The sequence below is a fragment of the Lepisma saccharinum genome, chromosome 1 (assembly GCF_977018435.1).
Source record: "Lepisma saccharinum chromosome 1, izLepSacc3.1, whole genome shotgun sequence".
NCBI classification, from domain to species: domain Eukaryota; kingdom Metazoa; phylum Arthropoda; class Insecta; order Zygentoma; family Lepismatidae; genus Lepisma; species Lepisma saccharinum.
Window position 1 is genome coordinate 164,218,193 of NC_139229.1, and position 211,512 is coordinate 164,429,704.

Genomic DNA, 211,512 nt, shown 5'->3' on the forward strand with positions numbered 1-211,512 from the left:
CTCGAAAATTTATTTATTGTGTCTTAAAAACCTATTACATTTAAATTACTAAGATTTATTGTTTTAACAATTTCAATTCAACCCGTGTTGTACGTACATTGCTGTTATTCATCGGAGGGCATTGTCTGCTAAAACTATGCCGAGTGGTTTCAAAACTGTTTGGGGTTAAAATCGTAAACTTTACAAAAGCTCGTCTGTTAAATTCAAGCCTTTTTCTATGCTGCACGATGAAATGGGCAGTGAACATAAGCAGCTTCTGCTTCTGAGACTTGACGCGCGTCCATACTTGTGGGTCCCATGAAGTGTAATATCTTTCAAGATGGGTGCCGGACTGAAAAAGGTTGAGAACCACTGGTCTAGGGTGTCGAACTGGAACTAAACTTCTTTTTTTCTAATTTATGTACTTTGTTCACTTATAGTTCACATTTGGATAGCAATATGGTTGTCAAGACTTAAAATCAATATGTGTATGTATCTGAGGTCTGGAGTTTCCATGTCTACAATAGTAGTTGACGCGCCGTAGGGGGAACTCAAAACAAGCGAAGAATTATACTTACCGTGGATTCAGTACAACCTCGTTAGCCTGCAATGCAGTTTCGTCGGTGTGATGAAACAGAGGGTGATATTTGAGGAAAGGTTATTCTCACACCTGAAGATGGCAATGTGAAATATGACACTTCTCTCTTTGAAGTTCTGATTGAAAAAATAGTAGCTCCGTTAAATGTACATATTAAGCAGCACAAACTTGAGTTGGAACGATTAAATTTTGTGGTCCAATCCGAAAACAAAAAATCCCAGAGACGAGTATATACTAGTCTCTGGGTTTATATTGAATCCGCTGTCCAAATATATAACGAAGGTATACATGGTCATCTGAAGAAGTAGGCAAAGCTTGGCTCAGTTTCAGCGGTCAACACATTCAGCGAATTTTGTGCTGGCGAAGCGAAATGAGGCCATCGAACAGTCTTATCTGTAAACCAAATCTGGAAAAAGTTTCGTTCGTGTTGGTCTTAAGAGAGCATCGTGGTGGCATTCAGTAACTTGGCAGCTCAAGACACGAACCTTCGAACCATCACGAACATCTTCCTTCCATGGGAATTGTTTCCTCCAAGAGTATTCTTCTGGGCAAATTGATTGAAATGATTTCCATGATTTCAAAGTCGGCACGGCAGTGAATGCTAGGCAGCATAACGGTATTTAGAGAAAAGAGAGAGGATTTTGCATCTCCCGTACTTTACAACGGGATTCTCGTCCTTTTTTAGACTAATCGCAATGATGAGAGTGAATTATGAATAGATCAAACTGATGAAGGGACGCACCCCAAAGCAAGACATATGCCCAGGCCGGGCTTTGAAACCAGAACTTCGTGTGGTAATAGGCCAGCATTCCTCCTGATAAGCTGAAAGTACTCAATAACTTTCAATCTGGATGTAGGCAATATTTCATTCATTTATAATTATTTCTTTAGATGTTTATTGTTATGTGACGAGTTGTTTCTAAAATTTTAGTTGAGATGAATAGAGTGTAGCTCTAGCAGTTCTGATATACAGCGTGTAACAAAAGTCCGGCAACACTTTAAAAAAAATATTGTAGCCAAACGAGTAGCATTACAAAGTGACAAAGTACATCATTTCAAAAAGTAAAGTTGTAAGTTTTTTTCTCATTGCAGGTGTTACGTGTAGTTCCATATATCGTCGCTAGGTGGTGTCATAATCAAGATGGCGCTCTCTGGAGCTGAGAAGGCTTTCTGCATGCTAGAACTTGACAAAACAAAGAGTGCAACGGATGTCAAACGAAAATTTAGGATGAAGTACGGGAAAGCAGCACCAACCAGGAAGGCAATCTATAATTGGCATGTAAAGTTTGTTGAAACTGGGTGTTTGTGTGTCAAGAAGAGAAGTGGTCGGCCAGGTGTGAGTGAAAATGTCATTGAGCGAATGAGAGAAGCTTTCACAAGGAGTCCGAGAAAATCTATACGAAGAGCTTCACGTGAGTTGGAAATGTCAACAATGACTGTGTGGCGTGTTTTGTGTAAAAAATTAAACATGAAACCGTACAGACTACAGTTCGTGCAAAAGTTATATCCTATAGACAAAGACCAGCTCCAGAAACCACCATCTTGATTATGACACCACCTAGCGACGTTATATGGAACTACACGTAACACCTGCACTGAGAAAAAAACTTACAACTTTACTCTTTGAAATGATGTACTTTGTTACTTTGTAATGCTACTCGTTTGGCTACAATAAATTTATTAAAGTGTTCCCGGACTTTTGTTACATGCTGTATATTCTTAATTTAGAAGAAATAATACTGATGTGAAATGAAATTTATTCAATATAAATTTCTAAATACAGTCATGTTAACGAGAATATAAATTTTGCCCCTAACTTGTTAGAAGGTGGCAATTTTGCAAAATTTATACATGAATAAGTTGTGTTGGTGGATGTAAATTGTTAACTGCATAAAATCTCTATTCATTAACTTTGTCACATCATTACACATTCTCATCTCCATAGTTGTACTTGGAAGAGAAAGACATATAAGTTGTTCTTTTTATCCTCTCCAAAATTAGAACGGTGATTTTGAGTATAATCTTTTCGACTTTCAGAGGAAGCAACTTTCTTCCGTTTTTTCTTTTCTTTTTTTTTTTTTTTGCTTAAGAGCTAAATTTCCGTCACCAACTTTTTCCAGCAGCTCAAGCATATATTCCAAAGGTGGTCTAATGGCCCGTTAATTGTGCGCCTTGTTTTGTAGGTTGCCGGGATTAAATAAGTGTAACAATTGCTACATTTCTAGTACAGGTAAACAAGTCTTACCAGTAGGAAAATCATGACAGCGCGTCACAAAGCCTTGGAACTGGATCTGTGTCCCTTTGTTTTGTGAAAGTGTCGAACTGTTTGAAAGCAAAACGCAGAGGCACTGACACTGACTGAGTCCTACATAAATAAAAAAAGAGTGGACGGTAAAAGAAACAGTAATTTCTGTACGTTTCTTCTGAAATTTTGCTTTTATTTGCTGCTGGTTGGAAGTTTTGGTGCGAGCATTTAAAAAGGCGCTGGTGCCGAAAGGGGAATTGGAAGCAGGGCATGAGACCCTCCGGGTTTGGTATGCTGTGGAACCAGTCCATCTTCATGTTGGTTTCTTTCTCTTGGGAAGTGGAGGTGCCTCCAGGGACTACGAATGCCTCTCTTCGCCAGCAAAAACATGAACAGGGGCCGCCAGAAGGCAAGGAAATGGACGTGAAATCGAGGACGCTTATTCCAACAAACCATTTAGCTTCTGCACTGAGCGTCTCGCATGCAACTTCTTCATGCTGATTTTTGCATACATTGACTCCTACCAAGAATCGACGAATTGCCAAACCCAATGTTGGACTATGCTTAAAATTTTAGCTCTGGCATGATTGGAAGTTGCTTCTTACTCGTGATTGAGCCACGTGATCGTCATCCCAGTAATTTTAAACTCTCTCGCCATGGGTGTTGTCAGAAATGTTTGTAGGAGGGTCAGGTCGTTCACGGAACTTGTTATTATGATTATTATTGTACAATAATAACTATTTAAACTGACGAAAGTAAATTTATCTTATTCCAAATTTATTACGATTACTGTTACATTATAATAATTATATGCTTGGGGAGACTTTTCAACTAGATCCACCAGATGTGCCGATCCAACACTAGAGTTTTTCATTATTTTTGTATATTTCATACAGTTAGTGAAGCGAAATGTATGTATATTTATTTTACACACCTTGTTCAAGAAGAAAGCTTTAAAATTTACGGGGAATTTTATTCATAAAGTTCATGTTGTGTGAACTCTGATATAAATCTCAATTTTTTGGAATTTTGAAAACCATGGAACCATTTATTCTTTGGATTAAATGGTAGAATATGAAAACAACTTGGTTCCTGTATTTTACACTAAATTTTTCGATCGAACGCATATTTTACTTTGGTTATTCTGTTCAAAATAGTAACTGAACTTTACTTCTGTTATTAACTATAAAATATAAGCGTTCTGCTAACTTGCAATAAACGATGCAAATTCACATGGATGGTCAACGGACTGGTTTGACTCCCCCCACCCTCACATACCACCACCGCCGAAGACGATCATGGCTGTTGCTATTTGCTGAAACGCCATATCAAGGGCGTTCAACATATCCATCCCACGTGTCGCCACCAGAAAGCACACACTATGAAATACACTGAGCGCACTCGCAACTATTTTAAATGTTTAACATTTAAGGGGAGCCGCCCCTCTTGCAAAATGAATATCACCTAAAATTATTCTTTCACTTGTTTAATTATATTTCGGTGCAGGAAAGCGATAACTCGAAACTGAAGCAGTAATTTGAGGGGAAAATTGCCTTGCTTAAACACCACTCCTGCCGACGTCTATGGCGTCTACAGAAAATTTTCCAAGGATGGATCCTTACGTGGGACATAATTGACGTCGTGTTTATGCAAAAGCGGCTGGCAGGATATGGAATGTAAGGTTGGATTTGAGGTGTGGAGTAATGTGGTGGATGAGATGTTTGTTACATAAGAATATTATTATTATTATTATTATTATTATTATTATTATTATTATTATTATTATCATTCTATGTTTGTAAGGTTGCTTTTATACTTGCATTATTGATTTTGCATCTTTCGTCACTGTACGGACCAAATTACTTGCAACTGCACAAGCCGACGGCGCCTGCTATCAGAAATACGTATGGACGACTTCACCATCAATGTACCTCAACAAAAGACGGTCTATTTGCACTTTCCCCCCGTTTTTCCTATTCAATACTCGTTGCATGCTGTAAAATATGCTATATAATCCTGTGATCTCGTGCACTATTTTGTCTCCCGTAAAGAAAGAGGAATTAATGAAAGCAAACCTTGATTTTTGTCGTTGGCTATTAAAACCCAAAAAGGTTTAAAAGCAGTGGTCTCAGTCTTGTTGTTGCCTACCTTTATTGGTTCCGTAGGCGGGTTGATATTTCTTTGAGCTTTAATGCAGAAGTCCTGATGCAACACGCTTACGTCATTTGCAGAATAGCAACGGCGAGATGTTGCTCCTTGAATGGACAACATGAATACCAAGCAATTATTTTTCAGAACATTGCAATGTGCTTCATTGTCTGTGTAGGTATTTTTCACAATTGGACTAAACAAAGGAAAGGAGAAAATTAACCACAAAGCAGTGTGGAGAAGATAAAATGTCCTGGCATCAGTGGCGGCGGTTGGGTTTCAAAACGGGGGAGGGGTCAAAGACAGTTTTACTTTCCCTTGGTAGATAAGGTTTAGCATAGTGTGGGGGCAAAAGTAGCAAAAAGTTGGGGGAACAAATGCCCCCACAACCCCACCCCCAATCGCCGCCACTACCTGACATTACATAAATAATTACATTGTAATCTGCAATCAATAAATATCCAGAACTAAAAACACGAAAAAAAACGCACTTAAACGTAAATTTCTCGCTTTTTCATTTGTCCATTACATGTGTATATGTTTAAATGTCACCCCCCCACAAATTATGGCATACTTGAGTTGCTGTTTTAAGTTCACTTTATGCACAGTAAGGCTAATCGGGACTGGACCTACAGTTTAAAGTGGGATCCGAACCACTTGTGCCTCTTTTTTTTTTCTCTCACTTTTACGCTTTTCAATTCTTACATTTTTCCTTTGTTTCTTATCAACTGGACGAACACAAATACCCATGCCTTACCCGGGACTCGAACCCAGAACCCCTGGCGTTGCAGCGCGCTCTGCTAACCACTTCGCCACGGAGGTCGACATGCCTCCACCGGGTATCGAACCCGGGACCCATAGATTACAAAGCGACGACTCTACTACTGCGCCATCGGGGAGGCCCAATTTATGGCATACAATTTGTCCTCTAGTTTAAGATTTCATTACTTCTAATTCCTCTTGTTATAACTATTCTTTAGATTCAGAAAAGAAGACAATCGATGTTATCGAATCGAGTGTTCCCTGATTTTCTTTTCTTCGTGTTTCCGAATATTAGTAATATATCTTTTGCTACGGTCATTCTTACACTGTTGTATTTTTTTTTGTTTTTTTTTTTTGTTTATTTTTTTAACTTGAATAACACTGGGCACAATTCGTTCACACACATACGCACTTCTATTGCAACTTGATTTTGTAGACAAGTCTCGGTTTTGTCTCGAAATTAGGGACGAAACTGAAATAATGATGTGAACGAGAACAGACCCTTCGAAACTTGTCGCGACGAGACCGAGACATAGTTTGGAGACTCTCGGTCTCGTTCGAGACTTTGGAATTATGTATAATTGGCTAAACCAAACTTACATGTGCGACTTATTCAGACATGCCAAGTGGATAGCTGATTATGTACACATAAGTTATATCTTTTGTCTATAGTACCGTTAAGTTCAGAATCAATTCGTGGCAGTTATGAGATTGTGTTACGTAGTTCAAGATAATATTCCTTTTTTCGGGGATTCGTAGAGTTGAAACGAAACGTTAAATAGAAAAACGTCATTAAGAAACGATATTTGCCTTAATGACATATATACGATGTGCGGCGGCACCATGTATACGTTGTTTATTCTATATATTTCGAGACTAGAGACGAAACCGACAACTCGAGGTGAAATTGATACAAATCCTTCTCCACAAATCCACATGCACTATTATTGTACCTGTAAGAAAAATGCTCAATAGTAAGTAATTGCCACTTATAGTCATTCCCGATCGTGCTGCTGCCTTGTAATAAAAGATGCCGCGTTCGATTCCCGGTGGTGGCACATTGCACAGTGGTTTGGATCCCGATTTAAACTGTAGGTCTCGCACTTGTTTTGACCTGATATATAATTAGGGTGACCATAATATTTTGACCCAAAAACGGGACAACCCAAGGAGTTCAGTTCACCTCCTGAAAATCGGTTAGTCCTAATTATAAAATTGTTATAATTAACGTACCAATATTATTATTATTATTATTATTTGAAATATGATCTCCCGTTGTCTAAATGGTATGAATTATTATAATCTCGGTATGTTTCTGGTCTCTTCTGATCAACCTTTGATGTTAGTATTACGCTGAAGTTGAGGAACGCCAGAAGTATTTATCAGAAGAACCAATCTTCTTGCGAGCAGCTTTATTCTTCATCAACCGGTTGTAAATCTCCCCGAAAACCTTACCCAAATAATCAGACACACAACGCGAGATTTGTCTTTTGAGTTTGTGTCAAGACGCAGTAACTTTAAAATTCTTGTTGCAATTCCGAATTGAAACTACATGTATGCTTCTTCACCATGCTTATTCACTGCTCTACAAATAACGGAACAGACACAAAACAATACAATATCTTTTTTTAGCATGAAATGTATTTCAAATTTAGACTGGGTTTTCAAGACAACGCCTAGACTTTTATAAAACGGAACAGATGGTGGCTTTTTAATAATATCGACGGGACATGCCTCTGTAACGGAACTGTCCCGGTCAAGACGTGTTCGTTAGAGTGATTCGAATCTGATTAACCTTCCCTGTATTTTTTGCCTCAAGTGAACTTTGCTTAGAATGATTAGACATTGGTGAAATAGGTGAAACACGATGTCCAGTCATGCTAGGAATTAGAACTGAGAATCATAGCACCAAACGGATGTCGACTACATCACGCCCTGTCCTCATGCACACATTTTGCGCACGCGATGAACGGGTACCTTGTAATCACCACATGAAAGTTGTTCGACGTCTTATTTCACCCTCGGATGGAACTGACCATGGGATATGTTTGCTCTCGTTTTGGGCATCATGCAGCAAGTCGAAGGAAATGAAAGGTTGTACTCAGATTTCTGCAGATCTACTTTCACTAAGGGCACGGTCCAAAGTGAAATGTCCACGTACTTTCAGCAGTCCGCTTAGTACATTGCAAGAGAGAGAGATAAATTCGTTCGTTGGGAACCTGCATATAGTCGGGCAAAATTTCACTCGAACCGTCAAGTAGGGTATAAAGTTTATTTTTTATTATTGCTTTTATTTGATATCAGAAACAGAATGATGCCACCCTGGCATCCTTCAGCGTAATTAAAGTATCATCATAAAAATTACAAGATAGCTTCATAAGGCCAGGAAAATCATAAATGTTTCACAAAATGTTGAAGTAATTTAAAATATTTATGTGCCATGGTGAAACAGTGTTACACAGACACAAAAAAGAGCGCGCCCGAAGGTATGGCTACACGCATTATAAATCTCGGAACTGAAAGTAGTAATCGGAAGTGCAGCACGATCCAACCGCCTGCAACGGCAAGAACACTGGCGTCATAGTCATCCCCGAAGGCTCAGTGAAAAAAAGAGACACCCGAAAGTTTCATAAGTGGGGTTTAAAAACACATGATGTGGTTAATTCCTGTAGTATTGGAAACAAATACCAGTGAATGATAACTAGTCCGGTTATGCGAGTACATTGGCAGCACAAGAAGGTAATGTTTCTAGTAGTCATTCAACGTGACATGTCCACTTTTATGCACAGATAATTTAATCGGGACTGGACCTATAGTTTAAAATTGGATTGAACTACTATGTCCCCCGGGTATCGAATCCGGGATCGCTTGATTACAAGGCGACATTACCACTACGCATGGAGTCTGCAGGATTTTTTTCCGGGAAGGGCAAGCATGTTATTTTTTTTAGCAGGGGGAGGGTCAGACGAAACACAGTTCCCCTAATGGTGCTGCCCCCTAAAAAAAAAACACTTATTCAGATTGAAGCTATCATGTTCCTCCAACAACCTTCCAATAATTAACATAAATTACTGTGAATGAAATTAAATATAGAAGTTTATGGTAACATCAATTTCCCGAGGGGGCGTCCCCTTACCCCCCTTCCGTACGCCCATGCCACTACACCATGTGGCTGGAGGTGGAAACGTAGTGCGCACTTTGGCCTCCAAAATACTTCACAAATGTTGAGTTATGTTAAGATCAGGCAACTAAGGAGCCCAGATGAGATGTTCCACTTCATCTCCGTGCTTATTGAACCATGCTTGATGCACCGAGAAGTGTGAATGGTGTCACTGACGTCTTGAAGAAAACAGGTCGTTCGCCAGGGAATACTGTCCGAATCACGGGATGCAGATGTTCGCCCAAAATGCTGCAATATTCCTCTGCTGTGATGACCCCAACACCATCACTGAAGGAACTCGTCAACATGAACAGCTTCTGCAGCTGTTCTTCACACTCAAACACGCCTGGTGGTCTATGCCGCAGCTCTGCGAACCGGTGTGCAATCACGGGGAAAAACGGTTATTTTGACAAAATCCTGTTTTTTCTGTTGGCTGCTTCGGGGAGGAGGGATTGTAATGTTGCCGCTTCTTGCTCAAGCGGTAAGCTGTTTGACCGAAAGTTCCTTCGTAGGTAAAAGCAAGAGACGGTCACTGCCATAAAGACGGTGACCGCGCCGGATATAAGGGCGGCGGGACTGAGATTCGTCAGACCAGATGACCTGTCCCCACGTGACTGACGTCAGCATCTGGAGACGAGATAGCCGCCATGTTTGATTTTTATATTGGGAAGCAATGTTGGACCTTGATGGTGAATCTTGAATTCTAATTCAATTTTGAGAACTCTTGATTTTAAGTAAAGTGTAAATGAACAGTCACGGATACTTCTGGCTTATAGTGATTGCATTGAAAGACAATGGGTTTGCTACAACCCAGAAGTGTCCGTGACTGTACAAGGGATATGGTTTATAAATGTTGTGTGCCTGATCGTAGTGGAAATTATAGTGTGAAAAGTAAAACAAACGTCTTCAGATATTTTCAAGACGTTGCTGAAAACGAGAGATTGATTAGGGCAGTTCCACGTGATTTTATCCATACCATAAACTCCAGGGTAAGTAACAAAGGTTTTATACTTATAAATAAATAGTTTAGTTCATGATGTAAAGATTTAGAAATAGGCAAGAAATAGGCATGTACAAAGGCTGTCGCAGAGAAGGTGAGACTAATTCTTGTATACGAAAACAGCGACCTCCATTGGCTAGCAAATGTACTAGGGTGAAAATTTGGTTCATTAGCTGCCGATTGAGACCAAAATGAGCGCAATAGGTCAAAAAGTCGTGACTGTGTAGCAGTTAAAAGACAAGCATGTACATGGACCCCCTCCAAGAATCATTAAAATGAAACAAAAAAAAAATTACAAACCACAAAATGTTTATTCAGAATCAGCCATATCGAGTAGACGTACATCTTTTTCAAAATAGGTACCATTGACAGCTAAGCAAGCGTCCATACGCTCCTGCCACTTTGTGAATGTCTTTGAAAATTCGTCGTCAGGTAGCGAACTGAAGAAAACTTGCGCTGCGGTGATCACTTCTTTGTTCGTCATGAAATGACGACCACGTAAAGCGGCCATTAAAAGTGGAAATAGCCAAAAGTCTCAGGGTGCAAGGTCCGGGATGTATGCTGGATGCGGGAAAATTTCAATTTTTCTCTTTGTCGCGTAATCCTGAAAAGCCCGCGCGGTATGCGGGCGTGCGTTATCGTGGTGCAATCTGAAGGAGTTCTTCAAATGCGGCCTCTTTTTTGCTACGTGCTGGCGCAGAGTCTCAATGACTCCTTGGTAATACTGTGGCTCTACTCAGTCTGTCTTGATCGGCATATGCCTGTTGAAACATTGCATATGTTTGCGCAGCACTTTTCCCTAAACGCCAACAAAATTGTATGCCATGTCGCTGTTCATCTTGAATACTCATCGCGAAAAGCAATGTTATACACAAAAACCTGGAGGGGTAAACGAAACACGTTCCACGTAAATCAACACAGCTGCTCACTAACGTGGTTTCACAACATGTGACAACTTGCTACGGAAACAGAATGAGTCATCCTACATGACGCGACTAGTGCCGAAACCATAGGCAGTTGCCAAGCCAGGAAAAAATCTGTCTCCCTTCTCTGCGACAGCCTTTGTAACTACTCTTAGATTTGGTCAAGTTTTACTTGTTTCTTGAAAACAATTTTTGATCACCAGTATCGAATTTGTAAATCTAACCAAGCCCAGTTCATCTTTTAGAAATGCCAAATAATTTAGCTTGAATTACCAAATTTGGTTAACGTAACCATACATCGTTGTTTATGGTTGCAAAATGAATTGTTTCAAAATTATGTTAATATAAAATATTGTCACATCTACCAAAGTAGTTTAATTCTTCGATAACATATTAAAATGCCGTATAGTGTTCGTTATCAACAGTTCCATATAATTTACACAAATTTTCAGTTTCCGAAAACTTAAAGAAAACTATACAACTGGGCAAAATTGATACATGTGCACATTTATATTCTTATTTTTACCACACTTTTCTGCCTCTTCAGGCTAATCAGAGGATAATGGAAGGCAAGTTGATATTTATTTATGGATTGAAGTGCAAGATACGCTGTGTAACAACAATTCATTCGATGGAATATTCGGTTGTAATATTATACAAGGACATATTATTAATGTTTCAAACAAACGTTTTCACACAAAAGCACATGCGTTTTCATCGAGTTATATAAATAGGCAAAGATAGTAATTTTCTTTAACTTTCTTTTTCTTGAGTGTATTTTACCAGCTTCTTTACTTACACATGTAGAAATTTCTTACACATGTAGAAATTAATTTTGCTCTACAAAATATTGTGTGGCAAATTTTTTTGGCATTTCTAAACAATTTGATTTAGAAATTTTCAATTGGAAAAAAACATCGCCAAATTGCTCCCTAACCTTTTTGGTTAGTTCAAGCAAATATATTTTTCCTGTGTAACAGTTGTAACCTGATTCCTTAAAACAATTTCTGCAGGATTTTCATTCTCTTATAACTTAAGTTCTGCTTGTATAAAGCAGTACCTAATAGTCCACTTCATTCTAATGCCCTCACTTTATCTTTATGTACTCATGTAAGATGACATTGTTTCCTTATGTTATTTTCAGGTGTGCCAGGCACATTTCAAGACTGAGGAAACTGAATGGGAGACTGTGCATGTGGATCACTGTACAGCAAAATCTTCAGAGTTGCTTTGGCAAGGCCTCGGATCCGTCCAGGTACGATTCCATCTATTTTCCCTGGCTGTCCATCATACGTCTTCTGGAATGTAAAATGAACAAATCCATCTTTCTGCACAGTGGAATATTTTGCAAATGAAAGTTGCATTATTTCCGTATCCCTCAACCTCTCTGAAAACCCCTCTGCGGTTAAGTATGTTATCGTAAATGACTCGCTCACTTTGTCAATGTTTTATCGTGGAGCTGAAATTAATGCGAAAAGATTTTCACTTAAGATTTCAACTGTACATGTTATTGAAGATGAAATATATTTCCTGAAAATGTTCGACAGTGTAGAATCAGCATGTAATATCAATGATGTTACGGAATAATGGAAGCCATTGAAGTCCTTCTGGATAATGTAAAAGAGACTGTGTACGAAAGCAGTCTCTCAGTGCTTCGTTTTATAAAATCCCAAATGCGGTTGTTAAATGTACACAAAGAACGGTTGAGACATGATTCTGAGATTGTTGTTTTCTCATCGTTGTTGAATTTCATGTCTCCATGTTCACATAAGTTCACCCATGATTCAGGACATTTTATTTTTACCCCGTCCAAATACTTCGAAGAAATTGTGTTCAGATATCCGTGCAAGTCCAATAGCAGAGCAAAGTGAAGGTAATTTTCTGATGCATATGCAAGAAAAAGTGGTTCACCTTAAATACCATGTGTTGTACAGCATATTGATATTGGATGAAATCCATGTTAAATCCTACATCGATTACAAGGGAGGCACAGTTGTTGGTACTGCATTTGATAGTTCTGAAGCTGCAAGAAGTGCTCATGTATTTGTGATTAACAGTGTGCTCTCTAAGTAGAAGGAAGTTGTGCATATATTACCCGTGAAAACTTTAAACTGCTCACTCAATGCATTGTGTAATTAAGAATGTTCTTGGGGCTTGAAAAGTTAGGCATTACGATTATTTGTGTCGTTTCAGATAACAACATGACAAATAGGAAAGCCATGTCCATGTTTAATGTTGAACATAGACAGAACTTTGTTTATATTCATCCATCTGGTAAGAGGAGGACTTATTTTATCTTGTGGACAAGTGTATTAAAAACAATTTGATCAATCAGAAAAATGAAAATGTGAGTGTACTAGGCTATACCTGGATTTTGAAAACCTGTCTGACATTCGGGTTGGATCATTCACAACTTTAAGAACGCTCTTCAATATGGAAAGTGATAATATCCTAAAATATGCTCATAATTTGTCATTCAAATTTCTGTGGCCAACTTTCCTAGAAAGGCAAAATGTGAAGCTTATTGTTGAAGTGTTCAACCACGTGATTATTAAAGGTTTAAAGCAAGAAGGGCCAAAACAATTTGTCGAACTATGAAGTCACTGCATAGTTCATTAAGATTGTTTTAAACTGGTCAATGTCAAATCTCCATGGATAGGTGCGAGGTTAAGAAACATTTTATAGTATCCTCTGATGAGAGACTTACACCTACATAAATTCCTTCACTGGTTCACTTATACCTACATAAATTCCTTCACTGGTTCACTGGTGGGAAAGTTTGAAACTTTCTCGTCAGGAAAACACACCTCAGAAACTTGAAAATGACCACTTATGGCCTAATTGAAATAGCCAGATATTGTACAGAAGAGTTAGGAATGCAATACATTTTGCCAGGAAAATTTCAATCAGACACAATTGAAGCGGAATTTGTCGAATGCCGAAAGTTGTCTGGTGCCCAGTACAACGTTTTCTCGTCAGATTTATGAAACTGAATAAAAACTGTGTTTTGCCAGCAGAAAGAACTCTATACTCAAGCCACTAAAATATAGTGAAAACTTTGTACCTCAAATTGATGAGCATGGTACATCTGAACTTACTCGTATCTTGGCAATTCCAGACTTGACTATATTTCAGTGTCTGAAAATTTGTGCTGTTAAGCTTTCCAGATTGTTGTGAAGGTTAAGATTCCGTGGATGGCAGGTCTCTTGTAAGTGGCCTTGTGGCGCTTTGGTTAGCGTAGGAGGTCAGTATTCCAGAAGACCAAGGATCGATCCCAGGAAAGAATGGAAGAACTTTTCAAGGGCATGGTAGAATTATTTTATTTTCCCTTCCATGCTCACCGTTGGAAGCAAGAAAATTTACATCGTGGTGCAGTGGTTGCGCACTTGCTCCATGTACGAGAGGTCCAAAGATCGATCCCCGTCTCAAACGCAATAATTTTTTTCCAACTCATTCTAATCTTCTTATATCAATTTCTAGATTGCTGCTGAACTTGTTTCTTTATTATTATCTTTCATTGGCTTCTCCGGGGTCTTGACAATCACAGTAGTCTGATGATTCAATAGGTCAAATCTTTAGGATGATGACACGTTACTGAAAAACATCTTGCCTCTTGGTGGATTCGATCCTTGGACCTCTGCAAGATGGAGCACGTGCGCTTAACCACTGCGACACGCTGGTTTTCGCTTTGAAGTTGTTTTCTATTGTTCCCTGAGGAAGATAGTATTCAGTATGTAGCAATAATAGAGTTCGGTGGCTTCATTTAGGATACATGGAAGGACAATTCAATGTTGCTGTAATTCTTGTATTACTGCGCGTGAATACAATAACGTAGGTTTCGTGTGCATTGATATTTATTAACATCCACCTTCTCTCTGAACTCGTGCCATATTGTTCTGGAAAATATTAAATAGACAGAGCACATGTCCCTCAGTCACGAAATTATATATTTCGTATATTTTTTGGTTTTCAGTGGAAGATGTTTCTAATTGTCCATGAAGTGAAGCATAGGATAATTTGATTTTGCTTTCACAGAACTGGTTGTGAAGCCCAGGCACGTCACCATGTTGTTTAAGTAGATTGCATCCTGCACGTGTAGTATCACATTGTGCACTAAGATGCTATTCTTCTTTATGAGTAGACACCGATCGCTATTTCCATATTAATGAGAAGGAAACAAATCCAGGGCAGAAGGAATAGCAATTCTCTGTTCTGTTCTTTCGAGAGACTACAACGTGGGGACATTCGGAGCCGAAAGCGCCTACTGAGGCCATCAAGTAGAAATGTCCGATTCCTAGCCAAAGGCCACAGCCGTCAAACATTACGACCAGTCTTCGTCGCTAGAACTGTCTACGATTTGACTAACTGAAAATATTGCACGTAAAAGAACATTCCTCCCTCAAAGCTCAAACCCAAAGGGTGGATCAGGTCCTTGCACAAGAATCAGTTCGCTCCTAACCAACACTCAGCGACGGGCAAATGACTCGAGCAGGAATCAAGGTTTGAAGTCAATGCCAGAGTGGTGTAGTGGTTTGGGTGAATAATAGGTATTCCGACGGTCCAAGCATCATGATCGTCAAGCGTCCACTACAATATATAATTTTTCCAACAACTTGGAGATTCTGTTATCACGCTTTCCAGACTGTTGTGAAGGTTAAGATTCCGTGGATGGCAGGTCTCTTGTAAGTGGCCTTGTGGCGCGGTGGTTAGCGTAGGTGGTCAGTATGCCAGAGGACCAAGGATCGATCCGAGGAGTGAGTGAATGAAATTTTCAAGGGCATGGTAGAATTATTTTATTTTCCTTTCCATGCTGACCGTTGGAAGCGAGAGAATTTACATCGTGGTGCAGTGGTTGCGCACTTGCTCCATGTACGAGAGGTCCAAAGATCGATCCCCGTCGCAAACGCAAAATTTTTTTCCAACTCATTCTAATATTCTTATTTCAGTTTCTACATTGCTACTGAACTTGTTTCTTTATTTTTATCTTTCATTGGCTTCTCCGGGGTCTTGACGATCACAGTAGTCTGATGATTGCATAGGTCAAATCTCTAGGATGATGGCAGGTTACTGAAAAAGATCTTGGCTATTGGAGGATTCGATCCTAGGACCTCTGCAATATGGAGCACGTGCGTTAATCACTGCGACACGCTGCTTTTTAACTTTGAAGTTGGTTTTCCTTGTTCCCTGAAGAAGATAGTATTCAGCATGTAGCAATAATAGAGATCGGCGGCTTCATTTAGGATACATGGAAGGACAATTCAATGTGGCCGTAATTCTTGTATTACTGCGCGTGAAAATAATAACGTAGGTCTCGTGTGCGTTGATATTTATTAACATCCACTTTCTCTCTGAACTCGTGCCATTTTGTTCTGGAAAATGTTAAAGAGACAGATTACATGTCCCTCAGTCACAAAAATATATATTTCGTATATTTTTGGTATTCAGTGGGACATGTTTCTAATTCTCCATGAAGTGAAGCATAGGATAATTTGATTTTGCTTTCACAAGAACCGGTTGTGAAGCCCAGACTCGTCACCATGTTGTTTAAGTAGATTGCATCCTGCACGTGTAGTATCACATTGTGCACTAAGATGCTATTCTTCTTTATGAGTAGACACCGATCGCTATTCCCATATTAATGAGAAGGAAACAAATCCAGGGCAGAAGGAATAGCAATTCTCTGTTCTGTTCTTTCGAGAGACTACAACGTGGAGACATTCGGAGCCGAAAGCGCCTACTGAGGCCATCAAGTAGAAATGTCCGATTCCTAGCCAAAGGCCACAGCCGTCAAACATTACGACCAGTCTTCGTCGCTAGAACTGTCTACGATTTGACTAACTGAAAATATTGCACGTAAAAGAACATTCCTCCCTCAAAGCTCAAACCCAAAGGTGGACCAGGTCTTTGCACAAGAATCAGTTCGCTCCTAACCAACACTCAGAGCGACGGGCAAATGACTCGAGCAGGAAGCAAGGTTTGAAGTCAATGCCAGAGTGGTGTAGTGGTTTGGGTGTATAATAGGTATTCCGACGGTCCAAGCATCATGATCGTCAAGCGTCCACTACAATAGATAATTTTTCCAACAACTTGGAGCATTCTGTTATCACGCTTTCCAGACTGTTGTGAAGGTTAAGATTCCGTGGATGGCAAGTGTCTTGTAAGTGGCGTTGTGGCGAGGTGGTTAGCGTAGGTGGTCAGTATTCCAGAGGACCGACGATCGATCCCAGGAGTGAGTGAATGAGATTTTCAAGGGCATGGTAGAATTATTTTATTTTCCTTTCCATGCTGACCGTTGGAAGCGAGAGAATTTACATCGTGGTACAGTGGTTGCGCACTTGCTCCATGTACGAGAGGTCCAAAGATCGATCCCCGTTCCAAACGCAAAATTTTTTTCCAACTCATTCTAATCCTCTTATTTCAGTTTCTACATTGCTACTGAACTTGTTTCTTTGTTTTTATCTTCCATTGGCTTCTCCGGGGTCTTGACGATCACAGTAGTCTGATGATTGAATACGTCAAATTTCTAGGATGCTGGCAGGTTACTGAAAAAATCTTGCTTGTTGGTGGATTCGATCCTTGGACCTCTGCAATATGGAGCACGTGCGCTAACCACTGCGACACGCTGCTTTTTAACTTTGAAGTTGGTTTTCCTTGTTCCCTGAGGAAGATAGTATTCAGCATGTAGCAATAATAGAGTTTGGCGGCTTCATTTAGGATACATGGAAGCACAATTCGATGTGGCTGTAATTCTTGTATTACTGCGCGTGAAAATATTAACGTAGGTTTCGTGTGCGTTGATATGTATTAACATCCACTTTTTTTCTGAACTCGTGCCACTTTGTGCTGGAAAATGTTAGACAGAGCACACGTCCCTCAGTCACAAAAATATATATTTCGTATATTTTTTGGTATTCAGTGGAAGATGTTAATAATTCTCCATGAAGTGAAGCATAGGATAATTTCATTTCGGTTTCTCAGAACCGGTTGTGAAGCCCAGGGTTGTCACCATGTTGTTTAAGTAGATTGCATCCTGCACGTGTAGTATCACATTGTGCACTAAGATGCTATTCTTCTTCATGAGTAGACACCGATCGCTATTCCCATATTAATGTGCAGGAAACAAATCCAGGGCAGAAGGAATAGCAATTCTCTGTTCTGTTCTTTTGAGAGACTACAACGTGGAGACATTCGGAGCCGAAAGCGCCTACTGAGGCCATCAAGTAGAAATGTCCGATTCCTAGACAAAGGCCACAGCCGTCAAACATTACGACCAGTCTTCGTCGCTAGAACTGTCTACGATTTGACTAACTGAAAATATTGCACGTAAAAGAACATTCCTCCCTCAAAGTTCAAACCCAAAGGGTGGATCAGGTCTTTGCACAAGAATCAGTTCGCTCCTAACCAACACTCACAGCGACGGGCAAATGACTCGAGCAGGAAGCAAGGTTTGAAGTCAATGCCAGAGTGGTGTAGTGGTTTGGGTGAATAATAGGTATTCCGACGGTCCAAGCATCATGATCGTCAAGCGTCCACTACAATATATAATTTTTCCAACAACTTGGAGATTCTGTTATCACGCTTTCCAGACTGTTGTGAAGGTTAAGATTCCGTGGATGGCAGGTCTCTTGTAAGTGGCCTTGTGGCGCGGTGGTTAGCGTAGGTGGTCAGTATTCCAGAGGACCGAGGAGTGAGTGAATGAAATTTTCAAGGGCATGGTAGAATTATTTTATTTTCCTTTCCATGCTGACCGTTGGAAGCTAGAGAATTTACATCGTGGTGCAGTGGTTGCGCACTTGCTCCATGTACGAGAGGTCCAAAGATCGATCCCCGTCGCAAACGCAAATTTTTTTTCCAACTCATTCTAATCTTCTTATTTCAGTTTCTACATTGCTACTGAACTTGTTTCTTTATTTTTATCTTTCATTGGCTTCTCCGGGGTCTTGACGATCACAGTAGTATGATGATTGAATAGGTCAAATCTCTAGGATGCTGGCAGGTTACTGAAAAATTCTTGCTTGTTGGTGGATTCGATCCTTGGACCTCTGCAATATGGAGCACGTGCGCTAACCACTGCGACACGCTGCTTTTTAACTTTGAAGTTGGTTTTCCTTGTTCCCTGAGGAAGATAGTATTCAGCATGTAGCAATAATAGAGTTTGGCGGCTTCATTTAGGATACATGGAAGCACAATTCGATGTGGCTGTAATTCTTGTATTACTGCGCGTGAAAATATTAACGTAGGTTTCGTGTGCGTTGATATGTATTAACATCCACTTTTTTTCTGAACTCGTGCCACTTTGTGCTGGAAAATGTTAGACAGAGCACACGTCCCTCAGTCACAAAAATATATATTTCGTATATTTTTTGGTATTCAGTGGAAGATGTTAATAATTCTCCATGAAGTGAAGCATAGGATAATTTCATTTCGGTTTCTCAGAACCGGTTGTGAAGCCCAGGGTTGTCACCATGTTGTTTAAGTAGATTGCATCCTGCACGTGTAGTATCACATTGTGCACTAAGATGCTATTCTTCTTCATGAGTAGACACCGATCGCTATTCCCATATTAATGTGCAGGAAACAAATCCAGGGCAGAAGGAATAGATATTCTCTGTTCTGTTCTTTTGAGAGACTACAACGTGGAGACATTCGGAGCCGAAAGCGCCTACTGAGGCCATCAAGTAGAAATGTCCGATTCCTAGACAAAGGCCACAGCCGTCAAACATTACGACCAGTCTTCGTCGCTAGAACTGTCTACGATTTGACTAACTGAAAATATTGCACGTAAAAGAACATTCCTCCCTCAAAGTTCAAACCCAAAGGGTGGATCAGGTCTTTGCACAAGAATCAGTTCGCTCCTAACCAACACTCACAGCGACGGGCAAATGACTCGAGCAGGAAGCAAGGTTTGAAGTCAATGCCAGAGTGGTGTAGTGGTTTGGGTGAATAATAGGTACTCCGACGGTCCAAGCATCATGATCGTCAAGCGTCCACTACAATATATAATTTTTCCAACAACTTGGAGATTCTGTTATCACGCTTTCCAGACTGTTGTGAAGGTTAAGATTCCGTGGATGGCAGGTCTCTTGTAAGTGGCCTTGTGGCGCGGTGGTTAGCGTAGGTGGTCAGTATTCCAGAGGACCAACGATCGATCCGAGGAGTGAGTGAATGAAATTTTCAACGGCATTGTAGAATCATTTTATTTTCCTTTTCATGCTGACCGTTGGAAGCGAGAGAATTTACATCGTGGTGCAGTGGTTGCGCACTTGCTCCATGTACGAGAGGTCCAAAGATCGATCCCCGTCGCAAACGCAAAATTTTTTTCCAACTCATTCTAATCTTCTTATTTCAGTTTCTACATTGCTACTGAACTTGTTTCTTTATTTTTATCTTTCATTGGCTTCTCCGGGGTCTTGACGATCACAGGAGTATGATGATTGAATAGGTCAAATCTCTAGGATGCTGCCAGGTTACTGAAAAATATCTTGGTTGTTGGTGGATTCGATCCTTGGACCTCTGCAATATGGAGCACGTGCGCTAACCACTGCGACACGCTGCTTTTTAACTTTGAAGTTGTTTTTTCTTGTTCCCTGAGGAAGATAGTATTCAGCATGTAGCAATAATAGAGTTTGGCGGCTTCATTTAGGATACATGGAAGGACAATTCGATGTGGCTGTAATTCTTGTATTACTGCGCGTCAAAATAATAACGTAGGTCTCGTGTGCGTTGATATTTATTAACATCCACTTTCTCTCTGAACTCGAGCCATTTTGTTCTGGAAAATGTTAAAGAGACAGAGCACATGTCCCTCAGTCACAAAAATATATATTTCGTATATTTTTTGGTATTCAGTGGGACATGTTTCTAATTCTCCATGAAGTGAAGCATAGGATAATTTGATTTTGCTTTCACAGAACTGGTTGTGAAGCCCAGGCACGTCACCATGTTGTTTAAGTAGATTGCATCCTGCACGTGTAGTATCACATTGTGCACTAAGATGCTATTCTTCTTTATGAGTAGACACCGATCGCTATTCCCATATTAATGAGAAGGAAACAAATCCAGGGCAGAAGGAATAGCAATTCTCTGTTCTGTTCTTTCGAGAGACTACAACGTGGAGACATTCGGAGCCGAAAGCGCCTACTGAGGCCATCAAGTAGAAATGTCCGATTCCTAGCCAAAGGCCACAGCCGTCAAACATTACGACCAGTCTTCGTCGCTAGAACTGTCTACGATTTGACTAACTGAAAATATTGCACGTAAAAGAACATTCCTCCCTCAAAGTTCAAACCCAAAGGGTGGATCAGGTCTTTGCACAAGAATCAGTTCGCTCCTAACCAACACTCACAACTACGGGCAAATGACTCGAGCAGGAAGCAAGGTTTGAAGTCAATGCCAGAGTGGTGTAGTGGTTTGGGTGAATAATAGGTATTCCGATGGTCCAAGCATCATGATCGTCAAGCGTCCACTACAATAGATAATTTTTCCAACAACTTGGAGCATTCTGTTATCACGCTTTCCAGACTGTTGTGAAGGTTAAGATTCCGTGGATGGCAAGTGTCTTGTAAGTGGCGTTGTGGCGCGGTGGTTAGCGTAGGTGGTCAGTATTCCAGAGGACCGACGATCGATCCCAGGAGTGAGTGAATGAGATTTTCAAGGGCATGGTAGAATTATTTTATTTTCCTTTCCATGCTGACCGTTGGAAGCGAGAGAATTTACATCGTGGTGCAGTGGTTGCGCACTTGCTCCATGTACGAGAGGTCCAAAGATCGATCCCCGTTCCAAACGCAAAATCTTTTTCCAACTCATTCTAATCTTCTTATTTCAGTTTCTACATTGCTACTGAACTTGTTTCTTTGTTTTTATCTTCCATTGGCTTCTCCGGGGTCTTGACGATCACAGTAGTCTGATGATTGAATACGTCAAATTTCTAGGATGCTGGCAGGTTACTGAAAAAATCTTGCTTGTTGGTGGATTCCATCCTTGGACCTCTGCAATATGGAGCACGTGCGCTAACCACTGCGACACGCTGCTTTTTAACTTTGAAGTTGGTTTTCCTTGTTCCCTGAGGAAGATAGTATTCAGCATGTAGCAATAATAGAGTTTGGCGGCTTCATTTAGGATACATGGAAGCACAATTCGATGTGGCTGTAATTCTTGTATTACTGCGCGTGAAAATATTAACGTAGGTTTCGTGTGCGTTGATATGTATTAACATCCACTTTTTTTCTGAACTCGTGCCATATTGTTCTGGAAAATATTAAATAGACAGAGCACATGTCCCTCAGTCACGAAATTATATATTTCGTATATTTTTTGGTATTCAGTGGAAGATGTTAATAATTCTCCATGAAGTGAAGCATAGGATAATTTCATTTCGGTTTCTCAGAACCGGTTGTGAAGCCCAGGGTTGTCACCATGTTGTTTAAGTAGATTGCATCCTGCACGTGTAGTATCACATTGTGCACTAAGATGCTATTCTTCTTCATGAGTAGACACCGATCGCTATTCCCATATTAATGTGCAGGAAACAAATCCAGGGCAGAAGGAATAGCAATTCTCTGTTCTGTTCTTTTGAGAGACTACAACGTGGAGACATTCGGAGCCGAAAGCGCCTACTGAGGCCATCAAGTAGAAATGTCCGATTCCTAGACAAAGGCCACAGCCGTCAAACATTACGACCAGTCTTCGTCGCTAGAACTGTCTACGATTTGACTAACTGAAAATATTGCACGTAAAAGAACATTCCTCCCTCAAAGTTCAAACCCAAAGGGTGGATCAGGTCTTTGCACAAGAATCAGTTCGCTCCTAACCAACACTCACAACTACGGGCAAATGACTCGAGCAGGAAGCAAGGTTTGAAGTCAATGCCAGAGTGGTGTAGTGGTTTGGGTGAATAATAGGTATTCCGATGGTCCAAGCATCATGATCGTCAAGCGTCCACTACAATAGATAATTTTTCCAACAACTTGGAGATTCTGTTATCACGCTTTCCAGACTGTTGTGAAGGTTAAGATTCCGTGGATGGCAGGTCTCTTGTAAGTGGCCTTGTGGCGCGGTGGTTAGCGTAGGTGGTCAGTATTCCAGAGGACCGAGGAGTGAGTGAATGAAATTTTCAAGGGCATGGTAGAATTATTTTATTTTCCTTTCCATGCTGACCGTTGGAAGCTAGAGAATTTACATCGTGGTGCAGTGGTTGCGCACTTGCTCCATGTACGAGAGGTCCAAAGATCGATCCCCGTCGCAAACGCAAATTTTTTTTCCAACTCATTCTAATCTTCTTATTTCAGTTTCTACATTGCTACTGAACTTGTTTCTTTATTTTTATCTTTCATTGGCTTCTCCGGGGTCTTGACGATCACAGTAGTATGATGATTGAATAGGTCAAATCTCTAGGATGCTGGCAGGTTACTGAAAAATTCTTGCTTGTTGGTGGATTCGATCCTTGGACCTCTGCAATATGGAGCACGTGCGCTAACCACTGCGACACGCTGCTTTTTAACTTTGAAGTTGGTTTTCCTTGTTCCCTGAGGAAGATAGTATTCAGCATGTAGCAATAATAGAGTTTGGCGGCTTCATTTAGGATACATGGAAGCACAATTCGATGTGGCTGTAATTCTTGTATTACTGCGCGTGAAAATATTAACGTAGGTTTCGTGTGCGTTGATATGTATTAACATCCACTTTTTTTCTGAACTCGTGCCACTTTGTGCTGGAAAATGTTAGACAGAGCACACGTCCCTCAGTCACAAAAATATATATTTCGTATATTTTTTGGTATTCAGTGGAAGATGTTAATAATTCTCCATGAAGTGAAGCATAGGATAATTTCATTTCGGTTTCTCAGAACCGGTTGTGAAGCCCAGGGTTGTCACCATGTTGTTTAAGTAGATTGCATCCTGCACGTGTAGTATCACATTGTGCACTAAGATGCTATTCTTCTTCATGAGTAGACACCGATCGCTATTCCCATATTAATGTGCAGGAAACAAATCCAGGGCAGAAGGAATAGATATTCTCTGTTCTGTTCTTTTGAGAGACTACAACGTGGAGACATTCGGAGCCGAAAGCGCCTACTGAGGCCATCAAGTAGAAATGTCCGATTCCTAGACAAAGGCCACAGCCGTCAAACATTACGACCAGTCTTCGTCGCTAGAACTGTCTACGATTTGACTAACTGAAAATATTGCACGTAAAAGAACATTCCTCCCTCAAAGTTCAAACCCAAAGGGTGGATCAGGTCTTTGCACAAGAATCAGTTCGCTCCTAACCAACACTCACAGCGACGGGCAAATGACTCGAGCAGGAAGCAAGGTTTGAAGTCAATGCCAGAGTGGTGTAGTGGTTTGGGTGAATAATAGGTACTCCGACGGTCCAAGCATCATGATCGTCAAGCGTCCACTACAATATATAATTTTTCCAACAACTTGGAGATTCTGTTATCACGCTTTCCAGACTGTTGTGAAGGTTAAGATTCCGTGGATGGCAGGTCTCTTGTAAGTGGCCTTGTGGCGCGGTGGTTAGCGTAGGTGGTCAGTATTCCAGAGGACCAACGATCGATCCGAGGAGTGAGTGAATGAAATTTTCAACGGCATTGTAGAATCATTTTATTTTCCTTTTCATGCTGACCGTTGGAAGCGAGAGAATTTACATCGTGGTGCAGTGGTTGCGCACTTGCTCCATGTACGAGAGGTCCAAAGATCGATCCCCGTCGCAAACGCAAAATTTTTTTCCAACTCATTCTAATCTTCTTATTTCAGTTTCTACATTGCTACTGAACTTGTTTCTTTATTTTTATCTTTCATTGGCTTCTCCGGGGTCTTGACGATCACAGGAGTATGATGATTGAATAGGTCAAATCTCTAGGATGCTGCCAGGTTACTGAAAAATATCTTGGTTGTTGGTGGATTCGATCCTTGGACCTCTGCAATATGGAGCACGTGCGCTAACCACTGCGACACGCTGCTTTTTAACTTTGAAGTTGTTTTTTCTTGTTCCCTGAGGAAGATAGTATTCAGCATGTAGCAATAATAGAGTTTGGCGGCTTCATTTAGGATACATGGAAGGACAATTCGATGTGGCTGTAATTCTTGTATTACTGCGCGTCAAAATAATAACGTAGGTCTCGTGTGCGTTGATATTTATTAACATCCACTTTCTCTCTGAACTCGAGCCATTTTGTTCTGGAAAATGTTAAAGAGACAGAGCACATGTCCCTCAGTCACAAAAATATATATTTCGTATATTTTTTGGTATTCAGTGGGACATGTTTCTAATTCTCCATGAAGTGAAGCATAGGATAATTTGATTTTGCTTTCACAGAACTGGTTGTGAAGCCCAGGCACGTCACCATGTTGTTTAAGTAGATTGCATCCTGCACGTGTAGTATCACATTGTGCACTAAGATGCTATTCTTCTTTATGAGTAGACACCGATCGCTATTCCCATATTAATGAGAAGGAAACAAATCCAGGGCAGAAGGAATAGCAATTCTCTGTTCTGTTCTTTCGAGAGACTACAACGTGGAGACATTCGGAGCCGAAAGCGCCTACTGAGGCCATCAAGTAGAAATGTCCGATTCCTAGCCAAAGGCCACAGCCGTCAAACATTACGACCAGTCTTCGTCGCTAGAACTGTCTACGATTTGACTAACTGAAAATATTGCACGTAAAAGAACATTCCTCCCTCAAAGTTCAAACCCAAAGGGTGGATCAGGTCTTTGCACAAGAATCAGTTCGCTCCTAACCAACACTCACAACTACGGGCAAATGACTCGAGCAGGAAGCAAGGTTTGAAGTCAATGCCAGAGTGGTGTAGTGGTTTGGGTGAATAATAGGTATTCCGATGGTCCAAGCATCATGATCGTCAAGCGTCCACTACAATAGATAATTTTTCCAACAACTTGGAGCATTCTGTTATCACGCTTTCCAGACTGTTGTGAAGGTTAAGATTCCGTGGATGGCAAGTGTCTTGTAAGTGGCGTTGTGGCGCGGTGGTTAGCGTAGGTGGTCAGTATTCCAGAGGACCGACGATCGATCCCAGGAGTGAGTGAATGAGATTTTCAAGGGCATGGTAGAATTATTTTATTTTCCTTTCCATGCTGACCGTTGGAAGCGAGAGAATTTACATCGTGGTGCAGTGGTTGCGCACTTGCTCCATGTACGAGAGGTCCAAAGATCGATCCCCGTTCCAAACGCAAAATCTTTTTCCAACTCATTCTAATCTTCTTATTTCAGTTTCTACATTGCTACTGAACTTGTTTCTTTGTTTTTATCTTCCATTGGCTTCTCCGGGGTCTTGACGATCACAGTAGTCTGATGATTGAATACGTCAAATTTCTAGGATGCTGGCAGGTTACTGAAAAAATCTTGCTTGTTGGTGGATTCCATCCTTGGACCTCTGCAATATGGAGCACGTGCGCTAACCACTGCGACACGCTGCTTTTTAACTTTGAAGTTGGTTTTCCTTGTTCCCTGAGGAAGATAGTATTCAGCATGTAGCAATAATAGAGTTTGGCGGCTTCATTTAGGATACATGGAAGCACAATTCGATGTGGCTGTAATTCTTGTATTACTGCGCGTGAAAATATTAACGTAGGTTTCGTGTGCGTTGATATGTATTAACATCCACTTTTTTTCTGAACTCGTGCCATATTGTTCTGGAAAATATTAAATAGACAGAGCACATGTCCCTCAGTCACGAAATTATATATTTCGTATATTTTTTGGTATTCAGTGGAAGATGTTAATAATTCTCCATGAAGTGAAGCATAGGATAATTTCATTTCGGTTTCTCAGAACCGGTTGTGAAGCCCAGGGTTGTCACCATGTTGTTTAAGTAGATTGCATCCTGCACGTGTAGTATCACATTGTGCACTAAGATGCTATTCTTCTTCATGAGTAGACACCGATCGCTATTCCCATATTAATGTGCAGGAAACAAATCCAGGGCAGAAGGAATAGCAATTCTCTGTTCTGTTCTTTTGAGAGACTACAACGTGGAGACATTCGGAGCCGAAAGCGCCTACTGAGGCCATCAAGTAGAAATGTCCGATTCCTAGACAAAGGCCACAGCCGTCAAACATTACGACCAGTCTTCGTCGCTAGAACTGTCTACGATTTGACTAACTGAAAATATTGCACGTAAAAGAACATTCCTCCCTCAAAGTTCAAACCCAAAGGGTGGATCAGGTCTTTGCACAAGAATCAGTTCGCTCCTAACCAACACTCACAGCGACGGGCAAATGACTCGAGCAGGAAGCAAGGTTTGAAGTCAATGCCAGAGTGGTGTAGTGGTTTGGGTGAATAATAGGTATTCCGACGGTCCAAGCATCATGATCGTCAAGCGTCCACTACAATAGATAATTTTTCCAACAACTTGGAGCATTCTGTTATCACGCTTTCCAGACTGTTGTGAAGGTTAAGATTCCGTGGATGGCAAGTGTCTTGTAAGTGGCGTTGTGGCGCGGTGGTTAGCGTAGGTGGTCAGTATTCCAGAGGACCGACGATCGATCCCAGGAGTGAGTGAATGAAATTTTCAAGGGCATGGTAGAATTATTTTATTTTCCTTTCCATGCTGACCGTTGGAAGCGAGAGAATTTACATCGTGGTACAGTGGTTGCGCACTTGCTCCATGTACGAGAGGTCCAAAGATCGATCCCCGTTCCAAACACAAAATTGTTTTCCAACTCAATCTAATCTTCTTATTTCAGTTTCTACATTGCTACTGAACTTGTTTCTTTGTTTTTATCTTCCATTGGCTTCTCCGGGGTCTTGACGATCACAGTAGTCTGATGATTGAATACGTCAAATTTCTAGGATGCTGGCAGGTTACTGAAAAAATCTTGCTTGTTGGTGGATTCGATCCTTGGACCTCTGCAATATGGAGCACGTGCGCTAACCACTGCGACACGCTGCTTTTTAACTTTGAAGGTGGTTTTCCTTGTTCCCTGAGGAAGATAGTATTCAGCATGTAGCAATAATAGAGTTTGGCGGCTTCATTTAGGATACATGGAAGCACAATTCGATGTGGCTGTAATTCTTGTATTACTGCGCGTGAAAATATTAACGTAGGTTTCGTGTGCGTTGATATGTATTAACATCCACTTTTTTTCTGAACTCGTGCCACTTTGTGCTGGAAAATGTTAGACAGAGCACACGTCCCTCAGTCACAAAAATATATATTTCGTATATTTTTTGGTATTCAGTGGAAGATGTTAATAATTCTCCATGAAGTGAAGCATAGGATAATTTCATTTCGGTTTCTCAGAACCGGTTGTGAAGCCCAGGGTTGTCACCATGTTGTTTAAGTAGATTGCATCCTGCACGTGTAGTATCACATTGTGCACTAAGATGCTATTCTTCTTCATGAGTAGACACCGATCGCTATTCCCATATTAATGTGCAGGAAACAAATCCAGGGCAGAAGGAATAGATATTCTCTGTTCTGTTCTTTTGAGAGACTACAACGTGGAGACATTCGGAGCCGAAAGCGCCTACTGAGGCCATCAAGTAGAAATGTCCGATTCCTAGACAAAGGCCACAGCCGTCAAACATTACGACCAGTCTTCGTCGCTAGAACTGTCTACGATTTGACTAACTGAAAATATTGCACGTAAAAGAACATTCCTCCCTCAAAGTTCAAACCCAAAGGGTGGATCAGGTCTTTGCACAAGAATCAGTTCGCTCCTAACCAACACTCACAGCGACGGGCAAATGACTCGAGCAGGAAGCAAGGTTTGAAGTCAATGCCAGAGTGGTGTAGTGGTTTGGGTGAATAATAGGTATTCCGACGGTCCAAGCATCATGATCGTCAAGCGTCCACTACAATAGATAATTTTTCCAACAACTTGGAGCATTCTGTTATCACGCTTTCCAGACTGTTGTGAAGGTTAAGATTCCGTGGATGGCAAGTGTCTTGTAAGTGGCGTTGTGGCGAGGTGGTTAGCGTAGGTGGTCAGTATTCCAGAGGACCGACGATCGATCCGAGGAGTGAGTGAATGAGATTTTCAAGGGCATGGTAGAATTATTTTATTTTCCTTTCCATGCTGACCGTTGGAAGCGAGAGAATTTACATCGTGGTGCAGTGGTTGCGCACTTGCTCCATGTACGAGAGGTCCAAAGATCGATCCCCGTTCCAAACGCAAAATTTTTTTCCAACTCATTCTAATCTTCTTATTTCAGTTTCTACATTGCTACTGAACTTGTTTCTTTGTTTTTATCTTCCATTGGCTTCTCCGGGGTCTTGACGATCACAGTAGTCTGATGATTGAATACGTCAAATTTCTAGGATGCTGGCAGGTTACTGAAAAAAATCTTGCTTGTTGGTGGATTCGATCCTTGGACCTCTGCAATATGGAGCACGTGCGCTAACCACTGCGACACGCTGCTTTTCAACTTTGAAGTTGGTTTTCCTTGTTCCCTGCGGAAGATAGTATTCAGCATGTAGCAATAATAGAGTTTGGCGGCTTCATTTAGGATACATGGAAGCACAATTCGATGTGGCTGTAATTCTTGTATTACTGCGCGTGAAAATATTAACGTAGGTTTCGTGTGCGTTGATATGTATTAACATCCACTTTTTTTCTGAACTCGTGCCATATTGTTCTGGAAAATATTAAATAGACAGAGCACATGTCCCTCAGTCACGAAATTATATATTTCGTATATTTTTTGGTATTCAGTGGAAGATGTTAATAATTCTCCATGAAGTGAAGCATAGGATAATTTCATTTCGGTTTCTCAGAACCGGTTGTGAAGCCCAGGGTTGTCACCATGTTGTTTAAGTAGATTGCATCCTGCACGTGTAGTATCACATTGTGCACTAAGATGCTATTCTTCTTCATGAGTAGACACCGATCGCTATTCCCATATTAATGTGCAGGAAACAAATCCAGGGCAGAAGGAATAGATATTCTCTGTTCTGTTCTTTTGAGAGACTACAACGTGGAGACATTCGGAGCCGAAAGCGCCTACTGAGGCCATCAAGTAGAAATGTCCGATTCCTAGACAAAGGCCACAGCCGTCAAACATTACGACCAGTCTTCGTCGCTAGAACTGTCTACGATTTGACTAACTGAAAATATTGCACGTAAAAGAACATTCCTCCCTCAAAGTTCAAACCCAAAGGGTGGATCAGGTCTTTGCACAAGAATCAGTTCGCTCCTAACCAACACTCACAGCGACGGGCAAATGACTCGAGCAGGAAGCAAGGTTTGAAGTCAATGCCAGAGTGGTGTAGTGGTTTGGGTGAATAATAGGTACTCCGACGGTCCAAGCATCATGATCGTCAAGCGTCCACTACAATATATAATTTTTCCAACAACTTGGAGCATTCTGTTATCACGCTTTCCAGACTGTTGTGAAGGTTAAGATTCCGTGGATGGCAGGTCTCTTGTAAGTGGCGTTGTGGCGCGGTGGTTAGCGTAGGTGGTCAGTATTCCAGAGGACCAACGATCGATCCGAGGAGTGAGTGAATGAAATTTTCAACGGCATTGCAGAATTATTTTATTTTCCTTTTCATGCTGACTGTTGGAAGCGAGAAAATTTACATCGTGGTGCAGTGGTTGCGCACTTGCTCCATGTACGAGAGGTCCAAAGATCGATCCCCGTCGCAAACGCAAAATTTTTTTCCAACTCATTCTAATCTTCTTATTTCAGTTTCTACATTGCTACTGAACTTGTTTCTTTATTTTTATCTTTCATTGGCTTCTCCGGGGTCTTGACGATCACAGTAGTATGATGATTGAATAGGTCAAATCTCTAGGATGCTGCCAGGTTACTGAAAAATATCTTGGTTGTTGGTGGATTCGATCCTTGGACCTCTGCAATATGGAGCACGTGCGCTAACCACTTTTTTTTTTTATTTTTTTTTTTTATTCCACAAACAATTACAGAGTTACATCAGTTTTTTGTTTACAATCCACAATATTGCATAAATACCTCTATTTTTTTCTTACATATTTACCTAACTTTCCATGTTTTACATTCCTATAAGTAATACATTTCTTAAATAGTTTGCATATAAATATGTACAGGCATCGGCCTCAATTTGTAAATAAACTGATTGAAAGTATTCGCACAATGTTTGTTTACACATGATGTCTTTTGGTGTACAGGCATAATAGATGTAGTGCGCTAATAGCCACTGTATTGCTTGCAATTTTCTTAACGGGAAAAGCATAAAATCTGGGAAGAGGAGATGTTCCACTGTAAAATATGCTGGAAATTTCCTACATATACTGCCGAGACAGCGGCAGAGGAATTTCCAATTGTCTGTTATTTTAGTACAAGTTGTTAATCTATGTCTGAGGGTATCTATTTGATCACAATTTATGCAATTAAGTTCTGCCTCTAGATTCATCCGATATGCTCTTTCTTTAGTTAATATTGTATCATGAATCACCAAGTACCATATCGAGCGCACGGGGGCTGGAATATGTTTTGCTGTTAAGTTGCGCCATACATTCGACCAGTTAATATTAGGTTGCTGGTTCACTATTCTGGGTTTGACCTTGAGCCTGTCGCACTGTTGACGATACAATAATTGCACTGTAATTGCTTCAGTCTGTATTTGTGGACTAGTTATCAAAAGATACACAAATTCTAATGCCATTGATCGGAAGTAACTTGTATCACTGTCAAATTTTGGCAGTAACACAGGTGCTGTAAGTTCGATGTCTCTTAAGTAGGCATGGAGTATATATCCGGTCAAGTTCGGCGTATCTTTTAGCGCTAGTTGAATATTTCTATGATTAAGGAGAGCCTGTGCTTGTATTTCAATATTCATTAGATTTAGTCCACCTGTTCTTAATGGTAAACACAAAGTGGTATATGCCACTCTAAGTACATGGGATTGCCATATAAACTGTGTGACCAGCCGTCGTATTTCTGCTGCACTTGCTGGTGGGAGTGGTAATACTTGAGCAACATACCATACTTTTGAAAGAAGAAACACGTTGCTATAAGTCACTCTAGAGATTATGGATATATTCCTTCGCTTATCGCAAAACACTGCATGTCTTAGTTTTGATATCACCACACTATATGTTCTATTTTTCATTTCTTGTATCGTTGAACAAAACACTACCCCCAAGATTGTCACTTCATTCGCAATATCATAAGGTGAATCTTGATAGCAGTTTCTTGGGTTTTTTCCTAGCTGCAAGATTTTGGATTTTTTATCGTTTACTTTTAACCCTGTTAATTCTTGCGTTGTTTTTAAGATAGCCTGCAACTTCTGCAAGTCGTTGTCATCATTTATCAGAACAGTTACGTCATCTGCATACGCGAATATTCTAAACGATTTTCTGTAGACTTCCACTCCCCGCACCTGTTCTTGCATCCACCGTACAATGGGTGCAATTGCTAAGCCAAATGCAAAGAGTGATAATGGACACCCTTGTCTTAATGATCGTTTCAGTGGGAAGGACGTTGACAGTGTCCCGTTAACATTAAGGCGTACTCTTGCATTTGTGTAAAGTAACTGAATAGCTGATACAATTTTTTCTCCTAATCCTACTTTTCTTAACAACGTAAAAAAATAATCGTGCTTGATTGTGTCGAACGCATTTGCAAAGTCCAAAGCCAGGATTGCTGCTTTTGATCCAACTTTCTGTTGTTGAAGTGCCACAACGTCTCTTAATGTATTTAACAGTTCAAAAATTGCACCATGCGCTCGAAAGATGAATTGTTGTGGTCCTATTAATTTCTCCGCCAAGTGTTGCAGTCGTTTTGTGATTAGTCGTGTGTATATTTTATAGTCCACACACAAGAGTGTTATCGGGCGAAAATTCTTTGCCGAGATGAGTCGTCCTGGTTTCGGCACGAGTACCATCACTCCTAACAGGCTCGTTTGTCCCATGCGCTGTTGTCGGAAAACTTCATTTACCCATCGCGTCAGCATGGTCTGTACCACTGGCCACAACGTTTGGAATAATTCAATAGGTAAGCCATCGATGCCTCCAGCGCGATTGCGTTTGCCGGCCATTACAGCTAGTTCCACTTCCTCTCTTGTAAAAGGCTGTTGAAGAAACTCCCTTTCTTCGTCTGTTACACTTGGTATATAGTTTTCGATAACGGAAAAATCTTGTTCCTTATCAGCACTTGTGTCACTGAATTTATTGGAAAAGTAATCTACTAAATGTCTTTGAATGTCTTTCGTATTTGTAAGTTTTACTCCTTCTTCATCGTCGATCTCTGTTATCAACTTCCGCTGTTCTCTGCGTCTTTCTCCTAGGACCTGCGCCAGCGAAGGTTGTTCTTTGGGATCGAACATTACTAATTTGCTTCGATAATTATATCCCTGCATTTTTTGGTTGTACATTCTCAGAACGACCGCTTGTATTTTCTTATATTCACTCAGAACCGTTTGATCTGTTCTGAGTTTGTTTGCTAATTCTCTCAGAACTGCATGGTAAAAGTTATACTTCTTATAAAAATCCGCCATTTTTTCTTTACTGTATTGCATGCAAAAGTATTTAATTGAGGGTTTTAGATAGGAGTCCCACCATTGTATGAAGTCCGTCTGTCTATGACTCATGGCTTCCCATTTTCCCCATTGTTCCTCAAATTCCTTACAAAAGGTTTCATCTTGAAGTAGTTGGAGGTTTAATCGCCAATAACCTCTTCCTTTCCGAACGTGTGGGATATTTAAAGCTATATCTAAATGAACACCTAAATGATCACTGAAACAGTTTGGAAGTACCTCTATTTTTGTTGAATGCGAGAACAGTTCTTTTGTTACATAAAACCTATCTAGTCTACTAGCCGTATTTGTTCTAATGTATGTATATCCTTTTTCGCTAGGATGTTTTCTTTGCCACACATCTATTAGGTCAAACCCGGACACTAACGTTTTTAAACTTGGTGAAGTATTAAACCCAGGGGTTTGATCCTCTCGCCTTAACGTACAGTTAAAGTCTCCCGTGCACAATATATGTTGTCTATTTCCGCCTAGGGCTGTAGCTACTTGAGTATTGAAAAATTCCTCTCTCTCTTTTCGTACGTCACTGCCAGACGGTGCATAAATATTGCATATCCACACGTCACCCACATTTACACAAATTAGTCTACCTGATGGATGGTATAGTACATTTGATACTGTAATACTATTTCTAACTATAATTGCCGTTCCCGTTGAATTATGATTACTATTATTATATACTACATAATCAAAACCAATATCAAGATTTTCTATACCTAGTTCTTGAATACAAACGATATCTAAATTATAAGAACGTATATAGTCTATGAGAGCTTTTCGTTTAAGTTCAGATGAAAGTTTGTTGATATTTATTGTAGCCACGTGGTAAATTATTTCCTGTTCCATATGCTTGCTTTGAATGAATGTTTTATAACACTCGCTTGAGTTGTCAGAACTTAAGTTATTGGTTACAGATATTAAAAATAAACACCATAGAACAGACACTACTACCATTACTACTATCTATATACTTTGTCAAAGTTAGTTATTATTCTCCGTACTATCACCGGTACCTGTGTCCACTGTCGTATTTACTGCCGGTTTCCTTGCCTTATTTCGTTTAGGGTGAGGTCGCTTCGACGCGGTCGGCGATCTCGACGTACTGCGTTTCTTCTGGCGATGCTCAAAGGTGTCTTGGCGACGGCGCTGAAGTTGCCATTCCGCTTCCTTGGCCTGTGAGGACTTCAAAGTTCCGACATCTATGGACGTAGGCATCTCATTGTTCGCACCTTCCATCTTCAATGCAGAATCCATCATCTCGGGGGTGGATATCCCTTGATTTGGCTCCGGCGTGCCGTCGGACGAATCGACCGACGTGTCGCCATGCTGCTCAAGATCCATGTTCACTGGTTCCAATACTGGGGTGTCTTCTGCATTCTGGTTCTGGTCTGTCGACTCCTCCGTTATCACCTCCATTGCACTTGCGTCGACGGACTCACTCAGGGGTTCAGCTGGTAGCTGTTCTGTCTGTTTTGGGGGGGAGTTCGAGGTCGAAGCGCGATCCAAGTTATTAGCGTCGGTCTCAGTGTACTGCGCAGATAGGTTCGTAAAGGTTGCCGACATCACTGGTTCGGTGGCATCGATCTGATTGGGCCCAAATCTGGCGACATTAGCATACAGGGTGGGATTCTTCACAGGCCCAACAGGACGTCGTTGGGGGCACTTCCCAGCCACGTGTCCCCCCAAATCGCAGATAGCACAGGTGCGTTCCTGACCAAGATACGTCACCCAGAACCGTTGTCCACATATTGTAACATACGAGGGAATCGGGTGACGTAATGACATTTTCAAGATTTTTCGTCCCGTTCGAACTTTATAAATATGTTCTCCCGTGTACACTTCGTCCAGAATTTTGTCGATAATTTTGCCATATTGGCTCAAAACTGAACGTACGTCGTCATCTTTGAGTTCCTCGGGTACTACGTGTATCCGGACCGTCACATAGTCCATATCTGCCCACGTCATGTCAACACTATATTCATCGGTATCGTCGCGATATTGAACACAGCCATTTGAGTTCTGTATCAACCGTTCACCAAGCACGCGCGAAGTTAATTTCAGGAACACACACTTATGATACAAATCAATTTCTATACTCACTACTTGTTCTGGCGTTAGCTGCAACGTGTCGTTAATCCAACGATGTAAGTCTAAGGTCGAAGGTCTAGTTGCAACATTTCGAAAGTTTAATTTCAAAGTATTAATTCGTCGAATCACCATTCTACGAACTGGTTCTATTCAACAGGACACAAAAGTTGCCACGCGAATGGAGAGTAACCGCTTATGCAGGAGCAGTGCGCACGACGTCTGCTCACTCACGCGTTCCATGCGAGACTGACCACTGCGACACGCTGCTTTTTTACTTTGAAGTTGTTTTTTCTTGTTCCCTGAGGAAGATAGTATTCAGCATGTAGCAATAATAGAGTTTGGCGGCTTCATTTAGGATACATGGAAGGACAATTCGATGTGGCTGTAATTCTTGTATTACTGCGCGTCAAAATAATAACGTAGGTCTCGTGTGCGTTGATATTTATTAACATCCACTTTCTCTCTGAACTCGAGCCATTTTGTTCTGGAAAATGTTAAAGAGACAGAGCACATGTCCCTCAGTCACAAAAATATATATTTCGTATATTTTTTGGTATTCAGTGGGACATGTTTCTAATTCTCCATGAAGTGAAGCATAGGATAATTTGATTTTGCTTTCACAGAACTGGTTGTGAAGCCCAGGCACGTCACCATGTTGTTTAAGTAGATTGCATCCTGCACGTGTAGTATCACATTGTGCACTAAGATGCTATTCTTCTTTATGAGTAGACACCGATCGCTATTCCCATATTAATGTGCAGGAAACAAATCCAGGGCAGAAGGAATAGCAATTCTCTGTTCTGTTCTTTCGAGAGACTACAACGTGGAGACATTCGGAGCCGAAAGCGCCTACTGAGGCCATCAAGTAGAAATGTCCGATTCCTAGACAAAGGCCACAGCCGTCAAACATTACGACCAGTCTTCGTCGCTAGAACTGTCTACGATTTGACTAACTGAAAATATTGCACGTAAAAGAACATTCCTCCCTCAAAGTTCAAACCCAAAGGGTGGATCAGGTCTTTGCACAAGAATCAGTTCGCTCCTAACCAACACTCACAACTACGGGCAAATGACTCGAGCAGGAAGCAAGGTTTGAAGTCAATGCCATAGTGGTGTAGTGGTTTGGGTGAATGATAGGTATTCCGACGGTCCAAGCATCATGATCGTCAAGCGTCCACTACAATAGATAATTTTTCCAACAACTTGGAGCATTCTGTTATCACGCTTTCCAGACTGTTGTGAAGGTTAAGATTCCGTGGATGGCAAGTGTCTTGTAAGTGGCGTTGTGGCGAGGTGGTTTGCGTAGATGGTCAGTATTCCAGAGGACCGACGATCGATCCGAGGAGTGAGTGAATGAGATTTTCAAGGGCATGGTAGAATTATTTTATTTTCCTTTCCATGCTGACCGTTGGAAGCGAGAGAATTTACATCGTGGTGCAGTGGTTGCGCACTTGCTCCATGTACGAGAGGTCCAAAGATCGATCCCCGTTCCAAACGCAAAATTTTTTTCCAACTCATTCTAATCTTCTTATTTCAGTTTCTACATTGCTACTGAACTTGTTTCTTTGTTTTTATCTTCCATTGGCTTCTCCGGGGTCTTGACGATCACAGTAGTCTGATGATTGAATACGTCAAATTTCTAGGATGCTGGCAGGTTACTGAAAAAATCTTGCTTGTTGGTGGATTCGATCCTTGGACCTCTGCAATATGGAACACGTGCGCTAACCACTGCGACACGCTGCTTTTTAACTTTGAAGTTGGTTTTCCTTGTTCCCTGAGGAAGATAGTATTCAGCATGTAGCAATAATAGAGTTTGGCGGCTTCATTTAGGATACATGGAAGCACAATTCGATGTGGCTGTAATTCTTGTATTACTGCGCGTGAAAATATTAACGTAGGTTTCGTGTGCGTTGATATGTATTAACATCCACTTTTTTTCTGAACTCGTGCCACTTTGTGCTGGAAAATGTTAGACAGAGCACACGTCCCTCAGTCACAAAAATATATATTTCGTATATTTTTTGGTATTCAGTGGAAGATGTTAATAATTCTCCATGAAGTGAAGCATAGGATAATTTCATTTCGGTTTCTCAGAACCGGTTGTGAAGCCCAGGGTTGTCACCATGTTGTTTAAGTAGATTGCATCCTGCACGTGTAGTATCACATTGTGCACTAAGATGCTATTCTTCTTCATGAGTAGACACCGATCGCTATTCCCATATTAATGTGCAGGAAACAAATCCAGGGCAGAAGGAATAGCAATTCTCTGTTCTGTTCTTTTGAGAGACTACAACGTGGAGACATTCGGAGCCGAAAGCGCCTACTGAGGCCATCAAGTAGAAATGTCCGATTCCTAGACAAAGGCCACAGCCGTCAAACATTACGACCAGTCTTCGTCGCTAGAACTGTCTACGATTTGACTAACTGAAAATATTGCACGTAAAAGAACATTCCTCCCTCAAAGTTCAAACCCAAAGGGTGGATCAGGTCTTTGCACAAGAATCAGTTCGCTCCTAACCAACACTCACAGCGACGGGCAAATGACTCGAGCAGGAAGCAAGGTTTGAAGTCAATGCCAGAGTGGTGTAGTGGTTTGGGTGAATAATAGGTATTCCGACGGTCCAAGCATCATGATCGTCAAGCGTCCACTACAATAGATAATTTTTCCAACAACTTGGAGCATTCTGTTATCACGCTTTGCAGACTGTTGTGAAGGTTAAGATTCCGTGGATGGCAAGTGTCTTGTAAGTGGCGTTGTGGCGAGGTGGTTAGCGTAGGTGGTCAGTATTCCAGAGGACCGACGATCGATCCGAGGAGTGAGTGAATGAGATTTTCAAGGGCATGGTAGAATTATTTTATTTTCCTTTCCATGCTGACCGTTGGAAGCGAGAGAATTTACATCGTGGTACAGTGGTTGCGCACTTGCTCCATGTACGAGAGGTCCAAAGATCGATCCCCGTTCCAAACGCAAAATTTTTTTCCAACTCATTCTAATCTTCTTATTTCAGTTTCTACATTGCTACTGAACTTGTTTCTTTGTTTTTATCTTCCATTGGCTTCTCCGGGGTCTTGACGATCACAGTAGTCTGATGATTGAATACGTCAAATTTCTAGGATGCTGGCAGGTTACTGAAAAAATCTTGCTTGTTGGTGGATTCGATCCTTGGACCTCTGCAATATGGAGCACGTGCGCTAACCACTGCGACACGCTGCTTTTCAACTTTGAAGTTGGTTTTCCTTGTTCCCTGAGGAAGATAGTATTCAGCATGTAGCAATAATAGAGTTTGGCGGCTTCATTTAGGATACATGGAAGCACAATTCGATGTGGCTGTAATTCTTGTATTACTGCGCGTGAAAATATTAACGTAGGTTTCGTGTGCGTTGATATGTATTAACATCCACTTTTTTTCTGAAATCGTGCCATATTGTTCTGGAAAATATTAAATAGACAGAGCACATGTCCCTCAGTCACGAAATTATATATTTCGTATATTTTTTGGTATTCAGTGGAAGATGTTAATAATTCTCCATGAAGTGAAGCATAGGATAATTTCATTTCGGTTTCTCAGAACCGGTTGTGAAGCCCAGGGTTGTCACCATGTTGTTTAAGTAGATTGCATCCTGCACGTGTAGTATCACGTTGTGCACTAAGATGCTATTCTTCTTCATGAGTAGACACCGATCGCTATTCCCATATTAATGTGCAGGAAACAAATCCAGGGCAGAAGGAATAGATATTCTCTGTTCTGTTCTTTTGAGAGACTACAACGTGGAGACATTCGGAGCCGAAAGCGCCTACTGAGGCCATCAAGTAGAAATGTCCGATTCCTAGACAAAGGCCACAGCCGTCAAACATTACGACCAGTCTTCGTCGCTAGAACTGTCTACGATTTGACTAACTGAAAATATTGCACGTAAAAGAACATTCCTCCCTCAAAGTTCAAACCCAAAGGGTGGATCAGGTCTTTGCACAAGAATCAGTTCGCTCCTAACCAACACTCACAGCGACGGGCAAATGACTCGAGCAGGAAGCAAGGTTTGAAGTCAATGCCAGAGTGGTGTAGTGGTTTGGGTGAATAATAGGTACTCCGACGGTCCAAGCATCATGATCGTCAAGCGTCCACTACAATATATAATTTTTCCAACAACTTGGAGCATTCTGTTATCACGCTTTCCAGACTGTTGTGAAGGTTAAGATTCCGTGGATGGCAGGTCTCTTGTAAGTGGCGTTGTGGCGCGGTGGTTAGCGTAGGTGGTCAGTATTCCAGAGGACCAACGATCGATCCGAGGAGTGAGTGAATGAAATTTTCAACGGCATTGCAGAATTATTTTATTTTCCTTTTCATGCTGACTGTTGGAAGCGAGAAAATTTACATCGTGGTGCAGTGGTTGCGCACTTGCTCCATGTACGAGAGGTCCAAAGATCGATCCCCGTCGCAAACGCAAAATTTTTTTCCAACTCATTCTAATCTTCTTATTTCAGTTTCTACATTGCTACTGAACTTGTTTCTTTATTTTTATCTTTCATTGGCTTCTCCGGGGTCTTGACGATCACAGTAGTATGATGATTGAATAGGTCAAATCTCTAGGATGCTGCCAGGTTACTGAAAAATATCTTGGTTGTTGGTGGATTCGATCCTTGGACCTCTGCAATATGGAGCACGTGCGCTAACCACTTTTTTTTTTTATTTTTTTTTTTTATTCCACAAACAATTACAGAGTTACATCAGTTTTTTGTTTACAATCCACAATATTGCATAAATACCTCTATTTTTTTCTTACATATTTACCTAACTTTCCATGTTTTACATTCCTATAAGTAATACATTTCTTAAATAGTTTGCATATAAATATGTACAGGCATCGGCCTCAATTTGTAAATAAACTGATTGAAAGTATTCGCACAATGTTTGTTTACACATGATGTCTTTTGGTGTACAGGCATAATAGATGTAGTGCGCTAATAGCCACTGTATTGCTTGCAATTTTCTTAACGGGAAAAGCATAAAATCTGGGAAGAGGAGATGTTCCACTGTAAAATATGCTGGAAATTTCCTACATATACTGCCGAGACAGCGGCAGAGGAATTTCCAATTGTCTGTTATTTTAGTACAAGTTGTTAATCTATGTCTGAGGGTATCTATTTGATCACAATTTATGCAATTAAGTTCTGCCTCTAGATTCATCCGATATGCTCTTTCTTTAGTTAATATTGTATCATGAATCACCAAGTACCATATCGAGCGCACGGGGGCTGGAATATGTTTTGCTGTTAAGTTGCGCCATACATTCGACCAGTTAATATTAGGTTGCTGGTTCACTATTCTGGGTTTGACCTTGAGCCTGTCGCACTGTTGACGATACAATAATTGCACTGTAATTGCTTCAGTCTGTATTTGTGGACTAGTTATCAAAAGATACACAAATTCTAATGCCATTGATCGGAAGTAACTTGTATCACTGTCAAATTTTGGCAGTAACACAGGTGCTGTAAGTTCGATGTCTCTTAAGTAGGCATGGAGTATATATCCGGTCAAGTTCGGCGTATCTTTTAGCGCTAGTTGAATATTTCTATGATTAAGGAGAGCCTGTGCTTGTATTTCAATATTCATTAGATTTAGTCCACCTGTTCTTAATGGTAAACACAAAGTGGTATATGCCACTCTAAGTACATGGGATTGCCATATAAACTGTGTGACCAGCCGTCGTATTTCTGCTGCACTTGCTGGTGGGAGTGGTAATACTTGAGCAACATACCATACTTTTGAAAGAAGAAACACGTTGCTATAAGTCACTCTAGAGATTATGGATATATTCCTTCGCTTATCGCAAAACACTGCATGTCTTAGTTTTGATATCACCACACTATATGTTCTATTTTTCATTTCTTGTATCGTTGAACAAAACACTACCCCCAAGATTGTCACTTCATTCGCAATATCATAAGGTGAATCTTGATAGCAGTTTCTTGGGTTTTTTCCTAGCTGCAAGATTTTGGATTTTTTATCGTTTACTTTTAACCCTGTTAATTCTTGCGTTGTTTTGAAGATAGCCTGCAACTTCTGCAAGTCGTTGTCATCATTTATCAGAACAGTTACGTCATCTGCATACGCGAATATTCTAAACGATTTTCTGTAGACTTCCACTCCCCGCACCTGTTCTTGCATCCACCGTACAATGGGTGCAATTGCTAAGCCAAATGCAAAGAGTGATAATGGACACCCTTGTCTTAATGATCGTTTCAGTGGGAAGGACGTTGACAGTGTCCCGTTAACATTAAGGCGTACTCTTGCATTTGTGTAAAGTAACTGAATAGCTGATACAATTTTTTCTCCTAATCCTACTTTTCTTAACAACGTAAAAAAATAATCGTGCTTGATTGTGTCGAACGCATTTGCAAAGTCCAAAGCCAGGATTGCTGCTTTTGATCCAACTTTCTGTTGTTGAAGTGCCACAACGTCTCTTAATGTATTTAACAGTTCAAAAATTGCACCATGCGCTCGAAAGATGAATTGTTGTGGTCCTATTAATTTCTCCGCCAAGTGTTGCAGTCGTTTTGTGATTAGTCGTGTGTATATTTTATAGTCCACACACAAGAGTGTTATCGGGCGAAAATTCTTTGCCGAGATGAGTCGTCCTGGTTTCGGCACGAGTACCATCACTCCTAACAGGCTCGTTTGTCCCATGCGCTGTTGTCGGAAAACTTCATTTACCCATCGCGTCAGCATGGTCTGTACCACTGGCCACAACGTTTGGAATAATTCAATAGGTAAGCCATCGATGCCTCCAGCGCGATTGCGTTTGCCGGCCATTACAGCTAGTTCCACTTCCTCTCTTGTAAAAGGCTGTTGAAGAAACTCCCTTTCTTCGTCTGTTACACTTGGTATATAGTTTTCGATAACGGAAAAATCTTGTTCCTTATCAGCACTTGTGTCACTGAATTTATTGGAAAAGTAATCTACTAAATGTCTTTGAATGTCTTTCGTATTTGTAAGTTTTACTCCTTCTTCATCGTCGATCTCTGTTATCAACTTCCGCTGTTCTCTGCGTCTTTCTCCTAGGACCTGCGCCAGCGAAGGTTGTTCTTTGGGATCGAACATTACTAATTTGCTTCGATAATTATATCCCTGCATTTTTTGGTTGTACATTCTCAGAACGACCGCTTGTATTTTCTTATATTCACTCAGAACCGTTTGATCTGTTCTGAGTTTGTTTGCTAATTCTCTCAGAACTGCATGGTAAAAGTTATACTTCTTATAAAAATCCGCCATTTTTTCTTTACTGTATTGCATGCAAAAGTATTTAATTGAGGGTTTTAGATAGGAGTCCCACCATTGTATGAAGTCCGTCTGTCTATGACTCATGGCTTCCCATTTTCCCCATTGTTCCTCAAATTCCTTACAAAAGGTTTCATCTTGAAGTAGTTGGAGGTTTAATCGCCAATAACCTCTTCCTTTCCGAACGTGTGGGATATTTAAAGCTATATCTAAATGAACACCTAAATGATCACTGAAACAGTTTGGAAGTACCTCTATTTTTGTTGAATGCGAGAACAGTTCTTTTGTTACATAAAACCTATCTAGTCTACTAGCCGTATTTGTTCTAATGTATTTATATCCTTTTTCGCTAGGATGTTTTCTTTGCCACACATCTATTAGGTCAAACCCGGACACTAACGTTTTTAAACTTGGTGAAGTATTAAACCCAGGGGTTTGATCCTCTCGCCTTAACGTACAGTTAAAGTCTCCCGTGCACAATATATGTTGTCTATTTCCGCCTAGGGCTGTAGCTACTTGAGTATTGAAAAATTCCTCTCTCTCTTTTCGTACGTCACTGCCAGACGGTGCATAAATATTGCATATCCACACGTCACCCACATTTACACAAATTAGTCTACCTGATGGATGGTATAGTACATTTGATACTGTAATACTATTTCTAACTATAATTGCTGTTCCCGTTGAATTATGATTACTATTATTATATACTACATAATCAAAACCAATATCAAGATTTTCTATACCTAGTTCTTGAATACAAACGATATCTAAATTATAAGAACGTATATAGTCTATGAGAGCTTTTCGTTTAAGTTCAGATGAAAGTTTGTTGATATTTATTGTAGCCACGTGGTAAATTATTTCCTGTTCCATATGCTTGCTTTGAATGAATGTTTTATAACACTCGCTTGAGTTGTCAGAACTTAAGTTATTGGTTACAGATATTAAAAATAAACACCATAGAACAGACACTACTACCATTACTACTATCTATATACTTTGTCAAAGTTAGTTATTATTCTCCGTACTATCACCGGTACCTGTGTCCACTGTCGTATTTACTGCCGGTTTCCTTGCCTTATTTCGTTTAGGGTGAGGTCGCTTCGACGCGGTCGGCGATCTCGACGTACTGCGTTTCTTCTGGCGATGCTCAAAGGTGTCTTGGCGACGGCGCTGAAGTTGCCATTCCGCTTCCTTGGCCTGTGAGGACTTCAAAGTTCCGACATCTATGGACGTAGGCATCTCATTGTTCGCACCTTCCATCTTCAATGCAGAATCCATCATCTCGGGGGTGGATATCCCTTGATTTGGCTCCGGCGTGCCGTCGGACGAATCGACCGACGTGTCGCCATGCTGCTCAAGATCCATGTTCACTGGTTCCAATACTGGGGTGTCTTCTGCATTCTGGTTCTGGTCTGTCGACTCCTCCGTTATCACCTCCATTGCACTTGCGTCGACGGACTCACTCAGGGGTTCAGCTGGTAGCTGTTCTGTCTGTTTTGGGGGGGAGTTCGAGGTCGAAGCGCGATCCAAGTTATTAGCGTCGGTCTCAGTGTACTGCGCAGATAGGTTCGTAAAGGTTGCCGACATCACTGGTTCGGTGGCATCGATCTGATTGGGCCCAAATCTGGCGACATTAGCATACAGGGTGGGATTCTTCACAGGCCCAACAGGACGTCGTTGGGGGCACTTCCCAGCCACGTGTCCCCCCAAATCGCAGATAGCACAGGTGCGTTCCTGACCAAGATACGTCACCCAGAACCGTTGTCCACATATTGTAACATACGAGGGAATCGGGTGACGTAATGACATTTTCAAGATTTTTCGTCCCGTTCGAACTTTATAAATATGTTCTCCCGTGTACACTTCGTCCAGAATTTTGTCGATAATTTTGCCATATTGGCTCAAAACTGAACGTACGTCGTCATCTTTGAGTTCCTCGGGTACTACGTGTATCCGGACCGTCACATAGTCCATATCTGCCCACGTCATGTCAACACTATATTCATCGGTATCGTCGCGATATTGAACACAGCCATTTGAGTTCTGTATCAACCGTTCACCAAGCACGCGCGAAGTTAATTTCAGGAACACACACTTATGATACAAATCAATTTCTATACTCACTACTTGTTCTGGCGTTAGCTGCAACGTGTCGTTAATCCAACGATGTAAGTCTAAGGTCGAAGGTCTAGTTGCAACATTTCGAAAGTTTAATTTCAAAGTATTAATTCGTCGAATCACCATTCTACGAACTGGTTCTATTCAACAGGACACAAAAGTTGCCACGCGAATGGAGAGTAACCGCTTATGCAGGAGCAGTGCGCACGACGTCTGCTCACTCACGCGTTCCATGCGAGACTGACCACTGCGACACGCTGCTTTTTTACTTTGAAGTTGTTTTTTCTTGTTCCCTGAGGAAGATAGTATTCAGCATGTAGCAATAATAGAGTTTGGCGGCTTCATTTAGGATACATGGAAGGACAATTCGATGTGGCTGTAATTCTTGTATTACTGCGCGTCAAAATAATAACGTAGGTCTCGTGTGCGTTGATATTTATTAACATCCACTTTCTCTCTGAACTCGAGCCATTTTGTTCTGGAAAATGTTAAAGAGACAGAGCACATGTCCCTCAGTCACAAAAATATATATTTCGTATATTTTTTGGTATTCAGTGGGACATGTTTCTAATTCTCCATGAAGTGAAGCATAGGATAATTTGATTTTGCTTTCACAGAACTGGTTGTGAAGCCCAGGCACGTCACCATGTTGTTTAAGTAGATTGCATCCTGCACGTGTAGTATCACATTGTGCACTAAGATGCTATTCTTCTTTATGAGTAGACACCGATCGCTATTCCCATATTAATGTGCAGGAAACAAATCCAGGGCAGAAGGAATAGCAATTCTCTGTTCTGTTCTTTCGAGAGACTACAACGTGGAGACATTCGGAGCCGAAAGCGCCTACTGAGGCCATCAAGTAGAAATGTCCGATTCCTAGACAAAGGCCACAGCCGTCAAACATTACGACCAGTCTTCGTCGCTAGAACTGTCTACGATTTGACTAACTGAAAATATTGCACGTAAAAGAACATTCCTCCCTCAAAGTTCAAACCCAAAGGGTGGATCAGGTCTTTGCACAAGAATCAGTTCGCTCCTAACCAACACTCACAACTACGGGCAAATGACTCGAGCAGGAAGCAAGGTTTGAAGTCAATGCCATAGTGGTGTAGTGGTTTGGGTGAATGATAGGTATTCCGACGGTCCAAGCATCATGATCGTCAAGCGTCCACTACAATAGATAATTTTTCCAACAACTTGGAGCATTCTGTTATCACGCTTTCCAGACTGTTGTGAAGGTTAAGATTCCGTGGATGGCAAGTGTCTTGTAAGTGGCGTTGTGGCGAGGTGGTTTGCGTAGATGGTCAGTATTCCAGAGGACCGACGATCGATCCGAGGAGTGAGTGAATGAGATTTTCAAGGGCATGGTAGAATTATTTTATTTTCCTTTCCATGCTGACCGTTGGAAGCGAGAGAATTTACATCGTGGTGCAGTGGTTGCGCACTTGCTCCATGTACGAGAGGTCCAAAGATCGATCCCCGTTCCAAACGCAAAATTTTTTTCCAACTCATTCTAATCTTCTTATTTCAGTTTCTACATTGCTACTGAACTTGTTTCTTTGTTTTTATCTTCCATTGGCTTCTCCGGGGTCTTGACGATCACAGTAGTCTGATGATTGAATACGTCAAATTTCTAGGATGCTGGCAGGTTACTGAAAAAATCTTGCTTGTTGGTGGATTCGATCCTTGGACCTCTGCAATATGGAACACGTGCGCTAACCACTGCGACACGCTGCTTTTTAACTTTGAAGTTGGTTTTCCTTGTTCCCTGAGGAAGATAGTATTCAGCATGTAGCAATAATAGAGTTTGGCGGCTTCATTTAGGATACATGGAAGCACAATTCGATGTGGCTGTAATTCTTGTATTACTGCGCGTGAAAATATTAACGTAGGTTTCGTGTGCGTTGATATGTATTAACATCCACTTTTTTTCTGAACTCGTGCCACTTTGTGCTGGAAAATGTTAGACAGAGCACACGTCCCTCAGTCACAAAAATATATATTTCGTATATTTTTTGGTATTCAGTGGAAGATGTTAATAATTCTCCATGAAGTGAAGCATAGGATAATTTCATTTCGGTTTCTCAGAACCGGTTGTGAAGCCCAGGGTTGTCACCATGTTGTTTAAGTAGATTGCATCCTGCACGTGTAGTATCACATTGTGCACTAAGATGCTATTCTTCTTCATGAGTAGACACCGATCGCTATTCCCATATTAATGTGCAGGAAACAAATCCAGGGCAGAAGGAATAGATATTCTCTGTTCTGTTCTTTTGAGAGACTACAACGTGGAGACATTCGGAGCCGAAAGCGCCTACTGAGGCCATCAAGTAGAAATGTCCGATTCCTAGACAAAGGCCACAGCCGTCAAACATTACGACCAGTCTTCGTCGCTAGAACTGTCTACGATTTGACTAACTGAAAATATTGCACGTAAAAGAACATTCCTCCCTCAAAGTTCAAACCCAAAGGGTGGATCAGGTCCTTGCACAAGAATCAGTTCGCTCCTAACCAACACTCACAGCGACGGGCAAATGACTCGAGCAGGAAGCAAGGTTTGAAGTCAATGCCAGAGTGGTGTAGTGGTTTGGGTGAATAATAGGTATTCCGACGGTCCAAGCATCATGATCGTCAAGCGTCCACTACAATAGATAATTTTTCCAACAACTTGGAGCATTCTGTTATCACGCTTTCCAGACTGTTGTGAAGGTTAAGATTCCGTGGATGGCAAGTGTCTTGTAAGTGGCGTTGTGGCGCGGTGGTTAGCGTAGGTGGTCAGTATTCCAGAGGACCGACGATCGATCCCAGGAGTGAGTGAATGAAATTTTCAAGGGCATGGTAGAATTATTTTATTTTCCTTTCCATGCTGACCGTTGGAAGCGAGAGAATTTACATCGTGGTACAGTGGTTGCGCACTTGCTCCATGTACGAGAGGTCCAAAGATCGATCCCCGTTCCAAACGCAAAATTTTTTTCCAACTCAATCTAATCTTCTTATTTCAGTTTCTACATTGCTACTGAACTTGTTTCTTTGTTTTTATCTTCCATTGGCTTCTCCGGGGTCTTGACGATCACAGTAGTCTGATGATTGAATACGTCAAATTTCTAGGATGCTGGCAGGTTACTGAAAAAATCTTGCTTGTTGGTGGATTCGATCCTTGGACCTCTGCAATATGGAGCACGTGCGCTAACCACTGCGACACGCTGCTTTTTTACTTTGAAGTTGTTTTTTCTTGTTCCCTGAGGAAGATAGTATTCAGCATGTAGCAATAATAGAGTTTGGCGGCTTCATTTAGGATACATGGAAGGTCAATTCGATGTGGCTGTAATTCTTGTATTACTGCGCGTCAAAATAATAACGTAGGTCTCGTGTGCGTTGATATTTATTAACATCCACTTTCTCTCTGAACTCGAGCCATTTTGTTCTGGAAAATGTTAAAGAGACAGAGCACATGTCCCTCAGTCACAAAAATATATATTTCGTATATTTTTTGGTATTCAGTGGGACATGTTTCTAATTCTCCATGAAGTGAAGCTTAGGATAATTTGATTTTGCTTTCACAGAACTGGTTGTGAAGCCCAGGCACGTCACCATGTTGTTTAAGTAGATTGCATCCTGCACGTGTAGTATCACATTGTGCACTAAGATGCTATTCTTCTTTATGAGTAGACACCGATCGCTATTCCCATATTAATGAGAAGGAAACAAATCCAGGGCAGAAGGAATAGCAATTCTCTGTTCTGTTCTTTCGAGAGACTACAACGTGGAGACATTCGGAGCCGAAAGCGCCTACTGAGGCCATCAAGTAGAAATGTCCGATTCCTAGACAAAGGCCACAGCCGTCAAACATTACGACCAGTCTTCGTCGCTAGAACTGTCTACGATTTGACTAACTGAAAATATTGCACGTAAAAGAACATTCCTCCCTCAAAGTTCAAACCCAAAGGGTGGATCAGGTCTTTGCACAAGAATCAGTTCGCTCCTAACCAACACTCACAACTACGGGCAAATGACTCGAGCAGGAAGCAAGGTTTGAAGTCAATGCGAGAGTGGTGTAGTGGTTTGGGTGAATAATAGGTATTCCGACGGTCCAAGCATCATGATCGTCAAGCGTCCACTACAATATATAATTTTTCCAACAACTTGGAGCATTCTGTTATCACGCTTTCCAGACTGTTGTGAAGGTTAAGATTCCGTGGATGGCAGGTCTCTTGTAAGTGGCCTTGTGGCGCGGTGGTTAGCGTAGGTGGTCAGTATGCCAGAGGACCAAGGATCGATCCGAGGAGTGAGTGAATGAAATTTTCAAGGGCATGGTAGAATTATTTTATTTTCCTTTCCATGCTGACCGTTGGAAACGAGAGAATTTACATCGTGGTGCAGTGGCTGCGCACTTTCTCCATGTACGAGAGGTCCATAGATCGATCCCCGTCGCAAACGCAAAATTTTTTTCCAACTCATTCTAATCTTCTTATTTCAGTTTCTACATTGCTACTGAACTTGTTTCTTTATTTTTATCTTTCATTGGCTTCTCCGGTGTCTTGACGATCACAGTAGTCTGATGATTGAATAGGTCAAATCTCTAGGATGATGGCAGGTTACTGAAAAAGATCTTGGCTATTGGTGGATTCGATCCTAGGACCTCTGCAAGATGGAGCACGTGCGTTAACCACTGCGACACGCTGCTTTTTAACTTTGAAGTTGGTTTTCCTTGTTCCCTGAGGAAGATAGTATTCAGCATGTAGCAATAATAGAGTTCGGCGGCTTCATTTAGGATACATGGAAGGACAATTCAATGTGGCCGTAATTCTTGTATTACTGCGCGTGAAAATAATAACGTAGGTCTCGTGTGCGTTGATATTTATTAACATCCACTTTCTCTCTGAACTCGTGCCATTTTGTTCTGGAAAATGTTAAAGAGACAGAGTACATGTCCCTCAGTCACAAAAATATATATTTCGTATATTTTTGGTATTCAGTGGGACATGTTTCTAATTCTCCATGAAGTGAAGCATAGGATAATTTGATTTTGCTTTCACAAGAACCGGTTGTGAAGCCCAGACTCGTCACCATGTTGTTTAAGTAGATTGCATCCTGCACGTGTAGTATCACATTGTGCACTAAGATGCTATTCTTCTTTATGAGTAGACACCGATCGCTATTCCCATATTAATGAGAAGGAAACAAATCCAGGGCAGAAGGAATAGCAATTCTCTGTTCTGTTCTTTCGAGAGACTACAACGTGGAGACATTCGGAGCCAAAAGCGCCTACTGAGGCCATCAAGTAGAAATGTCCGATTCCTAGCCAAAGGCCACAGCCGTCAAACATTACGACCAGTCTTCGTCGCTAGAACTGTCTACGATTTGACTAACTGAAAATATTGCATGTAAAAGAACATTCCTCCCTCAAAGCTCAAACCCAAAGGGTGGATCAGGTCTTTGCACAAGAATCAGTTCGCTCCTAACCAACACTCACAACTACGGGCAAATGACTCGAGCAGGAAGCAAGGTTTGAAGTCAATGCCAGAGTGGTGTAGTGGTTTGGGTGTATAATAGGTATTCCGACGGTCCAAGCATCATGATCGTCAAGCGTCCACTACAATAGATAATTTTTCCAACAACTTGGAGCATTCTGTTATCACGCTTTCCAGACTGTTGTGAAGGTTAAGATTCCGTGGATGGCAAGTGTCTTGTATGTGGCCTTGTGGCGCGGTGGTTAGCGTAGGTGGTCAGTATTCCAGAGGACCGACGATCGATCCCAGGAGTGAGTGAATGAGATTTTCAAGGGCATGGTAGAATTATTCTGTTTTCCTTTCCATGCTGACCGTTGGAAGCGAGAGAATTTACATCGTGGTGCAGTGGTTGCGCACTTGCTCCATGTACGAGAGGTCCAAAGATCGATCCCCGTTCCAAACGCAAAATTTTTTTCCAACTCATTCTAATCTTCTTATTTCAGTTTCTACATTGCTACTGAACTTGTTTCTTTGTTTTTATCGTCCATTGGCTTCTCCGGGGTCTTGACGATCACAGTAGTCTGATGATTGAATACGTCAAATTTCTAGGATGCTGGCAGGTTACTGAAAAAATCTTGCTTGTTGGTGGATTCGATCCTTGGACCTCTGCAATATGGAGCACGTGCGCTAACCACTGCGACACGCTGCTTTTTAACTTTGAAGTTGGTTTTCCTTGTTCACTGAGGAAGATAGTATTCAGCATGTAGCAATAATAGAGTTTGGCGGCTTCATTTAGGATACGTGGAAGCACAATTCGATGTGGCTGTAATTCTTGTATTACTGCGCGTGAAAATATTAACGTAGGTTTCGTGTGCGTTGATATGTATTAACATCCACTTTTTTTCTGAACTCGTGCCACTTTGTGCTGGAAAATGTTAGACAGAGCACACGTCCCTCAGTCACAAAAATATATATTTCGTATATTTTTTGGTATTCAGTGGAAGATGTTAATAATTCTCCATGAAGTGAAGCATAGGATAATTTCATTTCGGTTTCTCAGAACCGGTTGTGAAGCCCAGGGTTGTCACCATGTTGTTTAAGTTGATTGCATCCTGCACGTGTAGTATCACATTGTGCACTAAGATGCTATTCTTCTTCATGAGTAGACACCGATCGCTATTCCCATATTAATGTGCAGGAAACAAATCCAGGGCAGAAGGAATAGCAATTCTCTGTTCTGTTCTTTTGAGAGACTACAACGTGGAGACATTCGGAGCCGAAAGCGGCTACTGAGGCCATCAAGTAGAAATGTCCGATTCCTAGACAAAGGCCACAGCCGTCAAACATTACGACCAGTCTTCGTCGCTAGAACTGTCTACGATTTGACTAACTGAAAATATTGCACGTAAAAGAACATTCCTCCCTCAAAGTTCAAACCCAAAGGGTGGATCAGGTCTTTGCACAAGAATCAGTTCGCTCCTAACCAACACTCACAGCGACGGGCAAATGACTCGAGCAGGAAGCAAGGTTTGAAGTCAATGCCAGAGTGGTGTAGTGGTTTGGGTGAATAATAGGTACTCCGACGGTCCAAGCATCATGATCGTCAAGCGTCCACTACAATATATAATTTTTCCAACAACTTGGAGATTCTGTTATCACGCTTTCCAGACTGTTGTGAAGGTTACGATTCCGTGGATGGCAGGTCTCTTGTAAGTGGCCTTGTGGCGCGGTGGTTAGCGTAGGTGGTCAGTATTCCAGAGGACCAAGGATCGATCCGAGGAGTGAGTGAATGAAGTTTTTAAGGGCATGGTAGAATTATTTTATTTTCCTTTCCATGCTGACCGTTGGAAGCGAGAGAATTTACATCGTGGTGCAGTGGTTGCGCACTTGCTCCATGTACGAGAGGTCCAAAGATCGATCCCCGTCGCAAACACAAAATTGTTTTCCAACTCATTCTAATCTTCTTATTTCAGTTTCTACATTGCTACTGAACTTGTTTCTTTATTTTTATCTTTCATTGGCTTCTCCGGGGTCTTGACGATCACAGTAGTCTGATGATTGAATAGGTCAAATCTCTAGGATGCTGGCAGGTTACTGAAAAATATCTTGCTTGTTGGTGGATTCGATCCTTGGACCTCTGCAATATGGAGCACGTGCGCTAACCACTGCGACACGCTGCTTTTTTACTTTGAAGTTGTTTTTTCTTGTTCCCTGAGGAAGATAGTATTCAGCATGTAGCAATAATAGAGTTTGGCGGCTTCATTTAGGATACATCGAAGGACAATTCGATGTGGCTGTAATTCTTGTATTACTGCGCGTCAAAATAATAACGTAGGTCTCGTGTGCGTTGATATTTATTAACATCCACTTTCTCTTTGAACTCGAGCCATTTTGTTCTGGAAAATGTTAAAGAGACAGAGCACATGTCCCTCAGTCACAAAAATATATATTTCGTATATTTTTTGGTATTCAGTGGGACATGTTTCTAATTCTCCATGAAGTGAAGCATAGGATAATTTGATTTTGCTTTCACAGAACTGGTTGTGAAGCCCAGGCACGTCACCATGTTGTTTAAGTAGATTGCATCCTGCACGTGTAGTATCACATTGTGCACTAAGATGCTATTCTTCTTTATGAGTAGACACCGATCGCTATTCCCATATTAATGAGAAGGAAACAAATCCAGGGCAGAAGGAATAGCAATTCTCTGTTCTGTTCTTTCGAGAGACTACAACGTGGAGACATTCGGAGCCGAAAGCGCCTACTGAGGCCATCAAGTAGAAATGTCCGATTCCTAGACAAAGACCACAGCCGTCAAACATTACGACCAGTGTTCGTCGCTAGAACTGTCTACGATTTGACTAACTGAAAATATTGCACGTAAAAGAACATTCCTCCCTCAAAGCTCAAACCCAAAGGGTGGATCAGGTCTTTGCACAAGAATCAGTTCGCTCCTAACCAACACTCACAGCGACGGGCAAATGACTCGAGCAGGAAGCAAGGTTTGAAGTCAATGCCAGAGTGGTGTAGTGGTTTGGGTGAATAATAGGTATTCCGACGGTCCAAGCATCATGATCGTCAAGCGTCCACTACAATATATAATTTTTCCAACAAATTGGAGATTCTGTTATCACGCTTTCCAGACTGTTGTGAAGGTTAAGATTCCGTGGATGGCAGGTCTCTTGTAAGTGGCCTTGTGGCGCGGTGGTTAGCGTAGGTGGTCAGTATGCCAGAGGACCAAGGATCGATCCGAGGAGTGAGTGAATGAAATTTTCAAGGGCATGGTAGAATTATTTTATTTTCCTTTCCATGCGGACCGTTGGAAGCGAGAGAATTTACATCGTGGTGCAGTGGTTGCGCACTTGCTCCATGTACGAGAGGTCCAAAGATCGATCCCCGTCGCAAACGCAAAATTTTTTTCCAACTTATTCTAATCTTCTTATTTCAGTTTCTACATTGCTACTGAACTTGTTTCTTTATTTTTATCTTTCATTGGCTTCTCCGGGGTCTTGACGATCACAGTAGTCTGATGATTGAATAGGTCAAATCTCTAGGATGCTGGCAGGTTACTGAAAAATATCTTGCTTGTTGGTGGATTCGATCCTTGGACCTCTGCAATATGGAGCACGTGCGCTAACCACTGCGACACGCTGCTTTTTTACTTTGAAGTTGTTTTTTCTTGTTCCCTGAGGAAGATAGTATTCAGCATGTAGCAATAATAGAGTTTGGCGGCTTCATTTAGGATACATGGAAGGACAATTCGATGTGGCTGTAATTCTTGTATTACTGCGCGTCAAAATAATAACGTAGGTCTCGTGTGCGTTGATATTTATTAACATCCACTTTCTCTCTGAACTCGAGCCATTTTGTTCTGGAAAATGTTAAAGAGACAGAGCACATGTCCCTCAGTCACAAAAATATATATTTCGTATATTTTTTGGTATTCAGTGGGACATGTTTCTAATTCTCCATGAAGTGAAGCATAGGATAATTTGATTTTGCTTTCACAGAACTGGTTGTGAAGCCCAGGCACGTCACCATGTTGTTTAAGTAGATTGCATCCTGCACGTGTAGTATCACATTGTGCACTAAGATGCTATTCTTCTTTATGAGTAGACACCGATCGATATTCCCATATTAATGAGAAGGAAACAAATCCAGGGCAGAAGGAATAGCAATTCTCTGTTCTGTTCTTTCGAGAGACTACAACGTGGAGACATTCGGAGCCGAAAGCGCCTACTGAGGCCATCAAGTAGAAATGTCCGATTCCTAGACAAAGGCCACAGCCGTCAAACATTACGACCAGTCTTCGTCGCTAGAACTGTCTACGATTTGACTAACTGAAAATATTGCACGTAAAAGAACATTCTTCCCACAAAGTTCAAACCCAAAGGGTGGATCAGGTCTTTGCACAAGAATCAGTTCGCTCCTAACCAACACTCACAACTACGGGCAAATGACTCGAGCAGGAAGCAAGGTTTGAAGTCAATGCCAGAGTGGTGTAGTGGTTTGGGTGAATAATAGGTATTCCGACGGTCCAAGCATCATGATCGTCAAGCGTCCACTACAATATATAATTTTTCCAACAACTTGGAGCATTCTGTTATCACGCTTTCCAGACTGTTGTGAAGGTTAAGATTCCGTGGATGGCAGGTCTCTTGTAAGTGGCCTTGTGGCGCGGTGGTTAGCGTAGGTGGTCAGTATGCCAGAGGACCAAGGATCGATCCGAGGAGTGAGTGAATGAAATTTTCAAGGGCATGGTAGAATTATTTTATTTTCCTTTCCATGCTGACCGTTGGAAGCGAGAGAATTTACATCGTGGTGCAGTGGTTGCGCACTTGCTCCATGTACGAGAGGTCCAAAGATCGATCCCCGTCGCAAACGCAAAATTTTTTTCCAACTCATTCTAATCTTCTTATTTCAGTTTCTACATTGCTACTGAACTTGTTTCTTTATTTTTATCTTTCATTGGCTTCTCCGGGGTCTTGACGATCACAGGAGTATGATGATTGAATAGGTCAAATCTCTAAGATGATGGCAGGTTACTGAAAAAGATTTTGGCTATTGGTGGATTCGATCCTAGGACCTCTGCAATATGGAGCACGCGCGTTAACCACTGCGACACGCTGCTTTTTAACTTTGAAGTTGGTTTTCCTTGTTCACTGAGGAAGATAGTATTCAGCATGTAGAAATAATAGAGTTCGGCGGCTTCATTTAGGATACATGGAAGGACAATTCAATGTGGCCGTAATTCTTGTATTACTGCGCGTGAAAATAATAACGTAGGTCTCGTGTGCGTTGATATTTATTAACATCCACTTTCTCTCTGAACTCGTGCCATTTTGTTCTGGAAAATGTTAAAGAGACAGAGTACATGTCCCTCAGTCACAAAAATATATATTTCGTATATTTTTGGTATTCAGTGGGACATGTTTCTAATTCTCCATGAAGTGAAGCATAGGATAATTTGATTTTGCTTTCACAAGAACCGGTTGTGAAGCCCAGACTCGTCACCATGTTGTTTAAGTAGATTGCATCCTGCACGTGTAGTATCACATTGTGCACTAAGATGCTATTCTTCTTTATGAGTAGACACCGATCGCTATTCCCATATTAATGAGAAGGAAACAAATCCAGGGCAGAAGGAATAGCAATTCTCTGTTCTGTTCTTTCGAGAGACTACAACGTGGAGACATTCGGAGCCGAAAGCGCCTACTGAGGCCATCAAGTAGAAATGTCCGATTCCTAGCCAAAGGCCACAGCCGTCAAACATTACGACCAGTCTTCGTCGCTAGAACTGTCTACGATTTGACTAACTGAAAATATTGCACGTAAAAGAACATTCCTCCCTCAAAGTTCAAACCCAAAGGGTGGATCAGGTCTGACAAGAATCAGTTCGCTCCTAACCAACACTCACAGCAACGGGCAAATGACTCGAGCAGGAAGCAAGGTTTGAAGTCAGTGCCAGAGTGGTGTAGTGGTTTGGGTGAATAATAGGTATTCCGACGGTCCAAGCATCATGATCGTCAAGCGTCCATTACAATATATAATTTTTCCAACAACTTGGAGATTCTGTTATCACGCTTTCCAGACTGTTGTGAAGGTTAAGATTCCGTGGATGGCAGGTCTCTTGTAAGTGGCCTTGTGGCGCGGTGGTTAGCGTAGGTGGTCAGTATTCCAGAGGACCAACGATCGATCCGAGGAGTGAGTGAATGAAATTTTCAAGGGCATGGTAGAATTATTTTATTTTCCTTTCCATGCTGACCGTTGAAAGCGAGAGAATTTACATCGTGGTGCAGTGGTTGCGCACTTGCTCCATGTACGAGAGGTCCAAAGATCGATCCCCGTCGCAAACACAAAATTGTTTTCCAACTCATTCTAATCTTCTTATTTCAGTTTCTACATTGCTACTGAACTTGTTTCTTTATTTTTATCTTTCATTGGCTTCTCCGGGGTCTTGACGATCACAGTAGTCTGATGATTGAATAGGTCAAATCTCTAGGATGCTGGCAGGTTACTGAAAAATATCTTGCTTGTTGGTGGATTCGATCCTTGGACCTCTGCAAGATGGAGCACGTGCGCTAACCACTGCGACACGCTGCTTTTTTACTTTGAAGTTGTTTTTTCTTGTTCCCTGAGGAAGATAGTATTCAGCATGTAGCAATAATAGAGTTTGGCGGCTTCATTTAGGATACATGGAAGGACAATTCGATGTGGCTGTAATTCTTGTATTACTACGCGTCAAAATAATAACGTAGGTCTCGTGTGCGTTGATATTTATTAACATCCACTTTCTCTCTGAACTCGAGCCATTTTGTTCTGGAAAATGTTAAAGAGACAGAGCACATGTCCCCTCAGTCACAAAAATATATATTTCGTATATTTTTTGGTATTCAGTGGGACATGTTTCTAATTCTCCAAGAAGTGAAGCATAGGATAATTTGATTTTGCTTTCACAGAACTGGTTGTGAAGCCCAGGCACGTCACCATGTTGTTTAAGTAGATTGCATCCTGCACGTGTAGTATCACATTGTGCACTAAGATGCTATTCTTCTTTATGAGTAGACACCGATCGATATTCCCATATTAATGAGAAGGAAACAAATCCAGGGCAGAAGGAATAACAATTCTCTGTTCTGTTCTTTCGAGAGACTACAACGTGGAGACATTCGGAGCCGAAAGCGCCTACTGAGGCCATCAAGTAGAAATGTCCGATTCCTAGCCAAAGGCCACAGCCGTCAAACATTACGACCAGTCTTCGTCGCTAGAACTGTCTACGATTTGACTAACTGAAAATATTGCACGTAAAAGAACATTCCTCCCTCAAAGTTCAAACCCAAAGGGTGGATCAGGTCTTTGCACAAGAATCAGTTCGCTCCTAACCAACACTCACAACTACGGGCAAATGACTCGAGCAAGAAGCAAGGTTTGAAGTCAATGCCAGAGTGGTGTAGTGGTTTGGGTGAATAATAGGTATTCCGACGGTCCAAGCATCATGATCGTCAAGCGTCCACTACAATATATAATTTTTCCAACAACTTGGAGCATTCTGTTATCACGCTTTCCAGACTGTTGTGAAGGTTAAGATTCCGTGGATGGCAGGTCTCTTGTAAGTGGCCTTGTGGCGCGGTGGTTAGCGTAGGTGGTCAGTATGCCAGAGGACCAAGGATCGATCCGAGGAGTGAGTGAATGAAATTTTCAAGGGCATGGTAGAATTATTTTATTTTCCTTTCCATGCTGACCGTTGGAAGCGAGAGAATTTACATCGTGGTGCAGTGGTTGCGCACTTGCTCCATGTACGAGAGGTCCAAAGATCGATCCCCGTCGCAAACGCAAAATTTTTTTCCAACTCATTCTAATCTTCTTATTTCAGTTTCTACATTGCTACTGAACTTGTTTCTTTATTTTTATCTTTCATTGGCTTCTCCGGGGTCTTGACGATCACAGTAGTATGATGATTGAATAGGTCAAATCTCTAGGATGCTGGCAGGTTACTGAAAAATATCTTGCTTGTTGGTGGATTCGATCCTTGGACCTCTGCAAGATGGAGCACGTGCGCTAACCACTGCGACACGCTGCTTTTTTACTTTGAAGTTGTTTTTTCTTGTTCCCTCAGGAAGATAGTATTCAGCATGTAGCAATAATAGAGTTTGGCGGCTTTATTTAGGATACATGGAAGGACAATTCGATGTGGCTGTAATTCTTGTATTACTGCGCGTCAAAATAATAACGTAGGTCTCGTGTGCGTTGATATTTATTAACATCCACTTTCTCTCTGAACTCGAGCCATTTTGTTCTGAAAAATGTTAAAGAGACAGAGCACATGTCCCTCAGTCACAAATATATATATTTCGTATATTTTTTGGTATTCAGTGGGACATGTTTCTAATTCTCCATGAAGTGAAGCATAGGATAATTTGATTTTGCTTTCACAGAACTGGTTGTGAAGCCCAGGCACGTCACCATGTTGTTTAAGTAGATTGCATCCTGCACGTGTAGTATCACATTGTGCACTAAGATGCTATTCTTCTTCATGAGTAGACACCGATCGCTATTCCCATATTAATGTGCAGGAAACAAATCCAGGGCAGAAGGAATAGCAATTCTCTGTTCTGTTCTTTCGAGAGACTACAACGTGGAGACATTCGGAGCCGAAAGCGCCTACTGAGGCCATCAAGTAGAAATGTCCGATTTCTAGACAAAGGCCACAGCCGTCAAACATTACGACCAGTCTTCGTCGCTAGAACTGTCTTCGATTTGACTAACTGAAAATATTGCACGTAAAAGAACATTCCTCCCTCAAAGTTCAAACCCAAAGGGTGGATCAGGTCTTTGCACAGAATCAGTTCGCTCCTAACCAACACTCACAACTACGGGCAAATGACTCGAGCAGGAAGCAAGGTTTGAAGTCAATGCCAGAGTGGTGTAGTGGTTTGGGTGAATAATAGGTATTCCGACGGTCCAAGCATCATGATCGTCAAGCGTCCACTACAATATATAATTTTTCCAACAACTTGGAGCATTCTGTTATCACGCTTTCCAGACTGTTGTGAAGGTTAAGATTCCGTGGATGGCAGGTCTCTTGTAAGTGGCCTTGTGGCGCGGTGGTTAGCGTAGGTGGTCAGTATGCCAGAGGACCAAGGATCGATCCGAGGAGTGAGTGAATGAAATTTTCAAGGGCATGGTAGAATTATTTTATTTTCCTTTCCATGCTGACCGTTGGAAGCGAGAGAATTTACATCGTGGTGCAGTGGTTGCGCACTTTCTCCATGTACGAGAGGTCCAAAGATCGATCCCCGTCGCAAACGCAAAATTTTTTTCCAACTCATTCTAATCTTCTTATTTCAGTTTCTACATTGCTACTGAACTTGTTTCTTTATTTTTACCTTTCATTGGCTTCTCCGGGGTCTTGACGATCACAGTAGTCTGATGATTGAATAGGTCAAATCTCTAGGATGATGGCAGGTTACTGAAAAAGATCTTGGCTATTGGTGGATTCGATCCTAGGACCTCTGCAATATGGAGCGCGTTCGTTAATCACTGCGAAACGCTGCTTTTTAACTTTGAAGTTGGTTTTCCTTGTTCCCTGAGGAAGATAGTATTCAGCATGTAGCAATAATAGAGATCGGCGGCTTCATTTAGGATACATGGAAGGACAATTCAATGTGGCCGTAATTCTTGTATTACTGCGCGTGAAAATAATAACGTAGGTCTCGTGTGCGTTGATATTTATTAACATCCACTTTCTCTCTGAACTCGAGCCATTTTGTTCTGGAAAATGTTAAAGAGACAGAGTATATGTCCCTCAGTCACAAAAATATATATTTCGTATATTTTTGGTATTCAGTGGGACATGTTTCTAATTCTCCATGAAGTGAAGCATAGGATAATTTGATTTTGCTTTCACAAGAACCGGTTGTGAAGCCCAGACTCGTCACCATGTTGTTTAAGTAGATTGCATCCTGCACGTGTAGTATCACATTGTGCACTAAGATGCTATTCTTCTTTATGAGTAGACACCGATCGCTATTCCCATATTAATGAGAAGGAAACAAATCCAGGGCAGAAGGAATAGCAATTCTCTGTTCTGTTCTTTCGAGAGACTACAACGTGGAGACATTCGGAGCCGAAAGCGCCTACTGAGGCCATCAAGTAGAAATGTCCGATTCCTAGACAAAGGCCACAGCCGTCAAACATTACGACCAGTCTTCGTCGCTAGAACTGTCTACGATTTGACTAACTGAAAATATTGCACGTAAAAGAACATTCCTCCCTCAAAGTTCAAACCCAAAGGGTGGATCAGGTCTTTGCACAAGAATCAGTTCGCTCCTAACCAACACTCACAACTACGGGCAAATGACTCGAGCAGGAAGCAAGGTTTGAAGTCAATGCCAGAGTGGTGTAGTGGTTTGGGTGAATAATAGGTATTCCGACGGTCCAAGCATCATGATCGTCAAGCGTCCACTACAATAGATAATTTTTCCAACAACTTGGAGCATTCTGTTATCACGCTTTCCAGACTGTTGTGAAGGTTAAGATTCCGTGGTTGGCAGGTCTCTTTTAAGTAGCCTTGTGGCGCGGTGGTTAGCGTAGGTGGTCAGTATTCCAGAGGACCAAGGATCGATCCGAGGAGTGAGTGAATGAAGTTTTCAAGGGCATGGTAGAATTATTTTATTTTTCTTTCCATGCTGACCGATGGAAGCGAGAAAATTTACATCGTGGTGCAGTGGTTGCGCACTTGCTCCATGTACGAGAGGTTCAAAGATCGATCCCCGTCGCAAACGCAAATTTTTTTCCAACTCATTCTAATCTTCTTATTTCAGTTTCTACATTGCTACTGAACTTGTTTCTTTATTTTTATCTTTCATTGGCTTCTCCGGGGTCTTGACGATCACAGTAGTCTGATGATTGAATAGGTCAAATCTCTAGGATGCTGGCAGGTTACTGAAAAATATCTTGCTTGTTGGTGGATTCGATCCTTGGACCTCTGCAATATGGAGCACGTGCGCTAACCACTGCGACACGCTGCGTTTTAACTTTGAAGTTGGTTTTTCTTGTTCCCTGAGGAAGATAGTATTCAGCATGTAGCAATAATAGAGTTTGGCGGCTTCATTTAGGATACATGGAAGGACAATTCGATGTGGCTGTAATTCTTGTATTACTGCGCGTGAAAATATTAACGTAGGTTTCGTGTGCGTTGATATGTATTAACATCCACTTTTTTTCTGAACTCGTGCCATTTTGTGCTGGAAAATGTTAGACAGAGCACACGTCCCTCAGTCACAAAAATATATATTTCGTATATTTTTTGGTATTCAGTGGAAGATGTTAATAATTCTCCATGAAGTGAAGCATAGGATAATTTCATTTCGGTTTCTCAGAACCGGTTGTGAAGCCCAGGGTTGTCACCATGTTGTGTAAGTAGATTGTATCGTGCACGTGTAGTATCACATTGTGCACTAACCTGCTATTGTTCTTCATGCGTATTAGGGGGTGGGAAGTTTCTGATGTAGATGGAAGACCAATTGGGAGTCATGTCTGCTGTGTCCATGCTATTGATTGTTGTTGCCATTCTTGGTTCAGTTTAAGAGCCCGTATCAGTGTCACTCGAAAAAAGCACCGAACAGATGTAATTTATTCTTCCTAGTCTTACCAATATTGATTCCATTTCCCCCTTCAAACTCAAAACCATTGCATGGGAGACCTATTGAGACTTTGCTGGAGGGAGGGTTGCTCTGTCGAAAGAAGCAGAGGACAAGGTTCTCTGTCCACTACTCCCCCCCCCCCTGCTCATGAAGGTCAGAGTCTGACCATAACAGACTTTTTTTTCAGCCCCCAGGGTTTCTGACAAGACAACACTTTTTGCGAGTGTCTGAAAGAAGAAAAACACACATTGACGAACATCGCAATAAAACTTACATGTAATAGAGCCAAGGACTATTTAGGGGAGGTGCGGTGTCCAGGGAGTCAGAATCTTCCACGAGAGACTTACGAAGTACTAAAATTAAATAATGTAAATATGCTTGTTTTGTTTAACATCTGTCGTATAATCGAGAGAGGTGTATGTCTGTCAAACTTATTGTAAGGGAAGGATTACATTGGGGTCATACAACTTTGGATGACTGTATCAGAGAAGATTTATGCACACCACTACTTAAGTAATATGCTTAAATATTAAATTCCTTATCTCTTTCACAATTACCTTGCCAGGGCAGTTGTTTTTATACAAATTGAAGCGATCTTAACTATTCATGGGCTAGATAATGAATACGTGCTGTTATATTCCTATTCTTGTGCCATCTTTTTCCCATTCATGTAATAACAATATTAATTACTCCCTCTGTCCCATAATTATTGTCCTGTACACTTTTGTTTGTTGTCCCATAATATTTGTCCGATAAGCAAACTGTGACATTGGTGTATACAGAAGAAAATTAAACACAGGAATGAGTCATACAATGTTATTACTCAAGGATCAGTACAAATTTGCCGATCAAGTATCCAAAAGAATATAAATAAATAGTCACCATTTTGGAATACCGGACTATAATTATGGGACAGAGGGAGTAATATTTTAATATTATTAATTTAATATTTGTTATTTTAATTTGTTTTCATTATTAGAAGAAGGTACCAACATCATAGGTGTGCGCAGACCCTCTGATAAGGGGAACAAAACCCTTGAAAATTGGGAAAGAAAAACCTCATTTTATCTCACTGTTTTAGTTTTTTGCATTGATGTGATATATAGTATATGCGTGTGTAGCCTAGATTATATATACCTAGGTTTTAACATATTATTTAAATACATTACGTAATCTATTCATCCGCCCCTTAACAAACCAAGAGCAAAAATTATATAAATTGTCTCTGAAATGTGAGCGCTCGTTTTCCTCCAAACCAAACTGTTATAGCAGCACCTGTCTGAATTACTTATTTGTTCTTACTTCTCTGTGGTAATTTACAATACATTGGAGAAAAGAAACTGCGAGCACAAAAAATTTCATGGGACACCATGGCATTCTCTTTTACAATTTTTCTCAATCAGATTGTTTGGCGCCCAGGGCCAACTCCCGCTACTTCCTAGCTACGGCTCGGAAGTTGACCACACCTCGAAAAGAAAAGCAGATACCGCGAGCGAAGCGAGAAAGCAAATTTTACGAAATGTATTTTTATTTGTATAAAATTTAAAGTCGAGGGGACAATTGCCACTCTGTGCATCCTGCAAGTGATCCTGGCCGTCTGGAAGAAATAATGCAAGATGGACGTGAAAACTAATTCCGTCTTGAGTATCCTTTTGTCCTGCTACTAGTAGATTCAGCTAGTCTTGCTTTCTTTTACTTCAATGTACGAATGTATGCCCCCCTATAATTGATTTCAGTGCAAGGTTGGAAAAAGGCAAAAGGCAATGTCCCCCTGTCCCCTTGTGGTTGCAACATTTCCTTTTATAGTATAATATTGTTTAATAACATAGACAATATTCCTCTCCACTAAATTTCTAGGTGAAAGTATAATAATATAGGGGCATGGAACGTCTGGAACGGAGGGGGGTGGGGCAAGGATGACCACACATCGAAAACGAAGGTCAACCTAAAACTTGTCCCTTTGTGGAAAAATCTCCGAACGTCCATGATTAGGTTGACAATTGCCCCCCCCCCCCCCCCCATGCGCACGCCTATGACCAACATATATGGAATAGTTTATAACATCGAGTAGCAGGATATCTTTCCTGTATGGTGCTGCAAACTAGGGAAATAATTACGATGTTTTGTAGTAGTGCATAGCTATTCAGTATGTTGCGACACATGTGCAGAACAGGCGAAAGACATTCTTGTGTGTTTTCTGCAGTGGGAGGATTATCCTAGGTGATATGATATTGATGTTCTTTCTTTTCTTAACGTAATAAAAACGTGTCTTACACCCTAAGGCATCATGCTTTGTGCTCCGTGAAATTATCATGAGGATGAATTATATGATGAAAGTGATGAAGGGACACTCACAAAGTGTGTGTTAACCACTCCATCATGGAGGCCAGTGCTAATGCACATGAATATCACTTCAATAGTTAGCCATTTGGAATCATTGGGGAAGTCGTGTAGTTACTAAAATGTGTACTTTTAGCATTTTTGATACAATTAAAACTATTTACAGCCAATGCATATTACTCACATTGAACCGGAACGACGAATTTGCGAATTTACTACAGGACTTTTCAAACATCCGCAGATAATTGTACATATAAGTAGTGAAGACGTACGTGTGTGTGTGATATATGCAGTTATTTCGAAGGTTCATATTCCTTTAATATATCTAACAGGACTTTTGAACTTCAGGAATGGCGCTAAAGGGGTAGTGAGGGTTGGAGCCCGTCAAAATAGTTCTTAGCCCACAGATTTTTTTTGTACAGTAGACGCATTTCGACCGAAACAAGAGAAAAACGTTTGTTTTTTTTTCATCATAAATCTTTCATAAAAGGTCACTACAATGCTCAAGTACATTTCCTACTTCAGGAAGATGTTACCTTATTACGATGTGTTCTAAAATCGTGAAAGGGCAGGGCAACTGCTTATCTGCCAGATCAACAACGGCCACTAATCATTTGATACTAAGAAATTGTTAAATCATGAGTCGCCAAACTTGTCACGAAATTGACATGATATTCTGCTGTCTACCTGGTAGGTGGATTTATTCAGTGGCTGTGAGAGTGTTATGTGGTTCTATAGGTTATATATAGTGTTAAATGTGTACAATTATTATCCTCTGCACATGGTGTTTCGAATAGGTGTGAAAAATGAATTTTTGAAAGTTGGAGGACGTTCAACATCTCAAGAACCGTTAAGTTTATTTTCTGTTTCTAGTGATATATTGATTTAGTTTACTTTACATCGCTTTTCTGTCACTTTTGGCTAATTGCGAAGTTGGGAGATGAGTGATGATATGATGAAATTGATGAATGGACACCCATACCCAAGCTGGGATTCGAACCCAGGACCTCTGGCGTTGTAGCACGATGTGCTAACCACTCTGCCACGGGGGTTAGCTTTTCTGACTGTAGTTTCTCATTCAAGTATTTGCAATGAACATAATTGTCGGTGATGTTTTCTCAATCCTTTCATCATTACATCTATTTTTGTTATTGAAAACATCCGAGACAAAAATACGACATTAAGGAATTAAAATACTACAGAAACTACTCAACTCTTAAATGTTAAGAATTAGAAAGATTATAAGTGAACCTCCCCGCCTCGGTTAGCGGTAATAATGATGCTTTGTAATCGAAGGGTTACAAGTTCGATCCACGGTTAGGCACATTTAATTAAGTAGCTCAGATTCCACTATAGGCTGTAGGTTTTGTCCCGAGTAGCCTTTGTGCAACTAAACATTGCAATTCAGTGCAAAAATTAGCATGCTTGGGCAGTTTTATTCCTTGTAAGCCTAGGTCTACATGTTAATAAATTATTATTTATGACGTTGGAAAATAATTTATGCCGAGTGGCCAATTTTATTCCATGGAGAAGAATCAGATGTGAAAAACATATAAAACTATTGGTAGTTATTTTCACTACTAATCACATCTGCCCAAGTGCGAGAGCTGCAACTGTATCCATTGATTTATGTCAATGGTATTGATAGTCAATGCTTTTGTCTCTATTCCTTATACAGAAATAGTGTTACATTACAGTGTTATTTGTCGTATATCCAGAAAGTTGATTGATTGATTTGCTTTATTTTACTTCGCTATTTGTGCCACTTTTGGCCAATTTGCAAAGACGGGGATGAGTGATGATATGATGAAATTTATGAATGGACACTCGCAAACATCTGCGCCCAAGCCGGAATTCGAACCCGGGACCCCCTGGCTTCGTAGCGTGATGTACTAACCACTCCCCCCCGGTGGCCGGCCCCAGAAAGTTGAAAGTGAATGAAATTTTATGGTGTGTTTTGTATGGTCATTATCAATAGTAAGTCTGTCATATTATTCCACTAAATAATGTCTTTGGAAAAAACAACAACATATAATTAATGTATTTTATTTTACATAAGACCTATGCCTAAAAGTACTTTTGTATATGATGACACAGAACTATCTTATGTTGTAATTTATCTTTGGGTCTCACTGTAATGTACAGGGAGGTTATTTCAGTCATTTACCGCGAGACCATCGGCCCAATGCAACAGGTCCCAACAACTTGCGTTACAGGAAGTCCGTAACAGAAACCACTTGTTTTGTAATGTTTCCACTTTTCACAATTACAGTTACAATTACAATTGAAATAAGCACGTACCTTGTCGCAAGCATGCTGGAAAAGGTAAATATATTTTATCCCTCTACTTACAAGTCATGAAAGGAGTCAAATTCAAAGTTAAATTGAACGGACGTTCAAAATGTTTAAAAATAGCACTATTTCCATAACAGATCATCAAGTATTTTTTACCATTGACCCTCAGAAATATCTCAAACTGACAATGAACGTTCATTTATGATCGACAGCTAAAAAGTCATTCATTTGCGTGACTGGTTGATAATCCACCACCAGATAGAATTTACACAATATTTACCTAAAAAGTTTGGGTAAAGTCACCTTCCCCCTGAAAAAATCCCTTGGTAATGGACTTTCGTGTTCTCACAAAAAAAGTTATAATTTGGCACAATTTTTCTTTCGGTTGCAAACCTGTAAAGTTGTACTTCAGTCTGTGCAATCAGCCCTTCCATTTGTGAAGAATATACTGGGGAAATCCCCCATCCTTCACTGTTGTCATTGTACTACAACTCCATCTTGTATTAGGATATCGCATACGCGTAGTGAAGAACTGTTTACAAGCAATTGATTGATTCTCCCCCCAAACCTTTCCCTACCTTCTTTTTTCTTTTCCTAGCTCTCAGCATGCGGTTTTCTTGCCACTTGAGGAAGGGAAGACTGGACTGGCCGATTGTGAAAGAAAAAAGAGATGGTGGAGGAGTGAGGTTCATGAAGAGCGTGAGCGGCACAGAGGGGAAACGGCTAGCGTGACCAGCTTAGAAAAGTCTAAGTTAAAATTTACATACCTTGCTCTGTAAATCGAAAAGCTACGTACATTCTAAAGAAAATTCTGTAAGATCAGTTTCATTTCTTTGCTGTAGAAGAACAGTTGGAAGCTTTCTTGTGCTTTAAAATGTTGATTTAAGTTATTACATACAATTGGCGAGCAAGTGAATTTTATGAAATTGAGATAAGGAAAACTACGTAATAAATAATGTATTTAAAAAAAAAGGTTTGCTATATAACTAATTTCATATTTGATCTTTAACTCAGTAAAATTTAACTGCCACACACTTGACTGTTCGAGCATAGCAGGTCGACACAAGAACCTATTTTTTAGGTATCGTCACCAGCGGTGATACGAGCTCTTAAGCCCCGTGCCACGATTGCGATTCTTTACTTCATGAATGGCTATTGCTTCCTTGCTGGTAACATAGTTATTCAACTATTTAATTATTTGGTCTAGGAATTAATTCGTGCGCCTGGACAAGAGATGCCTTAAAGAGAGTATCATCCCACAGTTCCGTGTAGCCACACATGCGTTGAAAACTCCTGTCAGCGTGCATCGTTCATAGTATAGGGCAGTTGATTGACGCGTCAACAACAGCATTTTGTAGTCAACTGAACATGGCGCAGTTCGTGCCAGATAAAGTGTTTTTGCGGGGTGTTCTGCTTCATTACTTTAACATGAAGTGGTTTGCACGGTTTAGAAGTGGTGATTTCGGCCTGGAAGACCAAGAGCGACCTGGACAGCCAAAAAAATTTGAAGACGAAGAATTGAGAGCATTGCTCGATCAGGATTCGTGTCAAACGCAGGAAGAACTTGCAGAAGCATTAGGCGTTGATCAAACAACAGTTTCCAAACGCCTCAAAGCCATGGGAATGATTCAAAAGATGTCACATTGGGTTCCACATGAATTGAAAGACAGAGACGTTGAAAGACGAAAAACCATTTGCAAATTGCTGCTTCAAAGACAGAAAAGAAAGGGGTTTCTGCATCGCATTGTTACTGGCGATGAGAAGTGGATCCATTACGAGAACCCGAAACGAAAAAAGGCCTGGGTGAAGCCAGGTGAACCAGGTCCATCACAACCGAAACGAGATATTCACTGTGCAAAGGTTATGCTGTGCATATGGTGGGATATGAAAGGTGTGGTGTACTATGAGCTGCTGCAACCGAGTGAAACTATTAATGGAGAACGTTATCGACAACAATTAATGCGTTTGAAGCAAGCTCTGGCCAGGAAACGACAGAATGGGAGAACAGACATGATAAACTTTTTTTTCAACATGATAACACTTGCCCACATGTCGCAAAACCGGTCAAAACCTATTTAGAAAATGTCGGATGGGAAGTTTTACCCCACCTGCCGTATTCACCAGATGTTGCTCCTTCGGACTACTACTTGTTCGATTGCATGAATAACGATTTCATTGGACAGGGGTTCACTTCTTCAGAAGATATCGAAAAATGGGTCTCTGACTGGATCGCTTCAAAGGATGAGGACTTCTTTCGCCACGGAATCCGTAACTTGCCTGACAGATGGGCGAAAGTGGTGGCTCGCGATGGACAATATTTTTCTTAAGGTATTTATGTATTTTGTGTTTGAACTACAGCTTCAATGTGTGCGTAACAACCGCACGAATTAATTCCTAGACCAAATATAACAATTAAAAGTTGTGCAAAAGTAATCTATGTCCAGAAAGTAAATGCTCGGTGGCTGTGGCCAAATCTGGAACTAACGATTGTATGAGAAATTATTTGCAACATGTGACAATGCCATTTTGCATTTACAATACATGTGATATGACACATTAGAGTGGACAGGAGAGAAGAAGTTACTACGGAAGTCTTAGTTCTGAGTTGCAGACCTTAAGTCTATGTCAGCTTGTAAAATAAACTAATGAGAAACAGCTGGTAGGTTAATCAAGTTTGCAAGATTGCGGACGACTCTTAAGACAAAAGTAAAGATCGGTAAAGGGGGAAAGTGGTAGAGAGCTGGCCCAGTTGTCTGAAGATCGAAGGTTCAGATCTCCTGTAGAACCAATTGTTTTATTTACAATTAATAGAATATTGTCAACATTTATAGGAGGTAAAATATGAAAACTATTCTTTTGATAAATCTAATTACTAGCAGATACCATTTGGGATGTGTTTTTGCATACAGCTTCTCCAATACTAACTTACTTTTTACAGGAGGCAATAGGGTGGAGAGATAGATATTGGTGAAAATCTTAACCGTCTGTGGCCCAACCTTTGGGGGATAAAATATAAGTTGACTGTTTAAAAAAAATAGAAGCTATAACAACCCATATTTCCCCTTCACAAATTCCTGGTCTCAACACTACAAATGAACCAAGGATAACGTCTTACTGCTGAGAAAACCTTCGCATTGAGTATGTGAATTGTGGTGTCACTCATGTCAGACAGAGGTTTGCCCACCATACAACTGCACATGCTCAGCTCACAGTCTTCTGTAGGCAAATTGTTGAATCATACATGACATGGATCCTGTCTTTGACAGACTTCTAGCTTTTTTTGTTTTTAATATGTAGAGTCTTCCTTCGTTTTCAATATGTAGAGTTAACAAGAAAACATAATGTTTCACAGTTTCTAAAGAAAACACCAATTTAATTGAAATAAACTGTTTGAAATACTTACTATGAAATAGTGCAATGTGGTTTCGACACATAAATGGGTAGGAGCATAAATCAATTGATCAAGAAGGGCGGTGTGGTCCAGTCACTATGATAACCTCCCACCACACAAAGGGTTTCCCGGTTCGAATCTCCCCTACAGCAGTTTTATTAAATGATAGAATGGATGGAAAGCCAACTAATTTAAGTCTGTGAAATGTTTATTGCATATTTGATGACAAATGTTTTTATTAATAAAAATTTCAAATAGATTTGAAACTACTCAATACAAAAGTACTGTAATAAAGTTGAAGCCTTGAAATGAGGTATAAATAAAATAAATGCTAAGTGTATTACTTAAAATTAATGTTTTGTATGGAATTGATGTCACTATATTATTTGCTTAGTGCATCATGGGTTTACTGATGTAGCTATGCTTGCCCCTAAATCCATATATGGGAGAGAATAGTTACCACTGAAGTCTAGTACTGAATTGCAGACCTCAAGTCTATTCCAGCTTGTAAAATAAACTAGTGTATAAATACGGATAAACTAGTACTCACTTTTATCCGCGAAGCTGTTTTTTCTTCTTTTTCGATTAATTTCAGTGGCCACTGCCACCATCCTCGTTGGAACTTGCTGCGCTGTTGCTTGGCGTGCGTCTTTTGTTCGTAGTTCTCTGGCTGCCGCTAGGTGCGCTGTTAGGTGCGCCGTGCGTCTTGGTGCGTCGTCTGCTATTTCCGGGCGATAACTGCTGCAGTAGTGGAATCCAAGTGTGGTGCGCTTGCCCGCTATCGATGTTTAGTTCGTGCGGGAAGTGCATTATGGCGTGCGTTTCCTTGATTTTGGTGTCTATGAGCGTGTGGGCAGTGTGTTTGACTCGAACCTTTTGAATTTTATGGCTATTGTATTTGATATGTCTAGCAAGACCAGTAGTGGGTTGGGCTTTTTTCGCATCTGCTAGGTGCTGTTGGATTCTTTCATTGACAGATCTGATGGACCTGCCGATGTAATGAGCCTTGCATTCACACACTGCATCATATACACCTGGGTTGTCAAGGGGGGAGAGGAAGTACCGTTTGTGCTTGTTCAGTTTATCAGTTATTTTGGAGTTGGGTTTGTGCGTTACTTTGATGCCAAATGGGAGAAGGGCTTTGGCTATGCGGTTGGAAGTGGTGGGATGGTAGGGGAAGGCAAACCATTTATATTGGTCGCTGGGGGTTGGTTGTGGCTGGGCTGTTTGTGGATGGGTTGATTGTGGTAGGTTAGGGCGTCTGACCTGTATTTCCGCCTTACTGCACCAAGTGGAGAGTTGTGATTCAGTGTAGCCATGTTTCAGGGCTATTTCTGTGATGGTGGCTATCTCCTCTCGTAGATCCTCTTCTTTGCCACAGTAGGAGAAGGCTCTTCGATAAAAGTTTAGCCATACATTGGCTTTTTGCTTAGGGGGATGGCTGGAGAGAGCATGTATGTACTGGTTGCCTGCATCCGGTTTTCTGTAGACGGTGGTTGTGAATTTGTTAAGTGCACGGCTGATGGTGATGTCCAGGAAGTTGATTTTACCAAGTTTTTCATGCTCTACGGTGAAGTTGAGCCTGGGGTGGATGCTATTTAGCTTGTTCACTAGGAGGTTGAGTTCTTCTGCCTTTTTGTATACAACTATTGTGTCGTCCGCGTACCTTCCATATCGGATGTGTTGTAGTGAAATCAGTGCTAGGTCTATGGGGATTGAACTGTACATATCTACTATATCAATGCTGGCTAATTTTGCACTGTCAGCTTGCACTATTGAAGTTACCAGATTTTTAGCATCGGCACTGTTGCGGAACACGTATGTTAGTTTGTGGTTGAATTGAGATATTTTGTTTTTTAGCCAGTTTGTTAGGTGGACTGTGGGGTAATTGAAGCCAGCTATTATAAGTCGAATGGGGATTCCAGGTTTATGAGTTTTAGGAATGCCATAGGCAATGGCAGGTGAAGGGTGGGGGTTGAGGAGGAATTTGTGGTCTTGTTCACTAAGTATGGCACTAGATTTCACTGCATAGACCTAGCACTGATTTCAGTTGAAAGATGGCTGACAACTAACAGAATCCCGGCCCTAGAGGTACAAGAGATAACCAGGCTATTGGAAGTTTGTCTAAAACACAATTACTTTCAGTTTGAAGATAAATTCTACAACCAATCCGAGGGCCTTGCGATGGGCAACCCACTATCAGCTCCTTTAGCCAACATCGTCATGCACCTGGCTGAAAAAGAGATACTCCACACTCCAGAACTACAACACATCCGATATGGAAGGTACGCGGACGACACAATAGTTGTATACAAAAAGGCAGAAGAACTCAACCTCCTAGTGAACAAGCTAAATAGCATCCACCCCAGGCTCAACTTCACCGTAGAGCATGAAAAACTTGGTAAAATCAACTTCCTGGACATCACCATCAGCCGTGCACTTAACAAATTCACAACCACCGTCTACAGAAAACCGGATGCAGGCAACCAGTACATACATGCTCTCTCCAGCCATCCCCCTAAGCAAAAAGCCAATGTATGGCTAAACTTTTATCGAAGAGCCTTCTCCTACTGTGGCAAAGAAGAGGATCTACGAGAGGAGATAGCCACCATCACAGAAATAGCCCTGAAACATGGCTACACTGAATCACAACTCTCCACTTGGTGCAGTAAGGCGGAAATACAGGTCAGACGCCCTAACCTACCACAATCAACCCATCCACCAACAGCCCAGCCACAACCAACCCCCAGCGACCAATATAAATGGTTTGCCTTCCCCTACCATCCCACCACTTCCAACCGCATAGCCAAAGCCCTTCTCCCATTTGGCATCAAAGTAGCGCACAAACCCAACTCCAAAATAACTGATAAACTGAACAAGCACAAACGGTACTTCCTCTCCCCCCTTGACAACCCAGGTGTATATGATGCAGAGTGTGAATGCAAGGCTCATTACATCGGCAGGTCCATCAGATCTGTCAATGAAAGAATCCAACAGCACCTAGCAGATGCGAAAAAAGCCCAACCCACTACTGGTCTTGCTAGACATATCAAATACAATAGCCATAAAATTCAAAAGGTTCGAGTCAAACACACTGCCCACACGCTCATAGACACCAAAATCAAGGAAACGCACGCCATAATGCACTTCCCGCACGAACTAAACATCGATAGCGGGCAAGCGCACCACACTTGGATTCCACTACTGCAGCAGTTATCGCCCGGAAATAGCAGACGACGCACCAAGACGCACGGCGCACCTAACAGCGCACCTAGCGGCAGCCAGAGAACTACGAACAAAAGACGCACGCCAAGCAACAGCGCAGCAAGTTCCAACGAGGATGGTGGCAGTGGCCACTGAAATTAATCGAAAAAGAAGAAAAAACAGCTTCGCGGATAAAAGTGAGTACTAGTTTCTCCGTATTTATATACTACCGCGTCTCTCTTTTCCCAATTATGAATAAACTAGTGTATTTTCAATATTTAATTTCAAGACTTGGTAAGTCTTTCGCACGTACCAGACACCCTCTAAAGCTGTTGCTATGCCTATCAAAAGTGAATGACATGCCATCCTACCTATTCAATTAGTCACCTGTTGTTATCCTCTTGTATAAACAAGAAGTCACCAACCCAGACCACTTCCCCTGCCCTCCCTCAACTGTGATTAGCATTCAAAGCTTTCACTCTTTAACTACCTTATTTATTCTGTAATAGTAGAAAGCAAGATCAACATTACATTATGGATTTGCAGTGCTCAGGAAGTTATTATTTATTATTTCTCTCCCAACAAATACCGGTGCTAGGCATCCCACGTGACAAAAGGTGCACGCTTGAATTCCACCAGAACGGCACTGCTTTTCTTGGTGTTGCAGAACATTACATTACAAAGTGAAAAATCGTTGGAAATGGCATTTAAAATTTTCTACGTGGTTTTGCTCATTTCCTCATTAAGTTTTCTAAAAAAAATTCAAAATGTATATATTTTCCATAACTAACGTAACATTTATAAGCGGCACATTCAGGACCCTCAAGCTAGCAGTTAGCAGCACACATTTTAAAACGGTACGCCCCTGGCGCGGTAGCCCACACCTTCATATCATATGACAACCGTACGGTGACGCAGGATAAACGTTTGGAGTTCCACAGTACTATGTCTTGCAATGAAAAGAATAGTATATATATATATATTATAATTCAAACTTGTAACAACAACTAAATTAAATTCGAAGTTTGGTCCCTTTACTTTTAGAACACCCTGTGCCTAATTTTAGTGTGCCAGGATATCCATCAATATTTTCCAGCAAACAGTATTTTTGGGTCCCCAGAAATTTTTAATGTATATCAGGTGTCCATGTCACAACAAAAATTTCCACCCTTTTTCTGCAATTTACCATGATACAGAATAGCCTCCTTACTTGCTCACTTATTTTGATAGAGACATAGAAACATGACTCAATTTTAATAATAAATTCACCAGATCCTCCCCCACAATATGTCAAAGACCAATCCCAATCATTATACACATGAGGGTCCCCCCACTGAAAAGGAATGTCTCAATTAGCATACATAATTAAATGCTATTGTTGACATGGAACAGTTTATTTGCACATTTGCACGTTAGGTCACATACACTTATAACACAGTTTGACTACCTTCCAATTTAAATTTTTACCCAACGTGTATGGACGGTTACACGATAGTTTCCAACAACCATAATATTATATTACATTATTTTTTTTTTTTAAGAAATAAAAGTAAAGAGCTGCTTTTCAAAATGAGCTAACGATCGAATCGTTTTATCAAGCGTTTTCTCTTAACAAAAAAAAGTTGCCAATATGTCTTTTACATTGACCCGTGACATACGAGTTTTAGCATGCACATTATGTTACATAAAATGGTTACAAAAGCCCATATTGCTTCGTAAAATAGACGTAAAACTAATCTTGGAACATGTTCCTAAGTTATTTTGGCATGTACTATACGTATCTCGAACGAGAATAGTTCGTTTTATGTGTGCACACAACCTTTTTCTGACATGGCGTCGACGGCCATTTTGTAATTATCGCATGGTTCGTAGCGAGTACTAGTATCGTGTCACATAAGTTACAACACACGCGAGATAGCTATCTCTTTAACGAACTTTGCGTATCCGTAGGTACCACGATTTGCGAGAATTTTCTTCTTCTCAAAGTCACTTAAGGAAATTTAGCTTCCTTACCTTGTGTCTCGGGAACGAAGAATCCGGCATGCACGAGTCCACTCTTTTCCTCTCTGGGAACCGAGAGTTCAACTCACCTCCAACGTTTTTTCTGCGTTGTACTTCTACTCCATGCTTTCATCCGCCGTTTTATCATTACAGCAGACATCGGATTCATCCAGAAACAACTGGAAACAATGACAATTTCCTTAACTGCAGTGTCATCTCTTTCTTCACTCCATTTTTTCCACCGGAAGTCCTCTCCGATCACCGCGCACCGAAATCGATAACTTCCATGTCCAATCGAACATCGTCGCAGGATCGATTAAAATTTCTTGAACACACGAACCAAGGAATTACTTGTTAAACCAAACACACGTTCCATCGTGTTTTCAGACTTAAATTATAAAGAACACTTGGACCTTCATTCCTAGATATGCTTTTTTAATAAAGGTGTAGTATCAGCAGATCAACTTTCATGCAATGGTCTGCCGAGCTGTCCATCACCGCGGACTCGCAACTGGCCGATTGTTTAAAATTTAATCACAACCAAGGCAACGTTAATAATGAAGTTGCAAAATGAGTACAACAATGATGTGTGGAAACAATAATCACTATTAACGAATTCTTATGAACGAATATACAAAATTTGTCCATCAAACAATTTACTTCGATTCTGTTCCGGAAGTAAAAACAAATCATCTAACGCAGTTATGTTCTGCATGCTGGCACCATCTCTCGTGAATTCTACAAACCACTATGTGCATTCATTCAATGGACGAACAATCTCTATAGGTTAGGTATGAACAAGAGAATTATGACACCAAACTGTCATAATTTACACACCCCATATACATATTATTTGGCCAGTAATATATTATAATTATTATTTTCTTTTTCCTTATCCTTTCTTTCATCCAAAGTACCATAAAAATCAGAACGTTCCTTCATTTTGTGATGAGCTTATTTCAATCGCATTGCACATTAGTGTCACCATTTTGAATGGAATACTCTTGCCATATTCAGAAACTCCATAATTTAAACTTTACAACAATATATAACATAATAGGGTTCCGTAAACATGAAAAATCAATGCAAGTGTCACAAAATCATGGAATGGCCCTGTACGGTTTCATGTTGGCTGTCCGAATTATTCCGTGTATAATACGCACCATAGTTTTTGGGAACCAAAATTTTGGAAAAAAGTTCGCATTATACATGATTAAATATGGTAATTTTCTTTGAACGACAGTTGATGGCCCTTACTTTCTGGAAAGTGAATGATGTGTTTGGATTTCCTTCCACGCCAAGCGATAGAACATTTATTTTTTTTAGAAATCATTTTCCGATAGTATATTATATCGAAAAGTCACGTCGGAATATCACTGTACTGAAGTCGATCGATTGCCTGATATAGAAGCAAGAGACTGGTAAGTTTTCATTCTCTCCTTAAATTTCGTTTACTAATTTTTAATCTTTTTGATTAAGGACAAAAAAGAGATGAGATTGAAGAGGCATAATCTCATTTTTCAACATTGGGGGAGAGGGGGACGATGACGATGACGATGATTGCCTTGCTCTTAGCTGCACTTAATATTTCTCACATATTTGAAACATCAGATCAATTGTCACTTATCTAAAAAAAAAAAATACTGTAAAGTTGAGATGCATCGTTGGAAGAGAGCATCGTTTGGTGGATTAATATTCATCGCCCCTCGTCAGAAATTCATATGTATAAAATGAAATAATAATAAAAATTACACACACACACATGTGCACGTGCGTGTACACACATATATATAATCATCCTTCTTTATTTTAAATTGAAATTATACAAGTATCGGTATTGGTGGGTATTGGTATCGGTTCAAAGTGGTATCGGCCCAGCCCTAATTATTATTAAAATGTCAGTAATAATAACGTGTAATAATATTTTTACATGAACAAGTAAAAATATGATATAAGAATAAGGATAAAACAAGACATTCATTACTTAGCTTATGTTTAGTTAAGATCACTAAAATGATCTATAAAAACAGCTGTCCTGCAAATTAATGTCAAAAGCATTTTCTAGTGGGTTACGTATGGAATACCAAAAAGATTGTTAAGTCCAGCTGATGAAAGAAAAGTCATTATTTTTATGTATATTATTATTAGTAGTAGTATGCATAATTTATTTCAGACACAGTTAATGTAAGTGATGTAATCACAATGTAATCCTGCCTTTCTCTCACCAGACAGAAAAATGAAAGAGAGAGAGAGAGGGGAGGGGAAGGAAGATGGGGGAAGACAGAGAGATGAGGTGGATGGGCAAAGAGGGGGACGAGAGAGAATAGTCTATCTCTGTCTAGAAGGAGGGAGTCATCTCTTTCTGTACCCCAGAAAGAGAAAAGGAGAGGGAGAGAAAGAAGATGAGAGTGGGTATAAGTTTTGCAGAGGTGAATCAATTCATATTATACAAGCGTAAACAAGTATTTTGCTTATTTAATTTTGGTAAATTTGAAGAGGGAGGAGGGGGGTCCCAACCTGCCCCCTCTAATATTTGTATATCCTTTGTCACCAGCACATACGCCTGTTCACCTTTGATTTTCAATTTTTCCTTTGAAGAATGGGTGTTAGAAATAGTTTTCTAGAATTTTTAGTGTATGGAAACATCTATTTAAGAAGTTACGATAATTAATTCAGAGTACTGAGCATGTTTTTTGTTATTGTTGACCTGTTTTAACTCGGGGGAAGTGTGGTTGAACGTGTTAGAATGTAGACACAAACTGACCACCTGACTTTTATCGCCATAAAATAAGCATATAATGTAATATTTGGGAAGAGAGAATCGAGCTACCTATACTGTGTATCAGGAATCTGTGGAGCAAGCAAATGAAAACAAGTCCTCTGAGTGCAAGGAGTGATCAATGAGTTGTGCAATAAATGCACGAGAAGAAAAGGGATTGCAAGGAGGGGATAATGGAACTGCAGCTATCAGACATTTGCAGCAGCATGCACTACTTTACTCCACCCTCTCTCTCTCTACCCTTAGGTGCAAGCATTGCTCCACAGATTCCTGGGACGTAGTATAATCTATTTTCGGCTTCTTTCAGAAGTCTCCAAATCTCCAAACATTCTTTACAGTAAAAATATGAAATTGCATAAATCAAATGGTATATTGTGTAACTGCTTGAACTGATCTTTATTCAGCATATGAACATGATGTATGTTTGCTTATTTCACTACCTTTCTATCTAGGAGATCAAAACACTCATGCAGCCATTCTGGAAACAAATGACTTCCCTGCACATCAGTAAACATTGGTCAATGTTACTGATATCTGTGTTACACACAGTTCTCTTTTCACATGTAAGTATTTTTGGAATCATGGAAGAAAGGATGCAAGCAAGAAAGTAAGGATGGATGGACTGACGCATGCAGATTTATTTTTATAGTATTGCATTTCTGAAATGGACAACAGTGCCATAGATTTTACTAAAGGTATAACTGTTGTCCTCCAGCTGAAATACGAAATATGGTTTCAATAAATCACCTATTACCCAAAGAAAAGTGTTTGCCAGTAATTTATAATTGTGTGTGTTTTCAAATATAACCTGTACATTTAGACATAATTTGCAAAAATACATAATATATACATACACACAAAAACAGTACAAAATGCAGTAATAAAAATATTTTCTTAGAAAAATCTCTTTTCAGTCTCAATATTTGATCTAAACACAAGAATTACACACGGCCAACCCCTTTACTATCACCAAATCATTATCACAGATCTTTATTTTTTATGGCATTTGATCACAGTAACTGGTCAAAATATTTCTGTTAAAAAACCCATAACAATTACCACCACAAAGAAAGAGGTTCTTAGCAAATCACAACGTATTGAAGAATGGATCTTCAGGACTCAGATGAAACCTGAGAAAGTGGCCTTTCTATTGCATCAAGAAAAACTGAACCTTTATTTTCAGGAATTTCATCACATTGATTCCTTGGTGTGATTACAACTTCTTCTAATTTGGACAGAAAAGAATTTATCAGCTGGGTCTTCATGTCAATTTCAGGTTTCTCTTCTTCAACACTGTTCATATTGTTCTCCACCTAAAAGTACAGTATATCTTTTGGTAAGTTTAGATTTTTTTTTTTTTTTTAGTTATTTTACATTGTACATATTTACCTTATTCTTCTCTTGTTATATATCTATAGTGACTATGTATGTTAGATATACACTAAATATTGTGTTGTTATTTATTTCCATTCAATATTAGAATGTTATTACATCCAACTGAAATACTGCATTCCTACACTTTTGGTTGACAAGTGTTTATATGGAATGTCAAGGTTTATGTTCTGGGTAATTAATAAATTACGTATGTGTATATCGATGGACATATGTTCCATTCCTAGAGTTGTATATACTTATTTTATTATTTACATATATACGAGGCTCGTCCAGAAAGTAAGCTTCCCTGGGGCTGTCTACAGAAAGAAACACAATTGCAATGGAAATTTTTATTGGAACAGATACAGCAAGTTTTCAGCTACTTTTCAATATACCCCCACCAGAATTGAGACCAATCTTATTTTCAGAGAAATATTTTATTTTTTTAAAAAAATATGACAATTGTCATTATCATGCAGGTCTATATCAAATTAAAACTAAAATAAAAAAAAATCAAGAACAGAGAAAGGAAGAAAAAACAGGATGAAGAGATTTCAAAGCACGCTCTGGGCTCTAAACAGGAGCATGTACAGGATTGTGTGTTTTGATTGATAGAAGAAATTATGTACTACGAGAAAACTTGTTGAAACTTAATTAATATGACAAAAATCACCATTTATAACCTATGTGAACTTGTGGCATTATTAAAAACCTTAAAAAAATGTTCCTTCATCTTTCTGTAGAAACAAATGTTCAAATCCTCATTCTTGATTGATTGAACTGCTTTCTTTTACTTCGCATTTGTGCCACTTTCTGGCTAATTTGCGAAGATGGGTATGAGTGATGATGTGATGAAATTGATGAATGGACACTCACAAACATCCATGAACAGGCCAGGATTCGAACCCGGGACCCCTGGAGTCGTAGTACGATGTGCTAACCACTCTGCCACGGGGTCGGTTCAAATCCTCATTCTTATCTGAACCACTGTATCACTGATCTTCATGACAATATATCTTTTGAGACTCCTGTAATGTTTCAAAGTCCGTGGCCCGTCATTCTTATACAGAAATATCTGAGCTTTCTTAACTTCCTGTAAAATTTTACTGAGACACTCGCATCTCTCAATGCTTGCGTCATTCATATGGGTAAAAATATTCTTCACGCTGTCAACAGATAGGACTGTAAAAACCAGGGTGCAAAGTAATGGGAAGCTGCCCTGGATGATTTTTATCCCCTACCCAATAACAATATAGCAGTTGAAAATATTTCCATTAGATTTTATTGCTCATGAAGCAAGGATCATTTTGTGCTTCAATATGTCATCAGCGTTATATTTGACAATACATTCATGTTGATGCAGGTGCGACCTACTCACGTAGTATAAATTGTTAGTACAATATAAAAAAGGATTATAAAAAATACTTAAAAGTACTTACGTTGGGGAGTATGTGATTTACGTGAAAATATATTTCGGGATATAACTAATCCCTTCATCAGGTAGATATACTATGCCAATTTAATTATGACACTGGCTGCGTGAGACAAGGCGTGGATCAAGAGGTATGGTAAAAATAGGTAAAAAGGTTAGAAAATGACTTAAGGCTGCTGAACGCATGAAAGTGCCTTATTCCTACCATTACGTTAAAATCCTGATGGGTGTATCCATAAAAACAATAAAACAATTATACTCGGAACACATTAAAAACAACTTTTTCAGGAGTGGCTCGATAGACGCTGTACACTAGACTGAGGAGGCCTCTCATGGAATGTCGGAAGTTGTGCGGTGCGGTGCATTTCCCCTCTTACTTCCTTTCCCTCCCCTTTACTTACATTGGGTTATGTCATATCTAACTCGAAATCTACTATTTCGCGAAACGCGTTAACCACAGCCGACCTGGAAGCCGATTTTTTGCCTTGTTGTGTCCCACCTTTTGAACATTTTTATCCACTTTTCATCAATGTTCCCATCTTCTCTATTTAATTTATTATCCCTCCCTTTGCAGATATAAGCTGCCTCGTATACATTTCTACTTAATGGTTTATAATCAACCCTCGTAATTTCCTAATGGTAGGAATAAGGCACTTTTACGCGTTCAGCAGCCTTAAGTCATATCTTAACCTTTTTACCTATTTTTACCATACCTCTTGATCCACGCCTTGTCTGACGCAGCCAATGTCATAATTAAATTGGCATAGTATGTCTACCTGATGAAGGGATTAGTTATCCCGAAACGTAGTTTCACGTAAATCACATACTCACCAGCGTAAATACTTTTAAGTATTTTATAAAATTCTTTTTTATATTGTACTGACAATTTTGACAATACATTTCAGTAATCAAAAAATGTATAATATGGTAATAATACGGCTGAGCCAATACACATACCAATGTTCATATTCTTACAGATTCCACCAATAACGATAACAATGCTTGAAAATTGTAATTAAAAGTTGTTCAAAATATTGATTAATATCAGTAGTATTCCACTTTAATTATATGCAGCAATTTAACAATAGTCTGGCTTTAAAATTTTCAAGAAATACATCATAATATTACAATACGTTATATAATTAAAGAACCAAGTTATTTGCACATTTCTGGTGCAAAATATATCAAAACTTCAAAATTTGCATCATTTTCAGTATAATCAGACTCCGTGAAAGTATTGTGCTCCAAATTTGCGGATTTTGTGAAAGATCCAAATGTTGGAAAGTATCAGCCAGAATTGGTAAACAAATTCCAAGAGATATTTCCCAATATTAATACATAATCATCGAACACTTGCAACACTCAGTTATTTGCAAGGTTGCTTGCCTTTAGTTAAAAAATAAACACATATTTCAAATTCAGAAACATATTTTATGTAAAAAGTACTAAATAAGCAAATATTTGAAACATTCATATCATTGACTAACAATTCAGTGAAAATATTGGAACATTTCACGGCACCCCTGTAAACCAGCCACAGTGCTACAGGGTGCTGCGGTGCACACTTTGGGAACCACTGATTTAAAGCACATAGTTACATCTATTCATCGTAGTCATTAACATGTTTACCATCCTTGATCTTATACATTGCATGAAATGAATTGTTCCAGAGTTAGTCTTTTGGATTCAAGTCGCTTGTATATGCGCAAATGGTATCAAACACTCAGGATGTGCCCTTTGTCCAGTCAATGCATTCGGGAGAATTGATCAATTACAAGTACTGTGCGATGAAAAAAGATTAACTTTAATAATTCTCTTTTAGATTAAATATTTATATACTTTTAAATGTATTTATTGTGAACAAGACTACTTGCTGATTTGCCCGAATAAGTGGCTCACGAACACACGCTGACACATTGCTTTCATTTGCTTACATTCCACCAGGTTTAGCTAGTTCTTGCCAAAGTTTGCAACTATGTAGTGCAGACCTATTCGAGTCCCCCTAGACATGCTTTGTATATGATGCACTCTGGTGCCGAATGTAAGAAGTATTGCTGCTTGCATCAGTGTTCGCACAGCGAAGTGAACATCTTCGGGGTATAGTGGCCATCAGCCCCTTAGCTGTCAGTTCTATGCAACAAGCACAGCAATTGTGTTCAATGCCCTCCATGGAACACCATGGGAGTCGGTGTTACCAACTATCTATAGTAGTTTTCACGTTCAGAAGACACAATGGGCTCTTATGGGCAATGCTTTTCTTATGGGAAATACGAGCGCGCTGTCGTGAAATTTCTGGATTTACAAATTTAGCTTAAGTAAAATCGGTACCTGCAGTTTTGCAGGAAATTTTGTAGAGAATACGATGGTGAACACAAAAAACTGGTAACTTGCTTACATAATTTTAGATAAATTAAAAATGCAAATTTTCTGTGAAAACACAATTTTTACATTATTTTCATTCCTAACGTTGAAACATGCCGTAAAATTGAAGCATTCATTATTAAAAAAATTGACACTGTTTTTTAATTGTCATAGGTGACGGTGGTACTCAGAATTTATCAATACTTTAAAGCATATTTGCATTAAAAAATATTCAAATAAAGTATGTGGAGATTTTTTATATTCGTGCAGTAGAAAATGTCGTCGCTGGCCATTTTTTGTTCTGTAATTCCAAGTAAAAATTTCCAGCGACAAAGTTGTGGAGATAATAATGAAATTATTTTTTATAATCACTCCAAGGTTCCCAGAAATATTACTTCCATGCATTTGGAGTTTCCTTTTAACCCGAACCGCGCGCGAAGTAAGGAGACGTTGTCTGGCCATCTTGAGCTGACTCACCGCAGCATTCCGGCTAATCACCACCAAGTTTTTGAGTTGTTATTTTATTTCCATTCAGTAAATATATGAACTTCATGCAGTTTGTTATAATAGAATTGAAATTACTTAAATTTAATAATTGACAATTATTTCCAATGCTGCTGTTGTGAGCAACATTAGTGCTGTCCCAAATACATGTTGTTTTTGTTTACATTACTGTCGACATTAATACTGAAATGAAGATCACCTTTCAGTTTCCAACGTACACATAAATTCATAGACACCATATTAACCTTTGAAAGGCTTTCCAACACGTGACAAAATATGGGGCTTCAAGAAAGAAATATGACATGCCTTGCTTGAGTCATTCACGTCTTATCAGTTCACGTGGGCCATAACTCATTTGTTTGTTTGGGTTGCAACTTGAATCTAACCCATGTGCCAGGTTCCCCTTACTTGAGTGAGAGATCTGCTTTGGTCTGTTTAGACTTTTTCCCTCTCTTGAAAAAGTGTTTTCAGTTGTGTGAGCTCTCAGTGATTTTTACTTTCTTAAGTGATTTCTGAAGTGTCATATTCGTGCATTACACTCGCGTGTGTAGTGATCGCAATGGATCATAGTAAAAAGGGGTAACTGTAACGTTCACAGTATAATATTAATATTAATAATTACATATAATTATCATTATATATACAAAATATGTAACACCTTCATTGTGAAGGAAGGTCATCATTTCCCGGCGACATGAGCTAGCGCTGTATTGGCAACACTGTGCGGTTTCTCCATAAGCGCCATTGTGTCTTCTGAACGTGAAAACGACTTTAGAAAAGTTATCAGACGTGAAAGAAGTAGTGTCAGAGTAAATTGTGTGTATATACTCGTACATCAAACAAAGTATTTTTTCAAATAAATATATGTGTGTGCATTTAATATATACATAATTTAATACATATACATGAGTGTTCACATGCTAATGCGAACATTATCAGGCGACGTGCCTGCTAATGGCAATGATTACCAAAGTGTGTGCCACGACACCCTGGGGTCCCATGGGTGGCTTACAGTGGCACCATGCAATGTTCCAATATTTTCACTGAAATGACACTTACTCACTAGTCTACACATTGTTTTGTTTTAGTACTTCGTACACATAAAATATGTCTGAATTTTAAATATATTTTTATTTTTTTACTTAAGCCAAGCAACCTAACCACATTAACTGAGTGTTACAAAAGTTAGATAGGCCTACATTCTGACCTGGGTGCCACAGGAAAAAAGGGCATCGTGAAACGAAACATTTGGGAACCACTGGCTTATGAGTTTGTCCTTCTCATTAAATCTTTGCCAAGAAGATGTAGTTGAACTGCTTTTAGTAGTACATAGAGATCAAACAATTGTTAATTTAAAATAAATCTTGAAACAATGATGAACAGATTCTCTATCCAATTCGTGCTATCTTTTATCCTAAAGATGAGTGACATTAGCTCTTGAAAGCTTGGAAACCTTTCCAAAACACACTTGGTGGTTGGCCAGAGAATCTGTTCATCAAACGGTAATTTAATTTAAATATTAGTTCTATGTGGTACCTCACCTCAAATGAAAAAGTTTAATTTGCACAATGGTAAAAACTACGAGGATAATCCCAAAAGTAAGGTCTCCAATTTTTTTTTAAATAAAAAGGAATGTTTATTGTGTAACGGTCCCTTGGTGCCTGAGGGTCGTTACATGGGGTATATAGCTGCAATAATTAAGGACTTTAAAATATAAGACATTCTATCATATATCTTATGGTTTATTAGACAGTTCTTACATTTGTAGATTATTACTATGTTTCTATCCTAAACTAGCTAAGTCCCTAATATCTCTGCTGGAGACTATCCAAGGTTTAGGCTAAGTCAAAATAAAGTGAAGTCCATTTACCTTACTCAGAGGTTTTTGCTGGTGCAGTCTGGCGTCGAGCAGCAATTTCCCTGGACTGGCCTCCTGTTCCTTATTTGGGGGGGGTTATAGCAAAGTGTCTTCCTGTCCGTTGGCTTACCAATGACCCTTTCAAAGTCATTTCGATCTCAGTGGCTCTTTGTACATAAGTCCATTTCCTCAATAGCTCATGATGGGTAATCACCAGATTCCCATATTTAGTCCTAGAGCAATTATCCATATTTGGAAATCATGAGATCACGGTTTTCCTTGTTTCAGAGAACCTTCAAGTTGTTTACTAATAGTTCACCCTTTTATGGGTTAGCCACTCCCCCTTATTCCAACCATGGCCTTTGGCCAATGAATTGGACTTATCCTCTTCCCATGCCGTTGATTTGCCAAGAGACAGAGACTGTATGCTTTCGTGGTGGCATTCTGATTTGCGCATAATAAGCTAGACTTCCAGTATTGTTAAGACTAGCACCAAGTCAAATACCATGAGTTCAGATTTTTATGATATATATAAACTGTATTTTATATCAATCTGGTTTGTTGTAAGGAATGGTTGAAAATCCATCCGTTACAATTGTCAATAATGTTTACATAATTTTAAAGCTTGAACATTTATCTATCTTTCTACATAATCACAATTTCGGTCGATGCATTTTTGTAAGTGGTGCGGCAGTTTTTCTATGCCCATGTCATACCAGCTTGCCGCCATGTCGTTGAGGAAGCGTCGAACCTCATCCTTCACCTCATCATCGTTGCTGAAGTGCGTTCCGGCCAAATGTTCTTTTAACTTGGGAAACATGTGGTAGTCACTGGGTGCCAAGTCTGGACTATAGGGTGGGTGGGTGATGATGTCCCATCCAAATTGTTGCAGGAGAGCGACGGTTTGACGGCCGACGTGGGGATGAGCATTGTAGTGGAGAATGCTTACACTCTTGCTCAACATTCCTCTTCTTCGGTTCTGAATCGCCCGTCTGAGTTTTTTCAGTGTCTCACAATAACTGTCAGTGTTTATTGTGATCCCAGAAGCCATGAAGTCGACCAACAATACCCCTTTCGATCCCAAAACACAGTTGCCATGACTTTACCAGCAGACTGTGTTTGATTGAATTTTCGCGGCTTGGGTGAAGAGGAATGCCGCCACTCACGTGATTGTTGTTTGGTCTCAGATGTGAAGTGGAACACCCAGATTTTGTCACCCATGACAATTGAATCCAAAAAATTGTCCTTTTCATCTGCATAACGGCGAAGAAATTTGCAGGAAGAGTCAACTCGTTGCCGTTTGCATTCTTCACTGAGCATTTGTGGGACCCATTGTGCACACACACACACATTCCGATATTGCAACTTTTCCATCAAAATCCTATGAATGGTGCTTCGGGAAACCTCAGGAACTAACGTACAGAGATCATTCAGAGTAATCTGACGATCTTCACGCATGGTTTGCTCAATCTTCGTTACTGTCTCGTCAGAAATTAATGATCTCCCGCTTCTTTCTTTGTCATGAATTTCAGTATTACCAGTCCCTACACCACTTGTGAACATTTTTGACATCCATGCATTACTCGCCATACACTTCCGTTAATTGATGATGAATTTCAATCGGTTTAATGCCTTTTGCGTTCAAAAACCGAATAACTGAGCGAACTTCGCACTTGGCGGTAGCGCCGAGCGGGAGCTCCACTACAAACGGCTGCCAAGCCAAGACTGGGAATCCCAGCGAGGTATGCGTGGGCTTGTTTGGGAGTGGGGGGGGGGAAGCAACGAACACAACAGTCTTGCCAACTGGCACATCAAAAGTTTCTTTGTATTAAAAAAAAATAATAGGAGACCTTACTTTTGGGATTACCCTCCTACCAACCTCTATCTTGACGAAATATAACATGAACCCTTTGAAAGGTTGAAACTTGTCTCATATCAAATCCTGGCTGGAAAGGGAAACTACCACGACGTAATTTTGGTAATGTTATAATGCCAGAATGTGTTATGGCTCATTAAACGTAGGTATCCGCATGTTGTGGCTGTATCTCTGAAGGCATAATATGATCTGCTTTCTCACTGCTCATCCTCTCATCGATCTTTGAGCTGAACACTACTACTCCTGAAGATATTTTTTCTTGTATCATTCCATTGAAAGTAAAAAGCAAAAATACAATAATACATAACTGAGGGTAAGCTGTCAACTTGTAATTACAGGGTCCCAGTATCGATCTACAGTGGAGGCCGATTGTACAGTGATTTGTATTCTATTTTTAAACTACAGTTCCATTCCCCCCCCCCCCCCCCCGACCCTGAACACTAATGCACACAACAGGGACACACAACATGATTTATCCAGCAATTCTATCCCAACATATAATTCTAAACTTGTGGAAGGAAAATTTACCTGTATTTTACTGGTGGTTCCTGAAATTTCCTGCATGATTTTGCTAATTGTGTCACGGTACTTCTCCTTTGCCTCCTCTAATGATTTCATGACTTTGTCAAAATTATCCTAAGTGGTATTAAAACAGAAAAAAGTGTTACAAGTGTATGTTAACATACTCTTTAAACACAAACAAAATAAACACAAATTAAAAAAGATTCACATTAACATATATTTTCAAATGCATCATAACACACTCTTGTGATTTAACATGAAATAATATCTACATGAAACAATATCTATTATATTAACAATACAAATAATTGATACTAAATTAAATTTAAAAAAAAGTACGTATCCTGAACTCTAGTTTTTGTCTGCAAATTTAGTGTTATATTGCAAGATAAATTTAAGTAGTTTGTTATTATGTATTATTATGTGTGAATTCATAAGTGACTGAAGGTATATTTTCCTTCCATAGAGGATGGGTGCAGTGCATATTAATGATTTCATTTTAACCCCTTCCCTGTATTCGGTGTAATATTACGCATTGGTCACTATAGCTTATTCTGTGTTGGGCGTAATATTACGCCCGCCAACACCTCTGACTGAAGTAACCTGTGTTGAATGGATTAATACGTTTTTTGTTGGTGAAACATATGTTTTGCTATTGAAGAAACAACGACCTTTATTTTGTCAAGATTTTCAGTGCCAACAAAGAAGTAGTAGTTCAGAGGAAAGTAAACTGTTCTTGTGTTATGCTGACGAAGTGCAAACGTGAGTTTGTTTGTGTGTCGCGTTTAGTAAGTTGCTTTATGTACATTTTTCGTGTTGCGTTATTTGAACTGTTGGTGATTTATTGTTGGTTTTGGTGTGTAAAATGGCACAGAGGAAACATGCCAAGTGCCCAGTTTGCCTAGATAGATAGATAGAGCGAGCGAGCGAGAGACTTCTTGTAACAGTTTTTAATATGCATGTTCCAATGGGATTGATACTACAGTATAGAAAAAAAAATATCTTCAAACCTTCTTTTGTAACACCAAATAATTTTCCTCATATGCATTATCAGTTGTCACTGAATTTATTGATTGATTGATTGAGTTAGTGTTTTAACCTTTAAAGTTCAGTGGCCCTTATGCAATTTTTACCTCTGTCCCAGGCCATTTAAACGGGTTTTGTAAGGTTTAGCAAAAATCATTATAGCTTCCTTCCTATGGCAGATAATTTAGTGAAACAAGAAACATTTTACTAAGAATAAAATGTACTTTGACATAGATAAGACGAAGTGTTGCTATCTGTATGTATTTGTTATTATTCGTGGCTTCAAATGTGAAAATTGAAAAAAAGAAAATACAAAATTTTGCCCCTCCCCCCCTTCCTGTTGAGACATGGGACAGGAACTAATTCTATGTCCTATTTGCAACATGTCTACATTATAATTCAATATTTGTTTTGTTCCAACTGCCTTTTGTCATCCGAAGAAAAACAAAAACGAAGTGTATCAGTTATTTTAGACAAGGGTTGGCAACACTTACAATGAAGTGCATGAGTTATTTTCGACAAGGGTTGGTAACACGTACAATGAAGTGCAAGAGTTATTTTTAGTACCGATCGTACCTCTTACTCCCCCCTTTCATTTTCCTTCCGTAGAAGGAGTGGTTGTCTGTGCAAAGTCCATTTCACCTGCTGAAAAGTTGTCGCCGCAAACACATTTGACAACAATGCCCCCTCTCCTTCCGACCAAGACCTGCTTTGACATGTTGAGAAGGAAAACAATAGACAAACGATTTCCTCATAAGTCGCTTTCTTGCAAGGCATGAGATTGTAAACAACCATTGCAAACAAGCATTTATAACGGCACCAACTCACTTCTGTGAGCTTTGCCATTCGATGCCCCTTTTACTGCGCCGACAAAGAGGAGGTGTAAATTTAGCAGCTGCTGCTGACGTCCATAGGGAGTTGAAGAGCACCAGCGTCGCTATCGATGCATATCAACGCTTGATTTCAAGTTCCATGCACTTCGAGTCATGAGCACAGAAAATGAACAGGGTAGCAAGGTGATGAAAAAATATTCTGTTCCAACGGCCAGCACATGACAGATTGGGATTGTGGCCAAAAATGCCATTGGTCAGCACATGACCGACCAGGACTTAAAAGATTAAGTTAACTTTATGCACAGTATGACTAATCAGGACTGCACCTGCAGTTTAAAGTGGGATCTGAACTACTTTGTGCTTTCACCGGGTATCGAACCCGGGACCCCTTGATTTCAAAGCGACGATGCTACTACTGCGCCATTGTGGAGGCAGTACTACTGAAGTTTGTAGGCAGTACGTGTTCAGTGATTTCTTCTTGCCCCTTTTTTCCAGAATACTTATCATATGTTGGTTATTTTGTGACCTTCGCATCATAACTCTTTGCTCTGTGTTTCTTACACGGGAGCTGTAGATACAAATCCCGAAGTTTCTTAGTACTGTACGAATTACTCCAGTTTCGCTGAAACTGGTTTATCTGAATGTACACAAAATAGTTTACTTGCATGTGAATAAGATGCTTTGTTCAACAGAATGATGACAATTTAGTTTTCTTTAAATACTATTATTTTATACAGCTCAGAGCTTGACATAAGAATGGAGTTAGTTCTTAATGAGGAGTTGATCCCCTTATTAGTTTCTTTCCGAATTAATGCATGTTCAAACGACGTTTTTCATTTTATTGCAATAGTCATTAACATTATTTTGTTTTCAGTAAGGGGCTATCTCCCGTATTATGTGACTGACTCCATTAGAAATTACACTACATATTGCCAAAGGATAATTTCCTAATATATTGTTACAGTCTGCGTGCTCGAAACGAGATGGAGAGCATTTATTCTTCATTCGTCAATTTTATCATCTGTCGCAAGTCTCTCTTGCCATTATTGATATTACATAGCAGTCAAAAATCCAAGGAGAGTATTTAGAATGAACACTCTTTAATTTCAGTTGTAATCTATAGGAAATCCGATGCCTTGGTAAGTTTGTAGTACTGTAAATACTTCTTACAACATCGCAAGTTTCATCATTCTTTTGTACGTATTTTGATCAGGTAAGACTGGGAAGTGATGCTAGTGGCAACCCTGCCACGTGCCCCTGGAAGTTATGTCAAGAGTGGTCGTTTGCTGTGTTGGGTTGCATACATACAGGATATATTTTAAGTGCTTCAAGGTAAAGTTTATTAGTAAAAGTTACTTGTTTGTGATATCTACCAGCACCCAAGCGTTGTTGAAGTTGTTTTGTGACTAATTGTTGTAGAGAGATGAAACAGAGCTTTTATCGGAGATGAAATTTAAAAGTTGTGTGTCTCCCAATAGTAAGTGTTAAAGAACAAGAAAGAAGAACATTTAATATATATATACAGGGTGAACAGAAACGATAGGGACAAACTTCAGGAGGTGATTCCTGACAGGAAAAGGAACAAAAAAGTTCATATCAACATATGTCCGGAAACGCATATTTGCCAAGGTAGATGGAACTGAAGAACATCATCATCCTCTCATAACAACACTCACAGTGTGCTTTTTTGAGTTGTAGATTGTGTGATTAGAGCTACGTCGAAGCACCATGGTCCGTTATTCATACCAGGAACAAGAAGAGATGGTTTTCGTATACGGTCAAGCAGATGGAAACGGTCGAGAGGCCTCACGGATTTATCAAGCCACCTACCTGGACAGACCACCACTGGGGCCTTTCATACCGAACATGGAGGGTGGCTGCAGCATTTGCGTACACCAGATCTGGAGGAACATGTGCTACACGATATTGAGAACAAACCCAGTATAAGCTCCAGGCAAGTGGTCCACCACCATGGTGTAAGCCAAGCAACGGTGTTGTGTACCCTGCATGAACATCGCTACTATCCCTATCACCTGCAATGTGCGCAGGGATTATCACCAACGAAATTTCCTCCAAGGGAACGGTTTTGTTGCTGTTTTTTGCAATAGGCCACAACCATATTGGGTTTTTTGTCATCAGTCCTCTTCACCGATGAAGCGACCTTTGGTAGAGATGGCATCGTCAACCTACACAATCGTCATCTGTGGGCTACAGCCAAACCTCGAGGAATGGTTGAATCGTCTCATCAGCAACGGTTCAGCATCAATGTTTTTAATGTTTTTGTAAGGATTACTGGTGACCACCTACTTGGACCATTTGTTCTTCCACAATGCCTTAACAACAGATGTATCTGGAATTTCTGCAGAACACTCTGCCTCTTTTGCTTCAGAATGTGCCTTTGGCAATACGATAGGTAATGTGGTTGATGCATGATGGAGCGCCAGCCCACTTTCGGAATATTCTTCGTCAGCACCTCAACAACATGTTCCCCAGAAGATGGATCGGACGAGGAGGCCCTGTGGCATGGTCCGCTGGATCGCCAGACTAAAACCCCCTTGATTTTTCCTTGTGGGAGCATCTGAAAAGTGTTGTGTATGCTGAGCCAATTCCTGATGTGCAGATCCTTGAAGAGCTTGTCTGTGTAGCCTGTGACGTTATTCGGGTACAGGCTGGAACATTCGAATGAGTGAGGCAATCCATGATGCGACATGTGGACGCTTGCATTGCAAACCATGGAGGCCACTTGGAACACCTGTTGCAAGATGGATGAAAGTCATGCCATGTAATGTGTACCGGTACTAATTGCTATATTGCAGGCTCACCGTCCATTTCCGGACATATGTTGATATGAACTTTTTTTGTTCCTTTACCTGTCAGGAATCACCTCCTAAAGTTTGTCCCTATAAATTCTGTTCACCCTGTCTCTCTCTCTCTCTCTCTCTCTCTCTCTCTCTCTCTCTCTCTCTCTCTCTCTCTCTCTCTCTCTGTGTGTGTGTGTGTGTGTGTGTGTGTGTGTGTGTGTGTGTGTGTGTGTGTGTGTGTGTGTGTGTGTGTGTGTGTGTGTGTGTGTGTGTGTGTGTGTGTGTGTGTGTGTGTGTGTGTGTGTGTGTGTGTGTGTGTGTGTGTGTGTGTGTGTGTGTGTGTGTGTGTGTGTGTGTGTGTGTGTGTGTGTGTGTGTGTGTGTGTGTGTGTGTGTGTGTGTGTGTGTGTGTGTGTGTGTGTGTGTGTGTGTGTGTGTGTGTGTGTGTGTGTGTGTGTGTGTGTGTGTGTGTGTGTGTGTGTGTGTGTGTGTGTGTGTGTGTGCTTTTGCAGATGCTACCTTATGGGGACACTCGTCAGTTGTGAATCCACCTTATGGGGACCACACCGACTTGTGGGGACCAAAATCCGGTCCCCACAAGGAAATCGTTACGAAAATACATTTAGAAGCCTCGGATCACTGCCCTTGAATTTTTGAGGAACGATAATGGAATTACCTAATAGGAAGTACATGGAAGAACCTGATGGATAGCATCCTTACTTGGGAAAATTTGTTTTTCACGTGTCCCCATAGGGTGGCAAATTTCAATGCAACGTGTGGGATGAGCTTACTATTTTCCACACCAGGTGGCAGAAAAATCGCGTCCGCGTTACACACCCACACGCTCTGGTTTTATCGCCCTTGTCGGTACCCGGGGGGAAGTGGAGTAAGGCGGGAGGTTTCGGGTGGTGGTGCGGTGAGAGGGGGAGCGCATACACACGATTTCTTTCCGAATTGACCTTGTGGGTACCGGAGAATCACCTCCCGGTCAAAGGCCAAGATATTCAAGGTGTATCGGCGCTCGTCAGGAGAGGTTGAGACAGTGTCTGGCTGAAGGTCACTTTTTACCCCACAGCTTTCTGGAATTCGATTTCTGAAATACTTTTAATTCTAATTATTTGGCGCCATTGCCCTTTATCTAAATCTATGTTTCGTAACCGGTGTTCCTCCACAAGGTCACGGGTGTGCTGCGAACTTTTGTCTGTAGTAACAAATTGAATGTAAATTATTTAATCCGACTACCATGCGAGAGACCCGAGTTCGATCCCCAGCGGGGGAGAACCAGTATATTTTCCACCTGGTCAAGCGGTTCTGGTGCCCACCCAGCGTCGTATAAAATGGGCACCTGGAGAAAACTTTTGGCGAAAGAAGGTGGCCATGGACGTGGTGCTGATCACTTCACCCGCACCTTCCACCGTGATCAAGAAAGTGTAGGGTCCAAACTCCACACTCACTTTACTCCTTCATGGCATGGTGCAATGCTCAGGGAAACACTTTAGTTTTTACCTTACAAATTTGTTTTCTTATCTTTGTATTTTTCGCTCTGTCATTGTCATGACTTAAATAAGACGCCCCTTGATGGCAAGGGTCAGTTTGTTATTACACATACATGATCTCTACAGGCGTTTCGGATCCATATAATCAGCTGCATGAATCGTTTCAATAATAATAATAATAATAATAATAATAATAATACCAAAAGTACCTATGAGTGCAGTGAATTGTATTATTATTATTATTATTATTATTATTATTATTATAATATAGACCAATTACTATATTAAATTCCATGGCAAAGGTTTTTGAACACATAATTGCTGACTATTTGTCTTTTTCTTTTAAACAATATGTTGATGGAAATCAGCATGGATTTTTTAGAAAAAGGTCTACTATCACAAATTTATTGGTTTTAATAGACTCTCTTAAATCTAACATTAGGAAGCAATCCCAGACTGATATTTTATTTATTGACTTGGCTAAAGCCTTTGATAGTGTCAGCCATCAGCTATTAATTTACAAACTCGACCAAATGGGATTATCACCACGATTTCTAAAATGGTTTTCCAACTTTTTAGTAAATAGAAGTTTCTCTGTTAAGATTGGTGAAACAACTTCTTCTAAAAAAGAAATACTTTGTGGAGTACCTCAAGGGTCGCCACTTGGCCCAATTCTGTTCGCTGTTTTTATCAATGATGTTACATTATGTTTTAAATCTAGCACATGTTTACTATATGCAGATGATATAAAAATTTTTAAGAGTATTTTAACAAATAATGATGTCGCTCAACTTCAGGCTGATCTCGATAGAATGACATATTGGTGCAAGATTAATGAAATGGAAATTAACTTGAAAAAGTGTAAAGTTTTAAGATGTACTAAGAAAGTTCATTATATAGTCTCCAACTATTTTATTTATGAAAATAAAATCCAAGTGTGCGACAGTCATAAAGATTTAGGAATAGTAATAGACTCCTCTCTCATTTTTGATGAGCACATTTCAGAAATTTGCAAAAGAGCAAAGAGAATGCTTGGTTATATATTTTTCTCATGGAAAGTTTTTAAAAAGGAAGATACCTTAATATTCCTGTATAAAACGATAGTTCGTCCTATTCTTGAATATGCAAATGAATTATGGTTTTTGACTGCAACCAGTCACCTTCAAAAAGTTGAATCAGTTCAAAAACTTTTTATCAGGTTATTATGCACAAAGTTTAAAAAAAATTACTATGACCAACATTACTCTGAATGGTTATCACAGTTGAATATGTTTTCCTTAGAAGAAAGAAGAAAAATGAAAAGGTTAAATTTTGTAGAGAAGATATTAAATTTCCAAGTTGACAGTGAATACTTTTTGAATAATATAGCTTATAAAATTCCTAGATATTCCCATAGGTATATCTCAATTCTCACATGCCTAAACAAAGCAAGAGGTTTAGTAGCTGATCTTGTTCAAACCTACAATTTGAATTTATGTTGATGTATAAAATTGTAGGATCCACTGTTTTATTTTATAATTATGTATTCAATTTTTTAATTTTGTATAACATAGTGGTTGTTTAATCGAACCTTCACTTCAATAAATATGATCATTATTATTATTAGAACAATACACAGTAATTGCACAATATTATATAACAATAAACAATTATTAGTATCAGAGATATAATAGATCTCATTGAAAACTGTAACTTGAAGTGTAAATATGCTAACTTGTTATGTTATGTTATTCTACATCTTATGTATTTTATTCGTGTAACTTTGTACTTTTGTATCTGACTTAGTGCTGTATTAGGTTTCATACTGTGCTCAACACTTAAAATAAACGATTATTATTATTATTATTATTATTATTAGTAGTAGTAGTAGTAGTAGTAGTATTTTTAACTGATTATATTGTAACTCATTCCTAAACTTTTAATTTATATCAACAGTGCCGTAATGTATTTTTTTTTTAGATAAATACATTTTATGATGTGCCGTGTTCAGTACTGGATAATTTATGGTATTCTGCGAGGACAAGAAGGTTGTGGAACATTGCTCAACCTTTACTTTTACAGATGATCGAGTATTTTGAGGGGTTTAGAATTATCAGAAGGAAAAAGAGGGGAACACCATACTTTCGGAGGTATTTTCTTATGCCCTGGTACCTTAAAATTAACTCAGGGCGTGAGTTCCGCGATTTTTCTTTTACGGATTCCCTTTTTGATTCATCCTTCATTTTCCATATTTCTTTGTTTACAGTAACTCACTGCGACATTGGCATGAAGAACCAAATTTGTTCGGTTTTCCTGAACAACGTTGGTTTTACAGCATTCTACGAGGAGATAAGTAAGATTAAAATAAACGTTAATAATAGTAGAAGGTAAATGTGTGTTAGTGTTCAACATTAATAATATTTATGAATACAGATACAAAGTCACATAAGTGTGTAATTGGTTTGGAAATGTTTTGTTAGGATAGGTGTGTTGTGTGTGTGTTGTGTGTCGTGCGCCTTAATGTTAGTGTGTGTGTCAGAAGGAAGTCATGAGCTAAAAAGACGTCCGTTAAAAGTGTAAAGTTAGAGAGGCCCTATCACGGGTAAATAAATGTTGTTTAGTTATTTTTCCCACTTATTACTCCTTGATTCAACCTCGATAGCGAGAAAAGATTAATATTCAGTTGAAGTGAAGAAACTTCTTTTGGTACTTAATTACTGCGTTGTGTAGGGAGTAAAACCACAGACTAAAAAACGAGGGAAGAACAACGTCAATACCTATTTTGTTCTTTGTTTCTTCACTGTAAACTTACTGTTCTCTAGGACACAGCCTATATATTATGCAAGTTCTGTCCCAAAAGTAATTAGAACAATACTAGAAAAATCGTTTTGTTGAAGGTACTGGTGTATTTAAGGGGGCTATCGAATTTCAACCTTCTCAGAACATTCTCTGCACATAAATACTATCAATTAAATTCAATACCAATTTATGTGATGTAAAAATATGAATAGAATTTATATTTTTTCACATATGCCTTTTTGAATGTAACAATGCCATGGTACGTTTAATATTGTTGCCCAGTTGCTCGATAACTTAGAGACAGTCAAAGACGACAGTTGCTACCACTAAGTTATCCAGATACCTGTACCCTGCAGGTATTCATCGTTGTTCCAGCCTACTAGGAAGGAGTACTTGATTCTTCAAACTGTTAAGGGTTTCAGCGACGCATTTATGCGCAGCAACCGTAGGCGTAACTTAGCAGGGGTGAAGGATACACTTGCTCCCATTTTTTTTAGGTTTATGGAGATTCACGAGAAAATGGTACTTTTGTTAACCTCCTGAAACCCGAGGACTAAAGTAATCAGTAATTTTATGATTTTGCAAATGTAACACCTATTTATCAAAATAGTCCTGGATGATATTTCTACGAGCTGCAAAAAAGAAAATATTCTGCTCCACCCCCCCCCCCCATGAGCTAAGCTCCAAATTTTTATGCTATATTCTGAGCATACGAAACAAACATTGAATATTTCATTCTGTAAAATAACGTAAAGTCTTATGGTTGACGTAAAACTGTGAAAGAAATCGAAGGAAAATTAAATTTAGATAAATAACATCTTAAAATTGTATCGTCTTAATGTGAACGAAAGTAAATAACGTCTGTTTCTGCCATGAATTCAATGGCTTTTCCAGAAAATTAGTAAGAATCCTAATGCTGCTTTTTCACTCTTGCAGATGTATTTTCCTAGTATTTCATATTATTTTTGACCGAATCGAGCGGAAGCTCACGTCCACTTTATCGAACTGGAGCCACAAATTCAAAGTGCGACAAGGACAACTTGAAACGCGACCCCATAAGAAATCAAATCCTGGAACCTATATTTACAAGATCAACGTCCTATGGGCGATGCCCCTACGTAAATTCCCCAGTGTATGTGGAAATAAAATAGAGTAAGTTAGTTAGCATATATTTTTAACCATGTTTGGAATTACAGTGTAATGTGGAATTGGTCCCGGGGACCCTTGATTGCAGCTTCAACCACTCGCTATCATTTGTATTACGTTTTTCATTTTTCTCGGTAAAGGATATACGTATATTTACATTTGGGTGGTCACTGATTCACATCTCACGACAGCCTAAAGAGTTCTCGTTGTCTTGTTGAGTCTATTCAGGCGACTGCCGAGATAGGGCCGCTGACGCTTTATTCCCTGTCCTTCATTTTCACTTTTTATACACCGTTATCCTCTCGTCGCTGTTCAGTTAATTGCGAGGCCTCCTCCATGACGCAGTGGCAGAGTCGTCGCCTTGTCATCAAGGGGTCTCGGGTTCGATACCCGGTGGTGGCACATAGTGGTTCGGATCAAACTTAAAACTGTAGATCCAGTCCCGATTAGCCTAACTGTGCATAAAGTGGACTTAAAACACCAAATCAATCAATCAATTCATCTAATTGTGCATACAAGCAATTAGTAAATAAACAAGCACTCAATCACAAAAAAAGATCCTCCAATTTTCCTCTTCTCATTAACTTCGTTCATAGTTTCCAAAAACCTTTCAGCAGACGAGAATGAATAAAAAAAACTTAGGTCGTTCCCCGTGACGTAAGCATATCGGAATCAGCTGCCTTGTGACTTGAGAAGGAAAGGAGAAACGTGACAGGTTAGAAGTTCAGATTGCAATGCCTCGACTCGTGATAAGCACACACATGCTTGGAACCGAATGTCTTGTGTTTCGTTGTTGATAAAAACACAGCAGCCCCATAAAGCATTTGTGGAAGTTGCTCACAGCATGTCCACTACTCCATTTCGACCTTGAGTTCCTTTGCTGGAATCATTTTGAACTGCATCGTGTGATGTAGGTATATTTGAAGTCAAACGTCCCATCTTGTGAACGTCGAATTACATACATCTTTTATTATAAAGTTGATATTACAAAGTATATGCTACGAATGATGTGATAAAAAATTAATGGAAGTTATTTTCCTCAGGACGTCTAACTGCCAAGAGGGAGAACTAAGTTCGCTTTCCGGGTGGGGCCTGATATACATTCGGAATTTTTTCCGGCCTTGTCCCCGCATAAAGCGCCTCTGGGCTCACACAGTCTCAAATCTATTGCTACCTGGGACCAACCCTGAGGGGTAACGGCGGCGGCAGCGTGCTGCTGTTCACATCACCTCCAAAAGGCCGAGATCGAGTTCGAGAATATGAGGGGTCCTATACCTATATCCCCTAAATGTGCCTTTATGGCACGGTGCTATCTGCACGGGGAACTTTACCTTTTACCTCACATTTATCACAATAAACAAGCTATGTTTAATATATATTGAAAAATATAGTTCTGACTGTGTAAAGGCTGTGTAATATCCCAGTTTATTTTTCATGATTTTCTCTAAAGTTACTAAACACGATATTTATTGCCATATTATTTTTATATTATATTTTTGGGTTATTTTACATTCCTTTTAGGACACTGATTAGCGAATGTGTAAAGTGTTTCTGTCCATCAGCCCGTATGAACGATCAGTGTCCCAAAGCTACAAATTCAAAAATCTGTTAGACCTAACAGATAGTAGGTAAACACATCTCTATCGGACCGTCCGTCTGTCTGGCCGTGAGGGACAAGAGTCGATGCGAGGTGAGACATCCACATCTCAGAAACTGTTGACGCAACATCCGCAAAAATAAACACAATTTTACGACAAAGAAAATTCTAAACAATCCCTGTATAAATTATCTCCAATCCAATCCAAAAGTCGGAAACCACTCATATTTTTTTCCAGATATTATCTATTTGTTTTTTTATTTAACAAATGATGCCACAGAACATTGTTCCATTGAGACATGCATACATTTTGTGCATTATATTTGTGCATTACATATATCTGTGCATAACATAAATTGTTTCACTAATTACTAGACCGGTCCCGGCGACCACCCAGCGTCGAATAACATGGGTACCTGGGGGAAACCCTGGGAGGTAAAGGCGGTCAGGGGCGTGATGCTGATCACATCACCCCCACTCACGACCGGATCAAGAAAGTGTGGGGTGTTACCCCCACACCCCCTATACGCCTTCATGGCGTGGTGCTATGCACAGGGGAGCACTTTACTTTTACTTTCTTCTTTACCTTTTTTAATTACTATACAGACGAACCCCTCACCCCTTTCTCCAATGAGCCAGTAGGGCTCTTTTGAATGATTGAAATGACAGGCTGTTTATATCAACGCTCGGATCATTTGCTACTACTTCATTATAAATTTTACTCATTTCCACATCGGAGACATCTTTACATAATTTGTTCTAGATTTTGGTACATGATATTGTAATGCAGATACTAACCCCATAGAATATATTTTGTTATTTGTAATTTTATATAACGTGCAATTTAGTGACCTTAGCTATTTTTTTTCCTCCCATCTGATACTAGAAGTTCCTTTTTATTTCAGCGTTTGTTATAGACATTACCTGACATGTATCAAGATTAAATGAAAGTCTATTATTTTCGCTCCATTGTAGTAATCTATTTACGTCTGCCTGCAAGTCAAGGCTGTCTTCGTCAGAGCAAATTGTTCTAATTATTTTTACATCGTCAGGAAATATAAGTCAACGTGATTTCGTAATAATTTTCGGGAGGTCATTAATAAAGAGTAAGAAAATGAGTGGGCCGAAATTGGATCCCTACGGCACCCCAGAAGGCGTAGGGTATTCCGAGATATGTATCCTCTATAATTGAAAAATTGCTTTCGGTCCATGAGGTAAGATTTTAGCATCATAATTACTTTTTCAGAAATATTAAAATACGATAGCTTCTGAAGTAAAATGTCATGATTTACCTAATCCAACGCCTTGGTCAGTTCAGCATAGAATAATACATCTACCTGTCTCCTTTAGTCTAATTCATAAGCTACAAAATGGGCAAATTCGGCAAGGTTTGGGATTGTCGACCTCCGCGATATAAAACCATGTTACATGGGAGATATAGTCGGTCGTACGTTGGCCATTATTCTCTCGTATAGTATTTGTTCAAACACTTTGCAAAAAATTGAGAGAATTTACACTGGCCTAAAGCAATCAACGTTCTTTGCATTTGCATTTTTTTGGGAAGGGATTAACTTTAGTGATTTTCCATTTTGATGGGAAGTTGTGATGTTCTAAAATGTTATTGAATATTATACTCAATGGTTTTATTAGCGGTTCAGCGCACCCCTTGACCACATTGGGAGGAATGTTGTCCATCCTCGCTGATTTTTTGGGTTTCAACATTTTAATTGCTTCCTCGATATCGTTCAATTCGATATGCGATATATCGAGTTGAGAAAGCACTCCGCACTTATCTGATTCAACTATAGAGTACTGTGAAGCATCTTTGTACACCGATAGAAAATAGGAAGTAAATGCATTTACAATATCGTGCCCATTGTGTAAGATTTCATTGTTGTATTCAAAAGTATTACTACCTGAACCCCTCTTTTTATTTCTAATATAAGCCCATACATTATTTACATCTATCCTTATGTTTTCCTCCGTCTCACAGATGTACACTCTGTACGCTGCTGATAGCCCTTTCTTTATCTCTTTCCTAAGATTCTTGTATTTCCCTTCATGATACTCTGCGTTGCAATGACCTTTTCCCACTTTTGTTAATGATATAATTTTTACTATATTTTCCTAATAATGTCACCATTGAACCACACAGGATATTTAGGTACCTTGATGAGTTTCCGTGGTACGCAGTCATTCAAAATATTATATAAAATATCATAAAAAGTACTAGTTAGTGTACTGACATCCTCAATATTGCATAGATTTACCCAGTTATAGTCTGTTAATTTTCGATATAAAGACTCGAAGTTCGCTTTTTTTGAAGATTTATTGAAAATTTATATTTTCTGCTCGAGTTGAAACATGGACCATTAATGTAGTCATATGCGATATTAGGAGATAAAGTGTTTCATCTCTGAGGCATGTTAGATACCCCGTCCGCCATATTGGATTCGCCATATTTGATTTAACCTTTTTCCAAATGGGAATAGGGGTAAGTAACACATCAAACATCTTTGACAGTTTTGGAGTTCAGGAGAACCAGATTAAGTACGTAATTTTATATTATGCAGACACTCAAAAACGAATAAAAATCCCTTAAAAAGGATTTCAAAATGTGATATTTCAGAAAATTTCACGTTCTTTTGGTATGACACATGATCCCCTTGCCATTTAAAAAAAAATAAGCGGATTTGAAGTTGGTGCGGGTATTCTTGGTGCACTCTTTAGTCCAAGACATAATGGTAATAATATGATTGGTTTAACGTTATGCGTTGTCATGAAATTGGGTGGTTCCATGTTTTTGCCTGTTTATACGTCGGTACTTTTTGACACCCCGTAACTTCGAAAGTAATACAGATATCTTAAAACCGGATTTCACCATTTAATTTTTCAGAAAATTTTACATGAATTTGATATGTCATTTGCCTATTCCAATTTGAAAAAAAAAAATAAGAAAAAAACTTTCTATCTACTTTCATCAATTCATTCTCATTGTGTTGCGATTAACCTAGAGGGGTAGAAAAATATCGTAAAATAACAAAACAGGAGAAGAAAGTATGGAATGGTCATATAGACTCCTGCATAGTGCACGTGATTGCATTCACGGTTTATAATATCTGTAGAAATTATATGGGTGTTTCTCGACTTTCGAATCACCCTGAATTTTAAAGTGGTGACGTGACCGACACGGTTCGAGCTATAAATAGAAATTTGTCAAACCAACCGGACGCGTTATTAAAAATCTTTATTGGGTCTGTCATTTGATTGTTGTAGTCATTCACGAAATAATTGGACAGATAGTCAAAAACCATAAAATACAAGCGTAGATGGTAGAACTATCAAATACTAGCATGGAGCGGTATAAAGTATCTGGATGTGAGTATCCGTCTGTTTTTGGGAGGCAATGAATCGAAAGTCAACAATGAAAATATTCTTATACCTAAATATCTTGGACTCAATTAAAGCTACGAACGTGTAATTTGATAGATATGTTAAATAGCAACAGTGAATAGATGATGATCATGCACATTGGCTGATGCCAGAATTATTTAATATATAGCAAATTGTCCGCATTTAAGTATTCAATTTAATATTTTTGATATATAAAGTAACATCTGGTTATTCACGTGGGAATTTACAGATACACTTGTTGTCAATATTCTTTAAACTGTAATCAAGGGACCCTGGTTCGATACCTGGTGGAGGCCCATAGTGATTCGGACCCCACTGTAATCTGTAGGTCAAGTCCCGATCATCCTATTAGTGCATAAAGTGAGGTTAGAACAACAACTTAACAAGATAATTTATACGTCACAAAGCATGAAACTTTTCAGATTCCTTGACTTTCCGACATCCACTCTGTACGTCCCAGCACTTCAGCCGGAGAGAACTAATGACTTGTATGGAAATTTTCACACGCATATATCTTCCACGGTTTCATGTGATTTCCGGTGGCCGTGAAGAGCAGGACTTCCTCCATGCCGTAAGGACCACACAGTATTTCCAAAGCCCTGAAAACCTGGACAATACCTACTTTATAAATTGGACATTTAACCAATGTAGTTCTCTTTTCTAAATTTTGTAGTATTTTCTGTGAGAGGGCGTGATAGTTCGCTCTTTGTATTTCTGCCATTTTTTAAAGAATAAGAATCAGAGCTCAACCATGTATCTACGAGGGTCACTATTTATATTTTGAGCCTAACAATGAAAAAACAGGAATTTGGCATTGAAAACTGCTTTATTGTTTTTCGAAGTATTCTCCTTTATGGTCAATACACTCTTGCATTCGTTCGAACCATTTGTCAAAGCAATTTTTCCAATCTTCTTGAGACACCTCCATAATATGGTTTTTGAACGCATCAACGGCGTCTTCCGCCGACGAAAATCGCTGTCCACGCAATTTATTCTTGACATTCGGGAACAAGAAGAAGTCATTGGGTGCCAAATCAGAACTGTATGGAGGATGACCCATCAATTCGATTTTTTGACTGTTCATAAAGTCGGTTGTTAGACGAGATGTGTGACAGCTGGCATTTTCTTGATGAAGAATGATCCGACGGCGTTTGTTTGTTTTCCGTATTTGACCGAAGACCTCTGTCAAACAAATTGTTGTGTACCATTCAGAGTTGACCGTTCTACGTTCCTATAAAGGCACAGTTGCCACATGACCAGTTTTCCCGAAAAAACAGGCGACCATTTCTTTCTTTCTTTTTTTCCTGAGAGAGAGAGAGAGGGGGGGGGGGGTTCGATGTGCTTCGAGCGCGAACAACTTTTGTTGGAATGGGTTCATCTTGAAACACCCATACAGTCGACTGCTGTTTACGTTCCGGCTCATATGCATATATCCATGATTCGTCACCTCTTACAATCTTATATACGTCTCTTGAAGCACCACGATTGTATTTATTGAGCATTTGTTTGCACAAATTGACGCGAGCGTCTTTTTGAGTTTTTGTCAAATTGTGTGGGATCCAACGAGAACATAACTTTCTCACAGCTAAATGATCATGTAATATTTTATATATGCTGGTGGAACTAATGCCTATGGTTGCCTCAATCTCACAGTATGTCACATGACGATCTTGCAGTATTAGGTTTTGCACAGCATCAATGTTTTCTTGAACAACAACTGATTTTGGACGACCTTCGCGAATCTCGTCGGTGAGCGAATGGCGGCCACGATTAAATTCATTATGGTTATACCAGCGTTTCACAGTGGCAAAGGATGGGGCTTCATCGCCAAATGTGGAAGTAAGTAGATCGATGCACTCTTGTCTTGATAATCCACGTCGAAAATCGTAAAAAATCATCGCACGAAAATGTTCACAAGTTAATTCCATTTTATTGTTGTCGCGCAATCTCCAAGACAACATAAACAACACAAATTAAGCTATTGACAAAACATTTGAAGTACGTTATGGTCAATAATGCCAGACGATTCCGTGCAAACGTCAAATCGCGCCTAACTTCAATCAGTATTGCCAAGGCTCAAAATATAAATAGTGACCCTCGTACGATGACGTCCAAAGTGTACCTGGGGAGGGGAAGGGGTGATTCTGAATTATTTATCATCATTTTTACCTGTATCCTCATTAAATAATAATATTTTTCAAGAAAACTGGTCATGTGCTTTTGCCAGAATTTCATACCTTTGAATACTCTGTGCCATGGTGTGCAAAGTATGCAAAGTGTGCAAATCCGGTAACTTTTCTAACGATGGAAGCGGCCCCGTCGCCCACTCAGCGTCGAATAACATGGGTACCTGGGGGAAACTCTGGGGGGTAAAGGCGGTCAGGGGCGTGATGCTGATCACATCACCCTCACTCATGACCGGATCAAGAAAGTGTGGGGCGTTACCCCCACACCCCCTATAAGCACAGGGGAACACTTTACTTTTTTTTTACTTTGCAGTATAGTAAAACTATTTTTTAGCGTGTAAAACACGTCGTGTTATTTTACAATTTGTTTGCAGCAAGTTGTGTCACTCATGTTGAGCAGTTAATACCTCTAGCGCATAATGGTTCTATTATTGCACAAGAAAACTATAAATGAGCCCAGCAACTCATCAATTCCTCCTCTGTAAACAATATCTATTCTTCAATTACAAGTGATAGAAATGCAATAGTTTTGCGCTATCTATGTTGAAAAATGATGGTACTCAGCCACGCAAGAAATGTGGGTTTTAGACGGGAATTCCTTCAGTATTTGGAATCATGTGAGACGTGGCATCCCCAAGAATATCCGTGAGGTCATAAACATATATACACCATAATACAATTTCGAAGGTGTTTTTATGCATAACCTATTTCGATCTTTATATAGCATATAAATCCGACCTGCCACATACCACATAAGCACACAAGTAGGAGTGAAGCTTCTAGTTCTGATGAAGCTTCAGTCTCCTTTTTTGACGTATTTCGTCGGAGTAAAATTAATTTATAATTTTTGACCTATTAATATCATTCGTTTGTTAAATATACAAAACAGCAATAAGGCGAAGTATTTAATGCCCAGTAGTTTTGAGTATAGAGTGTATTGGTCCTGAGCCGTCGAGGGCAATAAAGAATGCTCACAGCATCCTGAACTCACGGAGGTTGTCAATAAGGTTTTGAACAATTCATTTCAAGTTTGGAAAATGTTCTCGTAAATGTTGTTCCTCACACACAAAAAAGTTCTGGGTTGAAACTCAGGATCAGGGTTCTCATATTCACACATTCCTGACAACACATTGAGTTCTGAACTATTTTCTGTCTGACATTTTGTGGATGGAATATACCCCTCTTTCACTCAACACCTGATTTTTTTTTGGGGGGGGGGGGGCGGTTGCCCGCCCTTGCCCTCGCCAAGTTATGTCTATGGCAACTGCTCTCGGCAAAATGTTCTCAAATGGTTTGTCTGTTTGTGAGTTAGGGTAAACAATTTGACAACATATACCTGTCGATTGCTCAGAAATAATTGCAAATTGGATTGAAAGTAGTCTAAAGTCTAGTATTATGGAATGATTGATATGTCGATAAAATTGTTTGTCTGTCAATATGAGTTCAACTATTCATATACTACTTTCTGATTAGTACACATAGCATAGAGCATTCGCAGTTAGCTACACTGTAAACACCGCTCTAACTTATTTTTACATCTGTACGACGTGACATAAGCATGAATCATGAACTCATGAAATAAGTGGAGGGATTTTCGCACCTGCATGCTTTACTTAAAATTTCAACCTGAGGTCCATAACGCTATGCTTGATCATTTCTACGTACACTGCTGTTATCCTGTAATCCACAAGCCCGAATAATGAAGCAAATTTGTATGTGAAAATTTAAAACTGTGGGTTAACTTTATTCATGTATTATAATTATGGACGGAAAATACATAAAATGTGATCTCCATAGTTCGCTTTTATTCATAGTACCTTCATCAACTATTTGTTTCGTTAACGGTAATGTCGAAGTTGCCAAATTCCGTACATAACTGTGGTACAACTTGCTGCACATGGAAGAAAAATAATATTTAAAGTTGTATGTAAAATGAAATACACTAACCGTCGGAGTGGTCAGCGCCAGGGCCATGAGTATGCTTTCTGAGTATCACTTAATCAATTTCGTCAAATCATCACTCATCCTCATCTTCGCGACTATCCAAAAGTGGCAGAAATGCAAAGTAAAATAAACCAAATCAATCAATCAATCAATGAAATATACCAACTTGAAGTTTACAAAATATATTTACATGTAATTCGTACATAATCTAAAATAAATCGGTAGGGATGGAAAAGAGTATATAGATCTTGCTCAAGATAGGGACAGATGGAAGGTCTGTGTTGCTGCAGCCAAGAACCTTCGGGTTTAAGAAGGCTAGAGAGTTAGTTAGTTAGTTTAACTCGTACATAATCAATTTACAATCAATTGATGGAAATATATTTGTTAATTTGCGGTGATTAGAAGACAGTCAAAAGTTCTACCAATTTTTGAGACATTCCATGACGTTGAGACATTTCAAGTTCTTAAAACGTGCTCATTAAAATTTTCGATATTTTGATGCATTAAGGAAGATTCAGACCAAAGCAGATTTCAGAGGAATAAGCAACCAAGAAACAAGCGTCGTTTGAAACGAACGTTAAGAAGCAAGTGTGACCTTCCACACCGGGGAGACGCAATAAGCAACTCAGTTACCTGTAGATTGGGTGACTCTCGGAAAGATTCGTTTTTTCTATAGTCTAGTTGCACCGTTCATGTGCAGTGAATGCTATTTTGAAGATTGCAAAGAAGATCCAGGTGTTGTATCCCTTGCATTTTGTTGCTTTGGTACGAAACCCTCTGTTGCTTCAAGCAACTTGCTTGTCTCCTATACGTACTTGTTATTTGTATCTTTTGTATGAAATGTTCGTAACATAAATGTCATAGCAAAGAAAAACTTCAGAGCACTTGTAATGGTCGGATTGAGCATTACTGGTTTTGGAAATATGTTAATCAATTGCTGGCCAGCTGCAAGGTGTAGGGTAAAGTCATGTTTTTCATGTTTGTACTTTTATGTTTTTACTGGATGTAAGTGTATGTGCTTATTGGATTTTAGATTTCCCTGTTTCTATCACCCCAGTGGGGGAGATGTCTTTCCAAAGACCGTTACAGTGGAATTTTCCAACGCTACGGGGTCCACGTCCACGGACGTTTACCCCGACTAGAAAAAAAGCCAGTTGGGCTTTTATAGAAAACAGTGTTTCCCCATCCTTCGACGACGAGGAACGTCTCCTCGAGTTTAGTCCACTTTTGGTGGCTAGATTATTATAAGAGTGTAGCATTTGGTTTAAGCCAACACCTGTTTGCTGTCCCAAGTCCCCTTTAGAAAAGTTTTGAATATTTGGATATTTCCGTATTGAATAATTGATGCCCAAAATAAAGAGTAAAGGCGTAAGGAAACGCATTTGTAATGAACGGAATATCATTTCAGCTGAGGGTAGGCCCGAGAGATAGTTATGCTAACTCTGCTGTAAAGGAAGTGCCGATGGTGTAAGCCATAGGTGCGCAATTATGTTGATTTAGGGCCGGTTGAATAAACATCACTAACTGGAGATCAGATTTGACCTACGATCCGGGAGTGAACTAAGTTCAAGCTTCTACCATGTTGTATAAAGCTAATTGTCGATTTGTCGATCATAGATCAAATCCTGATCTTGGGTCAAAGAAATACGTTTGGCAACGTGGCAAATCCAGACATGTCGCTAGTGTGCCTGTGATGTTGCCAATTGTCCAACACTGAACAACAAACATTTTAAAGTCTGTTTCGGAAATTTTATGTATTTAATATTTGAATAAATAATATATCTGAGGTGCTGGACGTAGTAAATATTCGAACATGTTGCAAATTTAGTAAAATCACGTAAATTAGATACTAAACAGCCATTTATTACTTGTGCGAGTTCCACGTGGATGATTTGTCATTGACAACGAAAGCAAATATCAGTTCTCGGTTGCAAGGGGGAGAAAAATATGCTTGCATAAATATATATTTTTTTAAAAAAAATCATTTCTTTTTAATGCTAAAAAGAGATATAACACTTTTTTATACTCGGATTTGGAGCTATTGTTCATGTAAGGAGATGTTTATTATATTTATTTTGTGATTGCACGATAACGTGTTACAGGTGGACCATTAGTTCCTGTAAGTAGTACACGGAATTTTTCTTGCACTTAATTGAGTAACCTACGTTGTGAAATGTAAAATGTGTTTGCGTTTTCCCGAATGGAAAGAAATATTGAAACAACAATGGCGTTTGTCCTATCAGATGTAAATTATGTCCAAAACAAATAATATTCCAAATAAAATATGTGTTGTTTATATATGGGGAGGAGAGAAAGCTTTACCAACTAAAATGCGACGTGCTCGGTTCATATAGCAGTAGATATATACACGTTCCAATCTGCGGACAAAATGTAATTGCAATAACACTTTGCTGGATGCAGTAAAGCGAAATGATAATATTTTTATACTCCTTCTTCATCCCAACGCAAGTTTTACAATGATATCAACACGAAAACGTAAGCAGGTCATATTTTCTGTTTGTATCAACACTCGATTGTTCTCAAATTACTTTTCTCTGATCGTGCAATTAAACAATGTTACAATATATTTTCTCTTGCAGTAATTTAAGGCAAATTGCAAGAAAATAATACATGGTATTTCAAACAGTAAATAACAATGACACGATATATGGAAAGAAAGAAAAATGGAAGAAATAATTATCAATGTTCACCTCGTTTTGCATGCTTCTTCTTTATTAATATGAAAACAGGATTTTATGAATTGATTCTCCCGTTTTGCGCATACGTTCACTTGCAACACATTTTACAACAAATATTCGTTAGTACAGCCATGTTACAACAGCTGATCTACGGTCAATGTCTGCTGATCGGAGAAAAATCGCGGGTCAACTTTGATCGCAGGGACTTAATCTCAGTTCAGCTTTTATACAACAAAAAATCAGAGTTCAGCGTGACTGCAGATCAATTTTACTGGCTAATCGAGGATCAACTGTTTTATACAATCGGGCCTTAGAGTTCTGTTAATTTTGTGTATGCAAGACACACATGGAAACGATATATAAATATGTATATATATAACAACGTATAATAAACAATATACGTAGTCCTTCTAGAAATGTTATGATTTGCTGAATTAACTCTAAGAACTACAGTACTGTCCATTTTAAACCAGTTGTTTATTCACTTGATGTACATGCGTAACGAACCAGGGACTAAAAATATAAATTGTTATGTAAAACCCCGCTTTCGTATTTCCGGCTCAAATATAATCTGCTCGCTTGGCACCCAGAGTGAGGTGAAAAGAGAGATTTGAAGGATTAAAGCAGGAAGTAATCCAGAGGGCCGGATAGAAACCAGGGACTGGGGGGTCAACCTTTCAAAGAGGGTGGTTGCACTTTAACACACTGATCCTAGGTTCGAATCTTGGGTAATCGATGTGTGTTTTTTCCGTCTTCTGTCTCATCAATTCATCCTCCATCCTCAATGTCTTGTGATTAACCTAGAGAGGTAGAAAAATGACGTAAAATAACAAAACAGAAGAAAGTAAGGTATGGACAACAACGTTCCTCCGAATAGAGGAAACATTTTATTTTGAAAATATCAAAGAGATTCTGTCAACATTACAGTGTCGCCGAGAAAGATAGAAGAAAAAGGGGGGACCGAAATATTTTTTTTTAGGAATAGTCAAATTTTATTCCCATTAAATATCGCATACAAAATGCATACTTGAGGTAAAAGTTGATTAAATGACAATTTTTCTTGTAGGCTAAAGTATGTTCATGTACGCATGTGTCAAGCATGTGTACGACCGTGAGGTGCCGCTCCTCCACCCTTGTATTCCTCAAATCCTCAATTGTTTGTTATCATTGTAGTCAAAAAAGTTGTAAAATTGTAATCAACAGGGTCGTAACGAGTAGTTTCATTGTGAAGCAATTAATCTTCGTTTTTAAAATATGTTCTAGATTTGTGTTTGAACAAGTAGGAGCTAGGGTTGCAGCTTATCATGTTCTCCATGGGTATCGAGGCATTTAATAATGCCCTGAGTTGTCCTGAAGCACAGCTTCGGACGACATTATGCGGGTGTGTCTACGAAAACCAATCCAGTCAGCAAATCAGCCATCAGCTTGTAGATCCACTGTTCAAAATAGTAGCTTTGACACCACTCGCTTATAGCAAGCAACTGAATGTGTAGATATTTGTGCGACATGAAAGCACTGTTTTTGTCGTTGTGGGAATGTTTTGTACAATTCAAGATATCGCCAGAGGTTAGAGTAGTTGCGCCAGAGGTTAAATTAAGTTTAAAGCCTGTAATGTTGAAACAAGTTCGCCACTTCTACCCAGTAGAGGAACATAATGGTTTGGATCCCACTTTATACTGTAGGTCCAGTATCAATTAGCCATATTGTGCATAAAGTGGACTTAAAACACCAAATTAATCAATCAATCAAGTTCGTCACTTCGCCGAAAGAAAAACTAAACATATCTCAACTTACAACATTTTGTAATCGTGCAAAATAGCAAAAATCCAATTTCCTCCCGCTCCATCGAAGGCCTTGACCCAATTTTGCTCAAATTAATTATCACTCGAGTCCTCAAAGGTATACAGCGACTGTAAAAAAATCTGCCTAAAAACTCTAAATTTACAGTAATTACCATCTTAGCAGAGTTGTAAGTTTTCTATTTTGTTCCCGCTCCCCTGCCCCCCCCCCTACCTATGCACTCAAAAAAATTCTTACTAGCAAATTGTACATCTATTGTTTTTTGAGTTTCGATGATTAAGCTCTGAATATTTAGTTTCTACAGAGCGTTGCAAATGTCAAAAATGGGTAAGAAGTGAATATGTATAAATATATTTACTTCCATATAGGTATATGCATGGATGTAAGGTTCAAGTGACTGTTACAGCCAATGGCTGGAAGCCCTCTGTTATGCTAAATGAAATGTGGTATGTATCATCAGGAAAGCAGGTCAATATTTCTGCCTAACATCTCTTTTTGTTGTTTCCTCACTATCATTTCAAGCTTATTTCTTAAAAAATAAAACAATGTTCAACCTTACTTTACACATCTTTGCACACCACTAGGTTTCGTGCGAATTCTTGTCTTATCGTTACAGTTACACATTATTTCACACGCATTTGTTTATGAGAGCTGTGAATTCGTTACAGGGCAGAAGTCGCTAGCAAAGCTATGATGAAAGCACAAACTCCCTTGCTCTTCCAATGTTTGTTTTGATCTGGTGGGGCCTACATAACACTAGGCTCCATCTCATAAACAAGGGTGTTCTAGGAATAACCAAAGAGACCCGGGAATTATGAAACGTACATTGTCTTCCAAAATGAATGTAAAATCAAGTACATGTCTGTAAGTAACTCTCAAAGTATCTTGATACAAAGTTTCGTTGTAGTTTGTGTCGTTCATTACAAACAGACGTTTATTATTATTGTTATTATTATTTGAGGCTCACCCTGACTCAAAAAAAATAGTACCTTGGGGTAATCCTTGGGAGTAAGGGCGGCCGGAGTGTGGTGCTGAACACATCACCTCCAAAATGGCCGAGATCAAGAATGTGTGCTCCCACCTCCACTAAATTTGCCTCATGCACGGTGCTTTATGCGCGGGAAACTTAACATTTTACCTATTATTATTATTATTAAATATGGTAAAAAGGTAAAGTTCTCCCCTGTGCTTAGCCACCACGCCCTGAAGGCGTATAGGGGGTAACGGCCCACACTTTCTTGATCCGGTCATGAGTGGGGGTGATGTGATCAGCATCATGCCCCTGACCGCCTTTACCCCCCAGGGTTTCCCCCAGGTACCCATGTTATTTTACGCTGGGTGGGCGCCGGGACCGCATCCTACGTTAGAAAACTTCCCGGATTTGAATTGGCCGGGGATCAAACCCGGGACATTGAGCATAGTAGCCACCGCGGCCTTAAATATGTGAGGTATATATATATATGCTCTTTGTCGTATTAGTTATTTCTTCGTCATTTTACGTCGCTTTTCGTTGGTTCGATGTGGCTTACAGACTGGGTATTGTTTGTCTGTTTCAGTACGGAATAAACATAACTTGATTCGGAAAGCATTGGGTCGCCCACGTCGTCTTCGTGACCGAGTACGTGACTTCATATGTTTAGAAAACAAATTCATGTTGCTTCCACTTGACCTTGGAAGGGGCGGACTATAATTGTGTTTTGGTTCCATAAAGAATGCAGCGTGCTGTAAAAAATAATTGGAATTCAATAGGTTGCCGCAGCGCGGGATGAAAGGGAATGCTTCCACATCTAGTGTTCAGCTTCAAGCCCTGAATTTCCCTCAGTAATAAACAGATAAGGAAAGAAAAAGGGGAAATTCCTGAAGATGCCCAACCTCCACCCGCATACGTTCAGGGGTAGGTGCTTAGCGCCCTGCTGTCTTTAAAATAAACAAGGGCGTCAGATCAGCGGAATTTCGGTTTCCCCGTTTTTCTCTTCCACCTTCTTTATTGATGGTTTCAATTATATGTATGCACGAGGCACTAAAGCTAAATCTAGATAACGTCTCATGGATATAGTGGACCAAGCTTGTTTCGGCGATCTAGAAACGAACTTGGTTGTAAGATCTTACTTGCTAGTAATTGAATTAAATTAATGGCATCTGCATTGTTAGTAATAAAAACCGCGGTAGCTCAGCTAGCGTCTGATTACCATGCGAGAGACCCGGGATTATTTCCACCTGTTCAAGCGGCTCTGGCGCCCGCCCAACGTCGTATAAAGTGGGTACGTGGAGGATGCTCTGGAGATAAAGGCGGCACCCACCTTCGGCCGTGATCAAGAAAGTGTGGGACCCTAACTCCACACCCCGTATACGCCTTCATAGCTTGGTGCAAAGCACAGGGGAACACTTTACTTTTTATGTTAGTAATGAAACGAAGGTTGAGGAGCGGGAAGAATGTGTTAAGACATAGGGGAGAAAGAGTGGTATTTTAGGAAGGTTATTAATTAAATGAGTTAAGCAGTGTGCGAATTAAGCGAAGGGGGTGCCGGTGATTTCCACGCCACAATAAATTTTATCCCCTGCAAAACAAAATTATTTTTATTCCTGCCAGGTGTGTTTTTATCCGTTTAAATGAAAATGGAATTGAAAGGATATACATATGTCCTGACTATGTAATAGACACAATTGAAAAATCATTTGTCCATTAATGGTCCAGTCATAAGATTTCCCTGCCCCAAAGTATGCAGCTTTGTGGATTAAGGAAGGACACCATTCCGAAACTGACAACCTCACCGTGCCGAGACAACAGAAACTCAAATTTTCGTGGCATAGTGCTGATATTTTACACTTATTAAATTGTTCACAAGAAACTTGTAGGTATGTAAGATTGGCATTAAGTATGAACTTGGCAATATACAGTTGGTAATGTTTTCGGTGTTAGTAGTTCTATAACTATTTTCGTGTATGAGTTTGGGTTTACTTAGAATCAGGGGGGCCGCCAGGAGGTGGGGAAGGGTGCTTCATCACCCCTTCATTTTCTTCCTCAGGCCGTTCAGCATCCCTTGTTCAACTTGTTAAACCATTTCATATTCAGCGTAGAAAGGTTTTGAAGTGAGATCGGTATTACTGCATACAACAGGCAAGTCATCGATCTTAATCTGACATCAGGCACGTATCCAAGGGGGGGGGGGGCTTTGCCCCGAAAATTTTCTGTTTACACTAGATAAAATGAGGCTTTTAGTTTCTTGAATAATGTGATCATAATTTGAGAGTTTTAATTATCGAGACAAGACAGAGAATGTTCTATAACACTCTTATTGTTAATAGCACGTATCCACGGTAGGGATCGGAAATTTTTCAATTTACTTTAGAAAAAAATAGGTTTTTGTCTTCTTGAATAATGGGACGATGACTTAAAGAGAGAAATAATTATCAAGGCAAGACGAAGAATGTTCTATAACCCTGTTGTTCATAATATTGCACACAAACTTTTCTTGCGCTTTCGGTGTTGAACTTGAGCACTATGGAAAGACTTATCAGCATTTGAAAAGTGCACAACAAAGGTATCGCCACAAGTAGGACGATTCGTTGTAATTTTTAATCTCTGGAAAGAGCGAGAGGGAACGTTCTTGATAAGACAAGGAGTCGAACTACTACTGGGTATATTAACGAATCGTTTTCCTGCTGAACGTTCTAGAATATGAGAATATTCAATTTCCCGGTTGATCTGTACAATAGAATCGGTTAATGAGACTTCAGAGATAAGTGTGACAACTCATACAGTCGATTAGTGATCAGTCAGTGTCCATTGGTGGCTTTATAAGATATAGTGATTTGAAAATGAAAAGTAACGAAGTCTACTTCTAGTTCCAGTTCGGGTCCAAAGAAGGACACAATGACGACAGCGGAACTTCCAGAGTTTCAGTGTAGTGCTAGTTCAGGTCGAGAGCCGAAGAGATCGAAGGTCTCTTTCCCTAAAGTTAATATTTCAGCAATACCGGGTATTGGAGCAGTTTATTAAGAAAGAAAAAACTGCACAAATCAACTGAAAACCAAAGTTCTGAGTGATGATTTAGTTGTGCCCGGACCAAATTTCGTGTATGCGGTTTGTAACCTTATATATTAGAAAAATGCTTATGCATGTGTGAACCTACAACAGATGGTGATATTTCAGATATTGGCTCTGTTATACTTGTTAGCCAGCAAGCCTTGATGAGTTACTAAGAGTCTCATGTTCCCGACAAAAGGAGTAACGGACTAACTTTGTGACGACTGGTGTCCAACTGGAGGATGTTGCAACATCGCGCTACGACGCCAGGGGTTCCGGTTTCGAATACCGGCCTGGGCATGGATGTTTTTGAGTGTCCATTCATCAATTTCATCATATCGTCACTTATCCCCATATTCGCAAAATAGCCAAAAGTGGCACAAAAAACGAAGTAAAATAAAGCAATTCAATCAATCTTCTAAAGTTTTGAAGATCCAAGTCACAAGGATGGAAAATTAGGGCTTTCTTAAGGTTAGGTGCGAAGGCATCCTAAAGGATCATATACAAACCTGCGGGAAGAACGATCTTACTTAAGTCTCCAATACGAAATGATAAAAACTTCTGGTGAGTTCATTATAAATAATGTGTCCGAGATAAAGAGTGGTATCCCCAGAATTTTCGGAAGGGAATATTATTTTTGGTGGTCAGTCCTCATTTTTCCATATTTGTCTGTCTTTGACGTTCTTCTTTTTAAGGAATACTTTGTCAAATGGGGTTATGACCCCACCAACTCTCCCTTGGGCACGTCACTGTAGACAAATGAGTAAGCATTTGATCATATTGGGAGACGAAACATTAGATGTATTGGGCACTGTGCATTAATTGTTTCTCGATCCGGCTATATTGGAGAAAACTTCCTTTGTTTCGTGCCCATATATGACAAGACTGAGGAAGCTGTGATAGACATCTTTGAACAAAGTAAAATAAAGCAGATCAATGAATCAATCACAATTTTGAACACTTGCGAGTGCTTGAATGTGGACAATTTGGTGGGTTTCGGCTTTCATAAGAGCTGCAAACATGGGAGGACAAGACACATTAGTGGTGTTCTGGTTCGAATCAGAGAGAAATATTCGAGAACTGCCTGCGTTCAGTTCGAAGCCCACAGTTTGAATCTCGCTTAGTCAAGTGGATTGCCCATTCGGTGCATGTGTAACACCTTCGTAAAAACACTCACAGATACCACAGATGTTTTGATGCCTGGTGAGAAGAAATGGACAAACACACATACTCAGATGGTTCCGGCACACAATGTTAATGCTTGGAAACAGAGGAGTCGTGTGGTAAAAAATGTTCCGATTTCACGTTCTAATTAAAATGGCAACCTTAAACAGGCGACGATTTAAGGGATAGTTGCTCCCCATTTTTTTGCTTCCTCACTATGGCCTCTTAATGGTAAGCCTTGTCTACGAAGAGAAAGTAAACTTTCCTTGCACCCCCCTTTACCCAGGTTTTGGAAGACAATCGCCCCCACTGGCCTTAAACATGCAATTCTGAGGTTCTATCTATACCTCTTAAAAATATTTTGTTAGTGTAAGACTGTTTGCTTGTATAGATTCAATTGTTTTTATGAACCATTGTTGCTTTTCATTGTTATGCGGCAATAAAGAGGGTCCAAAATACAGGTTCCGGCTGTATTTTTACTTATTTCGGCCCGTAATATCTTGGTTAACCAACACTTTCCATATTTTTACTCGGCATGGAAGCTCACTATTAGCACTCACTGAAATAGCACATAACTTGGATATTGACGCTGTTAGTAGATATAACCCTTTAAATACTAAATTATTGCAAAATCCGCAACTTCAGAATTAGGCTTTTCTCAAAACAGCAAAAGGGAAGAGTAAAACTTGGTATGAGAATTTTTTTTTAGTTCTTTTCTTTCTATTGAAGACTCGTAGTGGCGCTGTCGGCCACCAGAAAGCAGTTTAGTAGAAGTGAGGAAAATGGCTACCACTGGACAGCAGAAAGTGTTCTGTATTCTCGTTCAGCGGCATTTCCGAACAAGATTTGTGGTTGAACCGCCTTCTGCAAGTCAATTAGAAAATGCTACAACATTGGTGGAATTGCGTGAGCGCAACACTGCAGCCATAGCCGACGTGAACCCTGACATGCTAGGAAGAGTGTGGCAGGAACTTGATTATAGACTAGACGTGTGTCGTGTAACACGTGGATCACACAGAGAACATTTATAATACTCCAGGAAAAAACATTTTGCGTTTTTCAATATGTGTGTGTAATATCAGTCATTTACGTATCATTACAATGAAATAAATAGACACTGAAATCGGGAACATTATTTTGACTTACGCTGTATGTACTCACACATGGAAATAAAAAATCATTGGGGCCTCGTCCTATTTTTGAGGGGAAAACATCAAAATGTTAAGAAATGTCAATGTAAATTATCACACTTCCTTCGCTATGATAAAGAGGAACAGACCTTTCTCCTAACCTTCTATGTTCCAAATGGAACAGTTCCTGTCTTGAAAAGTTGTGGAAGAGTTACAGTTTTTATTTCTTTGATGAGTAGCGTAGTGGTAATGCCACCTCTTTGTAATCAAATGTCTCCGGGTTTAATGCAAGGTGGAGGTACAGGTTGTTCGGATTCCACTTTAAACTCCAAGTCCACAGTCCCGAAAAGCTTTTATGTGCATAAAGTGGGTTCAAAAATAAAACTCTACCGAACTCTACATACAGTGACATACCAAGGACTTTCGTTAGCCATCATTTTGCCACCTTTTCCTGCTTTAGACATTATTTTTACTGGGCCAAAGAGGGACTATGATTCCCTCCACCAGGGGTGCCCACCCCCCTCAAGGCCCTGAACGCAGTCTCCCAAATCAAGAATTTCAAGGCAGCAAGCATAAGGATAATAGGCCAAAATTCATAACTAGATTCGATCATCATAACCCCCCAATATTATTTTGATAAATATAGTAACTGATTTTAATTTGGATGCAATAGCCTGTCAAGTGGTCGATAGTTATATCTTAAAATATATATTTTCGACACGCAGAAAGCTAGCACATTGATTTTTTTAGATAATTTGAAATGTCAGAAAATAAATTATGTGTATGCCGTGTTTTCGGACGGGGAATATATGTTAAGAAGCCCACAACGTAATGATAAGATGGAAAAATCTAAGTGGGCACACCACTTGCATACCCATGATTTTTCTTTTTGGAGGCGGCCGGAATTGTAAAGATAGATATTACATAGCTGCTTCACTGTGTTCTGGGAGAAGACGGGATATAAAATATTTCATAAATATTATTTTTTGCCTTCCTTTTTAAAGTTGTTCAAAGACAAATATCGGGGGGTTGTTTTAAGGGGAGTTTGCTTTTATCATTTTGCCCTTTCCAGAGTTTTTTACTGCTTTCATTTGAAAAAAATAATTTTATCAAAATTTCAGAGTTTCAAATTTTCTCAAAAATTCATTGGTAATTGTGGAGCTGCAGCACCATCATCTAACCCCAACCCATACCCTGCGTACAAAAGTGGGGCAAACCAAATATTCATGCTGCAGTTGTCTTAACCAAAACTTGTTTGTTCGTATGACTGATTCAATTATCATTTCATACACAGAGCTGTTGATAGTGAAAATAGAATTTGTTGCCTCCTGCAACAAATTCTCCTCTTAGGCTTAGAGTATTTCAAAGTAAAAAAAAATCTGGATTATATCTGACGTGTAAAATTCACTTTCTGCGACAAGTTTGATATGCACATCTTACATTACATATTTTTCTGTTGTATCGAGTTATTTTGAATTTCGGGCTGGGCATGAGTGTTATTTGTGAGTGTTCCTTCATCAATTTTATCATATCATCACTCATTCTCATCGTCGCGATCAGCCCAAAGTGAATGAAAAGCGATGCTAAATAACAAAAAGGAAACCAAATCGTAATGTAGCTACAGTATAATCCATCACAATCAATCTTATCAAGACCCAAACAGGGATAATTGCGAGCGAAGCTAGCGGGAAAATTTTTATATCTATTTATTTGCATACTTACAAGAATATTACATTAATTTAATTTTGCGTCAATACTTTCAAAGGATGCCGTGCTATTTACTCTTTCCCATTATTCTCCATTTGCTCATGGGCGCCAGAACCAAAAAGGGTACATCACTAAGAAATGGGGTGGAAAAGTGGTACAATATCAATTGAATGGTAAGGCACGAACTACAATATTTTTTTCGTATATAATATCACAAAATGTGAACGTTTTTGTGGTGACTTCCAGAGCTCTATGCCCCTTTCCTTCAATCCGCTGTTTTACACTGTGCGAAGCACTGCAAGCGAATCGAACAAGAAAATAATGAGAGCATTAATTAAGAAACTGGCAATAATACTAATTTAACAAGGAGTAAATATTTGCACACGGTGCCGCGACCTTTACTCCATCCAAATTGTTCTCTTATTGTTTCTTCAGCACCCACTTTGTCGTGTCTGAGCTCGTGGCGCCACCGTACCTGATGCTATGTCAAACCATCTCACTCACCTTCATTATCCTAAAGTGGCAGAAAAGTAACGTAAAATAAGGAATAGTTACGTGTGGATTTCTTATTTAGTAGTCGGTGCTCTATTTTACTTCACTACATTTTCATGCATCAGATGTTTGTTTTAGGAGAGAAGGGCGGATGACTATGACACCCACCGCCACGCCGCTTAGCGAATAATCCAGAGTAAAATCCACTTTATACCATACGATCATCAAATGGTATGGTGTCTAAATAATGATCATCATACGAATTTTATGCCAAAGCGCTAAATATTGATTGCCCCCCTCCCCGAACTTCAAAGTTCGATACCCCCTTACTATGGAAATTCTGTGCCAATCTAAAACTTAACATTGCTATCCAATGTATGCCCTCGATACAACGTTGGAAGCCAACTCCAATTTTACCTGACTGGTAACCCGAGAACACTTGTTCGAATTGTGCATACTTGTTTAAATATTTAAAAAATATGTAGGGTACATGTATTCCATTCAGACTTTTGTTATATTAAGATATTCCAGTTAACGATTTCCATGCTTATTTTGTTCAAGGACTCTTGAAGAAAATTGTCAACGGGGGAGGAAGGGGGCTGTAATTAATGGGAAACCAGAAAGCAGCAAGAGCGAAAGACAAGAATCAGAAAACTTAAACAGAAGCCTGTTAGAATAACGAAAGAATACGAAACAGAAAATATAGTTTGGAAAGTCTATTGTAAACGCAGAGTATGTACACTGAAACAGAAGAAGTTTTCAACAAACGCCGACAGTGAAGTGGCTAATGTTGTCACTTTCTAATCAAGATCCTTGATTCGATCCTCGGTGGAGGGCGCATTTGTCCGGATCCCACTTTGAACTGTAGGTCTAGTCCCGATTAGCCTATATGAGGATAAAGTGGACTTAAAACATACAATGAACATCCATCTCAGAACTGAAAATCTGCGTTTTACACGTAGGTAATATATCAATTAGTTATGATTGTTGACTACAAAAGTTAAGTGTAAGGCTCAGTCTGTAAAATATATATGTATATATATATGTAATGTAAATATATGAAACACTATCCTGAAACATATTGTGCCTAAAATTATTTTCTAAAAAATATGTTTGTATGCCGCCGGAGCGACTATCACTGTGAAATGCTGTGTGATTTGTTGTTCACGCAAAACGTTATTGTGTACCATTGAAATTTCTTGCTCATAGTAATGAGTTGGATTAAGTCTTACAAAGGAACTGTGCCAGTCTCCTGTTGAAACAAATGAAAACGTTATTTGTCGTGCTCTTTGCCAAACAACTGTTCTCACCAAGGATTTTCAAATGTTCATGTGTTGCTCAGTTGACCTCCTCGTTTTCATTCAGGGTCTTGTGCGAGTCGTATGTCGGAAATAGGAAAAATGAAGAAGGGTAAAAAATAATGAATTTGATAATCTATATTCATCACCAGATGTTATTAGAATTATTAAATGAAGACGATTTCGGTGGGCAGGTCATCAAACACGAATGGGAGAAGAAAGAAAACTTACAGAATCCTGGTTGGGAAACCTAATTGTAGGGAACTTATAGAAAGGCCAAGACGAAGATGGAATGGCAATAAATAAGAAGCTTATAAGGAAACTGGTTAACAATGGAGAAACCTGAATTAATCTTACCCATTGTAGGAACGGATAAAAACGTTTAGGTTGCTGTGACAATAAACTTTCCACTTTAGAGTTTAAGTTCGAGTTTGTGTTTTAAGTCCACTCTATGCACAGTATGGCTAGTCGGACTGGGCCTACAGTTTAAAGTGTGATCCGAAACATTATGTGCCTCAATCAGGTATCCAAACCGGGATCCCTCGATTAAAAGGGGACGCTCGCACTTTCCGTTTTAGGAATGACAGAGAGTTAGTTAATGTTCTAATTACTTTCACTTTCAAAACTTAAAGTTCAACAAATCTCGACTCCTGTGGAATAAAAGTCAGTGATATTTGTGTTAAGAAGTGTAACTCAACTGGTAATGTGAGTCCGAGGGACGCCAAGCCAACACGAGAGAGCGTAGAAATACGTCCAAAGTGCAAGCACCTAGCATAGGGTACATTCAAAGGGATTGCCATGGCAGTATGTATCACAAAATGGTCGAGAAATTAAGTTTCACTCGGGTCTGTCAGACACCTCGTTACCTTTCAACGTCTAAGATAACGGATTCGTTTTTGGAAGTAGCCGGTTTTAATTCACGCGTTAAGCTTATCGCCCACTGAGAGGTTGTTAAACGTGGCAACAGAACGCAACAGACGCGTTTCCGGCGTCTCAGCGTGCGATAACCTTTAAGATAACATGCAGACTTCTGACATGGAAATTCCGTGCGTTTCCCTGTAGTGGGCGTTACACCATTTGATTTCAATAGAAGCTGACAACAGAAATTCTGTTGCTTTCTGTTGCCGCGTCTCGATGGATGTTAACTTGAAGTTTCCACCGTCACTTGAGACAAATGCTGCGGAAATATTTCATTTCCTCTTATTTGTTTACCACATTTTCCGTCACTCTCTTACTTTGTCGCCACGGTTAACCACCTAGTACAATTTGTCAATTTAAGTTGAATGAATTGAGCAAGGAAGAAGCTAGCAAAGTGCTACAACTTGTTTGAACTGTATTACATCTTAATTTAGCATCGACATTCAATTATTCCCAGAGTTGTTAATGTAAATTGTAGTTGAGACATCTTGGAAATAGGGTCTGTAAGTTGGGTATGTTATGATTCCTTATGATAATATTTAATTCGGCTTCCCCGATGGCTCAGTGGTAGGGTTGCTTCCTTGTAATCAAGAAGTCCCTGGTTCGATACCCGGTGGAGGCATACAGTGGTGCAGATCATAGTTTTAAACTGTAGGTTTAATCCCGATTAGCCTTACTGTGCTTAAAGTGGACTTAAAACATCAAATCAACCAAATCGACCTCTACGTAAATACACACAACAGGTGTGTTTCTGCTTGACATTAACTTCATTCCTAGTTGATACTTCCTACCCTCACATAAGTTTAGCGTAAGGAAATCATTTCCCCTGACATAATCAATTCCAAACACTCCTATCAAAATGAGAGCGCTTACATCATCATAGGTGACACGTAAGCAGTTTACACGTTTCACTGAACCACCCACGCGACCCTAAATCTGTTGACCTTGAGTTTATTTGTCGACATCAAGTTACCCAGCAACGAAAGATTTAGCGCGAACGCAGCTCACATGTCGCCACATTCTTTCATGCAGTGGCGCGACCACAGGGGGGGGGGGAGGGGAGGCGTTGCCCCCAACCTTAGTCGGAAATGAGTTCTTGGGGGGCAAACATTGAATGCCAAGTGTACCTGCAATTACCGCTCACAACTTTAAATGTTATGCAAATAAAAATACTTTTCGCAAAATTTTCTTCATCGCTTCGCTTACATTACCTGCTTTCTTAGTCTTCAGTACCGTAGCTAGGGGGTGGCGGGAGTCTGCCCTGGGCGCCGAACGACTTGAAGGAAAATAAGTTGTAAAATTGATTGATTGGGTTGTGGTTTTAAGTCCATTTTACGCACAGAAATGCTAATCGGGACTGAACCTGCAGTTTAAAGTGGGATCCGAACCACTGTGCCATGTGCCTCCAGCGGGTATCAAACCCTGGACCTCCTGATCGCAAGGTAACGATGTTATCATTATACCATCGAGGAGCAGGGGCGGGGCCAGAAATTTTCAACCGGGTGGGCAGAAGCTGTATATTCATAAATTAGGGTGGGCAGTATAAATCTAAGACCTTATATGAGTTTTTCATGCTCGCCCCCCCCCCCTCCAACATATACAGGGTGTCCTAAAACAACTTCAACAACGGTTGGATGCTGATAGATATATAAAAAAAACAAGAAACTTTTCCTCATTCTCATAACCTCGAAAGTGTTTAGTTTCTGATCTATGAGCGCTGAAAATCTAACCTGTATGTACAGTCACGGACACTTCTGGGTTATAACAATCTCATTAACTCTCAATGCAATCATTACAACCCAGAAGTGTCCATGACTGGACGTATACAACCCAACTCACCAAACGATCGCTCTGACGTAACTTCCAGGGACGCGTAACAAGATTGCTACTTGAATTGAAAACAACAACTTGGGAGTCTTATCTGGCAAAATACAAAAGAATAATTATACTTGCGATGTTGTAAGCATAGGTACGTGCAGAATAATTTATTTTGGGGTCCCTTAACGGAAGTTTCAGTTACCTATCTGGACATGGCTAGCCTATAGTCGTAACTTCATGTTATTTTCACAGAAACTATTAAGTATATGAACATGAAATTTTAACATTATAGAATGAGCATTTGTTATCACTTTAGCACAGGTTTTATTATCACCGTGTCGATATTTTAATATTGAAAGTAAACAATTGAAAATTATAAATACAAGGCTATATCTCTACAGGTACTATCAGCTGAATCACTCTCACGAAGAACATCTGTAGGTTCAGTTTTACCATGTTTTCTTATGCACATTAGCCTACTTCATAAAATATATTGCTGTACCTGGTCACTCGATAGTTAATGTCATGTGTTACATATCATTTTAAACCGTAGAATTCAGATGTAAGCAAAAATCTGAAAATTGATACACTTGTCATTGAATGATTGATTCATGAAAGTCTTTGACCATGAATTGAGGGACTCGATTAGCCATTTAGAAATAAGTAAATAACAGTCTGCGTGTGAATCGCAAGACATGTTGATTAAATGGACGAACTGAGAAATGAAACAAAACAACTCAGCGTTTCACATAAGTATGAATAATGTCTTATTAGCAAAATTTAAAAAAAGCAAGAACCCGGGTATATATAAAATTCTTAGTTCATTCTGCATAATATTTACCTAAGCTAAAGAAGGACATTTTGGAAAAATATAATCGAAATGTAATAAATAAGTAAATAAATAAAATTGTATGTATTATGTTATGAAGCACAAAGTTCTAAAATTTTGTCCCTATTCTATGTTAGTTAACCACAAGAAAAATCACATAATTACGTAACTGATAGGGAAAATGTATATGTAAGAAGATTTTTTGCCTCCCTGATGGCATAGTGGTAGAGTCGTCGCCTTGTGATCAAGGGGTCTCGGGTTCAATAACCGGTGGAGGCACATAGTGGTTTGGACCCCACTGTAAACTGTAGGTCCAGTCCCGATTGCCTATCTGTGCATAAAGTGGACTTAAAACAACAACTCATGTAAGAAGATTTCTACATACGGTTGCTAACTCATCAAGTCAATAATTCTGCAGCTATTTTTTAAACCTACAGAGCTGTTTTATTAAAATCTGTTTTTGTGATTGCTTCTTATTAGTAGAATGAATATAAAATTATTATTATCTATTTTGGATACGATATCGAAATTAGAAGATGACAGGTATATAAAATCGTAATGATGAAAGGGACATAACAAATTACCTCTGTCTTAGTATTTCAATATAGACCTAACTAAACAACTTTGTGTGTTGCTGGAGGAAGCAACGCGAAGAAGAGGTTTTTATTCGTTTAACAGATCACCTTAATCATACCCAGGCCGGAAGCCCGGAGTTGAAAACATCAAGCAACTCCACTCCACCCCTTCTACACTCAGTTTCAGTTACAACTTTTTGGCCAAGGTATGGCAGACAGTTAATTATATTTCTATATTTTTGCCACATTTCAAGTATCTATTTCTTTTCATTATGTGGCACATTTTCAAAGCAATTTGATGCATCATCCCTGTGAAGGTCAGAAGCTGCAGCCCTCAGGCCCATAATCCTGTTCTAATCTTGATCATATTCTGCACAATTTTGCGCCTCCCATAAAGCCTCCTAAGCCTACCTACTGGCTGCTTAAGCATACAAGTGGGCATTAGATCACATTTTTTGTTTCAAAAGATTTGGAAATTCCTTTCGCTTTCCAATGATAAAGTTAAGAAAGTTGAAAGAAAAGCTTAAATTAATTCCATTCAACTTATTATTTACTCTGACTTTCGTAAACCTATTCACGAAATCAGTGTTTCGGCAAAGCTTTTTATTGAATGATAATATGTGAACTTGTCTGTAATATAGATAATATTCACAAGTAAAATATACATGAAGTGAACACCATAATAAACTTATTTATTGGACCATTCGCATTTTCCCAAGTGTATATATTTATTGAATTTGATTGGGTTGGCAATCGGGTGGGCACAGCAATTTTTGGGTAGGCAATTGCCCATCCGTGCCCACCCCTGTCGGGGAGGCACAAAAGTTGTGAGAGAGAATGCATTGGCGTCCCGTGAAATTGTTTGAGCCCTATTAAACCAATATTGATTTCAGCCTACAAAAAAATTGGATCCAAAAATTTTCTTGCTCGCTTTGCTCGCAATATATCATTCTTCTCTGTAATGCATTGTAAATTACCAGACAGAGAAATAAGACTTGTCTTAATTGATTTTGTTTTAAATACATGAACAATTGTTTCGAGGAAAGGGAGTGTCCAATTTAGTGTCCACGTCGCTCCATGTTGCATATATCGTCAATGAAGGGGCGAAGTGGCGTAACTTGAAAAATTGCGTTTTTGAATTATGACTACCTCCTCTGTTACCTGTCAAAATTTCATGGCTGAATTCCCACTGGTTCCGGAGATTTAAGCACCCTGCAATTGGCGTATCTTGAAATTTTCTGCATAAAAAAAAATTGCGAAGTTTCTTCAGTGGCTGCTAAGAAATGAAGGCGCGTACTGGCGTAAGCTTATTTCTAGAAACAAGGTAGCCTATACGATTTACGAAAGATTATATAAATGTATATAAGATTTATGAAACAAGGTGAATCATACGTTAGTCCATGCACAAAAAAGTTAGTTCCAGGGAGAAATCTGAAAGTAAAATGTGATGGAAAATGTGAAAAGTTTGGTAAGAATGTTTTAAAATCACAGAGCAGTTCGCATTGTTTTCTCTGATATTAAAAGTGTGTTTAGAAACATGGTTTTACACACTGATACTACTTATCTTTCCTTCTATGGTAAAAAATAATGATTTGTTTTTGATCTTCGAGATTCTTCATTTTGCGTAGTTTTGTGATTAACGTCAGAAACCTTTACATATGTGTTGACGAATTCTCGTTGAAACTGAAGGAATCTCGAAGATCAAAAACAAATCATTATTTTTTACCATACAAGGAAAGATAAGTAGTATCAGTGTGTAAAACCATGTTTCTAAACACATTTTTAATATCAGAGAAAACAATGCGAACTGCTCTAGCCAAAAGAAGATGTCATTGAGAAAGAGAAAAGAGGAGGAAAACTTCAGAGCCTACTGGAAACGGACAAAATAATAAAGAGTATGATAATAGAACTCATAAAGAGATTCCCAAGAGTCGATTGATTGATTTAGTTTATTTTACATCGCGTTTTGTATCCCCCACCATTTACACTTTTTCTCACTTTTACACTTTTCAATTGTTACAGTTTCTCAGTTTCGTATCATCTGGACAAACACAAATACCCATGCCTTACTCGGGACTCGAACCCGGAACCCCTGGCGTTGTAGCGCGCTCTGCTAGCCACTCCGCCACGGAGGTCGACCCCCACTCGACCACAGGGTCCGGCCCCAAGAGTCGAATCTCACTACTGCAGGAAAGATACAAAAAGGCAATGTCTTCATTCGGATCTGCCAAAAAGCAAAATGTATAGAATGTTTATTCAGGATCATAAAGAGAACATCACCCCTTTACCAACTTATCAGACATACAGAAATATATTCAAAAGAATGAAACTTCCTTTTCATTGACCGAAAAAGGATACGTCCGGTGTGTTAGCAACTTTCTGGAAGGAGATGAGCCGAAAAAAAGCAAACTAGCTGATTAGTATCAAAAACATACTCGCTGATTGATTGATTTGGTGTTTTAAGTTCACTTTATGCACAGTAAGGCTAATCGGGACTGGACCTACAGTTTAAAGTGGAATCCGAACCACTATGTGCCTCCACCGGGTTCGAACCCGGGACCCCTTGATTACAAGGCAATTACGATACCATTGCGCCATCGGGGAGGCCCAGTCACACATATTCGCTGAGAAGGATGCTGTAAGATAGAATAAAATGGAAGCTAAAGACACACCGGACTTTCAATGCAAGACAGTTGCTGCAGTGTTTCAGTGCAGAAAGTAATTTATCTTCCCATTTCAAATGAAATAAAGTTATTTTATAAAAGACGATTATGAACATAAAATTTTGCAGTCTATGATCTGAAGACAAGGGAATGTCATTGTTTTGTGTGGCACGAAGGAGTGACACACACAGGTGCATGCGAAAATCTTCACGTGCCTAAACAATTTTCTTCATCAATTGGATGTAAAACAGGTTGAAGAAATTTACTTGTTCGCTGAAGGTTGTACATGGCAAAATAAAGACTCAATAGTTGCAGCCATGATGCTCTACACTGTTACTATGGCTCAGCATATCAGTGTCATCAATTTAAATTTCTTTGAATCGTACCACGGACAGAATGAAGGCAGTAAAATCAACTGGAAATGTATTCATTCCAGCTCAGCTGCTACCAATTTTTAGACTTGAACGATCTGATAAACCACACACTCTGCATTCCCTTCGATGCATGAATTTCTTAGATTTCCGAGATTTCGCATCAAATGTGAGGATCCTATCTGTAAGGAAGGATGATAATGGACTGGACAGGCATACGAGAACTAATGGTGATCAAGGATCAACCACATACAATTTATTTCAAGGACAGCCATTTAAATGTGGTTTATAGAAGTATCTCGCTGCAAAGGAAAGTTATATTCACCAAAACTCCAAAGTGTCTTCACTCACATCCACCAAGGATTTCACTACAGATGTATGCAGATTTGATGTATTTATGTGAAGGAGATACACCTGTAGTGAGATAACCTGAGTTTGTGTATTTCTACAAAAATCTTCCACACTGAATATCATTAAAAATATTAAAAATATTATATTGTACGAGCCTTCAAAGTCCCATAGTTATTCTTAGTTACAAGTACAGCCAGAATTCATATTTTTTTTGTACTAAAGTGTTACTATATCTTGAATTGCATTAAAGATAAACCATTATTAAATTTCTGTATTTTATTCACTTTTTTAAACTACTATTTTCAACAGGAATGGATAAATAGACGTGAATGGATGGATCACTTTTAATAAAGGTATGAAATCAATACAACTATTATTAAGTACTTTACATTAACGGGAAAATTAATAAATGTATCTCTACATACCAAAACGTTAATTTAAAAAAATGTAAGGAGGGCGTAACTTTAATCACAATCTTTGAAAGGAAAAGGCGAAGGGGCGTCAGTGATTCAAACACATTCCAAAATTTTTCTTCCAGCAGAAATGAAAACATGTTCAAAATGTAACTTTTTCCCCAGATGTAAGAACAATCATACACTTATTGCACAAAATTTGCAATTGATATAATAAATATCAAATGAGCACGACGGTATTATGTTGAACGAAAGACTTTAAATCTCTCTCTCAAAAAATCGTAAAAATCAAGATACGTCACTTCATCCCTTCACCGACGATATGTGAAACATATATCGTGCACTAAAGTTATACATGTTAATGTAAAAAATAATTATATTTGGAATGCATTTATCCCGCATTTTCTCTCTTTGAAAAATAGTTTGTGTACTTGTTTTCCATTTATAATGTGAAATTGAACGTGTTCAAAAATAATTCAATCGTTTGTTCGAACACAAATGCTTTAGCACCAACTTCTACACCCTTCTTGCATAATTTACGAGGGTAATAATGTCTTTGTTACTACTACTACTACTACTACTACTAATAATAATAATAATAATAATGTTGGTGCCGGGTTCGAATTCCGGCTTGGGCATGGATGTTTGTGAGTGTGTGTCCATTCATCAATTTCATCAAAACATCACTCATCCCCATCTTGGCAAATTAGCCAAAAGTAGCACAATAAGCGAAGTAAAATATGGCAAAATCAATAATAATAATGTTATAATAATAATAATAATAATGTTATAATAATAACATTATTATTATTAGCATTATTACTATTATTAATATGGCCCATTTATCCAGGTACTTGCCACCCCAAACAAAAATTCGTGGTTGCGCCTCTGTTCCAATGGGTTTCTTTCTGAGATCGATCCACGTTCAAGTGTTTCAAATGTTTTTGAATTCAGATATTTAATATTCGTAATGCATCCAACGAGTTTATTTTTTCCAAAAACAATTACATTGTCAATAATGAAAAATATAACCAGCTCCGCAGTTAGATATTCTGGCGCCTTACCCACGGTTACCCTCCTCCAAGCACCGACATTTTACACACGTCCTTCGATATTTTCTTCTTATGCCACAAATGATATCCCCCAGTTAAGAAAATTCTAACAGAGCATCCACGACAAGGATAATTTGCATAGGCATTCCTTCACCTACCGCATTTTCTCAAAATTGATCCATACAACTACAAGCATCCCCATATCTCTTCCCAAACTGGGCAAGGATTTTCACTTTGAGCACTTGGGGGCAGGGTAATATTTCATATCATAAAAAATTACCTTGACATTTTATTATTATTATCATTATTGTTGTCGTTGTTTTACAAATCATAAAATTTAAATTGAATTGAAAATACCGTGGCGTTGTTGCTAAGTTCAGACTTGAGTCCTCTATTTAAATAGAAACTGGATTCGACTTGCTTCCTTTCCATAAACTTTAACATTTATTTTAGGAACAGTTCAGTGTCTTTTTGTATTTTTTCACGATGTGTATATCAGAGACTAGGGTCAACCCGATGGCGTAGTGGTAATGGCGTGGCCTTGTAATGAAGGGGTTCCGAGTTCGGTAGTCGGCGGAGGCAACCAAAACTTCGATTCCCACTTAAAACTGTCTGTCAAGTCCCGATTAGCCTATCTGTGCATAAAGTGGACTTAAGACAAAAACTCAAATATCAAAGACCACTAAGTCTGATATCTTTCAAGACACATCTTGTCCATGTTTTCACGGAACAATTTCACTATTCAAATGATATTAGGTGTTCCCAGACATCTCAGGTAGGTCAAGTGCTTCACTGTCCCCCCCACCTTTCCCAATATGAGGACGAATGCTTACATCCTACAAATTTTGGGGTAAGGAAAGAAATAAAAGCTCATTAAAAATAATATGGGTTATATTTAAAGATTCGTATTTTGCATTTCTGATTTTAACAAAAGTTTTAGCATTTTTAAGAATATTTCAGTCAGAAACGCAACCACGAATTTTTGATTGGGGGCAACCACTAGGATGAACGTATCAATAGTAATAATAACAACAACAACACGATTGTAATTAGTATTACTATTTTTATTATTAATAATAGTAGTAGTACCAAACATTATTATTCACGCAATAAGGGGGGGGGGGGTTAGAAGTCGGCGCCCAAGCAATAGTGTTGGATCAAACTATTTGAAATATTTTTTCAACACGTTCAATTTCATTAGCTAATAAAGAAAAGCAAGCACACAAACTGAATTTTTGAACGACAGAGAATGCATAACGAATATAATTCTTATGGCGAGCGAAGTGAGCAAGAAAATTTTTAGAACCAAAATTGTGAAAACTGAAAATAATATAGATTCTCTTTTATATATATATATATTTTATTTGGATCGTTCGGTTCCTATGGCTGACTCCCGCCGCCCCTCTAGCTACCTACGGCTCTGAACTTGATGAGACTGTAAGAAAATTAGGTATTGCGAGCAAGAAAAATAAGAAATGTATTTTTATTTGTATAACATTTGAAATAAAGTAGTTGCCCTTTTTCTCCCCCGCTGCAGGTGCCTTGGCCGTCTAGAAGAAAAAATGCAAGAAATACGTGAAAACTTATTCCATATTGATCATCCTTTGTCCTGTTACTCTTAGAGTCTGCCAGTCTTGCTTTTCTTCTACTTCAATGTCTGACCCCCCTTTAACTCAGAATGGATTTTCGTCCAAGGTTGGGGGCAATGTCCCTGCCCCCTGTCGTTGCGCCACTGATTTCAGTTATGTCTGTAGAACATCTTTTAAAACGCCCTATTGCTACTACTTTGAGGGTAAAAAATTCAAGAAGCGCCTTCTGTGGATGGCTCCCTAGTCCCCCTTTCCTATCCCTCGCTAGGGGCTTAAAAAAAAATAAACGTGTATTCATATCATTAACTTACGGACTGTGTTGAGACAATATATTTCTTTTGTTTTCTGCGAAGAAAAACACAACGTTTATGTGCGACAATATGAAAAAAAAATGTCACTAACAAAGTACAACAGGGACTACCCGGTTTTAAATTTTAAATACCGAGAGATCCGGAATTTCTTGCACGATGAATAATATTGATATCTCATTGTTTTTAAAGGAGGTATGAGTTCGACGGGACTAGCTCGTCCCCAAGATGTCTAAAAATCACATATTATGAGACTAAATTGCAATTTCCTCTACAGATGTCATAAAACGAGAGCTCTTCTCCCTAACATCTTACATTTAGCAAGCAATACTCGTGACGACGCTTCAGATCATTCTGTTTTCAGGTGACTGTTGCTAGTTACGGGGATCAACGTTATGAGATTATAAACTGCCCTCTGCTACAGTTTTTCCCATTTTCTGCGCAGCGCTTTTGTGAGGGATGGTCGGTTGACTAGTTAGCGACTGTACGAGACACTAAGCAAATTCAGGGCCTCCCCGGTGGCGTGGTGGTAACGTTGTCGCCTCGTAATCAAGTCCCGGGTTCGATATCCGGTGAAGGCACATGGCACAGTGGTTCGGATCCCACATTAAACTGTAGCTTAAGTCCCGATTAGCCTTTCTGTTCATAAAGTGGACTTAAAGCAACAAACCAATCAATGAAACTAAGCAAATTCATCTACCAGTGACTTTCGGTATTTTGTAATGTGCAATGATAAATAAGAGAACGATAAAACTGCCGGAGAATAGGCAAGAGTGTACGAATGATCTCAACAGCTTGGCGAAGAACGCTGGTTGCTCAAGAATGAACCGCGTGGACACATTTGTCCGACTGGGACATGCAAGGTGTTCTTACGTAAATTTTTGGGGAAAGGGTCATGATTCATGCTCAGTTTTCCTGCAAGTTGATGAAGGGTGCCGTATAATGACATTTGTATAAGAAAGACGTTGATGTTGCCTGCAAATGTTATCCTTCACCATAACATCCCCACATGGTCAATTTGACAGCAATAACTCTCCGAAAGGGTCTTGCTTCATGTTTTTACACTCCGGGCTCAGCTCTTAGTGAATATCAGATTTATTTGAGCCGCTTAAAGATAATATGAGAGAGAAGAAATTTTTGACAGGTGAAGCACTGACAAAAGATATCCTGCGGTGGCTATGACAGCAGTCTATTTTCTTGAACGCCAAATAACTCACGGAACTGACACATTGACAGCAGTTATGCCTGTATGCTCAGGGAGATTCCTTTAAAAAACTCACGTAGTTTTGTCCTTGTAGGACTTGTAGTCTTGGTCGGTCACCCTGAATGACCCCTGCAAATGCGCTGTTTGAGAAAATATCAAACTAATTCTATCTGTATTTTTACGTCGCTTTTCTGCCAATTTAGCTAATCGCGACGACAAGGATAAAATTGTGAAATAGATGGAAAGACAAAAACACCTTATGCCTTGACAAAGATATTCGAATCCAGGAATTCTGGTGCTACACTTACTTCTCCGCCACAGAAGACGACCAAACTAATTACATTTTTCAAATTATTTAGAGAATATTTTCGTTCACTGTAAATTAATGGAAAGACGAAAAAGCATCAAATGAAATCGGTCTACAAGTTAAATAAAACTAAATTAATGCTTACTAGAAGAAAGCAATGTTTCGTTTCTTTTCCTTATGCCTCATGCCTCCCCGATGGCGCAGTGGTAGCGTCGTCGCCTTGTATTCAAGGGGTGGCACATAGTGGTTCGGATCCTACTTTAAACTGCAGGTCCAGTCCCAATTAGTCTTACTGTGCATAAAGTGGACTTCAAAAACTGTTTCTTTGACTTTATGGGTGTGAGTGATCGGAGTTTATGGGTCCGGGACGGGATCGATACGGTATATAAAACTATCCCGATCTTCAGGACAGAACATTTCACGTATTTCCCGACTAGTTCAGAAAATTTGGATGGGTAATGTTCAGAATTTCCAAACACTCCTGAAATTATCGAGTTCCACGCACATTTTGTCCCCAAAGAAATTATTTTCGGTATTTTCTTGAAGATTTTCCTTCCGATAATTAAGTATATCCAGAATTCTTATTTCGCGATCATTTTAAATTCCTGAGCTATCGGAAATCCCGAAAGTAAGGAAATCATTTCCCGAAGTTTCCCGGGACAGGACTTCTGGATCCCGCAAACTGAAGTCTGCTTTCCGTTGCGACTGGTAGTATGTCAGAGGTCCCAGGTTCGAATCCTCGTCATTGTGTTTGTTCAATCACCATGTTCCTGACGTGAAATAACCAGAATACGTAAACTTTAAAATACAAATATCGTATCCGATGCAGAGGATGGCTGATTAACATCTGTGCATAAATTGGACTTGAATCTAGGGATGTACAATATCGGAATTTTGATATCGAGGTATATCGTCAAGAAAATATCGTCGCAGACGATACGATATTATTTCCGTATCGTGATATGGGTGATATATCGTCTCCCTCTCCACAATATATATCGCAAAAATATCGTAACGATATATTGTCTAGTTAATATTGCCTGGACGATAGTTTCTCAATATCGCGATATATCGTCTGGACGACATATCGCCGAACAGTACTTGAAACAATTGGAATGTCGGTTCTGCCAACCGAAGGCTTGGTGTTTTGATGACGTTACTTTGGTCTCAATATGTGTTCCTTGCACCCCTAGCACCCGTGGTTTTACCACAGAGAAAACAATGTAATAAAAACGGACTCTTTTGAACGTTCGTACCGCCGAAAGGACCCACCGAAGACAAAAATTGACACTTGCATTAAAAAAAAATCATTATGACCTGCCTGCTTTACCCACTGGATCATTCACTGTGCCTGCACTTTCTTCTTCATCTTACATGATATGTGGCGCCGTTCTTTCCCTTCAACATGTTTACAGTTAATCGGATATCATGAGTAAGCAGTTGCAGTGGAAGGAATCTTCCAAATCGAAAAAAAAAGAAAAACATATTTGTTTCCCGCCATAATTAATTCACAATTACCTCCTCCTTAGATATAACACTGACATAGTGGAATCTTCAAGCCAGAATATATGTGAAAAAATGATTCATTGGTTGATTGAGTTGGTGTTTTAAAAGTCCACTTTATGCACAGTAAAGCAAATTTGGACCGGACCTACAGTTTAAAGTGGGATCCAAACCACTATGTGCCTCCACTGGGTATCGAACCCAGAACCCCTTGAATACAAGGCGACGATGCTGCCATCGGGCAGGCCTAAGGCATAAGGAAAAGAAACGAAACATTGCGTTCTTCCAGTAAGCATTAATTTGGTTTTATCTAACTTGTAGCTTCCTTGACTGAAATATTGATTTTACCCATGCGTTATGTCGCCCCTCCTTCTTTCGAAAATTTTTAAGCCCCGCTGTACTTTTTGAGGACATCATACACTTCTTCAACATAAGATAACAACATTGTGAGGACGCTACTCACTTGTGCACCAGAAGTAATAAGCCATGTGAGGACATCATACACTTCTTCAACAGAATATAGCAACCTTGTGGGGACACTACTCACTTTGCATCAGAAGTAATAAACCTTGTGGGGACATCTTACACTTCTTCAACAGAATATGGTAACCTTGTGGGGACACTACTCACTTTGCATCAGAAGTAATAAACCTTGTGGGGACATCATACACTTCTTCAACAGAAGATAGTAACCTTGTGGGGACACCACTCACTTTGCATCAGAAGTAATAAACCTTGTGGGGACATTATACGCTTCTTCAACAGAAGATTGTAACCTTGTGGGGACACCACTCACTTTGCATCAGAAGTAATAAGCCTTGTGAGGACATCATACACTTCTTCAACAGAATATAGTAACCTTGAGGGGACACTACTCACTTTGCATCAGAAGTAATAAACCTTGTGGGGACATCATACACTTCTTCAACAGAAGATAGTAACCTTGTGGGGACACTACTCGCTTTGTATCGGAAATAATAAACCTTGTGAGGACATCAAACACTTCTTCAACAGAAGATATCATCCTTGTGAGGACACTACTCGCTTTGGATCGGCAGTAATATACCTTGTGAGCGAAAAGTTTCTTAAACGTATATCGAATTTCTATCGCGATTTGAAGCCATGACTTCCTTATTTCAAAGCATCCGAGCACGTAAAGTAAATTGATTGAATTTGTGAGATGTAAATAATGCATAAAAGAATAATATATTTTAATAAATTAGAAATGTACATAAATCAATAATAATAGTAACAGTTACTGTTAGTATTTTCATGACGTGTAAAGTTACATTTTAGCTTCCTTGAAAAATATATTGACTTTGCCCATGATACACCCTTCTCGCTTCCGCTTGGAAAATTTCTAAGCGCTTGTATACCCTTGAGCGCACTATATATTTCTTCAATGGAAGATAACAACGTTGTAGGGACACCACTCGATTTTCCATCAGAAGTTATATCCCTTGTAAAAGCAGTTTTTAAATTATTGACTAAAGCCCCTATCACACGGAACTGGATTTCTATTTGGAATGCTCTAGTTGACGCTGGACTGGCTACCCATTTGCTAGTTTTCGCCTCACACGGTACTTGTTATACCGTACTTGTCGATAGTCTTTCGTTCCCATAATGGCGGTCGCGCGAGATGTAAACAACGTATCACTTCACACTTTTAAAATACGATAACTATCCAACCGAGAGGAATATCGCATCGCATTAAATGGTTTTAGGTAGAGAAGAACGGCGCTGATAAAATACATACTTTACAACGTTTACTATACACGTATGGAAGAATATTTTAGCTTTTTCAATTGTAAATATGCCTTTCGTGTTGTATGCACTTGGAAGCCACAGACAAAAAAAAGGCTACTTTACAAACTCACAGAATATCTTCACATGGCCAAACTTTGCTCTGATTGGCTGTTCCACAGAATCTAGTCGAAGAAGTTAGTAGCAATTAGAACATGTCCTATTCCTCAAAACCAGTCAAGCAGTCAGCCAGGCGGCCATGATTACTACCCAGAAAGTCAGTTCATCGCCAACTAGGGCATTCTAACTAGAAATCCAGTTCCGTGTGATAGGGGCTTAATTTAATTTAGTAACACCGTTGAGCCTTGTTTCATGCCTTGGTCAGCATTGTAATGTTTAATTGAATTTAGATACAAATTAACATTTAACTTAAAGCAAAGCATGATTCGAAATGTATATAAATTAAACACAAATAGTTTGTGAGAACAATGAAAGATACTTTGCATAAATCACATTTTGCATCGTTTCTTTCTGGCTTTTTTGGCTAATCGTGACGATTATACAAAATTGATGAAGGGACACTGAAAGAAAATAATCGAACTCAGAACTTTATTGAATCAATTCCAAGTCCTATATCCCTCTGCAAGATTTCCACATCATATCACATGGTATTATTATTATTATCATCATCATCATCATCATCAACAACGTCATCATCATCATCATTATTATTATCATTATTATTTGTAATCCGCGTGCTATCTAGCTTTTTACTTTTTGTCTTCATGTTAAAACACAGAAGTTTGCATTTCTACCCAAAATAGCACAACATATTATTTTGCTAACTTTTTTGTCAGTCATTAAATTATATCCACCGTCAGATCTCTCCTATTTCATGTAACATCTGTTTCTCTTTTCCAGTGATTTATTCTCTTCAGGACAAGTATTTACGATTTTGTTTATGAAAAATATCATAAACGACAAAAACTGCAAAAATCGACAGAGACTAAAAGTATTTCCTCTCTTTTATTGTCAAGTACCAACAGGGTAGCATTTTCAAACTTATTTACACATCGGTCCCCACAGCGTCTGTACAGAATCAATCGTGTGTATGGAGTGTAAGTGCAAATTTTCATGAATCTAATGGACCTTGTGGGGACCCGAGGCCACCTGATTTCACAGGCCTTGTGGGTACTGGTGTCCCCACAAGGATAGGAAACGTTTTTCTTGTATAATTTGCTCACAATGTAGGTTAGTTTTAATTTTCGGGAGTTTATAGTTTTACTGTGTTATTTGTCACATAATTTCAACAAACACATCAGACTACGACTGTGATTTCCCCCGGTCCCCACAGTGTATGTGCACTAACAGAGTCCCCACAAGGTAGCATATGCGCGTATGTGTGTGTGTGTGTGTGTGTGTGTGTGTGTGTGTGTGTGTGTGTGTGTGTGTGTGTGTGTGTGTGTGTGTGTGTGTGTGTGTGTGTGTGTGTGTGTGTGTGTGTGTGTGTGTGTGTGTGTGTGTGTGTGTGTGTGTGTGTGTGTGTGTGTGTGTGTGTGTGTGTGTGTGTGTGTGTGTGTGTGTGTGTGTGTGTGTGTGTGTGTGTGTGTGTGTGTGTGTGTGTGTGTGTGTGTGTGTGTGTGTGTGTGTGTGTGTGTGTGTGTGTGTGTGTGTGTGTGTGTAAAAAATATATATTTGGCACACCTCTGTGCACAATAGACCAATATAAATGAAAAATCTAGTATGTAGCAGTGCTACATTCCTACAACAAAGACAATTTTCAATAGGATCAAAGGGTGGGCACAAGTGGTTTGGATCCCTGGGCACAAGTGGTTTGGATCCCACTTGAAACTGTAGGTCATCTCGATTAGCCTACCTGTGCATAAAGTGGACTTAAAACCAAAACTCAAACATTGTAAATAGGCTGATACTTCTTTGGGAAAAAATAATAAGAATGTGTAAGAACGGCAGTGCCACAGCTTACGGAAACAACTTCTTGAATTTCACATCTAGCATCAGTCCTAAGGACACTAAATGGACCAAATTTGGAGGGAAGCATGACAAAAGACTATTCTTTTAGTATATGTAATGCTCGGTCCCCCAATTTGAAAGAAGAGAGTAAAAAAAGTGCAGTATTTTCAGGAAATTTCGAAAATTGGGCCTTTGCCCCTAGATTGCTAATTGTCGCATGTTGTTAAGTTTTTGTCATCATTACATGTAAAAGTGAAATATATCCCAAAAAAAGCAGTCGTTGAGGAGTTATAGCCCATTTTATAAGATTTATCCAATAATACTTGGGGAGAAAAAAAAGACTGTTTCAAATTCTGCTTGCTAAAAGTAGTAACAATTCATATATTGTTTTGTAATTTAAGTATGTCATATCTTCATATGTAAACTAATGAACAAAGAAAAAAAAGACAGAACTGAAATATGCATAGTTTTCAAGAAATGGCACATTATTTGCTGCCACATGGTGCTGGGATATGACATATATACGAGGGCAAATCGAAAAGTCTTTGCCCCATTTTTTTTTCAGCCGAAATAATAAACATGCAGAAAAATAAAAATATAGGAATTGTTCCATGTACCTTGCACTATTTTTCCACATAGTCACCACAGCAGCTCAGGCATTTGTTCCATCGCACCACTAGTTTGGAGATGCCGCTGTTGTAGAATTGGGCCGGCTGATCGTGGAACCACCACCGGACAGTGGTCTTTGCTTCTTCGTTGCAAATGAACCTCTGTCCTGCCAGTAACTTTTTCAGTGGACCGATCACATGGAAATCACTGGGGGCAAGGTCTGGACTACACGGTACATGCTCCAGAATCTCCAATTTCAATGACTGAAGTCTGTCGATGATCCTGTTTGCCACATGAGGCCTGGCGTTATCGTGGAGGATAACTACATTGTCCACATTGAGAAACCCTTGGCGCTTTTTCATGATGGCAGCCCACAGATGTGAGAGTGTGCCACAATAGTTGTCAGCATTGATGGTGTCATCTTGTGACATGAAATCCAGCAGTAGTGGTCTTCGGCGATCCCAGAAGCCCGTGAGCAATGTTTTCTGTTGTGAGCGCTTATTGTCATGAAGATCTTCTCGGCCATTTTCGAACTCTCAAAACCACCACCACACACTTCTCAAAGCGAGACTCTTGTCCCCATATGTCGGCTGCATTCCCTATGGATCTCGAAGGGTGTTCGTTTGTCCCTTGCTCCATAGAAAACACATAACACTTCTCTGCTCATACGATGTGGACGTGTTGAGTCATCTTTGCAAACTGACAGCAGCGCCATGCTGTGGAACAGCCGAGAATTAATGCTAGGCAGTTCCAAGAAAAACCTATTGCATTGAATATATATATATATATATATCTCGGTTTCTCAATCACACTAATATTTCTGCTGAAAAAAATATGGGCAAAGATTCTTCGATTTGCCCTCGTATATACCAGGTATCAGCTAAAGGTTAATTATATCTTAGATCTAACAACATTAAATTGGACCAGAGGCAGAAATTACTCACCTTAGTTCCCTCATAATTTAAAATGCCAACGCAACTCACTGGAACAACTTTCATACATAATCTACCCAGATTTCGACGTCCAAAGAAAAACAGGTATGGGATCTCATAGGCAGTAGCAGCTTTCTTTATTTCACGAATGACATCATCCAAACCACCTAAAATAATAATAAAAAGCAACATTGTCATTTTAAAATGAAGTAGAAACAGGTGGTGGTAATGAGATAAGGAAGAGATTGACATGCATTGTTATGATGATGACAAATGCATTCCTGAAAAGCTCTTTGTGTCAGAATTCTTGGTCAGGGTAGCCACTCTATGAACAGAATAAAATTCAATTATAATTCCCGGTTTTCAAGGTGAAGTCTCCAAAAAGTCAACGGCACAAGCTGATAGATGGTTTTTTTGTTTCAACCTTACATACTACTGCCTCTCAACACCAACACACAAATATATTAACAATATAAAAGGTCTGTGCGATTACAATATATCCAAAATATCTACCAGGTGTATAAGCTTAAATCTGCTGTTTGCTCATAGATGGCGTTAGTGAGCATATGAAGCTACCATGGGCATGCAATACCTGGTGTTTGTATGAGTTGGACATCTGCCAACACGAATCAGTGGACATCGTCAGCATGTGCAGACAACAACAGACAGTGTTCCTGTGGTAAGCATGTCTAGTTTTGTGCCAGAAAAAGAGCATATGCGGGAAGCTCTGCTTTTCTGCTTCCATTTGAAGAAATCGGCTGCCGAATCGCATTGAATGCTTGTGGATGCCTATGGTAACAGTGCTGTATCGGAAACAACGTGCAGGGATTGGTTTCGTCGGTTCAAAGACATCAATTTTGACCTGAGCGACAAGAAGCGTGAAAATCGGCCCAGGAAGGTTGAGGACCATCAATTGCAGGCTCTTTTGGACAAGGACGATACCCAAACGCAAAAGATGCTTGCCGAGCAATTGGGTGTTACTCAAGCAGCCATTTCCATGCGTCTACGTGCCATGGGAAAGATTCAAAAGATCGGAAAATGGGTGCCGCATGAATTGACCAATCGGCTGATGGAGAGATGCCAAAACACATGCGAAATCTTGCTTGCCAGACAAAAAAGAAAGTCTTTCCTGCATCGGATTGTGACTGGCGATGAAAAGTGGATATATTTCGAGAATCCTAAATGCAAGAAATTGTGGGTTGATCCCGGCCAACCATCAACATCTTCTCGAGACCAAATCGCTTCCGCCGGAAGACGATGCTGTGTGTTTGGTGGGATCAACAGAGCATCGTCTACTTTGAGCTGTTGAAACCTGGTGAAACTGTCACTGCCCACCGCTACCACCAACAACTGATCAAATTGCACCGTGCTCTGTGTGACAAAAGGCCGGATTATCAACAAAGACATGACAAGCTGATTTTCCTCCACGACAACGTCCCATCGCACACGTCAAGACTGGTCCAGAGACACGCAACTGGGAGGTGTTACCCCATCCCGCCTATTCACCAGACCTGCCCCCTTCCGACTACCATCTGTTTTCGTTGATGGGCCACGCCCTCGCTGAGCAGCACTTCGATTCGTATGCAGACGTCTGAAAATGGCTTGATGAGTGGTTTGTCTCGAAAGAGAAGGACTTTTTTTGGCGTGCTATCCACAAATTGCCCGAGAGGTGGGCAAAATGTGTAGCTCGTGAGGGCAAGTACTTTGAATAAATTTCTTGTTGCTTTCTATGAACAAACCATGTGTTTTTCTGACTACAAAACAGCAGATTTAAGCTTATACACCTGGTAATTCAATTCAGGCCGCTCCGGTGGAGAAGTGTTGGGAAAGAATCATATATGTCTTTCAAATCTTCGTTAACTTTAAGCAACCTTATGACCCCATAAATGGAGATATGATAGGCCATATCATGAGAGAATTCAGAATACCAGAGAAGTAGTCAAATTGGTAGACTTCTTTGAAGTAAAGCAAGGGCTGAAGCAAGGAGATGGACTGGCCCAATTAATTTTCAACCTGGTGTTGGAATACGTTATCAGGCAGCTATGAATTGATACCAGAGGCACTCAACAAAACAAACTACACAAATAATTGGATATGCAGATGATATTAACATCATAGGTAGATCACTAAGAAGAGTAACGGAAGTCTTTAAGGACCTGAATGAGGAAGGCAAGAAAGTTGAACTAAAAATAAACGAGAATGTGACAAAGATATCAATCCAGTCAAGGAAAAGAAGAAACTGTGAACATGTAATAGAAAACTTTAACATCAAAATGACCAACAACTTCTCATACCTAGGTACAAACCTGAATGAAAAAATAGGAGAAATACAAGCATGCATCCAAACAGCAAATAAGGCCAACTTCTCGATATTACCTTTAATCAGATGTAGAGATGTCAATTGGAGAGCTCGAGTGATGCTATACAAAACACTCATTTGTAGTATTGTAGTATATGAATGTGAAGCATGGACTCTTATGAAACAAGCTGCTAACAAACTACTAATTTCAGCATAAAATCTCCCAAAGGATCTTTGGTCCTATTCAATCACAAGGAGTGTGGAGAATTAGATATGCCGACGAAATTTACAAACTCTCCATAAAGAAAGGGCCGATATTTTATAGGAAACAAGAAAGTACGTTTTTCAACATTGTATTATTGGTTACAAACATGTACATATCCACTTCATTTTTCAACATAGTCACCATTATTTTCCAAGGACTTTCTGTACCATGGCACAAGCTTTTTTATACCCTGTGCATAAAAATTCGCCGCCTGGGAGTTCAGCCATTCAACACTGTCGTTTTCAACACCTCAGTTTCTTCAAATCGTTGAGACGAAAACCACTTTTTTAGGTGCAGGAGGAGGTGAAGGTCCGGACTATACAGGGGGTGATTAAAATTTCCCATTTCATAAAAACATAATTCCCTGACTTTTCAGGGTTTTCCAGACCAAGAATCAAAAATTTCCAGACCAAGTCATTAGAAAATTCTTGTATTTAAATATGTGTATAAGATAGTCACAATACTTTAGCTAAAAATCACACTTACAATTCTACTTATTCACTTCACAAGTTAAAAGTAATAATGAGAAGACAAACAGAACAGAAATTGACTGCCTGATATAAGTATTTGGGGTGAGCTTTTATGAAATACTTGCTGCATATTGGCTAAGGGTTAACAAAGATTCTTTTCTTTTACAAAAAAATCAGAACAATTATAGCATAAATTTAGTAATACGTGGTCTATTAAAAAAAAAAAAGAAAAAAAAAAGACTGGGACTTTCGTCATAGCGCACAAACCATTTTTCGTAGCGAGTTCGCCTGCTGCATCATGCTATGGTCACCAATAGCCCAGATAGAGCCACCGAAATAAACCCGTGCAGTAACCTCTCGTTACATTCACTTCGCAGCGGAGATGAAATACCTATCGTAACAGCGTGTAGACACCCTGAGTATATATATATATATATATATATGTATATATATCTTCTACATATTCCAAAATAAGGAACATGCACCTTCATCTGGAGCAGGAATTCCAGAATGGTGTTCTGGCATGCAGCTGTCAACTGATGCGCTTTAAACTCTCTACTTAAATTTGGTTTGATTACTGGTTCTTATGCTTCTACCGGAATGTCACTGCTGGTGTCCTACTACTGTAACAAGTTTTTCTGTAATGGTACCAAGAAATCAAGAATGTTCAACATTTTATAGTGGCCGACACAATTTTTAGAAACATCATATCACAAAAAACACACTAGGAAAGAAATAGTGTAGCCTTTCTTACCTTTTGCCTCAACCCGTTCTAGGTCTGATGCTAAAATTATAAGCTTCAATCTCTTAAATACCAAGTACTTTCTTGCTTCTCTCAAACCAACAACATATCTCCTCCGTGCATGAGCCTTCACTGGGTTTCTCTCATACTGACGATCCTGGAACCTTACTATATCAGAGACCAAAACTCGGACTGACTCTTGCAGGTCTGGTGTCAGCAAATGTTCACAGTAGCTGAAAACAAAGATGATTCATAAAATGTTAATGTGAAAGCATGAAAGTAAACTACTTAAGACCAATAATAATAATCACTACACACAATTGTAGATAAAAGAAAAATGCTCCATGCTGCAGCAGTTAAGGTTCGGCTGGACCTTTGGCCGATACTAGGACAGCTTCATTCTTATTTTCCTCTCCTTTTGGCAAACCACTAAGATGATCCAAAATCAGAAAAATTACATATGCTTAGAATTACTTCTAGAGCACTCATGTGAATCTTTGTGTGGTTTGCTTTTGCTCGTCTAGATATTATCAATAGTTTAATAGACTTACACAATCACAAAACTATTGAGAATATCTAGGCAAGCAGCGAAAGCAAACCACATGAAGGAATTCCTAGCATACGTTATTTTTTTGATTTCCGAAAGGAGAAGGAAAGTCTATAAAAAGCTGCCCTGGAGTCAGCCAAAGGTCCAGCCAAGCCTTAAGCCAAGTTCCGCCAAGCAGTGTTTTAACGGGCGTTGCACGATTGGCACATCAAGTCCCATTGCTGCGGTCTGCCTTTCTAAACTGCAGTCCTGATGCTATTTCTTTCCAGTAGCTCTCCAACTGAGACTATGCTGACACCAATGAAACTTGGTTTGATTTGGTGTTTTAAGTCCACTTTATGCACAGTAAGGCTAATCGGGACTGGACCTACTGTTTAAAGTGGGATCCGAACCACTATGTGACTCCACCGGGTATCGAACCCGGGACCCCTTGATTACAAGACAACGACGCTACCACTGTGCCATCGGGGAGGCCCCACCAATGAAACTCTGGGACCTTGACCAAGAACTAAAACACAGGACCATGGAGAAAGATTGATTCCACCTTAGGAGGTCATAGCTACCTCACTGAACATCAACATTGCACTCTAATGGATTTCTGACCTGTTTTATATATTTAAAAAAAAGTTGGTGGGCCAAATGTACCTCAAATGCTGGAAGCAATCACCAAAACTACTTTCTTGTGGGTGGTTTAACTAATAAAAAAGGACACAAAAACCAGACCAAATACATGCATACAAGAAACATTATGTAGAAAATTTCAGGAAAAAATGCAGGCTCAACCAGAAGTTTGCTGAAAATTTCTACGTAGTAAATCTCCTGTGTGTGCCTAATCTTCAATAAGAAACACTATGTAGCTACATTTTATAAAAATGGTAAGGGATCATTCTTACCAAAATTTACAAAACTAACTATTGTAATGTTAAAGTCGTCAACTCCCTATTTTAAGAAACATCAAGCTTAAAGTTAAGATAACAGTGGAAACAACCTACTTGAATGCTGATTTTCTTGTCTACCTTGTTTTACACTCCCGATCAGAAAAAATGGCACACACATCAATCCCAATAACTGTGTTGGGTATGTCACTTTTTCAGAACAGGAGCGTACCACGTGAAAATTAGAGAAGGTACAAATTAAGTTAATGTACATGACTGTTTCCAAAGTACATGTAACGACCTTCTGGATGGCTGATACATATTTAGAACAAGACCACATGACTGATCATATCTCTTAAAAACATCAGTTGATATTTCACTTTGGTTTTGCATTTTTGTTGGTTAACACTGTCACCTTTGATGTGAGTGGTCCATAGTCTGATCCCCAATGAAAGCTTCAAACTCTCAGTGTTGATACAGCATTGTGAAGACAATAGGGGAACTGCTTGAAAGCAACAGTAGTGGTCCAGGAAGCAGCAGTGGCAGGATTCAACACACTGATCTCACATCACGTAATGAAAAGTCACCTGGAAGGTCCTCTCTCTCCAAAGGACTGTTGCATCATAGAGTTGAGTTTGCACTTTTTAAAAATATACATATGAATGTATAGCAAGCTTGAGTTACAACGCACCATGAATATTGTTATGTTTGACAGAAAGCTTACTTAAAAAAACAAACTATTAGGTGTTTTATTTGAACTTGATGCTTTTCAAATGCGCAGACAGATACAAAAAAAATCATAGATGAACTATTTATTACGTTTTCTTGGAAGGAGGACCAGGCTCCCATGCTAAATGTAATTTTGAAGTCCAATCCCCTAAATAAAAGCAGGTAAAAGAAGAAGAAAATGGGAATCTTGCACAAAAGCTACTACTTCCATGGATCAGTGGGGCCTCCACAATGAATCTGAACTGACTAGGAAAATTATACATGTATCTACAACTATGAAAGTCATGTTGAAAATCATTTGATTGTTTGCTCCCACATTAAAAAAAAAAATGTATCCTCCAATATCAAAGTGGAAATGAGTCATGTAATTCCATAAACTGGTTCTAGCATAGGAACTATGTAAACAAGGTACTTGAATTTAAGCACCACAAAATATCACTTCTGAGAAATGTTGCCAAGAGGTGATTATGAAACTGTCCATATATGTGTGTTATAGTCATAATTTTTTCACCTCTAAGTTTGACAATTAGGAAGCAAGTAGGAGAGCCCCATATCAAAATTATCTGCAAATTATATTTTCTTCTTTATATAAAAATAAATCAACAAGTAATATTTTCCCCAAGTGATCTTTTGTGTTGCTATTCTGAATATTCAACTACTTAACTTACATCATAGCCCTGATGCTAGAACCAATTTGGGGAATCCTCTTTCTGTAGGTATTTTGTAAAGCATTTAATTTTTTTTATGAACTATTGAACAATTGCCTGAAAAAAAAACTAACATTAACTCCCCATGATAAATAGATCTTCTACATTTATTTGTGCATTTTCGCAAGTTTCAAAAGGATATGCTTTAAAAACGTCTCTTCAAAGAGGGTTTACACCATTTACAAAAGGTTCAAGGAGTGAATGATCATGCCATGTTCTTCCAAGATATGCTTGTCATTTTACACTGCTATTAACAAGTTTCATATGAGGACATAACTTTTTCCTTTTTGTCTTATTTTTAAGTAGCTCTTTTGTCTCCCCAGATTAATTACAATGATGAAGATATATGATAAGACTGAAAAAAACTGATTTAAAAAATAGAACGATTTTTTTTTGGTTGAAATGAAAACTTCAATCTATGTAGTGTAGCAAGATACACTTGCTTGCATTAAATGCAGTGATCCTCACAATGTGCTCCTCGAGTCCTGAGCTATGTGAAGACTCCAGGATGCTTTCCATGAAATATCTGCTATAATATCTTCATAGAGTGTTTAAGTCCACTTTATGCACATGTTAGGCTAATTGGGACTGGACCTGCAGTTTAAAGTGGGATCTGAACCACTATGTGCCTTCGCTGGGTATCAAACCTGGGGTAATACCTTCATGTCCAACAACAAAAATTCCATATGTTCTCAATTTCCTTATGCAATGAATGCACATACACACTATACATGCTTCCTTCATAAACCATAGATGACATATATTGAAAGCATAGTTTATCTTTATTCTTATTGATGTGACATCTCATACTTCTGAAAAAGGAATGTTAGACACACTACCATTGGGTGAATTTTGGTGTGGTATTAAGAAATAGTAACAATGTTTATCAAAAAAATTAGACAGAAAACTTCTTCTCTTTGTCACTGTAACTAGTTTCTCCACTTTACAATGCTTTTTTTCTTCTTTGTTATTCTACTGCAATACCAATTAACTTTTTTTAAATGTAATTAACTCAATTTTTTTCTAAATTTGAAACAACTCAATTTGCAGCTCCCACATTTTTCTCCTGATGCCCTTCACGTCCATCAGATCCTTATTAAAGAAAGAATACAGAAAACTTGCAGCATTAGTACAGGCACAAAATTTTAGTAAATGAAAAAGCAAAATTTCGATACAAAAAACAGAGTCAATTTTTGGTTCAAAAGCGGTAAAAATGAAATAAAATTTCGTTGTTATAGCGGTGAAAAATATACAAAAGCAGTATATAAAATTACATTTTGGTTTCAAATTGTGAATATAATCCTAAATTTCATTTAAAAACTGCACTTATTGCACAAAATAAACATATCCCTTCCAATAGCACATTTATGTAGTTACCCGAGTATTAAGTTCATTCCTGTATAAAGGGGTTTACATTTGCTTCTCAAATATTTACAGCAGAATTAATAAATTTTCTGTGAATTGCATAACTCACAGGATAATTCAAACTTGAGAAAGTGTCATGTCTGTAAATAAACACTAAATTTCGTGTTTAAGAGTCTATTTCGCATCTTGCAGTTCATTTCACATAATTCTGTGATAAAACAGGGTAAGAAAATGCACCTTACACCTTTCAGAAATATGTACAATTAACATTACAATGCGTTGTTTCAAATTTCGTGTTTTTGTCAAAAACGAAATAAGCATGCCTCTAAGTATTAGTGTTACACTGATGGTGTTGCAGGACGATGTGGAATAACTGGAAGGGAATGCTTGCTACATGTATGCACTTCAAGGTCCATGACATAATCTCTGAACTATTACAGTGAACATTATCATCACCATATCTTAGTCCCTTATGCTATCCTCACACAGCTGTACTTCGATTCCTGCTTGTCTCCTGTGCATTCTACTCTGCCCTAAAGGTAGAGAGGTGTGAAGGTGGGGTCCTACATATTCTCAAAGTCGACTATCATGGTGGTGATGTGACCAGCATCATGCCCCAACCACCTTTACATTCCTCTCACGGTTGTAGCAGGTATACATTAATGAGAGGCTAGGTGGGCACTGGAGCTGCTTATACATGAACATTAATGAAAAAGTGCCTACCTGACATGAGATCCTGGAATTCTAACTCGGATCTTTGACATGGAAGTCAATTGCCCTAAAGACTGGACAATTTTCAGAACAAAACAATAAAACAGTTCACACCTATAAGTGCCATTCTTTAAAAGTAAAATGTCACAGTTCTCTATGATTTAAAATAAAAATAAAATATTAAGAGTGTTGGATTTTGGTCTAATGCCAGCAAAGCCGTTTTGAAATTTCCTCTCCTTTTGAAAAACTACTATGCTATTCAAAATTCTGAAAAATTACATCTGCTTAGAATTTTTTGTAAAGCACTTAAATGAATCTTAGTGTGGTTTCCTTTTGCTGTTGCCTAGATATTTGCCATACTTTCGCAGCTGGCTACATAAGCCTATTAAACTAGTGCAAATATTGAGATCATAGAAATTTTTCAGAAATTTGAATATCATAGTGGCTTCTCGAAAGTAGTAGTAGTTTCTAAAACTGCCTTGCTGGCATCGGTCAAAGTCCCAATCGAGCTTAAGGCTGACACATTTACATGGCTACTAAAAACACACGAGAAAGTTGCAAACCAATTTCTCTAGAGTGAAACTCTCTATTTACTTGAGAAATTGATGAACTGTCACAACAAAAGAATAAAAACCACTTATTAATGTGAGCCACTTTTATTATTTGTAATAATATATACAGGGTTGCTACGATTTTTTGATTATGAAATTTCCTGACATTTCCAAGTTTTCCAGTTCAAAAATGAATTTTTTCCAGACACGTTAATCATCATGATTTTTGCTCTTGAATCTTGTACTTTTCAATTAAATATATAGATCCGTTAATTATTATGAATATTCATCTTCACAACTTTTTTTTAAAGCAAATTCCATTCTACATGCACCAAAACACCTGAAAATTCAAAGAGTAATGTAAAATTACAATCGGCATCAAATGTTTCAGGTGCTATAATCACTTGCATCTAGCCTTCAGGCTAAGGTAACAGAGGTACATTATTTCACCATAACACATCTCCAGGATCTAAAAACAACAGAAAAATTTCATAATGAACACAGTCTACATAAACCATACAACATTTTCCACTTTCTAGTGGATTTATAGTACCATAGAAAATGCTGCTTTTTGTTTACATTCATGAGTACACAGCATCTGGAGAAATTTTTCTTGCATATAGGAATTCTATAGGAAATGCCAACAAGGCTAAGATTTATAAAATAATAGACGATGACCTCATCTTCACCAACCTTTCCGATATTTATGATCACACTGTCAATGTACTTTAGTTATCAATCAGATATCTGGACTACAAGTTTTACTTTGATATTCTTTTTAAAATCTAGTATAAAAGTGAAAATTTATTACTGAAATTTGAAGGAACAGTAATTTTGCACGAAACTGAGAATCACAAGAATGAAAGGAACAAGTTTTTGAACTGAATTGTTTTTGGGAATGGAATCATAAGAACCGAATCCAGAAGTGGAAATGAACCGCTTGTTCATTTTGCAACTTTTGACATGCAGACTCCAAAATGCATGTAAATTCCAGACAATCTGCAAAATTCCATGACATTTCCCCATTTTCCAGGTTTTCCAGATGCGTAACAACCCTGTATATAGTGATTTGTAAAACCACAAAACTGTTGCATGTGGCAAAACATTTTAATGTAATAATTGCTCGTTCAATAGCATCTCAATTCTCACTTTAATTTCAACACTTGGCATTTTGCAAATACTAGATAAGCCACATCCATTCATGGAAATTGCATATTACAGTTCGTTCATAATATTATTTCAAATTTAACTTATTCAATCTGTACCAAAGTAACACTTTTAATCTTCTAATGATTACCTTAATTTTTAATCACTTCAATGGTAATTAAAAAAAAGTTTTTAAAAATTAGTTTAAACAAGCCAATTCCTGAATATAAAACAGATGAAATAGATACTGAGACAGACATACATCCACTCCATACTCAGAATGTGAACCTATGACTCCTGGCATTGTACTAAAATCTTCTAAACATCCTGTCACAAAGGATGATAATTTTAACCTATAAATATGCTTATGCTAAACAGAGACCTGAAAAGACTTAAAAACATGGCGATTTTTTTTAATATTTCTATTTTTCCAATTGTAATTATGAATTATTTCTTTATGAAAGCAAATTTTCTGAACTTATTATTGTGTACTACAAAGAAAATATATAATAAATGCAATGGGAGAAAATAATGCACTCACTCTCTGAATTTTCTAGTATGGATCAAAGCTTTGGCTTTACTTTCGATGTCACTGCCATCACTTGCGTTCTCCTCAACTAAGGCCACTTCCTCAATTTTTTTCAATTCGTTAGGAACTTTATTTTCATCATTTTCAGTTTCTTCTTCTGGCTTCACATTCAAAGAATTTGCCCAATGCACTAGAAACTGCACCTGTCTTTGAGCTTTCTTCCTTGCTCTCTCCTGCAAAATAATTCCCTTCAGGGGAGTCACCTTCTTCTTCGGCACTTCTCTCTTTTTTCCTCTCTTTCTTTCCGGATTGGAAGAATACAAAATATTTCCACAATACCTTCCTTCCAATTCATGCTTCTTTATTTTGCTTCCAGTAACTATCTCTCGTTCTCTTTTCTTCTGACTCTTAGTTTGTTTATTCTGCAATGAAAGGCAAAAAAATTTCTTAAAGAAACATTAATATTAACAAAGATGCACACAGGAGTAAATCAACTAAGGAATTCTGAGTTTAAACGGGCATTCATCAACACTCCACCATCAGAATGTTTCAATTCTTTTTTGTTGCTGGATGCCTTTGTGAGAAGTTTAAACATTTTTACAAATTATGAGTAGGTTAGGCTAGTTAAGTTTTAGTTGTCACGGAATTTTCACTCGGGTGTGTACAGAATAATTTTTGACATGAAAAAATTATCTCAACAGTTACAAATTTCAACTTTGGGCAACCTTTTTTTTTTTGGAAACAATATGTTATAAATTAATAATTTCCATGATTAACCAGACACGAGTGTCATGTTCTCAAAGGTTAAAATTTTGGTTTTACATATGCTTGTCTCATTCTCCTGCACATGTTATACAAATCATCCAACATTTGAAAGTCAGACCAATAGATCTGTAAAGTCAGTCGGTCCTCCACTTATTGCTATGACTTACAAGTGTAGAACACTGTTCTTACATTCATTGACTACTACTGCCAGAAGTATATTTCCATGTTGATAATGTTGTAGAGACATGCAGCAGGTGATGGAAAACTACACACATACTAAATAAATCAAATCTAAAAATCCTAACCTACTCTAGACGTTTAAATACTAACAATGTATGCATGTAGAAGCATAATTACAATGCTCAGAGCAAAAAGCTGCCTAATCTTCTTAATGTAACCCTATAAAATTGGGATTGTGATCAGAAGCAATTTTCTACACGGAAATTAAAAATGGGAAGGAAACAAAAATTCAAGATTATTATAATTACGGAAAATATAAGCACATAAAAACTTGACATGTCACTTTATAGCACATAACGTGTTTTGTAGAAGGTAGCAGTGGATCATACTCCAAGCAAAAGCACAGAAAAAAAAACTTGCAGGAAATCATGTTTATGGGATATAGAGTTGCAAAAAAGCTGGCTTTTTGGAATGGGCAGTTTCTTTTGATAAAAGGCCAGCATTTTTGGAGAAAAACCCGGAAATTTTGGCTTTTTACCAATTGCAGCTAACCCATTTATTGCAGTGTTAGTTAAGAGTTTAGAGGTTCGTTATGTCATAGTTTGCAATTAGCTAAATAATTTTACATGGTGTAGCAACCAAAAGACACATATTTGCCATTTCTTCAACAGGATGTCCAAAAAGTCAAGCAACAGAGACTTTGAACGTACATAGCTTTTGTACAAATAATTATAGGGACATGAATCTTCAACTGGGTATTAACTTTGTCTATGTAGATATTTTTTTAAACGTTAAACTAGAAAATTGTGCTGTTCATGAACATTCAGTATGCAGGAGAAGTTATTAAGGTGTAAAAAAGTTATTGTACCAAGTGAAAATGAACATGGATAAAATACAGCTATGGAGTTGCTTGCAAAAAGTTTTCAATGTATATAGATGGTCTCTGTGGGTATTTACCGAATTGATAGGAGAATGATATTTTTTACGCATTACAGACGATTTATAAGGTTAATTATATTCATTACAAAAAGTATGCTTTTTTAATTACAAGGTATACTGACAACATTGGTCACGTCAGGGCAGTATCAGGTGTACGCGACAACAGTCTATGTTATTCAATCAATGTACAAATGAAAGAAAATATTTTAAATTTATTAAATGAAAAACTTTTGTACGATAAATTTCAAATCTTTTCTTTCATGTGGACCTTGTCTGAATAACATAACCAGATGTCAGGCACACCTAATACTGCCTGCCCTCTGACATGACCAATGTTGCCAGTACAGCTTGTTATACAAAAACTTTTATTCTTATACTAGAGTATTGCATGAGACCACTTTCTCTGGCTCGAGTGTATAGAATCAAATATCATAGAAATATATATGTAAAAATATGCCCCGGTAGTTTCAACCCATAATCATCTATTTCATTTTCATATATCACCAGGGCTCGAAAAAACCAGGTTGCCATGGCGACTGAAAATTTCAGCCTGATGACTATGATGTTTTGCTGTAATATTGAAGTTTTTTTTTAATTTAAATTTGTATGTACGAAATTTGAAAGGTTCTAAGTTCAAATTGCATTACAGTGTGAGATAGCAAATGTTTTTTACAACATTGTGCAAATTACATAGAATCACAAACAATTTCTTACTCTTTGTGCCCCCCACCCCCTCCTTTTCCACTTTCTCTCGCTCACGTGGTCCTGAATACGGTGATGCTCGGCTTCATATAGTATGCACAATTGCTAGTAGGTGGCACCACTTGAAGATCAAGACTGGAGTTCTATTAATACATCGGGGGTTCACAGACCTGATCGAGGTTATTCTTACTGTAAAAACACAGTGAAGCACAGAACAAGTCGCCCATCGCCAGAAACTCGCAGAGACAAGTTTCAGGTAATTCAAACACATGGAGCGGAGAAAACATAGTGGAGCCTCGCTGGCGAGATGTTACCAAGAACAAACACGGTTTGATCTTGGGTTGTTTTTTCCAAGTGGCAGGCTCTCTGATTGGCCCACTCAAGGTTACTCCCTCCTCCCTCTCCCTCGAAGCAACCCTCTTTTCTGTTCTTTTCACGTGCTACTGTGACATAAATAGGGACTGCAAATGTTTTAATATTATTGAAATAAAAGCTCAATTTGTCACGGTAAATAGAGATAAACCTGAGATATGTAATAAATTGCATTAAATTAAATACCATCTTGGCAAAAGTTGGAAGCACATACCATAAATCGACAAAGAAAATGTTTAAGAGCCCTTTTTTACGAATATAAAAAGATTCATGCAGATCGATATATTCCAACAATATTCCTAATTAATCATTTTAACTGTATTTCTATATTTGACGTCCCTTTTCTGCCACTTTGGCTAATTGAGACGAAGAGGTTGATTGATGATTAAATGCAATTGATGAAGGGACAATCATGAAGAATACCCATGCTCAGGCCGGTATTCAAACCTGGAGTCCCTGACATCATAGCGCATGCTAACCACTCCGCCACGGAAGTCTACATTAATCTCGTAATCACCATTATTAGTACAAGACCATATGTGCCACAGAAGAATGTGCAACTAATGCATTTAAATCAACTTTTAGTAGTCTTACACCAAATGAAATATTTAAATTAAGTGTAAAAATATTAATAATAAATATAATTCCAACATTACTCATATTAGCAATACTATATGTATTTCTAGGCCCATCGTTAATTCCATCCAATAATTATTTTATTTGTTAGATTTTTATGTCTTGTTTCAACCTCTGTGGTGGAGTGGTTAGCGCACCTCACCACAACACCTAGGATCCTGGGTTTGAATCAAGAATGTTCTTTGTAAGTGTCCCTTCATCAATTGCATATCATCAATCGTCCTTATCTTCACGATTAGCCGAAGGTGGTAGAAAAGCAAAGTAAAATAAACCAAATCATTCAATCACTATTATTACTCGATTCTCTCACACCACATGCAACATATTGTGCTACATATTTTTACATGAACAATTTTACTTTCTACAATGCGATAGGTGGATTAATACACTGCTGTTTGTGAAAATTGCAACGCCCAGAAAGAATGGCCCGAATGAATCCAAACTCGGAGGATGTGTAGAACAGTGTACCAGCAATAAGTGATTAGTATTGCAGAGAGATGGCGTACACGTAGGCCCAGCAGCACTCTCTCTTGTGTGACCGGAAAGGTCAGTGTTACGCCTAGCTCATTTAGTGAAGAGCCATCAAACGAAGTGGAAACGTGAAAGCAAGGGCCGGTATGCCTCGTTGATGTCAAAGGGTGCAATATCAGAATGTGAGTAAATTCGAATGGAGCAAAATGATTGGTCTCCAGGAAGCGGGTTTATCATACCGTGACATTTCGTCTTGTACAGGGCATGCTGGTACGACAGTGATGCATGTGTGGAACCAGTGGATAGAAGAGAGTTGTATGCAGCTACAGGCAGGTACTGGACCACATGATGTGAACACAGCACGGGATGACCGCCATCTTGTCAGCATGGCTGTAATGGACCGTACAGCTTCGTCCACAGCGTTGGCTCGATGCTGGAGTACTGCAACGGCTGTGGGCCTGTCTGCGTCGACGGTTCAATGCCGTCTGCTGCAGGCTGGGCTGGTGGCACACATGCCATTGCATCGGCTTCCACTGTCCAGAAACCACAAACGCCTCACACTGCAATGGGCCCGTGAATGCTGTCGCTGGCATGCTGAGTGGCAAAATGTAGTGTTTTCGGACGAGTCCCGCTTCTGGGACTCGCAATCTGGCAGCCTGCATTGTTGAGCGGCATAGTGCACAAATGCCAAGTGTGATGGTTTGGGGATGTCATTGGATACAGCATGCGATCTCGCTTCCTATGTATTGAAGGCAATCTGAACAGCAACTACTACATGAGGGAGGTTTTAGAGTCAGAGGTACTGCCCCTCCTTCAGGTCACTCCACATGCCATATTTTAGCAGGACAATGCCCGGCCACATGTGGCGAGGAATGTGCAAGCAGTCTTCAAAGAACGACGTGTACCACTGCTTCCCTGGCCTGCACGTTCGCCTGACATGTCGCCCATCGAACATTTCTTGGATATGGTTGGTCGGCAACTTGTTCGTCACGGTCCTCCAACAACCACTGTTGATGCTTTGTGGACTCACATACAAACTGCGTGGAAGGAGATTCCCCAGGAACATATCCAGGCCCTCTTTTTGCAGCACGTGGAGCTTCACACCATACTGAATTCTCAAGGTCAGAGATAATGTACAGTTCTGTAATCCTAATCAATAATTTGTGTATTGGCATGTACCTAATCTGTGGTATAAATTTAATTTCAATCACATGCATCCTTCTCGGTGTTGCAATTTTCACAAACAGCAGTGTATTATAATAGAACTCTCATGTAGAAGGCTGCTTACATTTAAGCGGGTGGGTGAAGTCGGGCAATCACATTTTACTCTTACGTTAATTGATAATTAACTTTTAGTTTTAAACATTTTGGGGGAAGCAGTGTCAAATTCATGCAAATGCAGGGGAGGAGGAAGGGGCTACAAAACTTTCTTTATGCATATTTTAATGTTTTCTATAAAGTGTATTCACACGAAAGCACACAAATATTCGAAACTAATGACAAGCCAATCTTCACTGAACATTTTATCTAAAAGAAAATTGCGTAACATGGCCGCTATTGCCACTCAACTTAAAGAACTGGTGGATAGTGCTGGGGGAGGGAGTGCCTCGAAGTGTGGCCATCTGTTCATCGTATCCCAAAAATTTTTAAGGCCTGACCTGTCTCCGTGTTGATGAGCAAGGGTCCTTGTGTTGTGCTTTACCATGTTCTTACCCAAAAGCATATGAATGCGAAGTTCAGTGCAGATGTGAAATTCTTTGGGTTTTGTTTTTGCACTTTAGGACAAACCATTGCAACTTTTAGTGGTGTTTGAATACATTATGAAACGTGCAGCAACAAATGAAAAACCGCAGAGCTCGAAGGAGTCTCGGCTTACATTTTTTTTTGCAGTTCTTCGAAAAAGAAAGAATTGAGTGTGTGTACTTCATGGGAACAATGTGAGGCAGTGGCTGCAATATTGGAGTCGAATAACACTTCTCTTGCGACGGAAGCAGTTTCCAGAGGCCGGAAATTTAAGGAAGAATGATGCAACAAACTAAAGTGGCTCAAAATTTGATCCCAGTGTTGGTGTTGCTAGATGTGAAATATGTGCTTCATTTCCCGCCATAGCAGACGGAACTTCAAAAGTTGTAAAAGGGTTTACTGGTTCGTTCAAGCTGGAAACTTTCAAGAACCACGAACAATCATTTCTCCATAAAAGATGCGTTGCTACAAACAGGGCAGGAACTTCACCGTAATCAGCCCCTTTGGCAGCATGTGTGAAGAAGATGGACGAAAACATGTTTGCACATCTCAAGTGTTTTCACTGTAGCCTACTATGTGGCAAAAAATAACAAGCCGTTCTCAGATTTTGAAGGCTTGATAACATTATCAGACAAACTAGGTGTTGAAATAAAAAGTGAGTACAGAAATGACAAGCTGTGTGCCGAATTTGTGTCCCATATTGCTAGAGTACTTAGAAAAGAATTAATCAGCGAATTGCAAGAACAAAAGTATGTTACGTATAATGTTGGATACATCGACAGATAAATCCTCTGTTGAGGAAGTGGTACTTTATGTACGCTACATAAAGGACAGTGGGGTGAAGGAAGTGTTTCTATCAGTTGCTCTTCTTGAAAATGTTACTGCTGAGGGTTACTTACAAACAATTGAAAGTGAATTGAAGAGGCATGGGTTGTCACACTGGTTGAATTCAAACCACTTAATTGGTATTGGAACTGATGGTGCAGCCTCTATGATTGGAACAAAAAATTAATTTGTAGAGAAAATTTGGAAAAAGTTGAATCATGTTATTAAGCCTCGGCTGGATGTTGAAAGAAAACCAAATTTCTAGGGTGTCGTTAGTTCCGTTCTAACAACAGTACCAAGGGAACACGAGGGAGGCGCTGACGTCGCTTTCAAGAAATTCTCCTTCTTCCCAGCCACAAACCCTCCCATATTCTTACCATCGTTACCTCGCTGCTTTTACGATCTTGCAGGGAGGGGGAGAATGGAATGGTCGTACCCACTGGCCATTGACAGATGTTCCGGAACCCTGAAGAATAACTGTTTTCCTTTCCTTAGTTGAAAAAAAGCTTACACATCGTCCTTTGAGATCACCAGCCTATGCACTGTGAAGCTGCATGTTTCTTTTTGTTTCCGTCGGTACATTCATTAAGTTACAGTAAAATGGCCAACTAACATAGATTATGTAGTAAAATACGAAGGGGCGAGGTGTAGGGGCCCCACAATGTGCTCTTCATTTTTTTATATAATCGCAGAAATTCCACAGATAGTGTCGCTTATAAAAAAAATAGATTTACGAAACAGAAATCTGGTTCCCAGTAACATCATATACGACGTCTGCGATAACAAGCAGTGACGTATTATCTCAGCCAGAGGGGCCCCGGTAACTTGTCATATGGGCCCCCCTCCGAAATGCAGAATTAACTTACTTGCTCGCAGATGTCAATCGATAGGAAAATATCCCTCATCTCATACCTTTGTATCTACGCAGTTTGTCATAAACGTAGTGTAGCGTGTCAATTGTCTACAGTTAGGAATCCAGTAGAAATATTCAGTTGCTCAACCAGTCGATCCTTATTTTACAACAAACATCAAAATTGTTAATTCGTAACCTTTTAGTTTTACACGTGATATTTAAAATGTAACTTCCCACCAAATATTTTCAAGGAGGGGCCCAATTCTTTTCATATTGAAATAAGAGCTGAAATGAATTTCCCACATTGTCTACACTTGTTTTACTTCAAAGGGGCTGAAAACCTCAGTTAAAGGTGGGACCCATAGTAAATTATCCCTTTGCTGTAAAGACCATTATTCCATCCTCTGCCACGCAGGGTATACAACTTATGAGTTGAATGTGACCATTATTTTGTGTAATTTTGTAAGTTCATATTTCTTACAATTTGGCATTTTGTGGACATTTCTGTCGAACTAGTTCTTATTTTCTAATGTGTTACGATTTTGTTATCTGCAGTGTTCGAAAGGAAAATTCCTAGCTGCAAATTTCCTTGTTCGCGTTGGGGATAGAAGGAAGGATCCTTGTGTGGAGCAACTTGAAGATAATGAAGTAGATGAAGGAGAATGATTATGCAAATTCGAGCACTGATGGTCTATTAATAAAAAGGTTCTTGTTTCATGAAAAAGTCTTTAAGAAAGTATGATCACTGGTCTATCGAAAAAAGAATGGCAGCGTTAAAATTATGAATAATGATGTTGAGGTCTACTAACCTGTGGCAACCTTATTTTATTTTGGGATGGGCTCAGTCCTTCGAAGCTGCATTTCATTGAGTGATAAATTTTCAGTGAATAGAGTTCCTTCGCAGCTTTATTATCTATCACTCAAAGACTAGAGTCCGCAGTTATTTCTTCGTAGCAGATGGAAATTTACCTTGTGATAGGTTACTACCGACAATCTAGATGTCCGGTTCAACCCCCATTACTGAAGGATAAGTTTGTTGCTTGAGTATATTAGGGCTACTCACTCAGTATTAGAAGGCTAATATGAGCGACTCTTACGTTGAATCTTGGCCTGGAGGAACCAGGGGCTGAAGGCACATTCACCTCAAAGTCCGAAAGAGGAGTGTTTACTATTTTTTTACAATTCCACCAAAACAGTATTTTTTAATATCTGTGTAATATATGTAACTTCATAAAAAATATTTCAAGCAAAAATACAAAGCATCACGAACAAAATATTTGGCAGCTGGAAGCTTCCCCCTCCTCCAAAAGTGATTCCTGGCTGTGTCGCTGCGTTGAAGTAGAGAAAATATTTCCAGATTCTTCTTCCAGTTATTTTTCAGAGATTCAGCCCATCCTGATTTAGTTTCAAGAAAGTACTACAGTGATATAAGTCGATAACAAAAAAATGGGAAGGCATAATATTTGAGGTAAAAGTTAATTTCTTGTACAACGAAGGGGGGAGGGCAGCTAACTATTGTACTTCCGTCCCACTCTGGCATCATATTTTTTTTTGGCACTAATGGGGCCCCTCAATATTTTACTTGCAGGTGGGCCCAAATATCTGCGCTACGCCACTGAGTGGCTCGGATCCCACTTTAAACTATACGTCCAGTCCCGATTTGCCTTTCTGTGAATATAATTGGTCTTAAAACAAGTTTAACAAACAAACGTTTTGCTATCAGTTCACAATTATGATTAGCTGTGCTCTAATAGTTGGTGATATTGATAAGTGTCCAAAATGGATAGATGCACGTAAAGAGTGAGGTATTTGCAAAATTTCCTGCAACTACTCTTGAAGCATCGATATATTATAAATTGTACATATATAGTCTCCCCACAATAACCAAATGTTAGCAAGTAGATGGAGCACTTCCCCTTCCCGTTAAAATACCATTCTGTACATAACCCCCGAACTCGGGATCTCTATTACTCAATATTAGTCTGTTCGATACCCGTTGTAGGCACATGGCACAGTGGTTCGGATCCCACTTTAAACTGTAGGTCCAGTCTCGATTAGCCTTCCTGTGCATAAAGTGGACTTAAAACAACAAATCAATCAATCAAGATTAGTCAAAAGCAGGTACGTATCAAGAAATATATTTCGGGGGGGGGGGGGGGGTGTCCGAACCAAGTCTCAGAAATAATATTAGTAATAATATAAATGATTAAATTAAAGTATTCACATTAGATTAATGACATTAATTAAATATGTAAATTAATGTATTATTATTATTATTACTTGAATAGGCAAAAAGACGGTGTAGAAACAGGGATATAACAAAACGTATTCTTTATTTAGGTGTAGTTAATATCGCAAAAAAATGAAATGGGGAAATAAATGTCAAATAGATCAAGGATCGAATATTTATTGAATAACAAAAAAGAAGGTTGGATCCAGTAGACGAAAAGTAAATTTCTTGGTTAGTTCCATAAATCTTCTTTGACACTGGCCTTAACAACCGTATGTTCCCAATATAATCGTTGCCTTCCAATAAGTTCGGCAGAAATAAATAACCTTCGATTATACAACAAGTACTAAAAACGTATATTTTTATTATTTAATTTCAGTACTTGTGTACGATGAATTAGAGATTATAATTATATTTTCCTATATATTTTGTTTTGGGGGGCTGAACTTGTGAACTTGGATCGTGCATAAACAGTGGCGCAGGAACATTTTTCATCTGTAAGGTACAAAATTCGTCCTCAATATTATATATATATATATATATATATATATATATATATATATATATATACTTTTTCCTATCTTGATCCTTTTTCCGATGGGGAGGGGTGTGTGTAAAAAGAGATGGCGTCTCGTCTCATTTTCTTTCGCACCCCCTTTTCGAGGCGAGGGAAGAGAAATAAAGGAGCGGTTGAGGGGGAGAGAAGGGAGATGAGGAAGTGAGGGGAGAGTTTATTACTTCTGCTCTCTCTCCCCTTATATATATATATATATATATATATATATATATATATATATATATATATATATATATAAAACGGAAAATCAGAGTTTTGTCATTTGAAAGTAGCGAATTTCTAATAATTTTAATGCAGGGTGACATTTGAAGGGACAATAGGAAGGATTTTCCCCCGTCAGTGGCGTGGCGTGGGATTTTTAAAAGTGTTACCGGTTATCAGTAGGACATTTAAGGGAGACTTGGGCGCCTCCCCACCTCATGCCCCCCCCCCAATGTCTTCCAAGTAGTTCATATAATATTAATCTGGTACGTCTGCAATTCATCAATTTCATCATATCATCACTCATCCCCATCTTCGCAAATTAGCCAAAAGTGGCACAAGGAAAGCAAAATCAATCAAATCAAATCAAAAAAGTTCTATGATGCTGTCATAAAGTGAAGTCTTTCATTTGAATTTGAATTTTTGGGTGCGTCATGGTCATGGTCCATGTTATTCCACACGTTTTTTTTTTTCACCCGAAAATTGAGTACATGGCCAAAAAAAGAGTTTCGACAACTGCGCACATCCACATAACCATGGATAGTCGTTATACCACGAAACATTGAAATGTCGGTCATATCCAGCAGACGAGTTGGTTTTTAAATCGTTCAAAATAGGCTTTGGCCTCCCTTTCACCACAATTTCGATTTTTTCTGCAAAAGAACGAACCAGAAGATTGCTTCAAAATATCTTCTATCGCACGATTACACACACTGTTCAGATAGGATGAACCCGCCACCTCGGAACTCGAAGCAAGCTCCATTAATTAATTGACAATGCCCGAAAACAACATAAAGACGAAAGACACCACTCACAAAACTCGCACTGCACAGTCCCTCCCACAAACCGTTGTTTACTTTTGTAACACGTGAAGCACCCTTCTTGCCCCTTCCCCTTTTAGCATCGGCGCTTCCCCAATATTTCCTTCGGAACCTGCAAGAAGTGCAGTTCTACTACTGGTGCCATCTTAGTTCATTTGAAACCAGATTTGCCCAAATCGCGAAACTTTTCGTTTCAAATAAGACGTATGTAGAGTGATGTAGTCTTCATCTGTTTCCTAACTACTCCCACTCCCATGTTTCGCTAAATCCACTGAAATCTCATTTCTGACACCACTACTATTTCGTATATTTTACGTCCTTTGCTACCTTTAAGGCTTTCGCTTTATAGGATAATCGTGACGATGAGGATGCATGGTGAATTATTGAAATAAAATTATTATTTATTTGTGTATGTAATTATTAATTTTTATAATTATGTAAGTAAAATAATAACAACGAACATTGAATAACCATTTCTTGCTTAGGATTCGAACCTGGGACACCTGACACTTCAGAGCGTGCTAAGATAACAATCGGGAAATTATGCTTGTAAGTAATGTTTTCACCAAAAAACAGTTCTACCATCTCAAGAACATTGCTTCAATCCGAAATTATTTAATTCCTGCGACAACGTATGTCAATCTCAATTGGACCTTTCAACAATTATCAGAAATTTCTGTAACCGAAATAATATTATATGTGTGAAATATAGAATTTTAGGTTGACATTTTTAGAAGGACAGCGGACCCCTTGATCATACCCATCCCTCTCCTCTCCTTCTCGCCCATGATGTCGAAGGACAAAGAGGACTTTCGTAATTGCTGATATTTAGAGTAAATACAAAATATCACTTGGTAGTTTGCTTTTCCCCCAGTGTGATTTGATTTTTTAAAATTTTGATTTGGCAATTTAAGTCCACTTCATGCACAGTAATGCTAATCGGGACAGTTTAAAATTTGGATCCGAACCACTTGTGCCTCCACCGGGTATCGAACCCGGAATCCCTTGATTATAAGGCTGCAACGCTACCACTGCGCCATCGTTCCCCAGTGTGACTGGACACCTTCAGAGTAAGATAGACCCGATTAGGCGACTTAGCTCTTTTCTGTCAATTGAATATGGCAACACTGATCTGTATCCGGTAAGGATCACCGGCAACTGCGGCGGCTAAACAGTCATGGCAATAACCCGCCTCCTCCTCCCGCCGTAACAGTCTTTGCCGCGACGGAAAGTCTTCCTTGCGTGGGCTCAGAGCCCTTTCCTCATGTTGCCTGAGGAGGATACCGGATCAGTCCTCCTCTTCGCTTTTGCCGGTGTCAGAAAAAATGTCAGTCTGCAATGTTTACTTTACGACAATATTAGCAGTTTATGTACGTAATAATATTTTAAGACAGGTTCTTCAATTCTTTATATTTTGGTGTTACCTGCGGTAACAGCGGCTGCCCCCCGTCTTGTTTTGAAACATCAAATTTCTAGTTATGAGTGACACATCTCAACCTGGGATCATTATTTTGAACCCACTTGTAAACTATATCGTACTTATGGTTTTCCATTTGGATTCATTTAAGTTTACCACACCATAGCTACATACAAAAAAATCTCGTTATGTAATTTATGGTGACTGTGTACAGTGACACCAATTTATACGGGTCTGTGGGACCCGAGTCCACCCAATAATTTATGTGATTTGTGAATTCAAATTTTTGAGCCCACCCAGTGTTTTTTTTTTTAAATTGGCACCCCTGACTGTCTCTTTTAAATGCCATGTATTCGGTATTTTTTCAGACTTCTGGTGATTCACAAGTATTCTTGTATCGAACACTAAAACTGGGCGGTGTATCTGACGTATGTTGAGTTGCTTGGTCATTTAATCTTCTTCGAGAGCTTGTTGAGATCTGTAGTATTTTGTTGTGTTTTATAAAAATAAGTCGAGGTGGTCCCCGATCTAGGAAAACCATACGTTTGAAAGCATTGTTTTCAATCTTCGTTGCACAGTATGAATGGCCGCTTTGAAGACAGGTTTATTTTTTAATATAGTCCTATTAAATGCACACACATGGCATTTAGATGATTAAGAACGTGTGTTTTATGGAAACATGTCATGTCAGCCAAAACACATTTTCACCTCACTCAAGTATTATGTGAATTCAATTGAAATTGTACCAATATCTACAACTGAATGTGAATGCGGGTTCCGTGCCATGAATCTAACCTTTACTGAACAGAGGGACATTAAATATTTGGTTAAATGATAGAATACATTGCCGTAAATCAATTTCAGTGTTGGTGTTTTATTTTCATTTGGTATGAGCTCAAAATTTTAAACCTTCGTTTTAAAAGTAATTCAAACACAAAAATTGTTATTGGGGGCCATTTTGAGTTTTTTCGACTTTATTACTACCTTCATTTGAATATTTTATTTTCTAAAAATTTCGGGGGGGGCTGTAGATCCTTCAGCACCCCCTCTGCGTATGCATGCCAGTGCCCTCTGGATCTCCCTCCCCTAAATAGTCCTCGCCTCAAAAGTGACAGAAAAGCCAAGGTGAATTCCTTTTTCTAATCTCTAATTCTCCGAAACTATTCTTTTTCGAATGAGAAAATAGAGATTAAAGTTGATTTGAAAAAAAGAAAGTATTGAAGGACAATAACAGGGAAGTTTTCCCTTTGTAAAGTCGGCTGGGCGTCTCACTGGCCTGCAGGAGACTAAGATTAGATTCCTGGGCGTGTTTTGTAAGGTCGGATTTTTGCGGCCTTCTCTCTGCATAAAACGGCTCTGGGGTTCACTCATTCTCAAATAAATAGGTACCAGTGGAGGACGACACTTCTAGGGGCGGGGGAAGGCTAAAGCAGGCTGGAGCGTGATGCTTAAAAACCAAAGGATAGAGAATGAAAGTGAAAATAAAGATTGATTGATTGATTTGTGGTTTTATGTCAACTTTATGCACAGAAAGGCTAATCGGGAGTGGACCTACAGTTTAAAGTGGGATCCGAACCACTGTGCCATGTGCCTCCAGTGGAAATAAAGAGGCAAAACAGACTGAAAGAGAAGAAAAGGAAGTGGAAAACCAACCAAAACATACTATAATAACAGAGGGAGGGGTGGATTGAGAGAAATGAAGATAAACATTTCTCACGATGGAGTGAGAATAGGAACAAAGAAAAGAAACAGTACAGAACGATAAAGAGATAAAGGAAGGAAGAGAAACAAAAAGAGAGGCATACAGAGAAATCTATAGAAAGAGAGAATGAGAAACAGAAACAAAAGGTAGAAAACGAAATAGAGAACGAGCAAGTGGAGGGAGAGAGAGAAAGAGAAGGGCAAGAAATGAAGGATGCTCTATATCTGAAGAGCCAGGGAGAGAGAGCAAAGAACGCAGGAGGGAAAATGGAACAAGACCTAATCGTGAAAAAGATACTATGGTTTTACACACAGAGAGAGATAAAAGAGTTATAAATAAAATTGAGTTTTCTGTATTACAAGTTCTAGACTCTCCCAAGTCTCATTCCAGCTCAAATGAGGCGAAAAAAAAAGTCGCCCTAGTTTCGAGTGTAAACGAAATTTTAAAATTTTACTCGCTAAACTGCTGGAAAAGGAATACAATTCAATTGTATTCAAATATTATACACCATTACCAAGGAGGGCCTACTTGTAATCAGAGGGCCCCGGGTTCAATAGCCGTTGAAGGAACGCCGCTCCCGAAGGAGTGGTTTGGATCCCACTTGAAACTAAATATTAAGATTTCACCAGATTTCTGACTGTGATGCACCGCAAAGTCATAAGTCCAATAGGCTCGAATGTCAGTTAATGAATGAATGCTTCCTTAGTTAATGTTACCAATGTCAAGTCACTGTTCAAATTGAAGGGGATTCCAGGAAAGTGTCTCCTGTCTCATTTTCCCCAGCCTCTACATCTTCAAACCAGTAACTTTAATTTTCCCCTTCGTAAATTTTCTGTTATTTTTGTATAATTTGTATTTTAATTTTTAGGTTCATTTAACGCCGACACGTCAGTCAAAATTGTCAATTTTTACATAATATTACATTAATTTTTGTATTAAGTCCTATGTTATGCACAGATAGGCTAATTGGGATTGGACCTACAGTTTAAAGTGGGACCCTAACCTGGGAACTCTTGATTACAAGGTGATGACGTTACCACTATGCGATCGGGGAGCATTAATTTCAGATGAAATTCATGGTTTGGAAATAAATTTATTAAAATGTTGTTACTTCACACCAAACTCAGACAGAGCATTGTCGTCCTATTAAATTTTGCGCTTTATACGTTTCATAATAATAATAATAATACGCGTGATGATCATAATAATAATAATATGATGAATGTTAATTTAAATTTTTATTCTATTATTTACTTTGAGCTTCAATAAATTAAAATAAATCAGTTCTTGGGTCTCACCGCGCCGCAAAAGATTTAGTATAAGTAATATAATTGTATTAGGTAAAAAAAAGTCAAAATGCGAAAATGGGAATCTCTGAACCACTCTCTTCCATCCTACATTTTCTTCAATTCCCATTATGATGCATAACCTAGATATGTAAAAAAAATCGGAGAGCATCACAGAGTAAGTCAACGAAGTAACTGGCTTTCTTGTTTTGGATCAGACTTGTAAACCGACGTAATTTGTGTAAACTAAGTGATGGCGATTCACTTCCTCGACTTGCAAGACTGTCTGTCTTGTATTTTGAACGTAGCCACCCACTGAAGGAATGGATGCACTTCCCTGAGTTTCCAAGGTCTTTGCGCGGACAAAACATAAACCAGATGTCAAAGCAAGATAAGTTTGCAAATTGCGGTGTTTAACCCCCCCCCCCTCCTCCGCTCCGAGCGGCACATGACCGGTGCCGCAGATGGGAGAATACACATTCAGAGGGTTGCTTGCCCATAAGCGACAGCAGCGCCATAAGCGGAAAATCCTCGAACTTCTAGAAGGCGTGGGAACTAAATACTTGTATTTTTTGTAATAAAATTATGTAATTTCTGTTGAAGATATTGTGCAAACGCTTGGAATTATCTATCTAAATTCACGACACTAAGATGCACAATGTTGAACCTAAACCGTAAGATGGTTTAAAATTCTTCAAACGCCCCATTTAAACCTGCTTTCACATCCAATTAATGCTGCATTTCCAATTTTTTGTACGCTAAACTAGAATCCCAATTCGATTTTTTATTCAATACATCCCTTCGTGTATCCTTCTAGAAAAGCCTTGCAGAGTATCACCGAAATTGGAGGCATATGTTAGGAGATTTTGTCAACAGAACGAGAAGCAGTTTTCAGCTGTTGAGAGAAACATCCAGCCGAGGCTTAATATTCACTGTATTGCTAACAGGCTACAATTGAGTGTGCTAAGTGCAGTAAGAAATGTAAAATGCATTGATGATATACAGTGCGTCCATTTCGATCTTCAGCCAAGAGATCGGGAGAAGCGTGGCAGGCGGCGCTGGTGGAGATGCCGACATTTGTGGCCTGTAATGCCCGCTTATTTTTATGGACATATGCAGACATTTATATAAATATTGCAAAACGAGCATTAACCTGTGGTATAATTTATCGTCTGTAATTCATCCAAGTTCTGATCTTATATACACAAAAAAATACGCTTTAGAAACCATGTTAAGAGCCACAGATAATAAAACATTTTAATCGTAGTTTTGACCAGTAACGTCCTGCTTAAGTTTATATAATTGAAAGAGTTTTGTGTCGATGGGGATAGTTTGGAGGTTTCGAATGTGCAACACTGTATCAAGATTACACTGTAGACGAAACCGTTAAAAGTCAATGGTGTTCGTGAGCTTCCTTGCAATCCGAAATCTCCGAGCTCGAGTTTTTTGTTCCTTCACGACAGAGCTGTGAATATAGTGGCGAGCAGATGTAAACCAAGAGCGTGTTAATTTTGTACTGTGCGCAAGAGTGTTATTATTGGTTACTTGCTGTTACTTGCTTGTGTTATTGCAGTGTGTATGTGTGTTCTGTCAGTGAGAGGATTGGAATGCCAGCTGCAAGGTTCACGTTACGAGGGAGCGACCCAGAACGACTTTAGCTACAGGCACGAAAGTTTCAGGCTATTCAATGTATTCTCCCCGAAAGTCTACACACTTGGCACTTGGTGGATATCAGTTTAAACAACTCTTATAACACAGGTTAGTGCTCGTCTTGCAATATTTATATAAATGTCTGAATATGTCCATAAAAATAAGCAGACATTACAGGCCGCAAATGTCGGCATCACCGTCAGCGCCCCCCGGCATGCTTCTCCCGATCTCTCGGCTGAAGATCGAAATGGATGCGCGGTAGATGGTGTACTTAAAAGTTTATACAAGTTTTACCAGTGCTCTCCAAAGAAAATTCATCAGTTACGGGCTGTATCTGATGTACTAGGGAGGCAGATTCTGAAAATTCAGTATCTTTATGCTGTGAGATGGATTGCCAGCAAAGTTGGTACATTAACTGCTTTGGTAAAATATTGGAAATGTGTCGTCATTAGAGGCACATATTTTTGGTAAATAAAAAAGCAAAATTTCGGTACAAAAACGGAGTCAATTTCAGGTTCAAAAGCAGTAAATAAAATAAAATATCGGTGTTATAGGGGTGAAAAATTGGATGAAAAGTGGTATATAAAAAGACATTTTGGTTTTAAAATTGTGAATATAATCCTAAATTTGATTAAAAAACTACACTTATTCCAGTGAATTAACATTTCACTTCTAATAGCACATTTATGTGGTTATCAGAGTATTAAGTTTATTTCTGTGTAACGGAGTCCATTTTTGCTTCTCCAATATTAACATCAGAATTAATCAATTTTCCAGGAATTGCATAACTCTCAGGATAATTCTGACCTCAGAAGGTGTCGCGTCGGTGAATAAACCCTAAATTTCGTGTTTAAGAGTTAATTTCCCTTTTTGCAGTTCATTTCGCATTATTTCGTGACAAAACATGGTCACAAAATGCATCTCACACCTTTCCAAAACATGAAAAATTAACACTACAATGTGTTTTCTCACATTTCGTTTTTTCGTCAAAAACGAAATATGCATGCCCCTAGTCGTCATTCATCTGGAAGACATTTGTAATTCAGAGAAGGCCATTGGTTCTACAGTTGCAAAGGGACTTCTGAGAAAACCAAAAGATTTCAGATTTGTTCACACGACACATTTCCTACTTGATTACCTGATCATTATTAAAAATCTCTCTCTTCTGTTCCAAAGGCAAGATTTGTTTATTAGCACTGTGCAGTATAACGTAAAATGTACAGTAACAGCTCTGGCATCATTAAGAGAAGTTCCAGGTATCTACAAGCAGCAGTTTCTTAACAATACATCTCTGCAAGGGAACTTTGATGGTGTGCAGCTACAGGGTTCAACAAAAAGCACTAGTTCTTCTATTCAAGCTGACAAGGATGTCTTGGTGTAAGATATCTAGAGGAAAGGTTCCTAAAGAGTGATAGCAGCATTGAAATGTGCACCAGAGTGTTTGATCACCTGGCCAGTAGGGGAGGACCTTGAGAATTTTGGGGTGAAGGAAATAGAAACACTGACTCAGCATTTCAAGAACCAACGTGGATTTCGAGACAATAAAGCGTAATATTTTGAATGAATGGTATGAATTCAAAGTGCTTGCCAAAGGAATGAAGCTAAGTGATCTTTTAAGTAAGGTTGTGTCAAACAATGATAGATTCCCAATTTTGGGCAAATTGCTTTGCGTTGTATCAGTGCTACCTGTGTCTAGTGTTTGATGTGAGAGGGGCTTCTCCTTAATGAACATAATCAAGAACAATTTGAGGTCATCAATGGGGTCAGACAGCCTCAATAATTTGATGTTTATCAACTTGAATGGTCCATTCTTGCAGGATTCTGATTCCACAAAATCAGTAGATGATTGGTATTTTAGTGCCAAAACCACAAGGCATGTGCAAGGCCACAAGGGGCACATTGCCGTTGTGTAGAAAGGGGGGTTCACAATTGTGAGATTGGTGAATCCACTTGATTGTCATGTGATCTGTGACTCTTTGTAAATAGTAAAATTGCAAATGACATACAGTTAGGATCAATATTTTTTTACATGTAAATAGTGAAATTGCGAATGACATACAGTTGGGATCAATATTTTTACACTATGTGCTGTGAATATATCAGTGTGACTCCATGTGTGCCCAACAAAAAAATAGGATAAATTGGGAATATTTCTTCAAGAAACTAGTTATTATGTCAGTGGATAGCCTCTCAACACAAAGGTAAGTTTGTACCTTTTAAATTGCAATTTAAAGCTATAAATATGTATACCTACATGCACATGATATATTTGTATTTTCATTAGCCATTGTCTTTTTTCCTGACGCATAATTTTCATAGCTGGTGCCTGGCTCTGAAGAAAATTTTTCGAGCCCTCTATATCGCTATGTATTGGTAAAGAGCCACGGTAGCTCGGTTGTTACGGCATCTGACTTCCATGCGAGAGATCCGATTTCGATCCCCGGCAGGGAAGAACTGGTTTTTCCACCTGTGCAAGCAGCTCCAGCATCCAGGCAGCTTTGTATAAAATGGCTACCTGGAGGAAACTCTGGGGGGTAAAGACAGCCAGGTGCATCCCACCGCTGTGATCAAGGAAGTGTGGGGCCATAACTCCACCCACCCTATACGCCTTCATAGCGTAGTGCAAAGCACAGGGGAGCACTTTACTTTTTCAATTGTTAAGATAGACTAAACTACAGGGTGTTTCATTACATTATGACCAATATTTGATTTTTATAAGCTAAAATCAGGGGCCGAGAGCGAGTGAAACATGGAGATGATTATTCACTATGTCTTTCACTTCATGATCCATATTTGAGGACCCACTACCACAGACAAATTAAAGTTATACGTAAACTACTGGTCTTCAAGCATATACCACTTGTTTTGCCTGTGCAAACGATTATACACTTGAGCAAATAGCCCTTGCTGCAGCATTCTATTTTACACGTTACTACTTTTCCACAAACTGAACTTTCATGAACAGCACGATTTTATACTTTATTTTTAAAAAATATCCACATGGCCAAAAATAATACCCAATCTAAGATTTATGTACAAAAGTTACATGCAGTCAAAATCTCGGTTGCTTGACTTATTGGATACCCTGTAGCTACTAATTTGTTTTTTCATATGTAATTTATGTGTGTCTACCCAATGGCATAGTGGTAACCTTGTTATCTTGTAATGTACGAGTACCAGGTTTGGTCCTCAGTGGAGACATATTGCATAAAGATTTGGATTCCATTTTAAAACTGTAGGCCCAATCCTGTTTAGACTATCTGAGCATAAATTGAACTTAAAACAAACTTTCACTTTCACAAACTTGTGCCGTTTATGAAAAGATTCTCTTGGGCTATCGACCAGGTGAGTTGCCGTTGATGTTACAAAAAATGAAGCAAATGTTAACATTAAACTTTTATATGTTTCAAGACAATTTAAAACTTTAACATTCATTGTATGTATGCAGAGCTACATGCATATATAGTCCCCATTTAATACTTAAGATCAGTATGCTTCTACAAGAGTTATCTAGATTCCAAAGTAACTTACAATTCAGAGTACTGTTGGAAAATGGCCAGACATATGTAAAAGAATGAACCTCCCTGATGGTATAAAATAATGATGTCACCTAGTATTCAAGGGTTTCCAACTTCAATCCCCAATCGAGGCATAGTGGTTAAGGTTCATAAAGTGGACTTTTAAATAAAATTTTACTGCGAAAAAGGCAATTTTGTAATGAATTTTTTTTTACCATTTGTGCCCAATCTATTTCAGTGTCTGCCTCATTTTAAGGCCACCTTGCACTACGACAGTGTTTCATTCTTCATCTCTTTCTTCTTTTTTGGCTTCATGTGCATGGTCACATGTTAAATTCAAACAATGAAAAATATATCATTTTATTAGATTCTATTTACAAAATATGTATACTTCTCCAAATGTTACCTGACTGCCCTGAAAGATTTCTAAGTCCAGAAATCGTTAATTTGGCAACAAAGCTCTTGAGCAGCAGCAGAGAGTAGCCAACTTTACAACAGGTCTCTCTACTAGGAGAAAAACCCTGTGGTGAAAGATTTACATTCTTGTTTATAACATGAAGTCAGAAACTATATTAAACCTACATGTAAATAGAGAAAAGAACCAAAAGTTTAAGTATGAGAAATAATTTTACAGAATACTTGCCATTCGGCATGTAAAAATTGGAATCAGAGAAACTGTTGCAAGGTTAGAAACACTGCACTTGCTAGTGGTCCACATGGAGGAAATCGCTCTTAAGTATGAACACAAAATGGCGTAATTACGAATTGTTTATAAAAATCAAATATAAGAACACCTTGCAGAGTACTGTGCAATGAGCGAAAATTAATAATTCTCGCAATTTGCAGCGAAAATCTTTTCGTCGCATAGAAAAGTGGCAGCTTGAGTAATCATCAACATGTTTGAAGGCATTTGCTACAAGTGACATTGTAGAGTATCGGTAAAGTACTCATGTCATAGATCTCTTTTTCTTCCCTAGGAATTAAGGGTCGCGGGTTCAAACTCTAAACTCTCCAAAGGTTTTTTTTTGGTAGTAGTAGTAGTAGTAGTAAGTATGTTGTTGAAATACATTGAGTATAGAGTTTAGTAATTGAGTTGAATAATTTTGTTTCAGAATGTTCACAAAAAATAATTTTGTGTTTAATTCGACAAATGTTTCCAGCAGCTCAACATATTTGCTCTGGCACTAAAGTATACTTCTCAGAGACGAGATTTATTTGAAAGCAGCATACTTTTCAGAGACGAGATTTATTTGAAAGCACTAACTTTACACTCAATCTAGCCATGATACATGTGAAAAGTCTGCAATTATTTTTAACTAATTTACATAACATATCCTTGATTATTATTACCATTCATTCTAAGTAATTCTTTCTATTATTCTTTAAAAAGCAATAGGAACTTTCATCCATTTGAATTGAAAAATACCTAAATTGTTGTGATATTTAAACAGAAAGTATTTACAATGAATGTGCTAACCAGGTCTCGGAAGTTGATGATGAATCATTTTTCTTCGAGTTCTCAAATCAGTTCTAAACATGATATCAGACCTCTTCTCTTCAGATAGAACGGGATATATATATATATTTTTTTTGTATTTAGGTCCTTTTTTGGTATTTTTGTCATTTTCAGTATTTTTCTCCTTTTTTTGTTATGCCATCCCGCAGTCACAATCCAAAGCATAGCGCCTTGGACCACACGGCCACGAAGGAGGACTTAAGGTAAAATTAGTCACAATATTAAGAATAATGTAAATCTTATATACGCCAAACACAACTGTATTTTCAGTTGCTGGCCGTCTACTGTATTGTAGAAGATCCATTCTCAAAGGAGGTGAATGATTTATACAGGAAAAGAAAGTTGCGATGCATGTTATGTAACTTGGAAATTAAAATAGAGAAAGCTCAATTATCTCTTTGTTTCAGTAGTTTAGTAGTTTAAACCACCAAAAGCAGGTTTTAAAAAAAAATATTCAACTACTCTCTTTTATTTCATTGAAAAATCAAGCTTTCATTTTCGGTGTGAAAAGTATTTAGGTGATTTTTAAAAATATTTTTAAGGTCATCATCTTCCGAGCCTTAGTAATGACTAAACACCTTTCTGCACCTGTCACGTGGTATCTGCCTGCTTCAATTGAGATAGCTGTCTGAAATTCAAGTTTTCAACTCTTGGAAGAAACCAACGTCATTTCCATGAATCTGAAGAAATATTTCGTGAAACGCTTCTCACCTTCTGAAAAAGTTTCTGTTGTGATTGGGAATCGATCTTATGACCCCTGTCGCACAAGACGAGCACGTTACCATTACACCACAGACGTCAGTTGCACTTAACATTTAATTTTAAAACAAAGTATCGTACTTGTATTCACCGTTAGTTATGTGAAAAGTGATGGATGTGCAAGTAGTACGTTCCTTTCTTCAGAAGTTCGAAATACTGACAAATGTTAGAGAAAGAAGAGCGGCCAAGCACAACTCTTTCCGATCTCACAAATGGGAAAAGTTAAAATATACATGCATATTGACTGACAGAAAGGGAGGGAGGAAGATACCTCACTATTTGAGCTGGGAATTTACAATTTCATTTTGCGTCATTTGAGATATACGGATACGAGAAGTTGTTAAATTAAAAGACCAAAATATTGGACTATAATTTTTCACACTGTATATTGAGTGCTAGTGGTGTTTGTGGTGTAGTGGTAAAGTTCTCAACTTGTGTGACAAGGGTCGAAAGACCGATTCCCAACCACCCTTAAATTTCAGATAGCTATCTCAATTGAAGCAGGCAGATACCACGTGACAGGGGCAGACACCAGATAGGAAATATAGCTTAGTCGTCACTAGGGCTTGGAAGTTGATGACCTGTAGAATGACCTTAATTTTTTATTTTTAATCACCTAAACACTTTTCGCGCTGAAAAAGAAAGCTTAAATTTTCAATAAAATAAAAGAGAGTAGTTGAATAATTCAATAAAACCCGCTTTAAACTACTAAACTACTGAAGCAAAGAGATAATTGAGAAAGTGCTATGCTTTGGATTCAGACTGCAGGACGGCATGTTATAAACAAGAATGTAAATTTTTCACCACAGGGTTTTTCTCCTATTAGAGAGACCTGTAGTAAAGTTGGCTACTCTCTGCTGCTGCTCAAGAGCTATGTTGACAAATTAACAATTTCTGTCAGGGCGGTCAAGTAACATTTGGAGAAGTCTACAAAAGTACTCTAGTTGTGTGAGTAATTACAGACTACGTAGATACATTTAATAAGCCTACTGAAATATGAAGTTAACACTTGGGGAAAAACCATCCATTCAAAAAAGCCGGTATTTTTGCAACTACTGCTTGTGTCTAGTTATGAATTCCATGTGGAAGTTGTATTTTCAATTTTTTGCAGTAGAGAGATGAATGATAGCTATGAAACAAGAAAAATACAGCCAAGTAATGTATTTTCATTGATTTGAAACAAAAGCTGAAAAAAGCCCAACCAAAAAACCTGCAAAAAAAAAAACCCTCCAAAGCTGGGTTTCTTCCTACCACTTCCAACTCTAATGGGATGGGACAGAACAATAATTTTGTACAAAAGATGAGGCAAGTATTAGCAACCCCTTTCGGCATGTACCCAGTTTTATCACAAATACTGTCATAACTTTGGTAGGTGGCTCCTCACCTGGTGTTCAAAGTGAACAACTTTCCCTGGCGAGAATGAACACATGAGTGATAGAATATGTTTAGCTGTATGGCTGTTAGGGTACTCCATATAAATCAGAATAATAAACATACTTTTAAAATTTTTGCACTGTTGCTAGCTGAATTTTGAAATCTGCAGCAATATGGTAGAGTCAGTCATACGGTTACGGGTAGAATAATACAAATAAAATTCTTTAGAAACTGAAAAAAAAAAGGCTTCTGAATTATTCTTACTTTTGTCTACCCCTGGATAAAATATACATACAGCTAAAGCACTCACCTGCAGAGCCTTGAAGATATCTATCTGTATGGGATCCTTTCTACGAGGCTTCCTCTTGACCATCACACTTTCTTGCTCATTTCCTGCACTTGCTTCAGTCTTTTTATTTTCTTTGGAGGCAGTTTTAAGGAGTGTCCGCAGGTGAGAAATATTAACTGGTAAAGCTACATTTGGCTGCACTTCATCACCTTCTATGTTCTCCCACTCTGAGTCACTTCCGGCACAAGCTTCTTCATGTGTCAAAAACCTCTGTGATTTCTTGGGTGAAAGCATAGGTTTCTTCTCTCCTAAAGAAGGAAACTCTTCAAGGTTGTTCAAGAGGCCCTCAGCAGGAACATTCGATGCACTCCTGTTCTGCGCTGGACTAACATATTTTGCAAGCTTCTCGAGGACGTCTTTCCCAATTACTTTGATTTTATCTCCCTTCGGAGCAAGGATCTTCATCAGTTGCAGTTGTTCTCTTTCCTTTCTTCTCTCGTCTTGTAGTTTTCTTTTCATTTCCTTCCTATTTTTCTTTTCTGCCAGTTTCTTATTTTGAGCTTCACTTTCATCACATGGCTCTTTAGTTTGTCCCTCTGAGCTACTTGATTGCACAAGAGAAACTTCATTATCTGCAGCACTACAGGAGGTGTCGATCTGAGTGTCTTTAGTAACTTTCGCTTCTGGAACCTTGGAAGCACTTCTCTTGTTAACAGGTCTCTGCTCAACTGAACTGGGGACCAATTTTTCTTTACTCTGCACTGAACTGGAGACCAATCTTTCTTTACTCTGCACTGAACTGGGGACCAATCTTTCTTTACTCAGCACTGAACTGGGGACCAATCTTTCTTTACTCTGCACTAAACTGGGAACAAATTTTTCTTTGCTATGCACTATCTTCACTTTCTGCTCTTGCAACTTTTCAGAATTGGTGTTGCTCCTTTCATTTGTATTACGGCAGACTCTACCTTCATTTGTTCTTGAATGTACCCCTCCACTCCTTGCTTCCGTTTCAGCATTGTTTCTCCCCACACTGAGATCTTTCTTGTGACCTTGCTTATCCCTCTTTTGCCTGCTAGAGCTACGAAGGCTTTTGTAATCCACATACTTCTCTTTGCTTTTGTGAGAATTCGACCTCGCAGCACCTTCAACACCACCTTTATTCGGATCGGACGAACCAAGTTTATCTTCAGAACTCGCATTACTCTTCAACACGTCTGCAAATGAGACTGAGCTTTCTGCATGCTTTGAACGATTGTCTTCGTTTCTATCACTGACAGAACTTAAAAGGTCAGGCCACGAAGTTCTCAGCTTTGATTTACTCATATGAAAACTAGAACCAATTTGTGCTGCAGATTGGGTACCTTCTTCCCCTTTACGGTTTCTGTTCTTATTCCCTTTCTGGTACCCACTTCTATTTCTCTTCTTCCCATCGTTAGATACATAATTCTCCCTTAAACTAGACTGATTTCTAAAACCTTTGTTGTTATCGTAACACACTGGAACTTCGCAAAACTGACTTTGCTGAGCAAACATAAAAGATGATCCTCTTCTCTCAACTGCTTTTGACATGCTCTCAGATGGATCATTGTACACTGCATGCCCATCACCTTCAGAACGAGGGTATGACGTACTGTTCACCTTTCTAGGCCCACCTCTTGGCTCGTATCGACTGAATGAAGAATTCGACTGTGCATTTCCATACTCCTTATTGGGCTTACTCCGTGGATATCTTACATGCTGGGGAGCTGCGTTTGACTTCATGTAGTCATCTTTATATGGAAGACACACTGGCCTCATATCTGGTGCATATGAATGCATGTTCCCCTGAACAGGGTAAACGTGATATGGGGCAGGTGACATCTGAAAGGGAGCATAATTTTGATCAGCATACGAGTTCATGTAGTGAGGTTGTCCGTAGATTCCACTACCTGGAGCAAAGCAGGGCTCGACAGGTACAAATGGCTGGTCCCAGTACTGTTGAGGAATGAATGGTTCCACATCAACAGACAGCGTATATCTCTGCAATGGAGGTTGAAAAATGAAAATACAGTAAATGCATTCATTATCACTGTAACAAATTATCACACTGGTACATACAAAATGATATTTTTAAAATTTAGATTATCATGTACAATTGAACACAAAAATAAGTGCACCCAAACTGTCAGCCACATATGAGAATCATTACATTTTCTACCTGATATAAACAAAATGTGAAGGAAACAACTAATAGACAATATGCATACACATGCTTTTGTAGTCAATTGTACCTTCTGTTATAATGCCCAGACACAAATGTATGTAGTGTAGAAAATCTTGATATTTTGGTTAAGTAAAGTTTGTAACTAAAGTTTGGTGTCTTCCAAAATAACAAATGCAAGTCTTGACTTTTCTTGACCTTTTTCAGTTTTCTTAACCTTTATTTACAAGATCCCTACTTAGATAAAGTTGGAAATTAGGAATTAAGAAAATATTTTTTTATTTAATGAAAACCCCCACCAAAAGGCCTGTTATGATAGAAATTCAAGCTGTATATAACAAGAGAATTAGACTTGCTTTATCTAATAACGGATCCTGGACTCCATTTGGTAGACTCTGGCATCTGGACTCTCAGTCAATATAATCTAATGAGGGGCTTGTGTTGTTGTCCCTGTATATTTGTGATTGTCCCTTCATCCATTCATCCTTATCTTCACAATTGGTCAAAGAGGCAGGAAAGTGAAGTAAAATAAATTAAACCAGTCAGTCATTGTGATAACAAAAATTCTTGACCACAAGTATAATTTCTTGACTTTTAATTGACCATCTTGACATACTACTTTTCCTCGACTGGGAGACACCTTGTAAATTACATTTATTTTTTTCAACAGAAATTTAGTTAGAAATACGGTGTGTCTGCGCAAATTATGACCAATAAGAAACTGATACATTTCCAAAAATAATAATGCAAGACTAATGGGATTTTCCTCTTCTGTTAAGGAAACTCATCAACTTTTTTTTAGATCCCCACATGTGTGCCATTGGTGGCCTGACAAATATCAAGACTGTATTCTACCCCGTGCCAAATGTTTGGCAGAATCTGTGACATAATGGATCAACAAGTATTGATTATTCTCTGTCAAAGGTCAAGTAAACATACTTCATTTATGTGTTCAGGAGGTTGGATGGCCTCATAAATTTGAATGAGAAGAGATGCTAATTGAGGACTGAAAGTAAGTAATAGTGTTGGGGAATATATCGTCCAGACGATATATTGCAATATTGAAAAAAATATTGTCCAGACGATATCAACTAGATGATATATCGTCACGATATTTTGTTGATATGTATTGTGTCGGCGATATATATCGTGTTGGTAATATATCATCACAATATTTCAGCGATATATATGGTATCAGCAACCTTGAGGTTGTATAACCATTGGCATAGCAAGGGGTGGGTGAAGTGGGCAACCACCCTGGGCCTCGCATCCCATGAGGTAGATCGAAAAACGTAATAAATGGAAGTGAGAAAGATAGAAAAGGCTAATTTTTGTGGGCAATAAAATTAAAACTTTTCTTTTTAGTTCAATGGCTTTATATTCTAGTTTAACATTATAATTTGAATGAATACGTCAAATCAGAGCCTAAGGGGCCCTGAAAAAGTCAAAATAATTCTGATTTCTCATGTGAAACATTAACGCAAAAATTGCTTGGAAATTTTTATCTATTTATTATTTTCTTCAATAAAAAGCACTTTGTCTTGGCTTGCATAGCCTACCCGATTTTAATATGTTAATGATAAAACACCTCAAACTGACACAGAGCAAAGTATGGGGCATTTAAATGCTTCCGGTGTTTTAAACTGAAGAAGGGTATGGATAATATTAGCAGTTCTTCCTTCCTTCCTACAACTTCAGATGCAGCTAATGCAGAATGTGCAAAACCGGAATGAGCGTTCGCTGAAGATACACGAGTTTTGTCTTACAAGGCCTTCCAGTTACCTGTGGGCTTTCAATGCTTGACCGGTCAAAACCCAGGTCTATAGTTTTACTTGTCCGCTCGCCAGCCAGGCGGGCCTAGTAAGCGATTCTGGCCGATGTGCAGCTCTCTGGATGTGAGTGAGGGGACAACATTTTTTTTATAAAGAATATGGAAGACAGAATCAAAAAATATGCACAAAAGAAGAGGAAAAAGAAAGCAAAATATAGATCCTATGGAAGCAGCTAGAAAAGAATGGGTACGGAAAGGAAGACAGACTTGATGTAAACAGAAGAAGAAGGAAGAAAGAAAGAAGATAAAGAAACAGGAGAGGGAGAACAGAAAGAAAAAGAGAGGTGGTTTAGCAGAAGGAGTATGGGGAAAGTCACAGAAATGATAAGAAAAGTACTTAGAAAAGTGGTCATAAGAACATACAGAAAGGGAGGCTGCAGCATTTTAAGGATAGTGAACAAGGAGAGGAAGAAAACAGAGAAGAGGAATAGGAAGGTATTATCTATGAGGTTCAGTGCAAGGAATTTGATAAGTGTGTACATAGGGGAAACGAAAAAGAGACTGAAAGACAGGTTGAAGCAACGTAAGGATGACGTAAGACTAAAGAGGGAGAAAAATGCTATATTAAAGCACACAAAGAAACGAGATACAACATAGAATGGGAGAAGACTAGGAAGATAGGGAGAAGAGTGGACTAGTGAGGAAGTGGAAAGAGGCCAAGGAAGAGAACTGCAATGGGGGACTGAAAATTAACAAAGAATGGAAAGGAGTGTTAGAAAGAGTGGAAAGGATGAGAGAAAGCAAGGAGGAAAGAAGAAGGAAGAATAATGAAGAAAGAAAAGAGAAGAGAAGGAGTCCAGGAGATTAGGAATCTGTCCACATCCAGACCTTGAGGAATTGATAAGGCACAGACTCTCATCAGGTACCTGTCAGGCAGTGTCAATTACTGCTCAGGAGGTTCCACTCTAAGGAATTCCTGACAGGAAATGTTCTCTGATAAGGACTGGTGCCTTCATGTTGTTTTGTGTATGAACCCTGTTCTGTGAATGTATATATAAGATGATGGTTGCACCTTTCATCAATTTATTGTGAATCTTCGTTTGAAGAAGACCGTGTTAGAGGGTAAAAATGTTGTGTGTTTAGTGTATATTTTTTATATACAATAAATTTTGCCTTGGTCAGCATTTTAATGTTTTATTAAATTTTTTTTAGAACATGCGAATTCTAAAAGTACATTAAAAAAAGTACATTTTAGGAATATCATCCCTCAAAATACATGATAAAAAATGTTAATTCACTTACCTTGTTTCCTTTGGGGTTTGACATGTTGATACTGAATATGTTCCTTAAGTTAGTATTTTATACAATTTCCACATTCTGGGAACCTGCAACAAAGATACAAAAATTAATTTGTATTTTTCTTTTTTCACATCACTTTTATATCACTTCTGACTAGTTGCAACAATGAAGATGAATGATGATTATGTGAAATAATTGACGAGATATTAAAAAATGAGCACTCACCCCAGACTCAAATACAGAACTGATGGCCATGTTGGAATTATTGCCAAGAATGAAAATAAGGAGAAAGAATGTGCAAAGAAATTAAGAAAATGACAAGATTCAGACAGAGCGAGAGACAATCTTTTCCATCTCTCTCTCCCTCCTTCTTCTTTTATTTCTCTCTTTCTCTCTCTCTCTCTGCAGAAGAAAAGCTTTCTCTATTGAGAGAACTTGAGGACCAGCTGTTGTAGAGATGAAATCAGTTTTATATTTTTTTCAGAATAACAGGGCTTCTAGCAAGGGTAAAATTTATATTTTGTTCCTCGCATAATGAAAGTAATAAGAAAAAAAATATTCAAAATTTCTTTGTAAAAAAAATGGTATTTAGCATGCCTCTGCAGCCAGCACAATAGACCAAGGCGAATGACAAAATGCAGTATGTAGCAGTGGTACATTCCTACAATCATACAGCTGCTACCTATTATAGGGTGGGGAATTATAACAATGTATAAGATTGACAGTGTTGCCATCTTACGGAAAACAAATCTGGAATCGCTTCTAACTACGGCCCTATGACCGCTGGATGGGCCAAATTTGCAGGGAAGAATGTCAAAACACCACTCTTAGAGAACATGTGATGCCTGTTCAAATTTGGAGGGGATTGGGGGGGGGGGGGGGGGCGAGAAGGAAATTGTACATTTTCGAAACTTCCAATTTTCAGGGAATTTCGAGAATTTGGCATTTTCCCTGGACCCCTAATTGTCGAAAGTTATTAGAGTATCCTTTGGTTTTCAGTATTACATGTAGATGTGAAATATATCAGAAAAAGTAGTGGTTGAGGAGTTATAGCCAATTTTTAAAAGATCTATCCCATAATACTCAGAGGGAAACAAAGTACTTTTTTCAAACCCCAATTGTTAATAATAGTAACAATGGATATATTGTTCTGTAATTCAAGTATATCATATAGAAACAAAAAACAAACTGTGAAACTAAATAATAAAAAATACTCGTTCCCTCCCTTTGTTTTTTCCTCTTTCCTTTCCTCTAAAATATCATATGAACTTTTAAATATACGGCATATTAACTGCTTCCACGTGGTTACTGGCAAATACAAAAAGAAAATTCTTGCCTAGGTAGTAATAATAACAAAATTATTATTATTAAATTTTATTACATGTATATAACAATAATATACTATTTCATAGTCAAGTGCTCCCCTGTGCTTAGCACCATGCCATGAAGGCATATGGGGGGTGTGGGGATACAGTTTCTTGATTCGGTCATGACTGGGGGGTGATGTGATCAGCATCACACCCCCGCATTTCCCTCAAGTACCCATGCCATTCTACGCTGGGTGGGTGCCGGGGCCACTTCCGTTACAAAAGTTCCCGGAATTGAACCGACTGGGGATCGAACCCGGGACCTTTAGCATGGTGTTCAGACACGTTACTGACTAAGCCACCGTGGCTCAATATTCAATAGTCAATACCAGTTATAATAGGTGTAATTAAATAGGACTAAGGACACATCCTGCTAGAAGAATTTGCTGCATGTCTACATAATACGATTTGTTTTATATGAATTCTGAGGACAAAACCAACAAGCGTAATATGTCAAATTCAAGCTAAGTTTTTACACTACAATTTTTGTTTGGAACACTTTCTTCTCAGATGCCTAATTATTAGTAAATAAATGATAAACATAAAATTATTAGTAAAAAATACGATTCTTTTAAACTAAACCGTGATTAACTACTTAATGGTTGCTCCTATCAGAAAACCTAGGATAATCTAAATATAGAACATATCTTTAAGCTTTTATTAGAAAATAGATACTTTAAATCGGACCATTGCACAGTGATCCAATATGCCAAAAAGTGGGCAAAAATAGAAATTTTGACTTTTTGGTAAGGGAACAAAACATGAACACTTCTCTAAACAACTAAATGGGGCATGAAACTGCCAGAGATATTTCTCTCTAAATCGATTATTTGTTCTTGTTTACGGGCCTCAAAATGGCAGTTCATGAAAATTGAATTTTCGGACTATATTTGAATATATATTTAAGATTTGTTGTAACAATATTTTTTTTTTCGCTGGACAATAACATTGTGCTAGGTAGACTCACAACTTCCCAATAATACACAGAAAAATTCCACATATTTCAATTAAAGTTATAGTGTTTATATTTTTGACTTGAAACTACAAAAGTTATCTTGCCTGTATTTCCCGTGACGATTTCTAAAGCAAAACACAATTTAAATAAAGTATTGTGAAAATGGTACGGTAGAAAAGTTTTACTACTTTTGAAAAATTTAGCGTGTATGTGTATGAATGTGTGCTCCTGTTAATGGGTCAGGTGGCAACCCTGAACCAAACATGGTCACCTGTGCACGTGCTGTGGAATGGGAGGTTACGATTTTGCTATCAGCTGATGCTTAATACATATAGTCTAACAGTGATTTATTCAAATGGGCCCCACACCCCGAAAACTTTCATAAACACTCTCCATAAATTTTTTACCAAAGGATCACGCTGTGTAAATATTACCCAGAAGCAAAATTACTTCGTAAGTCCAAATCATAATTACATTAAAGCATTTGATTAACAATACCTTTTTGGTTAAACAAATTGTATTAATTTTGAACATCTCTATTGTATTTCACAATTAATAAAAATGAAAAAAAAAGAACATATTTAAATATAAAACTGAAACGCAGGAGCGCATGTGGGGGTGAAATTTACACAGAAGATGTTTCTACGGCCCTGTGGGGGGTATTAACGAAATCTCACAGCTGATTCAAGGTCATGACATTCGGAAGGGTTCACTGGAAAAGAATTGAGAAGGGCTCCCTAATGAACTCATTGGAAAAGATAATAAATACTTCACAATTGTTTGAATCATTGTTACCCATTCCCGTGTCCTTACGAGTTAATGGTGGTGGTGCATCATAGATATCCCCGAAAACATTAATGAAAAATTTGATTAAAATATGAATGATCAAATTAAGCATTTGTTTCATTCGTGTTAGGTTCTATAAATATTGACAATATCACTGAAGATTGTGTTAAGAAGATCAGTGTTGTGTGTCGGTTCTGCAGCAAAGTATTTTAGGGATGTGAAAATTGTCGCAGAATAGAAGATACACTTTTTAAAAATAATTTCAGTTGGCTTTTAAAAAAATGGGGTGTTTGTAGTTGTTTTTCCTTCTACTCTATCCACTCTCAAAAGAAGATTGTCAGTTTGAGGAAAGTACACACAGAAATAAAAAGCGATAAACTTAACTTCACCGAGAAAATATGTCCAAGCAACTCACATTTGCAACAAAAGTACATTTAAAAGAGGAAGGAGAAGGTAAGGAATCGGAACTAGTGAATAAATATTATTTAATGCCTTAAAATACATTACTTTTTTAAAAAAGTGACTTAATAGGATGTCTTTTCTAGAGGTTCAACATTAATTATGCATAAATTCATTTTGACGATGCTTTTCACAATTATTATTATTATTATTAATAATAATAATATTACTATATTATCGTCATAATCATTATTTTTATTATTATTTAATTTATTTCTGGGAATGTATTTCAATTTTCTAAGTGTATATTGAAATAGGTCAAAATTATACTTTTTGCATGAAACTCTAAATAATTAATCTAATGTCAACAATTCTGTTTGACTCAAAGTGTCAATTATTCCTTAAAAATGCAAATCTTACATATTGGAATTGATTTAGGGGTCAAATTACGAGCTTCTAAATTTTGCCGATTCTTTTGACATTCTGGATCACTGTGCATTAGGGTGGATCGAAAAACCATTTTTTTCTAAATCGGTCTGCGGCTAGTGCTTAAAGTTTCTGGTTGATGGTCCTTATAACCCATAAAAAATTCCAGCTTGATCGGATAATATCTTCAGGCTGCGCTTTTTAGTCAAAATTTTAAATTTTAATGAAAAAATGTCAAAAATTTGCAATTTTTCCTGATGGTTTCTCAATGTTTCTGGAGTGATTTATTGGCAAAATTTACATATATTGCTTGTATGTTGCTTAATATTAACGATTTAGTGTGTTTGAATCAGGGAAAATGGTTTCTTAGTTCGCCAAAAAATGCCAAATATACAGAAATGTTACGGATGTTGGGTAGGCAACAACCTGCTATAATTACTCGACCCTACCGACTTAAATTTACCAAAAACGATAAGGTAATAGGAAAGGAAGTAAACTGCAGCTCTTAGTTGCTTGAGGTAGGGTTTTAACGTGTAATGGGAGACATGTTTTTATGGTCGTTTTTAGGTTTGAGGTTCATGCTTGGCAATGTGAGAAATGGCAGTTTTAACAAATACCTTTCAACCATGATCTTTTACTATCACCTTATTCCTTGTTATTTTGTGTAAATTGACATACGTAGGCATGAAGTAATTCCGACTGCCAAGAAGTGCACCCAAGGAAGAGACCAGTTGCATCTCGAAACGATGTTTTTTCTATAAAACATATACTCACGAACCATAAGTAATCATTTTTATAGAATTTTTTTTAAGTACTTATATTGTATTGTAACAATGTGAGTAAGTTGCACACGCCTCTTTCATAAAATGAGAAATCTGAATTTCTTTCTGTGCTTTATAAAAAACATTTGTAAGTCCAAGTGTGTGTGAATTCATTATGAAACGTGCAGCAACAAATAAAAATCTGCAGAGGTGGAAGCAGTCTCGGCTAACAATATTTATTGTTGCCATTCCTTTGAAAAAGAAAGACTCGAGTTCAAGTAATTCATCATGACTATGTAGGGCAGTGGTTGCAATATTGAGAGTCGAAAAACACTTACCAAGCAGTCTCCAAAGGCTGGAAATTTAAGAAAAAATGGTGCAAAGAACTAAAGTAGCTTATATTTGATCCCAATGTGAGATTTACAAAGATGTGAAACACGTGCTTCATTTCCTGCCATATCAGAAAGAAATTAAAAAATAATGAAAAGGTTTACTGGTCTGTTCAAGTGGAAGAAAAAAAAGAGCAGATTTCCCCATAAAAAAAATACATTGCTGCAAACAGGGCAGTAACTTTACTGGAATCAGCCTTTTGGGCAGCATGTGTGAAGAAGATAGACGAAAAGATGTTTGTACACCTCAAAAGTGTTTTCACTGTAGCCTCTTAAACAAGCCATTCAGAGATTCTGAAGCCTTGTTAACAATAACAGATAAACTAGGGGTTAAAATGAAAAGTGAGTTTAGACACCTATAACTTGTTCATTTCATCAATTTTTGACATTCGTACTTACCTATCTGCTTTGCGGAACATTCCTTAAGGTGTATTCACGTTTTATTTGATCAAAGTAATTGCAATTTCTCACATTACGAATACTTCTTTCTCGTAGTCTTTTCGCTTGCCTGAGACACAATATGGCACATACACCTTCCTAGATAATCGCGCGTCGTGCTTGTGTTTTGTCGATTTTTATTCGCTATGCGGTTTCAACCATCGGAACCCAAGAAATACCAGTGATCTAATTTTTTTTTTAAAACTTTTTCACAATGTTTTACGAAGAAAATTGTAATGGTACATGGGGCTATCCATCCCGAAATCGGTGGGAAATTTAAACTTAAAAATTCTTTTAGTTTGAAATTTTTGAGTCCAAATGTCCCTCTGATTCCTGGCTCCGCCCCTGGGGTAATTGACCTACCGCTACCGTGGCCCCGCCTCCGCTCCGGTTTTCTCTATAGAGTCCCTGTTAAAGGCATGTTAGAAATTGGCCAGAGTCACCTGCCCCCAAATGAGGCCCAAACTTGTAAATCTGAAGAAATCAGTTTCCAGGATATGGAAAATTTTCCTGAATTTCACCACGCATCCATGACACGTCATATTAGGCATATACCCACAGCCCATTTCTTCTAACGAATAGCTTACATTCACTGCCACATTTTGGACATTCCTTTCCTTTCTCCACGATCCCGTATTCAATTAAATTAAAAAATCCACTGGATCTTCCACACCCGGTACGAATTTCACCATGCATCCACGACACGCCATGTTTCTAACTTTCGTTGCAAACACAGACGGTTCGAAACACTGGATACCCAATGAACATGAACAAAACACAATCACGACACATAGTGAGGTACGAAAGTGTACGCACCAAACGCTATTGTCCGTCGGAGAATTAATTTTCAACAAACAATATATGAATTTCTGCTATCATACATTCCCACATCACACAGAACACTTTCCAGATGTTAGACAATGTTACAGGAACTTATTACCGTAAGTAGTTTCTTCTGTAAAAATTAAGAAATCTGTCCGTGGGACTAGTAAATTAGTACCGTAAAGGATGTCTGTTATTTTAGCATATTACCTTACAGTGAAGCAGAACATGCCAAATTGAATATAGCATCCAACACGACATTCCACAACAGCTAATATAATTTAGTGTCATTAGGTTTGGGACTGATAGTTATTTTATACTTGTGCTTTCGCTATTTGAGTAGTATGCATACAGTCTGTTCTTACTAATAAAAAGCTGTGAAATTACTCTGAAATGGCAGATTTTTACTTATGCATGCTACACTTTTGGGATCAAATATCTCCATTATTTGTGTTTTTCGCAAGCTGGAACCAATTTTATATTACATAAAACAACAACATCTCTCGATTTAAACAAAAATCAACAATTCTCGAGTGAGTACAGAGAGTCAATGCTCCCTCTAATCCTTGCCTACTTTTTGGGCAACAAGTACATTCTTTTCCTCTCCACACCGTGGAGTTGAAAAATACTGTAAGGCTTCGAATATGTCAAATGATGTAAGTATGAAGGGGTATTATGTTTCTAAATACTCTCGTTGTCAGCTTAGGCAGGTCAGATTTAGCGCTATTAGCATTAAAATTACTTCTGCAAATACTTACCAACATTTAATCATGTAATTTCTGATTTTCAGCACTTTCTGGTGTTCTCACTACCTGGTGACACTAGCAATTAACTTCTTTGCAGCAACTTCAGCAACAGTGCCAAAGTGCCAATGAATATAATAAATTTTGATAAAAGACAAAATACTATAGTATGATTAAGGTAATTACTTTTGCTGGTGAAAATAGCACCATTTGCTGTTCCCACCACTTAATGAAAATAGTCGCAGCTTTTTTTTAAACTGCAATACATGTATGTCACCAAAAATAAATGCTGACAATAAAATATAATCCTTTTTAAACAGAGGGAAACAAAGTTTTAAAACTTTGGTACTAGTTTACTATCCTTCGGACAGATTTCTACAGAAGAAACTACTTACCGTAATAAGTTCCTGTAGTATTGTCTAACTTCGGGAAGATGTTTTGTGTGAAATTCAGGTAAGTTTTCCGTATTCTGGAAACGGATTTCTTCAAATTTAAAAGTTTGGGGCTCATTTGGAGGGCAGGTGACTCCGGCCAATATCTAACATGTTTCTTGCATGCCTACAACCCTCGTACACAGATTTAGAGTTCATCTACAGTACAAAAATTCAAAAGAAAATGATATGGATGAAAATTCACCCATCCAAGTAATAGTAGACAAGGAAAACATCCTAGTGGTTAAGGTTTAATAATTTTAAAATGCAAACAATGAAGTACATTTAACGGTAACATTATAGTATTGGGGAGATGGATTTCTTCAAATTTACAGGAGAAAGTACTTACGGAAATCATTTTCTGTAGCGTTGTGGAAGTTCATGAATGTAGTTTTGATATATTTTAATGCGAATACATGTTGTTTTCTGCAAAAATCTCTGTCCGACATGCTGTTTCTGCTGATGCCATTTGCTTTCTGCACGAGAGCACAATGCTCCGTGTGTAAAGATGATGTAACCCCATAGTCAGTGTTTCAAACTCGCCGTGTTTTCACTAGAACGTGACGTGTCGAGTATTTTTATTTTAACTATGCTTGCCTAACCTAACTTTACGGAAAATGGTTTTTGGGGCTAACATCAATGGTTTGTGAGGCTAATGTCAATGGTTTGCGACGTATTAGCATAATTTCAAATCCGAACCCAAAAGTAAGTATTTTCCGGTAAACAAGGTTGCAACACTGCATAAATCAACAAAACACTCTCACAACGTGCCCTGAACCAGTACGCTATTGCACGCCATAATGTGTTACAGAATCGAAATAACGAGTAACAGTAAGTACTCGTTAATGTAAGAAATAGACATTATCTTAGTTAGAAATGCATTATTTCACCTTAGGAAATGTTCCGCATTCCAAAATAGGGTAAAAATCTGATATTCCCCGGACACCTATAACTTCTTCGTTTTGTCAATTTGTGACATTTGTACTTACCTATCTGCTTTGCGGAACATTCTTTAATGTGTAAGTATTCACGTTTTTTGATCAAAGTAATTGCAATTTTTTTTTAAAAAAATAGTGTTTTTGTAACTGAAGAACGTATGTCTCCGCAAATGGTTTGTGTGGCTATGTGTCAATGGTTCATGGGGCTATCCGAGAATGGTGTGTGGGCATTGTGGGGCTACGCATATTTTTTTTGAAACCAATTTTTAACGGTACCAGTTACATATGCCAGACACACATTTAACTCATTTATTTTAGAATAAAATTCATTTCTACTTACCTCATATGCATAGCGGAACATTTTTCAACTTTGGATCAGTTTTTTTTCCATGAAAAAAGCGTTATTTTTAACATTATAATTATTTATTGGTCGTTGCTAATTCGGCGGGCAAATCTTGACTCACGTTGTCTATCCTCAGCTGATGTGCAGTGTTTCCAAAAATTTATGAACCGATAAATGCCGCACAAACTATTCACAAAAGGTTTTTAATCTAAAATTGATCCACAAACCATTCACGAAAGGTTAGGTTAGGTTCAGTTAGGCAAACAGAAAATTGAATTGGAAAAAAAAACCTGCTCACATGTTATCTTGTAAAACTACCACGTGATTGCTCACATGTTATCTTGTAAAACTACCACGTGATTGTTACACTAACACTTATTAACCGAAAAATGATTGTTATTAATCCACAAACCATTCACAGAAGGTTAGGTTAGGTTCAGTTAGGTTAGGCAAACAGAAAATTAAATTGGAAAAAAAAATACCGCTCACACGTCATCTTGTAAAACTACCGCGTGGTTGCTACACTGACAGGGGGTTACATAATCGAACACACCGAACATTTGATTCACGTGGTCGACGGTAATGGTGGCACGAGCTATCGTACAATGGAGATACATGAATGTCGAAAAAATACCTTATTTACAGGCCGAATAAGTTGCACGATTCGAAAAAAACACTTTCCCCAGCTTCAGAAAGTCCAAAAGAACTAAATTCCGTAAGTACTTTCTCGTCTTTTCTCCTGTAAATTTCAAGAAATGTGTTTCCGGTTTATCTAATCATTACCTTTTTAACTATTGTAACCTATACGTGACCCTACCTAACCTTACCGGAAATGGTTTGTGGGGCTATGCGTCAATGGTTGAATTTCCGCTATGAAACATTCCCACATCACGCAAAACACCTTCCAGATGTTAGACAATGCTACAGGAACTTATTACCGTAAGTAGTTTCTTCTGTAAAAATGAAGAAATCTGTCCGGAGAATATCAGATTAGTACCCAAAATAGTACGTTAGCAATGTAAAAAAATGCGAAATATATGATTTACAGGTGTCTCACCCATACTATAATAGTACCATACCCAGGAATCATGAAACTACATATCAGTTGAGTAACTGACAAAAAAAAAGTCCGGCACAAAAGTCCTTATAATTTGGAATAAACTTAAGGAAGCGATGATCAGTGCACCATTGCACATGCTAGCAAACATGGTAAAAATACCCTGCGTTACTTTCATTACTTGGTTGCATTTTGTTCTCATTAACTGAAAAAAATACCTGTAGGCTTGTCTGACTATTTAATATAACATTTCTAGTTATTACTTACGCAAAATATTTGATCCTGTCGTCCTTGTCATCACACAATCGAGAATATGTTGTTGTCATGTACAAATAAATGTCTCCAAGTGTGTCAGATAGGCAATTGTCCTTGTTACATCAACTGAAATTTCGACGTTGATATTCAAAATGTCTCGCACTTAACCACGTGTGATATCAATTCGTAAACGATGTCTCTTAAAAGTTTGTACAACATTTAATTAACTTCCAACTCATAAACACAGCTGTTTTATTTGCAAAGAATATTTGTATTTTTGTAAAGTGGGGTGGTGAAAATGGTAATGTTTTCTCCTCATTCTGCTCAAACGGTAGAATGATATAGCACAATCGGAGGGAGGCAAGTTAAGCAGTGAGCTCCAAAATAGTGGATCATCACGTGCACGGAGGAGTAAAATGGGTGACTGACTTGCAGGGACGTCGTTAGGGGAGGCACGCTGGGGCACTGGCCCCGGCAAACATCCACGTGGCCCCGGGAAACTGTTCTGTATTTGCTGGAAATTTGACTTTGATGACAAATATTGCTAAATAATTCTTCAGTAAATTTTGCTTGCAGTTTGAAACACTTCTTCAATTTTCAGTAGCACGAACCCAAGCAAGGCATTTCTCTCTTATTTCCCTGTTTCTTGCTTGTTTAACACAAACAGATGTATTGGGAGGGAATGCAGTTAATGGTTTTGTGGTCCACCCCGGTCAGGGAAGTCTGAGACCTATTGAAAATGCACTTTTCCTCCCTGCTGCACACCAGATCCAGGATCTCCCCAAAACCTGCACTTTCTCTTCATCTGGCCCTGTACTGGCTCCATGGGCGCCGAAAGCACGACACAAACAGGAAGATTTAAGTACGGGTGGCTAGAACTTTCTGCTTTAATTATTTTATGGTTCAGAAAAGATATCCCCATGCGTTTCAAATTCCAAGAACAGGATTGATTCTATTGCTTGTCCCATTTTCGGCGCGGGAATGAATGACAGCGGTTCTTCTCACGTGCACTCAACCCTTCTGCTAATGAAATTGCCCTGCAAGGAGAGAGAGACCACTTTCTGAAAATTCGGAGAAACATCGAAGCGGTCGGTTTATCTGTTAATTTGGTGGGCAGTTGATATCTGTCAGTTTGAAGTAAGATTTGTTGTCCGAGCGGTGGTAAACTTCTGTAAACGCGAGAAGATAGCATCAGGAAGTGTTTATGATCTCGTTTTCCTACATCGCGAGTGAAATGTCGAATAAGAAGTTGCCAGATTGTCTTCCTCTGGAAACAATGGATCAGGATCGACTGATCGACCAAATATCCAACATATTGGCATTCTAAAAGATAGTTTGACTACCACACAAGATCCTGTGTTCGACTCCCAGGGTGGTTGATCTCATGTATAATGAAGAATAAACCACGTTTCAATTAAGGAAGGAAACTAGGTATGTAGCAATTGTTTTTACAGCCGTCTGCATGCTCTATAAGTATTATGTTACAAACTTTGTATATATTTCTGACTTTCTGTGATTTTTCTCATTTAGCCTCCACCTGTAAATGCGGAAGCTGCTGCTGCTTAGGTGGCTAGGTTGGCTAGACATACAAATATAATTAATCCCTAGTCATACAGCGAATAACACTTATAATATAATCATGAGTTACGGAGAAGCAAATAACTGATCAAGCATATTCTGTTTCTATTTGTTGTGCAGTGGTTAACAAGGTGCATTACGATGCCAGGGGTCCTGGGCTCGAATCCCGGACTGGGCATGTGTGTTCTTTATGATGGTCCTCTCATCAATTTCACATCACTCATTGTCATCTTCAGCTTCATCTTCACGATTAGCCAAAAAGTGTCAGAAAAGCGAAGTAAAATAAAGCAAATCAATCATTTATATATTTCTATATTACGTCGCTTTTCTACCTCTTTGGTTAAATGCGACCATGAGGATGAATGATGAGCCGAAGGAATGGCGATGGGACAGACATGATACAACCATACCTGTCCGATATCCGAACCTTGGACCTCTGGTTTCGTAGCGTGTTATACTCAGTGGAATTCTTAGGAAGAAAAACTGTAAGAGTAGGTTGAAAAGAACCAAAGTTGTAGGATGCATAATAAGCCATGTTTAGTTCGTCTAAAACCTTCCAATTATCGAGTTCGTGTATGCACAGTAAGGCTAAGGGATCCGAACCACAATGTGCCTCCACCGGGTATCGAACCGGGTACCCCTTGATTGCAAGGCGGCGACGCTACCACTGCGTCATTGAGGAGGCCGAGAAAACTTACAATTAGTCAGTAAAATTAATATTGAGGGACAAGGCCTGCGAAGAGTTCTTTCATTCGGTTGAGTGTGGTCCTCACATCGAGTCCCGTAGTTTCGAGAGCAGAATTTGCTTCCATATCGCTTTCAAATACTTCCCAAATTGTCCTCACGATGTTGGAACAGCACAGAAATTTTGGAACTAATACAAGCAGGCACATACCCAGGGAAGGGGCTCGGGGGCTGCAGTCCTTTTCCGAAATCCTACAAATATCTGATTTTAATAATGAAGGAAATTTAATTACTACTACACATTAACAGGATTAAACATCTTGTATATGGTAAGTTGCAATATACCAAGAAATTCATCTTCAGCTCATTTACTCCTCCCCCAACCTTTTCGTCTTTAGATGGCGGCTGCTCATAAGGGATAAGCTCCTTCCTTCCGAAATCGCCTGACCACCAGCGATCGAACCTTGAACCTTTCGATTGATTGATTAATTGAACTGGTGTTTTAAGTCCACTTTATGCACAGTAAGGCTAATCGGGACTGGACCTACAGTTTAAAGTGCCTCCGTCGGGAATCGAACCCGGGCAGGTTGTTGAACCTGCCGAACCAAAGACGAGAGCGTATAAATTTGAGCGTGTGGGAACTTTGTTTTATCCAGTACCATCATATATTCAGTTTTCCACACACAAATAAGATTAATTTTAACAAATTAGACGTGTGCATATAATTTCTTATCGCCATCATTTTCCAAGTGAACAATCAGATGCCATAGAAGACTCGGGCCCGCCATTGAACTAAGAGATACCGGATTCGATTCCGGTATGAACTGTATACATGAGATGCCTAGCTTGAACTCACTACGCACACATTTCATATTTGCATTGCCAATACTTGTAAACCTGGTTCCAGCACTTTATATCTAAAACCACAGAAAAGGGTTTTATCTACTTCTCAATTTTTTTCCAGCAAATTTACAAATCTAAAGACTTATAACATTGTCCTTGGTGTAAAAGCCATTAAGCTAATGAGTTCATTCTGCATTTAGTTTCCAGAATAATGGATGTGTATTTCGCGAGAGTATATCATTAGACTGTTGGGGGCTAGAGAAGAAAATGATGTTCCTTTCTTATTGATTGATTGAGTTGGTGTTTTAAGTCCACTTTATACACAGTAAGGTTAATCGGGACCGGTTCTACAGTGTAGAGTAGGATCCGAACCACTATGAGCATCCAACGGGTATCGAACCCGGAACCCCTTGCTTACAAAGCGACGATGCTACCATGCGCCACCGAGGAGCCCCTTGATCCTTTTCTTTCCAAGACTATATATATATATATAAGATCATGCATGTATCATCTCTCATATACATGAGTGTGCATTACAGTACAGCAAAGTCAGCAGGATTTCAGTTCATAGTACTTTATTTTTACTTATTTTTTTCTATAATGGACATTTTCACTATGACATGAAAAAGTTTTAAATCTATTCATTTTACTAGGGGTGTGCGGGACAGATTTTTTTTTGGTCGGGAAGGGATTTTTTTTTAATCCCGACATTCTGGACGGGAAAAATTCTCCATTTCCCGACAAAGTCGGGAAATTTTCGGGACGAGAAATGTTCGAAATTTCCAGAAGCTCTGAAAATCTCGAATTCTACACGTCATTTTCAACTTAAGTGATTGTTTTTGCATTTCTGAAATAAAAACAAACAATTTCCGATATGTTCGAGAGACTTGCATTGCAGAAAACGTCGAGAATTAACATATTTTTAAAATGACCATTCGATATTTCCCGACTCCTCGGGATGCCGAATAGACGGGAATTCATTTCCAGAAGTCGGGATCGGGACGGGAAATTGTTTTCCCGATCCCGTCCCGACTTTTCGGGATCCCGCACACCCCTACATTTTACTGATAATGACACCAAAATGAGATGTGCAAAATATCTTGGCGGTATTTGTTTTGGTTCTCGAGAAATATGCCTTCAAACACTGCTGAAAATCACCTCCTACGTCACTGATTTGAAAACGTCCTCTGATTGGCCTGACGTCATCATTTAGAAATGCGTGCAGGCAGGACTTCTGCTCGTCTCGTAAACTTAGCAGTTAGCATGCGCCGCGAAAGCGACAGCAAAAAGACAAAGCAATACTGGTAATAGTCAATGACTGAACACGAGAACAGCCTTGTTCATTGCCAATAGGCTATATCAGCTATATAGGTTCTCACTGGCAAGAAATTATTGTTACAGGAATGCCTTTTCTGGAATTACAATTATTTTTGTCATAATATTTTCTTCACAAATTTTAAAATAACAATACGTTTAGAACACTCGGGTTTACACGCCAATTTCTTCAATATAAGAGGCAATACGGTAAAAAAATGTAAGCGGAGTTTTTAAATTTCCTGCAGTAAACGACAGTTTTCTTCAGATAATACTGGGTGAGTCTTTTAAAAGAGGCCCCGTGGAAAATGTGCTCCTTGCTTGTAGGCAACCCTGGTACACAGAAGAGAAGAGCGGGGCAGAGAACAGTCCAGGATATGTCATGCCATGTCATGTTGTCGAATATGCTTGGCACCGATATCCTGGACTGTTCTCTAACCCGCTCTTCTCTTCGGTGTACCAAGGTTGCCTACATGCAAGGAGCGCATTTTCCACGGGGTCTCTTTTAAAAGACTCACCCAGTATATATTATTGCAAATTTTTGTATTTATCCTACTTTTACGTCGCTTTTCCGTCACTTTTGTTTAACGGCAACAATGAGAACGCATGGTTAATTTAGTATGTATCTTCTCTAACGTCACATTTCTTCCCACTTTTGGCTAATTGCGACAATGAAGATGAATGACTACAAGCCGTATTCGAAGTCGGGGTACAGGAGAACCCCTCCCCCAACTAACACCACCACAAACCAGCACAATCTAAGTATCACCCAACCTTCCCAGAGACGAGACTTTGGTCTCTCCCGTCAAGTTCCGAAAACATTCACTTGTCCTGTCTCCTTTTATGGCCATTTTGAAAAAGTCGTTAATTTTCGACGTTTTCTGCATTCTAAGTTTCTGAAACTTATCGGAAATTGTTAGTTTTTATTCCAGAAATGCAAAAATAATCACTTAAAGTGAAAATTACTTGTAGAATTCGAGATTTTCAGAGCTTCGGGAAATTTCAAACATTTCTCGTCCCGAAAATTTCCCGCCTTTGTCGGCAAATGGCGAATATTTCCCGTCCCGAAAGTCGGGATTTAAAAAATTTCTCGTCCTGATCCCGTCCCGACCAAAAAAATTAGTCCCGCACACCCCTAATAATTTCCCTTGGTACATAAGGTTTGCGTGGTTCAAAAGTAAAGTGGCAAAAAAAGGGGGGGAGCAACTGCCCCTTTCACCCCCGTCCCTAATCGCCGCCACTGCGAACACCTGTAAAGAAGTACGAACCAAGTTTCGCAAAAAGTACTATCGTAAATATTTTGGATCTTTGTGCTACTTGTGGTTGTTCTACATTAAACATTAAACATTTGGGGGGGGGGCTCCCCTATGGTGCAGTGCTAGCGTCGTCGCCTTGTAATCAAGGGGTCCCGGGTTCGATAGCCGGTGGAGGCACATAGTGGTTCGGATCCCACCTTAAACTATAGGTCCAGTCCCAATTAGCCTTACTGTGCATAAAGTGGACTTAAATCACGAAATAAATCAATCAATCAGTTAAACACATTTTCCCTCTGGAGTAATTTTGCCAATTCAATATCCGAATTAGTTGCTCAAGATATCCTCCCCCCTGAACACGATAGCACAATGGTCCATAAAATGGAACATGAAATCACAATATGCATTACAAATAGCTGGCAATGCTATTTACACATTTCAACAAACAAACGACGTAAAAATGAAAACGAGAGAAGATTTACGATTTCAAGACCAGATAAGTAACATAAAATGAAAGAAACACACATACCTATTTCAAGACCTTCAAAACAAAGTTGGAAAATATGTGCTAGTCGGTTTGACATAATAATTAAACTAATTTGAGAAGTTACAAAATCTTACAGTTATACTACAGTGGCGTAGCAAAATATCGCGGAGGCCTTGGGCGAGATTAGAATGCAAGGCTCCATCCGTTCTTTAAATTTGAAATCTCAATGTGAAAAGATACACAGTCATCAAGGAAACGTCAGAAAATTATCATATTTATATAATAGCCTTATGATAATAATAATAATAATAATACATTTCTTACGAAAATTATATTTAATAGTACGCGACAGAGAAATTTACACTTGACAGAGCTACAGCAACGCACTGCTGGAATTTTCTTTAACTAAAGTAGTAGTAATAGTACGTATTCAAAATATTCTTGAGACAGTAAGACACAACTGAAATATCCTTATATATGCTATTTTTTTTTAAAAAAAATCAGAAATACAAGCTTAGAATCTTTAAATATAACCTGTAGAGTGGAGTCCTCAAAATCGAATCATTTTCAAATGAAATACACATATAAAATCGAAACTAGTAATTTTTTCCGACAAGAACTGAACAGCATCCGACAGGTACATCATTGCAACTGTACATATGTTCCCGAAACGCTTTTTTCTTAAAAAAATTTCATATTAATAGTCACGACTCAGGTGGGGTGTGATATACCCAAAGGTTTTATTTTCGGTTGTTGCCGAGATAATGTGGATGTGTTTCTTTTGTCAATCACTGTACCTACAAGTTGAGTTACGGGCAGCAGGCCCGTAGCCAGAAATTCTTAGTAGAGGGGGCGAAGTCAATCCTAGAGGGGGCAAATTTGTAATATATTGTGTTGCATTTGCAGATATAGCAAGGTACAGAGGGGCACTTGCCCCCCTCCTCCAAAAGTGATAAGTAACAGGAAAGGAGTGATATCTTGAAACTCCAACGAACAAAAAAAGGTCGAGCAACATCAAATAACAATATTTCGATAATGACCTATCGGACTACCAAAGAATATAAAAATAAAGTTTAACATAAATAGGCTAATCGGGACTGTATCTACTTTATATTTACAGGTCAATAATATTAATAGACGATTAATATGTACCAACAGCTTTGGGCTTCTCTGCAGAACTGATCAAGGAAGTCCTTTATAAATCGTGCTTCATAATGTTTCCCTCTAGTTTCCAGTATGCAAGATTTTTATGCACAAGGAATCTAACGAGAATCCAACAGCACCATTGTGTTGTGTTATGCAAGAAAAATCGAATTAATTAAATAATAATGGTTACATATTATCTACACTTTGATGAATTGTGTAAAATTTGTAATACATATTTTGTAGGCCTACTTGCTAAAACATTAAAACATGGGTCCCTTAGTCCACCACGGATTATATTTGCTTCAAATGAAAGACTCTTGCGACAATGTTTGCCTACTGGTTACGTCAACTATTTTGCAAAATATTGTGTTGTTGAAATACATGTGCTTGATTGGATTGAGTTGGTGTTTTAAGTCCACTTTGTGCACTAAGGCTAATTGGGACTGGACCTACAGTTTAAAGTGGGATCCGAACAACTATGTGCCTCCACCGGGTATCGAACCCGGGAAGGCCCTACATGTGTTTGACACCCGACAAACAAATAGGAATCCCTTGATTGATCAATGACTTCTTGGATTACAGTGTCATCATTAATATTTCACATCAATTTGTATAGAGGGAAATGTTGTATTCTCTTTACATTATGAAAAATGCCTTCCTTAATGACTATGATATGAAACCGAACGATACAAGGGGCCTCCTTCGCCTTACCCCTTTTCCGCGGCACAAGGTCTCTGGGCCGCTTATCGCCATCACTTTTTGAGCAGAAGCGTACAAACTCCAAATATCATTATTTTTTTATGCTGATACTGATTTCTTCCAGTCACAGAATGGCTTAAGATATATAAATAAATTAGGAGAATCCACTCCATAGCAGAAAAGTTGACATAATTATTTGTCAAAAAATTAGGTTGTGCCTGAGGTACTTTAACAGACAACATCTGCTACAGACACAATGTAATATTATAACTATAAGAAAATAAATAGAATATAATTTGAGAGATTTTCAATCGTATTTATTTCATTGGAGCTTTTTTCTACTTGTCATTTTCTTGAACCTATATTCATAGGGCACCGCCTGATAACACCGACAACTTTCACAGTGTGTACAGGACATCAAGACAAGCAACTTTTCTCAGTCACTATTTGCTTGTCTAATTCTTCTTTCAATGTTACAAGAAATCGAAATATGACATCTTCTGTCCTTAATGCATGCAATCCCATTGATAGCTTCGCAGTTGCAAATGTCATTTATTTCTACTGCCGTTTAAAATTCTGAGAGCAATATATAACATGCTATGGAAACGATATCATGCAAACAGTCAGGGTTAAAACTTAATTTTTTCTTTATAAAATGGATATCATAACACACAACTATGTTGCTTATCATATTTGATGCGTTTGCATAGAGAAATGATTCATAAGATTTGAAATTGATATTTACACTCCATAAGATGCTTAGTGTAACCCGTATCAAACTACAAATTTTATCGCTTTCTAACCGAAATAATAAATGTGAAACACTATCACATTTTCATCGTGTTTGATAAAAATTTGAGCCAGTAAGCTGTCCTACATCTTCCACTAGCCGACCTCCATGGTGGGATGGTTACATAACATGCTACGAAGCCAGGGGTTCCAGGTTCGAGCCTGTGCATGAGTGTTCTTTGTGAGCAGAAGCAAAACCACAATTTTTTATCTGGAGGGGAGAGGGTCAGGTACCAGGGCAAATGTGCCAATAATAATAATAATAATAATAATAATAATAATAATAATAATAATAATAATAGTGGTGGTAGTGGTAGAAATAATAGTAGCATTACAAGACGTTATTATCGTCGTAAATCATGCAAAGTCGGTGCTAAAGCATTTGTGTTTGAACAAATGATTTGAAATAATTTTTCCAACACATTCAGTTTCATGTTAGCTAATAATGGAAAACATGCACCCAAACTATATTTTTGAAAGACAGAATATGCATGACGAATGTTATTCTTTTTGTACATATGACACGTATAACTTTCATGTACAACATATATTTTACACATATGCAACATGGAGCCACGTAAAATAAGAAAATACATGTGCAACATGTTAACACCAAATTGTGTACGTATTCAAAGTTTTTTAATATATATATATATCGTCTTGTGACACACTTTTACTAAGCGTGTGAACCTCGAAAGGTTCGAGGATCAAACCTGGAGCCTTTTAGATGAAAGTAATTATTCTTCAATCGGGGGTTAGCGGTAGCCCGTAAGCTCTCGCTTGGCTGCATCTGCTAACTGCAGGAGGTACCTGAATAAACTTAAATTTACAGAACCCTTTATAGAATGGCAACTCTCTAGATTTGGGTTACAATGACCTTAAGTCTGCATTGGCAAAGGATGGCATTAGAAAAGCATATTACCTGTCTCTCTTTAGAAGCGTGGACCGAAGGATTTGTAAAGTAACTGCCACTCGCTTGCTGAAGTTCGCCTCTTAAATTATCACTCAGCTTCGCTGCACTCCACTTCCAAACAAGTTTCTCAAAGTCTGCATCCAGCCTGAATCTCCTTCAAAACCAAACTCCCTCTCCTCTCTCCAAAACTCAAAAAACCCCTTTTCTTACTTCCGAACCAATCTCCTCCTCTCTTCAAAACCCAAGACCAACTCTCCTGTCTCTCTTGAGCCAGATGCAACTTCCTTCCTCCTAATCAAAACTCCTCACCTTTTTCTCTCTCATCAATTTTCCTTTGCAAATATTGGCGAATGCTTTTCGCTGAGCTGGTGCTGAAGTTAACACTTTCCTATACTTCCTGCCAGGCTGCCTAGCTAAACGTAACTCGAAAATGAAAATGAGGGATACGTAACGATATATATATATATTATTTATATACATTACATGATAAATTCATCCGGCAAATTGTCTCTCAAGTGTGCGCGCCCTACCTTTGCGAGCGAAGCGAGCAAGAAAATTTTACGAAATGTACTTTTATTTGTATACAATTTGAAATCGAGGGGGCAATTGCCCCTCTGTCCCTCCTGTAAGTGCCCTTAACCGTCTGGAAGAAAAATGCAAGAACTTGAAAATTAATTTCATTTTGAGTATCCATTTGTCCTGCTATCCTTAGATTCTGCTAGTCATGTTTCTTTACTTCAATGTTTGCCTTTGCCCCCCCCCCCCCTAGATTGGGGAGAGGCAATGCCCCTGCCTCCCTGTGGTAGCAGCACTGTTTCTGAGTGTCTCTTCATCAATTTCACGTCATCACTCATTGTCACGATTAGCTAGATGTGGTAGAAAAGCAACGCTAAGTTAAAAAATTAAATATCCACTCCCCCTCTCTATCACATGAATCGCTATTACCAAAACGTAGACTGGGGAAACAAAAAATTATGCAGTTCAAACTTCATTGCAACACATCCAAGAAAAACATCCAAACACATTAGGCACCTTTAATACAAGACTTCTCAAAATATCACAACTGTTCTAGATACTTAAAATTGCGAGATCATTTCCCGAAATCTGAATCTGGGAGGTAATTATTCCCCCCCAATACTGATACATTATACGGAATCCCATACACCTTCTTAAATCATAAAATCAATAAATGTATTTGTTATATTGCTAGAGTAATACGGGATATAATATTGTAAAGAGTAGTGAGAATTCCAGGTAGGAATGTGGTGTATTTTCACAGGGGGGGCAGAGCAGGCTCTCAGGGGGGGGGGCAGTTGCTCCCCCTGCCCCCCTCTAGCTACGGGCCTGTTTGCTGTCCCTCAGCTCCTTCCTCTGTAGCAAATAGCGATCTTCCAGCAGGATGATGCACCACCGCACTGGAGTTCGGATGTTCGTGAGTTTCTGGACAAAACGTTCCCACAGCGATTGATAGGACGCGATGGATCAATCAGGTGGCCTTCGTGATTTCCGGGCATAACTCCTCTGGATTTCTTCTTGTGGGGTTATGTAAAATATACGGTCTACGCTTCGTCTGTACGTCACCTTCGTGATCTCCACAGGAGAATTGAGAATGCCATGAACCCTGTTACCGCTGACATTCTAGTGCGCACATGCGTCGATATTGAGTATCCGCTAGACATTTTGAGGATTACGAAAGGGGCCCTTTAGAAGTGCACTAAATTAAAAGAACGAAACTTTTTCAGTTGCTTTACATGATGCCGCAAACCGTCGAATACTTTCCTCACAATTGTAATTTGAAATCAATGAGGTTTCATGTGAACATCCTGTAGAATGCAGCCCGCCTCCGTCCCGGATTGGTTAGCACAGAGCACTACGACGACAGGAATCCCGGGCATGGGTGTTCTTTGTGGGTGTCCCTTCATCAATTCCATCATATCATCACTCATTCTCATCTTCGCGAGTAGCTTCTTCAATTCTCCATATATCTTCATCGTTAAGATTACCCTGGAGGGATGAAAATAATGTAAACCTGAAAAATACAAATTAACCGCATCTTACCTGGAAAATCCAACGTCATTGGGGCGAAACATCCTTTTGAAGACCAAATACTGTAAAACTGTTCTTCATTGGGTGATATCGGATCGTGTATAAAATCCCATCGCCGTTATTATCTGTTTCTTTCTGGACTAGAGCCCCAGCTACCCAATTGCCCTCGACACTGGATCAACATCGAAATTTTGGAGCCCACTTGGAATCGAAACTGGCACCACTCACAGTAAAGGGGAAATGTGTGACCATTCGGATACGCAGGAGCGATCGACAATCTTTCATCCAATGGAAACAAACAGCTGGACCTATCAAAAGCACGACTAACATTTTTTAAGCCTCGAAAGCTAGGTAACCCCTCTATGCCCCCTACATTCTACTTCAGGCATTCCCTCTTTCTCAATTTACAGCTTGATTTCTCTTTACGTTAAGGAAGCAGAGGCGTCGCCTGAAGGGGGTTCACGGAGCACACGAACCCCCAACCGAAAAACGGAAAATTTTCAATTTGTTTTCTTTTCTGCAGAATAAAACACTACATTTCAATATACTTATTTTACAAAGCAGCCATTTTCGTTCATAAAGTCTTCACAATGCTTAAAATTTCCCAATTTCCCCCGACTGTTGACAAGAAAAGCTCACCAGGTTAGGCAGCGAGAGCGCGGAACACATCTGGCGCAGTGAACTCCCTCTGCTGTATTCTTCCCCTGTTCTATGTAGCCCGGCGGAAGAAGACGAGAAAAACAAGTGGCGAAACTGGGAATCGGAGTACTTGCCCTTCCGAGAGAACACTCAACAGATGGCAGCAACTGTTCGGAGAATGCCGATAGCGGCCGAGGCTAATCTGTGGGCCGAATATAGGGTGTTACCATCTCATACCTTATTTCAAACTGTAGACACTCGACTTCGGGAAACAGGATCAATGTTGCCACCTCGTCGAGAAGTTGGACGACCGTGACGTGTACGAACACGACAGTTTGTGGAAGATGTGCTAACTGCAGTGATGGATCATCTAGGCACCAGTAAGCGCGCACTAGCCCACGAACGAAACACCTCCCATGTGAATGTGTGGCGAATCCTGGCAGAAGAGGGGATGCACCCGTACAAATTGAAGAAAGTGCAAGATCTTTTACCTCGGGACTTTGGCCCACGTGAGGACTTTTGCCAATGGTTTGTTCATCAAATTGAAACTATCCCCAATTTTCAGAATACGGTTACTATGGACTGATGAGGCTATCTTCACGAAAACTGGTGTGTTCAATAGTAAAAACAGTCATATGTGGGAACATGAAAATCCACATGCACTGCTAGTGGCACATTATCACCACAGATTTGCAGTGAATGTGTAGTACGGGATACTGCATGCCCATTTGATTGGATCGTACATTCTCCCTGTTCGCCTATGTGGACCCACTTATTAAGCATTTCTCAGTGAGGTTTTGCCTGAAGTACTAGAGGACGTGCCCTTGGCACTGAGACAAAGACTGTGGTTTCAACATGACGATGCACCCCCACATTTCGATCGGAATGTGCACCATTTCCTCAATACCGTATTCCACAACCAGTACATTGGCAGGGAAGGGCCTGTGCCATGGCCACCTCGATCGCCTGATATTACGCCCCTGGATTTCTTCCTCTGGGGAGAGATGAAACGCCTCGTTTACGAAACATCTGTCGTGTCAGCCGAGGACCTCGTTGCCCGTATCAATGTAGCTGCAGCATCGATAGCAGAAACGCCGGGGCTGTTGGGTCGCACTAGACAATCCTTGATTCGCCGTTGTCGTCTCTGCTTGGAATTACATGGTGGACACTTTGAAAATCGTCTGTGATGAGGTTCCTTTCACATCTCCATTAAGCATACTGTGTGCCCTTCAGGGTATGCAACTTGTGACAGTTCATTTTTTTCGTTTTTACGTCATGGTGCCCTTCGCTCAGGAAATTTTCTGTGTTTCTTGGTGCCATTCAACACATGCCAATTTTCGTCGATACCAGCTCACGCAGAACGCACACCCACCCCTCTCCCGTCGACATCTTCGTTCGCGTCCTTTGGGGAATCCCTTGCGCCGATATTGCACAACATTGCCGCGTGATTTTTTGACAAGAGCGTACCCAATTTCTTAGTGGACCGCCCAACACCGACGACTTCTCTTCACCCGTTTTGCCATTATTCACTTCGTAAAATCATTTCCCCACGTTTTCAATAACTCGGCAACAAAGCAGTTTCCGGAATTTCATTACATGAACTTTCCACCTTATTTTCACTCGTACAATCACCTCCCATGCGTTGTAAACGAACTTACGAAACACCCTGTATTTATCTCACTCTTTCATTCTCTTTTCCCCCATTCTCTGGTTTATCCTCTGTTTCTATAACTCTTTCTTTCTTCGTTCTTCAATATCTTTCCTTTCTTTCTTGACCTTTTCTCTTGTTTTCTGTGTTCGATCTGTCTATTTGTTTCATTTATCCTTTCCTCTACGAGTGATTCTACCTCTACTATAAATCATTCTAAAATCTTTTCATGCATACTATTTGGGTGGAGACGCTTTCAGTCATGGCTTTTAGGTACTTAGCAGGATTTAAAAATATGGCACCAAACTGGAAATAGATAGGTTTGCAGATGAAACCACCCACAGATACCGTGGTTATTGTGGCGACTCTGCAAATTTAAATGGTTACTTGAAGGGCAGGAATTAGTCCACAGATTATTCTTGCCACAGAGTATATCCTACTTTTCTTCCGTAACATTATTACATACAATATGACATACATTATGACATACAATTACCTTATTCCATTTGCTCGGTTGCATTTCATTATAAATGCATTATATTGTATGCAACAATGCTTGGTAACAATTTGTCTTCTATCTTCCTCCACACTCAAGTGACTATAGTTTTATTTTCCAAACACGAACAAAATATTGTTCGAATTGTCCATCGTTCCCTATTTATTAACATTTCTGTTATCTTTTGTGTACACACACACACACACACACACACACACACACACACACACGGAGTGTAGCTGTACAACACGATAAACTTTCACAGCGTGAAGATGTCGTAAAGACCAAGTTTTCTTAGTTACGTTTTGCCCGTTGAGATCTCGTTTCCACACTTCGAATTCTGGGAAAACTGCATTTTCTGTCTTGTACGTATGTATGAGCCAAACGGCTCTCATTCAATTTTTCTGTCGGAAAACATATTAAAATCGATGGTACGGCATGGATAAATTATCAGGTCATTCCATTAACATTTCAAGGTCCAGTTCCGATTAGCCCATCTATACATAATGTGAACTTAACAAATGTCTTTCTTACTTGCAATCTGACAACAGATGATGATTCCGGTTCGGATTTCCGGTTGGGCATAAGTAGTCCCTTGTGAGTGCTCTTCCATCAATCTCATCTAATTATTCATCTTCACCATCAAGTTTAGCCAAAAGTGAATAAATGTAATCAACTTCTAGAGCTAGGGAGCTGATAAGAAGTCTTATTTTCTTGGGGGGCTTGAAGACGAAGCTAAACATATTGGGAGTTTGTTTCCCTTCAGTTAGAATCAGAAAACAACATTTTTAAAGTATTTTTTTTCACATTCTATTTTAGTTATTTGTCATTTTTCAGTAGTGTGGTTTAATATTTCTGTATTTTGGCATGTTTGCATTGTATTTTCAACTCTATATCTCACAAAATTATACTGAAAATAAATATTTTATTTAGCTTTAAATGCAGAATTTTTCTGATTGCGGAAAATGCCAGAAATATGGAAGAATCGAAGACTTAACATTCCAGGCAGCTGAAAGTAACAAGTACATACAGTTGAACTGTTACATTTTCCTTAGATATTCGGTAAACCAATAAATAGTATGTCGAATTATTCGAGTATTGTCGCAGGTACTCTTTTATCATTTATGAATAATTCAAGTTTACATACACGTATGTATTATCAAAAATAATTTTATGCGATATTCTTTAATAATTTTAAGGCCATTTTATGGACCATAAAAAAAATAATTGGGCATTAACTGCCAAGTCCCTGGTGATAACTAACTACCAGAGCTAGAAACTTGACACAAAGAAGAATATAATTTACAGCTGATTTTTCCCTTATTTTTGAAAATTGAAAGTCCATATTTTGACACTAAATTGAATTTTTTTGGACAGATAGATAAAAGTTAATTTAAACTTATATTAGCATTTAGGTATTTTACAATAATTATGATATCCGAATAGAGGCTATCGTGGCTCCACTTTTTCAGATTATCGACTCGGAAAACCAATATTACTTTTTACTCACAGTTCATGTCTTTTTGGCTACTTTGATGAAAGTACCAGTTGTGAATTAGATTACTTTTTGAAATGTGTCGGTTCCGACAATATATATTTTTACTCTAAATTCGAGTTTCTAGACCAGTCAGATCAAACTAGAAGTTAAACTTATAACATGAAGTCGCAATTTTCTAAAACAGTGGATTTAGAATTCAGATTTTAAAAGCATGATATTTTCAGGTTATCTTATCCGGAAGTATTTCGTCCTTCGAACGTCACTTGCAAAGTTAATAACAAAATATAATAACTGTACATTTCAGTGTAGTAACTATAAAATGTAAGAGAATTAATGGAAAATAGTTGTGATGGATATTAACTCTGATTGTGTATCAAGGACATGATAATAATAATCCACAATAATAATAAATTTCGAATAAAATTTATTTAATTAGGTTATATTATTAGTGTAAGATAACAATTATAACCGTGGTAATTATTATTATTATTATTATTATTATTATTTATTTTGCTGTTGTAATCTAAATATTTCAATGTTTATAATTAATGTAAGCTGCATTTCAACCTGCAGAAGTATTATCAAAAACGAAACTGTTGGTAGATGATCAACATTGTCTTGGAAAATATTAATTAGTATTGTCCCATATATTTGCATCCAAAAGATCCGGGAACTTCCCAATTTTTTTTGACATACCTTTGTTTCTCTATCAGTTAAAAATTTTAAGTGATCCAATTTGTATTCGATCTTTTATAACAAAATAAACGCGAAGACAATCTGTATTCCACTTGTTTACATTGGGAACTTGGTCAAACCGGGAGCTCCATCCCAGTTTTCGATAATCGAATTGTCAGATCGATTTTTTTTGTTTACCCAGGAACATCTCCCCAAAACTAAGCCATGTACGATGGTCAGCGTCTAACATTTAGAAAAAGAGAGCTTGGTTGGGTCGCTGGGTTTCTCCAATATTTTCAAAAGTTTTAAGTGGCCTGCCCACTATGACTCAGGACAATTTGATTGTCAGTGCTGCGAGACGCTGCAGTGATGCAACCATAATGATTTCGAATGTAGTTTATGAATAACGTTTGGGTCACATGAGCAACAAATCGACCCAGGAACCTTCATGAGAAATATAAGAGATCGTAACATTTCTTCCAAGTCTTCGTGGACCCTTTAGGAGATCCAGCGGACCACAAGTTCAAAAGCGCCACACAGAACAACCAGAAAGCACAATAAAATACATTTCAATGATCATAACATACGTAGAAAAGGTTTTGTTATTGATGGATATGAAATATCTCCAAGCTTAGGAGTGTTGTTCGCCATAGGAGTAGAGAGAGTAAGTTAGTTGAATTTCAAACCGAAGTGGCAAGTGACACATGTCGGTGGCCGAGCCCTTTAAGTGGTCGACTTTCGATTTCCGGATTAAGAGTCGCGTGTGTTCTTTGTGAGCGTCCATTCATTAATTTCTTCTAATCATCACTTATCCTCACAGTTGCGATCAGCCAAAAGTGGAAGAAACGTGACGAGAAAATACATTTGTACATACAAATAATAAATAACGAGTGGTAGGTAACTCACGATATGGAAATTTTAGCGCAAACTGGAAAATGGCAGGATGTTTCATAATTCTCTGAATTTCAGTGATAATTGTTCCTTTATTAGAATGCAACGTTAATTGGACATTACCCATTGCCTAGTGCTTTTACCCAGTGACGGCGCCAGCTTGAAATAAATGGGGAGCTACAGATTTCGGAGCCAAATTTTCGGGGGCTAACTAATGCCGGGTAAAAGGTATTTACTTAATAAGATTACTGTGGTATAATTTTACCAGTGAAATATTTTACAGTCCAATCCAAAGATAAATCGCTAAGATGTTGCATCATATACAAAACTACTTTTTGACACGACTTTTTTTTTAAGTCAAACAAAATGCAATACTTATATTGTTTTCTTTTCATATGCCATCATTGAGTTCAATAATATCACACACATACTATTCACATGAACAGTACAAAATATACGATAAAACTACATTCAATATCAACTCGCTGGATATACTGTAAATACTACACGTAACACTATGTATATGTAAAGAGTGTGAGTACTTTTGTTTGCTAAAATGAGAGAATGAACCATAGCAAGAAATTAAAAATAGGTACATATGTTTAACAACCTTGTTTAAAATGCAAAGATTTTGCAAGCTCCATCTCAAAGGACAGAATAGACAGAGCACTCAACCTCTCGTTACCAATTCGATTACGAAGTTAACACTTGATCTGCCGCAAGCAGCCACGAAAGATTGTAGCTTTTCGTGCTTCAGAAAAGCGACACTAACTTAATAAAGAAGGGATCAAATAAACAATACCACCCTTGAATAGAAAATGTGTTAATGAAACCATTTTCTCTGCCATGATGAAATATCTTATGTTTTTCATGTTCAACGACTGAAATTCATAACTTGGGGCTAAATATGAAATGAGTCTACCATACTACAAAAATCTAGGGGGGCTGAAACCAGTTTTGGGGGGCTTCAGCCCCTCCTAGCCCTCTGTAGCGCCGTCCCTGCTTTTACCTGTGTTTATTTATTCTAACACTGCGTTTCTAGAGAACACCTCTTGCCCTACCACAGACACAAAAGAAATTGCATGAAAATGGCAGGGTACAAACAAACACACATACGCAAATTTTATAAAAAAATATTTTGAAATGACAGGTCACTAGGATGCGAAGCGGCGTATCTCGCGTGTCACTGCCACGTGAAATCTGCCTACAAGACAAGTATTCAATTGTTGAATATAATTCCCATTTCGCTGTTCGCACACGAGGCGTAAATTAATCTAATACACTATAAACTAAGTTTTAATGTCATATCTTAAGTTGTTTTTTTTTTCTGACTATTGGTCAATGGTGGACACGATGAGGATCAATGGTGATTATATGAAACTAATGAAGGGACACTGACAAAGGAGCACTCGTGCCAGGATTCGAATCTGGGACCGTCGGTGGGAAGACAGCAAGTGTAGAACTCAGTCGCGAGATGATGGCAGATGTGTGTAAATGGCAATATGCCGTTTGGTTCGGAATTGGGGGGACAAGGAACCTCTGAACTGTTCTATATTGTAACATATAAGCAGGTTGCAGATTTATAGGCAGTAAAAAGTTGTAAAGTATAGGCACCTATAGACACTGTAAAATAAAAAGTGAATATAAACTTAGTATTAATTTTCTTAGGCAGTTGCACAGTTATGGGCTTCCTTATAAAATTTGTTATTGTATTTTTATTATTTTTGTTCGCTTACTTGTTACGTTTGGTAACGTAAATGAAATTGACGAAGAAACATTCACAAAATAAGAGACTGCCTTCTTCAGTGTACTCTGGAGAGAACTACGTAATATAGCAAATGAAAGCGGAATTAAGCAAAAATAACAAAAAAGGCATTTTTAGGTAAGTTTGTGCAAAGTAGGCACTAAACCACAAAATTAGGCTTTTATAACCACTATTAAACGCGTTATCAGCTCCAAATGATATAAATGGATTTTAAAATTGTAAAGCCTATATTTTAATATTAAGGAATTAAGGTAAATAGGCAAAAATTCACACTAAGAAGACCTGAACATTTCTTTCTTATAGATGCAGATTGATAAAGAAGCACTTTAATTTTGTTATGTGATATGTGCTTCTCTTTTACTTTATTTTTATTCTTGTTATTTAGCATCGCTTTTCTTCTATTTCTTGCTAATTGCGACGATGAGGATGAGTGATGATATGATGAATCTGTGTTTCAGAATGAAACCAATGCAAATAAACACAATCATCTAAGCA

The 211,512-nt window shown here is 38.9% G+C and overlaps 1 protein-coding gene across 1 annotated transcript; it reads right to left on the minus strand.

Annotated features, from left to right (window-relative positions):
- Positions 1-78,651: 78,651 nt before the first annotated feature.
- On the minus strand, positions 78,652-192,046 carry LOC146003621 (uncharacterized). Its single transcript, XM_083141946.1, has 8 exons — positions 191,666-192,046; positions 181,547-181,629; positions 176,292-178,292; positions 151,457-151,866; positions 144,297-144,517; positions 140,521-140,675; positions 87,822-87,929; positions 78,652-79,201 (listed from the first exon to the last, which is right to left on the minus strand). The coding sequence occupies exons 2-8, from the start codon at positions 181,568-181,570 to the stop codon at positions 79,001-79,003; spliced, it is 3,120 nt and encodes a 1,039-aa protein (XP_082998072.1). The 5' UTR covers positions 181,571-181,629; positions 191,666-192,046; the 3' UTR covers positions 78,652-79,000.
- Between the last annotated feature and the right edge of the window lie 19,466 nt (positions 192,047-211,512).

What these genes read in the sequence shown, in the direction of transcription:
- LOC146003621 (XM_083141946.1), bottom strand. Translation starts at nt 181,570, where the DNA reads ATGTCAAACCCCAAAGGAAACAAG. An exon ending in CAAACCCCAAAGGAAACAAG is followed by an intron (nt 178,293 to 181,546) that starts GTAAGTGAATTA and finishes CCTCCATTGCAG; the next exon opens with AGATATACGCTGTCTGTTGA. An exon ending in AGAACGGGTTGAGGCAAAAG is followed by an intron (nt 140,676 to 144,296) that starts GTAAGAAAGGCT and finishes TTATTATTTTAG; the next exon opens with GTGGTTTGGATGATGTCATT.